Here is a 259793-nt window from a genome sequence, read left to right on the forward strand (position 1 = left end):
TCTGTACATTTTTGACTCTTACCCAGAGATCACTTCTCTTGATTTCTTCTGATTTTGTGACTATCAGGGTTCTTTACATTCGACTGCCGTAGTTGTATACTGTATTCTGCCTTAATCAATTAAAAAACTGAACATAAACATTGAACTTTGTAGAAGGTTATATTGATTGATCAATAATCATTTTAGTATTAAACTGATAAAGTAAAACAATAAATTTGATAAGAAATTATCGATCAATATCTAAATTCAATTCATCAATGATCTTGTGTAACCCTTTATATCTTATTGTCTAAGATGAATAACTATTTCATAAAACATCCATTCAAAGCTTTCGAATAATCAATGATGATCAAGTTTAGATTGACTTGTAAATTCAACTGTTGGAAATATTACAATCTCTATAAATCCTCAAAATTGTGAATATCTTATAGTTCATTCAACTGTTTATCAGTATAGGATTGTTGAGATTATTTATGTTTTTTGATTGAGATCATGAACCGAATGATGTTAGACAACCATTTAAAATCTGGAAGCATTGAATGGCCAATTCGTCTCATTGTGGAACACTTCAACAGTGTGAATTCAAGATCCTGCTCGTGGGATTCAAACCTAAGACCTATCATTCTCGCATGCAAGCGCTTAACCATTAGATATAATTAAGGAGATCAGATGAACTGTTTTTAAGATACCTTAACAACAGAAATAGTTTCAAGACAAAATGTAAAGATATTCAGTGAAGACTATAATTGATGGACGATCTTTGAGTGACGCTAAACTGACCTTGAGAGTGGACACCTACTGATTAAGACTAAATTACGGTTATAAAGCAGTTAGACTTCTCATTAACAGTTGATAATTAAGGTTAGAAATTAGATTTAGGGTTTTCATCACGAACTGACATCAGCTATAATGCCAAAACCCTATTTAGCCAAATGGATGAATGAATTTCCCTCCGAAATTTGAAACCTGTTACCTTATACCTGATTGGTTTGTCCATAAATTATAGTCTCGCCAAAGATTCATAAAATTATTAACTTTATTGAGATTATGAACCAACCTAAGTTTTTAAGAAACCATTGAAAACCTAGAAAGTCTTGGTGGCTATTTATGTCCACTAGACTGAAGGTTCTCGTATCGACTCCAGATTTCGAGGTCATAAATGTGTACTGCTCATAAGTGTCATATTAGAACAGAATAACCATCTAGGGTTTTCACCTTTATAGTGCTTATCTAAATTAGATCAATTCATGATTTCACTAGAATTCAATGATCTTTATAACTACATTAATTAGTATCATTTTACTAGTAACAGAAATCATTTTCAGTATAGGGTTTGTGGAGATTATTAGGTTTTTGATTGAGATCATGAACCGACTGATTTTGGACCACCCTTGGAAACCTGGAAGCAGTGGACGGCTGTTTCGTCTTGTTGTGTGACTCCTCAGCAGTGAGCATCCACGGCCCCACCCGCGGGATTCGAACCCAGGGCCTTCAGTCTCGTGCGCGAACGCCTAACCTCTCGACCACTGAGTCGGCATCCAACGGCGTTAATGCCTGATTTCAACCAATCCGCAAAATTGTGCGATCATCTTCCATTGTACTGATGTAGATAGCTGTCTCTACCTGACATGAACGGTCACGGCGGTCTAACATCAATCGGTTCATGATCTCAATCAAAAACAAATCATTTTACTTTAGTATATGTACAATGAAAATAGTAACTAGAAACACTGTAATATAAATAATTTTATTTCGTTTTGTAGTTAGTATATTTAGATCCTTTTTATCTGAATAATGATTAATAGTCACTATTGTATGTAATCTGTAATAACCGGCATCTATTGATACTGATCTTAGTTTATTCCATAGGTGAGATCATGAGTTCATTGAAGTTAGACCATCATGGAAAATCTGGAAACATTGGAAAAACCGTTTTGTCCTATTGTAAAACTCTTCAGCAGTGTGCATCCATAATCCTTTAGCTTATGTTTAATCCATATATAATCAATTTGTTTTTCCGACTTTTTACTGTAGAATCTTCACCATAATACACAAATCTCTCAAATAGTATTAATATATTTTTTATGATACATTTTGCATCAATCTCATACTTATCCACTGGTGTATAATGTGATTAAGCTTTTAATATTAATGTTAGTAGTGTAACATTAAATAGGAAGAATGTTGTATTTCTAAAATCCAACATTTCACCTAACAATCTGATCCAAACATTTTCACGAAAATATAATTTTTTTCTAGTTTGTGTTTCGTTTTTAGCGAATTAGTTTTCCACAGGATGAAACCCCCAACCCCATACCTAACCCTCTTCCCTTATTTCTGAATTGGAACCGGCAGTAGTAGCTTCAGAGAGGCACCAGGCAGAGCTTTCATGGAAATATCCTTCCTCTTTTTATATCTCACATTAACTCGACGCCCAAATACTGTAATGAAATTATTCAATCAAATTTAGACGACAATTCTTAGTTCATAGTGTAATGTCTAAATTTTTGAGGGTTTTGTTTTCATTTATCTATCTTAACATTATAATCAATTTTATTCTTTTGGGATGAGACTATAATTTATGAATGAACCAATCAGATATTAGATAATAGGTCTTGAATTTTTGGCGCAAAAATTCATTTATCCATTTCGTGATGAAAACCTTCAATCTAATACACTTAACCGTAACCATCAACTAATTTCTCACATGTTGATTTATAACTTTCATTTAGTCTTAAGTATTAGGTGGTGACACTCACAAGGTCATTTCGGTGTCATTCCTAGGTCGTCGAGAAATTATCATCTCACCTTCTTTTGAATAATACATTTAATCAATGTCATTTATTATTCGATAAATCTGACTTCGATAATATAGATACTTATTTCTTACACATAGTTCCCTTTATTATCTTAAATAGAGCAAGAACAAAGATTGGTACAGAATAATACATGAATTCATTGTATTTCGTTAGGTTCTCATCAGTTGCTTACAACCTAAAGTATTTAAACTTTATTATAGATATTGACATACTTATATATCAGAGGGTGATGAAGGATCAATACATGTGTATCATGGTGTAACGAAGATTCCGATAGAGTTGATGAGGTCATAAAATGTGTTTGTCTCGAATAAATAAAGTTTGAGAGGGAATGTTCCGGAACATTGAAATAGTGATTAGAACTCATGAAAATAGATTAATGGATAATAAAGAAAGATATGAATTGAAATCAAATAGGAGCAAATGAATAGAAAGGGTAGGGGTTATTGTTACCAGGGTAAAGAAAGATTTATTACTGTCTCTTTTTGTATACATAGACCTAGTTTTAAACGTTTAATTGCTAATGCTTCAGCAAATTTCAAAAGGTTGGAGTTTGATTATTTGTTAATCACCTTGAAGGACTTCAGTATATCAACTTCATGTCCTGTATCAAGGAGATGTCTTGCGATAGCAATGTGTATTTGTGTTAAACGTACATACGAAGTTCTACGTTGTTACTGACTGACTGACTCATTGATTGATTTGTGTTAAAATAGCTTCCAAGATCAAGTTATACTCTAATGGTTCAATTGGTTATTCCTTTATAGTTTCATTGGTTTATAATAAAATCTTTCTTTTCTTACGATCAGTGAACGATGTCTAGCTGTTATAATGATGGAAATGAAATGATTTGCTGCTTAAGTTCCCTTTATATTAAATCATTATGAAGTTGATTATGCCATCTATTCCAATATCAAGAAAATTATGGTGATATGGTTTTGTAAATAATTTGAATTGTTTATTTTGGTTAGTGTTTTTTATTTTGTTTTAGCAAAGTTGTTTTCTAAAGGATGAGGTCACTGATCACATGCTCAACTCTCCTCATTTACCTGAGTTTGGTATCGGTAGTAACCCTAGAAGAGCTACAAACGTAGTTGTTCTGCGTTCTACTTTAGAAGATTTGAGAGGAAGAACAAGTATCGATAGACTGGTAAGAAGGACACCTCATCAAGATACCAAAGAAAAGAGATTTGAGCAAATGTCAGAACTACGGAAAAATTACACTGTTGTCAGTACTAGGAAAGGTTTTTGACAGAGTGTTGATAAACCGGGTGAAAGATTCAGTAGACGCTCAACTTCGAGATCAGCGGGCTGGATTCTGTAACGATTGGTCGTGCACAGACCAAATTGCGACACTACGGATCATCGTTGAGCAATCAGTTGGATGGAACTCGTCACTATACATCAATTTCCTTGACTGAGAGAAAGCATTTGACAGTGTGGATAGGAGGGCTTTATTTAGACCTCGTCGATACCATGGTGTATCTGGGAAAATCGTCAACATCATCCGGAATTCATATGACGGAATAAACTGCAAGGTGGTGTATGGAGGGCAGTTGATGAACGCATTGCAAGTGAGGACCGGAGTCAGACAAAACTGCTTAAAATCTTCCTTCCTCTTTCTTTTCGTGGTTGACTGGATTATGGAGACCTCGACATCTGAGGAAAGACACGGAATACAATGGATAGCTCGAAATCAGTTAGAAGATTTGGACTTCGCACATGGTCTTGCTCTATCATCCCATACACAATAACAAATGCAGATGAAGATAAACAGTGTGGCATCAGCCTCTGCAGCAGTAGGCCTCAATGTACACAAGGGAAGAAGCAACATCCTCAAATACAACACGGAGAACACCAACCCAATCACACTTGGTGGAGAAACTCTGGTAAAGGTGGAAAGTTTCACTTATCTGAGTAGCATCATCGATGAACAAGGAGGATCTGATGCAGACATGAAGGCTAGAATTGGCAAAGCAACGACAGCATTCCTACATTTAAAGAATATGTGGAACTCAAAACAACTGTCAACCAATATCAAACTCACAATCTTCAATACGAACGTCAATACGGTTAGTCATATTGTATGGAGCTGAAACTCTGAGAACTACCACAACCATCACCAAGAAATTACAAGTATTTATCAATAATTGTCCACGTAATGTAGTGAATGTCCATTGGTTGGATACCATCAGCAACGCCCTACCATAGGAGACAACAAACCAACTTCCAGCTGAACAGGAAATTAGGGAAAGACGCTGGAAGTGGATAGGACACACATTGAGAACATCATCAAAGTGCATCACGAGGCAAGCGCTAACTTGGAATCCCGAAGAAAAACGGAGAAGATTAATATCAAAGAGTACATTACGTCGGAAATTTGAAGCAGATATTATAAGAATGAATAGCAACTGGAAACACGTGGAAAAGATTGACCAGGATAGATTTGAATGTAGAACTCTGATGAGCGGCCTATGCTCCACCACGAAGGGTAACATGTGTAATTAAGTAATATTTTCGTAGGAGAAAAGTGACCTTCTTTATGGATAAAATCATAATATTGAACGTGTTTATAAGATCACAGGAATCGTTAATTACATTATGAAATCTAGTGAACCTTGAATGTAACAAGCGCCTAGTAAATTATCTTTTAAACATAACCATTCTTATGAACTAGAATCTTGATACTTTAAGCTATCAGTTACACACAAACTAGGCTCTTAGATTAAATAGAAGGTATTAAATACAGATTACATTTGTAAAATCTTTACTGATTAAGATTAATATATAATTTACGCAGGAAAAAATGGATTCTTAATTTGTTTCTATGCTCATAAAAATTTACGGAATGTGTATTAAACATACCAGTAAACTGCCTTGGCTTGAATCGATAGATTGCAGTATAAATGGTAGTGTAGTGAACGAGAACACAAATGGGGAGGGGCATTGAATGTATTCGAACACACAGAATATCTCACTAACATCTGAGGACCATACAGTGAATACTCAATTTGTAAAATTTCAATTAATTGTCTCAAACTGGACTGTTCCTTTTGTAAATATCAGTCAATCGTCTCAAACTTCATTATTCCTACATTTCCATACCAATTGCTTTCTGTTCCCTTTCTTTCCTCCTCGATCTTCTGCTGCCAGACATTTTATTTCTGACTTTCATTATATACTACTCATGTCGATTTAAGTAGCACACAACATAGTTGTTTCAATATTCTTATTTCCTACTATTTGATATCATTTGAAATACTTCTATCAACTTGATTCCCATTAGTTAATGAGTTTTATATGCTCATACTTATTGATAACAATTTAAGAGATTAATAGCACCAATCTTAAACAGATTTCATCATGTTTTACCATTTATGTAACTAATCTTTGCTATAAGTATAGATTAAATTCATATCTAATTTGACATTTATTTAGGTTTATAGTATCATAAATAGAATTATCTTGTACTATTATCTTATGTCAATCAAATTAATGAATTTGTTTTATTGGGTTTGAATCTCGCGGGGTGAGATCGTGGATGAGGAGTCCCGTACTAGAACGAAACAACCATCCAGTGCTTCCAGGTTGTCCATGGTAGTCTAGCATCAATCGATACATGAATTCAACAACTAAACTACTATAATGTTCAAAAAAACCTCTTCTGATACTAATCAGCATATACTCACTAGTGACTAGCTTCAAGAGGTATTTCCTCAAGTTCTAGTGAAAACCCGCGACCAGTGGAATTCAATCGGTTCTGTTGTGAGATAGTAACTCACTGAAGACAATGGTGGATGGTGGCGCAACTTCGTGGATTAGTTGAATTCAAACATTAACACCTTTCGATGCCAGCTTGGTAATTCAGTTTTTAAGCGCTTACGCTTGAGACCGATAGGTCCTGGATTCAAATCTCGTGAGGCGAAATTGTAGATGTGCACTACTGAAGAGGACTCCTATACTAAGCTGAAACAGCCGTCTAGTGCTTCCAAGTTTTTCATGGTGGTCTAATTTCAATTGACTCATGATCTCAACTATTGAACTTAGTATAATATCCACAAAACCCTCTCTTACTATCCTATTTTCTTTATGTTTACATTGTTCGTGAATGTTTTTTTTATAAACAAATAAACAAACAAATCGAAATACTCAATGGGATAAGGTTTAGTTTTGCTTACATAATTTATGTTGTCTTATGGTGATATGATTGATTCATTCAGTAGTATTAATAGTAAGATTTCAATTTTCTTTATATTTAATATGCTTTATTGTTGTTGTTGTTGTTTTTGTTTATATACAAGATTGAATTATGGTTTTCTATAGGGATAGAATTTATAATCATTATTTATTTATGGTTAAATGTCATTGATCATGTTATCGGTGATTCTATTGCGAAGCTACTGGGTTTTTTAGATACATGATAATAATAGTTAAGATCATGAGTTAATTGAAGTTAGATCACCATAAAAACAACCTGGAAGCATTAGATGACAGTTTCATCCTATTGTGGAGTTCTTCAATAGTGATTGACTTCAAGAGGTACTTCCTGGAATTCTAATGAGAAACAATGATCAACTGGAGTTCAACCGAATCTATTGTGAAATAGTAATTCATGGAATATAATAGTGGATATATTGCTCAATTTCGTGGATTGGTTAAAGTTTGATATTACCATCAATGGATGCTAGCTCAATAGTCTAAAGGTTAAGTGTTCATGTATGAGACTGATGGGTCCCAGATTCGAATCTCACAAAGGCAGGATTGTAGATGTGTACTGTTAAAGAGTTTTACACTAAGACGAAATAGTCATCCAATGCTTCCACGTTCTCTATGATGGTCTACTTTCATTGGATTCATAATCTAAACTATTGAAAAATAATGATTTGGTGATGATAATTTAGATCATGAAACTAATCCAATTGTGTTTTATTTAAAATGATTGAATAATTTTTCAGGTTGGTGTTAAATCTGGTGGTTAGTACTACTGTGATCATGTTAGTGACATAATTAGTTACTAGGTGGACTACATATCAAACTTTAGAAGTGGATGTAAATTTTATTTTACTATTTTTTTTTGTTTGTTTTTTCGTTTTAGATTGAATTTTTCAATATTGTTCAAGCACCAATTATGTTAAATGAACAAGGAATTTATTTAGTGACTTATCCAGATCAACGACCAACTGGTGATGCATTTATTCTATTTTCTAATGATAATATAGCAACTAAAGCATTAACACGTCATAAAGATTATTTAGGTGATAGATATGTTGAATTATTTAAAGCATCACCATCTGAAATGGTTCAGGTAGTTGTTATGGTGATATATATATATATATTTTTTCTATAATAGTTACTAAGTATTCTATTACATGTGTATTGTAATCTATATCTTTGAATAACTGTCAAAGAACTATCATCATTATTGAGTCTTCTTACAAACAAACATTTGTCGAACCAAATTTTCTCTCTATCAATTGTTGTGATAGTTTAAAGTATTTGAATGATTGTACGAACTAGGAATTCCTAAAATAACAAGATTCAAGCCAAAAAAGAACTACAAGAGCACAAATGGCTGAGAGTGAGGAGAATCAGCTCTCCATATTGAAATACAGCCACTACCAGCGAAGTCCCACTCATTACATCACTGTTGTTTATGAAATTGAGGGGATGAAAAGCGAATTTCCGGCACTTTAACCGGGTTGATGGATATGAAAGATCCACCTGGGGGAGTTGGAAAACCCTCATTCCAAACCAATGGTGCACACGAGCTCCAAGATCCTAAGAAAGCAAATGGAGTATGAACGAATTATTAGTCACCGGGTACTATGGGATTGCATCTCCATAAGTTGCTCCACTTCCTTGTAGATTAGACTTTCAGGTCGAAGGTTCCGGATATGGCCACTTAAGGAAACCACCTACTTCGGTTTGGGTACCCTGGCAATATCATACACAAACATCAAGTGACTTATGTGGTGCATATGTGTTTGGTGCCCCTTTGTGCACCTTTGTGCCAATATTTAAGTGTTCAAATAAATAAATAAATAAATAATTTAGAATTCAAAATCAAGCATTCACCAAGTACAAAGGAATCGTTAGTTCACATAAACACTACAGTTGTATATCTATTCTTTAATTAAAGAGAGAAAAATATCATAGACAATACTCCATTATCAAATATCTTTATGACAAACTAACACAAACTTACCTGATTATTGGATAAACTATTCTCATGTCAGAAAATGGTTTTAGATCATTGATATAGTTTAGTGAAACTGATCTAGTTACTTGACTGGAGTTTGAAAGGTCAATCAGTTACAACGTAGGATCAGGCACATACATGCATCAGTCCAAGTTGCCACACCTCATTAGCACAGCAAGACAAACACCGAATTCATAGAAGCACTTAACTCAATGGTGTAATATATAAAGGAAAGATTTTATGTAAGCTCCATTTCCTAGATCAATATAACTGATGGTGTGTTATCATCTACCATACCACCAGGTAATCATATAATTGTCTATGTTAAGGATTATAAAATAAAGTTAAAAGTATGAATGAGAATGGTAAGAAGAAATGACATATAGGGTATGTAAGTCCTACCTCATATATTCATCAGCTTAAAACAAACACTATGTGAAAGTGGGTTTAATAGTTTAACCTACTATTGAAATAATGTACATGAATAGTTATGGTGACATCGCTTGATATTGGCATTTCAGATATCACAAATTCATCTGTATGAAAAAGTGAAGCATTGTTTGAGTATTTACTTTCTAATGAGCAATTCTCCCTAGAGTAAACTTTCGGATTGTGATTACAGAATTTCTGTAGGCATTTTTGGACAGTGACTCAGATTACTTAACAATCTACAAACCTTAATAAAAACCCATCTGATCGTTCTATAAAGGAACGAAAACATGATGTATGAAGCACACACATACACATCAACTAAGCCGATGCTCCTCCACGAGGAGTAACAGACGTAAGTAAGTAGGTAAGGAAGTTGTATTGTGCTACCAATCAGATTTGTACTAGTTTACTATGCTTTTTTCTCAGTGGTCTATTTACTTTATTTTTATTTTTGACCAGGTTTGTCATAATGTAACACTATTTCAGTGCTCATCATCTGGACAAAAAACACATTCAGCCTTATCGAACATTCAATCTAATGGAATCATAGGAGTACCACTAATAAATGGAGGAACACAAATCAACTGTTCTAATCTAGTCAATTTTGTAAACAATAGTAATACTAACAGTAATAATAACAAAGAAACTTATTTAAGCCCAGCTCTTACACATTTGAAATCGGCTATCAGTACTGGAGCCCTATCAAATGTACAAAATCTATGGAATTCTGGCACAATCCCTTTGGGTTTATCACATAACTTATTAACATCAAGTGGAACAGGATTGGATTCATCTGGCTTAAACGAGAATTTATTATTAAATAATACATTAGGAGGTATATCATCATCCATACCAATGATCTCACCAAACAATTCTTCAGTGAATCTTAATGTTTTACCAAATATAGCTATTACAAATCCACTCATACGTGACCTAACTGATCCAACAGATCCTGATTGTCCATTTGCAAGACCGATGCCAATTGGTGGTGCATGTGCTATGGTTCAGTTGAATGAATTGCCCATGGAAACATCCAGGCATGATATTCGATTGTATTTGGGTCCAGCTAATTTTGCAAAGGTTTATCGTATGAGAAGGATGGTAATTATTTTGCATTATTTACTAAATGGTTTTATTTAATATGTTTATCTAATGAATCTAGATGAACAAAACTCATCTGTATTCAATATCCCTGATAGTGCAATCAAATAAACAGTTCACTCATTTTAGTTCCATCTAAATTGTCGTTAAGTTTATTATGATCCTTAGTTTAAATAATGTACCTAAAGCCATCAGAATAGAGGTTTACGGGAACGAACAAATGTTATTGACATCATAGATCAAGTTAGACATACATTAACATTCAGGAAGTATTCAACAGACGTTTTGTCCTAGCATAGAACTCCTTGACAGTGTGTACACACGTATTCAACAGGGGTCAAACTCTGGATCTTCAATCTTGTATGTGAGTACTCAGTCTTTAAACCAGTGAGCAGAAATCTAATAATATGAGTGTTTAACTCCAGTTAATTGGCTACACTGAGTGACCATCTTCCATTGTCTTCAGCATGTGTATTCCTCGCACCCAACACGTTTGAAATAGTTTTCAATAGATGTCTAACTTGAATTGGCTTGTGATATCAATAGTACCTAACGTTTTTAGTCCAGAATTTGGTATTTTAAACAACATAAACTGAAGATACATCTAACATTAAGAGTCAGTGAAGGAAATTAATAATGATGTTTTCTTTTTTTACTATTTACAATTTAAATGATATTGTAGTGAATGAGAATTTAAGTGGGAACAATCGAATGTATTTGAACATACATAATCTCGTGGTAAAATCTGAGAACTATACAGTGAAGACTTCATTTGCAAGATGCCAATCAATTGTCTCAAACGTCAGGATAGTCCAAATTCATTTTGTATTGTTTGTATGAATCCTTCCATTGATGTATAGGACCAGTGTCTTATTAGCAAATCTGCATCCTGTATGGATTGCTTCGATATTGCCTTAAGTTATAAGCCCTCTAAGTAAAGATGGATGGTGGCTAGCAATGGAATTCAGGACGCACGTTTTGTCTTATTTAGGACTCGTCAGTTGGATATACCTGCATCTCAGAGTTGATGTTCAATCTGGGACTTGAACTTAATGAATATCAACTCTGGGATGCAGGTATATCCAACTGACGAGCCGCAAATAAGATGAAACGCGCGTCTTGGACTCCACTGTTAGCCATTATCCAACCTATGTAGTATTTGAAATAAAAGTAGAAAAACTCAGTCAAGTGAATAGAGATCCTCAACTTAACCGATGTACTTATTATAACAGTGTTTGCTCATTGAAATAGAATAGAACTAAAGAAATTTCTACAGTAAATACGAAAAAAAATGATGCAGTGCCCATATTCATGAAGTGCATATTGTTGATTATTGACAATAGCATTAAAACACAACTTTCTATGCTTTAAGAATCCAGCGTTTTGAAAATGGTTTCCGTCAGTCAGTCAGCTATTATACAGGATCAGGCACACATATGCATTGCTTCAGGTTGCTTCACTGCCCAAGGGACAGTTGCTTAAGGTCGATCACACACAACCATTTTGTGAGTAATTTTCGTGTTAGCTCTGTACTTATTGTAACCTTACCGCCGAATACGGCAATCCGTAGGATGAGATATGCATTTTTATGGTCCACATTTTTAACCCCCTCTCCTTGTGAGAAGGCAGCATCGCTGTTATACCGATTGTTTGAAGGAAACACTCAACTGCTATCACACTTCTTTACAGTCGCCAGTACAACTTCGCCTTCGAACTTTGAGTTTGCTACTATTAGTCTTACCGCTCTTCAACTGACCTGTCTGACATGGTAGAACCTTGAGAAATGGTTATTCCACTCAATATAGCTCGATTAACTCATCACGATAGGCACATCCGACCGAGAGATGATAGCAACCGACGGTTAGGGACCTTGAATGACGTGGCTCAAAATCGTTTGCAATGGCGCAGGTGCATCCGCTCTTTGTATTCCCCGAAATTCTAATCTTCTGAATTCTTCACGTCCCTTCTTTTTTTCTCTTTCTAAATTTATTTCACTGGATTACACTCCTTGAATAACATCTTCAAACCCTAATCTTTCCGATTACTGCTTATACTCTTACTACCTATACCACTACGGGATTTGAATCGACAACTGCATCTCTGTGCTAATGTGGTATGGCAACTCGAACTGATGTACGTACGTACGAAATTCTACGTTGTTACTGATTGATTAACTGACTGACTGATACCCGACCACTACATCAAGGTAGCAACAACAACAACAACGGTCAATAGTTTCTAACATTGATAACAGAATATTCAATGTTTTGAGAAACTAACAGTCACAGTATGGATAATTCTTTTTGATTTTTTGATTTTTCAAGGAAACTATTTCAAACACCACCAACACTAACAACAATAATCATACATCATCATGGTTATTATCAGTAAAGAATATAACTGAAGCTATTCAATTTATTCATGATTTAATTAGTAGACCATTTACTATTACTACATTATATGGAAATAATCAACAATTTAAAGTATTATCCAATATTCCAACCTTTGCATTATATAATATTGATAATAATGGTAAATTATCAATTATTGATTTATCAAATATAACATATAATATACCAATACATAGAATCCATATGACATCATTATTAAAATGGAATAGATCAAATCATTCCAATTACAATTGGTCAAGATCAACAATAAAATATCCGATTAAAACAAAAATGAATGATCAACATATATTCAATGGTAAGTTATTGAGAAATGACATGGTTAAATAATCATTGCGATATATATGTATATTGTGATGTCAGTCAATCAGTCTCGTATGCTGTTACGGGTATGAGGGCTGATGTCACTTCCCGGCTGCCCACACCGTGGAAGGGTATTTCTTGAGGAACCTGAAACAAAAGTTGGATTATTGTTGACCTTAACGACCTGGGCACGTGACCGCAGAGCCCAAGAGACAACTGCTTGAGGCCGGTCGTGCACGGTCTTTTTGTCGGAGGTTTTTGACGTGTTAGCCCCGTTCTTTAAAGGGCCTCAGCGCCGGAGACGGAAATCCGTGAGGTAATGTGAGGTGTGACATTTTTAGGGTCGACCTCTTCTAATCCCTCCATTTCTTTGGAGAAGGCAGCATCGCTGCAGATGCTGGTTGTCTGAGGGAAACACCTTACTGCTGTCACACCCCTCTACAGCCAGCAGTACGACTTCGCCATCAGACCTTGAGTTGCTTTTTTTGGTCTTACCGTTCTCCAGTCGACCTGCCTGGCATTGTAGAAGCTACAGGAACATATATTCCAGCCAATATAGCTCGGTTGGATCATCACGATAGGCAAGCCCGACCACCGCGTCAAGGTAGTAGCTACGGTCGGGATATTGTGATGTAAACTACTTATATCTGTTGTCATCAGTAGTATATTATGATAATCAATTACAGAATGTATTTTATTAAAAGACTAAAAAAGAATAAAAGGCGGGAATGGAAAGCAATCGATATGAAAATACAGGAACAATAAAATCTGAGACGATGGACTGATATTTGCAAAAGGAACAGTCAAATTTAAGACAATTGGTTGATATTTTGCAAATCAAGTATTCGCTGTATGGTTCTCAGATTTCAGTAAGGTGTGCTGTAATTTTTTGTTCAAATAAATTCGGTGGTCTCCACTCATGTTTGTGCTCACTACAATAACATTCTTTAGTATATATGTATACCCTTATACGTGTATTGGTTTGTTTATGAGAAGGTTATTTAATAAGTGAAAGCAAAAGATAGGTCTATAGAGTCGTTTTTTATCTTAAAGTCATATTTATGAAATGGATTGTAATCTTAGAAGAAATAAATATTATCGATTTATAGAAAGAAGGGTTTAAGTTTTACAGTTGTAAATATTCAGGACCTGGATCTCGCAGTGAGACTTGAATCTAGTATATTTAGCTCCATACTCCAAGACATTAGGGATGCTATCCCTAACTCAGGGTCTGAAAAGTCGGAAAAATGAAAATTTCGCCAATACGATAAAAATGATCTTGGTGGTCTGGTAGTAGTATTCCGACACCAAACAATTGGTTTTAAGCGTTATTTAAGCCCTAACACTTCAGGCTGGGCTATTTCGTTAACTACCCTATATATGTGTTTTTTGCAGTATAAGCTATATGGCTATGTAGAGCTGAAGGTCTCGTATGAGACTGGAGGTTCTCCATTGATATTGTGGATGGTTCGGTATCGCTTTGACAGGTTTTGCTGAGTTTTCATGCACAAAATTGGTTTGCTAGTTAACCTATTTCATTCACACTGGGGGTTGGTTTTCAGTGTTTTCAAGGACCATTGTGATTGGGACATTGTAAGCTATGTCGCTATTGCTAACATCAATGAGTTTGACTGTCGTGTGAGCGGAACAGGTGAACTTTGGCCTGTTCGTGCTGTGCATAATTGATACAAGCGATCATTGATCGTAATAACTATACATGTGATGTGAATGTGTATAAGAATGTTGCGAATGTTCCACCAGGGTGCTTGTTACCTGTGTGGTTGTGTGACAGGATTGAACTGTACTATTTAGATTGTAGCGTCGAAGCCAATATTGTGTCTGGTTCTCCTGTGAAGCGGGATTGAGCTGTACTGTTCGGGTTGTCACGTGAAAGTCTGTATGGTTTGGTGTCTGGTTCTCCTGAAAACCAATTTAAAATTACCCTGACCCACAAGGGTATTTTATATAAACGATACCTTAGTTATTGATCTAGCGAGTACATATTTAGTGAACGAGGACACGAAATCGGGACAATCGAATGTATGGTATGAATATTTGGTAACTAGATTATGTATATTTATATTCTTCTTATTATAAGCCTTATTTTGACCTATAATTTATTATTGTACGATTTACGGTTCTTAAACTAGGTTCAGTTTATTGACTACCGCCTCCCACGTTCACAGCCACTTTTTGGCTTGTTTGTGTATAAATGTTATTTCCTATTTTATGGTGCGTTGTGGTATGTTTGGTTGATATATAAACTCAGTATGTCTGAAATAAATGATTCGATTCGCATATTGGAAGCTGGTATTGGTGTTCTGGACTAAAGTGGACTGGCTAGGCGGACATAGGACCAATAAAGACGCTAGGCTGCCCATACCGGTCGAACGTCATTGATTTGACACAGTGCTGAAATTGTATAGTTCGTATTTTGGTTGGTGGATAAATCACGTGATAAAAAGCCGGACATAAAATCATAACACTGGACAGTTGGGATTAGACATTAACACTATTAGATGCCCGCTTAATTGTCTATAGGTTAAGCGTTTGCATGACAAACCAATAGGTCCTGTGTTCAAATCTCATGAAAAGAGGGATCATGGATATACACTGTTGAGGAATCCCATACTAAGACGAAACAGTCAACAGATCTTTTCAGATTTTCTATAATGATCTAGAACTTCAATTCATTCATGAATTCAATTACTAAATAATTATGAGTCAATTGAAGCTAGACCACCATGGGAAACCTGGATGCACTGGAAGGCCGTTTCGTCCTAGTATGAGACTCCTCAGCAGTGCGCATCTACGATCCCGCCCCCCGCGAGATCCGAACCCAGGACCCATCAGTTTCGCTCCATGCGCTTAACCAACTAGACCACTGAACCGGCATCCAACAGCGTTAATGTCTAACTTCAACCAATCCACGAAGTTGCGCCACCGTACACCATTGTCTCCAGTGAGCTGATATCTCACAACAGACCTGGTTGAATTCCTTTGGTAACGACTTCTCACTAGAACTCCAGGAGTGTCTCCTAAAGTCAGTCACTACTGAGAAGGTGATTATTATTGTCATTATTATTATCAAAGCTGAAGTATCATTTATTTTTATCTGATTTCATTTCAGCAATCACTTCACCAATTCAATTATCAGATACAAATTTACCTATCAAATATACATCTTCATTCATAAAAAATTACAATATAGATAATTATATTCATTCAATCTCTAGTCTTAATCTTTCGCCAACAATAGTTACCAACCATGATTATGAAAGTTTATTGATTCCTTCATCCAATTCCATATTATCTAACAATGTAGATCATTCAAATGTTTTATTAGATTATAAAACTTTATCTCATTTAAATACTCAATCAAGATATAATTTGCCAAATCTTACAGCATCAATGGTTATGTTAACAGGTTTACCAATTGATGTAACACAAGAAGAACTTGAATCATTATTTAAACCTGTTAAAAATCTATTGACGGTTAGTTCCTGTGAATTGACTTTAACTTTATGTTTACTGTAAATTTATTATTGAACGTTTCTTTTCAATGGTTAAGATCATGAGTTAGTTGAAGCTAGACCACCATGGAAAACCTGGAAGCACTGGACGACCGTTTCGTCCAAGTGTGGGACTCCTCATCAGTGCTCATCCACGACCTCGCCCCCTGCGAGATTCGAACCCAGAACCTACTGGTTTCACGCGCGAGCACTTAACGACTGGACCACTGAGCCAACGGTGTTAATGTCTAACTTCAACTAATCCACGAAATTGAGCGACACATCCACCATTGTCATCAGTGAGTTATTATCTCACAACAGACCTTGTTGAACTCCACTGATCACTGCTTCTCATTAGAACTCCAGGAAATACCTGTTGAAGCCAGTCACTAGTGAGCATATGTTGATTAATATCAGAAGGGTTTTGTGGATATTATAGTAATTTCAATGGTTAAGATCATGAATTTTTTTTTACTAGAATTTATAAGTTCTCCTGGATAATTCAACCTGCTTAGTATGTACCTTCATGAAGGTCATATCGAATTTCATAGAATTTATGTTTTAAAAATCATTTGTCTACAATACTAGTGAAGGCTAATATCTAATAAAAACTGAATCAACAGTTAGATAATACGATATGACTTAGTATACAGTTATGAAATATGTCTATTTAAGGTGGAATATTAATAGCATACAACTCTTTTATATTATGAAGTTATAAAGTAGTTGTCACTATTGATTAGTTTTCGTATCACTGAGAAATTCACATCGGTATTGTTTGCTTGTATCTTCCTATTGTTGGTTTTTAGGACTACAGTTGATCAGTCTCATGTTGACATATATGCATTCTATGCGGGTCGCCATAAGTCACAAATTTTATAAGCAAAGATGGATGGTAGTTAACCATTGAATCCAGGACGTGCGTTTTGTCCTATTTGGAACTCGTCAACTGGATATACCTACATCCTAGAGTTGATACAGGTACATCGAATCGACGAGTACCATATAATACGAAACGCACGTCTTTCAAAGTCCCTGGTTGTGACACAGTCGTAGAAGTATCTGCTTTTTATATCTGTAGTCTGCCAAAAAAAGAAAATTGAGAGGACAGATTCATCAGATCACATTTTCCACTGATCACTCATCTCTCGTTGATAAGTTTGCTTATCATACTATTAGTTCAGTCACCGTTTATATATATATAGAAAAATATAAACATACACTGTTTTTTAGTACTGAAAATAACTTATTTAATGTGAATTTTGTATGGGGAAGCTCTACTTAAAAAGGAAATAGTTTAGGTATATAAGTCACCTTTGACAATACTGCCTTAGTGTTTTGTAACAGTTCTCATTAAATCACCGACTGATCAATCACTCTATCAGCAGTAATTGAAGAAACAAAGAAGAAAAATTATGGTAATATACACTCAAATAGTTGAATAGCCCTCCGAATGAGGAGATTTTGAGATGATGGAGAAGATTTGTAGCTCATGTAGATGATTTTGATAGAGTTTTGTTCTCTCAGTTGAATGGTTTAGTCGTGGAGCTTTCATTATTCTTCTAAACGACATCATCATCAGCACAAACTTCAGGTAGAAATGAAGTGTTCGAATTTTTCCACATGTGCTTCACAGCTTGTCTTGTAGACCTCTATGTTGATTGATTGGCCTTAAACTTATTATTGTTTACTTCCAAAAAATGAAGTAAACGATGACAGCTTTAAGGTCAACCAATCAGCATCGAGGTCTACAAGACAAGTTACGAAGGTGAGACTAGAATTTATGGACGACCTTTGAGCGACGCCATAGTGACCTTGAGAGTGTCCACCTAATAACTATGATCAAATGAGGGTTATATATATTGATTTGAGGAATTAGATTTAAGGTTTTCACCACGAACTGGCATCAACTAAAATATCAAAACAGCTCGGATAGCCTAGTGGTAACGTCTCAGGCTGTGAAGCTGGGTGACACGGGATCCAATCCATCAGGGAGCACCAAGTCCCTAAAGATTATAGGTACATCTTGCTGACGAGTGCCAAGTAGCACGAAGCCCGGGTTCAGGGTTTCTTGTTGACTACCTCCAACCATCATCTAATCTCAACGTAGTTCAAACAATGTCGAGTCACCTAGACTAGTGGCCACATTGCAACTTGGTCGATGGCATCCGATTTGCACTAAGAAAGACTTGATACACATGACATTAATCACCACCCAGTGATCAATCAGTTGTGATATCAAAACTCTTTTTAGCCGAATGGATGAGTGGATTTCTCGCCTAAACCCGAGATTTTTTATCATATACCTGATTGGTTCGTCCATAAATTACTCTCACCTCTGTGAACTACATGTGGATAATTTCGAACCCTTCATTTCTAGTTAAAGTTTATGCTGATGATGTCATTCAGAAGAACAGATGGAAGTTCCACGATCAAACCATCCAGCTCAAAGAACAAAACTCCATCGAAATGAGGAAATTTCATTAGCTAATTCAGTATTTACTAACTGAATATACAGAGATGAGAAAAATGATCGATGTCTGAATGAAGCATTCCAATAGTTGAAGTTATAAACGGCTTCTCTAATAGTAGAGAATAAAGTTAATATAATTATAAGGGTTGTGGAGATTACTAAGTTTTTGATTAAGATCATTAACCAATTGATGTTAAACCACCATCGAAAACCTGGAAGCACTGAACGTCCGTTTCTTACTATTGTGGGACGATTGTAGCGCAATTTCGTGGATTGGTTGAGGTTAGACAATAACTCCGTTGGATGCCAGCCAATTCAATGGTCTAGAGGTTAAGCGTTCACAAGCGAGATCGAAAACTTTGGGTCCATCCAGTGCATCCAAGTTTTCCATGGTGATCTAAGTTCAATCGTTTCAGGATGTCAATCAAAAAATAGAGTTATTCTATTTACATAAATCTAATCAGTATTAATTCTTATTAGATTTTACATTAACAAAACAAAAAACATTTCATTTCAATTCATCAAGGCTCAACCATACTTTATACCATTTCAATATCATACAAATGGAACAGCGAATTTTTTAGCAAATTTCAATAATCCATTCGATGCTCAAACTGCAGTATATTATTGTCCAAATGGTAGTTTAAGATCAAATAAATATATAATAGGTGCAGCTTGTTTAATACCATCAACTAATACAAACAATCACAATTGCATAACTTCATCATCATTATCATCACCATTAGTGCCTATTCATACAACTAATATACTAAACTCTAATCATTTGATAAACACTTCAAATTTATTAAATTATGATTTTATCAATTCAGGGATTTCTCTTTTACCATCAACAACTTCAACAATTCAACACAATAGATTACAATGAAATACAGATTTTCTTGTTGCTTATACCCTACGTTTACATTACAAACTACGTTTGTTCTTATATATATATATATATATATATATATATATATATATATATATATATATATATATATATATATATATATATATATATATATATATATATATTCCCTGTCTTCCTATCAATTGAATAGTTTGCTTTAATTTCTTAATGAACAAATCATTTGTACACACACACACACACACACACACTTTTTTTCCCCAATTTGTGTATAGTTGAAAGTTATACTAGGGATAATTTGTTACAATTCAGTTATTTTTCTAATCACTTTGTTTGTTTGTTTGTTTTCTCTTTCTTTATATTTATGTATATTCTAAAATAACATTGAAGTTGTTTTTTTTAAAAAAAAAGATTAAGTTTTGTTTACTTATTGACTTACTTACGGCCTGTTGATCCCGGTCACGTATGCTTGAACACCGATTACCACGACGTGCAATGCTAACCGGTGTTTAAGATGGTTAGAAGAAAGCTAAGGGCTGCCGAACCAAAATGTAGCATCAGTCACTGAAGTCATTAACTTCTAGTCTGAGCCATGTTGGTAGATGCAGACTACTTGGTTGCGGTCCGCGTGACTATCGTAACCAATGGCTCAGAATCGATCACAATGGCGTAAATATATGCACTTTCTGTCTTCCTTTAAACGGAGATTAAAATCGCTTCATATCTTTCTTTCTATCACCTAATTCTTTCTTCCTGTACTATATCCTTATTGCAATCATTCTTTTATATATTACCACCATTGAATTAACTACTTTTATGAATCCAGTGTTCATCTTGTTGTGTTAATGAGGTATGGCAAGTTGGACCGATGCATATATGTGCCTGGTCCTACGTTGTAGCTGACTGACTGACCCGGGTTTCGACACCATGGAGTATACAGGCCTTCAATCTGTGATGGTTGAAAATGGATACTAAAATGTACTAAAATTAGATATATGCCTTGATTTACTACTATCTTGTTTTAATCATATATCTTTTAATATCTTTATCAGTTAGTTTGATAAAGTAAAACAGATAAAATTGTAAGTTATTATGTTATTGGATTGTTATCTGCTGTTACATTTATCGAAGTGTTTAAATCACCTAATTGAGATTTGTGCTTAGTCGATATTCACAAGGCAATAATTTGTCTTTATTGAATAATATACAAAAACTAGTTACAAATCTCAACTTGTGAGGTATCTATGGCGTTTACCACGTCTTTTTGTGTGAAATAAAAAAGGCTCCGATAGTGCAAATTGACAACCGTTCTTTGTGTCTAAACTGTTTGGCGGTTTATCAACAAGCAAAAATCAAACTAAAAGTAAGCAATATGGAAAATGTTACGTTTAAACAAGGATCAAACGACTGCATAAAATTGTCAACAACTGCTACCATGATTAAGATAAAGTGATTATAATGATAAATACAATAAGTGTTATAAGCATATGTAACTACTTCAGAATATTACACGACAAACTTGCGTTGCTAGGGTTACAACTAATTACTGAATATTAATAAATAATATAAAACAATACTGAAAAGAGTCGAAGAGAAATGAATAACAACAGAGAATGTAAAACAGACTTGACATCTACAATCTCATTACTAATAATATTCCAGTATATTTCATTACTGAACAAAGCCCACAATTCCCCAATTGTAAGTTAAATCAAAAATAGATGACTAAAACAATATTATGTAAACCAAATTACAAATGTAATTCAGTTTAAATAAATACTTACAACTTTAAATATTACACTTAAAAGAAAGGATGTAATACCAGTTCTTATATGAAACTTTGCATATTTGTAATATAATTTAGTTGAAAGAGTAAAAACTCAGATTTATTTGAAACAATGGATAGGGGATTTCTAGTTCACTTTATGTTGTCGAAAATCTTAAGCAATCTATATATATGTATATATAGGACAATGTTAAGTCTTAGGTATGGATTCCTTTATTAGACGTTGAGCAATATTTATCAAGTTTTGTACAGATTTGAAAGTTATCACTTGTTGTCTTTGTTTTCATGTTTTTCCCATGGTATTGAATAATAAATCATCTAACTCGCTAGACAATGCACACTTTTGTGTTTTCAAAAAACAAATCAGAACCCCAAATAGCAATATGTGTGGTTACAAGTAATTTAACTGTTGGTCTTATCGATTCATGTTATCATGCATACAGGGTGCGAGACCTGTTTATTAAAGACGGAAAGCGTCTTCTATTAGTACTTCATCCCCGATAATTTGTAAGGAATATCAGAATACAGCTTAAATGGAGGACTCCAAACTCGTGTTTTTAATGTCTTTTATAAAGACAGATGCGGCCTGAAAGTAACTTAAGTCTTTAAACATGAAATGATCAATGAGAAAGCATCTTAAACCTAAGAGCTGCAACAGTGGATCATCAGCTGAGTGAAAGGACCGAAACACTAACCATGTTAATAATCTATTTACTAAATAAGATCGATTTATCTTTGTTGACTGTCATGTAGATAAGTATCCTCGAAAGTAAAGGTGAATTTCGGTATAAAAACGACAAAACAAAACATAATGTTCACAAAAATTCACCGTTCAGCATGGTCTTATGGTACCTAGGTGATGTTGATCCACCCTATTCAAACCGAGTAAAACCAGAAATCAATAACTATGGCTGCTAGGACAGTACTTTTCGTATAATCAGAAAAGGATGGCTAACCAGTGTTATGGCATCTAATTCAATGCAAACGAAAGTCAGTGATGTTTATTAACTATCACTGTCGTTGCAGCCTATTCTGAGATTTTGAAGCATTATCGCCTGGTTCGATATTAGTACACTTATCTTGGCTACTGAAAAAGTGGTCCTTATCCCAAAAACCTAGATTTTTTATGATATGACTATCTAATCTATGAGATCTTGTATGGAAGTCACATCATTGTCTTTACCCACTCGTTCAGTAGAAACACTTAGCACAATGATGGTTGGGACTTACGAAGAACATGTTTGTGCTGGGGTAAAATAATATATTTAGTATGAACTACACAGTGAATACGTCTGCCCATCCAAGCCATTCTATTTCGACTCTACACTCCAGCGTTCGTCATTTTTGACCTCTTGGTGTTACATGTTGAGTGTACATGTCTTCGGCTTCAAAGATCTTGTGGTTAGCAACCAATGTTAATACAATTTAACTGGTTTGATAACACCTAAACTTAGGAGTCAATCCAGTTCTTGCTCAACTACTGGGAGGAGCTCATAAGGTATAAATCTTCTGGATGGGAACACTGGCTTCCGTCCCTGTAGAAAGGCATGAGTAGCTTCAGATTTAGTGCATTCGTATGTAAAGACTTATCATCCATGGTTCGTACAAAAAGACTAGGAGCTTAAAATCAACCCAAACTAAACTTGGATGCTGGCGAGAAGGACCCAAAAATTATAAATTTTCGGATGGTGAGGCTCTGGCAGAGAGTGTTGTCGAAGTCACTTTGCGTGCAGCACAAAGTCATTTAGTTGATCCTTGGGTCTAACACACAAATCTGTGGGTTTTGCTCAGCAAGCAATCGAAACTAGGCGTACAAATGTACTTTGGCAATCCAGATGTAGTCGCAGTCACGAAAACTTAGCTGATATAGTCATTAGACAATAGAGAACTTGATTTTAGAGGTTTCACATTAGTAAAAGCCGCCAGCATTCAGAAACATAAGGGATGAGTAGCTATAATCAAAGAAAAACTACCTCATTCACCGCTAATTATAACACATCCCATGTAAGTGGGACGTGTGATTTAGTTAGTTTCCGCTTGAAATGGAAAAGAAAAAGAGCTGATGATCGGTTAGGCCTTCCGCAGTCCAGATTGTAAGGTGAATGAGTTCTTGCTAGATGGTTCCAACGCTTAATCACAAAATGGTTGATGTTTAATCTTAGAAGACTTCGTGTAAGCTGATCCCGGTTCAGCGAAACTCCAGTATGATGATCGGCTGGCTAAATTAAACTTATTTAAATTATCATGTATATGAACCAGAGGCGACTTGATCACAGTTTTTACACTATTTGGTGACAACTTCACATTTGATATGCCCTCAATTTTCCAATCTTTCAAGACAGAGCCTTTACGAGGACACTCCAAAAATGTTCACAAGATTCAGATTCAGATTTGTGTAGTAAGGAGAGAAGGCCTACGGCCTATGTTATTCCTTTTCTAGTATGCTTCTGTGAGTGTCCAGTCTTCTCTTGAAAGAGTCAATTGGAGGTGCGGATACCACTGCTTCAGGCAGCAGGTTCCAAGTATTGATGACTCGGTGTGAAAACCTGTATGCCACGGGTATTTTGTTCGTTCTTGGCTTTTCTACTCGCCTGCTATGCCCTCTGAGGTGTCCCGATCTAGTGGGAAGAAAGAGAGAGAATAAGTTAGGTCCGAAATCATTTCTCAGTATTCTGTACATCAATATTAGATCTCCCCTTAGTCTGCGATAGGGCAGAGTAAAGAGGTTCAGTTTTTCAAGCCGCTCTTTATATGACAAACCCCGGAGTTCCGGAATTGCACGCGTAGCTGCCCTCTGTACCTTTTCTAGTATGTTTGAGTCACCTTTTAAACAGGGGCTTGCAGCCTGAACACAGTTCTCTAACTTAGTTCTCACTAAGGATGTGTATAATGTGGTGAACATGGTAGTATCAAGCTTAGTGAATGTCCTTTTTAAAGCCCAGAGGGTTCGAAACCCCTTAACTGCGATCTCCCGGCAATGGGCCGTCGTCTTAAGATCATTACTCACTGTCACCCCTAGGTCCTTATGAGACCGGACTACGGGTAATGACACATCTCCTATGTTGTACGTATTAACCTTTGAATCCCCCAAGTGCATGTAGACACACTTTTCCGAGTTTATAGGCATTAGCCACTCTTTAGACCAGTTGATCATATTATTTAAGTCCGCCTGAAGAGTAAATGCGTCTTTGTCTCCAGTTATTACTCGCCAAATTTTTACATCGTCAGCGTATAATAACATTGGAGACTGTACTATACTTGTAAGATCATTAACGTACATTATAAAAAGTAAAGGACCTAAGACGGAACCTTGGGGTACTCCACTAAGTACTGGTCTCCAGATGGAGCACTTGGAATTTATTCTTACTTTTTGCCTACGACCTACTAGGAAATCCTTAATCCATTTTAAAAGAGGTCCGGCAATACCAAGGTTTGCCAACTTCAATAGCAGCCTATTATTTGGCACCTTGTCAAAAGCCTTACTGAAGTCTATGTAGATAACATCCACTGAGTTTCCGTTGTCTAGCGCATTATTCCAGAGCTCCCTAGCTATAAGGAGGTTCGTTGTACAGGATAGACCCTTTCTAAAACCATGTTGTGCCATGTTCAGCAAGTTATTGGTTTCCATAAATGCTGTTATGGTCCGTTTGATTATTCTTTCCAGTATTTTAATTACAACACTGGTGAGGCTTGCGGGTCTGTAATTTGATGGAACTTGTCGTAGACCTGTTTTATGTATGGGAGTAACGATTGCGTCTTTCCAGTCCGTAGGTAACACACCTTGGTCAAGTGACATTTTGAATATCACAGTCAGTGGGGCTGCGATATATTGGGCAATATGTCTCAAGATTTTAGGGTGTAGTTCATCTGGTCCTGTTGACTTCTCCATGTTTAGGGTGCTAAGAGCCTTAAGCACATCGTTTTGGTCGAAGTCCACGGTGAGCAGCTGGTTTGTTGACTCTGTAATTGGGTCTGGTTCTTTCTCTAGAGGAGGTTCCTGAGTGAAAACTGCCCCAAAGTAGTCAGCCACAACCTCAGCTTTTTCCTGATCTTCCTCTATCATTTCAGATTCACTTCCTACTTTAATTAGGTTGGGAATCCAATGATGAATCCTTGTTCTGTAGTTTATGTACGAGAATATCCTCTTGGGCTGCTTGAGTGCAGATTCTGCCGGCTGCATTTCATATTTTCTTTGCGCTTCCCGAATTTTAGTTATACACTCGTTTCTTATCGATCTGTAACGTTCCATCGTACCCGCTGTGCCAAGGCGGATGGCAACATCCCAGCATTTCTTCTTTTGTCTTAATAAGCGTCGAATATCCCGCCCTATCCAGGGATGTCCGTGCTTCTTTTTCTTTGGGACAGTCCAGGGTATGTATGGTTGAGTTACCCGATTGTATAACTGCCTGAATAGAGTCCATGCCTCTTGTACTGATGCCTTTGAGTCGATTTCCCAGTTCTCAGACGATGCTGCGGAGTTAATTGCCTGTATATCTGCCTTCCATATGTTAGGACGGGCCGGCGCAATTGTTTGACAAGCAATCTCAGCCATGAATTTGAATAAGATGACTGCATGGTCACTTCTCCCAAGTGGTGGGAGAAAAGCCGTTTGACCAACGTCATCACCGTGTGTGAAGACTAAATCTAAAAGAGAAGAGTTTCTTAAGTCGTATCTTGTGGGATCTCTAATGTGTTGGAATAATGCTAGTCCAATCGAGGTTTCTAACAGTTTGGAGTCGAACGAAGATATGGATGACCCTACTTCTAAGTTAACCCAGTTTATATGTGGTGCATTAAAGTCGCCTACTACAAGGCTTTTACCGTTGTTACACCAGGACTTAAGTTTACTAAGGAGAAAATCATCTGCTACACATTCTGGACCGCGATAAACTACAACTACTTCAATATCTTGCCTTCGGCATTTCAACTTACATCTCACCAGTTCACATGTCCCTGAAACATGTGCTACTGTCTCAGCTAATCTTATGGTTAGGGTACTTTTGGTGTACAGAATAACCCCGCCTCCCCTTCGGTTTAATCTATCAGCCCTACTGGTTATGAAACCAGTCAATTGGATTTCACTATCTAATACTTCTGACGTTAACCAAGTTTCCGAGACAGCGATAACGTCCGGTTTTTCTTTGTCCACCACTGACTTCAGCTCCTCCATTTTATTTAGTAGGCTGCGAGCATTTGTGTAGCACACTTTTAAGTCTGTGGAGAGCTTTCCCTTGCCACCCAGAGTGGCTTGGGGATCGTTTTGCTCCAAACTTTTACAATCTGAAAACCCTTAGGAACGAGGTTTCTTTCACCGTTTCGGCGACGCTCGTTTATTTCCGCTTCTGCAGCTCTTCTCTTAATACGATCAGCTAGGGCCAGAACGAGTTACTAATCAGCTGGATATTGACTTTCCCATCGAATTATCAATGAGTAAAATCCATTAACTTAACACGCGATTGAAGCTCGATCTTTTGAAGCTTTCAAAAGAAGGTTGAACCAACTGGGAGATCACCATTGCCAGGATTAACATCGGCCACCTAGCCTTATGTCCTTTCCGAACTGAGACTAGTACTGAACCTTACAGGGTTTCAATCAACAATACATCGGATCGTTCAAACCATACAAAGTATATATAAAACACCCATAGAACCAGTCAACCTTTCGCCAGGTAGTGTGATTGTTTCTAGTATCCAGAACCCTTGGTGACCTGATACAAACGTATCTACTCAGATTACAGGATATACAATCCAACAAACAATTACCAAACTATCTACAGCAAGTGCGGTCGAGTGGCCGAACGAAACAACCAAAAGCGATTCCACAGAACTCTGTTGGTTTATGCAAGCTTGGAATAAAGAATTTCAGATATTGGACAAATTACAGACAGCGCAATGTGTAAATCATCAAGGCCAATCATCGCATTGGTTCTATTGAAATTTTGGTTGGCCCCACGAGTGCTCCGGTTTAGCGTTGCTTCGCTTTATAGAGTGACGCTTACATCCTAAAATCTTACCGCTCAGTCTTTATTCAATACGTTATTTTGTGTTAACCATTAATAATGTTTGGTTTTTATGACGTTTTTTATAAACAACATCAAACATGACAGAACAACTAGACATAACGTTTAACTATACCAACACCAAAATCGCACAAGAACTGGTAGGGCTTTCTAAATAATATAATAATAATAATAGTTGTTCTCTCATGTTGTTGTTTAGACGTCCTCAAATGTTCTATATCACTACATAAGTTTTTTACACTAATAGATAAGTGAAATAACTCAAACCGACAACCTTTAGTTATAATGTATGTTAACTCTTTACAAGTAAATTTAGGTTCTCCATAGGTATCATTATTTTTGCAAGTGCTAGTGTATAAGTTCCCATTCAAGAACATATATTATATGTATGCATACACCTCCTGTTCTAGATTAAGTCTGTCAGTGTACTGATTACGTTCAACGCTATTCAGGAAAATAAGTATGTTAGACTCTACTTGGTGTTTAGATGGACATACACGGAAAAGATTATCAACAATAGTTGAGCGGAGTTTAACGATGACCATTAATGAATTGTTCCTCAAGTTTTAAAATAGGATACCTAACCCATTATTTTACCATAGTTGAATCCTCTTGGCTCCCCAAGTTGTGATTATCGGTTGTTTGTTTCATGTTCATCTAAAGCGCAGTTATCCCTCCTTTATTTCTGAGCTACCTTGCCCAACCTCCTATCATCACCTTTCAAACTGTTGCATAACTAATACCTAAAGCTCTTGGCACCTGTGTTACTAATTCAACGTTTCTTTCTCACTTGACTTTACTTGGTATGTTTGGTCTTTAGGATGATAAGTAACCATTCACTAGTGAGTTTTGGTGATATACCTTCTCTGACGGTATAAGTAACGATACGTGACTATTCTCTAAAACTAAATGCGCATGATTATTTTCGGAAAATAAAACTGAAATTGAGTATTGGTGGAACAGTTCTTAATTTTAATCGAAGGAAGCTCCCCATTGAAACCAAACGCGTCTTTCAGTAACATTCTCAGTATTCTTCCACAATGGGCGTTATAATAATTAGACTTGGGACTTATCGTTATAAACTTATTCGTGATGAGCATCAGTCGTAGGACCAGGCACATATATGCGTCGGTCCAAGTTGACATACCTCGTTATCGCAACAATATGAACACCAATCATAACTTTGTAAACAAGGCATCTAATCGACGAAATCTGTTCACGAACATAATAAGCTGATTTCATATTTCCCAACTTACACTAGACACTTTAATTCCTCATGCAGTATTAAAGTCAAATAGGATAAGCTTCTGCTTTTATTTATAGACCAGCGACAGTATTTTTTCGATATTTTACCACTTAACAATGCTATTTCAACCAATTATTGGTTATTTCTGTTCACAGCAGTGTCATGTCCAAGGGTTTCATCGACAAACTTCGTATTTTTGTCAGAGCTGGTAGTGGGGCTGCAGGTAGTCCACCAATTAAAGGCCGGGGAGGAAATGGTGGGAGTGTATTTCTAGAAGCCGATGAAAATCAAACACTCCAAAATCTGTTTATGGCTAACCCGACGAAACGTTTCATGGTAGTTTTAATGCAACATTTTCCTGTTAAATTTCGTTAAATCTTATCAGTTTTTATTACTGATTTGTTAGTCGATCGATTTTATTTTTCAAGTAGCAGTTTATGTAATCATTTTTAAGCCACATTGTATGTGCTTGTTAGTAGTACTTTCAGGCTCCCAAAACCCAAAGGAAGGTGGGATTGGGTTCGAAGCTGGTTGAAAGCTGAGTACCTTAGTCACTAAAAGTCGCTGATATTTTCATCTACAAGATACATTCTTATCGATATGGATGTGCTGAGATTTGAATTTGTTATTTTTATCTTCTCTTGAAACTCATCTTTCCTTCCCAAGATTTAATTGGCCTCCGTTGTTTAAATGTATGACGATTGGTTGGGAAGTTCCGATACTTTTTGTTCTTGTCTATGCATGTCTGTTTGTTACTATTTAGTTGAATCCCTCAAATTTCAACCAATTAGGTTATAGGTATAAACCATGGTCTGTATACTGATGTCCAAGCAAACATCTATTATCATAATCAATCTTCGTATCATAGGTCTGAATAAGATTAGTGTATGAGCCATTCTATTTATTCACGTTGTTCTATTTATTCTTAAAATTAAACGCAATTAAGACAGGGATTCGTATGTATTACTTCCGATGTGATTAACTCGATACTTTTTATTCAGTGATTGAAGTGTGGTAGCAGTTGCTGTTCAGTGTAAAATTCGTAAGTTTCATTCTTTTGAAAAGAATAAAAAAATAATTTGATCTGAAACTATGGAGAGATTCATGTATTTAAAGTCAGTAGTTACATATATTTTGTCATTGTTGTAACACATCTACAAATGCCAAGTGTTAATACAAGTAGTAAATTCTGAGAACGATTAAACCATAACAAAAAGACTGAAAGCAAAACTGAAATAGATGTAATTCAAAAAAACTTACTGATAATAATTAAATAAAAGTGCAGAAAAACAACAACAACAAAACACACAGAAACATACCCATTAAGGGGATTAGGGCCAAGGAAGGATGAGAGGTTGGACAAATCGTTTCTGCACGCAAAGTTCAGGCTTGAGTTTGTGGATTGCCAGTGCCTCTGCGGTGCATAAAATATTGATTCGAACCCCCTTCGATCCAGTTCCTTTGACTTTGTAGACTACCTTAAATGAAGAGTCCTTTGGAGCGATTTGTCCACAGTTGATTAAGTGCTCCTATATCGAACTCGTGATTGTTTTTCCTTGCCCTTTTAAGAGCCAGGCCGGATAATGTTCCGAGATGCGTTTGGATAATGATCGCTTTGTGCGGCCTATGTAGCATGCCCCACATGACCAAGTAAATTTATATATACACATTGAAGTGGCCCAAAGCGGAAGTTTGTCCTTAACACACCCCAGAATGGTAGGTCGGCTAGAGAAAATGATTCGGAGCTTAGCTGCGTGGAATTTTTATTCAATGATTTCGAAATCCGTTTATTTAGGATTTCGGCAGCCGTGTCTCCTTTAAATTCCATATTCATAAATAGAGTTTTCTTCTCTACTGTCGATGCTTTGTCATGAAGTCCAGGTGCCAAATTTCTATCAATGAATCTCGGTGGATAACCATTTTTGATGAGGGTCTGTCGAAGATGAAATAGTTCCCCATCTATTGTATCATTGCAATAAATTCGCTTGATCCTCGAGGATAAAGAATAAATTAAGTTCCTTGTTCTACTTAATGGAACCCAACTGTGGAAGTTCGTGTATTGTCCATTCCAAGTAGGTTTTCTATATATCGATCTCTGTAAAAAACCGTCAGGCAATCTTTTAAACGGATATAAAGAAAACGAAATTCATGGTTTGTCTCTGCTTCTAGGGTAAATTGGATTGATGGGTGACAGTTATTGAAAATATTCAAGATATCATTGAGGTCACTATCTTCTTCGCAAATAATGAAAGTGTCATCCATATATCTCTTATATAAATGAAACCTCTCAATTATTGGTCGAAGTGCCGATTTTTCTAGATTAGCCGTGAATCAATCAGCCAGGCGAAGACCCAATGGAGAGCCCATTGCAACTCCATCTATTTGTCTATAGAAAGCATCATTAAATCTAAATTGCACGTTGAGCGTACATCGCAGAAGTAGTTCTTTAAGGTATTGTTTCGGGATACGCATATCAAGATTATTGTTTTCAATATAGTCACATAAAAAGCAAATGGTTTCTGTGAGGGGAACATTTGTAAAATAGAAGTGACATCTAATGAGAACATTTTCTTACCGGTTACATTGATATTTCTAATTGAGTCGACAAAGTCAAAGGAATCAAAAGAATTGTATTTTTGATATGATTTTTAACAGGTTGTATAATATTAACTAACCATTTAGCGATCAAGTGATAAGGAGAATTGTTCATATCAAGTATAGGACGTAGTGGGACATTATTCTTATGAACTTTTGGGAGTCCATAGAGGTCACAATTGATAATAGCCTCATCTTCTATTTTCTTTAAAATTTTAATTAGCATCTGTTCAGTTTTTCAGTTGTGTCTTTTGAATGGTCTCAATAGAGAATTTAACAGGATCAGATAATATCGAAGGTATTTTGGTAACATAGTCAAGACGATCCATAAGGACAATTCCTGCACCCTTGTCTGGGCGACATAACACTAAGTCCTGATTTCTCCGAAGATCAGATAATTGAGATTTATGCTCTTTTGTAAGTAATCGGCTAATTGTAGGTGTTTTGTTTACATATTGATTACAACAATCCACAAGAGTTGTTTTGAAATGCTCAAAATCTTTATTAGATACTGGAATAAGGTCATTTGTCTGTCGAATGAGGCTTTCAAACTGGATTTTAGCGTTGAATTCAATAATGTTAGTAGACGTACTACAAAATTTAGGACCAAGGGATAATGATTGTAGCTGAATAGTCGATAGTGTTATACTTGAGTAATTGAAAACATATTTCTCTGGAGATTCGGGAAAAGAAGCTTGCGTCTCGGTCTGTTTTAAACTTTTCATTTATTTCAAGATCACATCTTCAGTACGATTTTTGCAAACAATATCAATGTAATCTTTGAATTTCAAACGTTGATCTTCTGACAGATCAAATAATGTATGTGAACGTAATGAGATATTTCGTTCCAATTCTGGTATTCTAGACTTAATTTCATCGACATAATTGAGAGTAAGACGTTTCAAAGAGCGATGATTTGGGTGAATATGGTTACGGCGTAATGATTTGAAAAATGGTTTCGGATATTCGCGTTTGACTATACAGCTTCTCAGGAAATTGATTCTAGTATTCGCTATGGCAAGCTTGACAGAATAACTAAGAAGCCCACTCAGTTCCTTCACTGTCACAGGATCCTTGCAACTCGTCAGATAATTAAAATAACCCATAGTGCCGTAACCATATTCACCCAAATCATCGCTCTTTGAAACGTCTTACTCTCAATTATGTCGATGAAATTAAGTCTAGAATACCAGAATTGGAACGAAATATCTCATTACGTTCACATACATTATTTGATCTGTCAGAAGATCAACGTTTGAAATTCAAAGATTACATTGATATTGTTTGCAAAAATCGTACTGAAGATGTGATCTTGAAATAAATGAAAAGTTTAAAACAGACCGAGACGCAAGCTTCTTTTCCCGAATCTCCAGAGAAATATGTTTTCAATTACTCAAGTATAACACTATCGACTATTCAGCTACAATCATTATCCCTTGGTCCTAAATTTTGTAGTACGTCTACTAACATTATTGAATTCAACGCTAAAATCCAGTTTGAAAGCCTCATTCGACAGACAAATGACCTTATTCCAGTATCTAATAAAGATTTTGAGCATTTCAAAACAACTCTTGTGGATTGTTGTAATCAATATGTAAACAAAACACCTACAATTAGCCGATTACTTACAAAAGAGCATAAATCTCAATTATCTGATCTTCGGAGAAATCAGGACTTAGTGTTATGTCGCCCAGACAAGGGTGCAGGAATTGTCCTTATGGATCGTCTTGACTATGTTACCAAAATACCTTCGATATTATCTGATCCTGTTAAATTCTCTATTGAGACCATTCAAAAAGACACAACTGAAAAACTGAACAGATGCTAATTAAAATTTTAAAGAAAATAGAAGATGAGGCTATTATCAATTGTGACCTCTATGGACTCCCAAAAGTTCATAAGAATAATGTCCCACTACGTCCTATACTTGATATGAACAATTCTCCTTATCACTTGATCGCTAAATGGTTAGTTAATATTATACAACCTGTTAAAAATCATATCAAAAAATACAATTCTTTTGATTCCTTTGACTTTGTCGACTCAATTAGAAATATCAATGTAACCGGTAAGAAAATGTTCTCATTAGATGTCACTTCTATTTTTACAAATGTTCCCCTCACAGAAACCATTTGCTTTTTATGTGACTATATTGAAAACAATAATCTTGATATGCGTATCCCGAAACAATACCTTAAAGAACTACTTCTGCGATGTACGCTCAACGTGCAATTTAGATTTAATGATGCTTTCTATAGACAAATAGATGGAGTTGCAATGGGCTCTCCATTGGGTCTTCGCCTGGCTGATTGATTCACGGCTAATCTAGAAAAATCGGCACTTCGACCAATAATTGAGAGGTTTCATTTATATAAGAGATATATGGATGACACTTTCATTATTTGCGAAGAAGATAGTGACCTCAATGATATCTTGAATATTTTCAATAACTGTCACCCATCAATCCAATTTACCCTAGAAGCAGAGACAAACCATGAATTTCGTTTTCTTTATATCCGTTTAAAAGATTGCCTGACGGTTTTTTACAGAGATCGATATATAGAAAACCTACTTGGAATGGACAATACACGAACTTCCACAGTTGGGTTCCATTAAGTAGAACAAGGAACTTAATTTATTCTTTATCCTCGAGGATCAAGCGAATTTATTGCAATGATACAATAGATGGGGAACTATTTCATCTTCGACAGACCCTCATCAAAAATGGTTATCCACCGAGATTCATTGATAGAAATTTGGCACCTGGACTTCATGACAAAGCATCGACAGTAGAGAAGAAAACTCTATTTATGAATATGGAATTTAAAGGAGACACGGCTGCCGAAATCCTAAATAAACGGATTTCGAAATCATTGAATAAAAATTCCACGCAGCTAAGCTCCGAATCATTTTCTCTAGCCGACCTACCATTCTGGGGTGTGTTAAGGACAAACTTCCGCTTTGGGCCACTTCAATGTGTATATATAAATTTACTTGGTCATGTGGGGCATGCTACATAGGCCGCACAAAACGATCATTATCCAAACGCATCTCGGAACATTATCCGGCCTGGCTCTTAAAAGGGCAAGGAAAACAATCACGAGTTCGATATAGGAGCACTTAATCAACTGTGGACAAATCGCTCCAAAGGACTCTTCATTTAAGGTAGTCTACAAAGTCAAAGGAACTGGATCGAAGGGGGTTCGAATCAATATTTTATGCACCGCAGAGGCACTGGCAATCCACAAACTCAAGCCTGAACTTTGCGTGCAGAAACGATTTGTCCAACCTCTCATCCTTCCTTGGCCCTAATCCCCTTAATGGGTATGTTTCTGTGTGTTTTGTTGTTGTTGTTTTTCTGCACTTTTATTTAATTGTTGTCAGTAAGTTTTTTAAAATAGTATTTTGCACTTTAAACTCTAATGATTTGTTATTAATAGAGTAAATTTTAGAAAGTTGTAATGGGATTTCTTTGTAAATGGAACAAGGCATTGACAATTTGCGATCGCTCACTGCAAAAGGAGCTTCTTGCTATGTATTTAAGAGCGGAAACTGACTTATGAAGTTAAAAGCGTGACTTTCGGGTTCATGAAACAGTTGCATGAGACCGGGCCCATATTTTCTAAACCTTACCCGTGATACGAGAAACTGTTAGTGAAAAGTAAGGTATGTGTACTTTTTTTATTAGCTCTTTCACACAAACCAATATCAGATCATAATTTCCCGCAAGAGATTTAAAAATACTGATAATGGGTCGTTTGAACTTGTTAAAGTGTTCTTCAACAATTTATAACTCTTGACTTACTGCATTTCAATCCACCTACTTTTGTTAAAATAGTCCTATAATATCTTTAGTTGCAGTCAAGTAATTACGACCCAACAGCGAGTGTATGATCTTCTACTTGATCATTGACTTTGCATCATTTATATTCCTAGAATCAGATACCCATCGTAGTTTCTCACAAAACAAATAGGAATTACCAATCTAATTTTTTATACAATTGATTGTTACTTGTATTTTTTTAAAGTTAAATTACTTTTCAAATGTTCTTGACTTATAGTGACGTTACCTATTTATTCCTTTAATACACACAATTCTGACACAACTAAGTTCATAGTTTTTGGTTGAGATCATGAATCAATCGATGTTAGACCACCGTTGGAAACCTGGAAACACTGGACGGCCGTTTCGTCCTAGTATGGGACTCCTCAGCAGTGCGCATCCACGATCCCGCACCCCGCGGGATTCGAACCCAGGTCTAACATCAATTGATTCATGATCTCAACCAAAACTTAACAATCTCCACAACCCCCATACTGATAAGTTCATAGTATCGGAAAGACTGTTATATTTGACCACCTTTCAACCTACAGAAAATTTAATCGCTCTTTGTTCACTAACTTGTCCTAAAAGAAAATATAGTAGAAAACCACATGCATTATTTATTGTTTAAATCTACAACATCGTTGTTTGATCTGAAGTATACGAGACAACTTTAGTTCCTTTTTTCCGGAAGCCCCAGGATTCTATTGTTCGTGTTTGAAACAAATATCACAGAACTTCTACAATCAGAAAAAAACATCAAATAATAATTTGCAACTATATACACTTTATGGTTAATAGTTAATGTTCTTTCCTTTAGTAATATGATGTTCATGTATGACTGGTTTCTGGTTAAATTTGCCCTTAATTAATATGAAACTTTCATCTAATCATTTATCTGTTTGTACATTTATAGGCTGGACATGGAACAGAGGCAAGTAAACGTCGTGGTTTAGTTGCTGGTCTAGATGGTGAAGACTTGACTATTCGTGTTCCTGCTGGAATAACTGTATTATTTGGAGGTCAAGGGACATCATCATCTAATGGATCAGAACAACGAATACTTGGAAATTTGGATCAAGTCGGTCAAAAATTACTTGTAGCACAAGGTGGTATAGGTGGATTTCATCAAAATGGGTATATTGGCTCACCGGGTCAAGCTCACAGTATCGTCTTAGACTTAAAGGTGATAATTTGTTATCTTTTGATAAAAATCAATCCAACCACTCATTAAATATTATCTCAACCTTCAATAATCAACATAAACTCAATTGTGTTCAGAATCATAGATTAAATTGTCAGCGATAACTGACATCCAATTATTCTTACTGAACAACATCTTTTTGTTATGAAACCAGGGGAGAATACACAGTTGGTACTCATTCAATTCATAGTCGATTTTGGGTTTAAAAATAAAATTAAGCCAACTGTTTACTTCTGTTAAGTGATTCTGTTATATTGTAAAGCTAAATATTTATCTTGCATAGGTTTAAGTTAGTTTTTGTCGACTCAACAAAGGTTATTTATGTTTTGACTAATCTAGAACCATAAATTTAAGGTAGGTTTAGTTTTTTAAAAAGTCGAATATTATGTTCAGCTACTCATTAATAAGTTGTTTATTTATTTAAACACATAAACATTTGTACAAGGAGGCACCAAATAGATATGCGCCACATAAATCATTCGATTTGTGTGAGGGCTGGGATACTGTCCGGGTGCTCAAACCGAAGCAGGTGGTTTTGTTAGGGGGCCACACGCGGAGCCTTCGGCTTAAAGGTTCAATCCATGATGCAGTGCAGCAACGTTAGGAGATGCATTCGCATGGCAGTCGGTGACCAACAATTGGTTCATACACCATTTGTTCCTTCAAGATGCTGGAGCCCATGTACACCATTGGTTTGCAATCAGGGTTTTACAACTTCCCTAGGTGAACTCTCTATTATAAGTTAGTTATCTTACTTCAACATTATATTATCACATTTAATAATTGATTCCTCTTTCAATATAGCTTATGGCTGATTACAGTTTGATTGGATTTCCTAACGCTGGTAAATCTAGTTTATTAAAAGCTTTATCTGGTGCACCTGCAAAAATTGCCAGTTATCCTTTCACTACAATCAAACCACAAGTTGCCAAATGCATATACTCAGATCATCGTAAGATAAGTATAGCAGATTTACCAGGTAAATATCCGTACAAATTAAGTTCAAATTGTTACTGTATTCATTAATTTTCAGTCCAGTATAAGTTCTGACATGCAAACCTGTCGACTTACACAATATTTTATGTGTTCAAATGTTCAAATCATCATTGCTGATGTATTTAAATATAAAGCAAAAAGTAAATTTACTGAAGAAATCCTTTTTGACTTTACTTTCATATAGTCTCTAAACAGATTGTATGTTTACATACAATACATAAAATGTGTCTAGCAGTGAAATTCAAGACGCGTGTTTCATCCTACTTGAGATTCGTCAGCTGAATATACCTGCATCTCAGAGTTGATATTCACTTCGGGACTCAAACTCACTAGTGTTGGATTCAAACACCATCACGTTATCCACTTAGCTACTGAATCCAGATAGTCACTCAAATTTCAATCTATATGTTAACATCACGATAGTCCAAACTATTGAAAACTAGAGTGAAGTTTATACACGCTGCAAAAGTAAAGTGGCTATCTGGTTAACACGCTAACATTTGAAGCGAACGCTAGTGGGTTTGAGTGTTGAGGTGAATTTCAACTCTTAGAAGAGTCTGGTACATCCAGCTGATGAGTCCCATACAGAATGAATTGCGCGTCTTAAATTCCACTAATAACCAGATTTCATGTATTCCATATAAACTTGTATCATAATAACTACATTGATGCACATATACGAACCAAGACCGATCAAATTTCAGTTAGTATATGAACAGTGTGATAATTTAAACCACTAAAATTTGAATTAAGACTGTGTTTATTAAAGTATTAAGCATGTGAGTTTTAGTCAAGAATTGACGAAACAGTTCTATGGGGTTAATTATAGGATAGGGGTTAAAATTTCTAACACTTGAGATATATTCATTAAGATAAACACTGTGTTCATGACCGAAAAGTTGGAGTAAAGGCCATGTAATATGAACGAAAGTAGGAGTTTTTAAAAAGTTATTTATATTATTTATTTGAACACATAAACATTTGTAAAAGGATGCGTCACATAAATCATTCGATTTGTGTGAGGGCTGGGATACTGTCCGGGTGCCCAAATCGAAGCAGGTGGTTGTTTAGGGGGCCACACCCGGGGCCGAACATTCGCTTTTTATCCTCTCAATTTCGTAAACAACACCGCTCCTCGAGAAGGCAGTGAGTAGGACTTCCCTGGCAGTGGTTGTATGCACGTGGCCATGTGAGAGCATTTGGGGACATTACGTCTGATAATATGTTCATTGAATAAAAGAAGTAAATCCGACAATAAGATATAGTCAATCTGAAGTTAATATAAGAAACGAGAAAGATCTGATAGACTGTTCTGTTAACACAGATCAGGGTTTAAATTTTGGTTGGCTAAATGTTCTATAGTGTAAAGTAGGTTAAGATGTGAACTTTTTACAATCTTTGACCGGACCTTGTAGATAGCGTCAAAGGGTTAATTTAGTAGTGAATATCTTGATTTCACTACATGCAACAGAATTGAAGACGCAATTTATTTCAGCCATATTGGAGTATGCTCTTGGATAAGGTGAAAAAGAGGCCTTGACAAATGATCTACCTATCCAGTTCTATAGAAACTGGTAAACTGGTGTATACACATAGAATTGGTCGGTCATGGCAACTTATCTTTCAACTGAAGCTGTATAACTGGGTGACCACCATATAGCATGCAAAGATCTACTGTATAAGTTTGTCTTTCAAAGAGATTTTTCCGGACAATTTATATATATATATATATATCTCCATCGGCACCCTCTTTGAACTCAAGATTTATGATTATGGTTTTTTGTGGGACTATATGAAATCATAATCTTTATAATATCAATGTATAGTGATAATCCTTATTTATAATTGCTACACATTGTATCATTAGAACAAAGATAATAGTTGACTATATTAGATTTACATTTAATTAGTCATAAATTTATTATAGATTATTAGTTGTAAAATTAAACTTTATAAAGCGAGTTTTATGGAAAAATTTTTGGACTCCTGAACGGGATTTGTTACAGATTCACCTCAGTTGGAGTACCATGGAAAACCGAGGAGCACTAGACATATGTTTCGTCCTATTGTGAGGCTTCTTATCAGCACGAATTCACTGAGGTTGCAAATATGTACAGTTGGTCATTAATGCGGTCATGAAACCTGAATATCCTGTGTCTATTAGTGGATGCGCACTTCATAGGAGTTTCATACTAAAACGAAACATTGCTCTAGTTCACCGTGATTATCAATAGTATGCTAATATAACTTTATTTTTATTCTGACCTAATTGTTTACTGTTTGCTCGGATGTAATTTTTACCCCAAAACATATTTTATTTATTTGAACACGTGAAAATAGGTACAAGGGGCACTAGATACATATTCGCTACACGTCTGAGTTATGGTGGGAGCGAGCATAGTACTTTGTGAATTAATTATCATCTCATCAAATTTGTGTGAGGGCTGGGATACTGATCGCGTGCCCAGACCGAAGCAGATGGTTTTCTTAGGGGGGCTACGCCCGGAGCCTTCGACCTAAAGGTCTGATCCACAAGGCGGTGGAGTATCGTAAGAAGATGCAGTCTCATGGTAGCCGGTGACCAACGACTAGTTCATACACCATTTGTTCCCTCAGGATACTGGAGCCCATGTACACCATTGGTTTGAAATGAGAGTTTTCCAACTGCCCTAGGTGGACTATTCGTTTCCACCAACCCGGTTAAAGTGCTGGACATTCACTTTTCGTCTTCTCAATATCGTAAACAGCAATAATGCCGCGAGATGGCAGTGGTTGTATACACGTGGCCACGTAAGAGTATTTCGAGAGGGAGCGCTGACTCTCCCCACCCTTGGCCGTACCAGGGCATTTGGGTGGCAGATAAAACATAACATCATTAAGAATTTTTATGTGGTAATCTACAACTGGTAAGTCATTGCTTGTGATGAGAATATCTGATCCCTTTAAATTCACATTTCATTATAATTTTTATTGTATTATGTATAATCGGTCTGTTTTTATTAATTTATTCTTTTTTTTACACTATTTGTTCTAGGTCTCGCTGATATTTATGCTCAATATGATGCACAAATAAATCAAAATAACAATGATCAATCTGATTCAAAAGCATCTTTACCGAGTTTAAGACATACGAACTTTTTAAAACATGTTGAACGTAGTTCATGCATACTTCTTGTGTTAGATTCACTTGGATTTTGTAAAGATCAATTTAGTTCTAGACGTAATGCATTAGCTGTTGCTTATTTAGTTTTAAATCAAATGGAACGATGGTCTAATGGTTTACTTCTTGAAAAACCAATGGCTTGTATTTTGAATAAAGTAAGTTTAATTAATTAGACAATTATATTTGTCTTTATATTGTACAGGTTTTATTTTACTGTGTATAGATTGCTGTCTTTAAAATAAAGCTGTTCGACACACATTCTTCCCAATTGAAGCGTCATTATTCATGTACATGTTACCACATGATATACCCATCATTAAAATGACTAGAAGTATTTACGATCGAATGAATGGATTGTGATAAACCACTTTTTGCCACACAACGGTAGTGGCGTCATAGCTGTTGGAAGGAAGTGCAAAGTTTTAAACGTATGCTTATTCGGTTAAATAAACAAATTTTCTAGCGTTTGTTGTGTCAAACAGTTTTATTGAAAATAATAAATACTTGTTTGTCATCACCTTACAGTTATTATTATCATCAACCAAGTGTGTGATCATTACGTGACATTCTTACATCCCTAGATTGATACTACCGGTGCAATGGATGAAGCTTTAGAAACAAAATATTGGCTTGAACGTATGGATTCATCTGAAGCAAAACAACATTCACAACTTCCTCCAAAGTTGTTACCTAGTCTGACACCCAAATTTGAATCGATCGAACTAGTCTCTGCTTTGCGTCACACAAATATTCCAGGTAACTTGTCATCTCATTGATTGATTGGATTATAGGATATTACTATTACTATTTGCAGTAAATTTTTATGTGAAGCAACTAAGTCGTTATTGACATAATGCACTAATTCTTGGTACTTCAAAATCCTTTGTTGTATATAGTCTGTTCGTTCTGTCCTACACCACGGCTGTGAAACGTGGCCATTAAGTGTAGAAGATACTCGTAAGCTACTAGTATTTGACCACAGATGTCTTAGAAATATAGGTCGTATCTTCTGGGATCACTGGGTCAGTAATAGTGAACTTAGACACAGGATATTAGGGAATTATAGTAAATCAGTTGATGGGGTCGTAAATTTTCATCGACTAAGATGGTTGGGCCACGTGTTGCGTATGCCTAAACACCGACTACCACGACGTGCAATGCTAACCGGTGTTCGGGATGGTTGGAAGAAAGTTAGAGGCGGTCAAACCAAAACGTGGCATCAGTGCTTGAAGTCACTAACTTCTAGTCTGAGCCATGTTAGTAGATGTATACTACTTGGTTGGGGTTCTCGTGACCATCATAACCATTGGTTGGAGAATGGGTGGTATGGCTCATAATCGATCACAATGGCGTAGATGTATACACTCTTTGTCTTCCCTTAAACTATTTGATTAAAATTGCTTTATGTCTTATTAGAAAATCATTATTGTCATCAAATTTCGTACACTTAATGTTGGTCAAATGGCTTGTTTTGTTTTTATTCCAACTATCTTCTAAAAGTCACAGCATTGATGTATAACATATAAACTAAATTTTGATTAGCTTATGAATTGTCAGTTTATCATATCATTTGATGGTTATACGTACTTATGATTTGTCGATTGTAAATAATTGACTGTATGATTTGTACATCATTTACTCTCAGTCTATAAATTGTCTCAATACAGTTTGTATTATTGGTATCTTGCATTTGGTGACTCAGTCGAACAACAATTCTGTTTGAAATCCCACTTAAAAATTATTAAGAGGTTCTGGTTAATAAAAAAATGGAATGATCCACAACAACAAAACAAGTTTATTGAAATGATGAAATATGTCGATATCGTCAAACGTTAGTATCTTAAATTCACCGATAACTTGGTAAATGTCTACATATTCTTAGGTAACTGCATACTGAAGTCAATTTCTGTAGTCAGTAGAAGTTTCAACATAAATTCTCTTCTATTATCAAACATGAAGAAAGAGAGATCAATTTTGATATCATTGATGCTAATGACCTGAAATTGTACTTCATCATCAGGAAGCGAATGCAAAAAAATATCGACTGCTCCACGCCAGCTTGTCACAAAGATACTGGATATTAAAAAACCTAGTGAAATGTATATGCAAACTATAAAAAGATAACGACTTATCAAAATCATACCGTGTCACTTAAACAGATTATTAAGTTATATCAGTAGTTCTCCTAGTTCACTTCTTAGTTAAAGTTGACACAAGCATTATTGCGTTACATACCTATGAAGGCTTCGTAAATCAATAGTCGAGTTCGAAGAAAATACTGTTTTGACGAAACGAATATTAGGGAAGCGGTAACTTCTAAAACTAATTCACGGATTACTATTGTTGTACATACTTTTATTACGTGATCATCTCATAACTCGAATATTTCCAGATCTGTTTTACCCGTATTGTAAGCTTTCATAGACTCACTAACTGATGTTATCTGCGTTACTCAGTCAGTCAGTCACTGACTGAGTTTTACCACTACCTATTTATTAATTGTTAATTATCCACCTACTGCTCCATTTTCTATCACCTACAACCTGATTGTGTGTAAAGAATGGTTTTTGGAAAAATGGCTGTCTGCTACCTTGTTATATGACCGGAATGAATCCTGGGATTTGAAGAAGACGCGTTCTGATCTTTTAGGTGTTTACATGATTTGGTGACTGTTCAAGGTTTACCTTTGTCGGTTGAACGTGTCACTGTTCAAAGCTTAAGATGTTGGTGTGTAAATGAAAAAGTATACTTACTGTGGATAATTGTAAGCCGGCATCTTATTGGTAAATATTGTCAAGTGATTAAGAAATGGATAGAATAACTAAATGAGTATAAGAAATATATCATCACAAAAATCCATCCTAATTTATATGTCCGTTCTGTGCGTTCTAAACATCTACAGTACGACAATTTGTGTAAAACATTTGAAGACAGTATGCCAAACTTTACGTGCACATTTTCAACTATCCATCTTGTAAACCTTGTTTCATAAGTCAAAGAAAGTAGAAAACCTGCTTCTAGTTAGAAGCCATGACCAGTAAAGTACAGTCTTGTAGGATGTGAGGCAGTTATCTACCAATGGCATTAGATTAATGTTCGTGGAATCTCACGAGCTCACTGAAGCTCGAGAAATAAACTATTGGATACTAAACTAGTTGATTAAGAGTCAAGCGTTCGCTGAGAGACCTAAAGATCCTCTGTTCACTCCCAGGTACGATTGTGGGCGTGCACTGCTGAAGATTTTCAAACTAGAAAGAAAACGTTATCCATTGCTTCCATGTGTTCAGTGATTGTACAACATAGATTGCTTCACGGTTTTAATAACTTGCTGAGTAAATCGCCAATGTTGTCATTTTTTCTTTTAGAATTGAAAGAGTCATTGCGCAACTGGCTTGATCAAATTGAATTAAGAAAGCGAAAAGACAACACATCTGTACAAATAAAATCACAACAAACGAAAGAAAAAAGATTCTTAAGTGACATCCAACCAACCTACTACTAAGGTCTTTTTTATTCATTTCTTTGGTTTCTTCTGTTTCATATCTGTACTACTTTCGTTACTTGTGTGTGCATGTGATTAACTGTATATAGAAATGAATTTTTGTATTTCAAAGTTTTCTTTGTGATATAAAACAGAGGGATGGTTTTATATTCCCTTATACATATTACATTTACCGTTGTTTGCTTGTCCTATATATACAAAGAAATACTTCGTAAAGCTTTTTGAAATCCCTGCTTCTACTAACTTGAGAAATCATTAGAGTTTTGTTCGATGGATATTAAAAACTAGTTGTTTTCAGAGCATGAAGAGAACTAGGTTAATGAGATTCGTCTGATCTGAGCTCCGTATCTTTCAGTTTTCAGATTCAACGCTAGTAATCCGATCCCGAATGCTAACACCGTTTCATTTCGGGATAGAGTCTAAACCCCGTCCTTAATCGGAAATTTGTTTGCTGCAGTAGGATTCCGAGGTATATAACATTGTGGGTACTCGTTGTTGACGAGTTCAAAGTTATGATAAGATGATTGTCAGAGGACTTGCGTCTTCAGTTGGTTCACCGTATCCAGGCAGTCAATTGAAAGAGGTCTTCGTATTGGATATATAAAGACCAAAATGGGACAAAAAAGGTTATTTACCGAAAATAAACCATATTTCAATTCATGGCATTTATCAAATATGGGAGCTTTAATTGCTTATTAGACGAAATGTGCTGGTTATCCGGAGCCTGGTCACGTACGTGATTCACGTGGCAAGTGTATGGTCTTAGGATCTTTTTGACCCCACTAACAAAATAGTCGCACATTTAACTCTGAATTCTTCAGGATAATTACATCATATTTAAGCGCTTTTAAGTAGGAAAATTGTTTACATACTGGACGTATGTTGGAAATTTAAATCAATATCAGTAAGTGAAATCGTTGTTGAGTACTAGGTGATAGTACGATTACCAACGACTGGTCAAATCAACGCGGAGATATGATAGAGACTGCTACGCTTGGTTGTAAATATATAGTCGTTGGAATTATCTCCTCTCCATACAAGCAAGTTCTATCAGCAACCTTAATGTTGTCATAAGAGGTCCTTATAGGCGATACGTCTGACTGACACATTACGCCAGTTTGGACAGTAATGTGGATTCGATATATGATCAGGTAGATTAAGCAGTTATATCATGGCGAGTCAACTATACTCTAGCTATAAGTTTGTTACATAGATAAGTGCATTGACATCGAACTTTGGCATGAGTTCCATATGTAGATTACATTTTTGGACCATGATATCAAAGTTTGGCGGTTCGTTCGGCATATATTTCTTTTACTGTTTTAGCACCGACCTTGGTCTTACGCCTAACTATGGTCTTTGATAGTGGTACGTTATACTTACTGGCTCAATTTTTTGTCGACATCATTAATGCCTTAAGTGACTGAGATGCTAACAATAGTTCTGTCTTGAGGTACTGCAGAAGAGGCCCCAAGGATAACATCTTTCCCCGCGACAAAGAAACACGTTTCGGATTTGACTGTAGATTCCTATCGTGACTAATTTGATGAACTTTTGATTTCCATCTTGTTTCAGGAGCCTCCATATATAACATGGTCCTCTTCTTCCTCAAAGCAAAAGTTCTATGACTATTACTGACATACAGACGACGCAATATTGACTGTATATTACCAAGTGTTACGTCAAAATATTACTCTGATCTGTTAGTGAGGTGTAGTCGGTTGACACCAACGCAAAATAAAAAGAGGAAATAGTGGTGGATATTGAGGAAAGTCCACAGTGAGACTTGATGCGAATACAGGCAACAGTGTATCGAAATATCAACTTTTTCCTCAACCCGGGGTATACAGTGCATGGTTTTCCCGAAATTTACCCTGTGAGAGGAAATGTCCCGAAATTAACACGTTTATTTCTGTTATATCCGAGTGGAGATTAAGTTACAGGTAACTTCCGAGGACTATTCATGGACTGATATTCTTATTGTATAACTACTCAACAATTACACTATGTATATTTATATCCCTCTTATGACAAGCTTTATTTTGGCCTATAATTTATTATTGTACGATTTACGGTTCTTAAGTTATGTTCAGTTTACTAACTACTGCCTCCCACATTCACAGCCACTTTTTGGGCTTATTTGTGTACAAATATTATTTCCTATTTTATGGTACGTTGCGGTCTGTGTGATTGATATATAAACTAAGTATGCCTGAAATAAATGATCTGCTCTGATTCTGGTCTGATCTGCTCTGATTCGGAAGCTGGTATCTTGTTCTGGACTCAAGTGGAAGGGCTCGTAGGACATAGGACCAATAAGGACACTAAACTGCCCACACCGGTTAAACGTCATTGGTTGGCCTAGTGCGAAGATTCGTATAATTCGTATCCGGATTGGTCGATAGGTCGCGTGGTAGCAAAACAAGACATCCAAGGTCATAACAATTTCCCCCAAAATCTCACGAGGGTAAACACTGAACCCAAATAAAGATAACCAAATGTCATTTCAGATACCAAACATTTATTCGTAAATTACGACTAATCTGTAGTGACCTACTTTTACCAAGAGAACACGATTGGTTTGATGGAAACAATTATTATTATAACCAATTGTACCACGGGTTGTTTTACTGTACTTGTTTGTTTAACTGTACTAAAGACATTCTTCCTTCCGTTGATTATGACCTTGCACGAGTTCGGTTACGCTCAGTAACCACACTTGTACTCCTTTCGCACGATCTCCGTATTTCGATACCACGAGATCTCCAACAATTACATTTCGACTACAGCCATCAACTGCCTTCTGATATTTGGCCTACGGGAGATCTTATCGGTTAACTGCCACGTAGTCTTCCTGTAGTGGTGATCATCGTCGACCGTGACTCGACCCCACACTACAAATCTACCCGCATATATTGTTTTAACAGTGATTCCAACAAACCTTCAGGTTTCAGGGGAGAGAATTCGTGGCTGAGGATGAGCTGAATTCCCATTTGCGTCTTAAACTAAGCAACCAAACAAGAGGAAGCGGGAATGGTTATCCGCACTGTTGCAGTCCATGTCGGCGTACGTGTTACATTCGTTGTCATTTTTGCTGGTGCTGTAATCAAACGAAGTATAAATGAATGGTAATTGCTAGGAATTATTCATGGACTATCATGAAATATATTCCAACAGGAAAATTAGTAGGTAACTAGATTACATACATCATTATTCCTTTGTATCACAAGCTTTCATCTGACCTGTTGGATATTGTTACACGATTTAATATCCTTAAATTATCTCCAATTTATAAGTTACAGTCCCTCGCATTCAGCCAATTTCGGCTTGATCCCGTATAATTGTTATTTTCTGTTTTACGATGTGATGCGGTCTGGTCTACATGTATATAAATGAAGATTCATATATCAGGTACTGATGTTTGTGTTCCAGATTAAATGAGCTAGGCCAGGTGAGAAGCAATCACACAGAAGATCTATAAGGATTCTGAGTTGACTAAAATCTGTTTAACTTGTGATTCGTTTAGAACAGGGACATTGACGAAGAATTCGGTATCTTTACTTGCATACTTACGCCCGTTGCCCATCATGGAGATGCGTAGGCCGCCCATCAGCATTCTCCATCCAACTCTCTCCTATACAATTCTTTCCAGTGGCTACTCATTCTTTTAACTTCTGCTTCCAATTAACGATGTGGTATGTAATTTGACCTTCCTCTTTTTCGTTTCCCTTCAGGATTCCAAGTTAGCGCTTGCTGCGCGATGCAGTTTGATGATTTCCTCAATGTATGTCCGATCTACTTACAACGTCTTTCCCTGATTTCTTCTCCAGCTGGAAGTCAATTTGCTCTCTCCCCCAGTGGGTTTTTGCTGATGGTACCCGGTCAACGGATATTAAGTAGCTTACGTAGAAATTTGTGTATAAGTGCTCGTGCCTTTTTATTAATAGTTGTAGTAGATCTAGACGACTGTGACCCTGATAATGGTTGACAGTTGTTTTGAGTTTCAAATGTTCTTCAACTCTGGGAATGCTGCCCTTGTTTTACCGATCCTCGCCTTTACGTCTACATCAGATCCTCCTTGTTCATCTATGGTGCTTCCATGTTTGTAGGAGATTTCACTTCTTACAGAGTTTATCCATCAGGCGTAACTAGTTTTGCGTTTTCTGTGTTGTATTTGAGGATCTTGGTTTTTAACTAGTATATGCTGAGGCCTTCAAAATATATCTTCGAACTTCTTCACTTCTGACATCTGATTTGACTGGGTGAGCATACTTCGGTTATAATGGCGTTGCTGATTAAGGCGTTAACATTTTAGTGAGTCACTCACTGTCTTTAGGGCGTTACACCGCATCGAGCAGTCTATTTTGCGACTGGTCGCTTAAACCCCAGTCCTTGATATACCTATCATATTATTGTTCAGATCACTTTTGTCAACAATTAATGTAGTTGATCCGTGAAAAGTCCTTATCAGGATACGACAATGCTCAAACAAGTAAAACTATACTCAAGTCACCGAATACGAATTGGAAGGCGGCATAATTTGCAGCACTCGAAACATGGTTGTATATTAAATGATAATGGTAACAACAGTCAAGTAACGAATGCTACTTATAAGCTTCTTCTGAGTAACCACTACGAAGAGTCCACTCAACTACAGAATAATCTGTTCAATTGACACTGACGATGTAAAGGGAAGTGTAAATCCAATACTGTTACAGGAAAATCCATGCTAGTAATTCCATGTTGTTAAGAGTGGTCTAAATAGAAAACACAACGCCACTATAATCTTCAATCACAGGCCGTGTCCAATAAAGCAGAAAGGTGAATGACGTGTGTAGTGTTCATTTGAACATATAAAGTAGCGCAGATACCAATCAACAGGTTGATTTTATCCGGTCATGTTCGATACGATCAATGCAAACAAACAATGTTTGTTGAATATAAATGTGAGCGTCACCAAGAAGGAAGAAATACGGTCCTCTATTGTAGTTTCAGTTTCAGTTTGAGAAGGACAGGAGGCCCGATGGCCTGTGTTAGTCCTGGCAGTGGTGGTCCCTCAGTTGATCCAACTTTCTTTTGAAAGAATCGACGGATGGAGTCTCAACCACGTGCTGAGGTAATGAGTTCCACTCGTTGATGATTCGATGGGAAAATCGATAGTCAGCTGACAAGTAATTTGTTCTCGGCTTGAGAACTTTTTCGGAGTGTCCTCGTAAATTCTCATTTTGGAAGACAAGAAAAATGAGGGCACATCAGGTGCAAATTTGGCACTAAGCAATTTGAAAACTGTAATCAAGTCGCCTCTAGTTCTGCGATAAGACAACGGGTAAAGGTTCAGCTTGGCCAGTCGAGATTCACACGGAAGCTTCGCTATTCTGGGAATCAGCTTAGTCGCCGTTATCTGAACCTTTTCCAGAAGCTCACTGTCTTTTTTTAAGCAGGGGCTAGCCGCTTGTATGCAGTACTCAAGTTTAGGACGAACGAACACTGTATACAAAGTCAAAAACGTTTTAGCGTCGACATGACTAAAAGCCCTACGTATTGACCATAACGTTCTAAAACCTTTGGCGGCTACTGCACGGCAGTGTGTAGTAGTCTTCAAGTCTTGGCTAACGATGACTCCTAAGTCACTATATGTCTGGACGACAGGTAGCTCAGTGTTATTCATCGTGTATGTATCTGTACCTTGATGACCGATATGCATCACAACGCACTTGGAAATATTTATCGGCAACTGCCATGTTTGAGACCATTCAGATAATTTCTTCAGGTCATTTTGGAGTTCTACACACAAGAGGAATAGCACTGGCCCAAAAGCTGTCCTGGGGCACTCCACTAAGCACAGTTTCCCAGCTAGATAATTTTGAGTTCACTCGAACTCTTTGTTTACGCCCAACTAGGAAGTCTTTTATCTACATAAATAGATTGCCTCCAATCCCGACATTTCTTAACTTATATAACAGCCGGTTGTGCGGAACCTTGTCAAAAGCTTTGCTGAAATCAATGAAGGCTACGTCTACAGGTAACTTTTGGTCCATAAGAGCGCACCAGCTTTCACGAGCCACTAATAAGTTAGTGAGACAGAGAATACTGAATTTGTGTGTCAGTATATTAATTTTTCCCTTACCTATTCTTCCGTCAATGTTAGCATTTCGACATCGAGTTATAACAGTTGTTTGGACCCGTGTTCGACCGACTATATAGCTTTCGATTTTGAAGTTCCTGGTATTTACGGCTTTCTTACGATGAACTTTGATCGAGTGAGCTTGACTGACTAGGATATGACTTATGGAACCTTTGCTTCTATTGACTCGGTATATGAGTAAGTGCTTTACTCGTGACACAGACACGGAATCTACAGAAATCGATAGCTTTTCATTACCCGTAATATTGCTGATCGTACCGATGTTTGCATGAAGTAGAAATAACTACGTACATTACTTCCAAGCAACTTCCTATATACCTTACTGGCATAAACCAATATATTCTAAAGGTATTGGAGGAGAATTTCACATTGACTAGCCAGCGATTCTTTTATTTATTGAATAAAGCCATTAATAATAATAATTTCATGTACCCAGGTATTTACTTAGATATATAAATGACCCACTGCTCCTAGACACGAATGATCGCTAATAAAAATCTTCTATTTCGTTCATAATCACTTGAACAATTCAAATGAATTCGTCTGGCTGTTATGCATTTGCCTATTGTATCGATTACTGAAGGCAAGCCAAAATGATTGCGGGTGTTTAAAGGTCACGTTACATAACGCGACCTTGAAAACCCGTGTTGTTGACTTCCATATGGTAAGAAAGTCATTTAAGACTTTTATGTGCAGTGCTTTCGATCTCTTTTTGTTAGCGAATTTGCAGTACATTTTAATTTTTCCACCGAGCTGCCGACTTACATTATTATTATTTTTTCAGATCCTTCAGCACAAAAGAAAGTATAGACAGGGTTCTTCACACCCTCAATACAACATATCTTCAGATTGGATGCACTCCTGCTGAAGATTGAAAGTTACAGTTATTTTGCATCTTGCGGCATATATGACTCCGGGATGTTTATCAATAAAGATATTCTCTCTAGATTATTACTTTGCGTTGCCAAATGATTTACTGGATATAGGGTATTCAAAGTTTGCAAGATGTTTTTCACATCGGATCCCGATTATTCGAGTTTATGGCACAACACATACAGGTAACTTAAATATGCTTTTACAAGTTTCTCAGGCCAGAAAATGTGTGCCAATGTACACGGGGTTTTGCCGTACATTTTCGTTGAGCTGCCAAATGTGGAGTCAGATATTCACGAATTCGTCCAGTCGTTTGTTCTCAGCCTTGAAAAATCCATTCGTGCAAAGCTTAGCACTCTTAATGTCAAAGATGTCATAGTTTTTGACGCTGCCGTGGTATCTGGTTTGTAAGTTAGGTTCGTATTTCACCCCAGTATAGTTCGATATACGGTTATCATGAATCAAAAAAACCTTTCATCAAGCTTTACCTTGTGGACCCCAGTTTGGTTTCCGTCTGTTCCGAGATATTGCTGAGTGGGGTCGTATTAAATCGCCCCTTTCAAACTTATGAATCACATATTCCATACCTATTACAGGTTTCATCGTATAAATTATATTATTTGGTTGTAGTTTTGTGTGGATTATAATCTGTTCGGTATGAACCTGCTTTATGCAGGGTATTTCAGATTCCGTAGTAAGTGTACAGGTTCATTTATAGCTTGTAGCCTCAAATTCTGTAGGATTTCCGTCGTTGGTAAGGAGCTCGGAAAATATATGGAATCCCAAAAAATTTGGTCCGTAAGTTACTACAATTATGTGTTTCACACTTTAATCAATAACTGCGTGATGGGTGGGTAATGAAACTGGAATTGATCCAAGTGTCACTAAGTGTCTGAATATTCTAACAGCCCCAATGTGCTCGCGTTCACTGTCATGAATAATTTCAAGTAATTGTGTAACACAAACTCAGAACTACAGACTTGTCCCTCCATATTGTAAGGCACTTTTATTCTAATTTCTCCACTCCATTTTCACTGTATATATAAATCCTGAGTGCTGTTGATTGTTCACACCTTTCTTCGATTTCATCTCTTTTTCCCGAATTATATTCCTGATGTCTAGTCTATTTTGCTAGTACAGACGACTGTCACGACTACTCGTCTCGTTAACCCCCTCCTAGTGTACTGATTTGGTATGGTTTATTTATTTATTTGGACACATGAATATTGGTACAAGAGAGCGCCAATATATATGCGCCACACAGAACAATGAATATTCGAAGAGGAATACAAAGAAAGAAAAAAAAAGCTAAGGAGCACAAAAAAAGAGAGAACAATAACGAAGAGATTGGTGTAAGGTAATGTGCTAGTAATCAGGGAACTCAAAGGTACAATTGGAAGAAATCTTTCAGGTAAGGGAGACACAACCACTTTTTATGAAGAAAGTAAAAGAAGGTTACAGCAGGATCGCCACTGGCTTCTATTCTCAGCCATATCTGATAACGTCTCTAGCCACTGTGTAGCACCATCTCTCAGACCCCAACCAGGGAGTCGTGAAGGACCGACACAAGCCAGTCCTTTGCAGCTTTCTTTCATACCACGACACCATGTCATGCACTGACCACCTCTCCGCTTCTTCCAACCAGTCCCAGAGTCGGCAAATAATGCACGACGTGGAATTCTCTGGGACGACATTCGTAGAACATGTCCAAGCCACCGAAGTTGGTGTTTCAAGATGGTGACACCAATTGAATTTTCATCTCTGTGCCCGAACACACGATGCCGAACCTCTGCATTACTGACATGGTGTTGCCACTGAATGTCAGCAATCCTTCGGAGACAGCGATGATCGAACACAGAAAGTCGTCTAACGTCCTCAACTCGGAGAGGCCATGTTTCACAAGCATAGAGCAGAACTGCTCTCACCGACGCGTTGTAGATCCGACCTTTTACAGCCAGACTAACATCACGAAGGCGCCAAAGATGGCCCAGATTGGCATAAGCCGCTCTGGCTTTCACCATACGTGCATTGATCTCATCACTCACAACCCCACCAGCACTTATGCAGCTACCCAGATACACGAACTTCTCGACTACGTCTATCTGCTCACCATCCAGGGTGAGTACAGGATTGGAATCCTGCCAGTCTTGTAGAAGTACTTTGCACTTCGAAGGTGCAAAGCACAAACCATACCTACGGACACTGATTGCCAACTGATTAAGTGCGGATTGCATGCCTTGGGCATTATCGCACAGTAAGACAATATCGTCCGCATACTCAAGGTCGAGAAGTCTTTCTCCAGGCAACAGATCCACACCACCATTACTTACATCCATCAGAGCTGTTTCCAGAATGTCATCGATGGCAAAGTTGAAGAGGAATGGTGAGATTGGGCAACCCTGCCTAACCCCACTGCTCGAATGGAACAATGGAGAGAGGTGGTTGTATGCCCTCACTCTGCCTGAGGTGTTTTTATATAGGGCTTTCAGGATGTTAATAAACTTCTCAGGCACACCCTTCTTCAATAGACAATTCCAGAGAACAGTCCTGTCCAACGAATCGAAGGCAGCCCTTATGTCAAGAAACACTACGATTGTTGGCCTTTGAAAAGTATGGCGGTGTTCTAACATTTGGCGGAGGGTGAAGATATGATCAATACATCCTCGACCAGAACGAAACCCAGCCTGCTCCTCGCGAGTCAATCTTTCTCGGGTTTTGAACAGCCTACGAATAATGACGGAAGCCAATAGCTTGGACGCAATCGGAAGTAGACTTATCCCCGATAGTTGTTGCAGGAACGACGTGAACCCTTTTTAAAGATAGGGACAACTATCGACTCATTCCATGACGTTGGTACACTCTCTAGTTCCCAAACCTTGGTAAACAACGTCGTCAATTCCTTAGTCAAAAAGTCACCACCATCTTTAAAAAGAGCCGGAGGTAAGTCATCTGGGCCAGGTGATTTGTAACGCTTCAAGAGTTGGAGTTCCTTGCGGACTTCCTCCTCGTTTGGTGGATCAGTCGTCACCGGCCATGGAGGGCAGGACAGTCTGACCGATGTTGCCGGGGCAGCAGGCCAGTTGAACTGCCCTTCGAAAATTCTGCCCATCGTCCAAGACGTCGATGGATATTAGTGATTGGCATCCCATCATCATCGCAGATTGTTTCACTCACACCAGACTTCTTGCTGCCAGTGGCTCGGATGAGCTGGAAGAGCTTCCGGTAGTTACCAGATGCAGCTGCTGCTTCCAGCTCATTAGCACGCTTCGACCACCAGGCTTCTCGGTCCTTACGCAAGCTTTGCCCAATTTCCTTACGTAACATCCTTCGTTTATGGTCAAACTCACGGTCACCCGGAGTAGACCGAAGGGCTTCAATGAGTTGTAAGGAACCTGGAGAAACCAAGTGCTTAGAGGCGGGACGTTTCGCAAACCCACAACTGACTGTTCCCGCCATTTTCATGGCGTCATGCAATTGCAACCAATGCTCATCTATACTTTTCGGTGGAGTGGTAGCTAGCCTAGAGGCTAGCTCGGTTCGATACTTACTTGCAACAGAAGTTGCAACCAGCTTGCTAACATCAATCTTTTGGTGGTGGTCACTTCGTTGGCCACCGAAAAGTAAGGCAAGATTGGCGCAGACCAAGGCATGGTCAGAGTCCAGATAGGTACTCAAAAAGGAGCGGCAGTCTTTTACACAACCACGCCAGCGGTAGCTGATCGCGATGTGATCAATCTGAGTCCAGGCTTGGGATGCAGAGGGAGGACGCCAGGTGGCACATCGGCGATGACTGTGCCGAAAGTTAGTGCTAGCCAGAAACAGGTTGTGGTCTGTGCACAGTTGCAGTAGACGGTCCCCGTTATCTGACCTGCGACCAACGAGTCCCCATCGGCCACCTAAACGACTCTCTTCTGTGCCTAGACGCCCGACCTGAGTATTCAAGTCTCCGGCTAGTACTACAATATCTGTCGAACGCACTTTCTGGAGAAGAACAGATAACTGGTGGTAAAACTCATCCTTGATTGCATCCGGGCTGCAATCTGTCGGGGCATAGGCGGAGATGACGAAAAGACATCGTTTCTCACGCCGATTTCTTCTCACTTTGATGGAACTTTCTAATCTAAAAGCACATAACCGACTGTTAATGGGGATCCAATCGACTAGTTCTGCCTCAGCTCTAGCGCTTAGTGCGACACCAACGCCAGCAAGACCAGACGAAGATGCCACAGGGTCCCCGGATAAGCGCACGTAAAACAAGCTTTTGAAGTGACAGATGTAGAGCGAATTTGTAGTACATCACCAGAGTCTTGAATACGGGTCTCGGATAGACAGCAGACATCGATATGAAGACTTTCCAAAGACATAGCCAGCCCTATCTGTTGACCAACCTGCATAAGTGTGCGAACGTTGAAGGCAGCCAGTTTGAATGGCGCACGTGGTTTCAGAAAAACTGCTTCAGTACTCATATTCGATGGTAACATACAATTTTCGACCGGACAGTGACTCGAGAACGTTTAGATACAGTCGGATTTCCACCAAAGACGAGCCGCTGTATAAGTATAAAAAAGGGTGAATAATGTGGAAAATAATAATAATAATAATAATAATAATAATGACAATAATAGTAATAATAATAGTATTAATAATGACAATAATAGTAATGATAATTATTTGAATCGATTGATTGTTTTTCGGAGCGAGAAAAGTAGTTGCCATAGACATAGAGTTCATCGTTTGTGTGTGGGCTGTGATACTGCCCGGGTGCCCAAACCGAAGCAGGTGGTTATCTTAGGGGGCCACTCCCCGAGCCTTTGACCTAAAGGTCTAACCCACAAGGCAGTGGAGCATCGTAAGGAGATGCAATCCCATGGTAGCCGGTGACCAAAGATTGGTTCATACGCCATTTGTTCCCGCAGGATACTGGAGCCCATGTGCACTATTGGTTTGTGATCCGGTTAAAGCGCCGGACATTCGCTTTTCGTCCTCTCATTTTCGTAAACAACACCCCCGCCACGAGAAGGCAATGAGTAGGACTTCCCTGGCAGAGGCTGTATACGCGCGGCCGTGTGAGAGTATTTCGAGAGGGAAAGCGGACTCACCCCACTCTCGGCCGTACCAGGGCATTCGGGGGCAAAGCGTGCGGCGATTCACGTTTTTGCCAAGTCCTAAGCTGTTTATATCTGAATTACTAAAAGCATGGAAAATTACTTCATCTATTGTTATTTTGGACAAAGATAAATGTAAATAAACTTATTTTATATCTCCTTTATCAAGATATAGAATTGTCTCTTGGGTATGCGCAACTGACGTGTAGAGACAAAGAAATTGTTTGAAGAAACAATTGATATCTTCTACTAGTCGTATGCACAGGAAATTAAACAACTAGCTGGTTGTAGTTCATTGCCTAGTCATTGGCTTATTGTCGATTAGCATTGATAGCCTTAACTTCGATACCAGAAACGGTTATTTTTACTGTATTTACAATATAATTATTCAGGCAGTTGTTAAACTATTTTTCTGCGTTACCTTTAATCTGAAGACATAAAAAATGCATTTAGCAACTGTTGGAATTATTATTGATTTATCCTATACATACCATTCATTTTGACCTTGTTAAGAGCAAAACTGTGTTTATAAAGCACTACCCTGATAAATGTTATAGAAAATTCTAAGCGCGTTGATGGCCCCTTAGCTCATAGAAATCATGAAGTTTGTAACTTTAACAGCTTTAAAAGTAAATAATATAGTCATAAAGTTAGTTGGCTTTGTTGACTGTATTTGATGAACCATATGAAAAAATAACACATGACTACTTTTACAAAATGTTGAATTAATAGTCTAATTTTATATGTAACGCTCTTACGATTCTTCTTTCTCATGCTTTTAAATAACGTAAGAAATAAGAATTGTATACAAAATGTAAGCTAAGTAAATTGTGGGTTCCCTGAATATGATATCTTAATCGAAGAAATGATTAAAATAAGTTTATCAAGAGAATTTATCCTGCATTCGATAGGAATACGATATTTTTGACTTGGCTGTTATTCCTCTTTAGAGTTTTTAGTCGACTACAAGTAGTTCTGTCTCAATCAGGCAATCATATTTCCATTAAGATGGTGGTTGGAGGTAGTCAACAGGAAACCCTGGACCCGGGTTTCGTGCTACTTGGCACTCGTCAGCAAGGTGTACCTGTAATATTGAGGGAACTGGTGCTCCCTGGCGGATTCGATCTCGTGTCACCCAGCTTCACAGTCAGAGACGTTACCACGAGTAGAGAAAGTATGAATTTTCGGGAGTCATTTGTAAAAGTCTCCAAATGTCCTGGTACGGCCGAGAGTGGGGAGAGCCAGCGCTCCATCTCGAAATGCTCTCACATGGTCACGTGCATACAACCACTGCTAGGGAAGCTCTACTCACTGCCATCTCGCGGCATTAATGCTGTTTACAATATTGAGAAGACGGAAAGTGAATGTTCAACGCGGAGAGTCCACCTAGGGGAGTTGGAAAACCTTGATTCCAAACTAATGGTGTACATGGGCTCCAGTATCTTGAAGGAACAAATTGTGTATGGACTAATCGTTGGTCACCGACTGCCATGAGACTGCATCTCCTTACGATGCTCCATTGCCTTGTGGATCAAACTTTTAGGTCGAAGGCTCCGGGTGTGGCTCCCTACGCAAACCACCTGCTTCGGTCTGTGCACCCGGTCAGTATCCCAGCCCTCACTCAAATTGAATGATTTATGTGGTGCATATCTATTTTGCTGCCTCCTTATACCAATGTTTATGCGTTTAAATACATAATAAATAAATTTATATCTGCATATTTTTTTCCTTGGGTTACAAATATACTTCCGACAAAATAATGTGAATTTATATTATCAAATGTGTTAGTGAACAATATAATGGGTTGAGTTTTTTATAAGCTAATCGCTATTAATTTATCGGTGCATAACCTTGTCAACATTCTTTATTTATTCAGGGAATATCTTCTATCACCAGACTCTATTCCGAAATGTACAAGTATGGAACTAGAAGTTGATATATCTGCTTGGGACATACTGAATCGTCGAGATCTGCAAGGTTTGTTCCCGGTGAAAGTTCTGAAAATATAAATGTGAAGTAACTTTAATGAGTTTACGCTTACCATAGTATATATTTCGCAATTCTATGGTCTCATCTTTCAAGCCTTATCTTGTGTTGGTACATATGTACATAGATTTTGTATGAATTCTTATATTATTTACTTATATATTGTTATCCTTGTCATATAGTAGTCTTCTAATTGTATTTACTTCATCTGACATCATGTTTTTGTTTTAATTACACATTTTAAAGATAATTTATCTATAAATCCTGGCCTAGAAGCTATGTGGCATGAAGAGAAAATGCGTCGTGCATCAAAATGTAACATTTCAAATGAAAGACTACCTGAAATGCCTACTCCTGATGAATTATTACCAATTAAACGTAAGCGTATCACATTTCGATGTTGTTAATTGTTCATATTATAATATTTTTAATCATGTCATCAAACATTTTCTTCTTGATCATCTTTCTTTTGATATCCTTATTACTTCCAATTTATTAGAGAGTGGTGTAGTTGATTTGTCAACAAGTGAAATGCATTATCTTACTCAATGGACTAATTTACTTTATGATCAATATACATCTTTGGAACTTCAACAGGATATAAACTGTACAGGTAAATTTTATTGGATATTATTTAAAGTTATTTTTTGTTTCTTTTCCATATTTATTTATTTATTTATTTAAACACATAAACATTGGTGCAAGGAGGCACCAAATACATATGCGCCACATAAATCATTCAATTTGTGTGAGGGCCTTAATACTACTCGGGTGTCCAGACCGAATCAGGTGGTTTTCTTAGGGGACCACACCTCGAACCTTGGACCTAAAGGTCTGATCCACATGGCAGTGGATAATCGTAAGGTGATGCAGTCCCATGGAAGCCGGTGACCAACAATTGGTTCATACGCCATTTGTTCCCTCACGATACTGGAGCCCATGTGCACCATTGATTTGGAATCTGGTTAAGGCGCCGAACATTCGCTTTTCGTCCTCTCAATTTCGTAAACAACACCCCCGCCACGAGAAGGCAGTGAGTAGGACTTCCCTGGCAGTAGTTGTATGCACGTGGCCATGTGAGAGTATTTCGAGATGGAGCGCTGACTCTCCCCACTCTCTGTATTCATAAGATTAGCTTTTCATATGGATGCGAATTATAATCTAAACAATCTGATGGCACACTACATATGGATATTTTTATCATTGCAAATAGTGATCCTAGAAAATTGTATTAGGAATTTTCTTTTGAGTTTTATAACTCCGGGATCTCGCTGTATGTGTTAGTGTTTTCGCTGAATACCCGTAAGTCTAACACTCCTTTCATCATATATAACCTATATGTAATCACAACGATCAAACCATACATACTTGGACGGCATTATTCTGGACTCAATAATTCAGTCGTGAGAATTAACGATGGGATAGTTTTGATGAAATAACTGTGAATCCATTGATATCGGTGCTTAAATAAGAAAATCAGCATGCATTGGAATGCGGGTACATACAATTTGTCCTACAATATATCGGTTTGTTTTTTTTTCACTACAAAGTTTATTATCACAAATCTGACTACTGTTACTTGAAGTTCCTCTAGAACGATCAATTACTGATCTATATAGTATTATTGATATGTAGTCCTGATTATGATCGAAAGGAAACTTTCTCAGTGACCAATAAACGATCTGTTTGTGTATGATCATATGAAAATGAACCCTTTATCCTACATTAAGTATTCATTTACTAATTTGTTATTGTCTTTAAAAAATACCGTTACCTCTTCAATTTTTTCGCCTAGCGAACAAACAGTAAATCGTGTTTTACTGCACGAACTTGGTACTCCATTTGCAATTCGGTTAGCAGAACACATTTTGCCATATATTTATACTGTAGTGAACATGAACTCAGATAGGGAAAAACAATTCATCGTTTTATGCAAAATTACACAGTAATTTTATCAAATATGAAAATCATGCATTAAATACATTATTTGCATATCTTCCTTCAGTTGTCCCTTGCTGTTAGCGGTACATAGATTGAATTAAACCATGTTCCATGCACGATTGCGTTTCTGCACGCCGATTGGCTAATTCTTATCCAATCAGCGCTAGCCAATACTTGGGTAACTAGACTAACAAATCTTATTATGCTCCTTACTTCCATCTACCCTCGTTATTTGGAATATAATCTCTTCTCTGTTCAACCGTGTTCTAATTTGGGGACTTGTCGGGTGAATTGGTGTCCAAGACTACTAAGCAGTCGGAATAGCTGGGTCGTAATAAGAGAAAATTATAACACATGCATCACGACTCCACCAATTCAGTCGTTAGTTCAATTGCTTTCCGATTCCCTTCCTGTTCTTTTGATTTCAGTTTTATGCTGCCAGGTATTTCACTTCTTACTGCTGCTACATACTACTTATATCTGTCAGCATAATTAGCACATACATCACAATACTACCATTGATTTCAGCCTACCAACGTGTTTGATTTGGAAGTGGCTTTACGTTTTCTATTTCTAGGTGCTCAGATTGAAGGTTCTGTTAGTGGAATACAAACCTTTACAAATTCCATTCCGTTTGTTATACTGGATGTTTACTCTACCTCCTATGAATGATACTAATATCACATTAATACATATACTGACTAACTTAGTGACATTGAAGAAAAATTATTGAAAAGGTATTAATAATTAGACTATCGAAGATAGTCTTGTTTAACAAACAGAGATGATAATTAAAGTTTGAGAACACTCAAATTTGGGTCAATATTCGAATAGACTTTCTTTACATCATCTACCATCTAATTCAATCACTAATGCATAGGAAAGTCAACTAGAAAAATTAAAGGGGAAAGATTGATGTGTTTGTTAAGTGTTATCATTATTATTTCAACGGAAATAAATGGGATTTGGGTTATCTGTAGAATTGTCTCATACTATTTTCAATAAATCAATAATAAATAATATTTTTAATGAAAAATGTCTTCAATTTATACAATTATCTGTATGAAAAGTAAAAGTGGTGACTTGGAGGCAAAGTGTTTGGCTTCCAACGATTCTGTCACAAGTTCGAACTTTACTCAACTTGGCTTTGATCAACTGTATAGTAATAGTAACCATTATATAAAATGCGACTGTAAACCGAGATCACAAACCTGTACTTGGTAATTGAGTTTCATTAATCCCTCAAATGCCTTGGTACAGCCGAAGGTGGGAAGAGTTCGCTCTCCCTCTCCAAATGCTCTCGCATGGCCGCGCGTGTACAGCCATTACCCCAGGAAATTCCTATCCACTGCCTTCTCGCGGCATTATTGTTATTTACGAAATTGAGAAGACGAAATGCAAATGTCCGGAGCTTCAACCGGGTTGGTGGATACGGAGGATCTACCTAGGGGAGTTGGAAAACCGTGATTCCAAACTAATGGTACACATAGATTCCAGGATCCTGAAGGAACAAATGGCGTATGAACCCATTGTTGGTCACAGGCTTCCATGAAACTGCATCCCCCAACGTCGCTCCACTTCCTTATGGATCAAACCTTTAGGCCGAAGGCTCCGAGTGTGGGTACCTAGGAAAACCACCTGCTTCGGTCTGAGCACTCGGGTAGTATCACAGCCCACATACGAATGAAGTGACTTGTGTGGTGTGTATGCATTTGGTGTCCCTTTGCACCAATATTTATGTTTTTTTAAATAAACAAAAAAAAACAACCCAAAAACATGCAAATAGATAAATTAGTGTACAGTTTTCTACTTAGCTTAATATATAGAGATCATTTTGTATGTTTTAAATTTTCTTGTGTTCAGATTCATCTGATCCGAATGAGTACATTTCTAATTGGCTTGAATCCAGTCAAACAGATGATGATAATTTTGATTGTGATTATGACGATAATGACGACAAACTGGACATTAATTACAAAGAGGATGCTTCCGAAGAAGTTAATAATACTCAATTGTCCACTACTGTTCAACATACTCAAGAATCAATTGATTTAAAGTCTCCCATTAATAGTACTCTACAGCAACCGCTAGTTAAAACAAAATCAGTTAGTAGTTTTACAACGATAAGTTCAGCTGGTTTAGAAGACTTTTGTCGTTTAGCCAATGCAATTGAAGAATTTGATGCATGGGTACCAACACCCGAACAATTGGATCAGTTGCTTAATAATGTAGAATATCCCGCAGAAGTTCATTCTTCGTTGAATGCAACAAATATTCAGCATCCTCGACTATTGACTAATGATGATGATGATGATTGGATTTGTAGTCCTATTGAATTGGCTAAGAACAAAATATTTGATAACAATGTAAGAAATAATGAGTTATTTGTTTATTCATTAGTTTGTTCTTATTTTTTAACCTGGTTACGTTTACACCTATTAAAATAGAAAGACATGAAGTGACCGAAGGAGTAAAATCACTTTAAGGTTATCATACGAAGTTTTAGTAACATCCGCCTTGTTTAATATTGGAGTTTCTATTCCTCTGCTGACGTTTTAGGATACCGATTGATTGCTACATCTATCAGTCAGTCGCATTGAATTAAAGTTACGTGTTGAAACTCGTCAACAATTTATCTAGGTTATATATTTCCTTATACTCTATCACATTCAACCATGTTTTGAAAGTTTTAACTTAACTGGATTACTATTGATGGTCTTATCAACCTAATAACATGAATATGGAGCCTAAGGCAAACCTACTCAAGACCGGTCACACAAGTTTTCCGAGAATATTTAATTTTAATGCTGTCAAGGTACGTTCCATAGATAGCAAACCTCACGATTGTCCTCAGAATTCTCATAGTATGATGTGTGAGTAATGTTCTCATAGCCAGATCTTCAACTCCATCAAATCATGGGGACGTAATGTTTCTAGATATACTGGTCATTGGTCACTATACTGTGTTGCAGTCAACTATACAACTTGGGTGTTGGGCCCAAAATCTAATCGTTTCTATTGTATTTCCCTTCAACTGTCTGTCACGTTATGACATCACCAGGAAGTATGTGTTATAGCTAACACAAATCATCAAGATTTTCTTATTCAATTGTGATTAACATAAGCTTAACATATTAGTGTATATAATTAGAAATAAGCGATTTCTGATATATTTATTATACATTGTTTCAAGGTTTTGAACAGTACTTTGATTAGTCGAAATTCAGTCATCGACCAGTCCAATGTCAGTGGTATAGACAAAGGACAGGATGATGACAAAACTTTAATTTTAAATGCAGCACAATGTGCTCTGTCGTTTGTATGCAGTCAACAATCGGGGGTAGATAAACCAACAGTTGGAAGTCTCTGTGCTACAAAAAATGAGATAACTGAAGATGATGAGTGCATGTCTCAACCTGTTGGAAGTTATTTGGATAGTGATGATCTATTCTACTCTATAAATCATTCTAATGAAGTGTTTATCCCAACGCAAGATTTGGAATCACTTCATGAAATCGATGAGGATGATGAAGAATCATGTGATGTGTTCCATTTAAATTCAACTCCTTTACAAAACAAGAATATGAATGAACAAATTTTCCATGCACAGGATGAATGTACATTGTCTGATTCTCCTATAATTCTTTCACCTTTATGTCGGTCTGCAGAAAATTCTCCAACAGATGTCGCTGGGATGATTTTGAAATCTAACTTTCAAGTTGATAGTGTTTCAGATATACTTTTTGATTCTTGGAGTTCTGAAAGTGATACTTCAAAGTCAGGGTGAGTTGATACATACTTCTAACTAGCAGTATGTTGTTTGTTAACCCATTTCAGCAGTAAAGAACCAAATGACTGATTATTCTAATGACTTTTCTTAACTACTCAGTTAGCTTGGTTCATGTACGCAGGTAAATAACCGATAAAGTCTCAGCGTAATGATTACGTAGTCATATCCACCATCTCTGAGTACATTGAAATACCGACATAGTCAGTCAGTCAGTCAGCTACAACGTAGGACCAGGCACATGTACGCATCGGCCCAGGTTGCCATACCTCATTAGCACAGCAAGATGAACACCGGATTCATAGGAGTGGTTAGGTCAAAGGTGGTAATATATAGGAGAAAGATTGCAATAAGGATATAGTATAGGAAGAAAGAATTAGCTCGTAGAAAGAAAGATATGAAGTGATCTTAATCTCTTAGTTTAAGAGAAGACAGAGAGTGTATACACCGACGCCATTGTGATCGATTCTGAGCCATGTCACCAAGGGTCTCCAACCATTGGTTACGAAAGTCACGCGGACCCCAACCAAGTAGTCTGCATCTACCAACATGGCTCAGACTAGAAGTTAGTGACTTCAAGCACTGGTGCCACGTTTTGGTTTGGCCGCCTCTAACTTTCTTCCAACCATCTCCAACACCGGTTAGCATTGCACGTCGCGGTAATCGGTGTTCAGGCATACGTAATACGTGGCCCAACCATCTCAGTCGATGAAGATTCATAACCTCATCAACTGATTTACCATCATTCCCTAATACCCTGCGTCTAACCTCACTATTACTTACCCGGTGATCCCAGCAGATGCCAGCAATATTCCTAAGGCATCTGTGGTCAAATACTAGTAGCTTAGTGAACTGAGAGCGTGACCGCAGTGCCCAAGGGACAACTGCTTGAGGTCGGTCACACACGACCTTGTTATAGGTAATTTTTGTGTTAGCTCCGTACTTATTGAGACCTTACCGCCGGAGACGGATATCCGTGGGATAAGGCGAGGTGTGCATTTTTAGGGTCGACCTTTTCTAACCCCACCCCTCCTTGTGGGAAGGCAGCATCGCTGTCATGCTGGTTGTCTGAAGGAAACACCTTACTGGTGTCACACCTCTGTACAGCCAGCAGTACGACTTCGCCTTCGGACCTTGGGTTTGTTGCTTTTAGTCTTACTGCTCTTCAACCGACCTGTCTGACATGGTAGGACCTTGAGGAACGGTTGTTCCAGCCAGTATAGCTCGGTTGCTTCATCACGATAGGCAAGCCCGACCACCACGTCAAGGTAGCAACAACGGTCGGGTAAATACCGACATAAACATGAGTTCAACCAGTGCTTACAATGCAAATCTTTATGACAAGAATGGAGGGAATGTTTTGTTATATATATCTCTGTTAAACGAACAGAGTCATCTTTAAACTACTTTACCTTTTCGTTTGCTAATTTTTTATTACGCTAATATTGCTCATTAGGTAAGCTTACATGACATGTTTTCCCCATCTTTTAAGAACAAAAACCATACTATAGCTACTGGTATGTGGTACATAACTTATACGCTAAACATATCAAAGGGGTGTTTCCGAAAATTTTTTATCCAGTTATAGTTCATAAGTTCAAAATACTTCCAAATATTCCCTAACCATATTCTAATAATTTGTTACTCGTCGCATACGATCGCTAGACCTGAATATAATTTTGTTTTTTTAAATGAGATCTAATTAAATGATCATTTCTTATCTGACTTGACAGTTTGTGCCTCTAGTGAAATACTACCGTAGTGAAGGAGAACATAGATGAGGACAACCGATTATATTTAACACAAAATTACCGAATTACTTAATAAAATAGAAAAACCGTTCTCAGAATTCATTGTTACGGCATTTCCATACCAACTGCTTTCTGTTCCGGTTCAGTCTTCTGCTACCAGACATTCTATTCCCGACTAGCGTTATATACTACTTATGTCGATATAAGTAACACACACCATTACCATTAAGAGCACAAAGCCCATCAGTTTTTTCATATTTCCGATCAAATTTCATCTTAAATCATTAAATTGTATTTGATTAAGAGCATAAACCGATTGATGTTAGACCACCATTAAAGGTCTGGAAGCACTGGACGGCCGTTTCGTCCTATTGTGGGACTCCTCAGAAGCGCGCGTTTACGATCCCGCACGCGGGATTCGAACCCAGGTCCTTCAGTCTCGCGTGCGAGCGCCTAACCTACTGAACCACTGAGCCGGCGTCCAATGGTGTTAATGTCTAACCTCAACCAATCCATGAAATTGCGCGACCATCTTCCATTTTACTGATCATGATCTCAATCAAAAACATAAAAATCTCCATAACCCCTATACTGAACAATAAATTGTACGTAGCACATGTAATTAACGTATTATTATCGAATGAAATTCGTCTTAACATAAACTAATTTAATTATCATTTAACTATTAATAACTCTTCTGACTTAGTTTAAGAGAAAGAGAATGAGAGAGACTTAGATTTATGACCATTTAAGCTCGTGACAATAGAGTAATCACTTCACAGCGATATATTAATAATTATTATGATAAAATATTTTACTATGTATTCATACTACTTATTTGTCCTTCATCTTAATTTGAATAATATCATTTCAGTAATTGTATACCTCAAGTCGATGGAAACGTGGATACATTTCACACTGATAGTGATGGTGATAATCAGAGTAGTAGTACAAGTACTTATTCTTCGAATACTACTGGTTAGTCATGTTATTCAGTACTATTTGTAATAATCATATATAATTGATGCTTTGTAAAAGTTCAGGCAAACTATGAGCAAAATAACAATCCCTAATTTCACATACATTTCATTATACAATCTACTGAATCATGAATTCCCATTTGAAATTGGGAGAGTTGCTTAAAAGTCAACTTCATAGAATAATAATCTAAAAGTTTTGAAGATTGTATTGTCAGTAGACTCTTGACTATTTTGAGAAAATATGTTGTATGCACGATAGACAGAAATTAGCCCGTCCTCCTTTTTTGTCCTTGTTTCTTCCCTATTCAACTCATTTTTTTGTATGTTGGTTTATGTACTATCGTTTTTTAGCGAGTTAGTGTTTAACGGGAAGGGGTCGCTAACCCCATACCCCAACCCTCTTCCTTTATACGGACTTGGAACTGGCAGCAGCCCCAGAGGGGCTTCAGGCGGGGTTTCGAATAGTGTTTGAGCGTATGGTGTAACTCACGTTTATTTATTGAGTAATATACTAAAGTATTTACACAAAGTAATAACATTTACTGTATTTATTATTGCAGTTGCTTTTTGTTAACCCCTATAAAAATTGTTTACGGCTTTGTATATTCCTTGAATCTTCGTGTAAATACAACAGTTTCAATGTTTACATGCTGTTAGTCCCCATTTTGGTTGTTGATAAATTGTTATTAACATTAGACACTACTACCAATTGTCGTTCATGCTATCGTATGTTGTAATTACCTTTTATGTCATAATTACAGGGAGCGTTCGTCTTTGCATGCATACAGGTGCACAGGTGCCTCACAAGTTGATGTTTGTAACCAAGTTATGTATATTTCTTAATAATAGTGCAGAAGACAATAGGCAGGAAGAATGTATATTTGTTGTGAGAAGTTACGAGGTATTTACATAATACATATACATAGTCTTCAATTGTCCATTTGCATCCTTCGGTGTATTCTGCTATCCGAACTGTTTTCTCTTCTGGTCTCGAAGTCTTCTGCTGACACTGCGCTCTCGATGTGCTGAAACTCTTCTCGCGATTTGACAATTATTGCAACTTTGATGTCACCTTCCGCTATATACTACTTACAAACACTCCTGTAAGTAGCGTCCACTACAATAGAACCGTTCTTTAAAAAAATTGTTGTTTTTTGAATATTGGTCTCACACATATGTCAAACGTATATTTGAACACTTCGATATAGTTAACAATAAATATGAGCGCAACCCGACTACAATAGAATTTTAAGAGAAAAGACATATAAAACGTACAACACTGAATTGCTTTTGTTCTGTGTTCGATATTCTTCCACTCCAACAATGGCGTGACGAATGTAGATTCTGTGAATCTGACTACTAAGGCGATCTCAAGAATGGTCAAATTTTATTGGAAAGATTAACATCTTCCAAAGAGAACCGATCATAATAGATTAGCTCAATCATTTCTGTCCCGAGATCCGTAACATAATAGACCGTACTGAACCTAAATAACAAGATAGGACACTGACAAAGACTAGGATGAATAATTTGCTGATAATCAAAATTTTTCACGCTGAAAATGCTCAACTTTCTTCGTCAAAATTTCTTCTGAAAAACCACAACTTCTAGTCAACACTTGCAACTCTCCTTGTGACTGCTTGTTTTCATATTTTCTTTTTAGAATGGTAACTAATTGTTGGAAAGTGTCTTACAATATAAAACATTTTCGGTTTTCATTAATTGGCTCTATTAATTAGCTTAGTAATTCGATGATATGTTTTCCTATTGACACTTAACATTCTCTTCCCATTCAACTATAATAGTACTTAAAGCTAAAGGTGAAAGAAATCGTCCTAGAAAACGTCGACGTCTTAGTCTACGTTTACCGAGAAAACACATTTCAACTACTCAAATTACGAATACACAAAGTACTTGTACAACAACATCAATTATATCGTCATTTAGTTCATCTAGCCTTCAATTGAATGATATGGATACTAGTGTTTCTACTGATAATGTTTCATTGAACAAATCAACTTCAATTGTAAACAAAAATCAATCTGTTTTTGAAGAAAACTTACTCACTGATCTTGACAACTCAACAACTTGTCATTCTTCTACTGTAATAAACTATTCAGTAGTAAGTTGTTTTATCACCAATTTTACTCTTACTTATAAATATCATCCAGCTAATAAAATCTGGAATTTTGTCGGTCTCAATAAGGTTTTTTTCCTAAGTAAAACATAGAAGTTAATAGAAAACATAAGGATTAGATAGGTGAGTATAACGATGATATCAATTGCAGTATTAAAAAGATTCTCAAAAAAAGTTCCCCGTACGTATATCTTATTCCATTTATCCTATCCGATCATTTTTTGTGTACTACATTATATTACTTAATAATATTTCAATAGTTAAGATCATGAATCAATTGAAGCTAGACTACCAAGGTAAATCTAGAAGCACTGGACAGTCGTTTCGTCCTATTGTGGGACTCCTCAGCAGTGCACATCCATGACTCCGCCTCGCGGGATTCGAAACCAGGACCTATCAGTTCAACCGGGTCAGTTGTGAGATAGTAACTCACTGAAGACAATGATGGTTGTGTCGCTCAATTTCGTGAATTAGTTGAAGTTAGAAATTTACACCGTTGGATGCCGGTCGGCTCAGTGGTCTACAGGTTAAGCGCTCGCGCGCGAAACTGATAGGTCCTGGGTTCGAATATCGCGAGATAGGATCGTGAATACGCACTGCTGATGAGTTCCACAATAGAACGAAAAGACCATCCAGTGCTTCCAGATTTACTATGGTGGTCTAGCTTCAATTGACTCATGATTTTAACTATTGAAATTACTATAATCTCCACGAAACCCCTTCTGATATTAATAATATTTAGTAACTAATTTCACTTTCAGTCGTTTTTGGGAGATCAGCATATGGTTACGGTATAAGTATTCACACGAATTTATGCCGTTGAATCCATTTATTATTGTAATTATCGCTTCTTAATACTTTTAGCAGCTACTTTAAATTCGTAACAGTTCCCATTGTCTATGTAATTAGTTCGCATTTCGATTGTTGATTGCTTTTGTGGTACTGACACAACAACTGTCTAGTACCGACTTGATCATATGTTTTTGCTAACAATTCTCACACAACTATTGCAGTGATAACTTTTTCTTTGATTGTCAATTGAATCAGTAAGCGCCTTAGTTTATTTATTTGATCACATAAATATTGGTATAATGAGGCACCGAATACATATGCCCCACATAAGTCACTTGATTTGTGTGTGGGCTATGATTACTGCCAGGGTGCCCGAACCGAAGTAGGAAGCGCCTTAGATATTGCACTAATTAAAGTTTATAAACATCTCGCTTATTTTGTTATAAGTAATATCGTATTTTAGATAAATCTACTTTTTTGATCTTAGGATTTTATACATCACTTAATCGTTTCATTGAAAACATAGAACGAAATTAACAGAAGCGTTAATTAGTATGATTATAAAGAATAAACTTGATAAATTCAAATAGATTGAACATTGGGTAGGATATTGGTAATAATATAATTTATTGTTTATTCATTTATTTTAACACATAAACATTGGTGCAAGGAGGCACCAAATACATATGCGCCACATAAATCATTCAATTTGTGTGAGGGCCTTAATACTACTCGGGTGTCCAGACCGAATCAGGTGGTTTTCTTAGGGGACCACACCTCGAACCTTGGACCTAAAGGTCTGATCCACATGGCAGTGGATAATCGTAAGGTGATGCAGTCCCATGGAAGCCGGTGACCAACAATTGGTTCATACGCCATTTGTTCCCTCACGATACTGGAGCCCATGTGCACCATTGATTTGGAATCTGGTTAAGGCGCCGAACATTCGCTTTTCGTCCTCTCAATTTCGTAAACAACACCCCCGCCACGAGAAGGCAGTGAGTAGGACTTCCCTGGCAGTAGTTGTATGCACGTGGCCATGTGAGAGCATTTCGAGAAGGAGAGCGGACTCTCCCCACTCTCGGCCGTACCAGGGCATTTGGGGGCTATAATAATACTTCCTTGATAACGCTTTTAGTAGAAACTAGGATTTCTGATATTTCGTGACTTAGTGTAAGTTACTTCTTCTGATTAAGTAAATAAATAAATAACCTGATCATTTATTTATTTCATTCCCTGTTTATTTACTCTTAAGAAGTGACACACTAAGTCATAAAATGTCAGGGAAAATGAGAAAAATTGATGAAGGAATGCTGAGATCAGATTAATCCACCACTATTGTAACCTGGATTAATTGTAGACCCAAACCTCGAGGCACTAAAATCGTAAAGGAATGCCCTATGTTTATCTATATGTATATGAATTGTATGAGTCCCGGTTTGTGTAATTCTATATATAGGTCTATGCAAAAGATACGTACCGGGCTTGCCTGCACCGTATCAAACTACACAGCTTGCCCTATGTCCTAATCAAATAAAAATGGATAGCGAATCAGGGGAAAGGAAGCAATGAACATCAACCCTCCCTTAGGGTGTTATGCCTATGTGTGTACCATGAAGTTCGTAGGCGAAAGTCTGCGTACCAATTCAATTCAGGCAAAACAGAAGTACCAGTTGTGAAAGTAGCAACTATGCGTGTAGGGATGAGTATTCCTATGTGTATGTCACGGGATGTATGCATGAAAGCGCATGTTACCGGTGTTCATGTAAGGTATACCTATTGCAGGTGCGACGCCCGGACCCCTAGATCCAGTTTTTTTTAACATTTTCATCATGAAAACAAATCCATATAATAGATTTATTTGCCTTGAAATGCTATATTTCTGCCAGCAAAGCTAATTGGCTTTCAAATTACACCTATGAATTTTTAATGCATCAACCGATTTGGTTAAATATCCTTTTTTTGCTTTGAACGGAAATGTCTTGCTGTGATCACTGCATCTGAAGGAAAACATTTTAATTTTTCAAATTTCTTTTCTATAGTCTAATAGTAATAATCTATCAAATCCTCTTGTCCTTCTTGAACGTTTACCATCACATTTTGAGGTAGCTGAAACATCTTTTCAACAATCAGGACGTTTAACACCCCCTGAAGAATTTTCAGATCTTGAAAATACTATGATAGACAATTCAGAGACACAAACATCAAAAATGAATTATTCATCAGTTGTTTTGTCTGAACAACTACCTTTATTTTCTTCATTTCATCATGACTTTCCAGATACCACATGTTCACCATATACTTCCAGTTTATATACAGATAAACTAAGTGTTTGTTCACAAACACAATTATCGCCGTTTAGTGGTATGGATCACCGATCTACAATTCAATCAGAAAAGACATCATCATCTTCACTCTCCTCTACTCCATTTTGGCGTCCAGTATGTCCAGCACCTAGATTAGAGGTTGTAAATAAGTGGCTTAAACAATCAAAAACATCACAGGATTTTAAAAAGTCAAAAGTTGTGAAGGAAGATTTCGTTTGTACGGATTCACAATCAGAAAATGATAAAACGATCAACCTTTCGAATGACTTATTTCCACAGGTAATATCTGTATTTCGAAGTCTAAATACTTTTTAAATTTCTTCAAGTTCTTGATTAAAATTATGAGATGGTCATTTAAAATCCCTTGTTTGACACAAGCGTGAATATTATATAAAAGATCCTGTAGATGACTGAAAAAGCTTGGTCGAGATTGACAGGCAAAACGTTGGATTTACTTCATATTCATTCACTGAGATTTTAACAAATACATTCTTACTTCTTAATGTTTCACATTAACTTGGCGCCCAAATACTGTGAAATTATTCAATCAAATTTAGATGAAAGTTCTTATAGATCCTTTAGACACTTGAAACTCAACCTCACAGTCAAATAAGATGTCTTTAAGTAGATTAGGTCACGCTAGTCGGTCTCTACTTATCAGTAAGTAATCGTGTACTCTTTAACCTTCAGTGACAGGATCACTTGTATCAAGTTTTCAGTGTAATGAATAAACTAGGAGATTCAACTCTACAGTGCATCGAAAGGTCAAAAAGAGTTTACAGTACAAAATATTGGTATTCAGTTCACTCACCTACCATCTGTCTGTTTTTGAACTTTATTTTCTAAATTGAATAGTTTTATGGAGATCATTTTATTCTGTAGATGTTGTTCATCATATGTTAATTCAAATCGAGACATCATTGAGAACTAGAGAACCTTCAACAACTGTTTCTACTTGGTATAGTACTCTCTAATTGTGCGCACCCACGACTGTGTAAGCTGTAATCATGGGAGTCCAGTCATTTCAGTCGTTACCATTGGTGTTAGATAATTGTCACACTGTCATGGATTGTTTGAAGTTGGAATTGTGTATTCACTGAACGGCAATATAATGGTTTTAATGACTATATTATCATCATGAGATATGAATTATCTAATAAGCCAGATGTTAGGGACAAGCTGTGTCGAAATCTTTGTTTACTGAATAATGTTCCTTGCAATTCATTCGTATTTACAGTATGTCGAAAACGTTAAGGTGGTGATCATTTGAACGATGACTTTAGGCCGACCAAATAATCTTATCATCTTAGACCTTTGGTTCTATTTTATTCTATTTAGATTTGTACGGTTTCCTCAGCATACCTGCTACATTAATGATCGTAATCAATTTATGTCCAACTAATGGGTTCCATTCATTTTCTCTTACTTACTTACTTACTTACGCCTGTTACCCCTCGTGGAGGAGCATAGACCTCCCACCAGGATTCTCCATCGAACTCTATCCTGGGTAATGTCTGCTTCCGATCCCCGACGTTATCATTATTATTTGTTATTTTGTACTAACTTCAGTTTAGAATTAAAATATAATTATATAATACATTAATTATAAAATGGTTCTCTTATGTAATATTTTACAGTGTACAGCTGTTAATCTAATATCATCGACTAATAATGAACAAAATATCAATGACGATTATCAAACACTTTTATGTCCACCGGATAATGAACAATCTATTGATACAACACAACATTCAACTGGTAATTCTGTTAGCGTTTTATATCAAGGTGCTAATCAACGTTGTTTCTCATCGGTTCAGGTATGCAATCATGATAAATTGTATACATTTGTGTATGTATTAATTCTGATACAGTGATTGTTTACCGTTGATGTTGTTTGCTGCTCTTTTTAATATTCCTTGATACGACCGAGGGTAGAGAGAGTCCTCTCTCCCTCTCGAAATGCTCTCGCATAGTCACTCGTATACAGCCATTAATAGGGAAGTTCTACTCATTGACTTCTCGATGCAAGGGTGTCGTTTACAAAATTAAGAGGACAAAAAACGAATGTCCGTCACTTTAACCGTGTTGGTGGATACTGAGAGTCCATCTAGGAGAGTTGGAAAACCCTCATTTCAAACGAATGGTGCACATCGGCTCCAGGATCCTGAAGGAACAAATTGTGTATGAACCAATCGTTGGTCACCAGCTACCATGAAACTACATCTTCTAACGTCAATGTTTTATTATATAAAACACTTTGATTTATTGTTATGTTCCAGCATTCCTTCGCAAATACCTTTTCATTCCATCTTTTCAAACCATATTATTAATGACTAATTTTTATTACTGTCATCACTACTGCAATTTTTTCCACTCTTCATCTTGTTACTATCATCATCTCATTGTCGTTGTGACGTGAGATATGATAACTGTTTTGATTTTATCACATGATAGGATCGCCAATCTGAACACCGACTTATACAACCTTGGCACTGTGCCAAACCACTGACACGTTAATCAGCAAGAGCAGCCTACTGTCCTAATTAGTTCTTCTCGTTTGGCCCTGTCGGTGAGTAAAGAACACAAATCTCAGCTTCCACTGTATGAATTATGCATTTCAGACATACTTGGCAAACCAGACAGTATCATACCATACGTAAGGAGATCCAGTCCCATGGTAGCCGGTGACCAACGATTGGTTTGTACGCCGTTTTTTCCCTCAAGATCTCGCAGCCTATGTTCACCATTGGTTTGGAATGAGGGTTTTCCAACTCCCCTAGATAGATCCTCCATATCTACCAACCCGGTTAAAGCGCCGGACATTCGATGTTACTATGTTATCCTTTATCAGTTTTCATTATCAAACATCTTTTTACTACTCTACAACTTTTTTTGAATGTTTTTTTTATTGGAATTTCAGGTGGATCATACAACTGTAGCCAGTTTAGAATTACATTGTTCTAGTCGTTTAACAAAATCACAAACTGTATCATCTAATCAAACAGAATCGAAAATAACCAAAAAATCATTATTAAAATGTGGTCTAATTCCAGATCCAGCTTTTGATCCTATTCAAGTTGCTTGTCTTAGTTTTTTGTATCCACAACAATCATCTACAATAGAATCAACTGATAATACTCATCGAACTAATTTATTTGTTTTAATTCATTCTGAATTATCTAATACTACAAATATCGGATTATTTAAACAATCATTTAATAAATATTGTCATGGATTAACAAATTATGGTTATGAAAATAATAGACATAAATTACAACATATAATTCCTTGTATCATTTGGTGTTCAACTGAATGGAATCTTATATCTTGGATTGTTTATTTAATTCAAACGTAAGTATAAATATCAGTAGGGGTTTTGTGGATATTATAGTAATTTCAATGGTTGAGATCATGAGTCAGTTGAAGCTAGATCACTATGAAAAACCTGGAAACACTAGACAGCCGTTTCATCCTATTGTGGGCCGTCTAGTGCTTCCAGCTTTTCCATGGTGATCTAGCTTCAACTGACTCATGATCTCAACCATTGGAAGTAAATACATATAACTGTTCTGTCCACGATAGTGTTGGCGTACGCTGATTGGATAAGAATCAGCCAATCAGCGCTTGCCAATATTTGGAGAAGACTAGAAGCTTCTCATATAAAAAAAACTATAAATATACTAACGTTTCTCTTATTGTGCTTCTTACTTCCATCTACCCTTGTTATTTGGAATAAAATTTGGCGAGACTATAATTTGTGGATGAACGAATCAGGTATAGGATAATACGTCTTGGATTTCAGCGCGAAATTCTTTATTCATTTGGCTAAATAGCGTCTTGACATGTTAGCTGATGTAAGTTCGTGATGAAAACTCTAAATCGAATTCTTAACCTTGTTCATCAATTGTAAATCATAATCCTTATTCTTCAACCTGCTTTATAAACCTCATTTGGTCCTAGTCATTAGGTGAACACTCTCAAGACCACTTGAACGTCGCTCAAAGGTCGTCCATAAATTATATAGTCTCACCTATAACTTCGTTGCTGTCTAACCGTATTCTGATTTGGGAACTTGTCGAGTGAATCGGTGTTCAAGAATACTAAGCAACAGGAATAGCTGGGTTGTTATAAGAGAGAATTATAACAGTAACTTAAAATGGATTTTTATTTGGGATTATATTGATTGATTGTCTTTTCTAGTTGTTTCATATGATATTTATGAAATAATTTGCTTAGTACGAATATAAGTATAAAATTTAGTTGTATTGTTGTGAACAAAAACTTAGATAACGTAAAACCAATTTATTGTTTTATATAAATATGAAAGTTTTTACATTAAATGCATCATTTGCATATCTTTCCTCAGTTATCCTTTACATACTTTATCATTCTCCTGATCCTATTGTTATTTTGATTGCTTTCTGCTTTTCCTCCTCCTCTTCTTCGTCTTCTTGTTCTTCTCGTTCTTTCACTCTTCTGATGGTAAGCATTCTGCTTTCAATTCCTGCTACTTACTACTTATTTCTATTTTTATAAGTAACATATATCGCAGTATGATTTCTTAAAACAAACAATCGCTGAAGATTTCCAGTATTTCAATATTTGAGATCATGAGTCAATTAAAGCTAGATAACCATGGAAAACCTGGGGGCACTGGGAGGCCGTTTCATCCTATTGTGGGACTCCTCAAGAGTGCGCATCCATGATCCCGCCTCGCGAGATTCGAACCCACGACCTGCTGGTCTCGCGCGCGAGCGCTTAACGTCTAAACCACTGATCTGGCCTGCATCCAATGATGTTAATGTTTAACTTCAACTAATCCACGAAATTGAGCAACACATCCATCATTGTCTTCAGTGAGTTACTATGTCACAACAGACCTTGTTGCACTCCACTAGTCACTGCTTCTCATTAGAACTCCAGGAAATACCTCTTGAAACATATGCTGATTGTTATCGGAAGGGTTTCTTTGTGGATAATATAATAATTTCAATAGTTGAAGCTAGACCACTATTGAAAACTTGGAAACACTGATCAACTTCAATTGACTCGTGATCTCAAAAATTTATGGTCCTTAGGTTATCTACTTCTTAAATATTAGAATTTCAAAGACTATGTCCAGTTGATCTATTTTTAAACTGTTTGCTGATTTAGAGTTACAATCATTGTCTTTATAAAAGAATGAGATAGTGTTTGGGTTCTGTTAATCTACAACCAATACTGAACATAATGAATGTTAGGAATGGACAGTGACTATGCTCATACAGTCGACATGTCACTGCTGTCTTAATCGATAAATGTTCACAAGCTTGTCAATTGGTTTTTCTCATTTCCAAACTGTATCAGGAGAATCTCCACATGGATCTTTTCGTTATTATACATAGATGGGCAGTCCTTTAAATAAATAAACATATAGCTGTTAAACTTAATAAATTCACTATGTAATAACTGAACTAAACAACGAAGCAGATCATTTGTTGACGATAAACTCATGTTATCTAAAATCAAACTAATGTCTATCAAATTTTTGAAGGGATCTCAAAATCATCCATTAATATAATGGATCATGTCATATTAAACGATCAATCCTTATAAGTATCATCTAAAAAATGTTGAGCAGTAATGATATTCTCAATGTCATATACTATTAAAAATCCTCGTAATGAACGAAGTAGGCCAACATATAGATTACTACTCTAAGGTTAATCATTCTTTGTGAGACTTAAGTACCTTCGTTTCGATCCTCAGTGGGATCATGGATATACACCTTTGAATAGTTCCATAACAGGACAAAAAAACTACACAATAATCTCTGGTTTTTAATGGTTATCCAACTCAGATCAATCCGTTGCTGTAGACTATGTTACAAATATAATGCATATCAATAATTCTTTCTAACTGGTAAATGTTTATTATTCAATTGATTTTTTAAAATAAAACTTTAATTTCCATCTAGATTTGACCCTGAAATATTGATTGGTTATGACATTGAACGGTTTTCATGGGGTTATCTTGTTGAACGTGCCAATCATCTTGGACGATGTACCTTTACTAGAGAATTATCACGTTTAGCATCAGGTTAGTGTAAATAAGTAAGAGTATAAATATTTTATTATAATTCTATATGAAATCATTTCAAACGAATATCTTATATGGTTATTTAGAACCTACAATAATAGTGTTATTGGAAAACACTCCATATTATCACCATCAATCAGTCAGTCAGTCAGTAACAAAGTAGAACTTCGTACATACGTACATCAGTTCGAGTTGCCATACCACATTAGCACAAAAATGCAGTTGTCAATTCAAATCCCGTAGTGGTAGAGGAGGTAAGAGTTTAAGCAGTAATCGGAAAGATTAGGGTTTGAAAATGTTATCCAAAGAATACAATGCAGTGAAATAAATTTGGAAAGAGAAAAAAAAGAAAGGAACATGAAGAATTCAGATTAGAATTTGGGAGAACACAAAGAGTGGATGCACCTGCGCCCACCATTGCAAACGATTATGGGCCATGCCATTCAAGGTCTCTAACCATCGGATGCTATCATCTCACAGATCCCAACCAGGTAGTCTGCACCTACCAACATGATTCAGTCCACGTGTCAGTGACTTCATGGATTTGTGTCATGCTTTGGTCTGGGCGCCCCTAGCTTTCTTCCAACCTACTACTATATCGTTGAACATCGCACGTCGGGGCAGTCGGTGGTTGGGCATACGTAACACGTGTCCCAGCCATCTCAACTGATGAAGTTTCACTACTTCATCAGTGGATTTGTCTTCCTTACCTAGTACCCGTTTCCTAACAACTGTGTTACTTATCCGGTGGTCCCATGATATACGAGCAATGTTTCGAAGACACCTTTGATCAAATACTAGTAACCTACGAATATCCTCTACTCTTACTGGCCATGTGTCACAGCTATAAAGCTGGAATAACTGTTACTACTCATAATATACATTGGTAGGAGAGAGAGAGTATAGTGATATATACGTCAGTGTGTGATGTGGGAAATATATATACACTTAATACTTTTATAATAGTCAATGGCGAAAATGTCAGCGATTAATCTCAGTTGTTTCACTATTGAAAACAGGGGAGTATGGGTGAACTATTTCGTCGTAAATCGTGGAGTTCAAACATATTGGAAATGAAATAGATATAACCAATTGAATAGGGTAATCGACGCACTATATTGCAAACTGATTAACCTATTTGTAGTATTACCAGTACTTGACCACAGAAATCTTCAATCATAAATCATGCATTATAAGACGACCGAGTAACTATACTGAGGTTAGTCTTAGAATTCAATGTAAAAGGGACAAGCTTTTTTATGAGGTTATAGACCTTCATCAATTGGTTCGATCAAGAAATGTGTTACACATACCTAACCACCGTTGGAAAGTGCAATATCTTAACCGAACTACTTAGAAAAAGCTAGGGCCTGCTTAACCAATATGCAACATCAGTCCATAAATTCACCAAATGTCAATCTGAGTCGTGTCAGTAGATGTGAAGTACTAGGTTGAATTCTGCACGACAATAATAATCAGTATTTGTAGCCCTTGGGCGAAATGATTCAAAATTAGTTGAAATATAACTGATTTAGTTTGTGTTGGTCAGGTCACTTAGAATTGTAATGATGATAGCTTCATGATTAAAACTACCCAGCTCTGAAAATGCTATTTGAACAAAATCAATCATTCAGTTTGACAACAATATTCTATCACTAGTTATTATTGTTAAGTTTTACCGTCGTATATGTGTATAAATTTTTTTTCAGACATTATAAACTGCCCTCATTGTCATCAGTGTATTGCTAAATGCATTAAAATAGTTCAAACGCCACCACCAACAACATCTTCATTGTCTGCCGCTACTACAAACAGTAGTATTAATAGTTGTATTTTCACTGAAAGAAATAGTCCTTGGCATTTTAATACTCAAGAATTTGTTAATGATCTAAATGACCTATGTAATTGTCCATGCAGTCCGTTGTATTCCACAATACTAACAAACAAACAGTCGGATCATGCTAATAACGCTAATAATAATTATCGTCTCATATGGCCATGTGATTCAGCTGCTGGACGTACTGGAGGTCCATTCGCTTGTCCCGGTCGTGTTGTTCTATGTTTTTGGAGGATTTTAATGCATGAAGTAAGATTTAGTGATATCTTTCTTCTTTGTCGCTGTTACTTTATGTATCTGAGTGTATTTTGTCAATTAAACTGTCAACAAGAAAGGACTTATGGTAGAATTTTTGTTTTTATTTTTATTTAAACACATAAACATTCGTACAAGGAGGCACCAAATGTATATGTGCCACACTTCATCATTCGATTTGTGTGAGGGTTGGAATACTACCTGGGTGTCGAAACCGAAGCAGGTAGTTTTCATAGGGGGCCAATCCTCGAACCTTTAACCCAAAAGCCTAATTCACAAAGCAGTGGAGCAACGTAAGGAGATGCAGTCCCATGGTAGCCGATGAACATGAATATAGACTCATGCACCATTTGTTCCCTTATGATCCTGGAGCCCGTGTTCACTATTGGTTTCGAATCAGGGTTTTCTAAATCTCCTCCATACCCGCTAATCCGACTTAAACGCTGGACGTTCTCTTTTCTTCCTTGCAATTTCGCAACACCCTCGCACATGAAAAGTCAGCAAGTAAGTAAGGATTCCTTGCTAGTGGCTATATACACGTAGTCGTATGTGAACAGTTTGAGAGGGAGAGTAAACTCTCCCAACTCTCTGCCGTACCAACTCATTTGGAACATGCTTTGTAGAACTATCGAAAGCTACATTATACTAAAAAACTTTTTTTCATCCAGAACTTATCAAACTTAGACATTAATATTTAAATACATAATCAAACCGAAAAGCATAAGATTTTGCAGTGTTTATAACTTCAGTGATCCACTCTTTTTAGATAAAGACGGTTTGCAATACAACACAGCAGTTAGCGACATGAGTGTATCGTCACTCTTTACTAACTCGAAGGTTTTCACACCAATACTTCAATGAATCCATCATATATCTTGTCTTTTTTAATTTCTTTTTTTCTTAATTTCACCGTTTTATATCGTAGGTCAGTTTATTCGAGTACAGTGTAGAGACTGTAGTGTATCATTTGTTGAAGGAATTTATGCCTCGTTATACATTTGCGCAGTTGAACGAATGGTACATGAATGTGAATGGAGCTAACCGGTATGTTTAATTGATTCGCCTATGGTAACTAAATTTCATTTAACAATTCGCATGTAAATACATAGTTGTGATAATCCATTTTCATAATTTTATTATCTGTAAAGTAGTAGATAAAAGCAAACATAGATTAGCGATTACCAATAAGGTGTTCGATAATCTATTTCTTGTTTAACACCGTTGCGATGTTAGTTTGTTCATTAAAGGTCAATTGTACAATGATGTAGAACGAGGATTTCTTTTTGTGAAGCCTGACCTTTTCGAATTTAAGATGTCGTATACTATTTTCCTCTGTCATCTTTTTTGTCTTAATGACTTATCATATTTTGTCATTGGCGTGCGGTTCATATCGAGACCTGAAAAACTGTGTTTAGCAAGAGTAAGAATAATGATGCAGGATCTAGAAATTCGGCTTCAAGACGTTCAGTTCCGTAGCTTCGTTACGTTTAATAAGCTTTTTCAGATACACTCACAAATATTTATTATTTAGGAAAAGTTTAACTCGAAGGTGTCTGTTTCTAAATGAAATATATTTGGTTCTGGTAACGTGGTCACAATATACTTCTTAGTATCTTCTCTATACCATGTATCTTTTAATCCAGTCTTGGAAATTTTAATTTTCATACTTGTGTTTTACCGTCTTAATTTCATCGTTTTTTTTCTTCAAAAAACCACCTCAAACCACCAGTTTTGTTTAACACTACCTAGTTTATATAGAATTGTTGCAATATGGTTGGCTGTGGAATCCAAGACGGGCGTTCCGCCCTGTTTGAAACTCGTCAGTTGACTATATATGCATCCCAGAGTTGATGACCACTTTGAATGGGATGTAACCCGTGTCCTGAATTGTACTACTAGCCACATTCCATCTAGTTTACATAAACTTTGACTATATTAAGCAAATGCATATAACGAGCACATCTACCAAATAAGACTCTTCAAAGTTCAATCAAGGTATCAACAAACCAAATTTTACATTATCTGTTTCCTTTAGAGATGCCCTCTCATTATATTCTTTATGGTGCTAATGATAACACTAGTGCTATCGGAAATACACATTACTGTTAACTTCTGTCTCGTGAATGATCATGTAGCTCGACTGTGTTACCTGAATAATCTTGAATAATTACGCGTACAAATCCACGGTTGAATACTAAGGGAACATATACATGAGCGCACATCTGTTCAGGTTGAATCAGTAACGCTAAAATGTCTGTTTCATAGATATCAAAATAGGTAATTATACTAGTGTTAGACCTATCGAAGCGTTTAGGTCACCCGATTGAGATACGCGTTGAAAATGACCGTACTCGATGTAAAATACTAGGTGTTGAAGTTTATTCTAGAACCTTTGTAACTAAATAGTATAAAGCCCAGCACAGTTAATCATCTTTTTATTTAACCATTTTGTCATATTGATTACTTGTTCGAAAAAAAAACTTGACCAAAAACGAAGATTGGACAAAATAACATTGGTTACTTGAAAAATACCTCTCATTAGCTACCTAACTATGAATATATAGCTACGAAATTGGAACTGGAACTTGATAACGATTTATATCTGTATACTGGCTAAAGTCACGACCAGTTGAAATGTATTAATTGTTTCATTTTACTGATGAACTGTTTCGTAAGTTAGCAGCTCACCATTTCTGATGATTGGTTATGATCCAGTCGCACTTTTGATGCTTTTTTACTCTCTCTCTCTCTCTCTCTCTTTGTCGAGTAGCTGGCGCACAATCGACTATTGGATACGTCGTTCTATTGTAAATCTGAGATTATTGAATACTTTAGATTTAATTGGTCGAACAAGTGAATTTGCTCGTATATTTGGCATTGAATTCTATCATGTTCTATCCCGTGGTTCTCAGGTTTGTTGAATAAATAATTATTAATTTGCTTATGAATGTGTAACTCAATGTGCTCAATTACACACCATAAAATTACGATAAAAGTATGAATGATCAAAGTCGTATGTCTTGAATCTCATCATTTGTTGTATGCCAAGAAATTGTGTCTTTTACAAAGTACTGTAGTGAACGAGAACGCAAATGGGGATAACCAAATGTATTATAATTCAGCATTACAAAATATCTTGATAAAATCTGAGAACCATACGATAAATACTTCATTTGCAAATTATCAGTCAATCGTTTCAGAGTTCATTGTCCCTTCATTTGCACATTAATCATTCTCTTTTCTTCAGTCTCCTTAATCTGCTGCCGCCAGGTGTTTCACTTTCGACTAATCACATATACTACTTATATCTCTTAATATCAGTAGCACACACCGCAGTACTAATAATGTTACTGTTTAAATTCTATTGAGAACGTGAGATGTTCTTAGAGCTTAATCAGAATAGGTAATCACTGTTCAATACAACAATCAAAGTAACTGAAATATTTAAAAAATATATTTAGAAAATTGTACTAGAATGTCTACATAGCACGAATATGAATTCGCACCTACAACCTAGCTGTTTAGACATCGAGCATTAGTTGATTATACTACACTTCCAAATATGACCTACAAGAAGACAATAAACGGAATAATGAAAATTCCTAAGAAAAGAGTTGAAACCTGTTATGTTTGAAGCGATTACGAGTTCACTTAGTTTGCGAACGGAACAAAGACTCAGTGACCAAAAACCAATAAACTAGCTATTCTGATGCATCCCAGCCCCACTAACTAAAGAGAGAAGTTGAAGTACGAACGGGGAAGTATATTCCACTAAAATCCAGAAGCACGAGCGATAAAAACAGACACAAATCAAACGTATATATACAGTACAAAACCGTTGTTGGCGCGAAAACAAAAAAATTCAAATTATCAAAATAAAATTACTAAATTAGGACCTTTTCCAAGTGAGTTCTGGGTATCTAACGTCCCCAACAAGACCAGTCACTAATAAACCTGTGGGAAATTTTAGACGTAAATGGAACATGTGGTACCTGTGTGTATTCTACTTAAGCACTTCATACAATCTCAAGACGATAGTATCTAGTAAGATTCTCTAAATTAATAGGTTACATAATCAGATGATGTAGGTTCTCTTTCTATGCATTTTGTATACTTCATTTGAATAGTAATGTAAAGATTCTGTGTTTTTTTAATTATTTATTATTGCTTAGTTTTAATATCTCACACTTTGAACCGGATAAACCATCGTTGAATTAACCTGTCCACCTAAATATACTTTTACAATTTATGAAAGTAATTCTGTAATATACTACTCATTACATAGTTTGGACATTTTTGTTGTTATCAGTATAGAGTTGTGGAGATTGTCGATTTTTAATTGAGATCATGAACTGACCAATGTTAGAACATCATTGAAAACCTGGCAGTACTAGACGGTCATTTCGTTCTAGTATGGGACTCTTCAGCAATGTGCATCCCCGGTCCCACACATTGAACTCAAACCCCAGGACATCCGGTCTTTCGTGAACGCTTAACTCCCAAACCACGAACCTTGGATCCACCGGTGTTAATGTCTAATCCTAATCAGTCCACGATATTGCGCGGCCATCTTCCATTATCTTCGCTGGGTAACTGCCTAACATCCGACACTATTGTTATTTTCTGTAACCTATAGCACGTTACATAAATCAGTTATTGATATTTGGTTTTTCACTTAGTAAACGATAATCAGATGAGTAATATTTTTGTATTGTAGTTTAGTTCAAAAGTGCTACGCCATAACATTTCTCTCGTATTGATTCTATCTTTCAGTATCGAGTTGAATCTCTTCTCTGTCGAATTGCAAGACAATTAAATTTTATTTTACCTAGTCCAAGTGTTACACAACGTGCTTATCAACTTGCTCCAGAAGGGATTCCATTGAATTTAGAACCAGAAAGTGTATTTTTCATTGATGGTCCTGTGGCTGTTCTTGACTTTCAATCATTATATCCTTCTGTTATAATCGCTTATAATTATTGTTATTCTACACTGTTGGGACGTCTTTCATGTCTTCTTGAAGGGTGAGTGTGTTGGCAACAGCTAATCTTAACGGATTCATTCATTATTTTTATCAATGAATGAAAATCACTGGAAAAATATATAACATTTGACTTCTGATTGTAGTTAACATTTTCGACAGGATTTTAAATCACCTGTGTGTTCTTTTGGTTGCGATTAACCGGTCTGAATTTTCGTTTGCCTTATGTAATGTTCATTTAGGAATAAATCAATGACTTGGCTAACCATCTAATTTTAATCGCTTAGTCGTGAAATTTTAATGTGCTTCATTTGCCAAATGCCAGTTTATGTATTCTTATTTTGATTGGACTTTAGATGCGAGGACGAGTGATCCTACTCAGGTGTTCAGACCGAAGTTAGCTGGATTCGGACCTGTCACTAGTTGATCATATGTCAAATATTCTAACCACTAAGTCAATACCTAGTAATTGGTGATGTAGTCTAACAATTCAGTAACTGTCAGTTAACTTATGAGTGTCAGCTCATTCCCAGTTTACTTTGTAACACTGCTCAACATTTCTCTATCCTTTTATTTACTTAAACACATAAATAGCGGTGTGAGCGGGCACTAAAATAAATACGTGCCACAGAATAAGAAGATGAGATTGTGAAGTGATAAAGGAAGGAGGATAAATATAATTAAAAACAACAAGTGAAGAAAAGTAAGTTGACGAGAGTAGTTTATGATTGGAGAAGCAGTTCAGTTGAAAAAATACAACCAGAAAGGATTCTTTCAGTTAAAGAAGTTCCTCTCACTTATATGAAGAAAGCAAAAGCAAGTCACAATAGGATCGACGTTAGTTTCTGCTCTAGGCCATATTTGATAGCGTCTCGAGCCACTAAGCTGCACTCTAATTGGGGAGTTATGATGGACCGATAGATGGCAGTTTTATCCAGCTTTCTTCCATACTTCGATCCAAGTTGCCACACCTCATTAACACAACATTTGAACACCGAATTCATAGAAGCAGTTACCTCAATGGTAGTAATATATAAAGAACGGACTGCATATAAGGATATGATAGAGAGCGAAAGAATTAGTTCGTTGGAAGAGATATAAAGTAATTTTAATCTCACAGTTTATCGGAATACAAACAGTGTATACACCTACACCAATGTGATCGATCCTGAGCCATGTCATCCAGAATCTCCAACCACTGGCCATGGTAGTCGCCCAGACCTTGACCAACATTTTGAATAGCTTCCAGGAAGCCATTTTAAAATCACATCAAATATTATTTCCATAGTGATTGTCTACAGAATTAAACAGTTGGTTGATTGTTTACCAACTGTTCTGCAAGGAATAAACGAATTTTGTATTGTGATTTGTTAAGCTTAATAAAATGCTTGTTTATTTCTTTATAATGACTATTGGACTGTTGTGAGTTGTACATTTGTAGTTTGACTCTTCTTTTTTTGTATTTGTGTAATGAAGTGAAGAAGTTTCATTCAATCTTGGTTGTTTATCACATTCACTTCCATCTGGTCTGATCAAGGTAAGTTTTATCTATAAATTCATGTTAACAATTTATTAATATCAGAAAGAGGTTTTTGTGGATATTATTAGTAATTTCAATAGTTGAGATCATGAGTCAATTGAAGCTAGACCACTATGGAAAGCTTGGAAGCACTAGATGGCCGTCTCGTCCTATTGTCGGACACCTCAGCAGTGCGCATCCACGACCCTGTCTCACGAACGCTTAACAATTTATTGACAAAATTTTGTCGACTCTTCTTAATAAGTTTTATACTAAGATGAATTTTAACAGGAAGATAACTAATATCTCATTTCCTTAAAATTCTATTTAGCATAATAATCACATAAAAACAATGTTAAGTGGTCCAGAGACAGACTATAGATATGTATTGTTGATAAATACTAACCATCATAAGTTGTACCTTCACAACATCCTATCGTTTACTTTTAATCGTCAATTTGAATTACGTCATCAAACAAAATCATACAGCCAAACGTCTATTTTATAAGCATAATCATTAGAAACCTGTTAAACACTACAAACTTGACAATAGGCTATCGATTATGTGATAAGTGATTCATGTGAAGATTATAGTCTGGCTTCTAAATAAAACTAATTGTTAGAGTATATGGGTTGTGGCCAGGAGTAAGATCCAAGAAGCGCTGGATTTCCCTGGATATATGTGTTGTTGTTTAAACGGAGATTTGAGTCGATTAGATTTCACTGGAAACACCAATGTGTTATCCACTTAGCTATAGAGCCCAAGTTATAATTAATTGATTAAACAGATTTGATGCTTTATATTATTGAAGATACTGTGGTCTGTAAGCTGATTGATTCGGTTGTAAAGCTTTCATTGTTCTTCTGAATAATGTCATTAGTTTATTTACTTCTGCTTTTCAAAAGAACAATATTGATTTATATATATATTTGAACACATAAATATTGGTTCAAAGGGGCACTGAATACAATGCGTCACACAAGTCACTTGATTTTTGTGTGGGCTGTGATACTGCATGGGTGCCCAAATCGAAGCGGATGCTTTTCTTAGGGAGCCACACCCCGAACCTTCAACCTAAAGGTCTAATCCACAGTGCAGTGGAGCAACGTGAGGAGATGCAGTCCCATGGTAGCCGGTGACCAACTATTAGTTCATATGCCATTTGCTCGCTCAGGATCCTGGAGCCCATGTTCACCATTGGTTTGAAATGATGCTTTTCCAACCCTATTAGGCACATCCTCCGTGTCCACCAACCTGTTTTAATCTCTGGACATTCGCTTCTCGTCCTTTCAATTTTGTAAGCAACAGTAATGCCGCGAGAAGGCTGTGAGTAGGACTTCCCTGGCAGTGGCTGTATACGCGTGGAGAAGGAGGTCTGGCTCTCCTACTCTCGGCCGTACTACGGTATTTGGGGGCTCAAAAGAACAATGAAAGTTTCACAACAAAACCATGCTAGTCAGAGACTGATATTATATACAACATCCTAAACCTAAGCTACAAATATTCTCCATCCTTTTATCTGTAAGGGTTTATATTATCTCATTGTTGATATTCAAGAATGAAATTTCACAAGAGAATACTCATCACTCTTAATTAATGTGATTGAAATATGTAAATCTCACAAATGAAGAGATCTTCAATGAAGACAATATAGCTCCTTGATTCCAATCGTCTCTGCAGTCGATATTACTCATTGATGAACCTGATCTTCTAACACTTATATGTTAAAGTTAAACAAATCTAATCTGTCACGTATTTGAACTTGACTAATTTGACCAACATGGTAGCATAAAGGAGTTCTCTAGATATTGTGTTTTATGGACAATCATTTGAGTACTCAAAATTATCTGAATAAATTTGTTAGATTAATTGATTCTCTATTAGACTTATATACTTCATATGATATAAAGTTTTTTCTGATTTATGTATATACTAATTGTTCGAATGTAGAGAATCGGTCGAGAAGTTAATATATCACCAAATGGAGTTGTATTTGTGAAAAAATCAATAAGGGAAGGAATTCTACCACGGTAAGATGTATATTAGATTTTCATTTGGATTATCGATTTAAGAATTAATAATAATTGGAGCAGAATAATAATATGATTTCATTATGATAAGATGGTGGTTGGAGGTAGTCAACAGGAAACGCTGGGCCCGAGTTTCATGCTACTTGTCACTCGTTAGCAAGGTGTACCTGTAATCTTGAAGGAACTGATTCTGCCTGACGGATTCGATCCCGTGTCATCCAGCTTCACAATCAGAAACATTACCACTGGGGTTATCCGAGCCGCGACCAACCTCCTGTAGGACTGAGATGTAATCACAATGCTATCGATCATTCAATCTGCATTGAGAAGGACTTGACATACATGACATGGATCACCACCCAGTGATCAATCAATTGTGATTTCATTGTATTTTATGGTTTTGCATCAGCCACTTACAACAATTAATATGTAATAACAAGTAATATTGAAGCATCATATAATGTGAAATAATTGACATTGATGATAGAAAGATTTAGAGTAACAAGGGTTATATCGACAATGATCTTATATATATCTATCTATTTGTGTAAAAACAGATTTGAGGTTATTTTGAGATGGGATTCAAGAAGATAGGTTAGGGGATGGGTAAGGTAGTAATCAATTGAAGTCCGGAAATAAGTAAGATAGATAATTATAGAGGATTTTGAAGGGTTTACATAAGTTTGCTAGAATTGACAAGATGTATATTCTGTTAATACCATCGTTCAATTAGTATATGACACCTTAGCTATACATGTTGACATAATTCCATGCGTAATCTGTGCCTTGCAACGAGAGTTTAAGCTTTAGACCACTAGAATAGCATCCAACTGTGTCAGGTGTAAGACAGTTATCCACCGATAATATTGAAAAAGAATTAATCTATTGAAATTAAGCTTCATAACTATCATTCGAACGTTTAGTCTTGACAATTAAATTTCATTCATTATTAATAAAGTTTTGTTTATGTGTTGTATCACTGAGAAATATGAAACTTAATTCATATATCATTATAAAGTGAATCTGATATACCAGTTAAGAATACTTAGTTCCCATAGGTGGTGTATTTAAAGTCTATTGATTTCAAATTTGTGATTACCCCTTCGACTACACTGATCATCTTTTACAAATAAATCAATTGTAGCTAGAAACAATTCGGTCATTTACAAAAGAATTGTTAACATTATTATTACATACAACAGCGTTAATGTCCAACGTCTACCATTGTCTTCAGTGAGTTACGATCTCACAACTGACCTGGTTGAACTTTACTGGTCACTGCTTCTCACTAGATCTATTGTTACGAATAATAATAATATATGATGTTCCAATGAGTAGAAGTCACATATTTCAATGTTTCGTAACTTAGTGTAAACCATTTCTTCAGAATAATTAAGGTTATAGCCGAATTCACAAGGTGATTCTGAAGTAGTTGACAGGAAACCTTGAATTTAGGTTTTGTGTACTTTGCTGCTTATCAACAAGTTGTGCCTGTAATCTTGAAGAAATTAATACGTCTTGTCAGTTTCTATCCTGTGTCATCCAATTTTACAGTCAAAGATGTGTTACCACTGAGCATTAAGTATAACTCAACATACATGATATTGGTCATTGTTCAGTTGTCAATCAATGGCAAATAACTGGACTAGGTTAACACAATTGTAAACAGTGTCAAAGAGTCAAGTGGTATATTTAGCTCTTCGCTATCGTGTTCAATGACACACACACACATACATTATGGGTTTCTATCGTTAGTTCTCGAGTTATTTTCTTATTTTTTCAATTCTACTATGGACAACACAAAGTATTTTCTTTGAATCATGAAAATGGAAAGTGTGAATGATTATTTTGCTCCCAAATGCTCTGATATGGCCGAGAGTGGGAAGAGTCAGCTCTCTCTCTCTCTCTCTCTCTCTCTCTCTCTCTCTCTCTCTCTCGAAATGCTCTCACATGGCCGCGCCTATGCAACCACTGACAGGGAAGTCCTACTCACTGATTTCTCGTGGCGGGGGTGTTGTTTGCGAAATTGATAGCATGAGTAGTGAATGTCCGACGCTTTAACCGGGTTGGTGGATATGGAGGATTCACCTAGGGGAGTAGGAAAACCCTGATTTCAAACCAACAGTGCACATGTGTTCTATAATCCTGAGTGAACAAATGGCGTATAAACCAATCGTTGGTCACCGGCCACCGTGGAACTGCATCTCCTGACGTTGCTCCACCACCTTATTGATTAGACGTTTAGGTCGAAGGCTCCGGGTGTAACCTAATAAAGTCACCTGCCTTGGTTTGGTCACCCGGGCAGTATCACAAGCCATATACACACGAATAGAAACAAATAATGATTATTTTATTAAAGTCATTGTAATTTTTATTTATATTAAAACAATATTTTATTGTTGATTTATAGCATGTTAAAACAGCTGATTACAACTCGTTTAATGGTGAAAGATTCAATCAAATTGTATAAAACAAATAAGGTAATGGTTACTATTCATTATTGTTCAAGAATTTAATTTAACTCATAAGGAGTAGTAGTAGGTTAACACCAATGCACTTTAACTGTGACAAACATCTTCAGGAAGTGGTAATAATTTTGAATTTGATAATACTTTTCAGTATGAAAACTAAAGAACTTTCGACGACTTAGTATCTATAGGAACAGACGTGTGTTTTTATGTTCCTTGACTTAACAGTTAAAAAATATAATAAATGTAATTTAATAGTGGAATTCATCAATCAATTGAAGCTAGACTATCATTGAAAACCTGGAAGTACCGGATGGCCGTTTCATCTTAGTATGAGACTCCTCAGCAGTGTGCATCCACAATCCCGCTCGTGGGATTCGAAACCAGTCAGTCAGTCAGTCAGTAACAACGTAGAACTTCGTACATATGTACATCAGTTCGAGTTGCCACACCACATTAGCACAGAGATGCAGTTGTCTATTCAAATCCCGTAGTGGTAGAGGTAGCAAGAGTATAAGCAGTAATCGGGAAGATTAGGGTTTGGAGATGTTATTTAAAGAGTATAATCCAGTGAAATAAATTTGGAAAGAGGAAAAAAGGGACATGAAGAATTCAGAAGATTAGAATTTGGGAGAACACAAACAGTGGATGCACCTGCTCACACCATTGCAAACGATTTTGAGCCATGTCATTCAGGGTCTCTAACCATCGGTTGCTATCATCTCGCGGTCCCCAACCAGATAGTCTACACCTACCAACATGACTCAATCCACTTGTCAGTGACTTCATGGACTTGTGCCATGTTTTGGTTTGGCCGCCCCTAGCTTTCTTCCAACCTACTCCTATACCACTGAACATAGCACGTCGAGGCAGTCGGCCGTTGGGCATACGTAACACGTGTCCCAGCCATCTCAACTGATGAAGTTTCACTACTTCATCAATTGATTTGCTATCCTTACCTAGTACCCGTTTCCTAACAACTGTGTTACTTACTCGATGGTCCCATGATATACGAGCAATATTTAGAAGACACCTATGATCAAATACTAGTAACCTACGAATATCCTCTACTCTTACCGGCCATGTTTCACTGCCATAAAGTAGGACGGAACGAACTGCTGCGCAGTAAACCCGTCCTTTGGTTGATAGACGGATATCTCGCCTACGCCATAAATGACGCAAGTTAGCAAAAGCTAGTCGAGCCTTCTGTATTCGTGCTGAGATTTCGTCACACACTAAACCACAACGGCTGATGAGACTTCCAAGATAAGTGAAGCGGTCGACACACTCAACTACTTCACTCCCTATCACTAGTTCGGGTGTCGATGTAACCCAATCCTGAAGCAACATTTTGCATTTCGAGGGAAAGAATCGCATCCCGGACATGCTTGCATTGTTGCTTAGAGTGGTCAGAAGACTCTGCATTTTGTCAGCGTCTTCACCAAATAAAACTATGTCATCTGCATATTCTAAGTCAACAAGTGAACCTCCCGGTACAAGTTCAACCCCTGGAAATTTAGATGAGGAGAGTGTTATCTCTAAAAGTACGTCGACCACAAAGTTGAACAAGAATGGGGAGAGTGGACAGCCCTGACGAACACCACTTGAGGTAATCAATTCTGATGACAGTTCGCCATAAGCTCTCACTCTACCGGTTGTGTTCGAGTAGAGAGCCTGTATAAGGTTAATGTACTTCTTTGGTACTCCTTTCAGTGACAAACACTGCCATAGAACTTTACGATCAACAGAGTCGAATGCCGCCTTAAGGTCGAGAAATACTATGATTGTGGGGCGTCTGAATGTGTGTCTGTGTTCTAGAACTTGACGTAGTGTGAATATCTGATCTATACAACCACGTCCAGGTCGAAAACCGGCCTGGTTTTCTCTAATCTGCTCTTCACGAGCTTTGATTAGGCGTCGAAGTATTATTGAAGTTAATATTTTAGACACTATATTAGTCAAACTGATTCCTCTGTGATTGTCACAAGAGGACTTTTGTCCTTTCTTATAGACTGGCACAATCAGTGATTGAGACCAGTCAGATGGGATTACGTCCAGTTCCCAAATTCTACCTAAGACCTCAGTTAATCTCATTGCTAATACTGGACCACCATCCTTAAAAATCTCAGGAGTAAACCTGTCAGGGCCTGCTGCTCTTCCTCGTTTCAGATTTCCTATGACTTTTTCAACTTCGTAAAGGGACGGAGGACCTACATTAACTTGCCATTCAGGTTGACTAGAGATCGTGGGAAACCGAAGTGTGGCTGAAGGCCAGTTGAACTGATCCCTAAAGTGTTCTGCCCATCGATCCAATCTCCTGGATTGAGAATGAATAATATGTCCATCTTTTTCTGAGATTGTTTCGCTAACGGTCGGGTTCCTAATTCCGGTTTCCTTAACGAGTCTGAACAATTGTCTGCTATTACCTATTGCCGCTGCCTTTTCCATCTCTCTTGCTTTCGCTACCCACCACTGTTCGCGATCATTGCGTAGACTTCTTGTCAGCTTGCACTTCTATCGAGCCCCTCCATCGGTGGCTGATAGCGATGTGATCTATTTGGGTCCAACGTTGGGACGAATTAGGAGGTCGCCATGTTAAAAGATGTTTTTCCTTATGCTTAAAGTTAGTATTTGCAAGGAACAGGCGGTTATCTGAGCATAGCTGCAACAGACGGCCGCAATTATCTGCTCTCTGAGCCACGACACCATGAGATCCACCTAGGTGTCTTTCCCTATCGCTTAGTTTACCTACTTGAGCATTAAAGTCACCGGCCACTATTACTACATCCGAGCGCTTAGCTTTTCGGAGAAGGTCCGAAAGCTTTCTGTAAAACTCATCTTTTACATCATCTGAGCTGCAGTTAGTGGGAGAATAGGCAGAAACGACGAAGAGGCAACGACGAGTGTCCCTATCTTTCCGGATTCTTACTGTTCCGTTCAGTCGGACAGCGCACAAACGACTGTCTACTGGGATCCACTCTAAGAGAGCTAGTTCTGACCTAGTACTCAATGCTATACCTACGCCGGCGAGACCACGGGAAGCAGAATCAGGGCTTCCAGATACACGAAGCGTAAATCGAGTCGGTTCTTTATTTTGGCATGGTGAGGTCAAATGAATGACGCTACTTGGATCCTGTATGCGCGTTTCGGAGACGCAGCACACATCGATGGCGCGAGATTCTAAAGTCCTAGCTAAAGAAGCCTGCTGTCCTATTTGGCACAGCGTTCGTACGTTAAAAGCTCCTACGTGTAGTTTAGAGCGTGGTTTCAGGAGACCAGGAATGGCGTTCCACGTACTCAAATCGTTTGCCCTAGCGGTGCGAGGTGATAAAGAGACGTGAGGAGGGTTAGTCATGGAGATAAGAGAGGTATTAGGAGGTGTAGGAAGGATTTGAATGTGACCACCTTGGTCTCTTGTGCTGTTACGGGTATGAGGGCTGATGTCACTTCCCGGCTGCCCACACCGTGGAAGGGTATTTCTTGAGGAACCTGAAAAGGAAATTAGATTAGTGTTGGTCTTGACGACCTGGGAGCGTGACCGTAGAACCCAAGGGACAACTGCTTGAGGCCGGTCGCGCACGGCCTTTTTGTGGAAGGTTTTTGACGTGTTAGCTCCGTTCTTCAAAGGGCCTTACCGCCGGAGACGGAAATCCGTGAGGTAAGGTGAGGTGTGACATTTTTAGGGTCGACCTTTTCTAACCCCACCCCTCCTTATGGGAAGGCAGCATCGCTGTCATGCTGGTTGTCCGAAGGAAACACCTTACTGCTGTCACACCTCTGTACAGTCAGCAGTACGACTTCGCCCTCAGGCCTTGAGTTGCTGCTTTTAGTCTTACCGTTCACCAATCGACCTGCCTGGCATGGTAGAACCTACAGGAACATATGTTCCAGCCAATATAGCTCGGTTGGGTCATCACGATAGGCAAGCCCGACCACCGCGTCAAGGTAGCAGCTTCGATCGGGATTCGAAACCAGGGTCATCTAGTGCGTCCAGGTTTTTCATAGTGATCTAGTTTTCGTTAACTCATGAATTCAACTATTGGATTACTAATGATATCCACAAAACTCCTTCCTGATTATAATAAATGTCATCGTTTAGTACTGTAGTATAATAGAAGAACTTCAATGAGTCTTATAGCTAAAGGGAATTAAAAACAATTGAAACTTTTTGAAATACGTTAGTTTGAATAAGATTTGAAAGATTCTTTTAACTTGTAGAAAGAATGTCGTCCACCAATTGTGTTCTGATTGATTCTTAATTGGTGAATCTTGTCTTGAAATATTGATTCATGTCAAGAAAAGATGATAATCATCACATAGATACTTCCAGATAATCCAATAGGACTTGGAAATATACAAATCAGCGATAAAAGTGGACTGAGTCACGTTGGTAGATTTAGACTATCTGGTTGGGATCCGCGAGATGATAGCAACCGATGGTTAGAGACCCTGAATGACATGGCTCAAAATCGTTTGCAATGGTGTGAGCAGGTGCATCCACTCTCTGTGTTCTTCCAAATTTTAATCTCCTGAATCCTCCTTGTCTCTTCTTTTCTCTTTCCAAATTTATTTCACTGGATTATACTCTTTAAATAACATTTCCAAACACTAATTTTCCCGATTACTGCTTATACTCTTGCTACCTCTACCACTACGGGATTTGAATAGACAACTGAATCTCTGTGCTAATGTGGTGTGGCAACTCGGACTGATGTACGTACGTACGAATTTCTACGTTGTTACTGACTGACTGACAACCATCGAATTGATATTAAAGAAAGGTTTTTTTGGATGCTAATGCTCAATCTTCCAATACGGGAACCCAATTGGCTACTTGAATAAAACGTATGAGATTGAGAAGCAAGTTTATTGATTAAACAAAAATGGAAATATACCATATTAATGGTGTATGTCTTATACTATTTCTTGGTTAGTCACGTGGATTTATCATTCAGCTGATTTCCGATTGACTCAATGTATCATGAAGCAGTTTATTGTTGTAGCGACTAACCCTTGGAAACTGACAAATTTGAATTTATTGATTAGTTTAGATATCTGTTTGTTTAATTATATCGAACCTTGATTGTATTACGAATTCATCCCTTTAATCCATGACATTCACAATATAATTCAAAATCTTGATAACCGAAGTTGTTTTCGATTACTTAATTTGATCTTCTCTTTGGAATGAACTAAAATGATGAACATAGTTTTCCAGTCTGCCTCTTGAAGTCAGCGTAGATGCACATACATATGACGAAATTTATAGACTGTTGGCCTGATCTCTAAATAAACTAAATGTCAGTAGTAGTAGTTAGTCGTATCAAAGTCCCTATAATAGTAACTGTTGTGAAGAGATCCAAAGTATTTCTTGAAAAAGTCCATAGGGGTCCTAAAAACTCTGAAAAACGTTTCATCCAGTCAGCTTTGAATAGGAGTTACTTAGAAGTGTCTGGAAAGTGGAGAATCACGTGTCATGTTTATGATTGATTGATTACCTATCTGCTACTATGTTTAGTATGACTCAAGAACCTTCCAGAAGCCCAAGGCCATCTGCAGTACTATACATACACTCGACTTTCCTTACATAGACTAAGTTTTCGTGTAGATTTAGACTGGAGTTATTAGAAGAATTCAAGAAATAGATTCAAGCGTTTACTTAGAAGACTTATCAATACCATTTGTTCATTGATATTCCGATCAGATGAGATCAGACTTTCTAAAAACCAAATGGGGCATTCAAGTTGCATTGTGAGTTATTACGACTGTTGTTTTGAGAAGAAAGTCTGATAATGGACTTGTTAATTGTCCATTATGCAAAATGTCAATAATTGGATCAGTTAACTATTTACAAATAGGAAACGATTTTGAAATAGTGAAACTGATTCTCTGGGCTCGGTGAAGACTAAAAGATACAACACTTAAATTAGGACAAATATAACATTGTCTAAAAAAACACAACAAATATTAATTTCAGTAGTTGAGATCATGAGTCAGTTGAAGCTAGACCACCATGGAAAACCTGGAAGCACTGGGTAGCCATTTCGTCCTATTGTGGGACTGCTGAGCAGTGCGCATCCACGACCCCGCCTTGCGGAATCCGAACCTAGGACCTATTAGTTTTATTCACTAAACAAAGGTTCTAACAGTTATTCTTCTTAATAAATACCATCGTTATCACTTTGACAACCAACTACTTATTTATTCCAGCTTTACAGCATTCAATCATACAACACTGATTCCAGCATCTTTCGGTTTCTCGAACAAGTGTTTATTCTTATTATATTTAGAATTGTGCTTTCTTTGTCTTGTTCCTTATTCATGCTTACTTTGTTTTTCCTTATCTAACAACATATTTATAGTGTTTGAACAGATTATTAGATGCACGACAGCTTGGATTAAAATTAATGGCCAATGTGATATATGGTTATACTGCGGCAAGTTTTTCTGGACGTATGCCGTGTGTAGACGTAAGCTAATCTCGATAGTATTTTTAAGATAAAAATGTCGAGTCGGTTTTTTTTGTTGGTAACTTTATCGCCAATTCATTTAATCGGTTGTATAGTTTGTCTTCGCTATCATATTTTCTTGTTTCATTTAATACTGAATAGTCGTTGTCCAATCTTCACTGACGGCTTAATTTCATCAGTCAATCTTAGATTATGCTTTCATTTCGGTTTATGTTGGCTAGTTGAACAATCTATGGATTGTTATTTATTTATTTAAATGCATGAACATTGGTACAAGGAGGCATAAAACCTATAGGTGCCACACAAATGATTCAATTTGTGTGAGGGCTGAAATACTACCAAGGCGCCTAAATCGAAGCAGGCGGTTTTCTTAAGGTACCACCGCCCGAGTCTTTGACTTAGAAGTTTAATCCATAAAACAATCGAGCAACGTTAGGAGATGCAGTCTCATGCTATCCGATGGACTTGAATATAGACTCATTCACCATTTTTTGCGATTGCAGAATAATAAATAAGAACTTACATCTAAATTTGAACGAATAGTTTCACAATCTTTGGACGCCGAGTTAATGTGAGACATTAAAGAGGAAGAATGTATTTGTAAAATCTCAGCGAAAGAATTTGAAGTAAATCCAACGTTTCGCCTGGCAATCTGGTCCAAGCTTTTTCAAATTCTTTCTTTGAGATTTTACAAATACATTCTTCCTCTTTAATGTCATTCACCATTTGTTCGTTCAGGATCCTAGTTTGGAATGAGGGTTTTCCAACTCCCATAAGTGGATTGTCCATATCCATGAAGCCAGTTAAAGCGAGGAACATTCGCTTTTCATTCTCTCAATTTCGTAGACAACACCTTTTGACGTGAGAAGATACTTTACACTATCGCCTGATCAATGATTACCAAAATCCATGCACCCAGGTGAATTCGTAGATGCACATCGAAGAGGTAAACTCGAGTAACTTATCCTTTGTTCCAGTAGACATGACTGGAAAATACTGACGTAAGAATAGCTGTGTGAAATGTCCTTTTAATTAGTCTCACAAATCTATCATGCAGGATATCGCTAGTTATATCCCTATTGAATGTCAGTTCAGCTGTCCCATCAATTTTTTCTATAGTAAGTATAGTTGAAGGCAAAATGAACGTTGACTCTAATTCTTTAACACTGTTCTGAGGGAAGCCAATGTTGATTTGAGTTTCCTATATTTTCTTACAGATAAACTCGATTGTCTCGACTAGAGTGATTCATTGGTTAATAAATATATGATATCCACAGAGATCATATGATTTCTACTGACATTCACATCTACTTGTGAATAATTACAAAAATGTCTTTGGCACTTCTCTTTATACAGGTAAAAAGACGTTGATGTGCACCATATATAAAAAGTCCGTATTCCTTAAGCTACAGTTAAACACGAATGTAGCAAGCAATATCTTGGATGATAAATTCGTGAGACTAGTTAAAAAAAACATTTTACACAGCTAATCTTACATCGATATTTTCCTGTCATGTTTACTTGAACAAAGTATCAGTTACCCGAGTTGCTCCTGTGAGGACAGCTATATTAAGCATACTACCAAGCTATCCAACCAGTGAATGAGTGATTACATCCTCGAGTGGTTTGAAAACAGTTAGATGGAATCACAGTATAATTCTATCTTAGGACAACCATTAGCAAGTGATTATTTAGTATATAGAATCAGATAATTTCGCTAGATCTATCGTATACCTTCATCATTTCTTGTTGGGTTTCAATCCCATCTTCTACGTATATCTGCATGTATTTCTTTATCCCATCATAAGTAACCTATTCAACACAGACGTTTTCTTTGTATTTTTAGAAGTCAGTTCTATAGAGTTTTTACTCAATATTCACTTCATCAACTAAGAATTAGTAGTGTGTTACTGTGTATTTAGATGCCATATTATGTGTAATCAATATCTCTTGTTGTTACTTTTGTTTATCATAAAATAGTTACTTACTTACGCCTGTTACTCCTCGTGAAGGAGCATAGGCCGCTCACCAGCATTCCCCATCCAACCCTGTCCAGGGCAATCCTTCCCAGCTCCTTCCAGTCCCTATTGATCCTTTTCATATCTGCTTCTATTTCCCGACGTAATGTGTTCTTTGGCCTTCCTCTTTTACATTATTGTTATTATAGTCGTTCATTAACTGTTCCTCGATTTGGATAATCTAATGAGAAGACGAAGATTATCAAAACCTTTCAGAATTTGATTATTATTATTTTACCTGATTAATTTTTAGCTTGGTGATAGTATTGTGCATAAAGCCAGAGAAATTTTAGAAAATGCTATTGAACTAGTTAACAGTGGCAAGATTGTATTACCAGATAATTGTAACGGTCTTCCAACACCACGAGTAGTTTACGGTGATACAGATAGTTTATTTATACACCTTAAAGGTTATGGTAAATCAGAAGCATTCGATGCTGCATATCAAATTGCCAAAGAAGTAACATCAATGAATCCGGTACCCATTAAATTAAAACTTGAAAAGGTTTGTTTTTTTTCTTTAAATTGACATTTTCTAAATTAGCTACTGAACTACTGACAAAATATTAGTAGTTTGATATTTTCTTACGAAAGTAATGGCTTGTCACTGATTATTAGTAGTAGCTTTTCAGTAATATATCTCTCTGTTTTCCATCGTTTGGACATGTTATTGTTATATTTTAAGAGGTGATGTGTAAGACTACCTTGAAAATTATTTTCATAATGATACATCAACTTGTCAGCTCATGTTATGATACTGCACAATCCAGTGGAAAGCGTAAATCATTCATACGTGGAAAGGTTTATGTGTGAAGAAGAAAGTGTCTGTCATAAATTATATTCACCAATAATTAGGTGAAAGTTAATTTATTCAAGGTGTATAAACAGTTTACCATGGTGCTTGATCTCGTCGAAACTTCCTACTTACTGAAATACCGTTATCCTAGTGTTGCAATTCGCTGTTGAAAATTCACTTATGATCAATATCCATCATGGACACTCGTCTATTCCTTAGTCTTGCCTTCTGATCATTATAATCATTGTTTAATGGGTAGTCTAGTATCTTACTAGTATAATACGTGGTATAAATAGTCCAAATGGACCAACCTCGACCGTATCACAATTTCCTCAGCAAATTATCAAATGGGATTCACTCCCTGAATAATCAAATAACCCAACATGGTCATCAACATCATTCTTCATATTTTAACTGGTTATCGGTACATACTATTAGTCAAGACATCATTTAAGAATTAACGCGTATAATACCAAAATGCCATCGTTTTCGTTCAGTTTGTTCATGAATCCCTTGTATTATGTAAATTTCATCATCTAATTGAACTGTATTTTTCACCTTTAGCTAGAAACAACTAATCAATATTGGTTGTCGATAAATATGCTTCTGTAATTAACGTACTGTCGATATCGTTTTCGTAAAGAAATATACACTGTGACTATTGTCCAATGTACAGTCACTTAGTTATTTATGTCATTGGTAATATTCTTCCAATACATCAATCAACCTTATATTCATAGAATAATCTTCTTGTTGACTGAAGTATCCATGGGAAAAGATACTTGATTTCTATGTGTAATCTATCATCGATTTTTTCTCTCCTGGAATTACCACGATTTATGAGTTTTTCTTTGTTTTGTTTGATACATACTATAAATAACTCCACTTTCAGATTTATTATCCATGTCTATTGGAAGCAAAGAAACGATATGTTGGTTATGCTTATGAAACTGTTGAACAAAATAAACCTGTATTTGATGCAAAAGGAATTGAAACTGTAAGACGTGACAGTTGTCCATTTGTAGGACAAGTAAGTGAATATTTGATTTGATTATTTCCATAGGTTTTCATTGGATGTTGAGATCTCTGTATAGTTCAATTTCTGACTACCCATAACCTACCTCGATAGAAAGCTCTATAAACGCGGCGAAATCAGGACATAACATCCATCCATAAAATCATTAACTGTTTATCTGAGCCATGTTAATTGATTCAGAGTATCTGGTTATAGTCCTCATTGTAACCATAATCAGTGCTTGGAGATGTTAGATAGAGTATGCTTCAATAGTATTTGCTCTTTATCGTCCGATATTCTTTCATACATACGTTTTCACTTTGTCTTTCTGAATATAATTCCTAATGTTCAGTCATTGCTACCGCCATATTTCGACCCTTGGATTAACGCATATTTATGCTCGAGTCGCTGTTAATTCTGTCTGATTGAGAATCTGATACAAATGTAAATCGTCTCTCAATTATTACATTTGGTTATCGTAGCAAGATAAAGAAATGAATAAGTGAAAAAAAACGTTACTGGTCTGGGTATTATATATTATCTAGGGTAGTTTTATGCGTGGAATCCAACTGTTTTACTTCTACCTGAAGTTTGTTCTGTTGATGTCGTTCAGAAGAACGCTGAAGCTCCACAACCAAACCATCTAGCTCAGAGAACAAAACTCCATCAAAATCATCCATTTGAGCTACAAATCTTCACCACTCTTTTACCACATATGAGACCTGGGACAACAACTATTGTACAATAGTCATGGATAATTATTATCCAGAATTAGGTCTATTGCTTGCAATTCATTAGATGAAAGTCATAAGTTCAAACTAAATCAGTCTTTCTGTTCACAATTGTCGATAAAAATAAATTTACAAGTTGTTAGTTAGGTGAATCAGAAATTTGTATGACATGAAAAATCTGCATATTCACTTGATGTGGTTATTTAGGACTGCAATCGATCAATCTCTTGCTGGCATATATGCATCCTGTGCGAACTGCCTTAATACTGCCTGAAGTCAAAAGCTTTATAAGCAACGATGATGAGTCGTTATTTATTTATTATTTTTTTTAACACATAGATATTGGTTTAAGGAGGCACCAAATACATATGCGCCACACAAATCTCATTCGATATGTGTGAGGGTTGTGATACTGCCCGGGTGCCCAAACCGAAACAGGTGGTTTTCTTAGGGGACCACTCCCCGAGTCTTTGACCTGAAGATCTGATCCACAAGGCAGTGGAGCATCGTAAGGAGATGCAGTCCCATGTTAGCCGGTGACCAACAATTGGTTCATACGCCATTTGTTCCCTCAGGATACTGGAGCCCATAAGCACCATTTATTTGGGATCCGGTTAAAGCGCCGGACATTCGCTTTTCATCCTCTCAATTTCGTAAACAACACGCCGGCCACGAGAAGGCAGTGAGTAGGACTTCCCTGGCAGAGGCTATAAACGCGTGGCCATGTGAGAGTATTTCGAGAAGGAGAGCGGACTTTCCCTACTCTCAGCTGTACCAGGGCATTCGGGGGCATGATAAGTCCTAAATAGGACGAAACGTGCCTTCTGGATTTCACTGCCAGCCACTATCTATCTTTGCTTATAATCTTCATATTCTATAGTCTTGCTTAATGGAAAGGACTATCCCTTGTTAATATAATCCTTAATGAATTAGATAAGAATTATGCATTGTATAATTTAACTATATTGAATGATTTCATTTTCTATTGAATTGTAGGTTCTTGAAGAATATTTTAAACTTTTATTCAATCATTTCACTATTCCAAAATGTTTGAAAAATGTGGAAGGGAATTTCCATGAAGATAAAGGTATGTATATCTTATATGTAATAGATCTATCTAGTGTAATTCATATCAGTTCATTAGATGAAAGTATACTATACTGACTGTCTTGAATGATCTATCAACCAATTAGGAAATATTGTATAATGGTGAGAAAAGGAACTTTTAAAAGCAATTTTATTACGAGGGGGATAATAGCATGATCTTGAATAATCAACTGTCACATGTCGAATCATTCTTTACTGTGAAATATTGCTTTTTAAGAGTCGGACTAGTGTTATGAATCGAGCTTATCATCTCATATAGTTTTCGTTATCGATTGACCTTAACAATAATGCTAAGTGGTTAGGGTTATTTATTCAGAGTTAAGCTGCAGTTGTGAGTTTGATTTACATTTATCTTATTTTATTTAAGCACATAAACATTAGTACAAGGATTCACAAAACAAATATACGCCACCTAAATCATCCGATTTCTGTGTGAGCTGTGATACTGTCTGGGTGCCCAAACCAAAGCAGGCAGTTTTCTTAGAGGGGCACACTCGGAGCCTTTGACCTAAAGGTCTAATTCACAAGGCAATAGAGCAACGTCAAGAGATTCAGTCTCATGGTAGCCGGTGACTAACAATTAGTTCATACACCATTTGTTTGCTCAGGATGCTGGAACACATGTGCACCATTATTTTGGAATCAGAGTTTTCCAACTCCCTTAGGTGGATTTTTTATATCCACCATTCCGGTTAAAGTTTTGGATATTCGCTTTTCATCCTCTCATCTTCGTAAACAATACTCCCGCCACGGGGAGTCAATGTGTAGGACTTCCCTGGTAGTAGTCGTATGCACATGGGGTTGATTGTTTTCATCACGAACTGACATCAACTATGATACAACGCTTTATTATCCTTTTGTTTACATACTTGAGAAATCAAATGTTGATATTTGGAATAGGCGTTAGAGTGGAAGAACACCGTCTAACTTCATTAAGCACTCGTGACTACTCATTGAATCCTATCGCATACTAGAATACACAATCTGACTTAGGAGCATATGTGTTTAGTATGTTTTAAAAAAAAACTTATCCATGTACACGTATACTGTATAAAAAGCCTCCAAATGCTCTCACATGGCCATGTGCATGCAATCACCACCGAGGAAGTCCTACTCACTGACTCCCCGTAGCGGGAGTGTTGTTTACGAAGATGAGAGGATGAAAAGCGAATATCCAAAACTTTAACCGGAATGGTGGATATAAAGAATCCACCTAAGGGAGTTGGAAAACTCTGATTCCAAAATAATGGTGCACATGTGTTCCAGCATCCTGAGCAAACAAATGGTGTATGAACTAATTGTTAGTCACCGGCTACCATGAGACTGAATCTCTTGACGTTGCTCTACTGCCTTATGGATCAGACCTTTTGTCAAAGGCTCTGGGTTTGGCTTCGTTAAGAAAACTGTCTGCTTTGGTTTGGGCACCCAGACAGTATCACAGCTCACACAAGAATGAAGTGACTTGTGTGGCGCATATGTATTTGGTGCTCCTTTGTACCAATATTTATATGTTTAAATAACTAAAGAGATTCCATTAATAACAACATAAACTGAAAAGAATTTTTGTACGTATTCGCTTTCGATGGAAATACTTTGATATCATCAACTGGAATTCGTTCTACTGTCTATCTGATAACTCTTTATCAGTGTTTACAGTTGTTAAATATCAACTTTGGATAGTTATTTTATACATCATATCTCAATTAAACGTTTTTTGTTCTTAACCACAATAAACAGAGTTTGCTGAAGTGCGGATACAGTCAACTGTATGTATGCTTAAGCTGTTATCAATGTGTCCACGCCATCCAGCTGATGATGACTTTAATATTAGAACGAAACACATGGACAATCATTCATATCAAGATATATCTATTGTGTAGTGATAGATTCAACTAATTCATTTCTTCTTTTATATTTTTCTAATAGTTGAAATTATGAGTCAATTGAAGCTAGACCAGTATGGAAAACCTGGAAGCATTAGGCAGCCGTTTCGTCCTAGTATGGAACTCCTCAACAGTGGGCATCCGCCATCCTACCTCACGAGTACTTCCAGGTTTTTCAGAATGGTCTAATTTCAATTGACTCTATTAAATTTTCTTTCTTTTTTTGTTTTTGTTTAACTTAATTGATTTATGTGTATGATTCAATTTAGTTCATCAACCTTATGAACATTTGGATAAAATATTAAAACTTGCTGAAAATAATCTAAGAAATAAAATTCAACATTTTGCCTATCTTCTTATACATGGAAGAATACCATTTTATAAATGTATTATTACTAGACCCTATTGGGGATTATCCTCTTATAAACCGGGAACATTTGCACCAGCATTACAAGTTGCCAAGTAAGAATTGATATAATTTTGTTGATAATGTTATCATCCTTTCATTTTGTTCAAATGTCTACTGATGATAATGATGATAGTGACTATGGACGATGTGTGTTGATTGTGGAGATAGTAGGAACCATAAGTTGAACAGTATAAGTATACAATACACCGGAAAGATGATTCTATAACATCAAAAGATGGTGAACCTGAGATTAAGTGATTGATTGTATTACAGAATGACTGTTCACAATTTAGTGTGAATGAAGAAGAAAAAAACACACAATTTAAGCCGTTGATTATTCAATGATCAAGTCTCTCGTTTATATTTCCATAATGGGTATGTCTAAATATGCAAATTTATAGACTGTTGATATTACCTCAAACATTTGTTGAGTACTATTTGGTATTAATACGGCTATGTTTGAAACGATTACGAGTTCATCTAATCTGAGAATAGAACAAAGACTCTGTGACCAAAGACCAATAAGCTATTTATTCTGATGCCTCCCAGCCTCACTAACTAGAGAGAGAAGTCCAAGTTCGAAATGGGGTAATATAACCTGCAAGTGTAGCCACAAGTACGAGCAACCACGGTAGGCACAAATTAAACGCATATATACAGCATAAAATTGTCTTTGCGAAGCATTACAAGTTAGTATACTATAAGGTACAATAAACCAATAGCGTTCTCCCAAGTGGAGGATACGACATGAGGGTGACAAGAGCGCTTTTGGCGCGAAAACAAAGAAAGTTACAAAATTAGGACGTTTTCCAAATGAGTTCTTGGGATCTAACATCTCCAACAAATACCAATAGACGAAACTACCTGTCTGTTCAGTTTTCTTGCTTATCTTCTACACTCCTTTTTTTAAATCTTTTCTTTTCCGATTGTGTTATCTAGACGTCTTCTTTCTATGGATCCACGAGGTGAACCATTGCGTGGTGAACGTGTTGTTTATTATGTAACAGCTGGAAGATCTGATCAAACTTTATTATCATGTGTTCGAAGTGTACATGAAATTTATCCTTCTTTATGGATTACTGGGAAATCCACTTTATCACGTCGTGTCCTAGGACCACGTTTAAATTATGCTTATTATTTGGATAAACAATTTATACCTCCAATTGAAAGAATGACACAAGTTATTGGTTGGCGTGTTCGAAATTGGTTAGTTCATGTGTTATAAGGAATTCTTTGCAAATATCTTCAAGATTTTGTATTTTTCATAAACTACTTAATATCCTTGTATATTATAAGAATGTACTTGAAGAGATTCCCTACTCTAAATGGGAAATAACTAATCTCTAAAGTTTTCGAATATATGAAACAACATATACCACTTATTTCTTTGTTCATTCATCAACTGCTCACAACTCGTTCTAATTGATCATTTAAATTACAGGAGCTATTCAACATATTTTAATTCATGAATGCTCATTGAAACAAGAATAATATTTCCAGTAGTATTTGTCATTTGATTTGTGTATGAGCTGTGATACTGCTCGGGTGCCTAAACCCCGGAATCTTCGACCTAAAGGTCTAATCCAGAAAGCAGTAGAGCAACGTCAGGAGATGCAGTTCTTTTATAGTCGGTGACTAACAATAGATTTGTAAGCCGCTTGCTCTCTCAGGATCCTGGAACACATGTGCCCATTGGTTTGAAATCAGAGTTTTTCAACTCCCCCAGGTGAACTCACCGTGTCCACCAACCCGGTTAAAGCGCCAGACATACGATTTTCACCCCCTCACTTTCGTACATAACAGTAATGCCACGAAAAGGCAGTGAGTAGAACTTCCCTGACAGTGGCTGTATACACGTGTCCATGTGATAGCATTTGGTGATGGAGAGCTAACTCTCCTCATCCTCGACTGTACTATGGCGTTTGGAGGCATATTTATTTGGTGCACCTTTTTACTAATATTTATGTGTTCAAATAAATAAATAATAAATTCCTGACGAAAAAGCCAATAACAGTGATATGAGTAATTAGAGATCTTCATAAGATGACAAGAACTTGTAATCTTTCAGTGATTAGTAATTGCTTTTGCATCATTAACCGTTTCTTGTTCTATTTTTGTTCATATTATAGGTTATCAGAACTTCCTCGTTACTTCACTTCTAAACATCATCGATATATTTTGACTTCCGAACCGTCTCATGTTTATCCTTCAAGACCTCAACATCAATTCACTAATCTAGGTTCACCATCTTCATCGTTTATTTTATCTCCTAATTCATCACAGCTTGATTTAATATCACAAAATCAACGTAAACATCTTTATCGTCCTTCATCAGTTATGCGTGCTTTTGTTGGTCAACCACCACGAATTTGTCCTAGTTGTGAAACATTAATACCAAATACTAGTTTTACTGATCAATTAGGTCATTGTAGAACTTGTATTGATGGTAATTCACGATTAATAAATATTGGAACTATAAAATTTGGTTGTAATGTAAGTGTTTTATTATATAAATCGTTTAAATTGTTATCTGTTCATTACTTAAATATGATGACATTATAGAATAGATTATGTATTAGTAGCCCCCAAATGCCCTGGTATGGCCGATAGTGGGGTGGACCCGCCCTCCCTCTCGAAATGCTCTCGCACGGCCACGCGTATACAGCCTCTGCCAGGGAAGTCCTACTCACTGCCTTCTTGTGGCGGGGGTGTTGTCCACGAAAATGAGAGGACGAAAAGCGAATGTCCGGCGCTTTAACTGGATTCCAAACCAATGGTGCACATGGGCTCTAGTATCCTGAGGGAACAAATGGCGTATGAACCAATTGTTGGTCATCGGCTAACATGGGACTGCATCTCCTTACGATGTTCCACTACCTTGTGGATCAGATCTTCAGGTCAAAGACTCGGGGAGTGGTCCCCTAAGAAAACCACCTGTTTCGGTTTGGGCACCCGGGCAGTATCACAACCCTCACACATATCGAATGAGATTTGTGTGGCACATATTTATTTGGTGCCGTCTTGTACCAATATTTATGTGTTAAAATAAAATAACAGATCTGATCTCAATTGCTTTAGTCGATATTCCTTAATCTTATGCAATATTAATCAATAAATTCATTAAAGTATGGATTGTCTCATGATAATGTTGAAAAAGATTAACTCGTAGAGAGAGGGAGAAAAGAAAAGAAAAAATAACTTACATCACTATTTCAACTAGTATCCAAGCAACTATTTTACTAGTCTTATTGTAGATATTCAATATGACTTATGACTTTGATTAAGCCATGGAGATGAAGTGAAAAAAAGTGTGTCATTGGAATTCTATAGTATGATTAAAATGTATTCAGAGATAGTTGTTTTACACAAATCGCTCAGTTGGAATCGTATATATGACTGATTAGAAATGAATATATACAGTTAATCCAGTTGTTCTATGCTAAGTCATACACCCTTTTATGGTGACATCTTGTTATTTTGTAGACTGACTGAATTTCGTACTCATTACTCCTTTTATATTAAATTGAATAAAGAGTAAAAATAGAATTATTAGCTGGAAAAATGTGAAATCCATTTCACTTGACATTATCAACGGATCATTGTTAGACTACTATTGAAAACTTGGAAGCATTAGATGGTCGTTTCTTTCTAGTATGAGACTTCTCAGCAGTGCACATCTACGATCCCGCTCCTCGCGAGACTCGAACCCAGAACCTATCAGTCAGGCGCTTAACCAACTAGATCACTGAGCCGGCATCCAATGGTGTTAATGTCTAGCTTCAACTAATTCACGAAGTTGCGCCACCGTATACCATTGTCTTCAGTGAGTTGATATCTTACAACAGACCTGGTTGAACTACACTGGTAACGACTTCCCACTAGAACTCTAGGAATATCTCTTGAAGTCAGTCACTAGTGAGACTGATAGGTCCTTGGTTCGAATCTCGCGAGGAGCGGGATCGTAGATGCGCACTGTTGAGAAGTCCCATACTAGGATGCAACGGCCGTCCAGGGTTTCCATGTTGGTCTAGCTTCAATGAACTCATGATTTCAATCAGTGAAATTTTTAAAAATCTCCACAAAACCCATTCTGATACTAATTATATTTCTACATATATTTTCATTCATTTCGTTTTCTATCTTATTTGTAGATTCATCATGTACAATCCCAATTGAATCATTTAGAGACAATATGTTCATATTGTACAATCCATCATGGTATTACATGTGATCCTATATGGTTATGTAATAATTTTTTTTGTCCAATCCATAGTCAACGTTTAATTGCTTCAACTGATTTAGCTTTATTTTGGACACATTATAATAGATGTTTAAAACAAATGGATACGATTAATTCATGGTAATATAACGAATAATGAAATGAGATTAATTGAAATCATTTGTGATTCTCTTTCTGAATCCCCTCATCACCACAACCACCATCACCACTTTATCTCATTCCCTCCCTCTGTTTCTCTGTGTGTGCGTGTGTATGTATGTGCATATAGATGGTAATGTTTACTTTATAACTTCTTTTGTTCAATGTGTCTTTTATTGATATGTGTATATTATGATCTCTGTCATTTTCTTTCTTTCTTTCTTTTTTTGGACAAGATAAGTATCCATTTATTTATTGTCAATAATCTAATGATTCACATATAAATTGATCATGAAGTGATATGTCTTTTGATTGAACGTTAGATTCAGCTCTTAAGCTCTGCTAGTAATCTCGAAATACGATAACGATAATGACGATGACGACAATTTTGTATGCTGATTGTTCGGAATAATTACACAGTGATTCTCGTCCAGTCACTGGTTGACTTTGGTTGTGTTTTTTTTTTTTCAACCCATCGTCACTGTTTTTAATCATAGAAATGTCATGTTTTAAATTCACTTCATGTAGCGTTATATTTGGACATTGTTTAATTTTACTGAGAATTTTGGTTCTCATGTCGGCATCTTCAAGTGACTGCAAGCTGCATATAAAAACAAGACATTTAAACTGATCTTCTGTCATTGCTGATCATTTGAAACGCTCACACTGATGATTTATTATACCAGTATGTTTCACCTGGTCATTGTCTCCAGCTTTTGCCAACTTAAAAGGAAGCTACATGTAAGGATTTTGGAATATTCTTCCAAAAGATGATTAGATGGGATATCTTCGACTGTTTCTCAGCTCCTTAGAGCTTCCTCACATGAAGTATCCTCTAATGTTTTAAAAGTCTGATGGGTCTTCTTTGATAGGATTAGCGGATCATATTATTTTTATCGGATCACTTGTTCGTTGAGATCTCTTATAATATGTAAGTTAGCTGAAATACAATCAGATTGAAGTCAGCTTGATTTCATGTTCAAGGACGAATAACTACTACAGTAAAGTACTTCACACATATAAGCAACTTTAGATATATTACACGTAATTACTCTAAGAATTTCTTATGCCGATGATACTGTTTAAAAAGTCTACATCCAAGACTAAGAATTAAATATAGTTATTAGAAAAAACACAGTGTTTTACCATGCTTAAGCAGTTGTTCTCTATACTATGTAATGATAATACCACAATTGATTGATCACTGGGTGGTGATCAATATCATGTGTGTCAAGTCCTTGTTTAGTGCAGATCGAATGCTACCGACCATGATGCAATGTGGCCATCAGTCTAGGTGACTCGACACTGCAGGCACTATATATTGAGATTACATGGTGGTTGGAGGTAGTCGATAGGATAGCTCAGTGGTAGTGTCTCTGACTGTGAAGCTGGGTGACGTGAGATCGAATCCGCCAGGGAGCACCAGCTCCCTCAAGATTAAAGGTACACCTTGCTGACGAGTGCCAAGTAGCACGAAACCCGGGTTCAGGGTTTTCTGTCGACTACCTCCAACCACCATCTAATGATAATACCTTTAGAGTAATGATATGATTAATACAAATTCAGATTGCTACTTTGTGAGGATCTAGAAGTGTCAGCCACCTGAATATCAATCAGGTTATCTTATTGAAACCACCATTGATCTCATTTCGTATCTCTTAGATATTCGTCGATGTACTGCCAATGCCTATTAAATTTTAACTCTAATTTTCAGGAATCTTCTTTCAATCGATTACGAGATTCTATTTAATATTAAACCTGTTTAGCGAAACTTAGGATCGTGTCCCTCTCTAGTAGATCAGGCTGACAATCATATTAAGCTTACTTCACTTATCCTTATTAAATGTTTTGATAACACAAATACTTGTGATAATATTAGTGTAGATATTCAACTAGGTTCGAAAACAGAACATACACTTCTGAATTACGTCTCACCTAGTAAAAGCTCGCACACTTTCAGATTGAATGTTTCTGTGAAAATTCGTAATATCATTAATCTCAAATAAGTTTCGTTAGTTCATTCGACAGCTTCCCAGATGAGTGCTAACTAGCTTTATGGTTTTAAACATGGAGTCAGTCTGTCAAATACAACGTAGGTCCAGGCACATATATGCATCGGTCCAGGTTGCCATACCTCATTAACACAACAAGATGAACACCGAATTCATAAAAGTAGTTAATTCAATGGTGGTAATATACAAAAGAAAGATTGCATATAAGGACATAGTATAGGAAGAAAGAATTAGTTCATAGAAAGCAAGGTACAAAGTAATTTTAATTTCACGGTTTAAGGGAAGACAAACAGTGTATACACCTACGCCATTGTGATCGATTCTGAGCCATGTCATCCACAGTCTCCAACCATTGGTTACGATAGTCATGCGGACCCCAACCAAGTAGACTGCATCTACCAACATGGCTTAGACTAGAAGTTAGTGACTTCAAACACTGATGCCACGTTTTGGTTTGACCGCCCCTAACTTTCTTCCAACCATCTCCAGCACCGGTTAGCATTGCACGTCGTGGTAGTCGGTGTTCAGGCATACGCAACACGGCCCAACCATCTCAGTCGATGAAGATTCACAACCTCATCAACTGGTTTACTATCATTTCCTAACATCCTGTGTCTAAGCTCACTATAACTTACCCGGTGATCCCGGCAGACGCCAGCAATATTTCTGAGGCATCTGTGGTCAAATACTAGTAGCTTACGAGTATCTTCAAAACTGTAAGGCAAATCGTTTTAATTAACAAACTTCTGTTCATCTGTTGAAGTTTCTAGTGCATATTAAACTTGTGAGATATCCGATTGTAACTTCTATCATTTAATTTTAAATTACTTACTTACTTTCGCCTCTTACTCTCAATGGAGCATAGGCCGCCAACCAGCATTCTAAAACCCACTCTGTCCTGGCCCTTACTTTCTAATTTGAAATTAGGTATAATATATTATTTTAACAACTTTATGCATGATGTATACATGATACAATAGTTGATGAGAATTCGTATAAACTTCTATGATTACCCCATCTTTGGTAACCGAACCGTGTGTCATCATATCAGCGATGTTTATATAGTCTGTTGAACTTCTGAAGAATGTTTAAAATGATGCTATCGATGCTGGAATCCAGGATACGCATTTCGTTCTCTTCGCGACTTGTCAAATGGATGTATTTACAACTGAAAGTTAACGTTCACTCCTGAACTCAGACCTGGTACTGTTCACTTCAGACGCCATCGCGTTGTTCACTTAGCTGCTGAGCTCAGATACCCATACACTTGTGCAACAGTTGTGAAACTTAATTCGATTTGAAATGGCTTATTTCAGAATGTTCTTGTCATCCAGCTGGTGTTCTCATACTCATCATAGTGAAACTAATTTTATCATCATACCCTACATCCCATTTATTTAACTGAAATTAACTACATGGAAGTTTTAACCGTTTGCCGTAAATTAATGAAGTCCTATGTATACAACAGTTTACGAAATTGAAATTAATGGAGTTCATAGTCTACTACATTAAATTTATCTGTCTCACACCATCCCTAATTTGGATTAGTTATAAGCAAAGATGAATAGTGGCTAGCAGTGGAATCCAGTATGCACGTTTTGTCCTATTTGGGACTCGTCAACTGAATATACCTGCATCTCAGTGTTGATGTTCACCTTTGATGTCCATCTTTGCTTATAATGCTTGTGAATTAAGGCAATACGCACAGTATGCACTTATGCCAATGAGAGACTGATCAACTGCAGTCCTAAACATCAATGGGAAGATCCAAGTGAATTTATTTGTGTTCATGAATATGATACAGTCTGTTACGAATAGCATTCCAATGTACATTTGTTATCTTGGTAAAGCATAAAGGCTAGACAATCATAATTTACTGAAGACTTCAGTAAACAAACCATTTATACATTTCTAACTTACCTTTTCAAATAATGAGATCGTTTTAGAATTATTATTGTCCGACCACTTCAGCAAACAAACTTAAGCGACAAGTAAACAGGTTTGCATCAATGAATATGATGATAAGATTCTCATTAATGATAGAGTTATTGTTAATGTGGGAAAACAATCTTATCATCCTAATGGAATTTTCCAAGTATCAATAGTCACGTTCCTCTATACCAAACAATGAGTTGCCTTCGTTTTAATCGACTTTCCAATGAATAGATTTTTCATTTATCGACGACTTTTGACCGACGCCACAGTGACCTTGAGAGTATCCACCTGATAACTAGGACCAAATGAAGATTATAAACCAGTGTGAGTAATTAGAATTATGATTTACAGTTGATGGTTAAGGGTTACGAATTACATTTACGGTTTTCATCATGAACTGACATCAGCTATAATGCCAAAACGCTATTTAACTAAATGGTTGAATGAAGCTCGCGCCAAAACCTGTTATCTCATATCTGATTGGTTCGTCCATAAATTATAGTCCCGCCAACTTTCAATAACACAACACAATATGGCTCACTTTCGAACTCCTTCACAATGTCATCTAAGTTCTATGTTTATTGTAATTAAATTGTGTATAATCGTGTACTGATAAAAACAATGAGTCCCACAATAGGACGAAACGGCTGTCCAGTGCTTCCAGGTTTTCAATGGTGGCCTAACATCAATCGGTTCATGATCTCGATCAAGAAATTCTCCAATCACTGAAACTAGTATGATCTGCAAAGTTCAACTAAGGTTGTTAAACAGCTGTAACAAGCAACAGAACTAAGTAAAATCATTACAACATAAATTGAGGTTCTTCAAAATTTAGATATATACGATCAGATGACCATGTTCATGTTAATTGACCAGCGAGATCATTTGTAGGAGGTGAAAATAGTCAATCATGAGACAAGTTATACTAAGATATCTATATATGATCCAGTATAATTTCAATTATTTATTAAGATAAGAATGAAGAAGGGATGGTATTAGAATAAGAAATAAGGTTCAGGTTATATTACTACGTTCTTAATATTTTGTAAATATCTTGTAGTCTTGGCTTCTTCAGTTTATTTAATGGATAAGTGCTGTATATATCAGTGGTATGTTCGCTAGAAGTTTCAATTTATAGTTTTAACTATTCTTGTTTTTCATTTAGCGTATTAGTCTGTTCTATGTTCATAGCAGCAACAACCTACTGTGGGAGAGAACAAACCAGACCACAGCGGAGGAAGAACCACTGGGAATGGATACGACACATATTGAGGAAGCACCTAACTGCATCACAACGCAGGCCCTCACATGGAATCCTCAAAGCCAAAGGAGGAGAGGAAGACCAAAGAACACATTACTCGGAGAAATTGAGACAAACATGGAAAGAATGAACAAAAATTGGATAGAACTAGAAAGGAAGGGCCAGGACAGAGTGTGTTGGAGAATGCTGATCGGTGGCCTATGTTCCATTTTGAGTAAAAGGCGTAACTAACTAACTAACATGTTCATAGCACTCAGTCTCAGATAACTCCATATGCCTTAAATGAAATCTTTGTTAGAAACTTCACTCCTGTATTTAGGACGCATCCACTGAAAGTGGAAGCAAGTGTTGGATGTAAACAGTGTTTGAGCTTATGAAACACAATGATGATCTAACATCAATCGTTTCATGATCTCAATCAAAAAATTAACAATCTTCACAACCCTTCACTAGTAATATTCATCATGTGCTCACTAGTGACTGGCTCCATGATGATTTCCTGAAGTTCTAATGAGAAGCCGTCACTAATAGAGCTCAATTTGTGACGAGTAGAAACAGGTATCTACCTCAGACAATGGATGAATGGTTGCGCATCCACTCATGGGTCGATAGAAGTTAGAAGTTAACACCGTTGGATGCCACAATCAGTGGTCTAGAAGTTAAATCTTGGCGCGCGTGACCGAAGGTTGTGGGTTTGAGTCCTGCATGCGGGATCATGGATACGCACTGTTCAGGCGTTCCATACTAAGACGAAACAGCCGTCCAGGTTTCCAATCGTTTCATAATCTCCGTCAGAGCTCATAATGCATTTAAATTAGTAAGTTGGTTGAACACATATTCAACATATACTACAAATGATACTTTACATTCAACATTGGTAGGATTCAGAGTTGGTGTACCGCAAGAACAATGTAGAAAAAATGAATATCCATTACTGAATGGATTAATTATTTTGCCATACTATTTAAGAAGTATGTCTAATTTGTGGGATAGACGAATACTAATGATTTGTCCGACATATTTCAGTCTACATTACTTCGCTTGAAATTATATTTGTCATTTGGTTACAATTGACAAGAACTAAACACAAGAATGACTTTGACAGAGCTTAATATCGTTCAAGAAAGTAATGTCCCATGTATATAGATTGACATAGGATAGCCTTCAAAACTCAGTAGATCCTAACACAACCTAAATGAATCAAGCTATGCACAGTTCGCTCATATTTTTACCTGTTAAAAAAAAAGAAAACATCATTAAGATGAAACGCGCATCCTGGATTCCACTGCTAGCCACTATCCATTTTTGCTTATAATGCTTAAGACTGAAGGCTATATTGAGGATGTCCTCACAGGAAGCACGTATACCAACAAGCGACTGATCGATTGCGGTGCTAAATATCAGAGAGAAGATTCAAATAAACAATACCAAGTAAATTTAATCTTCACTAGATTGCACAAGCACGAGGCTACCATGGACTCAGTAGCTAATTGGATAACGTAAATGTGTTTGAAGCGAACGGTTCTGGGTTCAAGTCCCTAAGTGAATATCAACTCAGATGTAGGTACATCCAGCTGATGAGTCCCAAAAAGGACGAAACGCGAGTTCTCGATTCCACCAATAACCATCATTCATCTTTGTTTATAATACATGTGACTGAAGGTAATATTGAGGCAATCCGAACAGGATGTACATATGCCAATAAGAGACTGATCAATTGCAGTCCTAAATAACAATGGGAAGATACAATCAAACAACACCAATTGAATCGTTATTTACTCTTATGTCCCACCTCAAACATCTTAACCAACACTTCATATATCAACATTAAGGTGTGAAAATGTTTACTGCCAAATCCCATAGACATGGTGATGAAGATTTGTAGCTCAGGTGGATAATCTTCATGGAGTAGAAGTTTGTGCTGATGATGTCGTTCAGAAGAACGATGAAACCTCCACGACCAAACCATCCAGCTCACAAAACAAGACTCGATCGAATATTTACTTCTTAAAAAAAAACAAATCAATCCTGAAGTCTGGGTAAAACTGGGAAAAACAAAGGGAAAATGCTTTTACCTATCCATAATCATGGTAACTGGCATATCATGTGAGTCATTGAATTGACCTTAAAGCTGAATTCTTTCCACACACACACACACACAATTGTATCGGTCATTGTATTGTGTATTCGTTGCTTCTATTTATTTCCTACTGTGTTTAGACCAATTATAATCCTATACACATTCCCATTCAATTTTTTCTTTCTATTCCCTTCTCCTAGTTCTTCTATTCAATGTTGTAGGCAATATATATGAAAGAGAGAAGAAAGAATAGACCAATCATTCATATTCTACAAGGTAATTGATTATTGATTATTGCAAAAGATTATTTAAACAATCCATTTGGTCAATTCCAAATGAGGGAAGTCGAGTGATAAAAACATCAATCGATGTGATGTTGTTCAGTATGGTGAAATACACCAGTTGGCTTCTATGATGGAATGAATGTAGAATGAAATGGGATTCATCCAAATTGAGGATTTGGGATTCATACCAACAATCATCGGATCATTTAATGGATGAACAATCTTAACTGATCTATTCCACTATTCTTATTCTTATTATTATTATTATTGTTGAAGGCGTAATGTGCAATAATAAGGTGAGATCATTTGATTCCACACAGTGTGTGTGTGTGAATCATGATCACCTTTGTAAACACAATCTCTATCATCATACATTAATCGATAAATCCATATATATTCATGGGTATGTTCTAATTGTTTTCATTTCACAAACGGTACTTTCTATTCTCCTCATCAATTGATTTCGAGTGCTTGATCTGGTCAAATTGAATTCATATTCTTCTATATGTGATCACGATCATGATGATCATGATGATGGTGACTTGTTACTATGGACTATTGAATGTGATTTCATTTTTGTTTCATTCTTATATTCTTACATCATTTTCATTTTTGGAACTTGTTGTCCATGGAAACCAGCTTTCTCTCATGATCTCAATTGTACACAAATTAATTCATCAAGTTGATATGATCATTATCTACTGTGAACCGATACTCATGTTACCATGACAATTGTACTATTGATTGATGGTTCATTTTTCTTTCCTTTTCTTTTCTTTATATAATCAATAAAGTGTTGCTTTCTGAATTAAGTTTTCTTCTAAATTGTAAAGATGTAAAGGATTGTTCTTGAGTCTCAACAATGAAGGGTGACTTGTTTATACGATATTGTCTATTTATTGAGTATATCTGAGATGTTGTGACGTCGGTCACAATAGAAGCACATAGAATGAAGACTGGATTAATCGATTTCGATGATGAAGTGTCTTGTTCTCTAGGTAGATTCCAAGTGACAATTCTTGTAATAGTTAAATATTGTCATTCGACAGTTGTATTAAACACTTTCATCTTTCGATAAGTATTATGTTCTAAGCAATAAACCAAACAACAATCAGATAAGCTCCTAAATGCCCCGGTACGGTCTAGGATGTGGAGAGTCCACTCTCCCTCTCCAAATGCTCTCACGTGGCCACGCGTATATATCCACTATCAGGGAAGTCCTACTCACTACTTTCTCGTGACAACGGTGTTGTTTACGAAATTGAGAGAATGAAAAGCGAATGTCCGTCTCTTTGACCAGGTTATTGGATTCAGTGAATCTACCTAAGGAAGCTGGAAAACCCTAATTCCAAACAAATGATGCACATGCGCTTCAGGATCCTGAAAGAACAAATGGTGGAACTGAATCTCTATACGTTGTTCCACTACCTTGTGGATCAGACTCTAAGGTCAAAGACTACAGATGTGGCCTCCTAATATAACCACCTACTACGGTCTGGCCTTTTGAGCAGTATCACAGCCCACACACATAAACCAAGTGATTTGTGTGGCTCATTTTTTCATTCTACATTGAGACAATGATCATCTGATAAACCTTGAATAATCCTTAATAAAATAAGTGAGCTTACTAATATGATTTATCACAATACAAACATGACATATCTCTTGAAGATGATGTCATTGATTGAAAAATTCTGTCCAACCATGGATACAATAATCGAATTCTTAAAACTGTCAATTACTATGTAAGCAAAGATGAATAGTGGCTCGTAGTGGAATGCAGGACTCGAATTTCGTCCTATTAGGGACTCGTCAGATGGATGCACCTGTCACATCTCAGAGTTGATGTTCACTCTGGGACTCGAATCCAGTACCGTTCACTCCAAACGTCAGTTACTTTTATTTATTTTTTTTTAATAGAAACTATTCGATTGCATAATCAATTGATTAATTATCCTCTGAAATCTATTTAATTGGTGATTTACAATTAAACTATTCTGTTCTGTTTTGATATATTGTTACTAAGGTTACAATTTCAGCTGTGGATGGTACGAAGGCACAAAATGGTTCTTGTTTGATCTTTTATTTCAATAATGATGCATATTGTGAATCGCTAAATATCTCAGTCCGTCTCTCTCTCTTTCATGATTATTTTTTTTCAAATTGATCATGATTATGTGAATTATGGCTAACAGTGGAATCCAGGATGTTCGTTTACGATTAGTCAACTAAGTATACATGTATTACGTTTTAGATGTTCACACCGAGACTCGAATCCAATGCTTTTTGCTTGAAATGGCTAACGTGTTATGCAAAAGAGACCACGTTTCATTGTAGCCACTAGGTTAGGTGACACGACATTGCGTGCGCTATGTTGAGATAGTTGGAGGTAGTCTATAGAACCTGAAAAATATGACATTGATAAGCACCCAGTGATCAATCAGTTGCAAATACATCTCAGTCCTACAAGAGGTCAGTCGCGGCACGGACACCTCACTGTTATCATCTCTGACTGTGAAGCTGGGTGACATGGTATGGGGGTTATGTGGTCTGTTTAGGCTGGTATATAGACCAAGTATATTTGAAATAAATGATTCGCATAGTGGAAGCTGTTATTGGCGTTCTGGACTCAATTGGACGGGCTAGGTGAACAAAGGATCAATAAGGATGATAGGCTACTCATACCAGTCAAACGTCATTGGTTATGGCACAGTAATAAGATTGTTTAAGTCATATTTGGATTGGCGAATATATCACATGATAACTAGCCGGGCTTAAAGTCACAGCAGAAGCAATTTTATTCATGGATGAATAAACCGTTTACGTCTATAAATAACCTTAGTTAATGTGAATCGTTAGAAACATTAAATAATACTTCTCCAAATTCATCTTGACAACAAATTAATAGTTGAATTCAATTATTAAAATCACTACAATCCTCACAAACTAACATTCTGATAATAATTATCATACGCTCATTAGTGACTGGATCCAAGATGATTTCCTGGAATTGTAATGAGAAGCTGTTACCAGTGGAGTCTAATCCGTGTCGAGTAGAGATAGGTATCTACCTCAAACAATGGGTGAATGGTTGAGCAACCATTCACGGGGGCGATTGAAGTGAGATATTAATACCGTTGGATGCTGATCTAGAGGTGATCTAGAGGTTAAGCGTTCGCACGTGATACGGAAGGTCATGTGTTCGAGTCCCGCATGACGGATCATGGGTGTTAACTGCTCAAAAGTTCCATATGAGGACGAAACGACCGTTCAATGCTTCCAGGTTTTCCACAAAACTCCTCTCTAATTAAAATGTTTTTTGGTACAATAATCAAAGGTCATTAAAGGGCATAGAGGTGTAAAAAGTAGATAACGTGATATAACGAGCAATTATGAATAAGATAATGAGAATATGAGACATAAGTAAAGGGAGATATGTAGTAATAATAGTACTAATAATTAAGGCCTAAGTATCGATAACGATAGGATGTACTTCTTTTATATGCATAGTTCTGGCTTGAGTTCATGGATGGCAAGAGCTTCGACTGTTTTTAGGAGTTGAATACGAAGAAATCTAGGTAGATCTTGACGAATCGTATATACAACCATCAAATCAAACTGTGAATTAGTAGAAGGATTACAGTCAATTAGATGGTCAAGTATGGAACTCCTAACTGTTTTTCTCTCACCTTTGTAGAACCAAACTGGGACGTGTTCCTGTATCCGAGTTAAAAGCAAGCGCTGGCTATGGCAAATGTATCTTGCTCCATAAGAGCAGATGAACTGGTAGATGCACATGGAGGCGACTAGACAGGGAGCTTATCTTTTATGGATATAGAAAACAAGTTTCTACTAGTGAACGTTGTTCTCAGTTTTGCCGCATTAAATGTTCTATTAATCGGTGTCGTTAAACGGTTTTTGATTACGTCAGATGTTCCAGCACCTTTAAATTCCTTTAGTTTTCTCCGTTCATACTTTGAAGCTTTTACAGTTGAATTCAATAAGAATAAAAGTAACGAAGATCTCAGTTCATAACTACTTGGAAACACAACTGTCAGGATACACGAGTGAACTAAACTTATTCAGTAGAAATCTATGAATCTATATTTCCCAACAGGTATCATTTAGACATTTTAAGTGATTCTTAAGTAATTATTTAACTTTTAACTAGATGACTTCAGTGTTTATTCGCTTTTATTAATCATCCACAAAACTAAATTCAAATAAAGACAATTCAGAACTTAGTTGTAAATTGACTTGGTATTGTTTACTTGAATCTTTTCATTGATGTTCAGGACTGAAATTGATCAATCTTTTATTGATATATGTGTATACTGTGTGTATTACCTAGAGATTGCCTTAAGTCACAAGGTTTATAAGTAAATATGGGTTCGAGGCCCGGCTATTGAGTTCCAAACAGGACTAAAGTCGCGTCCTCGATTCCACTACTAGCCACTGTTCATCTTTGAACTTAGTTATGAAATAAATCAAGTGTTCAATAAAATCTTTTATCTATCACTTCTTCACTTAGAATTTCATAGATAATAAGAATTAAGTGAATTATTGACTTATGATTACTTATCTTTGTAATTATTCTATTGCCTTTTAGATGGAGATTTGTTCACTGAGCTGTAGAGTTTGATCGTGAAGCTTTCATCGTTCTTCTCAACGACATCATCATCACTTCTACTTGACGTTTATACTGATGATGTTGTTAAGAAAAATGATGAAAGCTTCATGAGCAAATTATACAACTCAGAGAACAAAACTCTATCAAATCATTCACCTGAGCTACAAATATTCCCCCAACATCTCATAATTCTATTACCTCACTGAAAATTTATTCTTATTATCTCAGCCTACTCATAAGTAGTATAAAATCTCACTTAAAAGTTTACAGCGCAGATCTTTCATTCATCATCATAATAAATATTAAATGATATCTTAATATAATCAAACAAAATATCTTGTCAATTAACAAACTACATATGACATTTTATGAATTCTTCCTAAATTGTTCAATGATAATTACTAACTGTTCAATTATGTTTAGTGTTTATTATCATTAAAAGAAGATGTTTAAATTACTTTTATCATTTGACATGAATGTATAATGAATAATAGTCATTGAGAAGAAGAAGAAGAAGAAGAAGAAGAAGAAGAAAACGAGGAAGAAGAAGAAGAAGAAGAGTTATCATGTCATATCTTTCAATAGAGAAGATTACATTAATGAATTAATGTAGAATTAAAAGAACTATGCATATAAATATCTATGTCAGTAATTAGTAAGACCAAGATGGATTCCATTGATAAATATTTCATTGTGAAAGAAACAATACAAACAATAATGATACTATTGTTCATTCCTATGAAATATCATTTAATTAGAATAAACACTTAAGATAAGTAAATGAATCTTAAAAAAAAAGGGAAATAAAAAACAATTACCATATCCTTATTTATTTATTTATTAAGTAAATGGAAATGAACTGCATTATGTCTATTTAAGTTTAATATTAAACAGAATAAACAATATACTACTCATTAACTTTAGGTATATAAATGTAGTTTTATGTATTAGATTTCAAATTATTTCGGAATAAAATGATGTATAAGTAAGTTGTATATGAATTATTTCATATCTATTTTATTTTATTACATACTTACTTCTGTTACTCCTCGTGAAGGAGCATAGGCTGCTCATCAGCATTCTCCATCTAACCCTGATCTGGGCAATCCTTTCCAGCTCTTTCCAGTTGTTATTCATCTTTTTCATGTCTACTTCTATTTTCTGATATAATGTGTTCTTTGGCATTCCAGTTTTTCACTTCCCTTCATGATTCTAAGTTAGGGCTTGCCTCGTGGTGCAGTTTGGTGATTTGCGTAATGTATGTCCTATCCATTTCCATCGTCTTTTCCTAATTTCTTCTTCAGCTGGAAGTTGGTTTGTTCTCTCCCACAGAAGGCTGTTACTGATGGTATCCGGCCAATAGATGTTGAGTATCCTACGTAGACAACCATTTATAAATACTTGTACATTCATGATGATGGATGTAGTAGTTGTTCAAGTTTGAGCTCCGTACAGTAGACCTACCTTGACGTTCGTTCTATTAATATAATAATTTTTAGTATTAACGATCATACATATAAACATTGATCAGCAAAATTCATTTCTCAGATTCATGATTTTAAATATGAGTTTGTTTTACGATCGTTCATTAAGATTTTACAGATTAGCTTTCAATTCATAATAATGTATAATCAAATTCCCAGTAATATTGATGGGTAACTGCTTTACAACTACTACCAGTGAATTCCTACTGACTATCTTCTCGCAATATTACTGTTGTTTATGACATCGAGAGGATGAAAAGTGAATGTCCAGCGCTTTAACCAGCTTGATGAACACGAAATATCCACTTATACGAGTTAAAAGCCCTGATTCTAAACCAATGATGTACATGTGTTCCAGGATTCGGTGATAATAAACGGTGTATGAATCAATTATTTTTCACCGACTATCATGAGACTGTATCTTCTGATGTTGCTCCATTGCCTTGTGGATCAAACCTTGAGCTTCAAGGCTTCGGATGTGGATCCCTAAGAAAACCACCTATTTATGTGTTCAAATAAATAAATAATTGATTAATATCAGATGGGTATTGTGGAGATTGTAGTAATTTCAATGGTTAAGATCATGAATCAATTGAAGCTAGACGATCATGGAAAACCTGTAAGCACTGGACAGCCGTTTCGTCCTATTGTGTGACTCTTTAGCACTGCGCATCCACAACCTCGCCCCCTGCGAGACTCGAACCCAGGACCTACTGGTTTCGAGCGTGAGCACTTAACCACTAATTAATTAAAACAAAATAAACCATAATGCACCTTAGTTATTTAGATGGTGGTTGGAGGTAGTCAACAGGAAACCCTGAACCCGGGTTTCGTGCTACCTGGCACTCGTCAGCAAGGTGTACCTGTAATCTTGACGGAACTGGTGCTCCCTGGTGGATTTGACCTCGCGTCACCCAGCCTCACAGTCGGAGACGTTACCACTGAGCTATCCGAGCCGTGACTAACCTCTTATAGAACTGAGATGTAATCACAATTGATTGATCACTGGGTGGTGATCAATGTCATGCTTGTCTGATGCTTATTAGTGCAGATCGAATGCATCATAGTTATTTATTTCCTAATTCGAATTTCCCCTCATTTCCTCCCCCCTCCTCTCCCTCTCCCCTCCACCACCCATATAGTTCATATCATTCCAATCACAATAATAATTCAATATCTGATATCAATGTAATTAAAGCAAAACATTTGGAACATCAATCAATATCTCATTTAAATATAATCAATAAAAAACATTTGCATCGTAATAGTATCCAAGGCATGAATTCAAATGAACAAAACTTTATTCATCGCTTAGATACTACTAATACTACTTCTACTACAACAATATTACCATTATGTAATTCACGTAAATCATCTAAATTATATTCATTTAATGAAAATATAAATTATTATGAATTAAGTCTTAATGAAGCACAATTATTAACAGAAGAAACATCAAAAAAATTAAATCAAATCAAATATAAAATGAATTCATCACAGAAAATTTATTGTTGTTGCCATGGTGACAATTATCATCGAAAATGTAGAAATAATAAAATAAATCCAGAAGAAAATTTAATTCATTTAACAAATCGTGGTGAAATATTAGAGAATCCAAATCTTATATTTAATGTAAGTCGATTATTATTAATAATTTTCTGTTTGATTGAACTCATGAGTCAATTGAAGCTAGACCATTATGGGAAACTTGGAAGTACTAGACGGCGTTCCGTTCTAGTATAGAACTCCTCAGTAGTGCGCATCCAGGATCCCGCACCCTGCGGGATTCGAACCCAGGACCTATCGGTCACGCGCGCGAGCGCCTAACCCTTAGGCCATTGACGGTGCAAATATCTAACCTCAGCCAATCCACGAAATTGCGCGACCATCTTCTACTGTACTGAGGTAGACACGTGTTTCTACCCAACACGGATTAGTTCCACTGGTCACAGCTTCTCACCAGAACTTCGAGAATATTCTCACCAAGCTGGTCACTAGTGAGCACATGGTAATTATCAGTTTAGGGGTTGTGGAGATTGTTAAGTTTTTGATTAAAATCATGAGTCAATTGAAGTGAGACCACCATGGGAAACTTGGAAGTACTGGACGACCGTTTTGTCCCATTGTGGGACTCCTCAGCAGTGATCATGTACGATCCTGCACCCCCCGAGGCTCGAGCCCAGGACCTATCAATCTCGCACCGGGTGCTTAACCAACTAGATCACTGAGCTGGCATCCAATGGTGTTAATGTGTAACCTCAACCAATCCATTATTTATATATGTAATTAGTGATAATGAATTCGAGGAAGCTCTAAGAAGATTAGAAAGAGCTAAAAATATTCTATTCAATCTATGTATAGCGAATTTTTGAGCATTTGTCTAACAAGAAAACTATATGTAGAAATTTTAGAATATTCTTTTAAAAGATGATTGGATAGTGTTTTTTCGGCTCTTTTTAAGCTTCCTAGAGCTTCTTTGAATTCACTTGTGGATCATAATTGACTGATCAATGGGTGGTGACCAATTTCATGTGTGTCAAGTCCTTATTAATGCAGATCGAATGCTACCGACCATGATGCAATGTGGCCACCAGTCTAGGTGACTCGACACTGCGGGCACTATGTATTGAGATTTAGATGGTGGTTGGAGGTAGTCGATAGGATAGCTCAGTGGTAGTGTCTCTGACTGTGAAGCTGGGTAACACGGGATCGAATCCGTCAAGGAGCAACAACTCCCTCAAGATTAAAGGTACACCTTGCTGACGAGTGCCAAGTAGCACGAAACCCGGGTTCAGGGTTTTCTGTCGACTACCTCCAACCACCATCTAATGATAATACCTTTAGAGTAATGATATGAATAATACAAATTCAGATTGCTACTTTGTAAGGAGCTAATTAATAAGCGTAGCTAAACTATGCACATTCATATTCCTCATATTATTAGCTTTATTTTGACCTATGAACTATTATTATTATTATTATACGATCGGCCGTTTCTGAGTTATGCCCAACTCATTCACATCCACTTTTGGCTAAATCTTGTACAAATGTTGTTTTCCATTTTATAGTACGATATATCATTCATCTTGTGGAGGTTGAGATCGGTACTTTGAACTCAATGAGCAGGCAGAGTTAGGCAAGAAGAAGGACCGATAAGGAGTTTAGACTGCTCGTACATGTTTACACGTTATTGGTTTGGCAGATAAATCACTGTTCTCTAACTGATGGTATCATTACGTTATATATATTAATAGGGTACAAGTTATAATAATAACATCATCGATATGTAATGTAGTCTAGATTTGGCATTAGAAATGGACAGAATAAGTATAAGTCATCAAATAATATACATACCTAATATAATTTTGATGGAGTTTTGTTCTCTGAGCTGGATGGTTTGGTCGTGGAGCTTTCATCGTTCTTCTGAACGACACCATCACAAAATCATATGAGTGTAATACGCTTCTCGTTGTTCGAAAATGGCAAAACACAGGCTTCCACTCGAGAACAACGATATTTTCTCCATGAATGTCTTCGCCAGCATGTTCTACTAACAAGTGTAAGATATAGATTTCTAATCAACTGCCTATTAGAATAGAAAATACCTGAGCAAACTGGAAGAAAAATGGTACGCCTAATGATAACGTATACATACTACGGGATCTCCAAGTACCAACATGTCATAGAGGACCAAAAGATGAAGCTACAAAGAACACTGATGTCAGAACATTTGGAAATCATCCACCTGAGCTATAAATCTTCTTCACCATACCTAATATAATCCTATTCTAAATGGTTTTATGCATAGTCATATGGGATATGTACAATTAAAGATATTTGAAAGGTTACTTATGATACTGGGAATTCTCTTATACAAACTAAAAGTGAATATTATCAGGTTACATTGAATTAATCTTTCGATCTTAGTTTGAGATTAAGGCGAGACTATCCTTTATGAATGAACCAATCAGATTGAGGATATGAAGTCTTGGATTTTGGCGCGAAATTCACCCATTATAGCTGATGTCAGTTCATGATGAAAACCCTTAATCGAATTTCTAACCTTAACCATCAATTGTAAATCATAATTCTAATTCCTCACACACAGGTTTATAATCCACATTTGGTCCTAGTTATTAAGTGGACACTCTCAAGGTCAGTTTAGTGTTGCTCAAAGGTCGTCCATGAATTATAGTCTCACCCCGGAACGACCTCCACCTTAAGATAGCAGGTTCGATTTCAATTACCTAATAGTCAATAATTCAATAAAAAAGTATTTAATCCTCATTTACAAGTACCTAACCTAGATCATCATTGATTTGCCTACTATGTAGACTACATTAAAGGTATTGTATTTGCAGTTCTAGTAGTTTACCTGGAAAAACTCTGTTGAATACAATTTAGATTGGGACGATTTATGTTTTTTTTACGTTTAGTTGACAAGAAGACTCCCTTCCATGGAACATTCAGTTATACAGATGATTTTCTCAAAACACTTCATTGTCATATCTCTCCATATTCAATTGATTGATTTGACAAATATTTCTGGGTACAAACATTCAGTACAAGAAATTTCTAGAACAATCTATAAACACTAATTTGAATAATTATGTCATTAAATTATCCTGTGTTTATCCTTTCAATGAAATAGTTCTGGTTAGGTTATTTTCATATGTAGAGGAGAGTACTAGACACTCATTATGGTCTACTGAAGGGTATTACACTAAAACGAAACGATTGTTCATCTCCCGATGACTTTAAATGCTGTTGGAGACCAGTTCGGCAACAAATACCCTTGTAGTGAATGAGAACACAAGTGGGGACAATCGAATATATTTGGACATACAATTAGTAAAATCTGAGAATCATTTAGTAAATATTCCCTCCTGAAAAATGTCAATCAGTCGTCTTGGACTTCATTGTTCTTTTGTTTCTACACCAATCATTCTTTGTTCTTGTTCTCTTTTCTTTGATCTTCTTAACATTCTGCCTTTAAGCATTTCACTTTCGACTGATAATACATACTACTTATATTTGTCGATATCAGTAGCATATACCACACCCTATATAGAAATGTATTTATATATGTATGAATTGAATTATATTTTAATTATAATTCCTATTTTACTTTTTTCTTTTTTAATGAAGTATGTTAAAGCAAATGAAACAGAAAGACTCGTTGAAATCTTAGCTTACAATCCATTAATAATAAATCAATGTGACTCAAATCAACGTACTTTACTTCATTATGCTGCAATGAAAGGTTATTTGGATTGTGCAAGTGTTTTAGTTGCACATAAAGCAAGTAAGTGTAATAATTATGTAATACATTTCTTTACACAAGTACTATGTGGACAACGGTTAGACTATCATTTATGGAGGACCATTGAGTGATGACGCTAAAGTGCCCTTAAGAATGTCCACCAACTGACTAGGGATATGTGAGGGTTTTAAGTCAATATGAATGATAAGGATTGTGATTTATAGTTGATGGTTAAGGTTAGAAATTAGATTTCGGATTTTCATCACTAACTGACATCAGTTATAATGATAAGGAGCTACTTAGACAAATGGATGAATTGATTTCGCGCCAAAATCCAAGAGCTGTTTTCTTAAATCTGATTGATTCGTCCATAAATTATAATCTCGCCTGGACAACTTACAGATAACAAAAAAAACTGTTGTCTGTTAATGATCGCCAAACAATCACTGTCGTTAATCGGTCACTATCAAAGTACACTCTTTAATTAAGACTTAAAGTAATCCGACTGTAAGTAATGTAATTCAACTGGTAATAGATAATCGAAAGTCGAATTTCGGTGAGAATAGCTTCATGGTTGTGCTGATAATAATAATAGAAACATACAGTCATACAATTTACGAGAATCTTTTGTAATCACTTTAAAGTTGACCCCAATGAAGCTGAAGGTCTTATATGAGATAGGAGGTTCACCATTGATATTGTGGATGACTCGGTTTTGTTTTGACAAGTTTTGCTGATTGTTCATGCACAAAATTGGTTTGCTGTTTAACCGATTTCATTCATACTGGTAGTTGCTTTTTAGTGTTTTAATTGTCATTGGGACATTTTAAAGCATGTCATCATTGCTAACATTAATGAGTTTGACTATCGTGTAATCGGAATTGGTCAGTTTTGGCCTATTCATGCTGTGCATAAGGAATTTACGCGATCAATGATCGGAATAATTACACGTGTGGTGTAAATGTGTATATGAATGGTACGAATAGTGGACCAGGGTGCTTGTTACCTGTGTGGTTCCACCACAGGATTGAGCTGTACTAATCCGATTGTAGTGTTAAAGGCTATGTAGTGTCTGGTTCTCCTGTGAATCAGGATTGAGCTGTAATGTTTGGGTTGTCACGTGAAAGTCTGGATGATGTCCGGTTCTCCTGAAAACCAATGAAAAACTGCCTTGACCCACAAGGGTATATTACATATATAACCTATGAAGACATAGACGGATCTAAATAAAAGTTTAATTAGTGGAATGTCAAAACATTTTTTTTAAAGATTTCAATATCTTTTAAACTCTTATTCGTTTCTTCATGTTAGATAGAGAGTTAAAGAGATCAGCATTCATTTCGGTCATGAGATTTCTATCTTCTTGATGTTTACGATAATGTTCCTGTTTACAACTGACCTTTTATTATTAGCTGACATATTCGAATCATATTCATATTTAGGTGGTGTATATACGCAGTGCTGATATCATTGTACTTGTAAACGATGTCTACGACTATGGTTTTAGTAGTCAGAGCATTGTCTATTATCCAGTGTATTACGAGTTTTATGATTTCTTCTGAAGGCAGTTCAAATAATTGATATAACTTCATTTTTGTGTTGGTTGTTTGAATCTTCGCATTGAAGTTTAGAACTGTAATTGAATTGATCAGTCTCTTATTGGTATATGTGCATCTTGTTCAGATTGCCTCAATATTACAAACAATCAATACAAAAAATGAATTAGACTTTAACCCATTGTTCAAGTAAATGGCTATCAGGGACTCAGTAGCTGAGTGGATAACGCGATGGCGTTTGAAGAGAACGGTATTGGGTTAGAGTTCCAGAGTGAACATCAACTCTGAGGTTTTGGTACATCTGACTAACGAGTCCTAAATAGGACGAAACGCGCGTCATGAATTCCATTAATAGCCACTATACATCTTTGGTTATAATGCTTGTTACTGAAGACAATATTGAGGCAATACGCACAGGATGTACATATGCCTACAAGAGACTGATCAATTGTAGTCCCTAAAAACAATGGAAGATGCAATCAAATAATACCAAGTGAATTATTTATTTCAATAATTGAGATCATGAGTTAATCAAAGCTAGACGACCATTGAAAATCTGGAAGCACTGGTTGGCTGTTTCGTTCTATTGTGGGACTCCTCAGAAATGTGCATCCATGATCCCACTTCGTGATATCCAAACCCAGGAACTACCGGTCTCGCTGAAAAACGCTTAATCTCTAGACCACCGATCTGGCCGATATCCAATGGTGTTAATGTCTAACTTCAACAAATCTTCTAAATTGAGCGACATATCCACCATTGTCTTCAGTAAGTTACTATCTCACAACAGATCCGGATGAACTACTTATCATTGTCATTTTATCCATTTGTCAATATTTACTCTCTGTATTTTTCTTAAAATTCTTTTATTTAAATAGGGATTAATGAACCAGATCAATATGGTAATCTTCCAATACATTTAGCTGTTAAAGAAGGACATTTACTTGTAGTACGTTATCTATTAAGTATTAATGCTGATCCAACTAAACGAAATAAAGATGGTCTATTACCAATACATATAGCATGTGAAAAAAATTATTTCGGTATATTAAAGGTAAATTGTTCAGAATGTATATGTACGTGTGTGTGTGTGTGTATGTGCTTGCGGAGGGGTGGTGTTGATAATTGGCGTTACATCTTTACTTAGTTACCGTCATTTGGAATGTTCTAGCTGAATTAACTTTCTTCCATGGAATATGTAACTCATATGTTTCATTAGAATTTCACATGTAGATTCACTCTAGAATCATAATGTTCATTAGAACTATTTCGTCAATGTTTGTGTTTGAATGATAGTGGTCTTGACATAATGAACTTAGTGTTTTCTGTATTGAACAGTTTAATTGTGGATTATTCATTGTCTATCTGGACAACATCATCCACACTTACTTCATTGTACATATAAAGTTCTTAGGGTGTTATACAAGTGTTGAATTATCTTGTTTTGATGAACTTGTTTGTAATCGGTTAACCGAAATAAATCCAAAATGATCCAGAAATGAAAGTGAAGCTTAATGAATAATCAAAACAAACAACTAATTTGGTCATGAACTTTGTATACAATCAGAATACAAAGGTGGAAATGTGTCGATTTATAGTCTGCATCATTATTAGTACTGCTGTAATAATAGACCTAATCCTAACATTGTAGATTTATCATGTTGTAACTGGTTAATCTATATGATCTTACATGGAAGTCACATCATTGTCTACACTAATTCATCATATCGGAACACATTCAGGCTAGAGATAATACAATATAATTAATATAAGTAAAAACAGGTTATACAGAATGACCACACCTGTAAAGGTGAGTCATGCCATACGATTAAATTAATTCTTCCCGCTTTCATCATTGTTGAGTTTACTCTGCGCTAAATGTTGAATATCTATTATTTTCAGTCGCCTCGTGTTTAGCTTTGAGGAGTATGTGGTTAAGGTCCAATAGCACTACAAATAGCTACTAAACCGATCAAGAAATCAAAAGAGCGGTCATGTAGTATAGAACTAACCTTCATGGAGTTGACAAGTAAGAGGAACAAATAACTGATATAGAAACAAAAGATAAAGAAGAAATGAAAACGATATAAGTTAGATATAAATGATAAGTCATGTCGATCGAACGCTATATTCGTTTTCCTAAGCTATTCTGGTAACCCGCAGTCTAGAACTACACAGCGACTTGAACGCCAGAGAGGAGACACAAGTATGAGAGAAAATACTTTATCCCAAGGTTCATTCTTGTACAGAAAATCATAGGTATTTATAGATGTTGGCGTCTGTTAAATCAGCATCATATTTCAGCCAATCCGTTAACGACATATTATGCTACCGACCAATAGTAGCACACCACGTCGGAATTCTAGAACGTTCCATCATACTCTGACTGGCTAGGACCCTTCGGCTCCTTTTGGGCTTCTGGAGGCACTGTTGAAGTTCTCCGGAAGCCGACTCAACACCTCCCCCGAATAGGATTTCTTTCTGGGATCTACTTGTAGGAACGATGAACAATTGCGGCATCTGGTTTCGATATCTTGATCCATCGTAGGCCAGTATGCGTAGCTTCGAGCCAGCGCTTTCATCTTATTGATACCAGGATGACCGCTGTTGCTCATCGTGCCTACAAGCCGACTCAACAATAAATGAGATGAGATGACCATGGAATATTTAATTAATGGTTCCTTGAAAATCTTCTTGACTTCTTTGAAATGCTGTAATCGATTTGTAGAAGGTCAGTGGGATTACTTAAAAGAATTTAGTCTAGATCACCATAGAAAACCTGGAAGCACTGGACGTCCATTTCGTCCTAGTACAGGACTCCTCAGTTGTCTAGAGTTTATGTTTTCCGCGCGAGACCGACAGGTCGTGGGTAAGAATCCCGTGAGCGATATAATGGATGTGTAGTGCTTAACAGCCCCATAATAGAATGAAACGGCTGTTTAGTGCCTCCAGATTTTCTATGACGGTCTGGCCTTAATTGACCTATGAATTCAATTATAAAATTACAGAGAGATGACTTTGTCTAAACATAAACCTTTGAAATCACAGAATTTACATATCACTTGATGTTTTCATTGTATTCTTATGCCTCAAAATGAGTAATTACCATCAATTTTGGTTAATTTTACAATGACAGTTTTCCGAACTATTGTCATGTTTACTACTTATGCGCACAGATATAAGTAGTATGTATTAGGAAATGGAAGTAAAATGCTTACCAGCAGAACATTGAAATGAACAGAAGAGGGAGAAAAACAGACAAAAATCGAAAGAACAACCACAGAATTGGAAGAATGATGAAGTATGTGAAGGTTAATTCAAGGAAAATATGCAAATAGTGTTTTCAACATATGAAAATCATATTTGACAAAGTCACTGTGCATTTTCTGCATTGAGTAGTATATTGGTTTAACGTATCTCAGTATACACCCACTACACTATTATTTATATTGAAATCATTCATATGGGATCATGGGTCGATTGATGTTAGACCACCATTGGAGACCTGGGAGCACTGAGCGGTCGTTTCTTTCCAGTATGGCACTCCTCAACATTGTTCATCCACGATCCCACACTCATAATTCGAACCCAGGACCTTCGGTCTTGCATGCGAACACTTAACTTCTATATCACTAAGCTGACATCCAACACTGTTAATATCTAACTTCTATTGAGCCTTGTATAGCTACACAACCATTCATTCATTGTTTAAGGTAGATACCTATCTCCATTCGACACAGATTGAACTCTACTAGCCACGGTTTTTCACTAGAATTTCAGGAAAACATCCTAGAGCCAGTCAGTAGTGAGCATTTTTGACAGTACAATTGAAATCCAATGAATAACAATTGAATGAACATACTACTTTAGAAATTGGTCATAAATAAAATTATAGCATCACTATAATCTAATGATAAACAATAAGATGATTAACAATAGGTGATTCGTTATTATTATTTTTTAGGCATTATTAGAATTGGATAGTGTTAATGTAAATGCAGAAGGTGAACGAGGAGCATCACCATTACATTATTGTTGTATACATGACAGTGTGGAATGTATGGAGATACTTGTGAGTTCAAGACCTTGTTGTTGTTGTTGCTGTTGTTTTGTCAAACAAATCCACTTCAATCATTCAGAACAACATAGTACCGTTTTGACAATGAAACTAAGTGTGAGAAGTGTTGGAAACTAATATTTTTCTGAATTCAATGAGTAGAAAAGGTAGATTTACCGACGTTTCGTAACTCAGTGTAAGCCACTTCTTCAGAGAATAAGTAACCAAATCGAAATCAATCCAAGTGACATGTATGTAAGTTTGTAGGTGTGTGTGTATGTATGTATGTTTGCTGGGTCATGGATGAAAAAATGTGTGACCTTTGTATTGAGAAAGCATAGAGTTTAATTTGTATATCCGCTAAAAGTGTGAAATGTGAATAGAATCAGACATATAAGCTTGGATAGATAGTCCAAATCGGATGAATAAAGAGGCCTTCTTTTCTAATGAGGGCAGTATGATTAAGCATTATATGGATCACTTCAGCTATTCTTCTTTCTTTGTAGTTGGAAATGCCTTTTTGTATTAGTTTGATGTTTTTGATATCGATTTGGTGGTTGTTGACTATGGTGTGAACTGCTATCGTCAATTTAATTTGAAGTCTATTCAGTTTTACAGGATTATTAGGTAGTTTTGTTGTGTACCTAAGATTTTATTTGGCTCGAGTCAAGTCTTCACGAGATGGCTCTCCAATATAGAAGGCATTACAGTCGACACATTGTAATTTGTAGACACAGTTCTGTGTTGACATAAACCGGAGTTTTTCTTGTAAGCGAAGTAAAGTATTTCGAAGGGTGTTCGTTGTTTTCTAATAAACTTTAATTCTGTGTTGTTTTAAGAATTCTGTTATACCATGAACATAAAACTAAATTGCCATCCTATGTGTCCATAACTAGATTGGTTACTATCGGGGACATGGGTGATCCCATTGCCACTCCGTTGGTTTGTTTATAAAATGTCCTGTTAAAAATAAATAACACTAGTTGGAATCATGAATCAGTTGAACCTAGACCACCATAAAAAAACCTGGAAGCACTGGACTGCCGTTTCGTCCCAGCATGGAACTCTTCAGCAGTGGCCTAATGGATTCGAATCTCGCCGGGGCAGGATCGTGGATGCGCACTGATGAGGAATCCCATACTAGAACGAAACGGCCTTCTAGTGCTTCCAGGTTTTCCATGGTGGTTTAGCTTCAATTGACTCATGTTTCAACTAGTGAAATGTCTAAAAATCTCTACAAAACCTCTTCTGATAAAAGTAAATAAAATTGAATTTAAGCAAAGTTTCAGGGATATCATGATTAGACTAATGCAATTATTATTATTATTCATAACAATCTACTTAATGCTCAATTACTACTATTACTATGTTGAAATGTGACGTAGTGGTTAGACGTAAACTATAGAAAACTCAACTTCACAATCAGATACATTACCACTGAGTGCTAAGAACGACCAGATATACATGACATCCGTCAATTATAAGTATATTCAGTCCTACAAGAGGTTAATAGTAGCCTGAATAGTTCAATGACATCTTTGACTATGAAGCTGAATAAAATTGGATCTAATCCTCCTTGAAGCATCAGTTCTCCCAACATTACAAGTATACCTTTGCTGGCTAGTGGCAGGCGGCAGAAAACCTATATATAGGGTTTCTTGTCAACTACCACCAACCGCCATCTGACATTAGATAATCCTTAACTGTAGCCCTCAATCGAGGTACTGCTTTTCGTTTGCATATTTTTTAAGAGGTCGAATCCTCTAATAGTTTGATAGTTAGTCATCAATACTAAGAAGTGGATTTGTTTGGCTGACTTGTCTCGCAATAGGTAAAACGAATGTATAAGGTCCCATCGATAGTCCGATATCAAATAGGTTGACAATTTGGATAGTTCAAACTCAGTTATAGCTGCCATTATAGTGAACGTTCAGAACTTTATAAAATGTGATGTCAAAATGAGCATTGTTGGCTCAAATTTGCTATAGCTTCTGCTATGTAAAAGAGATGAGATCGATCATCATAAGGAAAACTAGCAGGAATACGATAAATAGCTTTAAATGACTTATTTTTGTCTACTACATGACCGCTATCGATCAAGTGTGATAGAATCGAGCTGCTTATTGTTTTGACAGTAACTTTTCCTAACCACGAAGGGAGGTGTTCACTAACTCTTTGGTTCAGTTCTCTGATAGTGGTCCCGATATAGCTTTCTCCACAGGATCATCTGAATTCGTAGATACACATTGATATGGCAGAACCAGGTAACTTATCCTTGAGTTGGAGAATCACCATAGATCGGGTTGAATACGATAGATATATTAATATTACTGTATATTAGATTGAAACCTAATGAGGATCTAATCGAAAATGAGAATTGAATCTCCAATCAAATTTCACCATTTAATACATTATTAAGACCTTTATTACTAACAATTTTTAGCCTGAAAAACACACAACTTGTCACTATACTACTCTCATATTATTTTTCACTGCAATGTCAACTATTCGATTCTAACACAGAATACTTCAGTTCTTATACATTTAATGTAGTGAATGAGAACACAAGTTGGGGGGGGGACAATCGAATGTATTTGAACACACAATTATAGAACATCTTATCAAAATTCCGAGAATTATATAGTAGATAATTCATTTGGAAGATGTTAATCAATCGTCTCAGATTTCATTGATTTCTTCGTTCCCATTCTTTTCTCTTCGATCTTCTTAATTTTCTGTTGCTAGGTGTTTCAATTTCGATAGATGATATATACTACTTATATCAATCGATATCAGTAGCACACACCATATTAGCATCAATTTTCTGAAATCAGGAAACAATATTGATTAGATGCACCTTTCAATAGGTTACCTTTAAGATTCTTTCAATAAAACTGAATGTTATCATGTTCATTATTATGATTTTGATTATTATGAATTCTTTATTATTCTTTATAGTTGAACAAAGGGGCTAACATATTCTCATATGATTTAGAGCATACCTATCCGGTACATGTTGCTATAGCTAATGTTAGTCGTAAATGTTTAAATTTATTATTTAAAATGGAAGCTTATTTACAAGGGAACAATTTAAATCGATCAATAGAATCACATAAAATGAAATCATCAATCACTATGGCAACACAACGTACCCATGTATTACGTAATAATAATAATAATCACATAGTGAAATATGATTTAGAAAATCAAATTCAATTTAATCAATCAGATCTAAAAAAGAAATCGATCGATTTAAATCAATCTGATTATCAACGAAGTCAACAAGATAATTGTTTAATTCATTTAACTGATTGTGAAGGTGAAACTCCATTACATGCAGCAGTTACATCAGGGAATTCAGATATGGTTAAAGTAAGCTTAATATATATATATATATATATATATATATATATATATATATATATATATACTGACCAGTTGTGTTATTATTGTATAAGATGGTTACTATCGGAATATATATCATCTTAGCTATCGTTTTGTATATAAGCATCGACTGAAATTCCATTAGTGAATAACACAATTAAGGAAGTCAAATATGAGAACGAATATCTTATCCAATCGTCGATCCAGACGAATGATGAAAGAAGCGTGGTGAAGAAAGAGAAGAGAAGAGAAGAGAGTGAAGTGAAATAATCTGTGCTGGAGAAGGAATGTAAACAAACTTGATTTAATCAAGCGTGAAACAATATTTACAGTCAGACAAAGATAAGCTACATACATGTGACAGTCAAGATAAATAAGCGAATAAGTGGCAGGATAAAAATGTGACTTCAGAAGAATGAGTAGATTGATCTTTCCAGAAAGTAGAACAACCTATCTAGGCTTGACATAAAGCCAACTCCTGTAGTACAATGAAAGCAATTAAACAGAATTATGCTTTGAATTCTCCCTGTTTATAGCTCAGTTGATACACTTGATACTACTATATACGTAAAATATATATGTGCTTCCGAGTTTACCATGGTGATCTAGTTTCAATTGAATCATGAATTCGACTATTAAATTTTCTAACAATTGATGTCTCGAGTGAGTTGGAGAATGCTGGTGGGCAGCCGCCTATGATTCACTGGGAATGACAGGAGTAAGTAAGTAAACTTGATGCCTTCTATTTGTAGGAACTTTACTTGTTCTTCTTGTTTGTTTCTTTTCAGTGAAGTCGGCGGGGGGTATTGATAAATGTGTTTCTTCTTTTTTCTTCATATTATTATTAGTTTTGTTTAGAGCACAATGCATTTATATTAGCTAAACAAAATGATGATTCAACACCGGTACATTATGCATGTATGAAAGATGATTTAGAATGTGTTCAATTAATGTTTGATGCGGATCCATCAATTAAATCAATTGTTTTACAAATGCAAGATAAAAATGGTTATACACCATTACATTTAGCCGCTGTTTATAATCATGAAAAACTGGTTACATATTTAGTTGAACAGGTATGTCACTGATAAAACAAAAAAAATGGGGAGTTGAGTTAATCTAAACTAGACCATTATTGAAAACTTGAGCAGTACTCATCAACGATCATATCCTACGAGATTCGAACCCAAGATATATGAGTCTCGCACATAAACACTTAACATCTAAACCACTAAGCCGGTGTCCAACGGTGTTATAGTCTAACTTCAAACAATCTATGAAATTGAGCCACCGACCACCATTATCTTCAGTGAGTTACTATCTCACAAAAAACCTGGTTGAACTCCATTGGTCACTGCTTCTCACTAGAATTCCAGGAAATACGTCTTGGAGACCAGTCACTAGTGAGCATATGATGATTATTATCAGAAAGGGTTTTGTGGAGATTGTAGTAATTTTAATGTGTGAATTCATGAGTCAATCTAAGGTAGACCACCATGAAAAACCTAGAAGCAGTGGACGGTCGTTTCATCCTAATATGAAACTCCTGAGAAGCGCGCATCCACGATCCTTATTTCTGATAAAAATCATGTGACTAGCTTCAAGAATGATTATCTGGATTTCTAGTGAAAAGCCGTGATCAGTATATTCCAAACTGTTTCTAGTCGAGACAGGTATTCACTTCAGACAATGGATGAATGGTTGTGCATGATCATGGATTGATTGAAGTCAGACATTAAAGTAGTTGGATGCTAGCTCAGTGGTTTAGAGGTTATTCATTCGTTCGTGAAATCGAATATCCTGAAATCGAGTCCAAAGTGCGGGGTCGTAGATGCGCATCGATGAGAAATCTCCCACTAGCATGAAATGGCCGTCCAGTACTTCTAGGTTTTCAATGATGGTCTAGCTTAGGTCGACTCATAAATATAACTATTTATGTAAAGTAAATAATTTTTGTATATTTTACTCGTCATTATAGAATAATTAGTATCATTCAACATAGTGTATTAATTTATCATGGATATAAGATTTTTCAGTCCCTTATTCGTTCCCCAACTGTAGACCTCTTCTACCAAATTACACTAAATGACATACTTCCTTTGGGGTTTCGGATTATCAGTATCAATTCGCAATAACTGTCATCTCCCATATCTAAGTGAAGTAGTAAATTGGAATATATTTCCAGACAAATATTTGTTGTCGTAAGTTTCCAAACGAGAGAATAATTCATGCTTTAACCAAGAGCTTATGAAAATGATTGCTAGGTTTGAAGTGATTATGAGTTCACTTAGTCTGCGAATGGAGCAAAGACTCTGTGACCAAAGACCAATAAACTAGCTATTCTGATATGTCCCAACTCCGCTAACTAGAGAGAGAAGTCCAAGTTCGAAATGGGGAAATATAATCTGCAAGCAGCCAGACGGACGAGCAACCACAACAGGCACAAATCAAATGTATACATAAAGCACAAAACCGTCCTTGAGAAGCGTTACTAAATAGCATACTAAAAGATACAATAAACCAATAGCGTCTAAGATTCTTCTAAGTGGAGAATACGACATGAAGGTGACAAGAGCGCTTTTGGCGCGAAAACAAAGAAGTTCAAATTTTCAAACTAAAATTACAAAAATAAGATATTTTCCAAGTGAGTTCTGGAGATCTAACATCCCCAACAATGATACTTACTGACACTTCATAATACGAGACAGATATCGACATCCTTATGACTTTGTTTTAACATATGTATTTAAATGGAAAGACTATAATTTATGGATGAACCAATCAGATATAAGCTAAGGAGTCTTGAATTTTGGCGCGAAATTCATTTACCGATTTGGCTAAATAGCGTTTTGGCATTATAACTGATATCAGTTCTTGATCAAAAGCATAAATCTAAACCCTAACCCTAACCATCAACTGTAAACCATAATTGTAGTCCCTCACCCTGGTTTATAACCCTCATTTGGTCCTAGTTAGTAGGTGAACATTCTCAAGGTCACTGCGGAGTCGCCTAAAGGTCGTCTATAAATTATAGTCTCACCAAAGTGTCTAAGTGTTTGTTCACTCAATCAAAAGAAGATCAAACACATATTGACGTATTGTAGTAAAATATGAATACACAACTCTAGGTATTTGTCCTCAAAGAACAAATCTAAATCTTATCGACGACTTGAACCTTTATAAAATTTGTCAGTATGGTTTTTGATTTTACAAATCCATAGTAGATGGTTCAGGAATCTGACAATAAAGTGTACATATTCTATTTGATTGTCTAATTTGTCTAATCTAGGTTCGAATCTCACGAGGCGGAATCGTGGATGTGCAATGCTGAGGAGTTTAATATTAGGACGAAACGGCCCTGAAATGCCTCTAGGTTTTCCATGATGGTCTAGCTTCAATTGACCCATGAGTTCAACAACTTAATTTGTAGTTGTTCTTCAAAACAGTACGACTCCAAAATGTTCTAATCAATCTTGGTATTTAAGTATTATGTTTTGTAAAGGTATTGTGATTTGAGCAAGAGACCAAAATTGATTTTTTTTTTACTCTAAACTTTACTTCTTTGTTCTGTTACATCTTTATAATAAATAAAAAATAGGGTTCGCCTTTAGAAATGACTGAAACAAATGGATGGACACCATTATTATTAGCTGCTATGAAAGGAGCTTTTCAAACATGTATTCAATTACTTCGTCTTGGAGCAAATCCTAACGCACATGATTCCAGTAATCGTAATTTAGTTCATTTATTGATGTTATTTCAAGGTCCAGGAATCAGAACAGTCCTACCAGAGGTGAATGATGTAAGTTAATGACTATATATATAAAATATATGCAATTTTATAGTTGAATTCATAAGTTAATTAAAGACAGACCACTATGGAAAACCTGGAATTACTGGACGATCGTTTCGTCCTAATATGGGACTCCTGAGCAATGCATATGAACGACGTCGCTCTCGCGACTCAAACCCACAACCTTCGGCCCCGCGCGTTAACGCTCATGAAGAGTTTCGGTTGTATACTGATAATCACTCTTAAACTGGAATAAAATAGCTTCTACAGTTCAGTGGTTTTTATTACTTACTATATAGTGTATGCCGCTTATGTCAGGTAGAATGTTCCAGTGGGACGTCGTTGGCTGTAGCAACTGCTGTCTACGGAGAGGAGTAGGGGAATATGTGGCTGCTGCGTAGGCATCAGAGGTAGATGGCTCAGCAGATTTCCAAGGACCAGGCGTTAAACGTCCCGAGCGCTGAGCAGATATCGGACTTAGATGGCTCTGCAGGTCTACATTGCTACGGAAGTCAGCGCGCGGGTGGACTCGGTATTTTGACGGGCGGCATGGCACAAACTTCAGGAAAGAGGAATGTGGCACGGCGAGCACAACAACTTCATGATCGACCGTTTAAAAGGGGGATCAATGTGGTGTATGTTACTTATGTCTACAGGCTTAAGTAGTATGTAACACTAATCAGAAGTGAAATACCTGTCAGCAGAAGGTTGAGAAGATCGAATTGATGAGAAAAAGAATGTAAACAGAGAGTAATTTCTAATAACAATGAAGGAACGATGAAACTTGGAACAATTAAACGAAGATTTGCAAATGAAGTATCTAATGTATAATTTTTCACCTATCAACTCTTTAATTAGCATTAAACATTAAATTCATTGTCCTCACTTAAGTTTCATTCGCTTCAATTGGGTTCGATTTTAGCATGCAAACTGAATTACATAATAATTAAAGGGTTACTATCTTAGATAACATGAAGATGGATACCTCAGTATTAAATGTAATTCCTAGTTAACTCTATGTCTTTGTTAATTATTGAATAGGAGGAATTATTTAAACGATTAGTCAATGAAAAAGATAAATATGGTACAACACCATTACATTATTCAACTAAAATGGGTAATTTAGGTGCTACAATAGAATTTGTACTACGTGGTGCTTCTGCATTAGAACGTGATAATGAACGTAATACATCATTACATACAGCTGCATATTATGGTCGTTTACATACATGTGAAAAATTATTAGCTACATCACATGGTATGAGAGCAATGAATTGTCCAGATGCTGTTGGACGTTTACCACTTCATGTTGCAGTTGAACATGGACATATAGAAATTGTGAAAATGTTTATTGATCGAGGTTGTCTATTTCGAAAGTAAGATTTTGATAATATTTGATTTGTTATTTTGTTCATATGGATTGTGGAGATTGTTTGTTGACCGTAGTTGGTAATGTCGGTTATGAAAGTGAGGGGAGTGTACCGACAGAAACTTCTTACAAATTATAACCGATATATATATGTAACCTCTTGTTGCCATATGTGCATCCTGTGCGGATTGCATCGATAAAGCCTTATGTCACAATCTTTTTAAGTAAACATGATTAGTGGCTAATAGTGGAATCCGGGACGCGCGTTTCGTCCCATTTGGGATTCACCAGCTAGATGGACCTGCATCTCACAGATGATGTTCACCCTGAGACTCGAAACCAGTACCGTTGGCTTCAAACTCCATGACATTATCCACTTAGCTACTGAGTCCCTAATAGCCACTTGCTTGCGGAATGGGGCGAAGTTTAAATCTACTTGGTACTGTTTACTTGAATCTTCTCGTTTTTGTTTAGGACTGTAATTGATCAGTCTCTTGTAGGCATATGTGCATCCTCTAAAGATTGCCCAATATTTTCATTAAGCCACAAACATTCTAAGGAAAGATATATAGTGGCTAATAGTGGAATCTGGGACGCGCGTTTCGTCCCATTTGGGATTCGTCAGCTAGATGTACCTGAATCTCACAGATGATGTTCACCCTGGGACTCCAAACCAGTACCGTTTGCTTCAAACGCCATCTGGTTATCAATAAACTCCACTGAATATTATGGGAACAAATATTAAATAGCACGTAATCTAGATCAGTGTATGACATTTTTCAGTCACTTAACAAAACGGTAAAATATATTGAACTGAAAATACTGATGATCATCACAATAGTGTAACCATTTATTGTTACTAGTATAGTCCAAATATTTGGATTGTATTTGCTTAATATACCGCATAGCTATGAAAAACTTCATCTTCTCGTCATAATTAATGATCTTAGTTAAGAAGACATTCAAAATATGTTTGATTTAGTAGTGTGCTAAAGTTACGCTCCATGATCTTGGATGAGTTTCTAGCTAATATCATTTTACGATGAATGCTATCAACAGGAATTGTTTAATCATGTTCAAAGGAAATCACAATGTCATCGGGTGAACTCATCGCCAAAACCTCTGTTATTTCGTTTTATAATATTGATACATAGAATTTGAAGTCTGTTTACAATGAGACATCTATAGCATACTAAGCAGAATAGAAATACATTTCATCTCTATCAAGAGTCTTTTGTGCCTCTTTGCTATAGTAAGAAACCCCTCTACTTACTTACGCTTTTTACACCTCGTGGAGGAGCATTGGCCGCCCACTAGTTATCCGTCTCCATTCAACTCTGTCCTGGACAATCTGTTCCAGTTCTTTCCAGTTGCTATTCATCCTTTTCATATCTGCTTCGAATTCCCAAAGAAGTATATTCTTTGGCCTTCCTCTTTCCCGTTTCCCTTCAGGATTCGAAGTTAACGCCTGCTTCGTGATACCGTTTGATGATTTCCTCAATGTATGTCCACTCCACTTACACTATCTTTTCCTAATTTCATCTTTAGCTGTAAACTGGTTTGTCCTCTCCAACAGCAGGTTGTTACTGATGGCATTGTTTATAAATGCTTGTATCTTCTTGATGATGGTTGTAGTAGACCTCCACGTTTCAGCTTCGTACAGTAGAACTGTCTTGAAAGAAACCTCCCATCTCTCAGTAAATAAATAGTAAGAAATGTAAAAAAAAATGTTTATTATCTATCTGACAAAACCATCGTAATTAGGTCCGAGTACAGATGTAAACTATAGATAATGAAGTTAAACGAGTAATCAACTAAGGATTAAGCCTATAAAGACAAAACAAAGTTCTATATGGTAATTGTTCATAGTTTTCACTTAACTACTAATAATATACTTCTGTTTTCTTGATATCTCTATCATAGATGCCATTTAGGTAATACACCATTACATTATGTTTCAATTGGTGGTTGTATAAAAATATGCAAATTATTATTACAATCAAGTCCATCTTTATTGAATCAAACGAATTTTCACGGAGTAAGTCTCTATGAAGTATTGGGATAAGAGGTTAAGTTTACAGATTTTACTTCCAGTTAAACGATTTTAGTCATTACAATATTGATTCACTTGATGTTGTTTAACTTGTATCTTCCCATTGTTATTTAGAACTGTAATTGATCGGTCTCTTGTTGGCATATGTAAATCCTGTGAGGATTGCCTCGATATTGTCATCAGTCACAAGCTTTTATAAGCAAAGATGGATAGTGGCTAGCAGTGGAATTCAGAACACAAGTTTTGACACATTTTGAACTCGTCAGCTAGATGTACCTACATTACAGAGTTGATGATCACTCCACGACTCAAACCCAGTACCGTTCGCTTCAAACACCATCACGTTATTCACTGAGCTACTGAATCCCTTATAGCCACCTGCTTGTGTAATAGAGTGAAGTTTCCACTGCCAGCCACTATCCATCTTTGCTTAAAAAGATTACGATATTGAGTTTATATTTTACAATGTGACATTATTTCAGGTCAATTTATATATAGATAGAAATTTAGGGATTATTGAATGTTATCAAGATCATGAATCAACTTGTGTTGAACAACAATTGAATACCAGGAAACATTAGACAGCATTCCTGTAACAGCATGAGTGTGCAATCACGATCCTATGGGGGAGAGAATCAAACCCAAGGACGTCAGTCTATTAAATTGGGACTCAATGGTTTATTTGTCTAGGTTTGTCATAAGTTATAAAGCAATCAGGTGAACAAATCATACATCAATGTGAAAATAAGGATTTAGGTCTTACATTTCATTCTTTAAACTAAAAAGTAATGGTAATGGTAAAGTGAAAAAAATCTTAACTGTTTGCAGTCAGATATTTCACCTCCGATTGATAATACATACTACTCATATCCGTCGACATCAGTAGTACACACCAAAATAGTTTTATAAGTTCAGGTTTAAATAGATTTGGAATAGAATTTCCTGTTTGTATCAAGGTGGTTTATAAGCTAACTCATTCTTAAATTAACAAAGTATCGAGAATTTGTGAATATGACAATGAACAGTTTTATATAAATATTGCTATGTTTGAAAAGAATACAAGATCACCAAAATTAGCGAACGGAACGAGGACTCCATGATACAATGACAATATAAGCTAAGTATTCCAATGCATCCCAGTCTCGCTAATCAAGGTTCAGAATAGGGAAAGTATATTGTACAAGCAACCAGAAGCATGAACAACAACAAGCTCAACTCAGGCGTATATATATAGCATAAAAATATCCTTACGAAACGCCAGAAAATAGAATGTTAACAGAGACAACGAACCGATAACATTCAGGGATATTCCAAGTAGGAAATACAATCTAAAGGTAAAAATGGGCGCTTTCGGTGCAAAAATGAGAAGTCGACAATTAATAATTTAAATGGATGAACTCATATCTAAACTGATTTATTCTCATAGAATAATATTTTTATAAAGCAATATCTTAGTTTTCTTATGTAGGAATCTACCTAGAATTTAGTATTGTTGATCAGTTCTTCACAAGATATACACTTACTTACTTACTTACCTACCTACCTACCTACCTACCTACCTACCTACATACATACATACATACATACATACATACATACATACATACATACACACTCACTTACTTACACCTGTTACTCCCGATGGAGCATAGGCCGCCGACCAGCATTCTCCAACACACTCTCTAATGGGCCTTCCTTTCTAATTGTTGTTCATTCTTTTCTCATGTCTGTCTCCATTCCTCGATGTCATGTGTTCTTTGATCTTCCTCTCCTCCTTTGAACTTGAGGATTCCATGTAAGGGCTTGTCTTGTGATGCAGTTTGGTGCTTTCCTGAATGTGTGTCCTATCCAGCTCCAATGCCTCTTCCTGATTTCTTCCTCCACTGGAATCTGGTTTGTTCTCTTCCAGAGTAGCTTGTTGCTGACAGTGTCTAGTCAACGGATCCGAAGTATTTTGCATAGACAACTGTTAATAAACACCTGTATATTCTGGACGATGGCTTTCGTAGTTCTCCAAGTTTCCGTCTTATACGGTAGGACTTTCTTGACATTTGTATTGAAAATTCTGATCTTGGTGTTGGTCGACAGACAGTTGTTTTGAGTTCCAGATATTCTTCAATTGCAGATATGCTGCTTTTGCTTTGCTGTTCTTATAATACTACTGTATAGTCTGTTTGTATACTGACTTCACAAATCAAATTTGTGTTCTTTCATTAGGAATTATAAAAAAATTTATGACCATTATACTCCATTTCGAATTATTTCTCTTTATATTCTAACCTGAGATTATCTAATCGTTCTTTTTAGATGACTGCATTACATTATGCTGCCAAAGAGAACAATGCAGAAGTATTAGATTATTTACTGACATCAAAAGCAAAAATTTTACCTGATAAAGATGGTATATACTTTGTTACATATGCTTTACAACGTAGAAATTATGAAACAATGAAAGCTATTGTTACACATTCACGGTTAGTGAATATTTTTTTGATCAGAATGAGAGTAACTTAATGGTTAAATTCATGAGTTGATTCAAGCTGAATCATCATTGAAAACCTGAAGGTACTGGATGGATGTTTGATCTTAATGTGGGAACTCTTCAACAGTATGCATCGACGATCCAATCCCACGAGATTCGAACTCAAGACATAACAGTCTCGCACATGAACGCTTCACATCTAAACCACTAAGCCGGTGTCCAATGGTGTTATAGTCTAACTTCAATCAATCCATGAAATTGAGCCACCGACCACCATTATCTTTAGTGAGTTACTATTTCACAATAAATCTGGTTGAACTCTACTGGTCACTGCTCCTCACTAGAATTCCAGAAAATACGTCTTGGAGACCAGTCACTAATGAGCATATTATGATTATTTTCAGAATGGATGCGCACTGCTAATGAGTCCCATCATAGGACAAAATGGTCATCCAGTGCTTCCAGGTTTCCCATGGTGGTCTAGCTTTAATCGACTCATGAATTCAACTATAAATTATTAAAATCTCTACAAAACCTCCTTCCAAAAAGTATAAGATTCTTTAAATTTTTACAAAAGAAATCTCAAGTACTTTATAGCATACTAAAACAATAAACACATTTGGTGAGACTATAAATTATGGACGACCTTTGAGCGACGCCAAAGTGAACTTAGGAATGTCCACTTACTTACTAGGGCTAAATGATGGTTATAAAGCAGTATGAAGTGTAAGGATCATGATTTACAGTTGATGGTTAGAATTAGGAATCCGATTTATGATTTTCATCACAAATTGACATCAGCTAAAATACGAGAACGCTATTTATCCAAATGGATGAGTGAATTTCGTGCCAAAATCTAAGACCTATCCTCCTAAATCTGATTGGTTCATCCATAAATTATTGTCTTGCCACAGAGTTTTTTCTTCCTTTTCTCATACTACTCACTTATCAAATGTTAAAGTGTACTTCTTACATCTTTTAAATGTGAAGTTTCTTTATTTCAATTTCACTTCTTTAATACAGTTGGCCAGAACTACATGGAATGTTAGACAATACATCTCAATGTCCAGTGGATGGATTTATTCGAAATATGCCATCAATGTGTAAAGTTAGTTCAAATATGCCAAAGTGTTATATAGTAGTTAGGATATATTGAATTAAAATGATTCACTATTCAGTTAGGTTGTTTCCAAAGGTTTATTATAGAGAATTAATAAAAGACACAATTAAACTTTTGAGGGATTCATACCCTCTGAATGAAATTAAGATCTATCTCAGATCAATGTGATACAATTGTACAAATTAGTGGCTATCAGGACTCATTAGGTTGATGGATAACACGATGGCATCTGAAGCGAACGGTACTGGGTTCATGTCTCAGAGTAAACATCAAATCTGAGATTCAGGTACATCCAACTGACGAATCCTAAACAGAATGAAACGCGCGTCTTCCATCCCTCTGCTAGCTATCAACCATCTTTGCTTAGAATACCTTAATACTGAAGACAGTATCAAGGTATTCTCACAGGATCATCAAATTACAATTCAACAATTGACTTACAATGTAGTTTTCAAGAGCTGCTAAGATCATGTATCTTATCATCAACTGGATCTAGATTGTGTACTTCCATTAACAGCTGGAACTAAAAAAATAATTATTTAATGCTCTTCTATTGTGAAATGTATTTTAAGTCCGACCTTCGCTAGTGGTCAAGATCACTATCGTGTACATCTTAACAACCTCTTTTAAATGAGGTAAACGGAATGAAGATAAATTGAACAGTAGACTTCTTCTAATTAGTCTCAACTGCTAACTAGAATTCATAGAGTAGAAGATGTTTATGACATCTTTTTACCATTCACTTACTAAGAAGGATAAATAATGCTGAGAAAGGAGTATGTTTATTCTATCATAATATGAATAGATAACATGAAAGATTATGATTTAAACACTTTTCTATTCATGGATACGTTGGTTATTAAACTAAAATAAGAAATCAGTATGGGTTTGTAGAGATTATTAAGTTTTTGATTGAGATCATGAACCGATTGGTGTTAAACCACCACTGAAAAATTGGAAGCATTGAACTGCTGTTTCGTCCTATCGTGGGACTCCTCAGCAGTGTGCACAGTTTCTCAGTGAAGGCGTGACCAGTGAAGCTAATCCATGTCGAGTAGAGACATGCATCTACCTCAGTACAATGGGAGATGGTCGCGCAAATTCATGGATTGGTTGGGGTTAGACATTAACATCGTTGGATGCCGGCCAGCTCAGTGGTCTAGATGTTAAGTGTTCGCATGCAAGACCAGAGATCCTGAGTTTGAACCCCACTAAGGGGATCATGGATACACACTGCTGAGGAGTCCCACAACAGTACGGAATGGCCTTCCAGTGCGTCCAGGTTTTCAATGGTGGTTTAACACCAATCGGTTTATGATCTCAAATAATATAAGAAAGTTTCTATAAAGGTTTGATATTTTCTTCATTGTTTTGATGATAGCTTGTTTTGGATCAGTGTATTAAAGAGATTGGCACGAAAAATACTCTTGATCATGAAGTGAGTTAAGTTTATACATTTTATTTTACTGTTTTTTGTTTGAGGAGGAGTTAGCTTCTTTAAATACAACTTCTGCAGACGTTCTTTGGAAGTTACTCATTCTTAATGATAAGTATGGTAATAACTGCTTTACTATGTACTGTTATGGAAATAGTTGTTTCAGTACGAAAGATTTAATTATGTCTTTTTAGAGTTTATCAACATTCCACCTTTACGCTGAAAACTGTCTTCATTGAATTAGTCTTATCTTTTATAGGTTTCTTTTCGGTCATTATAAAAAGATTTCTATAGTTGATGTTCAAGAAGACGAATTATGCGTTTAGGATTATGTTCGCACAGTTGGGATTCCTGATAAGTCTGATAAGTGAACGCTCTTCAGTAAGGTGTACCTGTAATCTTGAGGAAACTGATTCTCCCTGATGGATCTAATCCCATGTTACTCAGCTTCACAGTCAGAGACGTCACCACTGAGCTATCCGGGCCACGGCTGACCTCCTGTAAAACTGAGATGTGTTTACAATTGATTGATTACTGGGTAGTGATCAGTGTCATGTATTTCAGATCCTTCTTAGTGCAGATAGAATCCGTCAGGGAACATCAGTTCCCTCAAGATTACAGGTACACCTTGCTGATGAGTGCCAAGTAGCATGAAACCTAGGTCCAGGGTTTCCTGTTAACTACCTCCCACCATCATCTCATCTCAACATAGTACATGCAATGTTGAGTCACCTTGACTAGTGATAACATTGCAACTTGATCGATAGGATTCGATGTGCACTAAGAAGGACCTGACATACATGATATTGATCACCACACAGTGATCGATCAATTATAAATGAACTCTCCATCAGATATTTGAGCAACTTCTGAGCTTAAACTATATGTTATCTTCAACACAAAAGAAAAAGCACATAGTTCGAATAGAACACGCTACTTTAAGGTTATTTTATGTACAGAAAAATGGGGGTATTTATAGAGTTACACACAAGCCTGGGCTTCTGGAAATTTCTGAGACCATACTTAGTGTAGTAGCAACATATGTAAATATCTAATTAGAAACGCAATACATGACTCTTTACTGTTTAGATGTTTTTGAGAAGAGTCTATTCAGCGCCTATTAGATAGCATGGTGAGACCATAATTTATAAACGACTTTTGAGTGACTCCGCAGTGACCTTGAGAATGTTCACCTACTAACTAGGACCAAATGGGGTTTATAAACCAGGGTGAGGAATTAGCTAAAATGCCAATACTTTAGTTAGTCAAATGGATGGGCGAATTTCGCGCCAAAATCCGAGAACCGTTATCTTATATCTGATTGGTTCATCCATAAATTATAGTCTCGCCGATAGCATTTCCTATAGTTATCTAGACTACTATGGATTTTTTCAAAGAATACTTTGAAACTCCCTAACAGCCATCATCAATCAACATTTAACACAATATGAAATCAAATGGTTGAAAACAGTTGCCATGGGAGTTCTGATTAATTTAAATTTTCATCTAGAACTATCTACAACTTAAACTGAACTGATTCACCTGAATCGACTCAAAGTCCGATCATAATTATTCATTTGAATCATTTAACAATCTAATAAATATCTTCACATTTCCCCCAAAAGATAACATTTAAATAAACTTGATACCTTTAAACTGTTCCATTATTGTAGATATTCTATGACTTTTCAATACTTCAACGACCCATGAATCCTTGTGAAAAACCACCACAGGATCCTATGAAACGTATCAAGGTAAATATAAAATTTTCAATGTATTTCTTCTAAATAATGTTGCCTATGGTTGTTGTTACATTTCATCTTAAAGATTTTAGATGATCATTGTCGGACGGTAATATAATGGAATCGTTTATGATGTAGACGAAATGTAGATCCTAATTAAATCTTATGTGTTCGTTTGATTGACAACGCGACTATAAGCTGTTGAATATATGAGTATGCTACGGCTGATTATATTTGATGGAAGGCATTAGTGTCTACTCAAAATACTGTCCATTACAACCGTTAATGTAAATTTTAAATAGATTATGAATAGTGCTGAAAGGAGAAAGGTATTGGATCAAATGATATGTGTATAAACACACAAATATATACACATGAGACGTATAACTGTAGAATTACAACGGCAGAATATAAATTAGTAATACAAATTGGTACAAAGGGGCACTGAATACATACGTACCACACAAGTCATCCGATTTTTGTGTGGAGCAGGATACTGCCCAGGTGCCCAACCGAAAGCAGGTGGTTTTCGTGGGGGGCCACACTCGAAGCCTTCGACCTAAAGGTCGGATGCACAAGGTAGTGGAGCAACGTCAGAAGATGCAGTCTTATGGTAACCGGTGACCAACAAGAAGTTCATGTCCCATTTGTTCGCCCATGATCCTGGGTTCCATGTGCACCATTGGTTTGGAATGAGGGTTTTCCGACTACTCTAAGTGGACTCTCTGTATCCACCAACCAGGTTAAAGCGTTGGATATTCGCTTTTCGTCCACCCAATTTCGTAAACAATACCCCTGCCACGAGAATATAGTGAGTAGGACTTCCATGGTAGTGGCTGTATACGCGTATCCATGTGAGAGTATTTGGAGAGGGAGAGCTGACTCTCATAACCCTTGGCCGTACAAGGACATTTGGGGGTATATGTAATGAAAATCACAATTCCATATAAAAAAAAGTTATTTGTGCTTCAAAGAATTAAGATTAATTGGTAATTAAACAGTTCTTACTCCACCAACCTTTTGATCACAGGGTAAAAATAACTAGTTATATACCATTTCTAGACGTTAAAATAACTAGAAGTATCAAAATTATTCAATAAAAATGGTTCTTGCTTAATCCAAGGGATAATGTTATTGGTTCATGACCATTAAATCCATCTGGAGTAGATAGAAACCTTAAGTGAGTGGAACTCGTCTCTATATATCAACTTCATTGACTTTGTAGACAGGAGAACATCATGGAAACTTCTTCGACACTATGGACTTCCTTAGAAGATTTTCAACATTATCCGGAACTCATACGACGGACTACAGTGCAAAGTCGTGCATGGAGGACACCTGACAGATGTATTCCAAGTAAAGACTGGAGGCGGACAAGGCTGCCTACCCTCCACCTTCCCCTTTCTTTTGGTGGTTGACTGGATTATGAAAACCTCGACATCTGAGGGAAAGCACGGAATAAAATGGACAGCTCGGAATCATTCAGAAGATTTGGACTTCTCAAATGACCTGGCCCTTCTATTCTATACACACGAACAAATGCAGATGAAGACAAATAGTGTGGCAGAAGCTTCTGAGTCAGTGGGCCTCAACATACATAAAGGAAAAAGCAAGATGCTGAAATACAACACGGAGAACACACACTCAATCACACTGGATGGAGAAACTCTGGAAGATGTGGAATCCTTCACGTACTTGGGAAGCATCATTGATAAACAAAAAACATCTGATGCACATGTAAATGCGAGGATTGGTAAAGCAAGGGCCGCATTACTACAGCTGAATAACCTATGAAAGTCAAAACAACTGTCAAACAATATCAAAGTCACAATCTTCAATACGAACACCAAGACAGTTAGTTATATTGTAGAGAGCTGGAACGTGAAGAACTACTACAACAACCATCAAAATGGTAGAAGTATTTATAAACAGTTGTCTACGCAAGATACTCAATATCCGTTGGCCAAATACTATCAGCAACAGCCTACTGTGGGAGGTAACAAACCAGCTTTCAGCTGTAGAAGAGATTATGAAAAGTAATTGTAAGTGAATAGACATACATTATGGACGACATCAAACTGCATCACGAGGCAAGAGTTAATTTGGAATCTTGAAGGGAAACGGAAAATATGGATACCAAAGAACATACTGCTTCAAGAATCAGAAGCAGACATGAATAGGATGAATAGTAATTGGTAATACCTAGAAAGGTTTGCCCAGGACACAGCTTGATAGAGAATGTTGGTGAGTGGCTTATGCTCCTCGATGAGGGGTAACAGGCGTAAGTAATATATATATATACATATATCACGATGGTCATAGCTCGTCGCTAATAACATGCTTATTATTGAAGTATGTGCTAAAAATGTAAACGAAAAATACAATGGAAGCTTGCTGACCAAAATCTTCAGCACAGAGAATAACACATCTTCAAAACCCCTATTCAATGCTACATATTCGTTGTTGCTAACAACATAATTTACCATCAAACCACTTACGTTCAGACTAACCGAGTGAGTAAGATACAGACTAATTATACTACCGTTAAGTAGTTAAGTGACTTAAACGTTCAACGACAATCGAATTATTACCAAAGAGTAAAGATATGATTTTTCATTATCAATAATTATCGATCTATTCACTACAAAGGAAATAATCAATAAAGGGTAACTAAGTGTATAATAATGGATTTAGTATTTGAAGCAAAAATATAAGGATTTCGAATTTCAATGTGAACACGCTATATTTGAATTGATTACGAGTTCATCTAATCTGAGAATAGAACAAAGACTCTGTGACCAAAGACCAATAAACTAGCTATTCTGTTACGTCCTAGCTCCGCTAACCAGAGAGACAAGTCCAAGTTCGAAATGGGGAAATATAATCTGGAAGCAGCCAGACGGACGAGCAACCACAACAGGTATCAATCAAATATATACATAAAGCACAAAACCGTCCTTGGGAAGCGTTACTGAATAGAATACTAAAAGACACAACGAACTAATAGCGTTTAAGATTCTCCCAAGTGGGAAATATGACATGAAGGTGAAAAGAGCGCTTTTGGCGCGAAAACAAGAAATTCAAATTTTCAAACTAAAATTACAAAAATAAGATATTTTCCAAGTGAGTTCTGGGGATCTAACATCTCCAACAAAACATCAACACTGAGGTACAGATACATTCAGCCTAATAAAGTACATCCTAGATTCCATTCCTTGTCACTATCCAACTTTAACAGAAAGTACAAAATTCATTGTAATCGATGAGTTTCTAATTGCACAAGCTAGAGGCCATCCGGACTCAGTAGCTAAGTGAATAATGTGATGGCGTTTGAAGCGAACGGTACTGAACTTCGAGTTTCGGAGTGAACATCATATCTGAGAATCAGTTGACGAATCCTAAATGGGGCGAAACATGTGTCATAGATTCCGCTACTAGCCATCATTCATATTTCCTTATAAAAAGTATAGAACTATTTTTGGAAGTATTAACAGTTGTATAGTGCATATAGTTGTACATTCCATCATAATACATACATAATCATGTTTACTTTACTTTTCAGTTAATGGTCGAGTTGAAACGTGAAGAGTTATTGATTCATCCACTTTGTAAAGCATATTTAGAAAGAAAATGGTAATGATAGTAACTATTATTTTTTCTTAAATATTGTTCATTACTGAATATTTGAATCATTCTAATGTTTAAACGAATAGATTCTGTAAAATTCACTGCTCTTTTTGATTTAGATCATGAACGGTTCGATGTTAGACCACCAGTGAAAACCGGGAAGCATTGAACGGTCGTGTCTTTCCATTGTGGGACTCCTCAGCAGTGCGCATCCTTAATCTCGCCTCGCGAGATTTGAACCCAGGAGCTACCGGTCTCGTTGACGAATGCTTAACCTCTAGACCACTGAGTCGGGATCTAATGGTGTTAATGTCTAACTTCAACCAATCTACGAAATTGAGTGATACATTCACCATTGTCTTCAGTGAGTTACTATCTCACAACAGAATTGGTTGAGCTCTACTAGTCTCTGGTCCTGAGTTCTAATCTCGCAAGTCGGGATCGTGAGTACGTACTGCTGAGAAGTCCCGCATTAGGACGAAACGGCCATCCAGTGCTTCGAGGTTTTCCATGATGATCTAGCTTCAATTGACCCATGATCTCAATCATTAAAGTTACTATAATATCCACAAAACCACTTCTAATCCTAATTTCATTATTATTGTTATAAATGATTAACTTTGTTTAAAGGCAAACTTATGGACGTTGGGTTCAATTATGTGTAAGTGTTTATTATGCTGTTTTATTATTCGCAATTACTTGTTTGGTTTTGGGTCATAGTCCAATACGTCATGTAGAAAATATTGACAAAATATCAAGTTGTTCTGAACTGGTAAGTTAAGCATAAAGTTTCATTTATACAAACTGTTTTATATTGAAAGCGTACGACAGGGATGTTGATCTGAAGAATGTATGTATATTATTTCTATGTTGTAAACAAGGTATACAGATGACTAAGTCAGATGCATTTTCATGTAAACAGAAGGCTTACAATAAGGTTTGTTGTGAACAAGGACACAGATGAGGACAATTGATTGTGTGTTCAGATACACAGAGTTACAGAATCTCTTGGTAAAATATGAGAACTATACATTGATTACTTCATTTGGAAACTTTCATCATAAGTCCACATCCTATTTCCGTTTCTAGTTTCTTCAAGTCAACCTTTATAGACTTCTGTTGCCCGATTTTCCACTTCCGATTGGTGTTACATACTACTTATATTTGTCGACATAAGTAACATACACCACAGATTGATATTGGATATCTTCCAGTTTAAAAAAATATCTAAATCTGAGCTGAATAAATTCGAGTAGTCACATCGAAAACTTATAAATAATATTACACTTTCACAACTGATTGGTCACAATTATTCTACAAACACGAAATATCTATAAATTCACTTGGTATTGTTAACTTGTATCTTCCCATTATTGTTTATGACTTCGATTGATCATTCTCTTATTGGTATATGTGCATCCTGTACGAATTGCTTCGATGTTGTCTTCAGTCACAAGCATTATAAGTAAAGATGTATGGTGGTTAGCAATGGAATCCAGGACACACGTTTCAAGTAATCAATACCAAGTAAATTTAAACTTTATCCCATTGCACAATCAAGTGGCTAACAGCACTCAGTAGCTAAGTGGATAAGGCGGTGGCGTTTGAAGCGAACGGTATTAGATCCGAATCCCAGAGTGAACATCAACTGTGGGACTCAGATACATCCAGTTGATGCGTCTTAAACAGGACTAAGTCTGTGTCCTGTATTCCACTGCTAGTCACTATCCATCTTTGTTTACAAGATATCTATGTCTTGAAAACCCAAATAACCTAATATTATGTATTGGTAACCAGAATAAATTGTACATGGATGTAAATCAATGATATAAGTATCGTTCAATGAATAAAACTTTAGCATTAACATTTATTGAGCGGCCTATGCTCCTCCAGAAGGGGTAACAGACGTAAATGAGTAAGTAACTGACATTTATTATGTAATCGTTAGATTACAGCCTATTCAGTTCAACAAAATCCCATTATTATGCAATGTGTAGGAAACGTTTATACAAATGAAAGATTTAAGATCGGAATGTTTCCTGTTTCAGAAGTGGTTTTGTGAAAATCTAAGTAATTTTATAGTTAAATCCATGAGTCAATTTAAGGTAGACTACCATGGAAGACCTGGAAGTACTGGATGGCCATTTCGTCCTACTATGAGACTCCTCGACAGTGTGCATCCACGAGTCCTAAGTTCGAGTTTAGTGGTGTTAATGTCTGACTTCAACCAATCTCCGAAATTGAGTGACACATCCACTATTGTCTTTAATGAGTTACTTTCTCACAACAGACCCGGTTGAACTCTTCTAGTCACTGGTCCTGGGTTCCAACCTCGCGAGTCAGTATCATGGATGCGCACTGCTGAGGAGTCCCACACTACGACGATAGGGATGTTCAGTACTTCCAGATCTTTCATGATGATTTAGCTTCAATCGACTCTTGATCTCAACGATGAAAGTAATTATTAAATATTTTTCCTTTCATAATGTTTTCTGCACAATTTAGTTTTATGAAACACCAACAAGAATGTATATATTTTCAACGATTGCTGCAATTATCTTAGTTCTAACAGCTTTAGATTTAAACATTAAAATATGGCAATTAATAACTCAGGTAATTTCTATTTTTTATTTCTTTCCCACTATACAACCTTAGGTTATCATATAGTTACATTTATTATATCGCATTACTTTGAAAACAGTTTCAATAACGAGTTGATTAGTAAACACCAGTCTCTCTTATTAGAATATGTGTATTTTATACGGATTGCCTCAATATTATTTTAATTCACAAGCATCGTAAGCAAAGAGCATCAACTCTGGGATGCAGGCACATTCATCTGACGAGTCACAACTGAGACGAAACTCATGTCCTGGAATCCACTGCTGGCAACCATCTACTTTTGCTTATAAGGTATAAAGTAGCTTTAATCTTATGGTTTAAGGTAAGACGAAGAGTGTATAGACCACCATTGTGATCGATTCTGATCCATGTCACACAGAGTCTCCAACCATTGGTTACGATAGTCATGAGGACCCCAACCAATCTGTCTCCAACACCGGTCAACATTGCGCTTCGTGGTAATCGGTGTTCAGGCATATGTAACATGGCCCAACCATCGCAGTCGACTAAGATTTACAATTTCATCAACTGATTTACCATTATTTCCCAATACCCTGCGTCTAACCTCACTATTACATATCCGATGATCCCAGCAGATGCGAGGAATATTTCTAAGACATCTGATTATCTTCTACTCTTGATGGACACGTTTCGCAGCCGTAAGTAAAGTAGAACAGAACGAACTGTTGCTCAGTATACTCGTCCCTTAATGAATAGATGGATATCTCGCCTTCGACATAGGTGACGTTGTGTGGCAAAAGCCAAACCAGCTTTTTGAATCCGTGCAATGACTTCGCCAGACACCAACCCATAACGGTTGATCAGACTTCCGAGATAAGTGAAGTTGTGGACGCGTTTAACTACTTCACTCCATATCCCTAGTTCAGATGTTGACGCAGGTCAGTTATGAAGCAACAATTTGCATTTAGAGGAGAAACTCATACTAAACATCCTGGGATTGTTTCCTAGTGCTACTAAAAGACTCTACATTTTATCAGAGTCTTCAGCAAATAGGACCATGTCATTTGTGTATTCTAAGTCGATTAGTGGTAATGTAATGACTTAATTGAGTTGTTGGTGTATAATTTTCTTTAGAGTTCTCAAATAAACCATAATTTGTTTGTTCCGTTTACAAATTAGGGTTAATTGTTTTCATCATGAACGAACATCAACTATGATACAAAGCTTTATCATCCTTCTGTTTACATACTTGAGATTTAGAACAAGTGTTAGAGTGGAAGAACACCGTCTAGCGTCATTAAGCTCTATTGACTACGCATTGAATCCTATCACATACTAGAATACACAATCTGACTTGGGAGCACATGAGTTAACAGTAATAATTAAGTTATGTCTCATTGCACTTCAAATTTCGCTCAAATTACATGAAGCATCATCTTATTTCTGATTGGTTAACTCAAGGTCGTCAGTATACTATACTTTAACCATAATTTTCCCACAAGTGAATATGAGACAAGTGGATACTGATTATTTTGTCATCAACCTCGTGACTTCTAAAGGAACTTGGCTTTCATTATGCAGCGTCATAATTCTTCTAACTGAATGTCTTCTAACTCTCAGAGCAAAGTTTAAATGGTTTGAATGATTTTTTTTTCTTTGGTTAACGACTTTTTTAGCGAGTTTGGTAGTCGTTCACCTCACGCATAACCCTCCTTCTTTATCCAAGCTTGTGATTGACAGTAGCTCCATGTGGAGGGTGGGACATTCCAGACGGAATTACTAGAACTGATCATTTAATAAATTTTCTAATTTATTTCATATTCATTTAATATAATCTATAAATCATTCATAAAATCAATCGGCGAGACTCTAATTTGTGGATAACCTCTGAACGAATCTTAAGTGAACTTGAGAAATATTAGCCAATCGGCAAACAGTCAGTATAAAGTAAAAATATATTATACAAAACCAAGGAAATAAAGTGAACACACTTCTTAGACGTGGTTCAAAAACTTGTCAACATTAGAAAGAGGTTCAGTGGTCCTAAAATCGTAGTGTATGCAGTAGAGGAAATCATGCATACGGAGCCATGATAAAGTCTCAAATACTCTTTCAGACTCGATCACACAGCTTCAATATTGTTTGTGTGCACTCCGGTTGTTGAGTGCACAAAATGCTACTTGTGGATAATGACACGATGCACATAACCAAGCCCATGTAGGAGTCTGTACACTCTCCGAACATCCGTATACATTGTAGTACCCCGCTGCAGCCAGTGTTAGTGGTGCTTTTAGTATCCTGTTCGCAATAGTTGTCATAATGTGCCTTAGTTAGGAATTATATATGGGGATTTTCATCACGAACTGACATCAGATATAATCCCAAAGATTTATTTAGCCGAATGGATGAAAGGCTTTCACGTTAAAATGCGAGATCTATTATCTTATACCTGATTGATTCGTCCATAAATTATAGACCCGCCGTTTTATTTGTTATAGCCACTCAATTATCACGTTTTGTATTAAGCACTGAAGTTGACGCCGTAACCTTGAAATCTCTAAAACGCCTCTGATTGGCTCGTTCATAAATTAGAGTCTCGCCAATCAATCAATCATTTATTCAATTACTAATCAATATTTGAATCAATAAATTTTTTTTCTATTTTTTTTCATTCCTTTTCTTTCTCTTTTTTTGTATTTTTCTTTTCATTTTTTTTTCTTTATATAGAAATATGAATATTTTAAAGATTGGAATAATTATTTAGAATTTTTATTAAATGCATTAGCAATGACTTATTCAGCATTAACAATAAAGAATCATTTAAATCATCATTATATTGAATTAGGTGTAGTTGTAATGTTTTTGGCATGGTTTAATTTTCTATTACAAATGATGAGGTAAATCAATTGATTAAATGATAATTTTCTATTCTTTTATATTTCAAGTTTATTCATATAAAGTATTCTAATTAGAAATGGAGCCCCCAAATGTCCTGGTATGGCTGAGAGTGGGGAGAGTTAGCTCACCCTCTCGAAAAGTTCTTACATAGCCACGCGTCTATAGCCTATGCCAGAGAAGTCCTACTCACTGCCTTCTCATAGCAGGGGTATTGTTTACGAAATGGAGTGGACGAAAAGCGAATGTCCGGCGCTTTAACCTAGTTGGTGGACACAGAGAGTCCACCTAGGGGAGATGGAAAACCCTCATTCCAAACCAATGTTGCACATGGGTTCCAGTATCCTAAAGGGACAAATAGGACATGAACTTCTAGTTGGTCACCGATTCCCATGTGACTACATCTCCTGACGTTGCTCCACTACCTTGTGCATCAGACCTTTATGTCGAAGGCTCCGGGTGTGGCCCCCTGTCAAAATCACTTGCTTCGGTTTGGGCACCCGGGCAGTATCATAGCCCTCACACAAATTCCATTTGATTTGTGTGGCGCATATGTATTTGGTGCCTACTTGTACCAATATCCATGTGTTAAAATAAAATAATAAATAAATTGGAAATGGAAGATTCAGTTTCTTAGGTTTTACTAATAAGCCTCAGGTTAGATCTACACTAGAACTTGAATATGAGTGAGTGAGTGAGTGAGTGAGAAGAGGTATGAAATAGGAAAGAAATGATTTACTTCAAAGGTTCGTTTATGTACCGAAAAATGAAGGTTTAGGCTAAACTATAATTTATGAATGAGTCAGTTAGAAACATATGAGAGATTTCAAAGTCACGGCGCCCATTTCAGTACTTGATGCTTATATATAATCGGTCCATAGAGGATTTTAAAGAAAATGGGATAACTAAGCGGTTACAACATAAGAGATTCCTAAGAAGTTTCATTTATTTATGATCATGGTAGTTAAATGACTTGTGGACCTTTGTGTAGATTACTGTGATGATATTGTCTTTCGATGTGATATATATTAGAGAAAAAATGTTTGTTATTATAGGAACTTTTTTCACTCGATCCAGATTAAGACTAAGACAAACTGGATAATAAAAGCATCAATAACACTGGCTGCAGAAAGGTACTACAATGCTTACATAGACTTGGTTATGTGCATCGTGTCATTATCCACAAGTAGCATTTTGTGTGCTCAACAGCTGAAGTACACATAAACAATATTAAAGCTGTGTGGTCGAGGCTGAAAGAGTTTTTGAGTGTTTATCATGGCTCCAGAGGCCGACTATTCTGTAGTCGTATGGATGATTTCCTCTATTGCATACATTACGATTTTAGAACCACTGAACCTCTTTCTAATGTTGACAAGTTTTTGAACCACGTCTAAGAAGTGTATCCACTTTATTTCCTTGATTCTGTATAATATATTTTTACTCTATACTTACTGTTTGTTGATTGGCTAATATTTCTCAAGGCCACTTAAGGGTTGTTCAGAGGTCAGTCATAAATTATGGTCTCCCCAGAGTTTTTTTAGCATTTTAGATGGCCCTGGGCTTCCGAAAAATTCAGGAATGCTACTAAACATAATATCAGTATAAGTAATCTCGCGAACAGGATGATAGATGCGCACTGCCGAGGAGTCCCACACTAGGACAAAACAACCGAATAATGCTTCCAGGCTTTTCATGGTATTCTACCTTTAATTGACCCATGAATTCAACTAGTAAATTAGAATGAATTTATTTGCAACTTAATAGCTACCCTGAAATCTATGCTTTCCTGTTATTTTATGTATTTTGCTCAGATTTAAACATGTTGGAATATTTGTTGTCATGTTTTTGCATGTATTTGCAACTGTTGGAAAGTGTTTAGTTGTATTCTCTGTGGTGTTTATTGCATTCGCACTGTCATTTCATGTTTTGTTTCGAGCTCCCAGTTATTCAGTAAGTTTACTTCTTAAACTATAAACACTTTAGTTCATGATGTACATCGTGTCTTTGAATATTCTGATAATGTGTTGTATCTTGTGGCTTGTTAACTGTATAGCGATATGATCGCCAATTGGAGAACAGTAATTTATCGACCGGATCAATGACACTTGTACGTGCAGTCTAGAGTCCTTGATATAGTAGCTTATCTTCTAACCTAGCCGATACAGTTCCGAAAGCCAATCTCGGTCTCCGTTATATTGAATCAGATATTTTAAACTTGTTATGCCCTTAGCATATACGATTATCGTAAAATACAATTGCCAATTTAGATAAGCTCACTTATACGACCAAATTAATGATACATACACTTATACGAATAGTCTGAAGTTCCCAACTCCAATCTCAGTCACCGGTATGTCGAGTCATATATTTCAAATATACTTAGTTTATACACAAGCAAAACCGGACCACATCACACCATAAATAGAAGATTATATTTGTACAAGATCAAGCTCAAAAATGGGTTTGATTGTGAGAGACTGTAACTAATAAATTGAGAATAACTTGAGAATAGTAGATTATATAATGGTAGTTAATAGGTCAAATAGAAGCTTATAATGAAAGGAATATGAATAGAGATGGTTTATAAACAAAGGTGGATAGAGGCCAATAGTGGAATCGAGTTTGACGCGCATTTCGTCCCATTTGGGACTCGTCAGATGGATGCACCTGTCACATCTCAGAGTTGATGTTCACTCTCGGACTCAAACCCAGTACTCCTAGTTTCAAACCCCATCGTGTTATTCACTTAGTTAGTGAGTCCTGATGGCCACTTGCTTGTGTAATGTGGTAAAGTTCAAATTCACTTAGTATCGTTTCACATAAATCTACAATAGATCAGTCTCTTATTGGCATACGTGCCTACTGTACGGATTTCCTCGATACTGTCTTAAGTTACAAGTATTAAAAGCAAAGATGGATAGTGACTAGCAGTGGAATCCAGGAGTGAAATTGCAGTCCTAAACATCAATGGGAAGATTCAAGTAAAAACAGTACCAAGTGAATACATGGTTTATTTACCTTCTGTTAATGTATTAAGCTTATAATGAATGGAATATTAATATACATATAATAGAGTCACCTAATAGTTATACAATAAGAACATACGTATCATATTAGTCTATAAGTACTTCCTAACGGTTCCTATTCACCTATTCTTCGTCCAGATATAACATAAAGGTATTATGTAGACTAGTTGTGTTTACATATGTGAATAGTTTTTCTTCTAGACATATTCATAATATGACAAACTTCTGATGCATAAAAAGATGATCCTCAGTAAGTTTAACAGTCAATATCTGTTTATTCATTATTAGAATTATCTATTATACCGCTTGATATTGGATTAAGTCAATGGATTCATCATTGAATAATAAGTAACTTATACTACTTGATCAATTTGTATTACACTACTTTTCAGAAGTGCACATTCACAAATGTCACCTCGCGGGATTATTACCCAGAACATATGCTTCACCTCTAAAAGTTGTGACCAGTGGAGTTCAATCAGGTCTATTGTGAGATAGTAACTCATGGAAGACAATGTTGAACGATGGTGTAATATCGTGGAAGTTGATTGAAATTAGACATGAACACCGTCTAAATGTTAAGCGCTCATGTGACATATTAATAAGTCCTAGGTTCGAATCCTACTGGATGGAATTGTAAAATGCATACAACTCAATAAGTTCCACAATAAGATAAAATGGTTATCCAATACTTCCAAGTTTTCAATGATAGTCTAGTTCATAATTGACTTATGATCTCAATATTCCTCCCCCTTCTCCCAACTCTCTAATTATAATTGAATATTGATTTTATATTCTATTTATTGAACATCTAATTCATCTTCCAAATTATTGATTTTTAGGACACAATAACATCCTCATCATCATCATTGAATCAATCAATAATCGATTATTGTTTTCCAATAATTCATGATAATGATTTTAATAATAATAAAACAAATTTATCAATATCATTAGAATTGAAACCATTTCAATATTTAAGTTTATCATTATTTAAAACTTTAATGATGATGTTAGGTGAATATGAGCATACAGCAACTATTATAGAACCATATATAGGAAATCATTCATTTCAATTACATTATCCATTGATAACATTCTTTTTCTATACAACATTTATATTTCTTGTACCAATTATATTAATGAATTTATTAGTAAGTTCATATATCTATATATATCATCTATATCGATGATCTTTGATAACCATGTTATGAATCTTAAGTTGAATTGTATAAGAATTGCCGAAGAATTCAAATGTTAGATGATGGTTGGAGGTAATTGACAGGAAATCCTGGACCCGGGTTTTGTGCTACTACTTAGCACTCGTCAGCAAGGTGTACCTGTAATCTTGAAGGAACTGGTACTGCCTGACGGATTTGATCCTGTGTCACCCAGCTTCACTAATAAGGACTAGACACGCATGACATTGATCGCCACTCAGTGATCAATCAATTAAGAATTAAAATGTAGAACTGTTGATAAATACTTTGGTACGATTGAGGATGAGATGAGTCAACTCTCTTACTCACCAAATACTTGCATATGAACACGTACATACAATCATTATCAGGGAAGTTCTACATACTGTCTTCTCGTCACAAGGGTGTTGTTTAAGAAAGTGAAAGGATGAAATGCAAATGTCTGTCTCTTTGACCGGGTTGATGGACACGAAGGATCCACCTAAAGGGAAGTTGGGTAACCCTGATTCCAAATCAATGGTGTATATGGGTTGCAGGATCCTGAGCAAACAAATGGTGCATGAACCTATTGTTGGTCACTGGCTACCATGAAACTGCCTTATGCATCAGACCTTTAGGTCAAAAGCTCCTAGTATGTCACTCTAACAAAACCACCTGCTTCGGTTTGGGCTTACTTACTTACTTACTTACACCTGTTACTCCAAATGCAGTATAGGCCACCGACCAGCATTCTCCAACACACTCTGTCCTGGGCCTTCTTTTCTAGTTCCATCCAATTCTTGTTCATTTTTCTCATGTCTATTTCCATTTCTCGGTATCATGTGTTCTTTGGTATTCCTCTCCTCCTTTGACGTTGAGGATTCCATGTGATGGCTTGTCTTGTGACGCAGTTGGGTGCTTTCCTCAATGTGTATCCTATCCACTTCCAGCGCTTATTCCTGATTTCTTCCTTCGCAGGGATCTTGTTTGTTCTCCCCAACAGTAGGTTATTGCTAATAGTGTCCGGCCAACGGATCTGAAGTATTTTGCGTAGACAATTGTTAATAAACACCTGTATTTTCTGGATGATGGCTTTTGTAGTTCTCCAGGTTTCCGCCTCATACAGTTGAACTGTCTTGACATTTGTATTGAAAATCCTGACCTTGGTGTTGGTTGACAGTTACTTTGAGTTCCAGATGTTCCTCAGTTGTAAATATGCTGCCCTTGCTTTGCCAATCCACGCCTTCATATCTGCATCAGATCCACCCTGTTCATCAATGATGTTGCCCAAATATGTAAAGGTTTTTACATCTTCCAAATCTTCTCCGTCAATTGTGATTGAATTGGTACATGCCGTGTTGTATCTGAGAATCTTGCTTTCCCTTTATGTATATTGAAACCTACTGCTTTTGAGGATGCTGCTGCTACCCTGGTCGTCTTCTCCTTGGATTTGTTGTTGTGTTTGCGATAGAAGAGCCAAATCATCTGCAAAGTCTAGATCGTCCTAGACAATATCCTATCCCTCACATAAATTGAATTCCAATCAAAATATCAATAATGCGATGATCCAGATCATTGAAAATCACATTTAGCCTCGATATATCTGCTAAGATTGACTATAGAAACTCATATTCTCAATAAGATCCAATGATATGCATATGCTATATATGATATATATGATATTCTATTATATTAACCAATGGATCATATTGTTTATTCTTAAGATTGGTTTAGCTGTTGGTGATATTGAAAATGTTCGAAGAAGTGCTGTACAACATTTAATTTCTCAACAAGTTTATTGGTTAGCTGATTTAGAACCAAAATTAACTGGAATATTTCGTTCTAAATTATATAAATCAAATTGGATGAAAAAAACTAAAGTAAATAAGACTACAGTAAGTAAAAAGAAGGAGGTTGTGTTTTTATTTCGATGGTTACTAGTAGTAGTTGAAAGCCCCCAAATGCCCTGGTATAGCCGAGAGTGGGGTGCGCCCGCCCTCCCTCTCGAAATGCTCTCACATGGCCACGCGTATACAGCCTCTGCCAGGGAAGTCCTACTCACTGCCTTCTCGTGGCGTTGCTGTTGTTTACAAAAATGAGAGGACGACAAGCGAATATCCGGCGATTTAACCGGATTCCAAACCAATGGTGCACATGGGTTCCAGTATCCTGCGGGAACAAATGGCGTATGAACCAATCGTTGGTCACCGGCTAACATGGGACTGCATCTCCTTACGTTGCTCCACTGCCTTGTGGATCAGATCTTCAGGTCGAAGACTCAGGGTGTGGCCCCCTAAGATAACCAACTGCTTCGGTCTGGGCACCCTGGCAGTATCACAGCTCACACACACACAAATATGGTGTGGTGCACATATATTTGGTGCCCTCTTGTACCAATATTTATGTGTTGAAATAATAATAATAAAGTTTAAGTCGTGAATCGATTGATGTTAGACTATCATTGAAAATCTAGAAGTATTGGATGGCTGTTTTGGTCCTACTGTGGGACTCAACATTGCCCATTCATGATCTTGACTCACGAGATTCGAACCCAGGACCTATTGATTAATGTTTACATCTTTTTGTGATCTATTTTGATGAGTTCACAAGACTCTGTTCAATGATTTATCGAAAGAATCTATATGGAACTTCATTCAATTATTAACCATCACAAAATAACACTAAATTATTCAATAACAAAAGATTTTTTTCTTTTATGCGTACGAATTGAATATTGTCAGAAGGGGATTTTGTGGAGATTGTAGTAGTTTAATAGTTGAATTGATGACTCAGTTAAAGCTAGACCGCTATGGAAAACCTAGAATCACTGAGTGGTTATTTCGTCTTAGTATGCGACTCCTCGGCAGTACATATTCACAACCTCGCTCGTGGGATTCGTACCGAGGACCGATAAGTTTTGGGTTCATATCTCATGAGTTTAACTATTGAACTAAATATGCTTATATTTATAGACCAACAAAATATTCATTCCTTTTGATAGACACGTATAACTAACCTTTTTCTTAATACTTCTACTAGTTCACTGTTTATTTAAGTAGATAAATGGTACAGCACAAATTACGTAACACCCAGAAACGGAGAGCACATGTTAGTCAGGGAGGGATTTTGTACAGACTTTAGTAATTTAATAGTTTAATTGATCAGTCAATTGAACCTAGACCACCATGGAAAACCTGGAAGCACTGAATGACTGTGTCGTCCTAACATGGGACTCTTCAACAGTGCGTATCCACGATCCCTCTTACGAGATCCAAACCCAGGACCTTCGGTTTCGTGCGCGAACTCTTAACATCTAGACCACTTAACTGGCTGGCATTCAACAGTGTTAATGTCTAACCTCAACCAATCCACAAAATTGTGCGACCATCTTCCATTGTACTGAGGTAGATACCTGTCTCTACCCGACATGGATTAGCTCCACTGATCATGACTTCTCACTAGAACTCCAAGAATTCCTTCACGAAACTAGTCACGAGTGTACACATAGTAACTATCAGTATGGGGTTGTGGGGATTTTTTTAAAAATTGAAACTATTTGTTTTCATTTTTTTTATAGGGATTCTTAGATAAATCTGGATTCGAAACGACATATGAAGAAAATCTAATACAAAAGTATCTTAAAGAAGCAGTTAAAAAGTGAGAAAAACAATGATCCTTTACAGCTTTATTTGACACCAGTGTTCATTTGGAATCCATTAATAAACTGCTCTCTATGCATAACTATGGGATTCAGTCAGTTGTGGGAATTTTTTATGATAGTGACCATCTTCCTAGGTACACTGTAATATCGAAAAAGATTCCATAAGGTTTTTTTATTCCCTCTGTTGAATACTGTCCAATAATCAAGCAAGTTGATGTATTGTGACGAGTTCCATTCAGTTTCTTGTTCAACAATGGTAGTTTATGTCGTAGTTTGGAGAGGATAAGATTTATCTTCAATGCTTCAGCTGATGTGGTGTCTGATCCAAATGGATCAATATTTCTTGTCTATTGGTCTTGCTAATTTCCTCTATTGTCGGTAAGGTACCATCTGTGGGCTAATATATACTCTAGTTTATTCAAGAGTTCTTCAAAGCTCTTTAACCACCAGTTCTTCTACTCTTGAATCTCAGTGACTGATTCCTTTTATTTGATCCTGACTGGTTACCCTGATCTATTACATTTCCCTGTTGGCTTCTTGGTTGTATAATACAGTTCCTTAACATTCCCTTCTCTTATGGAGTGTTCTGCTTTAGTTGCCAAATCTACATATTTATGCTGGTCGTCTCCGATTATCCTCCCCACTCGTTAATTTTAATCTGTATATTCGGTCTGTAGGTTGACCGTCTCTTCTCTTATTCGGCTGTTGTTAACTGCTGTCTTGTTTTCTTTTTCTTTTTTGAATCTTGAACAGAATGTCGACAGAAACCCATTCTTTATGTTGGTGTTTCTTTGCACCCAGTTCTTTTTGATATGCAGAAATGTTGACTTCGTTAATCTACTTCCATTTGTTCTTCATAGCGATTTCCTCCTCTTCTAGTAGGTTCTGAATGACTTGAAACTTGTTGGCGAAAACTATCTTGAGCTCTCTGAGGTTGTTATTATCTAAGAGATAGGTTACATAAAACTTTTGTAGTGCTACTTGTCCAAATATCCAATCCTTCCTTAGCTTTAATTTTACCGTATCGACCATCAATAGATAATGAAGCTATATCTCCTCTCTTCGTTTTTCGTTACGTTCCTCATGAATCTTTTGGGTTTGTTATTTAGGTAGATGCGGTTACCCTAATTTTCCATGGTGTCTTGTGAAACTCGCTTATCCATGACTATATTAAAGAAAGTAGATAGATATTATGCTAGTCTCACATCATACTCGTTTCCTACTCCTAGTCATTGTTAAACCAGGATTTTGTTATCATCTTTGCAGCTATCCATGGTTGGTGAGTAGCACTGGGTGACGTTCATTATAATCCTATCATTTCTTGTTTTGAACTGATAACCCATACAATAAGCACTTCTCGTTCTTCTTTGGATAGCATCAGTGAAATTCCTTGTGTATGTAAGGGGTTATATTCTTTGTGATGATAATACAATAGCATCTATCTTGAAGTTGTTCTTTTCTATCCAGATTGTGTCTAATGAGTTTCGTTTAATCCATTGAGCCAGATTGTATTTTCTTATTTCTACTGCAATTAGAGTGACCGTCCCGGTCAGCTCTGTTGTCGTGACCTTCTATGTATCTATATTAATTGGTTCTCTAGTTATCAGAAGGAGGATTGGTTTCGTGACACGAATCATCTAGGCTTTCATCATAAGGCGTTATAACTGTTCTATGTAGGAACCCTTCAAATAGTAGGCGATAGTTTAAATGGTTTAATTAATGTGCACAAGTTAGCGTGTTTTAGCCAGGTTCTTTTTTACGAGGTTGGATTGCTAACCATAAACTCAGTCCTTCTACTTAGGATCAGATGTAACTGTAGATGGACTCCGGGAGGCATTATTATACTTACAATAAAATGCCTTTACAATATTCGGTCAAATTAACCGTACTAAGAAATCTGATACTGGTATGGGGGTTGTAGAGATTATTACGTTTTTGATTGAGATCATGGACCGATTGATGTTAGACCAGCACTTTTGGGAACCTGGAAGCACTGGACGGCCGTTTCGTCCTATTGTGGGACTCCTCAGCAGTGCGCATCCACGATCCCGCTCGCGGGATTCAAACCCAGGGCCTTCGGTCTCGCGCGCGAACGCTTAACCAACTGGACCACTGAGCCGGCATCCAATGGTGATAGTGTCTAACATCAACCAATCCACGAAATTGGGCGACCATCTTCCATTGTACTGAGGTAGGTACCTGTCTCTACCCGACATGGATTAGCTCCACTGGTCGCGGCTTCTCATTAGAACTCCAAGAATTCCCTCACGAAACTAGTCACTAGTGATCCCGCGAGCGGGATCGTGGATGCGCACTACTGAGGAGTCCCACAATAGGACGAAACGGCCGTCCAGTGCTTCCAGGTTTCCAAAGGTGGTGGTCTAACATCAATCGGCTCATGATCTCAATCAAAAATCTGATACTAATCATATTGTTTATGTGCTTAAATCACTTCTAATTGTATTTCTGATTAATTCAACATTACATGCAAGGTGTAAATGGTTGTTTGCAATAGAAATTCCAAATATAGCTCTTAACGGTGTTTATAAAAACTCCACCTGGGACCCCTCTGGGGCTACTGTCGGTCCCAAGCTCGGATATAGGAGGAGGATGTTGGAGACGTTAGATCCCCAGAAATCACTTAGAAAAGGTCCTAATTTCGTAATTTTATTTTGAAACTTTGAATTTCTTTGTTTTCGCGCCAAAAGCGCTCATTTTCACCTTCATTTCGTATTTCCCACTTGGGAGAATCTTAAATGCTATTGGTCCGTTGTGTCTATTAGTATGCTATTTAGTAACGCTTCCCAGGGACGGTTTTGTGCTGTATATATGTGTTTTGATTTGTGTTTGTTATTATCGCTCATACTTTTGGCCGTTTGAGGAATACACTTCCTCATTCCAAGCTTGGACTTTTCTCTTTAAATAGCGGGGCTGGGATGCATCAAACAGCTAGCTTATTGGTTTTTGGTCACCGATTCTTTGTTCCGTTCGCAGTCTGAGTGAACTCATAACCGCTTCAAACCTAGCAGAGGGTTCGGCATGAGTTTAGCGATTCCATCCTGTGGAAAACAAACTCGCTAAAAAACGCTAACCAGAAAAAATAATTCAAACCATTTAAAGTCTGCCTTGGAAGTTAGAAGGACATCATTCAGAAGTTTTTGACGCCTCGTGATGGAAACTGAGTTCCTTTGGAAGTCACAAGGTTGATGACCCTTCTGACATCTAGAGCAACCATTAATTTAGGTACATAGAATGCTCGTACAATGTGGATGACAAAGGGAGTCATCCAAATTGCTGAAGAAATAAAAAGATGCAACCTGAAGGTGTTTGGAATCAGTGGAAATCCTCATTTTAAAAGTTATTTGATAGACATTTATCTTCTATTCAATATCATGCGTAGACATCTACTATTCTAAAGTCAATCAGATTTCTGATCATCTTTTCGTAAATCTATGGCATCTTACAATGAAATTAATAAAATGAGTTAAGTGTTTTGCTGTTTAATTCCATGACCTCCCCAAAATGAATCAAAGAAATTTGTTTAAGATGTGTAACTGGGAAAGAAACTGAAAGTGTTTTATCTCAGAAATAGTTTAATCCCGAAATTGTACCAGGAACTTAGTTCAAATTTAGCGAAATGACTTTGATATGAGAACTTTTACTTCTGAAGAATACTCGGTCTATAAGTTAATGAAATACTTCAATGGAAAAAAGCAAGGATAAGATCAGGGGACAGTTTTGATATATATATATATATATATATATCAGAAATGAAGGATGAATAATGTTTGACGGTTAGAAAAGACAGTTGTGACCCAAAACGGAGTACTTTCTGCAACCTACAAAGTCCGTAAATAACTGTTACATGAATAGACTACTTCTTAGTTAATAAGTAGTATAAATTAATGATGTAAAATATCAGCAAAGAAGCATTTCTCTACAAAATTATAAGATCTTTCTGAAATAATCATCATGTTTGCTGCTCAAAAATAAGTTTTGTCATCTTAATATAAGCAAACTCTGATTCCATTATATTTAATTACCATTAAAATACTTATATTTTCAGGCAACAAATACTTTATATAGAAGAGTTTATATAGTAACGAAGAGGATGACATCAAATTGTCCAACTGATACGTGTTATCAGACAAGAAATCAGGTTCTTAATATTTGAGATCGTTCGTTTCCAAGTTAAGATGGTACTAAGCCACTAAATGCCCTGGTACGAGCAAGGGTGGGGAGAGTCAACTCTCCCACTCCAAATACTCTCACATGAACACGCGTATACAACCACTACCAGGGAACTCTTACTCACTGCCTTCTCGCGCCATTACTGTTCTTCACAAAATTGAGAGAATGAGAAGCAAATGGTCGTTGCTTTAACCGGGTTGGTGGACACGGAGAATCCATCTAAGGCAGTTAGAAAACCCTCATTCCAAACCATTGATGTACATGGACTCCAGGATCCTGAAGGAACAAATGGCGTATGAATCAATCGGTGGTCACCACCTGCCATGGGACTGCATCTCTTGACATTGCTCCAATACTTTGTGGATCAGACCTTTAGGTTGAATTCTTAGGGAGTAGCTCACTAAGAAATATTTGTATATTTCGTACAAAGTGAATAAGGAACAAATCGAACTGTGTCAAATAGACAAACAAATGAGGATTTTCCAGTAACTAACTAGTCTAATATAGAAATTTACGGTAAACATGCTTTTCCCCTTCAGTTATATGTATTATATATGTGAATTTCGTTGATATGGACCCATCTTTATTTGTGCGACTATGAATAACTATTTGATCATATTCATCATAATAGACATTGTTGTTTCTATGTATAAAATTTCAGAATAACTTCTATTGACAAAGAGACTAAATTACAAACAACTAGAATGGCTGCAATCATTGAAAAGTTAGAAATTCGATCAAAAGAATTCAATATTGATGAAGGTGTCTATCCAAGAGTAAGTATATTCTACTGTTTCCTTGGTTCTTGTATGTATGTATGTATGTATGTATGTATGTATGTATGTATGTATGTATGTATGTATGTATGTATGTATGTATGTATGTATGTATGTATGTATGTATGTATGTATGTATGTATGTATGTATGTATGTATGTATGTAGGTAGGTAGGTAGGTAGGTAGGTAGGTAGGTAGGTAGGTAGGTAGGTATATAATCATTCTGTATGAATTTCAATCAATAACTCAAGTGACAACCACCCATGAACTGTACAATTCAGTTTATTTACTTTTCATCCTTTAATCATCAAATTGAAGAGTCCCATTATAGGAAGAAACTGCCGTCCAGTGCTTCCAAGTTTCCCATAGTAGTCTAGCTTCATGAATTCAACTATCAAATTATCAAATTGTTTGATATTTAGTATGACCCATTTCTTATAACATTTAAGTAGTCACGTCAACAGTAAACAAATAATGTTGTAGTGAACAAGAACATGTAATTGAGGACAATCGAATGTATTTGAACACACAAATCACAGATTCCCTTAGTCAAATCTAAGAACTATACAGTGAATACTTCATTTGCAAAATGTCAATCAATCATTTCAGACCTCATTGTTCTTTCGTTTCTACACCAATCAGTCTTTGTTCTCGTTCTCTTTTCTTCTGATCTTCTTAACCTTCTGCCTTTAGGAATTTCACTGTCGATTGATGATACATACTACTTATATCTTTCGATTTCAGTAGCACACATCACAAGTAATTTTGAACTAAGAAGTGACTAAGTTGAATATCATAAGCCGAGACTGTGAATGTGTTACAATGATTTTGGTCATTCCATTCCTATAGTCAGTTGACAACATGTCTCTTCTCCTAAATCTTTATACAAGACTTAGTCTAGGGACTTTATTCAATCATCCAGTTCATTATACCTACGATAATCACTCTTATTTAGAATTACGACATTCAATTCTTTACATGATTCAGCGTATATTGAATCTCGATCAGAATTAGGTTGTCTAATAAGACAACAGTAAATCTTTAACGAGATTTAATGCATCACAATGTCAATAAACGTGTAATCTACATCGGATTGGTTTCAATAAACCATAGTCTAGTTACTCATACTTAGGTTATTTCTACGTCCTTAGCTTATACGATTATCGTAAAATACAATTGCCAATTTAGATAAGCTCACTTATACGACCAAACTAATGATGCATACACTTATACGAACAATCTAGAGTTCCCAACTCCAATCTCAGTCACCGGTATGTCGAGTCATATATTTCAAACAAACATAGTCTGCATACAAGCAAAACCGGATCACATCACACCATAAATAGAAGATTATATTTGCACAAGATCAAGCCGAAAAGAGGGTTTGATTATGAGAGATTGTAGCTAATAGATTGAGAATAACTTGAGAAAAGTAGATTATATAATGGTAGTTAATAGGTCAAATAGAAGCTTATAATGAAAGGAATATGAATATAGATGGTTTATAAACAAAGGTGGATAGAGGCTAATAGTGGAATCGAGTTTGACGTGCATTTCGTCCTATTTGGGACTCTTCAGATGGATGCACCTGTCACATCTCAGAGTTGATGTTCACTCTCGGACTCAAACCCACCACTCCTAGTTTCAAACCCCATCGCATTATCCACTCATCTACTGAGTCCTGATGGCCACTTGCTTGTGTAATGTGGTAAAGTTCAAATTCACTTAATATCGTTTTACATAAATCTTCCCATTGATATTTAGTACTACAATTGATCAGTCTCTTACTGACATACGTGTCTACTGTACGGATTTCCTCGATACTATCTTAAGTTACAAGTGTTATAAGTTAACTATGTGGATAACGTGATGACGTCTGAAGTAAACGCTATTTTGTTCGAGTCCTAGAGTGAACATCAACTTAGTGGTACAGGCACATCCAATTGACGAGTTTCAACTAGAACAAAACGCGAATCCTGAATTCTTCTGTTAGCCCCTATCCATCTTAGCTTATAATGTACATAATTTGCTTAGAAAGTTAGTGACTGACTGATTAAATGGCTAGCAGTGCAATCCAGGACTGAAATTGCAGTCCTAAACATCAATGGGAAAATTCAAGTAAAACAATACCAAGTGAATACATAGTTTAGTTACCTTCTATTAATCCATAAGTACTTTCTAACGGTTACCAGCCATCTATAACAATCATGATCTCAGATGTTTCACACTATCATTACAATAATCCTTTAAGGTCATCTAAGTCGAACAGTAGGATGATTATCATTGGTTAAATCTTTTGTGTTCAACCTTATACTGTTATTGAGCATAGAACAGAACACCTAATTTAAATATAGTAAGATCATCATTGTGTTATTGATCAATAAAACAAGTCAAGGAAGGAAATTAGTTCAACAAAAAGGTGTTCAATACGAACAATCTAAAAGAAAAACACAGTCTGAAGTGGTATCTTATCATGAATTTTCTATGAAAAGCGGTTGTTTCTCCTTTACAAAACTACGAATCATCAGCTGACTGGTAAAGATAATATGAAGTTCTGCCAAATAGAACATTTTCCTCTGTTAGGTCCCAATAAACATAATGAATGGTAACTTTTGGGATCTATTGATGGGCCAATACTAAACGTATATGTCTATTGTATGATTATTAAGTAACTTGACTTTGCATATTCATATTCCTCTTATTATAAACTTTATTTTGACCCATAAACTATTATTATACCTTTTGCCACTCTTGACTTATATCCAGTATATTAGTCACTGCCTCCCAAATTCGCAGCCACATCTGGCTAATTCTTGTACAAATGTTGTTCCCTATTATATGGTGTGATGTGATCTGTTTGATTGGTATATAACCCCAGTATATTTGAAATATAAGGATTCATATTGCAGAGGCTGAGACTGTTGTTCTGGACTTAACTGGCTGAGCTAGACAGGGAAGCAGGGCCAATCAGGAATCTAAACTGCTCGCACGTGTTTTACGCGTCCTTGGTCCGATCGATAAGTCACTGCTCTCTAATCGGCGGTCACAAGTTATAACATCCTCATAGATTTCTAGTGTCCGTTTTCTTCAGTATCAACTTTATCATGAATGTTCATGAACAGAATCTTCTTTAGTGCCAAATTAATGTGAATCTATCACAGTTTATTTAGTCATGTAAAGCATGTTATATGGACCATGCGAAGTAAACTCTTTAGAAACACATTTTCAAATATCTCCCCAGCTTACTCTCGAAAGGATTACAGAAGTCAGTCAACAACATCTAGTTAATTCTAGCCACTCCGTTTCACCAGATGCCTCCTTTAAAATCATACATATAGTCAGAAAAGTTGGTTCAATGGAAAAATATAAATGAAAAACTTATGCACAGTAGAGGTCAATGTTACTCACCAGTTCAAGTATAATCTCTGCATACAAAAAAAACAGTATGTTTAGTCTGTCATTCATTCCATAATCTTATTATCTCTACTCCTTTCTAATTGTTTTCAAAACTATTAAATAGCCATTATTACAACTTTTAATGATTCTATTCTTGATTGTTACTAAGGGGACAATTATCATCACTGTATAGTTCTTCATTAGACAATTATTACATAATCAGAAGGGCTTTGTGAAGATTTTAGAAATTTCATAGATTGAAATCATGAGTCAGTTGAAGCTAGACCAACATGTAAAACCTGGAAGCACTGGACGGCCGTTTCGTCCTAGTATGGGACTGCTCAGCAGTGCGCATCCACGACCCCGCGGGATTCGAACCCAGGACCTACTGGTTTCGCGTGCGAGCACTTAACCACTAGACCACTGAGTCTGTTGTGAGATATCAGCTCACTGAAGACAATGGTATAAGGTGGCGCAACTTCGTGGATTGGTTGAAGTTAGACATTAACACCGCCGGGTGCTGGCTCAGTGGCCTAGCAATTGTAGTGAACAAGAACACAAGTGAGAACAATCGAATATGTTTGAACGCCAAATTACAAAAGATCTCAGTAAAATCTGAGAACCAATTGTTTTAAACTTCACTGTTCCTTTTGTAAAATATCAGTTAATCGTCTCATACTTCATTGTTCTTGTATTTCTATACCCATTTCTTTCTATTCCCATTCTTTCCTCTTTCATCTTCTTAACCTTCTGCTATCAAATATTCTATTCCTGATTAATGTTATGTACTACTGATGTCGATCATAAGTAGCACACACGCTATAATATAACAGTTAAATCTTTATTTATCTAGTTAGATTAATAATGATTGATGTTTAGAGTCTTGTCTTACCTGAAATGGACCATTCAATTAATTGATAATCATAAAGTCTATTCAAATTTTATTGTTTAGTTCTATATTTCTATTTTCAATTCTAATAGGGGGTTTCTGGTTTAGATCGAATTATGGAAATGGATTATGCAATTCATTGATGAGTAAACAAAAGAATCGGACGAAATGAAGATGAACAAAACAAAAAAGAAATTCGATCTGATTTCAACATTTGAAAGTTCCTATTGTCTTTTACATTTGAAATGAACGATTACATTAAATGAATATCTTACTTGTCTTAAACTAATTTACATTGTGATTAGAGGATAATGTTAAACCTTCACTGAAATCAGGAATCTATCTGATAAGTCTTGCGAATTGAACGCTATATTCGTCTCCTAAACTATTCTGTAACCCCCAAGCTAGAACTATACAGCGACCTGAACATAAGAGAGAAGACGCAAAGTATGCGAGAAAATACTTTAGTCTAAGGTTCCTTTTTGAACAGAAAACACGGGTACTTATAGATGTTAACATTTGTTAAATCAACATCATATTTTAGCCAATCCGCTAAAAGACATATTATGCTACTGACCAATAGTAGCACGCCGCGTTGACATTCTAGAAAGCTCCATCATGCTCTGATTGGCTAGGACTATTCGGCTCCTTTTGGGCCTCTGTAGGCTCCGTTGCAGTTCTCGGAAAGCCGACTCAACACTATCCAAATTAGACTTGAGTTGTGAGCAAGACTAACCGTCTGGAGTTTCAATTCCTTGGATGTGTAGGCTATGGTTGAATATTGTTTTTGAGAGTCTTATACAAGAACTAAACGATAATCTAATACTTTAAGACTTTTAATAGTTGTCTAACTTAGATTGATTTGTGATTTCAATGAAGTTGTTACGACTTGTGGCCTGTATGCCTTGTTAATGGATAACGTAATGATACTACCGATTAGAGAGCAGTGACTTATCGAGCGGACAAGTACAAACAGTCTAGAGTCGTTATCGATCCTGCCTACCCCTGCTTGTTGAGCTCAGAACACCAATCTCAGCCAACCAACCAAACAGACCACATCACACCATATAATAGGGAACAACATTTGTACAAGAATTAGCCAGATGTGGCTGCGAATTTGGGAGGCAGTGACTAATATACTGGGTATAAGTCAAGAGTGGTAAAACGTATAATAATAGTTAATGGGTCAAAATAAAACACACAATGAGAGGGACACGGATATGAATAGTTTAGTTATTTAACAATTACACGTATAGAATTGGTTCATAAATGGATCCCAAAGTTACCATTCATTATGCTTATCGGGACATAACAGAAGTTTATAATTGTGATGGAGTTTTGTTCTCTGAGCTAGATGGTTTGGTCGTGGAGCTTTCATCGTTCTTCTGAACGACATCATCAATACTTCACTTCTATCTGCAGTTTGTGCTGACGATGTCGTTCAGAAGAACGACGAAAGCTCCACGACCAAACCATTCACCTCAGAGAACAAAACTCCATCAAAATCATCCGCCTGAGCTACGAATCTTCTCCACCATCTCAGAAGGTTATAATGATTCAATGAAATCAAGTTTTTTTTTGTGAAATTGAGCTTATTCTATCTTATTTGCTTCCCTTTTATCAATGGTATACACTTTCATATCAACAGTAATGATGATTAGGTTATCATGTAAAGATTAAACAAGCTCAACGGATGAAACACTGGTTTTTCATTTCAATTTCAATCACTGAGATTATTTCAAAGCTCTAGCAACAATTAAAGTTTGTACATGTTAATAGTGATGATTGAAATTGAAACCAGTGAACAATTAGATTCGTTAACCTATAGGTTTATAACTTGTATTGTGACATGACTGAGGTTTCTTATTCATTCATTTAAACAGTCAGTCACTAATACTGTTAGCAAATTGTGTACATTAAAAGCTAAGATGGATAGGGGCTAACAGAAGAATTCAGGATTCGCGTTTTGTTCTAGTTGAAACTCGTCAATTGGATGTGCCTGTACCACTAAGTTGATGTTCACTCTAGGACTCGAACCAATAACAGTTTACTTCAAACGTCATCACATTATCCATATAGTTAATTTATAACACTTGTAACTTAAGACAATATCGAGGAAATCCGTACAGTTGGCACATATGCCAATAAGAGACTGATCAATTGTAGTACTAAATATCAATGGGAAGATTTATGTAAAACGATATTAAGTGAATTTGAACTTTACCACATTACACAGGCAAGTGGCCATCAGGACTCAGTAGATGAGTGGATAACGCGATGGGGTTTGAAACTAGGAGTGGTGGGTTTGAGTCCGAGAGTGAACATCAACTCTGAGATGTGACAGGTGCATCCATCTGACGAGTTCCTAATAGGACGAAATGCGCGTCCTGCATTCCACTGCGAGCCACTATTCATATTTGCATACAAAGTAATTGCCAGCTTTAAGAATTTGATGATTGTATCCATGGTCAGAATATACTACTTAATTGTTAGTTGATATAAGAATATTTATATTTGATAATAAGATCACTGATTGTATCTATTGTAATGTAACATCTTTAATTCTCGAAGTAACATTCACTAATTTGGATGATTGTTTAACGGATCAAATCTATTTCTGAAGAAGTTGACAAGTCAAACTAGTACTTGAAGTCAAATAGAACTTTTGATGTCTCCTCTATAATATACAGTAGAACTTCAGAAAAGACCTAATATGATGTTGTAACGAGATGCTTGTAATTCGTTTCATATATAACCGAAGAAAAATTAACGAAGTAAAGTTGAATTGTATGAAATAATATTCGTATAACACAACTGACTGAAATGTCAAGTCATCAATGAGTGTTGTCGTCTTGAGAGGAGTGGAGTACGAAGATCCCTTATTCATATAGATGTATTGAAATGTTCCCCCAAAATCAATACATCATTATTGGCATAACTACAAACAATCATACATAGTGATCAACATAAGGTTGGACAGAATTTTTCAATCAATGACATCATCTTCAAGAGATATGCCATGTTTGTATTGTGATAAATCATACTAGTAAGCTCACTTATTTTATTAAGGATTATTCAAGGTTTATCAGATGATCATTGTCTCAATGTAGAATGAAAAAATGAGCCACACACTGCTCAAAAGGCCAGATCGTAGTAGGTGGTTATATTAGTAGGCCACATCTGTAGCCTTTGACCTTAGAGTCTGATCCACAAGGTAGTGGGATTTAGATGGTGATTGGGGGTAGTCAACAGGAAACCCTGGACACGGGTTTCGTGCTACTTGGCACTCGTCAGCAAGGTGTACCTGTAATCTTGAGGGAACTGATGCTCCCTGGCGGATTCGATCTCGTGTCACCCAGCTTCACAGTCAGAGACGTTACCACTGAGCTATCCGAGCCGCGACTAACCTCCTGTAGGACTGAGATGTAATCACAATTGATTGATCACTGGGTGGTGATCAATGTCATGCTTGTCTAGTCCTTATTAGTGCAGCTCGAATGCTGTTGAGTCACCTAGACTGTTGGCCACATTGCAACATGATCGATAGCATTCGATCTGCACTAATAAGGACTAGACAAGCATGAGATTGATCACCACCCAGTGATCAATCAATTGTGACAAGGTAGTGGAGCCACGTCAGGAGATTCAGTCCCATGCCAGCCGATGAGAATGAATATAGACTCATTCACCATTTGTTTGCTCAGGATCCTGAAGCCCACGCACATCATTTGTTTGGAATTAGGGTTTTCCTACCTCCTTAAGTAGATTCACTGAATCCACTAACCTGGTTAAAGAAACGGACACTCTCTTTTCATTCTCTCGATTTCGTAAACAACACCCTTGCTGCGAGAAATCAGTGAGTAGGAGTTCCCTGGTAGTGGCTGTATACGCGTGGCCACGTGAGAGCATTTAGAGAGAGAGAGTTGACTCTCCACACCCTCGATCGTACCGGGGCATTTGGGGGCTTATCTGATTAGTAAGATACTACTGACTGTTGTTTGGTTTATTGCTTAGAACATAATACTTATCGAAGATGAAGGTGTTTAACGCAACTGTCGAATGACAATACTTATCTATTCAACTATTACAAGAATTGTCACTTGGAATCTACCTAGAGAAATAGACACTTCCTCACTGAAATCGATTAATCCAGTCTTCATTCTATGTGCTTCTATTGTGACCGACGTCACAACATCTCAGATATACTCAATAAATAGACAATATCGTATAAACAAGTCACCCTTCATTGTTGAGACTCAAGAACAATCCTTTACATCTTTACAATTTAGAAGAAAACTTAATTCAGAAAGCAACACTTTATTGATTATATAAAGAAAAGAAAAGGAAAGAAAAATGAACCATCAATCAATAGTACAATTGTCATGGTAACATGAGTATCGGTTCACAGTAGATAATGATCATATCAACTTGATGAATTAATTTGTGTACAATTGAGATCATGAGAGAAAGCTGGTTTCCATGGACAACAAGTTCCAAAAATGAAAATGATGTAAGAATATAAGAATGAAACAAAAATGAAATCACATTCAATAGTCCATAGTAACAAGTCACCATCATCATGATCGTGATCACATATAGAAGAATATGAATTCAATTTGACCAGATCAAGCACTCGAAATCAATTGATGAGGAGAATAGAAAGTACCGTTTGTGAAATGAAAACAATTAGAACATACCCATGAATATATATGGATTTATCGATTAATGTATGATGATAGAGATTGTGTTTACAAAGGTGATCATGATTCACACACACACACACACACTGTGTGGAATCAAATGATCTCACCTTATTATTGCACATTACGCCTTCAATAATAATAATAATAATAATAAGACTAATGATAATAATAAGAAGAATAGTGGAATAGATCAGTTAAGATTGTTCATCCATTAAATGATCCGATGATTGTTGGTATGAATCCCAAATCCTCAATTTGGATGAATCCCATTTCATTCTACATTCATTCCATCATAGAAGCCAACTGGTGTATTTCACCATACTGAACAACATCACATCGGGTGATGTTTTTATCACTCGACTTCCCTCATTTGGAATTGACCAAATGGATTGTTTAAATAATCTTTTGCAATAATCAATAATCAATTACCTTGTAGAATATGAATGATTGGTCTATTCTTTCTTCTCTCTTTCATATATATTGCCTACAACATTGAATAGAAGAACTAGGAGAAGGGAATAGAAAGAAAAAATTGAATGGGAATGTGTATAGGATTATAATTGGTCTAAACACAGTAGGAAATAAATAGAAGCAACGAATACACAATACAATGACCGATACAATTGTGTGTGTGTGTGTGTGGAAAGAATTCAGCTTTAAGGTCAATTCAATGACTCACATGATATGCCAGTTACCATGATTATGGATAGGTAAAAGCATTTTCCCTTTGTTTTTCCCAGTTTTACCCAGACTTCAGGATTGATTTGTTTTTTTTTAAGAAGTAAATATTCGATCGAGTCTTGTTTTGTGAGCTGGATGGTTTGGTCGTGGAGGTTTCATCGTTCTTCTGAACGACATCATCAGCACAAACTTCTACTCCATGAAGATTATCCACCTGAGCTACAAATCTTCATCACCATGTCTATGGGATTTGGCAGTAAACATTTTCACACCTTAATGTTGATATATGAAGTGTTGGTTAAGATGTTTGAGGTGGGACATAAGAGTAAATAACGATTCAATTGGTGTTGTTTGATTGTATCTTCCCATTGTTATTTAGGACTGCAATTGATCAGTCTCTTATTGGCATATGTACATCCTGTTCGGATTGCCTCAATATTACCTTCAGTCACATGTATTATAAACAAAGATGGATGATGGTTAGTAGTGGAATCGAGAACGCGCGTTTCGTCCTTTTTGGGACTCATCAGCTGGATGTACATATATGTCAGATTTGAAGTAATTTTTACAATGACCGATACAATTCAATTGTCTAGTGTTACTGAGAGTATGTATGTATGTATATGTATGACTATCATATAGCTTTAAGGTCAATTCAATGACTCGCATTACTTATCAATTGGTTAAAACCATAGTAACAGAAGTAATAATTACTATGGTTTGTACTGAACATAACCGTAAAGTATTATCACAGTTAGGGTAATACATGAGCTGAATGTCTTTGTTTAGTCATTTGTTGGGTTGATCAAAACAAAGATGATACCAGTCTGATTAAAAGAGACTCAATGTTTTTCTTTGGAAAAAGGAAATACATTGGTTTAATTAGAACTTCACAAACATTCGAAAATGGAAATAAAGTAGTGGTATATAGTTCAGTGCTAATTCTCATAGCTTTCTTGTTTATGCGGGGTTGTTTACGAAATCGACAGGATAAAAAGCAAATATTCGGAGTTTTAACCAGGTTGGTGGACACGGTGATTCCACCTATAGGTGTTGGAAAACAGTGATTACAAATCAATGGTGCACATGGGTTCCAGAATCCAGAGCGAACAAACAGAGTATGAACCAATCGATGGTCACTGCCTACTATGGGATTGCATCTCCTGACGTTGCTCCAAATGACTAGATAAAACCGTTGTTAAAAGATAAATAAAACAATAAATATATTCACACAAATGAAATAATGCACAGTTACTATGAGAATACCCCTACACACAAGAGCATGTCTATCAATTATTGATTAAAGCAAATCTAACTTACTTACTTATGCCTGTTACTTCCTAATGGAGCATGGGCCGTCGACCATTATTCTCAAACCCACTGTTTCTTTGGCCTTCCTTTCTAGTTCTATTCAACTGTTGTTCCTTCTTTTCATGTCTGTTTCCATTTCTCTGTGTCATGTGTTCTTTGGTCTTCCTCATCTCCTTTGACCTTGAAGATTCCAAGTGAGGGAAATTTAAACGAGATAGTATTATGTAGTTTACCCTCTATTTAGCTTATCAATAACCTATCGAAATGCTTATTACCAATTTATATCACTAACATCGGCTAGAAAAGTATCGGAGACTTTTCCACGACACGAATTTCCAATCATTCACAGAGTTCAAAAGAATAATTCGTTAAACCTGTTATTCCCAATACGATTGATTTTCTATTTTTCATTATTACCGTAAACACGAAATATTAAAAGACCAAGAAACTGATCGTTCTTCAATAGTTGATTGCAAGTTATAGTAAAATATCAGCCTCTGCATCAATAGGCCCCAATATACATAAAGGAAAAGGCAAGATCCTCAAATACAACACTGTGAACACCAACCCAATCACACTGGATGGAGAAACTCTGGAAGATGTGGAATCTTTCACGCACCTGAGAAGCATCATTGATAAACAAAAAACATCTGATGCACATGTAAATGCGAGGATTGGTAAAGCAAGGGCCGCATTACTACAGCTGAATAACCTATGAAAGTCAGAACAACTGTCAAACAATATCAAAGTCACAATCTTCAATATGAACACCAAGACAGTTAGTTATATTGTAGAGAGCTGAAACGTGGAGAACTATTACAACAACCATCAAAATGGTAGAAGTATTTACAAACAGTTTTCTAAGCAATATATTCAATATCCGATGACCGGATGCCATCGATGACATACTGTGGGACAGAAAAAAGCAGATACAAACTGAAGACGAAATCAAGAAAAGACGTTGGAAGTGGATAGAATATACGCTGTGGAAATCATCAAACCACATCACGAGGCAAGTCCTAACTTGGAATCCTTAAGGTAAACAGAAAAGAGGAACGCCAAAGAACACACTCCATCGTGAATTGGAAACAGACATGAAAAGAATGAATAACAACTGGAAACACGTAGATAGGATTGTCAAGGACAGATTTAGATGGGGAATGCTGATGGAAGGCCTGTACTGCTCCACGAGAAGTAACAGGTGTAAGTAACTAAGTAAGAAATTATAGTAAAATGTCAGATTAGTACACAAACTCAGTTCATGATTAGTGATAGTGTTAATTAATTGACCAGAAGTAAAATAAGTTTTGAATAAATCTCACTCTTCAGGAGAAACCAACAATTAATCCACTATTCAGCACTAATAAATATCTCGATAGTTGAGGTCATGCATCAAGTGAAGCTAGACCACCATGGAAAACCAGTAAGCACAGGACGACCGTTTCTTCCTGCTGTAGGATTCTTCAGCAGCGAGCATCCACGATCCCGTCTCGCAAGATTCGTACCCAAGAGCTATCAGTCTTGCGCACGAGCGGTTAACCATTAGACCACTGAGCTACCACTGATAGGTCCTGGGTTCAATTCTTACAAGGCGGTATCGTGGATGCTCACTGCTGAGGAGTCTCATACTACGACGAAACGACCGTTCAGTGATTCCAGACTTTCCATGGTGATCTAGTTTCAATTAGCTAATGATCTCAACTACTGAATGTACTATAATATCCACAAAAACCCTTCTGATATGAATAATGAAGATCATTAAATCTCTGACACAGATATTTGAAAAAAATTCCCTTATTTTAAATATACTACTTATATACAATATATCAGCCAATATTCATGATTAAGACCACTTTAATGTGAACATACAAATTTCAATGAAATACCTCAGAGTATTGATTTAACCTAAAAGTATATTATTCAGTAGTATTCTAATCATGCTTTCTTCATTTTTTTTTTCTTCTTCTTCTCAAATAGTCACATGTCTTGTATACCTACTAGCAAGATTAACTCACTCATAATCAAATCATATTAGATAATGATGATATGTAATAGTAAAGAAGTAAAGAGAAACAGTGATTATTTCTTTATATCATATGAGATGCTGAATAAGCATATTAGTTATTAATAAAGCTTATGATTTACCAATCATTGATAGTTTAGAAATTCAGTAAAGTTTGAACAGTTTTGGATAGAAGATATCTTGGTATTAAACAGAATCATCTTAGATTGGTAGCCCTCAAATGCTGTGGTAGGGTCAAGAGTAGAGATAGTTAGCTCTGCATTTAGAAGTGCTCTTACATGGCCACATGCATACAATTGCTGACAAGGAAGTTCTGCTCACTACCTTCTCGTGGTGAAGGTGTTGTTTATGAAATTAAGACGACGAAAACTGAATGCTTAGATAGCTCAGTGGTAACGTCACTAACTGTGAAGCTGGATGACACGGGATCGAATCCGTTAAGGAGTATCAGTTCACTTAAGATTACAGGTACACCTTGCTGATGACTACTAAGTAGCAGGAAACCTAGGTCCAGAGTTTCCTGCTGACTACCTACAACCATCATCTTATCTAAAGTTGTTTCAATATTGATTATATTCGGAAAGATTTATAATAACAATGTTATGTGTACTAAAAAGCGGACAATGGGAAATAGTACTGTTGAAACCATTCTAACCTTTTAATCTAAACTGTTATAGTAGGTGCTGCAAGGTTCAGCGGATGAGATTTATTATTATTATTTAAACACATAAACATAGGTACAAAGAGGCACCACATATATATGCACCACACTTTTTCAATCGATTTCTGTGAGGGATGGGATACTATCCGGGCGATCAAACAGAAACAGATGGTTTTTTTAAGTGACCACACCTCGAGCCTTCGACCTAAAGGTCTGATCCACAAGGCAGTGGAGCAACGTCAGGAGATGCAGTCTCATGGTAACCGGTGACAAATAATTGGTTCATATGCCATTTACTTCCTTAGTATCCTGGAACCCATATGCACCAGAGGTTTGGAATTAGGGTTTTTCAAATCCACTAGGTGGACTCCCTGTGTTCACCAACATGGTTAAAGCATTGGATATTCGCTTTCCCTCCTCTCAATTTCGTAAACAACACTTATGCCGTGAGAAGGCAGTGATTAAAACTACTCTGGCAGTGGTTGTATGCACGTGGCCACATGACAGCATTTGGAAGGGGGAGGGCAGACTCTTTACACCCTCGGTCGTACCAGGGCATTGTTTTCTTTCCCTATTTCAGTCAATGTTTTCAATTGAACAATCAAATTGACTCTAGTAACGAATTGTACAGAGTATAGTATATCATTCACTATCTAATATAAGTCCAAACTATAGAAATCTCTATGTTCTTACAATCTATTATCATTTATACTTTATTTCAATTCAATTACCGATATTATCTTGTTCTAATTTATGGAAGGGTCTTATTACTACCTTTCATTCCCTGCTTAGTAACATCTTAGAATCAGATTATCATTATTATTGTTGTTATTGTTATTATGACAAGAATTCTCAGATTATTGTTCATAATGAAACAATCATACTGTTCTGATCTTATTGATCACTTGTTATCTCATTTTCAATCTGATCAATTCATATCTATATGTTCATTATAATAATAAATATGTCAACTAATTGGACAATATTCTCTTCAATAAAATTTGGGATGAGCAACAAGTACCGACAGAATGGAAAAAAAGACTTCTAGTCAAAATACCAAAGAAAGGCGATCTCAGCAAGTGTGATAACTACAGAGGCATCACTCTTCTCTCAATAACGGGACACTATTAACAATAACCAACTGTGGGAAAGAACAAACCAGATCCCAGTGGAGGAAGAAATTAGGAAAAGGCGCTGGAAGTGGATAGGACACACATTGAGGAAAGCACCCAACTGCGTTACAAGACAAGCTCTGATGTGGGGTCCTCAAAGCCAAAAGAGGAGAGGTAGACCAAAGAACACATTACGCCGAGAAATGGAGATAGACATGAGAAAAATGAACAAGAATTGGATGGAATTAGAAAAGAAGGCCCAGGACAGAGTGGGTTGGAGAATGATGGTCGGCGGCCTATGCTCCATTAGAAGTAGCAGGCGTAAATAAGTTAGTAAGTAAGCAATTGGACAATAGTATTTATCGGGAGTTAAGATGCGGAATTGTCTTGATTTATTATGTATTGCTTAAATATTATATCAGTAGTTTACATTTTATAGATTTCTAACAAAACCTGTTTGATTTGTACAGGTTTTTCTTGTTTTTATACATTGATAGATGCTGGATCAATAGAAATTTATTGACTTTAGGTCATGAATCGATCAATGTTAAGCCATCATTGGAAACCTGGAAGTATTGGATAACCGCCCCGTTTTACTATGGGATTCAAAAGTGTACATACACGATTCTGCACTCGGTATTCGAATTCACAACCTTCAGTCTAGAGGGCTAACGCTTAAGTTTTAAAGCACTGATTTGACGTCCAACGGTGTTAGTGTCTAACTTCAATCATGTTACATTGTCTTCTGTGGGTAATGGCTTCACAGCCGACACGGTTGAACTCCACTGGTCACGGATTCTTACTAGAACTCCGAGAATTCCCCCGTCGAAGCTAGTCACTAGTGAACACATGATATTTATCAGTATACGGTTGTGAAGATTGTTGACTTTTATTCAAGATCATGAACCGATCAGTGTTAGATCACCACTGAAAATCTATTTGGTAGATATCTGCTATTACCCTATTTAATGGTTGAATTCATGAGTCCATTAAAACTAGATCAATAATGAAAACCTAGAAGCATTAATCGGCCATTTCGATCTAGTATGGGACTCTCTAGAACTGCTCATTAATGATCCGTCATGTGAAACTCGAACCCAGGATTTTTGATCTCATGCGCCAACACTTAACCTCTAGACCACTGAGTCGGCATCTAATTCCAACTAATCCACGATATTGTGCAACCGTCCACCATTATGTTCAGTGAGTAACTGTTTCACCTTAATAATGATGATCATGTTACATTTATGTGATAATCTTATTATCACTTCTATCTAAAGTCTACACTCATGATGTCATTCAGAAGAATGATGAAAGCTTCACAATCAAATCATCCAACTCAAAGAACTAAAACTTCATCACTTAATATTGACCTCCTAGATTCCATGACTAATCACTATCCATCTTTACTTACTTAAAATTCGATTCATTTAATAGAATAATATAAAGTAAAAAAGAAAAAAATGAGAAAAAAAGAGAAAAGAAAGAAAGAAATTCTTCAGTTTATAAATGTATACACAGTTATTTCACTTATATATAAGTCATATGATGCAATTACATTTTTATAAAGTATGAATATTGAGAATAAAACAAAATAAAAACTCATATAGAAACAAAATGAACGCGTAGATATATGTGTGCGTGTGTGCGTGTGAGCGAGAGAGAGAGAGGAGGGAGGGAGGGAAGGAGGGGGAGAGGGAGGGGAGGGAAGGAAGAGAGAGGAACAGAGGGAGGTAGACGAGTAAATAGTGAATATAATAGAACGTCACTCTCTCTCTCTCTCTATCTCTCTCCATATATGTATATATACATATGCAATTGAGAATCATCAGATATTTCAGAGGAAAAACAAACAAACAATTGAATTTATTTTCTTGGCTCTGATATTCCACTAGTAGTAAAACATGGTGATGGATCAACACGACCAGCTTTACCTAAACCTTTACCAGTTTCTATATCAAAACGTTCTTTATGTGAACCAGTAAATGTTTTTACATTTGTCAATCTAGATGTTGTTGGATCAGAGCTAATTTTCTATAAAAAGAAAAAAAGAAAAAAATTCAATAAATAATCAATTTTCTATTGATTGATGTAGTAGTTAGTGTATGGTACTCATATTGACAGATATAAGTAGTATGTAAATTTGTCAAAGAAAAACCAAGATTGAACTGAAGAGAACAGAAAGGTATTGAGAATAACAAGAGAATTGAAAGAATTATAAAGGATGTAAGAGATAATTGAAGGAAGATATTTAAAGGGTGTATTTGATGTATGAATAACACATTTCACTAAATCTTTAAGTGATTGTATATTAATCAACTAGATGGTTATACCCTCATTAACTGTTTGTTCACTACAATTATTATTATTACCCCCAAATGCCCTAGTACGGCCGAAAGTGGGGAGAGTCCGCTCTCCCTCTCGAAAAGTTCTCACATAGCCACGCGTATATAGTCTATGCCAGGGAAGTCCTACTCAACTTCTTCTCGTGGCGGGGGTGTTGTTTACGAAATTGAGAGGACGAAATGCGAATTTCCGGCACTTTAACCGGGTTGGTGGACGTGGAGAGTGAACCTAAGGAAGTTGGAAAACCCTCATTCCAAACCAATGGTGCACATGGGCTTCAGTATCCTAAAGGAACAAATGGCGTATGAACCAATCGTTGGTCACCGGCTACCAAGGGACTGCATCCCTTATGTTGCTCCACTGCCTTGTAGATCAGACCTTCAGGTCGAAGTCTCCAGGTGTGGTCCCCTAAGAAAACCACCTGCTTCGGTTTGGGCACCCGGGTAGTATCAAAACCCCCACACAAATCTCATTTGATTTGTGTGGCACATATATATTTGGTGCCTCCTTGTACCGATATCTATGTGTTAAAATAAAAAAATAATAAATACCAATTATTATCAAGCTGTAAAAACGTATATATATATATATATATATATATATATATATATATATATATATATATGAGAATCTTTTTGTTCTGTTAAAGTACTAGTTGCGTGCGGAGATGTGAACAAGGAATAACCAAGATGATGTAATAGAACTGTAACGTGAATGTAGTAAGATGAATAAAATGATTTCTTGAATTGGTTGAAGTTAGACATTAACACCGTTAGATGCTGACTTAGTGGTCTATGTGGTTGACTGTTCGCATGCGAGACCGATAGGTCCTGGGTTTGAGGTTCGAATTTTTGAAGGCGGGATAATTGATGCACAGTGCTGAGGATTCCCATGCTAGGACGAAACGGTCATCCAGTGCTTCGAGGTTTTTCATTATAGTCTAGCTTCAATTAACTCATGAACCAAACTATTATAAAATCTTTTCGTTATAATAATTAAAGGTCATAGATGTGTAAATAATAAATAAGGTGGTATAATGAGCAATTATGAATAAAATAATGAAAATATGAGACATAAGTAAAGAGAGATATGCAGTAATAATAATAATTAAGGCCTAAGTATCGATAACGATCTATATGCACAGTTCTGGCTTGAGCTCATGGATGGCAAGAGGTTCGGGTATTTTTAGGAGTTGGATACGAAGAAATCCAGGTAGATTTGAACGAATCGTATATACAACCATAAAATGAAACTGAATAGGTGGAAGGATTACAGTCAATTAGATGGTCAAGTATGGAACTCGTAACTGCTTTCCTCTCACCCTTGTAGAACCAAACTGGGACATGTTCCTGTATCCGAGTTGATAGCGAGCGCTGGCTATGTCAAATGTATCTTGCTCCAGAAGAGCAGATGAACTGGTAGATGCACATGGAGGTGACTAGACTGGGGGGTGAGCTTATCTTTTATGGATATAGAAATCAAGTTTCTACTAGTGAACTTTATCTGTCGCTACAACTATGTTTGGTATCAGTTTAATTTCATTTAAGATCAAGTCATCACTATAACAACTACTCTACTCGATTACTCATTCTGAAAGTGTGTAAATCACTTGAAAAATATAAAAACCGATCACTTTTGTTTGCATTTGTCTGAAAAATAATATTCAAATATTGAGAAAGAAAAGATTTAGAATTATTATAAGTAAAGATGGGTGGTGGATGACAGTGGAATCCAGGACATGTGTTTCGTCTTAGTTGAGATTTGTCAGCTGGATGTACCTACATCACAGAGTTGGTGTTCACTCCTAGACTCGAAGCTAGTGCCATTCACTGATTAGTCCCATATAGAACGAAACGCATTTACTCGATTCCACTACTCTGCACTATCTATCTTTGCTTATAATACTTGTAACTTAAGGCAGTATCGATGCACTCTGAATAGGATGCAAATATGCCAATAACAGACTGAGCAATTACAGTTCTAAACATCAATGGGAAGTTTCGAACAAACAATACAACATGATTATAATCAGAAAGAGGTTTTGTGGATATTATAGTAATTTGTATGCCGACTCAGTGGTCCAGTAGGTTAAGCGATTGCGCGCGAGACTGAAGGCCTTGGGTTCGAATTCCGCGAGCGGGATCGTGGGTGCGCACTGTCGAGGAGTCCCACAATAGGACGAAACGGCCGTCCAGTGCTTACAGGTTTTCAGTGGTGGGCTAACATCAATCAGTTCATGATCTAAACCAAAAACTTAATAATCTCCACAACCCCTAAACTGATAGTAATTTAATAGGTGAATTCATGAGTCAATTAAAGTTAAACCGACAGGTCCTAGGTTCGAGTCCCGTATGTGAGATCGTGGATGCGCACTGTTGAGAAATCCTATACTGTTCAGTGCTTCAGGCTTTTCAATGGTGTTCCAACTTACATCGACTCATGAATTCAACCATTGAAACGTTTTATGACTATACGTATATTAACTATACTCTTTAAGCCATAACATAGTAGAATCTATGAAAATTAACTATGAAATATACTTACAGTACCACCATGAATCGCTGGTGATGTTTCAGCTATTTTACGTTTAAGCTCAATTACTGCATCTTTATGTTCCATACCGTTGGCAGCAGCATAAACTTTTGCTAATCGACCTTCCAGAAAACTTACAAATCCTGGGAAATCAACGTCTCTGAATAGTAAGTAAATAAGAAAAAAGAAACACTTATAGATGTTTAATGTAAACAATATTCATCTTTATTTATTCAGACAGATGCATTATGTTGTAATGGAGAAAACAACGACTTGAGATGGTGAGGAAGATTTGTAGCTCAGGTTGATGATTTTGATGGAGTTTTGTTCTCTCAGGTGAATGGTTTGGTCGTGGAGCTTTCATCGTTCTTCTGAACGACATCATCAGCACAAACTTCAGATAGAAGTGAAGTGTTCGAATTTCTCCATATGTGTTTCACAGCTTGTTCTGTACACCTCGACGTTGATTGGTTCTTATTGACCTTAAATTTGTCATTGTTTACTCCTTTGTTTTGGTTGTCTCCCATTGGGAGAGAACAAAACTCCATCAAAAACAACGACTTGACTTTATGAGGATGTCAATATAATGAACAACTCCACCTAATAACTAAGACTAAATGAGGGTTATAAAACAATATGAGAAATTAGAATTATGATTGACAGTGTATGGTTAGGTTTATGAATAGAATCTAGAGTTTTTATCACGAACTGATATTAGTTAAAATGCTAAAACGCTATCTAGACAAATGGATGAATGAATTTCGCGTCAAAATCTAAGACTAGTCTTCTTAAATCTGATTGGTTCGTTCATAAATTATAGTCTTGCCTAGTTCTCGAAATTGTCAGGATTCACCTAGAGACACTAATCATCATAAACTTATATGTTAGTTTTAATTCTTAGAGTTAACCTTAATTACAAAAGTTTTATGTGAGTAAACTTAAACGTATTCATAGTATTAGATGAAGGAAGATTATTATGGCTTGTTCATTCATCGAAAGACGACAAATGAGGGTCCACTCATCGAACAACAAAAACACTTTTGGACAAATTCCTAATTATCAGAATGGGTTTTGTGGAGTTCAACCAGGTCTGTTGTGAGATAGGAACTCACTGAAGACAATGGTGTACGGTAGCGCAACTTCGTGGATTGGTTGAAGTTAGACATTAACACCATTGGGTGCCGGCTCAGTGGTCTATTGGTTAAGTGCTCGCACGCGAGGTCAGTAGGTCCTGGGCTCGGGTCCCGCGGGGTGCGGGGTTTTAGGTGCGCACTGCTGAGGAGTCCCATACTAGGACGAAACGGCCGTCCAGCGCATCCAGGTTTCCAATGGTGGTCTACCTTCAACAGACTCATGATTTCAACCTGCGAAATTCCTAATTGTTGTGTTAGCCATAGTGTGTCTTATCTATGTTATCATGAGAAATATTCAACCAAGCACGTGGACAATCTTCATCTCAATTGCTAAGTTCATTGGCTATTTCTTACTTTGTTGTTAGAATTTCAATGGTCTTGCTGCTTTGTTCAAAAGAACCTTAATTAGAATAAAGTATTAAGAGTATAGTGTACTCATAGGACCATCTGTCCCTATACAGCTCTATTACTCAGCTTTAGTACGCAACCCTTGATCCGTGGTCATTTCAAGCACAAAGACATCAAATAATGAAATCGCATATTAGACGGGTAAAGCGATAATCAATGTGCTGATGTGACTTTATACAGAAAAAAAATTGAGAAATGATAGGTTTCCAAAATAAGTGTACACTAACTTGATTCTACAAAATTATTACTCTTATTTAAATGTAAGTCTCGCGATTCTGTCGATCACCTCTAACTACCTGAAAATTGATGTACTTTCAGATGTTCAGTAAAGATCTCAATTTTATAATAGTGTCAAACAGTAAGAATTATGTTTGAGATCATGAATAGATTAATGTTAGACTACCACTGAAAAACTGGAATCATTGGATGGTCATTTCATTCTAGTGTGGGACTCCTCAGTAGTGGGTACACACGATCCCGAACTCGGTATTCCAACGCACGACCTTCCATCGCGCACCAACGCTTAAGCTCTAGACCACTGGAGTCGACGATTAGTGACGTTAATTTCTAACTTCAAACAATCGACGATATTGTGTGAACATTTTCCATTGTCTGCAAAAGATACGAGCCTAGTGTACGGGAGAGGGGGGAGTAATTTCTGTGAAAATACTTTGTGTTAGCAGTTAGACATTATTATCATTAGATGCCGGCTCAGTGGCCTAATGGTTAGGCGCCCGGGGTTCGAATCTCGTGAAGCGGGATCGTGGGTCCGCACTGCTGAGGAGTCCCACAACAGGACGAAACGGCCGTCCAGAGCTTCCAGGTTTTCCATGGTGGTCTAGCTTCAATCGGCTCATGGTCTCAACTATTAAAAGTTAATTAATTGTTCGATTCTGTCTGTCGTTGTGTGATGAAGAAGTTCAAAACCGTTATATACTTTACATGACTAACTGATTAATGAGATCGTTTAACCCCTAGTCTGGAATTTACAAAATAATGATAGAGAAAGGACTATATAATAAAACATTGGATAATTCAAATTGCTTTCATTTATTGGAGAGATTTATTTGCATCGTTGATCAGACGATAAGCTTCCTCATTACTGTAGACAATCAAGAATTAAAGAGCTAACATGTAGATAGCTAGTTTGAACTACAAATATATTCTGAAGACTTCTTACCATTAAAATAAAGTAAGATGGACAAGATATTTCATAGACGAAATTCTTGTCACTTTATTTAAATTTTAATGGTTGAATTCATAAGTCAGCGTAAGCTAGATCACCAACTGAAAACTTGGAAGCATTGAACTGGCTTCCAGATAGATTTCCTGCGGTTCATACATATACAAAACAGAGAGGGGTTTTGTGGATATTATAGTAATTTTAATAGTTGAGATCATGAGTCGATTGAACTTAGACCACCATTGAAAACGTGGAAGCTCTGGACGGCCGTTTGATCCTAGTTTAGGACTCCTCAGCAGTGCGCATCCACGACTCAGTCTCGCAAGATTCGAACTCAGGACCTATCAGTCTACAGACCACCCAACAGTGTTAATGTACACGAAATTTCACCACCGTCCAACATTGTCATCAGTAAGTTAAAATCTTACAACAGACTCGGTTGAACTCCATTGTTCACAGCTGCTCACTAGAACTCCAGTGAGCATATGATGATTATAATGAGAGAGAGTGATTGTGTAGATGTTGTAATAATTTAATAGTTGAATTCATGAGTGAATTGAAACTAGTACGGCACTCGTCAGTAGTATGCATCCACGATCCCGCCTTACGAAATTCCAACCCAAGACCTGTTGATCTTGCGCATGAACGTTCAATATCTAGACCACTCAGCTGGCCGACATCCAACGGTGTTCATTGTCTAACTTCAACCAATCCACAAAATTGCATCACCATCCACCATTATCTTCAACGAGTTCCTATCTTAAAAACACAATTGTATGAACGAAGAATATTCTTTTCAATAATTTTTCATCAGGTTCTACAATTATAAATCCAGATTAATAATCCATAAAATTGGCCAGATGGTTGGCCAATGGTTAAGATCATGAGTCGGTTGAATCTAGACCACCATGGAAAACCTGGAAGCACTGGACGGCCGTTTCGTCCCATTGTGGAACTCCTCAGCAGTGTGCACCCACGACCTCGCCACCTGCGAGACTCGAACCCAGTGCCCGAGCACTTAACCACTAGACCACTGAGCCGGCATCCAACGGTGTTAATGTCTAACTTCAACTAATCCACGAAATTGAGCGACACATCCACCATTGTCTTCAGTGAGTTCCTATCTCACAACAGACCTGGTTGAACTCCACTGGTAACGACTTCTCACTAGAACTCCAGGATATACCTCATGAAGCCAGTCACTAGTGAGCATATGTTGATTTATATCAGATGGGTTTTTGTGTAGATTGTAGTCATTTCAATGGTTAAGATCATGAGTCTTACAACAGACTCAGTTGAACATCATTGGTCACTACTTCACATTAGACCTGTAGGAAATATCTCTTGGAGACCAGTCACCATTCACTATACAAAATATCATAGAATCAACAAAACTATCATTTGAATTACCTTTTAGTACTTCCAATATGTGCACGAAATTCAATATCAATACGATTTGTATCTAAATTTTTTGAATAAATTTGACAATCTGTACATAATTTTTTAATGGTTTTATCAGTTGCTGTAATAGAACCTTTTTTAACAAAATTACAAAATGATAAAAATGATTGTTTTAATTGATCTGATGACATTTTTATAGATCCTTTATATAAATAGATCGATAGATGGATCTGTCTTCGTTGAATGTCGACGCGTTTGATCGTATTCTTTATGTAGAATGTCTACGGATCATTGACGTGTACATATATATATATATATATATATATATATATCTAATGTCATTCATTATTATGAAAGAGAATCATTTCATTGGTTAAATAGATTTTTACTATTACTGATTATCATCATGATTTTGATTAGTTTTATGTAGGCAGTAAGTTTCAAATTGGATTCATCTAATAGACCATTTCATAGTCAAATTCGGTCTTTAAGTTTACTGATATTAAATAGAAAAATTCTAATCAACCAATCATAATGTTCAATATAAAAAGTTTCTATTATGAAATGTAGATAGGCAGATAGGTGAATGAATTTAATACACACACACACACTCACACATAGATACAAAGGATAATATAAGAACATGAGAATGGAGATTGGTAGAGATTGTAGTAGTTATAATAGTTAAATTCATGAGTTGATGTAAGTTGGACTAACATGGAAAAGCTGAATACATTGAAAGACTGTTACATCTTAGTATAGTACTCCTTAGCAGTATGCATCCATTATTCCGTACACGGGATTCGAACCTAGGACCTTTAGTCTTGTGCAAGAATGTTTGATCTGTAGATCACTGAAATGAGATCTAATGGTGTTAATGTCTAACTTCTATTGATCCATGAAAAGTTGCGTAATCAATCATTCAATGGCTGGGATGAATAACTGTCGTCGCTCGACATGGACTGGACTAAGGAATTCAACTATTAAAATTAGAATATTATCAGATTTTATTGTTAAAATGATATTTAATCCTAGTTACCATATTTTTTTTGAGATTTTCTTCTGAAATAAAAATCCTCAACTAATCGAAGACCATGTTAAAACGGACGCGAAATATCGTGGATTGGTTGGCGTTAAAAATTAATGCTGTTCGACGCTCACTTAGCGACCTACAAGTTAAGCGTTGATGCACTGGAACAAAAGATCTGGGTTCGAACCCGTTACGCGTGATCGACGATAAGCATTGTATAAATAGTACCACAGCAAGATGAATCGGTCTTCCACAGCCTTCAGTTTTTCACTGATAGACTAAAATCGATCCGTTCATAATCCAACCATCTTACGAAGTTTATTCATGGCACCATTATTATAATAAAATAAGCCAATACGAAATTGGTTTTAATGTAAAATCACACAAAATGGAGCTCACTAGTTTTGTAATAAATACAGTCTAAACGAGGCAGCATTGAGCATTTCAGATAGACAACATAAAGCCTAATCAGTTCTCCGATAGAATGTATGTTATCTCAAATAATCCCAAATCATGTACAAATCGAAGCTGCAGTTGAAGTCGAGATCATTTCAAACAAGCAACGAATATATCACTGGCAATACAGAACATGCACGACACAAACGATCCGAACTCAAACACCTCTGAAGATCTGATCAATGACAAGACAGAAAACAAGAAAACGACTGTCAACAAAGACACATCGACGCATTCTGTTACACTTGACAGATTGAAAACAGAAACAACAAGTATGGTGGATGCAACACGAATATTCAATTGTGAAAATGTAAATGACTAGTTGTCAATACAAAGAATCCATGGATGTGTTCGCATCACCACATTCCAGATTCAACCCTATCGTCTACAATATCGAACCATCGATGTTACACTTCTTCTTCCAATCAACTCCACAACACCTATGATGCTTCATCATGTTCAGACACGGTGACACATTATTCACATATAATTAACTTCCTACGAATCTGAGTGTTTCTGATAATCACTTCACAGATGATCATAGTAATAATAATGATGATAATAACAATAATTATTATGATTATGATTATTTTGGTTGCATCGATATATTTCCACAAGTGTCGATGCATTGACAAGTGTTGTTAGATGAAGAAACTGATCAACAATGAATATCATCTGTAAGATATAAAAAGTCGAACAGATCTCAACTGTCTAATCATAACCCTTGATTCTCCACTAGATCATGTTGAACATCAACTGTATTGCACATTTCAATCAATATGACATGTGAAGAGATGATCGGTGTTCTTTCGAACGGACATCTGCAACTGGCACTAATGTCAACGTCCATGTCACTGAAAACAACAACATGAACAAACCACATTGAGCGTTCGTTCATGTTGAGTTTCAGTGATAATGCTACAACTGAAATGAGCATATATTCGGTGATTTGTATGTTCAGTATTCCATCACCGTCAGATACCATCAAGTATAGTTAATATTCAGGCATGCATACAAAGTGTTCCAGTACCATTGAGGAACAATTACAATTACAATATGAGTTCAGTAGTGATGTGAACTATCGATATCTAATCGACTATCAGAATTCAATATTACAATTCAATCTGATATTCAGGGTATATTGATTGATCAGTCTTAAACAGAACCAAGTGAGTCGCATTGTGCACAACTATCCAGTGTCTCTTGAAACCTCACAAAATTGACTATCTTCCTCAACGACACCCTGTTTGATTTATTAGATGATGATGATGATAATGATGATAACAAAAGTGGTCGTAAAATGTTCGACTACAAATTCAGTTGTTAAATTTCTACTCAATAGTAAAATCACCAATACAGATACGCATGTTACGACAGAAAACTAATGCTCGTTTCGTCCAATTTGTGACGATGTTCGCAATCACGATCTGATAGACAACGTCAAATTATATAATCACATCTATTAACCCTACTGTTCTCACAACAACAAGGTCTAGTGCTTTACGACAACGACGACGACGATGATGATGACGCAGTTTATTTCTGTAATCTGTTTCATCGCTATGCTCACTGACTGACTGAATGACTGTCACATGAACCGAGCCGTCTTCATCCCTTTCATACTCTCTCTCTCTCACGACATGCTTATATTGACGCATCGTGATCGAGCAGCATCCTGATGATAAACAGCAAATAAATAACTGCCCGGTCCATTAACACTTCACTGATCAACACACACGCACACACATACACACACTCAACTTACACCACACCACACATCACAACGCTACACCACACATCCCAACTTACAGAAAACGAAAGGAATGTTGTAGTACTTGATGAGGTTGTTTATTAATCGGAAATGTCTTAACACAATTGCATGTGAATTTGTCGATAGATTATGTACAAACATGTATGAATGATATGAGTTGGTCCGAGAATTGTTCAAATATTGTTCAAATATTGGAGCGTACAAATTCCACCCATCTAGCCACACTGGCATACTCGACAATGATATCGGGATGGTTTGGCAGAGTGACACTTTGTGATACGACACCGATTATTGGACCTTGAGGGGATGGAAGGAGAGGTCCACCACTGTCACCTGAAGCGGGTAACTGTCCCATATTCTGACCTGCTTTCACACAAATAGGATTCCCACCGGTCGGACGTTTGCATTCGATCACAGTCGCTCGACCTGTGTCAAACAAACAACATAACAAAACACAATAGAACAGACATGTGAATTTTCAAAATATCAACTGGCACAAATTATCTACCCTCAAACTATCCACACAACAAATAGTTCACATGCAATCTCACTCACATGTGCAATCTCATATGTGCACCATATTCGCCAATCAACTCACTGTCCATCTCACCAATCTCCCGACATATACATGAAACTGAATGTTCACCTACTTCATGTACAACAACACACTTCCATCGTTTGCACAGATATGGATCACCACTCATCCAATCCTATCTCATTCAATTCCATCACACCTCCCCAACGACCGAGATGGAGATGAATCCACCCTGCCAGTGAACTCTCACGGATTGATTCGAACATACTTATTGAGGCTCTGACCAACACATCAACCGGATCCGACAAACAGACAGACAGAATGAGTCATATTGTTTGTTCACCATCAACTCACTCTCTCTCTCACTCACTCACTCCTCTTTCTTTAAAATTCCACCAACTTTTCGTCGTGGATCACGGTCGTTACTATCCATTCCATAACTAACAATCAAAACCGCAGTTCCAGGTGTCGGTATATCCGTTGGCTGTGGCAGACTGAGCACCTTGATTCCAACCCGTAAGTTGACCAATTGAGAGAACACTATAACTGCAATGTCGGCTCCACCGATTGCAGTTTTGGCTGGTTTCCCTTTCGTGCCAACTCACAAAAGGGCATGTATCCTGGCGCTACCTTCACTCCCGACGGTTTGTAATGGACGCCTTTAGGGTCTCCGATCCTCAGTGTGAGAAATGCAACCTGAAATAGACAAAGTATATCGACATCAGATCCATGCAAACTCATTACACATCAACACACTCTCTGTGTGCAATTACTCAATCACGTTGAGCAAAGATGTGTTTCAGTGCGATCTCTTACCTGAGAGACTGGCAGCGATGTGCAAACACAATGACTAGCTGTGAGCACTGCCCTTGTTGACACTAGTGAGCCAGTACACATCGATTTTCCTGTCGTTAGAAGTGCGATGAATGGGAATTCAGTACGTTGGTGCACAGGTTGACCACTACGTATCAACCAGGTTGACACACGTTCAAATGTTAGACAGCAGATGAACAGTGTCACCACCAGAAACGTCCATCGGTTCAATATGACTATGTATTCACTGCAATCGACCACCTACCTACAATCTTGCAACACATTCACCTATTTATATACACCAGTATTGCGTGACCGATGAGTATATATGCGTCATTTTGCATATGTGTCAGTGTATTAGTATGCGAAAACCAACTTGCACTCCACTTCAGACATGCATTGTTGTGACGGTTTCACTTTGTAGTCGTAGCACGCCCAATTATTAACCGGAAGGTGCACGATTCTCGTGTATTGTTGTGCTATATTTTGCTGTATAACAATCTTGCTTAACTGTTCTCGAGAGTATGTTATCAAAGAAGGAAACCACTCCTCATCAATCGATGAACCAATGTTCGGTGGATTTTCACTCCCAACATTTCCTTAACATAGCACCATGGACTTGTCAGCCTACATAATACTCGTTGTGAACGATCACTTTATCCAAAATCGAAGATCAACATCGTTTCACTTTTCAAATGGTGACTATTTTCAAATCACACTCAAACGTTCGTTCAGTCACTGTTTCCTCCTCCCCCCCCAACCTCACTTGCGAATCACATCTGATACCATACATGCCAAACATGATGATAGTTAACGAGGCTTTCTCTCTCCCTCTCACAATCCACATGCTACAGTGGAACCTGTGCAAGTGATAACTGAAGAGGAAGCAAGGCAATTCACTCACTCACTCACTCACTCACTCACTCAGTGAATTTTCTTCATGTCAGAGATTATCTGAATTACGTTTCGTCCCGTCTAATATGTTGACTTTATCTCATTGACTAACACTGTCTGGAATAATTTGATTGTATGAAATGAACATTGAAACTTACTTGAAAATATTGCATGAATGTACCAATGGGAATTATACAGAATAAACGATAGCAATGTCATACGGAATGCAGTATCTTCCATTGTTATAATATTTCGGGGTATATTCTACACTAACTTGTCCAGTAAACCTTGTTTTACCAATAGATGGAAGTGCGTGTTTCGTACACAGTGGTCTCACCTCACAATGATAATTGCATACATAAGTCGAATGATCATCTTGAATAATGTGAAACATACTAGCCATATCCTAGATAAGCAAATCATATTGGTTACGCATAAGATTATATAGCTCTTCAGTGATCTCATTCGTGAGGTTAGTGTATAACACACCATTACGTAATAATTGATTCATTTTCTCAAATAATATCAATGTGTCCACAGTGTGTGTGTTTGTGCACTTTACTCAGTCTGAGAATTTATTTCACTCACTATGGACTTGATGTCTTTTACCAACAGGTGAATTTAAAGATTCCACATGAATTGGGAGTTTGACAACGCCCTAACCAGTAACAACTTTCATGATCAAAACGTGTCAACCCAGTGGAATCAGAAGTCAGAAGCGAACAGGTTCAAAGATATATCGGTGTATCGGAATATCGATGTATCAAGAAGTGATTAATGTAAGCTGGTTAGTGGTTGTAGGAGATGTGAATCACGGCGTACCCACTCGTGATGTGGTGCGGATGCGTGACAGAACGCCTTCTGATAGATGAATCAATTGAAACTAATTCGGTCAGCATCAAATGTCGAAGACGTACAGATCTTCTGATTTTGGGGATTTTCTTACCATTACAGATCACTTCCACCGCCATCGGAGTAGTGATGACCCTATGATGTGACCAGTCAGAAGTTTAAACGAAACGAATCAATCGTTGGTAAACACTGTTCTGATAGCTTGTTATGTTCAGTAGCTTCTGGTCGTCATTTCTTATTATAAGGGGCGATGTGGTACATTCGGGTAATGACAAACAGGTACAAAGAATATTTCGATTCATCATAATCCTCGTCGGTTTCTTCATCTTTTCCAGTCATCGTGGAAAAGAAAAAGAATTATGTGGGAGTGCGTGTCGAATTACACTCGTACATGCGTTAAAACACAATACAGGTGAAAAAGGCAAATCAACACATATACAAGCGTTAAGTAAACATGCAATAGCCTAAAAATGATTTTCGCAGTGATGTTGTTCAGTCTATGGAAGCGCCCAAATCACCTAATTAAGATTCGTCCTAAATCGATGTTCACAAGGCAACGATTTGTCTACAATAGTGGTTCATTACTGAATGATATACAAAAACCAGTGACAAACGTCAACTTGTGAGGTGTCTGTGGCGTTTACCGCGTCATTTTGTGTGAAATAAAATGGCTACGATAGTGCAAAATAACAGCCGTTGATTGTGTCTAAACTGGTTAACGGTTTATCAACATGCAAAAATCGGACTGAGAGCAGAAAATATGGAAACTGCTACACTTAAACAAGGATCATACGTTTGCACCAAAGTGTGAATATCTGCTGTCATGATAGCTATGAACTAATTCTAATGATAATTACAATAAATGTTATAAGTATATGTCACTACTTCAGAATAATACACGACAAACTTGCGTTACAACATTAGCGTAAAAATGGCTAGGATACACTCATCTACTCAATATAAATAAGTAGTATAAAACAATAAACAAAAGAGTTGAAGGGAAGTGAATATGGACAGAGAATGTAGAACAGAATTCACAGATGATTTATTTTGTTTCTTGAAAATATATACACATATAAGCAAGTATATCAGCAACAAAGAATATACATATGAGCATATGAAAAAATAGTTTGTCTTTGTTTATTGGTACAATATTACACGACTAAAATCGAGACGAAATAATCAAGTGTGATGTAGTGTCTTACGTGCAGTAATCGTTCAAGTGTTCATCAACACTTACTCTTCTTTCATAACGCGTCGTTTCGAGTCGGCAGTCAGATACCAAAGAAGTGTGATCGTGATTGTTGATTATCTGGTGAGGTATCGTAATTGTGGGGCCTGTATCTTTCGATTGTACCGAAGGCAAATCGACATGAATTTGGTTTATTTCCAAATATGCGGCTATGAGACGATCGGTACTAGTGCTATCATTAGTCCTGTTCTCATCGATTATATAGTACTTGGGTTCACTCTGAAAGACTTTGAACGGTCTTCCGTATTCCGTCTCCAGGTGTCGTCGAAGTGAGTCTTGACGTACAAAAATATGTGTACTATATCGTAGGGCAGGTTGAACGAAAACATCAGTTGGTTGCGACCGAGTGGCATTGCGTTTGTAAGCCTGCTCCTCTAGAAGTCTAGATCCATATTCATTGAAGATGATGACGAATTCACGAATTCTACTGGAAGCCGAAGTGTCGTTCCGTAAACGAGTTGAGCTGTAGTGTATCCAATATCAGCTATCAATGCATTGCGAATACCGAGTAAAACGAATGGATGAGCGTCGATTCACTGTGAAACGTTTGCATCTGAGAATGAAGCTTTTAATTGCCCGTGGAAGCGTCCTACCGGCACGTTTTCTTGTGGGTTGTAGGCGGTCGTTCGGAATCGCGTGATTCCTAACAGTGTAGTCAGACACCGGAAAAGTCCAGAACCGAACTGACTTCCACGGTCTGTAGTGATAGTTGAAGGGCAGTCGAAGTTTGCTACTCACTGCTCGACGAAGTTGTTGGCCACTGTTTCAATGGTATTGTCATTGATAGGTGATGCTTCTGCACATCGTGTAAAACGGTCTACACAACTTGAGAGATAAGATTATCCATTTGAATCTGGTGAGAGTGATGTCAAATCCAGATGGACATGGTCGAGACGATCATCGAAAGTTTTAAATGAACATAAGAGACATTTACTGTGTCCAATTACCTTAGATTTCCAGCAGCTTACACAGGAACGTGCCCACTCCCTCAAGTCTTCATCCAAACCAGGCCAGCAAAATCCTTCTGCTATGAGCTTAATGGTTTCACGAACACTTGGACGAGAACTTTTGTGCAACGTATTGAAAATGTTGTATCCATAGTGTTTCGACATGACTGAACGATCCCTACCTATGAAGTTGTCACATAGCAAAATTTACTCACCCGTCCTCATCTGTTTAATACGCAGTTTCAGGGTTGTCGAAGATAACTTGTTCTGAAGATCAGTGTGTTCTTTTTGAAGCTGGACGAGTTTAAGAAGATCCGACCCATGGAAACTGTTCAGAGACGTCATACGAGATAAAACGTCTGCAACTACATTGTTTGCTCCAGGAAAGTGTTTTTTTTATCTGAAGCGAACTGGGAAATATCGTCCAGTTTTCAAGACTCTTCAGGGGAGTACTTGTATGAAGATAAGCTTAAAGAGAAGGTAAGAGGTTTGTTGTCAGTGAAAAGAGGGAATTCTCGGCATTCCATGGAGTTTTGAAAGTGCCCTACAGCACAATACATGGCGAAGGGTTCCCTATCAAAAATGCTATACCTCCATTCCGTGTGCAGTAACTGTCTCAAGAAGAATGCCAATTGTTGTCAGGTGTGGTTGACACATTGTTGTGAGACTCCTCCGATTGCCGATCCGGATGTGTCTACTGCGATAACAATGGGTGCTTTTGTGTCCTGGTGTACTAGTAATGTTGCACAAACAGATAGATAAGTATTTCCGTCTACTATCCTCCGTTTGCGTGTGTCGATGAGAAAATTATGATGATGTAGCAGGTTTATATAAATGAAACACATACAACAACGAAGATCCAGTGACTGGGTTTGCGTAAACCTACGTTAAGGTACACATATCGCTTACCATATGTGGCGATCGGTTTCCCATTTGCCATGCAGTCGATTGTTCGAATTTTCTGAGAAGTTTCGCGAAGCGTTTTTTGTGTCGGTCAGTGTGTTGCTGAGGAAACTGCAGGGTTTTCAACAATTTCGAGATTTTCCATACTGCTTATGATACCAGCACCAATCAGGGTTATCTGTCTCTCTCTCTCTCTCATGATCCCAAGACCGACCGTTTTCGTGAAGAACTCCCTCGAGGAGTTTGTGATCGTCTGCGGCCATGCCGAATACAAAAGTCAGATATCAGAGCATGGCACAATTCCCTCAAGTCGTCTCGTGACGGTTCAGGTTTTCTTGAACGGAAGAATCCTCGGTATTAGAAGTTCTGTTGATTTCCAGGATTCTGTCGGCAGATGCAGTCAGATCGTCTACAGAGTTGTTTTGAAATAAGACAATCACTGCTTGCACCTGTTGAGGAAGCTTAGATAGAAAACTTACAAAGCCTTGGAAATCAACGTCTCTGAATAGCAAGTAAATAAATGAGAAACATTTAAAGACTACGGTCTTGAAATTGTATACGTGCAGATGATGTTTGATATGAGTGATATTCAGCTGAGGTGGATACCTGATCCTTCCCAACATGGATTATATCCACAGGCCACGGCTTCTCACCAGAACTCCGAGAATTCCCTCTCGAAGCTAGTCACTTGTGAGCACATGGTTGGATTTAGCCATGAACACCGTTAGATGCCAGCTCAAGAATCTAGAGGTTAGACGTCGACGCGCGAGACCGATAGTTCTGGGTTCGAACCCGGTGCGCGTGATCGCTCATCCGCACTGCTTAAATAGTACCACAGCAGGATGAATCGGTCGTCCACAGTCTTCAGGTTTTCAGTGATAGACTAAAAGTGATCCGTTCATAATCCAACTGTCTTACTAAGTTAATTCATCAGAGCATTATTATAATAAAATAAGCCAATACTAAATTGTTTTTAATGTGAAATCCGACAAAGTGGAGCTCAATGGTTTTATAATAAACACAGTCTAAATGACGCAGTATTGAGGATTTCAGACAAAGAACGTAAAGCCTATTCAGTTCTCCGATAGAATGTATGTTATCTCGAATAATCCCGAAACATGTACAAATCGAAGCTGCAGTTGAAGTCGAGATCACTTCAAATGAGCAACGAATATATCACTGGCAATACAGAACATGCACGACACAAACGATCCGAACTCAAACACCTCTGACGATGCGATCAATGACAAGACAGAAAACAGGGAAACGACTGTCAACAGAGGCATATCGACGCATTCTTTTACACCTCATGAATAGAACATCGAACAAAGATTAACGGAACGAAATTAGAAACAACAAGTATGGTGGATGTGTAGTGACCTACTTTTATCAAGAGAACGCGATGGTTTAACGGAAACAATCATTATTATGATCAATTGTACCACTGATTGTTTTACTGTGCTGGTTTGTTCAACGCCATATTATTACTACTCCACTGATTGTGATCTTGTACGGGTTCGGTTACGCTCGATAAATAGGCTTGTACTCCTTTAGCACGATCTCGGTATCCTTTCGATACCACGAGATCACAAACAAATACATCTGGACTACAGCCATCAACTGCCTTCTGATATTTGGCTTACGGGGGATTTTATCGGTTAACTGGCACGAAGTTTTCTTGTAGTGGTGTTCAAAGTCAAACGCTACTCGACAACATGCTACAGATGCAATACTAGTAGACAAATGCGAAAATGTAAATGACTAGTTGTCAATACAAAGAATCCATGGATGTGTTCGCATCACCACATTCCAGATTCAACCCTATCGTCTACAATATCGAACCATCGATGTTACACTTCTTCTTCCAATCAACTCCACAACACCTATGATGCTTCATCATGTTCAGACACGGTGACACATTATTCACATATAATTAACTTCCTACGAATCTGAGTGTTTCTGATAATCACTTCACAGATGATCATAGTAATAATAATGATGATAATAACAATAATTATTATGATTATGATTATTTTGGTTGCATCGATATATTTCCACAAGTGTCGATGCATTGACAAGTGTTGTTAGATGAAGAAACTGATCAACAATGAATATCATCTGTAAGATATAAAAAGTCGAACAGATCTCAACTGTCTAATCATAACCCTTGATTCTCCACTAGATCATGTTGAACATCAACTGTATTGCACATTTCAATCAATATGACATGTGAAGAGATGATCGGTGTTCTTTCGAACGGACATCTGCAACTGGCACTAATGTCAACGTCCATGTCACTGAAAACAACAACATGAACAAACCACATTGAGCGTTCGTTCATGTTGAGTTTCAGTGATAATGCTACAACTGAAATGAGCATATATTCGGTGATTTGTATGTTCAGTATTCCATCACCGTCAGATACCATCAAGTATAGTTAATATTCAGGCATGCATACAAAGTGTTCCAGTACCATTGAGGAACAATTACAATTACAATATGAGTTCAGTAGTGATGTGAACTATCGATATCTAATCGACTATCAGAATTCAATATTACAATTCAATCTGATATTCAGGGTATATTGATTGATCAGTCTTAAACAGAACCAAGTGAGTCGCATTGTGCACAACTATCCAGTGTCTCTTGAAACCTCACAAAATTGACTATCTTCCTCAACGACACCCTGTTTGATTTATTAGATGATGATGATGATAATGATGATAACAAAAGTGATCGTAAAATGTTCGACTACAAATTCAGTTGTTAAATTTCTACTCAATAGTAAAATCACCAATACAGATACGCATGTTACGACAGAAAACTAATGCTCGTTTCGTCCAATTTGTGACGATGTTCGCAATCACGATCTGATAGACAACGTCAAATTATATAATCACATCTATTAACCCTACTGTTCTCACAACAACAAGTGCCTGGTGCTTTACGACAACGACGACGACGATGATGATGACGCAGTTTATTTCTGTAATCTGTTTCATCGCTATGCTCACTGACTGACTGAATGACTGTCACATGAACCGAGCCGTCTTCATCCCTTTCATACTCTCTCTCTCTCACGACATGCTTATATTGACGCATCGTGATCGAGCAGCATCCTGATGATAAACAGCAAATAAATAACTGCCCGGTCCATTAACACTTCACTGATCAACACACACGCACACACATACACACACTCAACTTACACCACACCACACATCACAACGCTACACCACACATCCCAACTTACAGAAAACGAAAGGAATGTTGTAGTACTTGATGAGGTTGTTTATTAATCGGAAATGTCTTAACACAATTGCATGTGAATTTGTCGATAGATTATGTACAAACATGTATGAATGATATGAGTTGGTCCGAGAATTGTTCAAATATTGTTCAAATATTGGAGCGTACAAATTCCACCCATCTAGCCACACTGGCATACTCGACAATGATATCGGGATGGTTTGGCAGAGTGACACTTTGTGATACGACACCGATTATTGGACCTTGAGGGGATGGAAGGAGAGGTCCACCACTGTCACCTGAAGCGGGTAACTGTCCCATATTCTGACCTGCTTTCACACAAATAGGATTCCCACCGGTCGGACGTTTGCATTCGATCACAGTCGCTCGACCTGTGTCAAACAAACAACATAACAAAACACAATAGAACAAACATGTGAATTTTCAAAATATCAACTGGCACAAATTATCTACCCTCAAACTATCCACACAACAAATAGTTCACATGCAATCTCACTCACATGTGCAATCTCATATGTGCACCATATTCGCCAATCAACTCACTGTCCATCTCACCAATCTCCCGACATATACATGAAACTGAATGTTCACCTACTTCATGTACAACAACACACTTCCATCGTTTGCACAGATATGGATCACCACTCATCCAATCCTATCTCATTCAATTCCATCACACCTCCCCAACGACCGAGATGGAGATGAATCCACCCTGCCAGTGAACTCTCACGGATTGATTCGAACATACTTATTGAGGCTCTGACCAACACATCAACCGGATCCGACAAACAGACAGACAGTATGAGTCATATTGTTTGTTCACCATCAACTCACTCTCTCTCTCACTCACTCACTCCTCTTTCTTTAAAATTCCACCAACTTTTCGTCGTGGATCACGGTCGTTACTATCCATTCCATAACTAACAATCAAAACCGCAGTTCCAGGTGTCGGTATATCCGTTGGCTGTGGCAGACTGAGCACCTTGATTCCAACCCGTAAGTTGACCAATTGAGAGAACACTATAACTGCAATGTCGGCTCCACCGATTGCAGTTTTGGCTGGTTTCCCTTTCGTGCCAACTCACAAAAGGGCATGTATCCTGGCGCTACCTTCACTCCCGACGGTTTGTAATGGACGCCTTTAGGGTCTCCGATCCTCAGTGTGAGAAATGCAACCTGAAATAGACAAAGTATATCGACATCAGATCCATGCAAACTCATTACACATCAACACACTCTCTGTGTGCAATTACTCAATCACGTTGAGCAAAGATGTGTTTCAGTGCGATCTCTTACCTGAGAGACTGGCAGCGATGTGCAAACACAATGACTAGCTGTGAGCACTGCCCTTGTTGACACTAGTGAGCCAGTACACATCGATTTTCCTGTCGTTAGAAGTGCGATGAATGGGAATTCAGTACGTTGGTGCACAGGTTGACCACTACGTATCAACCAGGTTGACACACGTTCAAATGTTAGACAGCAGATGAACAGTGTCACCACCAGAAACGTCCATCGGTTCAATATGACTATGTATTCACTGCAATCGACCACCTACCTACAATCTTGCAACACATTCACCTATTTATATACACCAGTATTGCGTGACCGATGAGTATATATGCGTCATTTTGCATATGTGTCAGTGTATTAGTATGCGAAAACCAACTTGCACTCCACTTCAGACATGCATTGTTGTGACGGTTTCACTTTGTAGTCGTAGCACGCCCAATTATTAACCGGAAGGTGCACGATTCTCGTGTATTGTTGTGCTATATTTTGCTGTATAACAATCTTGCTTAACTGTTCTCGAGAGTATGTTATCAAAGAAGGAAACCACTCCTCATCAATCGATGAACCAATGTTCGGTGGATTTTCACTCCCAACATTTCCTTAACATAGCACCATGGACTTGTCAGCCTACATAATACTCGTTGTGAACGATCACTTTATCCAAAATCGAAGATCAACATCGTTTCACTTTTCAAATGGTGACTATTTTCAAATCACACTCAAACGTTCGTTCAGTCACTGTTTCCTCCTCCCCCCCAACCTCACTTGCGAATCACATCTGATACCATACATGCCAAACATGATGATAGTTAACGAGGCTTTCTCTCTCCCTCTCACAATCCACATGCTACAGTGGAACCTGTGCAAGTGATAACTGAAGAGGAAGCAAGACATTTCATTTGAGAAGATTATCCCCTTGAAGATACCATCTACTCAAGCTGTACAATCGTACAATCGTAGTTCACTTACAAACGAGATTGTCTTTGGAAAATAGAGTAGGATGGTAACATGATATCATGTGTCAAAGAAAGTCGTTTTATAATGGAGAATTTTAGAGTGATTGTGAGATGGAATCAAGTGTGAGAAGGATGAAGATTGAGATTAGGAGAAATTTTTCCACTGAATTGTATCGGTTCTTCCTCAATGTCACCCTCAGCTACTTTATTTTCTTGCCAATAATTACTGTATTAATTAACGCATGAGGATTGAGGTTCGTGTTAGGAAGGTCACTATAATCCAATCACATTGATGAACGGAATGAAAGACTGAAGTCCAGAATATGCTCAGAATTATCACATGAAACAGAGAAGATGTGATTTGAGTTGTACTACAAAACGATGACCAGTCATATAAGTTACCGACTATTATTGTGTAGTATGGTCAGTCTGTAAGAACGAGACTGAATTGAACAGAAATGAATAAAGGTGAATATGATGTTCACGATGACGTGTCAATTGGTATGTCTCTCTCGTTCTTTGATCACACTTGGTTTCCTATTTGAAATTGAACGATAAGTCCGATTTTCCAGTGCGTTCGATATTACTGGCCTCCCGTCTCAGTACCTCCAGTCGTTTTGCTGATGTCAGATGTGCCACCCTGAAATGATGCAAATTAATGTGAGGTCTCGCGTTGTCTGTGTCTGATCGGCTGACAGTCTTACCCACTCACTCACTCACTCACTCACTCACTCACTCACTCACTCACTCAGTGAATTGTCTTCATGTCAGAGATTATCTGAATTACGTTTCGTCCCGTCTAATATGTTGACTTTATCTCATTGACTAACACTGTCTGGAATAATTTGATTGTATGAAATGAACATTGAAACTTACTTGAAAATATTGCATGAATGTACCAATGGGAATTATACAGAATAAACGATAGCAATGTCATACGGAATGCAGTACCTTCCATTGTTATAATATTTCGGTATATATTCTACATAGTCATAACGAGGATTCGACACTGACTTACCCAGTAAACCTTGTCTTACCAATAGATGGAAGTGCGTGTTTCGTACACAGTGGTCTCACCTCACAATGATAATTGCATACATAAGTCGAATGATCATCTTGAATAATGTGAAACATACTAGCCATATCCTAGATAAGCAAATCATATTGGTTACGCATAAGATTATATAGCTCTTCAGTGATCTCATTCGTGAGGCTAGTGTATAACACACCATTACGTAATAATTGATTCATTTTCTCAAATAATATCAATGTGTCCACAGTGTGTGTGTTTGTGCACTTTACTCAGTCTGAGAATTTATTTCACTCACTATGGACTTGATGTCTTTTACCAACAGGTGAATTTAAAGATTCCGCATGAATTCGGAGTTTGACAACACCTCAACCAGTAACAACTTTCATGATCAAAACGTGTCAACCCAGTGGAATCAGAGGTCAGAAGCGAGGGGGTTTTCGAATATATATTTGGCTGAATATTGATGTATCAAGAAGTGATTAATGTAAGCTGGTTGGTGGTTGTAGGAGATGTGAATCACGGCGTACCCACTCGTGATGTGGTGTGGATGCGTGACTGAATGCCTTCTGATAGATGAATCAATTGAAACTAATTCGGTCAGCGTCAACTGTCGAAGACGTACTTATCTGCTGATTTTTGGGATTATTTACCGCTGCAAAACAATTTCGAGCACGAAGTTTTTAGTATTTATGAAGCGAAACCTGATGTGTGTATAGGCTGATCAATGTTGAACATAAGCATTCAAAATTTATCTTCCAATTATGCAGTTTGTTGGTTTTTATTTTGTCCCTACATGAGTGTAGTCGAATGTATGCACACTACATGTGTGCGTAATGTTTTATTAGGTAACTAGGACATTCAAATTACTTGAGTTTCGTGTTTATCACCGGTAAAAAAAATTTGTGGTTACTTTGTTATCATGTATGAATGCGAAATCACTTTGGCCAACTCCCACAGAACCTCAAATAACAATCTTTTAAGACAGTCCTTACAATACACATCAACGATATGTGAGAGTCCATCCGACAATTAAATCATAGTACATCATGAATTGTGATTGATTTTTTCACACATTATCTGGTAAACAATAGACAAAACTTGATTTGCTAAGACAAAGTTGGGTTTCTGATGTGCAGTTGGTACTTGCCCGCCACATCTGTTTACCGCCAGTGATTATTTAACATTTTAGGGACTAGAATTGTCTACACTTTACTCTTACGATCAATAGAGTACTAATTTAATGATGTTGGTAGCTAGTAATTATTAGGCTGTCACATTCACATAACATAGCATTCAACACGTCAAGGCCAGCTCTCAATGCTTAAGTGACCTTAAAGTCTGATCATTTACTAGCTATTTTTCACTCTATATAGCAACTAGGCCCAATCATTATAACAACGTTTGATCTAACCTCATCAGTGCTCATCAGTTCTCTCATACTCACTTACCCACCCTCATGACTGGTTCTTCTGGAACCTCAACGATCCAATACCATGTCTCTGACCTTAACTAAGCGCATCGAGTTTTCTAAATCACTAAAACTGTACAGATCATCCCAGTAGTTTTCCTACCGTTTCGTTATCACGCGCACTGAGACACTGCTAAGAACATGATCATAACACTCATCAAACAGCAAGATTTGGTCAAATTCATGTACAGATAGCCTATTCAGCTCCTTAGTCCCATTAATTATCCGATAAACCTGTTGAGCGCAACACAGTTGACGTCACCAAGGTGACCACCGTCGATACAAAAACCCCGAAAAAAAATGTAATAATGTGAAAGACTGTATAACCTAGTAAATTGTGTATAACATACAATTTTGCAAGTAGCGGGCAGCGCTTCTTCATGTAGCATCATTATTTTATATCAGCCAGTTGTGCCTTATCACCACCAAGTAGTAAATAACTATATGAGAAAATCACTTGATCACTTATCATGTTGAGTCTTTTCAATATCATAATTAACGCGGGATTTTATGATTAAACTTAATACCCAGGTTATAATCACTAACAACTGCATTATAGATTATTTGAAATCATAGTCTGATAACCATGGAAACAGATACAGATGTACATAAATATTATCATATTCCTGAATACCGTGGAACAAAACCAATTTCGATTTTACCACAAACGTTATTTTGCTATTACCCTTACTTGTAACGTACACTACCACATTTTTCTATGCAATTGCTTGATCATAACTTAATCTATGGAAACGTTCATAGGGATAGTATAATTCTATTATTATGATCACTTATTTTCACAAATGACGTCGTCACTAAGAGTTTGGTCAGATCATTGAATAAACACTAATTTTTCTAAGATTCGTTTGAATAGAATTAGGTTTTAAGGCATTTATAAGCAAAGATTGATGATCATCAAGAGAAGATCATTTAGAATGTAGTTCCAACTTAAAGCCATCGACGGTTGTATTCTAAATGGTTTTTCAAGCATATCCCCAACTTCCGGATAACTAGTTAATAATAATAATAATTTATTCTCAAATAACAGTTTGTTACATGAGGCATGCCAGTTTACAGGCAAGATCAAATTGATACAAATGATACGATATACACTGTAGTAAATTACGTAGCTGGGTCGATAATTTATAAGATATGAATGTAGATGGTTCTAATCAGTACTACAGTTGGCGCGCTTCATGAAAGTTGCGTTGCGAATGTGCGACTGATGGTCAAGGATAAGTCCATTGAAGGTATGTGCTTCTAGAAATCACAACCTTATGTCCCTTTGGGATATCCAAGGCTTTAAGGATGGTGCAGGATGAAGTCACCCGTTCCATATCTCAAGGGGGTAGACTTTGTGACCAAATTGAAGCATAAAGTTGAAGCATAAAGAAATTAACAACACTGAATAATAATGTGGACGAATCTCTTACTCTGTTAATGAAGAATATCAATCTCATTTGGCCTGATATTTTCTTGTCAAACAACATTTCTGATGCCCTTACTAAGCCAGGGTAGTTTGATAGATATCCACTAATATTCTTAGGCATATATCCAGTAAACCTAAATACAAGTATATTAAGACTAGCTCGAGTGAATTTGCTAGATTTTAAATTCCATATCTTAAATAATATGTTAATAAAACCAGTTACACTTATCTAGCTGACATACACACGTCTGTTTTAGTTGTCAGAACCAGGGGAAGTTGTCATGCCAGCCAATTCAAAAACGACTAGGCAACGTTGTAGCCAAATTTGATAGTTCGTTCCAGATTACGCAGAAGCATACTAGTCAAAGTGACAATGGTCCAAACAATGAATTCTACCCGCAAAACCAGAACTTAACCTTAGAATAAGCTCTAGCAACGAATTCTCAAACTTCTGAGACCAATAAAAATCAACAATTTCACAGAATCCAAGATATGTATTCAATAATCATGAGCTACAACTGCTTGTCGAATAAGATGTCTACAAAAGGTCTGAAAATAACTGTTAGTCATAAATCACATCATACTTTTAACTTTTGTATTTTCTGACATTCTTCCACCACAATACGCGTAAATAGTCACACTAAGAAAACGACCCAAAACAATGGACAAATGGGTCTTACAATTTCAATTTTGATCTGAATGAATAAACATTGAGGTTACCAACACTCCATTTTTGATAACAACTGCTTTGTACTTTACATTAAACCAATGTAGTGAATCATTCAGCAATACTTTTATTCATCCTCTTTCTCTTCTGGTTGAATCCTTTGACTGTCATGCCTGATGATATGATATTCTCGACTTTTTCCTTAACGGTGGTCGAGCCAATTGATGGTACGAACTTAGAAAGAATAATTATATACCCTCCCAACAAAGCGGTAATATTGATATGAGAAGCAATATACATGTAAACTGATGCACTGACTGCAAATCGTACACTAATATTAATAGTTTTAACAATTATGCCATATAACTCAAAAGAATATTGCTGCATGCTCAGTGAGTTTTTTCCTAGTCTGTGCCATCATTTTATTACCATAATCATTGGTACATTATAATTACATTCACCGTTTCTTCCCTTCGACCATGTAATACAACAAAGATCTTCCCTCGTGCACTGTCCATGGATTCCAACGTCATTTCTGTTTCTCTATTTAGGTCGACTGACACTTTGTTCTGTTTCGCTAGGCTGGAAACTTGTTTCTGAGCTAATTGAGTCACTGAGGAAAATACCAAGTTTTTTTCTATCCTAACCTTTGGTATAAGCTAGTAAACCACACAGTAGTAAAAACTTTATTATTATCCTACCAAGAAACAAGAAATTAGACACTCAAAAAGTTTTGATTCATTATGTCGTTTATTTTTTAAGTCTTAACAAAACTCGATATGATTTTCTCGATGTTCAATGTACAATTGAAGGAATGATGCAAGCTAGCATTATTCAAATATTGAATAGTATAAATCTAAGCATTCTTGCCACACTAGAATACTCAACGCATAGATCAGCAAGAGACGAAAGGACTACGCCACTTGACGCCACTCCGATAATTGGACCTTGAGAAGAGAAAAGAAGAGGTCCACCACTGTCACCTGGACCGGCTATTTGCTTTGAGTTTGGACCAGGTTTGACACAAATAGGATTTCCGTACGTTTTGTGTCTGCATGCCATGACAGTAGCACTACCTATGTGAAGAAAGAGAGCAGTTAGATGGATTTCGAAAGTATCAGACAAAATTATCCACGTTTAAACGACATCAAAAAAAGATCATTCCCATCCAATCTCAAGTGCGAAAGTTTACTTGAATTCTTATAAAACCAATATAAACTGTGACGATTACCCTTAACATAGTTTGAGTCATTCAATTTTACATATAAATATGAACAGTGATTATTTGGATTCAGTCGTACGTACTTTAGGAAGTTTATAAATATGGTTATATATTCATCCAAACAATATTTGCTAATTCTATTTTACCTAATCAAGAGGCTAATAAGAAACGGTGGGAATAAACCAAAGTAGAGAATAGAAAAACGGTTGTGTAAAACCTCTTAATAAAACCATCAGAACAGAGAGAATTAAACGGGTCGATGACTGGCAACTCACCTTTTTTTAAAATTCCACCATTTCGACCGGCCGGATCAGAATCCTTAACATCCTGTCCATAACCTACCATATAAACAATACTTTCTGGTATTGGTATATCCGATTCAGTTGCCAGACTGACTACTTTAATCCCAGTCTCCAGGTTGACCGAATTAGTGAGTGTTATAATTGCCATATCATAACCACTAAGTGACTTCGTAATGCGTTTATTCTCTCGTTTCAACTGACAAACAGGATAGTAATCTGGTGCAACTTTAATTTCAGAAGGTTGATGATTAATAGTTCTCTGCTCAAATTCGCTCAGTGATAGGAACGAAATCTGCAAAAGACAAAGTATGTCAACATTAGATCCATGCAAACCCACTGTACAAACACTGCGAAATTAATCGATTCCATTGAACAACAATAGTTTCAGTGTGATCTCTTACCCGAACGATTGGTGTCTCTCCACAAACGCAATGACCGGCCGTGAGTACCGCCCTTGTCGAAACTAATGAGCCTGTGCACATGGATGCATATGTCACCAAAAGTGCAATGAAAGGGAAATCAGTGCGTTGTTGAACAGGTTCACCACTACGTATCAGCCAGGTTGACACACACTGACATGTCAGGTAGTAGGTAAACAGCGTCACCATCAGAATCGTCCATCGGTTCAACATGACCATGTGACCGTTACATTCAACCATGTACAATCTTACAACATATTCACCTATTTATATGTGAAAATATTCCGCAACTTTGAGTGCATGTGTGTCAGTGCATTATAGGGAGGCCAATTTGCACTTCATTTGATTCGTGAATTATTGTGACAGATTTGATCAAGTATTCATGACACACCTCAATCAACTAGAAAGTGAGTATTACGCATTTTAAGTGACTATTGGGTAGAAATGAAACATTTTTAGAATACTAAATGCATCACCTGACCTTAGAAGAGACTTCCTTTGCGAAACAAAAGGTATATTGTTGCAAGCGTTCAATATTATTCATATATATATCTTGAAGAAAAATGAAAGGAAAGTATGCTATAACAGAATGAGATTTCAATGGAACATGAAATGTTGAATACAGAGTTCAAATGTACTTTGTCATTAATTGAAGTGATATTCAGAAGGTAGTGATATTAGTTTTATACAAACGTCTAGTAAAAGATGTATGTTTTAAAGTGAACTCAAGTTTGATAATGATAAAATATTAACTGGATAAAATCATCGACATATCATAAGTTAAATACAGTATTGAATAAAGATAGACTAGTGTGTTTGTATTATTGTTAAGCACATGAGCGAACGGACGGCGGAACAAATGAGTAGGAATTGATAAATGTACTTCTTAATATAAAATAAACTTGAATTCCAACATCTAAAAAGACACATAGTAAAACTGCTGGACTTAACAGTTACAGTTAAAACTTCAAAATGTCACTAATAAACGGTAGGTTTTTGACGAAATACATATGCACCATTGACAGACTGTCACCATTCACTAAGTAAAGAGAAAGCTATTTGAATGTTCTGAAGTAACAAGTGGCAAATTCGGTCATATACAAAAATCCGATTATATAGTAGTTGAGGCCATCCGATATCCTTCACTATGCAATACACTTTATCAACCAATTTTGACTAAACAAACTGTTATAACCAAACGATCATAATTGCTTATAGTCTTGCACCCGAATTCCGTTCATTACATGTTGCAATGCATTTAATTCGTAGTGTCATTCAATACTTGATTATTTCATCAAACTGCTTATCAACTAGTCAATCATTACCGAATAAATCTACTCAACATGTTATCTGTGCTACATGGTGTTCACATTGGTGAATGACGTAAGCAAACCAACACGATACACAACAGTTGCCTTGGCCATCACGTAACATAGGCCTTTACACTACTGCGTTAATTGGCGTGTACAGGCTGCCTCGATCATTAGGTTTTCTCGTCTGATGACCGCAAGCTTCAGAAAGCGAGGTGACTTAAATGAGGCTCCTATGGCCTGATACGGCTCGAAAAACGAAGTCTACAGTCATACCAGATGTTAAGGAAGCCGATCTAGATCGGTAAGGAGATAGCAAAATGACCGACACTCGAGGTTTAGTACACGGCGATCACGGTCACGACGATGGAACACGCCTCGTAGGCAAGTCACCTTCAGCGACCTACCAACACAGAACGGAGCAACACAATTTCAACAACGATCTGCTTAAAAACCAGAAAACCGATGTCACTGTAGCGGAGCACCAGATAATGACGCAAACTATCAAGTGCCACTACAGCAACGTAGGAGGACTAATGGTTGAGCAGGAAGAAATCGGGAACATCTTCTCTTGGTTTGACCTTCAGTTCATAGTTACTTACTTATTTACTTACTTACGCCTGTTACTCCCAATGGAGCATAGGCCGCCGACCAGCATTCTCCAACCCACTCTGTCCTGGGCCTTCTTTTCTAGTTCCATCCAATTCTTGTTCATTTTTCTCATGTCTATTTCCATTTCTCGGCGTAATGTGTTCTTTGGTCGTCCTCTTTTCCTTCGGCCTTGAGGATTCCATGTGAGGGCTTGTCTTGTAACGCAGTTGGGTGCTTTCCTCAATGTGTGTCCTATCCACTTCCAGCGCTTCTTCCTGATTTCTTCCTCCGCTGGGATCTGGTTTGTTCTCTCCCACATTACGTTGTTGCTAATAGTGTCCGGCCAACGGATTCAGTTCATAGTCCCGACTGAAATATGGCCATCGTGTGAAATCACAGATGAAAAATCGAGATTGCAGGGCGTAATACTTTTACGATACGATACGGTACACAAAAGGATAGATGGAATGAGAATATATCTTAACAGTCCCTTCAAATCCGCAACATCAAACAGCATCGAATTAGCAGAACTTATGGAATCATTCTGATACTGCTTCAATGAAAATATTGTACAACTATGAGTGTCATAACTAACATATCTCTGTTAAATTAGATACATGTCTGTTTACACAAATATGACGATATGTGGAATATCGGTACAGTTCGGTGGGAATCATTAGTGATTAATCACATGTCTGTGTACACAAATATGAATCCGTTTGATTGTGTTACAACTAGTATTATTAACTTGCTGATCAAACAACACAGCGTATGGAGAGTAATCTGACATCGTCACTCAGTCGATGCCAGTTCAACTTCTCAATCATCACTTTACCTATATAACCTACAAACAATTCAACAAAACTTGTATTCATTTGTTTGTTGTATGAGATTGATTTGTCAGACATTTGTCACAATATTCACTGTTGCTTTCTAACTTCATCAATATATGTCAAATGAATGAAAATTTACGTATCAGTGTAATTGACAATGTGATTAGTATCGATATCGATCTGGTCACCAATGTGAACACCATGTAGCACAGATAACATGTTGAGTAGATTTATTCGGTAATGATTGACTAGTTGATAAGCAGTTTGATGAAATAATCAAGTATTGAATGACACTACGAATTAAATGCATTGCAACATGTAATGAACGGAATTCGGGTGCAAGACTATAAGCAATTATGATCGTTTGGTTATAACAGTTTGTTTAGTCAAAATTGGTTGATAAAGTGTATTGCATAGTGAAGGATATCGGATGGCCTCAACTACTATATAATCGGATTTTTGTATATGACCGAATTTGCCACTTGTTACTTCAGAACATTCAAGTAACTTTCACCTTATTTGGTAGACAACATCAAAACACAAATTATATATCTCCTAACTTTTCAAGTTATCTATTCTTGTGCGCATGTGCATGTTGAGCAATTACACAACAATGTGTCCTTCCTAATTCCCTATGATTAAACCGAGAATAGGAGAAGAGCACACGTAATATAAACGTTGGCACGTTCAATAACTGTCCAATACATTATATTCCCGAATACGGAACAGAAATAGCAGTGTTCATTTGTCCAAAAATTACATTCGTTTATATTAACCGGATTTTTGGAATGGTTGAAAGCAATCTCAGCCTCAAAATATGTTGAGGTGAACACGAACGGTCTGCAATGATCTGTGCAGCAGTTTCATCGAATTCGAAACTATTCACAACAAGTCACAACAATTTGTGTTCTGGATCCAGCCAAAACAAAAAGATTAATGTACGACAGTTGTGACACGTTCCATGCAAGGTTTCTGTATGAAACTGTACAATATCAGCTGCACAAATATTCAACGGTTATAGTCAGAAATGACTTACTGTACAACACTAAACAAAGGAAAACTGATATTCAAATTGACGAGAGAACTGAAGATATTCTCGATGGTGGAATCATGTTCAACTATCATCCAGTTAGGAATTGTTGTTAAGCGATCAGGTGGTGTGTGCTACTGATGCTAAGATATATATATATATATATATATAAGTAGTATCACTAATGGAAAGTGAAATATTTGGCGGCAGTGGGTTAAAAAGATCGAAGAAAATCGAACAAGAACAGACAATGGTTGGTGTGGAAATGAAAGAATAATGAAGTGTGAGACGATTGATTAATATTTTACAAATGAAGTATTTACTGTATGATTCCCAGATTTTACTAAGAAGTTCGGTAATTTCCTGTTCAAATACATTTGGCTGTCCCCACTTGTATTCACTTTCAATACAGAGTTACAACTTTCGACTAGGTGGGTAGAATTCGAGTTTCTTAAGCAACGAACTACACAATCACACACACGCAGCTACTCTCACGAAGAATATTTCACTCAAATTATATTAGGAATTTGCAAGAACCAAACCATCATGTCAAAATATATTGGCGGACATGTACACCAGACCATTAATCAACCGCTAGTTCTATTAACATCCACGAAGAAACTGCAACTGTTATCGTTGCGTTGAACGTGTTGAAGATCTGACTTGAAGAAATTTGAGCCTGAGGTTCTTTTATAATCAAAAGAGCGCTCATCAACCATCAGTAAATCGACTGATCGACCGACTGACCGACTAACCGACTGACCGATAAGCAAACAAAAACAGCTACGCCTACTCAACACTGACATTAAGTGCACAAATATGTGAATGTGAATTGCTGAGAAAATAATTCACTGAAGGTCCCACACGAAGTCTGCACACTTCCAGTCAGTTAGTATAGTTGGTGAGGTTTAGAGGAAGAATGTTGAGCACGACATTTCAAAGAATGTATGGAAACAATAACAAGAACAACAACAACAACACAGTCATGTGAATCAAACTAAGACATAATCAACCTCCTGATGAATGACATATTCCGGCTTCGAATCTCAATGCGATCTATCGGTTACATGAGACAGTGTAGACACATACTAGTCAAGTATCAGATAAGGAGCGAATAACTGACTCCTAATTTCACTAACACTACAATGATCAACACCCGTAAATTACCCCACACATATTAACTCATAGAACACAGATTGAGCAGAGTAGTTCATTAGGTCATTTATTTATTCAGAATGTCTTAACATAATTGCATATGGATTCATCGATACATTATGTACACACATGGGAATGATACGAGCTGATACTATTCAAATATTGGATTTCACAAAGTTCAACATTCTAGCCACACTAGCATACTCAACAAGAACATCCAGACGGTTTGAGAGTGTGACACCATGTGATACGACGCCGAGGACTGGACCTTGCGGGGATGGAAGGAGAGGTCCGCCACTGTCACCTGGGGCGGTTATTTGTCCGAACACTACCTCCGCTTGGACACAAATAGGATTTCCAGTGGTGGAATGTTTGCATTCCATCACAGTCGCTCGACCTGCGTGAAACAAAGAAAGAAGAAAACAGACAGGTGAATCTCAAAAATATCAAATGACAGTAATAGTTCACATTTAAGTGATGTGGAGAATAAATAATGCCTATGTAATCTCACTAATCGATGTGTACTATATTTGTCAATCGAAACACAATCCATCTCACCGCTGCTAAAATATCAAAGCTTGCTTTGTATACAACACAATTCTATCGTTTGCACAAATGTCTCGTCATTCGTCACCCGTCAAAGCGATCACTCATTCCATTCCACACGATCAATGGACGAGGAGGTGACAGTGTGGGAACAAGTAATTGTAAGTAAACTGTCACAGTCAAATCAGACACAGTGATAACAACTACCTAACATAACCACCAGATCAGACAGACAGACAGACAGACAGACGGAGCTATGTTGTCTGTCCAACATCAAATCACTCACTTACACACACACTCACTCACTCACTCACTCCCTCACTCACTCACACACCCACTCAATCAATCACTCACCTTTCTTTAAAATCCCACCATTTCTGCGTGACGGATCACGGTCGTTATCATCCCTTCCATAACCAACAATGAAAACCGGAGTTCCAGGTGCCGGTATATCCGTTGGCTGTGGCAGACTGAGCACCTTGATTCCGGTCTGTAAGTTGACCATTTCAGCGAGCAATACAATTGCAATATCGAATCCACTGAGTGTCTGTTTGACTCGTCTCCTCTGTCGTGACGACGCACAAGATGGCATGTATTCTGGTGCTACCACCACTCCAGACGGTCGGTGATGGATGCCTTGTTGGTCACCATTCCTCAGTGTGAGAAATGAAACCTGAAATAGACAAAGTATATCGACATTAGATCTATACAAAACAACTGCGCACACACACTGACACACACACACACACACTCACACACTGTGAAATTAATCGAGTACATTGAGCAACAATGTTGTTCAGTGTGATCTCTTACCCGAACGACTGGCATCGGTGAGCAAACACAATGACCAGCTGTGAGCACTGCCTTTGTTGACACTAGTGAGCCTGTACACATTGTCTTCTTTGTCGTCAAAAGTGCGATGAATGGGAATTCAGTGCGTTGTTGCACAGCTTCACCTTTACGTACCAACCACGATGACACACCTTCAAATGTTAGGCAGTAGGTGAATAGCGTCACCATCAGAAACGTTTGTCCGTTCAACATGACTATGTAACCGTTGTAATCAACCACCTACCTACAATCTTGCAACACATTCAACTATTTATATGCGCAATTATTTCGTGACTTTGAGTGCATGTGTGTCATTGCATTGTGGGGAAACCGACTTGCACTCCATTTAACCCACAGGTTGTAGTAACGAGTTTACTTAGTAATCATGACACACCTCATTCTGTTTGAAAGTGCAGAATGCGCATGTGTTTTGTGTGTGAATGTTTGTGGTTGTGAGATTGTTGTCGGACAACTCAGTGCATTATCTTATCACATATAGGAGACTACTTCCGGAACATGAAAACATGGCTCATCTGTCTCACATCAGCCTATCTAGTTCAATCTGGATTTGAGAAATGAAAGCACACATTTGAGCTGATGTTCGAATTAGCTAAAGTCTTTCCATCTTTGTTCTACTGTATGTTTGTCAGCAGATATTTGTTCGATTAAGAAACATTAATTAGAAGCATTCAAATATTTTCGTGTGAAACTCAGTCATCCGACATTCACCTTCAGAAATCCAACTCTCACTCCTTTCTAAACACCTGGATATTTGTTGAAAAGGAGCTGAACGATAGAAATATAAGAGCAGAACATCAGACCACTAATGACTGAGTTTCACACGAAAATATTTGAATTACTTACTTACTTACTTACTTACCTAATTACTTACTTACTTACTTACTTACTTACCTACTTACTTACTTACTTACTTACTTACCTAATTACTTACTTACTTACTTACTTACTTGCTTACTTACTTGCTTACTTACTTACTTACTTACTTACTTACTTACGCCTGTTACTCCCAATGGAGCATAGGCCGCCGACCAGCATTCTCCAACCCACTCTGTCCTGGGCCTTCTTTTCTAGTTCCATCCAATTCTTGTTCATTTTTCTCATGTCTATTTCCATTTCTCGGCGTAATGTGTTCTTTGGTCGTCCTCTTTTCCTTCGGCCTTGAGGATTCCATGTGAGGGCTTGTCTTGTAACGCAGTTGGGTGCTTTCCTCAATGTGTGTCCTATCCACTTCCAGCGCTTCTTCCTGATTTCTTCCTCCGCTGGGATCTGGTTTGTTCTCTCCCACATTACGTTGTTGCTAATAGTGTCCGGCCAATGGATCTGAAGTATTTTGCGTAGACAATTGTTAATAAACACCTGTATTTTCTGGATGATGGCTTTCGTAGTTCTCCAGGTTTCTGCCCCATATAGTAGAACTGTCTTGACATTTGTATTGAAAATCCTGACCTTGGTGTTGGTTGACAGTTGCTTTGAGTTCCAGATGTTCCTCAGTTGTGAATATGTTGCTCTTGCTTTGCCGATCCGCGCCTTCACATCTGCATCAGATCCACCCTGTTCATCAATGATGCTGCCCAAATACGTAAAGGTTTTTACATCTTCCAAATCTTCTCCGTCAATTGTGATTGGATTGGTGCATTCTGTGTTGTATCGGAGAATCCTGCTTTTCCCTTTGTGTATATTGAGACCTATTGCTGCTGAGGCTGCTGACACACTGTTCGTCTTCTCCTGCATCTGTTGTTGCGTTTGGGATAGAAGGGCCAGATCGTCTGCGAAGTCTAGATCATCCAACTGCATCTTAGATGTCCATTGTATCCCGCGTTTCCCTTCAGACGTTGACGTCTTCATGATCCAGTCGATCACCAGGAGAAAGAGAAAGGGTGAGAGTAGGCAACCTTGCCTAACACCGGTCTTCACTTCGAACGACTTTGTCAACTGTCCTCCATGCACAATTTTGCAGTGTAATCCATCATATGAGTTCTGTATGATATTGACTATCTTCTGAGGCACGCCGTAGTGTCGAAGAAGTTTCCATAGTGTTGTTCTGTCCACGCCATCAAATGCCTTTTCGTAGTCAATGAAGTTGATGTAGAGTGATGAATTCCATTCAATTGATTGTTCCAAAATGATCCGTAGAGTTGCGATTTGGTCTGTACACGATCTATCCTTACGGAATCCTGCCTGTTGGTCACGAAGTTGGGCGTCTACGCAGTCCTTCATCCTGTTTAACAATACCCTGTTGAAGACTTTTCCCGGTATTGAGAGAAGAGTGATGCCCCTGTAGTTATCACACTTGCTGAGATCGCCTTTCTTCGGTATTTTGATCAGAAGTCCTTCTTTCCAGTCTGTTGGTACTTGTTCCTCATCCCAAATCTTATTGAAGAGAATGTGGAGTATCCTTGCAGTTGCCGCTACGTCTGCTTTTAGTGCCTCTGCTGGGATGTTGTCCGGTCCTGCTGCTTTGCCACTCTTGATTTGTCTGATGGCCATGCTGATTTCTTCGATTGTTGGTGGGCTAACATTGATTGGGAGGTCCGTGGGTGCTGCTTCGATGTTGGGTAGGTTCAGTGGAGCTGGTCGATTCAAGAGTTCTTTGAAGTGTTCTATCCACCTGTTTTGTTGCTCTTCAGTGTTGATGATTACCTTGTCTTCTTTGCTTTTCACTGGTCGTTCTGGTTTGCGGCGATTTCCAGCGAGTTTCTTTGTCGTGTCATACAATTGTCCCATGTTTCCTTCTCTTGCAGCCTTTTCCGCCGTCGTTGCTAAATCTTCCACATATTTGCGTTTGTCGGTTCTGATGCTCCTCTTCACCTGTTTGTTTACTTCTGTGTATTCAGCTTGTGCCTTGGCTTTTTCTGCTCTTGTTCGGCTGGTATTGATTGCTGACTTCTTGTTCCTCCTTTCTTGAATATTATCCAGTGTATCAACAGTGATCCATTCCTTGTGATGGTGCTTCTTATGACCCAGGACCTCATGATATGTTGAAGTGATTGACTCTTTGATCCCCTTCCAGTTGCTCTCCACAGTAGTTCCTTCTCCATTGAGTAGATCATGAAAGGCCTGGAACTTGTTGCTGAGGACTATCTTGAATTTGTTGAGTTTGTTAGTATCCTGAAGAAAGGCCGTATTGAACTTTTGTGATATTGTCCGTCCCGTTGTCCAGTGTTTCTTGAGTTTCAATTTCATCTTGGCGACCAGCAAGTGGTGATCTGATGCTATATCAGCTCCTCTCTTGGTTCTCACGTCCTCTATAGTCCTCCTGAACGTTTTGTTGATGCAAATATGGTCGATTTGGTTTTGTGTAAAGTGATCCGGTGAAGTCCATGTGGTTTTGTGTATGCGTTTATGTGGGAATATGGTGTCGCCTATGACCAGCTTATTGAAGGCACATAGGTTTGCAAATCTCTCACCATGTTCGTTTCTTCCTCTCAGTCCGTGTCGTCCCATGATGTCTCCATATCCAGTCTTGTCCGTTCCAACCTTGGCGTTGAAATCTCCCATCAGAATGCTTCTAATTAATGTTTCTTAATCGAACAAATATCTGCTGACAAACATACAGTAGAACAAAGATGGAAAGACTTTAGCTAATTCGAACATCAGCTCAAATGTGTGCTTTCATTTCTCAAATCCAGATTGAACTAGATAGGCTGATGTGAGACAGATGAGCCATGTTTTCATGTTCCGGAAGTAGTCTCCTATATGTGATAAGATAATGCACTGAGTTGTCCGACAACAATCTCACAACCACAAACATTCACACACAAAACACATGCGCATTCTGCACTTTCAAACAGAATGAGGTGTGTCATGATTACTAAGTAAACTCGTTACTACAACCTGTGGGTTAAATGGAGTGCAAGTCGGTTTCCCCACAATGCAATGACACACATGCACTCAAAGTCACGAAATAATTGCGCATATAAATAGTTGAATGTGTTGCAAGATTGTAGGTAGGTGGTTGATTACAACGGTTACATAGTCATGTTGAACGGACAAACGTTTCTGATGGTGACGCTATTCACCTACTGCCTAACATTTGAAGGTGTGTCATCGTGGTTGGTACGTAAAGGTGAAGCTGTGCAACAACGCACTGAATTCCCATTCATCGCACTTTTGACGACAAAGAAGACAATGTGTACAGGCTCACTAGTGTCAACAAAGGCAGTGCTCACAGCTGGTCATTGTGTTTGCTCACCGATGCCAGTCGTTCGGGTAAGAGATCACACTGAACAACATTGTTGCTCAATGTACTCGATTAATTTCACAGTGTGTGAGTGTGTGTGTGTGTGTGTCAGTGTGTGTGCGCAGTTGTTTTGTATAGATCTAATGTCGATATACTTTGTCTATTTCAGGTTTCATTTCTCACACTGAGGAATGGTGACCAACAAGGCATCCATCACCGACCGTCTGGAGTGGTGGTAGCACCAGAATACATGCCATCTTGTGCGTCGTCACGACAGAGGAGACGAGTCAAACAGACACTCAGTGGATTCGATATTGCAATTGTATTGCTCGCTGAAATGGTCAACTTACAGACCGGAATCAAGGTGCTCAGTCTGCCACAGCCAACGGATATACCGGCACCTGGAACTCCGGTTTTCATTGTTGGTTATGGAAGGGATGATAACGACCGTGATCCGTCACGCAGAAATGGTGGGATTTTAAAGAAAGGTGAGTGATTGATTGAGTGGGTGTGTGAGTGAGTGAGGGAGTGAGTGAGTGAGTGAGTGTGTGTGTAAGTGAGTGATTTGATGTTGGACAGACAACATAGCTCCGTCTGTCTGTCTGTCTGTCTGTCTGATCTGGTGGTTATGTTAGGTAGTTGTTATCACTGTGTCTGATTTGACTGTGACAGTTTACTTACAATTACTTGTTCCCACACTGTCACCTCCTCGTCCATTGATCGTGTGGAATGGAATGAGTGATCGCTTTGACGGGTGACGAATGACGAGACATTTGTGCAAACGATAGAATTGTGTTGTATACAAAGCAAGCTTTGATATTTTAGCAGCGGTGAGATGGATTGTGTTTCGATTGACAAATATAGTACACATCGATTAGTGAGATTACATAGGCATTATTTATTCTCCACATCACTTAAATGTGAACTATTACTGTCATTTGATATTTTTGAGATTCACCTGTCTGTTTTCTTCTTTCTTTGTTTCACGCAGGTCGAGCGACTGTGATGGAATGCAAACATTCCACCACTGGAAATCCTATTTGTGTCCAAGCGGAGGTAGTGTTCGGACAAATAACCGCCCCAGGTGACAGTGGCGGACCTCTCCTTCCATCCCCGCAAGGTCCAGTCCTCGGCGTCGTATCACATGGTGTCACACTCTCAAACCGTCTGGATGTTCTTGTTGAGTATGCTAGTGTGGCTAGAATGTTGAACTTTGTGAAATCCAATATTTGAATAGTATCAGCTCGTATCATTCCCATGTGTGTACATAATGTATCGATGAATCCATATGCAATTATGTTAAGACATTCTGAATAAATAAATGACCTAATGAACTACTCTGCTCAATCTGTGTTCTATGAGTTAATATGTGTGGGGTAATTTACGGGTGTTGATCATTGTAGTGTTAGTGAAATTAGGAGTCAGTTATTCGCTCCTTATCTGATACTTGACTAGTATGTGTCTACACTGTCTCATGTAACCGATAGATCGCATTGAGATTCGAAGCCGGAATATGTCATTCATCAGGAGGTTGATTATGTCTTAGTTTGATTCACATGACTGTGTTGTTGTTGTTGTTCTTGTTATTGTTTCCATACATTCTTTGAAATGTCGTGCTCAACATTCTTCCTCTAAACCTCACCAACTATACTAACTGACTGGAAGTGTGCAGACTTCGTGTGGGACCTTCAGTGAATTATTTTCTCAGCAATTCACATTCACATATTTGTGCACTTAATGTCAGTGTTGAGTAGGCGTAGCTGTTTTTGTTTGCTTATCGGTCAGTCGGTTAGTCGGTCAGTCGGTCGATCAGTCGATTTACTGATGGTTGATGAGCGCTCTTTTGATTATAAAAGAACCTCAGGCTCAAATTTCTTCAAGTCAGATCTTCAACACGTTCAACGCAACGATAACAGTTGCAGTTTCTTCGTGGATGTTAATAGAACTAGCGGTTGATTAATGGTCTGGTGTACATGTCCGCCAATATATTTTGACATGATGGTTTGGTTCTTGCAAATTCCTAATATAATTTGAGTGAAATATTCTTCGTGAGAGTAGCTGCGTGTGTGTGATTGTGTAGTTCGTTGCTTAAGAAACTCGAATTCTACCCACCTAGTCGAAAGTTGTAACTCTGTATTGAAAGTGAATACAAGTGGGGACAGCCAAATGTATTTGAACAGGAAATTACCGAACTTCTTAGTAAAATCTGGGAATCATACAGTAAATACTTCATTTGTAAAATATTAATCAATCGTCTCACACTTCATTATTCTTTCATTTCCACACCAACCATTGTCTGTTCTTGTTCGATTTTCTTCGATCTTTTTAACCCACTGCCGCCAAATATTTCACTTTCCATTAGTGATACTACTTATATATATATATATATATATCTTAGCATCAGTAGCACACACCACCTGATCGCTTAACAACAATTCCTAACTGGATGATAGTTGAACATGATTCCACCATCGAGAATATCTTCAGTTCTCTCGTCAATTTGAATATCAGTTTTCCTTTGTTTAGTGTTGTACAGTAAGTCATTTCTGACTATAACCGTTGAATATTTGTGCAGCTGATATTGTACAGTTTCATACAGAAACCTTGCATGGAACGTGTCACAACTGTCGTACATTAATCTTTTTGTTTTGGCTGGATCCAGAACACAAATTGTTGTGACTTGTTGTGAATAGTTTCGAATTCGATGAAACTGCTGCACAGATCATTGCAGACCGTTCGTGTTCACCTCAACATATTTTGAGGCTGAGATTGCTTTCAACCATTCCAAAAATCCGGTTAATATAAACGAATGTAATTTTTGGACAAATGAACACTGCTATTTCTGTTCCGTATTCGGGAATATAATGTATTGGACAGTTATTGAACGTGCCAACGTTTATATTACGTGTGCTCTTCTCCTATTCTCGGTTTAATCATAGGGAATTAGGAAGGACACATTGTTGTGTAATTGCTCAACATGCACATGCGCACAAGAATAGATAACTTGAAAAGTTAGGAGATATATAATTTGTGTTTTGATGTTGTCTACCAAATAAGGTGAAAGTTACTTGAATGTTCTGAAGTAACAAGTGGCAAATTCGGTCATATACAAAAATCCGATTATATAGTAGTTGAGGCCATCCGATATCCTTCACTATGCAATACACTTTATCAACCAATTTTGACTAAACAAACTGTTATAACCAAACGATCATAATTGCTTATAGTCTTGCACCCGAATTCCGTTCATTACATGTTGCAATGCATTTAATTCGTAGTGTCATTCAATACTTGATTATTTCATCAAACTGCTTATCAACTAGTCAATCATTACCGAATAAATCTACTCAACATGTTATCTGTGCTACATGGTGTTCACATTGGTGAATGACGTAAGCAAACCAACACGATACACAACAGTTGCCTTGGCCATCACGTAACATAGGCCTTTACACTACTGCGTTAATTGGCGTGTACAGGCTGCCTCGATCATTAGGTTTTCTCGTCTGATGACCGCAAGCTTCAGAAAGCGAGGTGACTTAAATGAGGCTCCTATGGCCTGATACGGCTCGAAAAACGAAGTCTACAGTCATACCAGATGTTAAGGAAGCCGATCTAGATCGGTAAGGAGATAGCAAAATGACCGACACTCGAGGTTTAGTACACGGCGATCACGGTCACGACGATGGAACACGCCTCGTAGGCAAGTCACCTTCAGCGACCTACCAACACAGAACGGAGCAACACAATTTCAACAACGATCTGCTTAAAACCAGAAAACCGATGTCACTGTAGCGGAGCACCAGATAATGACGCAAACTATCAAGTGCCACTACAGCAACGTAGGAGGACTAATGGTTGAGCAGGAAGAAATCGGGAACATCTTCTCTTGGTTTGACCTTCAGATCATAGTTACTTACTTATTTACTTACGCCTGTTACTCCCAATGGAGCATAGGCCGCCGACCAGCATTCTCCAACCCACTCTGTCCTGGGCCTTCTTTTCTAGTTCCATCCAATTCTTGTTCATTTTTCTCATGTCTATTTCCATTTCTCGGCGTAATGTGTTCTTTGGTCGTCCTCTTTTCCTTCGGCCTTGAGGATTCCATGTGAGGGCTTGTCTTGTAACGCAGTTGGGTGCTTTCCTCAATGTGTGTCCTATCCACTTCCAGCGCTTCTTCCTGATTTCTTCCTCCGCTGGGATCTGGTTTGTTCTCTCCCACATTACGTTGTTGCTAATAGTGTCCGGCCAACGGATTCAGTTCATAGTCCCGACTGAAATATGGCCATCGTGTGAAATCACAGATGAAAAATCGAGATTGCAGGGCGTAATACTTTTACGATACGATACGGTACACAAAAGGATAGATGGAATGAGAATATATCTTAACAGTCCCTTCAAATCCGCAACATCAAACAGCATCGAATTAGTAGAACTTATGGAATCATTCTGATACTGCTTCAATGAAAATATTGTACAACTATGAGTGTCATAACTAACATATCTCTGTTAAATTAGATACATGTCTGTTTACACAAATATGACGATATGTGGAATATCGGTACAGTTCGGTGGGAATCATTAGTGATTAATCACATGTCTGTGTACACAAATATGAATCCGTTTGATTGTGTTACAACTAGTATTATTAACTTGCTGATCAAACAACACAGCGTATGGAGAGTAATCTGACATCGTCACTCAGTCGATGCCAGTTCAACTTCTCAATCATCACTTTACCTATATAACCTACAAACAATTCAACAAAACTTGTATTCATTTGTTTGTTGTATGAGATTGATTTGTCAGACATTTGTCACAATATTCACTGTTGCTTTCTAACTTCATCAATATATGTCAAATGAATGAAAATTTACGTATCAGTGTAATTGACAATGTGATTAGTATCGATATCGATCTGGTCACCAATGTGAACACCATGTAGCACAGATAACATGTTGAGTAGATTTATTCGGTAATGATTGACTAGTTGATAAGCAGTTTGATGAAATAATCAAGTATTGAATGACACTACGAATTAAATGCATTGCAACATGTAATGAACGGAATTCGGGTGCAAGACTATAAGCAATTATGATCGTTTGGTTATAACAGTTTGTTTAGTCAAAATTGGTTGATAAAGTGTATTGCATAGTGAAGGATATCGGATGGCCTCAACTACTATATAATCGGATTTTTGTATATGACCGAATTTGCCACTTGTTACTTCAGAACATTCAAGTAACTTTCACCTTATTTGGTAGACAACATCAAAACACAAATTATATATCTCCTAACTTTTCAAGTTATCTATTCTTGTGCGCATGTGCATGTTGAGCAATTACACAACAATGTGTCCTTCCTAATTCCCTATGATTAAACCGAGAATAGGAGAAGAGCACACGTAATATAAACGTTGGCACGTTCAATAACTGTCCAATACATTATATTCCTGAATACGGAACAGAAATAGCAGTGTTCATTTGTCCAAAAAATTACATTCGTTTATATTAACCGGATTTTTGGAATGGTTGAAAGCAATCTCAGCCTCAAAATATGTTGAGGTGAACACGAACGGTCTGCAATGATCTGTGCAGCAGTTTCATCGAATTCGAAACTATTCACAACAAGTCACAACAATTTGTGTTCTGGATCCAGCCAAAACAAAAAGATTAATGTACGACAGTTGTGACACGTTCCATGCAAGGTTTCTGTATGAAACTGTACAATATCAGCTGCACAAATATTCAACGGTTATAGTCAGAAATGACTTACTGTACAACACTAAACAAAGGAAAACTGATATTCAAATTGACGAGAGAACTGAAGATATTCTCGATGGTGGAATCATGTTCAACTATCATCCAGTTAGGAATTGTTGTTAAGCGATCAGGTGGTGTGTGCTACTGATGCTAAGATATATATATATATATATATATAAGTAGTATCACTAATGGAAAGTGAAATATTTGGCGGCAGTGGGTTAAAAAGATCGAAGAAAATCGAACAAGAACAGACAATGGTTGGTGTGGAAATGAAAGAATAATGAAGTGTGAGACGATTGATTAATATTTTACAAATGAAGTATTTACTGTATGATTCCCAGATTTTACTAAGAAGTTCGGTAATTTCCTGTTCAAATACATTTGGCTGTCCCCACTTGTATTCACTTTCAATACAGAGTTACAACTTTCGACTAGGTGGGTAGAATTCGAGTTTCTTAAGCAACGAACTACACAATCACACACACGCAGCTACTCTCACGAAGAATATTTCACTCAAATTATATTAGGAATTTGCAAGAACCAAACCATCATGTCAAAATATATTGGCGGACATGTACACCAGACCATTAATCAACCGCTAGTTCTATTAACATCCACGAAGAAACTGCAACTGTTATCGTTGCGTTGAACGTGTTGAAGATCTGACTTGAAGAAATTTGAGCCTGAGGTTCTTTTATAATCAAAAGAGCGCTCATCAACCATCAGTAAATCGACTGATCGACCGACCGACCGACTAACCGACTGACCGATAAGCAAACAAAAACAGCTACGCCTACTCAACACTGACATTAAGTGCACAAATATGTGAATGTGAATTACTGAGAAAATAATTCACTGAAGGTCCCACACGAAGTCTGCACACTTCCAGTCAGTTAGTATAGTTGGTGAGGTTTAGAGGAAGAATGTTGAGCACGACATTTCAAAGAATGTATGGAAACAATAACAAGAACAACAACAACAACACAGTCATGTGAATCAAACTAAGACATAATCAACCTCCTGATGAATGACATATTCCGGCTTCGAATCTCAATGCGATCTATCGGTTACATGAGACAGTGTAGACACATACTAGTCAAGTATCAGATAAGGAGCGAATAACTGACTCCTAATTTCACTAACACTACAATGATCAACACCCGTAAATTACCCCACACATATTAACTCATAGAACACAGATTGAGCAGAGTAGTTCATTAGGTCATTTATTTATTCAGAATGTCTTAACATAATTGCATATGGATTCATCGATACATTATGTACACACATGGGAATGATACGAGCTGATACTATTCAAATATTGGATTTCACAAAGTTCAACATTCTAGCCACACTAGCATACTCAACAAGAACATCCAGACGGTTTGAGAGTGTGACACCATGTGATACGACGCCGAGGACTGGACCTTGCGGGGATGGAAGGAGAGGTCCGCCACTGTCACCTGGGGCGGTTATTTGTCCGAACACTACCTCCGCCTGGACACAAATAGGATTTCCAGTGGTGGAATGTTTGCATTCCATCACAGTCGCTCGACCTGCGTGAAACAAAGAAAGAAGAAAACAGACAGGTGAATCTCAAAAATATCAAATGACAGTAATAGTTCACATTTAAGTGATGTGGAGAATAAATAATGCCTATGTAATCTCACTAATCGATGTGTACTATATTTGTCAATCGAAACACAATCCATCTCACCGCTGCTAAAATATCAAAGCTTGCTTTGTATACAACACAATTCTATCGTTTGCACAAATGTCTCGTCATTCGTCACCCGTCAAAGCGATCACTCATTCCATTCCACACGATCAATGGACGAGGAGGTGACAGTGTGGGAACAAGTAATTGTAAGTAAACTGTCACAGTCAAATCAGACACAGTGATAACAACTACCTAACATAACCACCAGATCAGACAGACAGACAGACAGACAGACGGAGCTATGTTGTCTGTCCAACATCAAATCACTCACTTACACACACACTCACTCACTCACACACCCACTCAATCAATCACTCACCTTTCTTTAAAATCCCACCATTTCTGCGTGACGGATCACGGTCGTTATCATCCCTTCCATAACCAACAATGAAAACCGGAGTTCCAGGTGCCGGTATATCCGTTGGCTGTGGCAGACTGAGCACCTTGATTCCGGTCTGTAAGTTGACCATTTCAGCGAGCAATACAATTGCAATATCGAATCCACTGAGTGTCTGTTTGACTCGTCTCCTCTGTCGTGACGACGCACAAGATGGCATGTATTCTGGTGCTACCACCACTCCAGACGGTCGGTGATGGATGCCTTGTTGGTCACCATTCCTCAGTGTGAGAAATGAAACCTGAAATAGACAAAGTATATCGACATTAGATCTATACAAAACAACTGCGCACACACACTGACACACACACACACACACACACTGTGAAATTAATCGAGTACATTGAGCAACAATGTTGTTCAGTGTGATCTCTTACCCGAACGACTGGCATCGGTGAGCAAACACAATGACCAGCTGTGAGCACTGCCTTTGTTGACACTAGTGAGCCTGTACACATTGTCTTCTTTGTCGTCAAAAGTGCGATGAATGGGAATTCAGTGCGTTGTTGCACAGCTTCACCTTTACGTACCAACCACGATGACACACCTTCAAATGTTAGGCAGTAGGTGAATAGCGTCACCATCAGAAACGTTTGTCCGTTCAACATGACTATGTAACCGTTGTAATCAACCACCTACCTACAATCTTGCAACACATTCAACTATTTATATGCGCAATTATTTCGTGACTTTGAGTGCATGTGTGTCATTGCATTGTGGGGAAACCGACTTGCACTCCATTTAACCCACAGGTTGTAGTAACGAGTTTACTTAGTAATCATGACACACCTCATTCTGTTTGAAAGTGCAGAATGCGCATGTGTTTTGTGTGTGAATGTTTGTGGTTGTGAGATTGTTGTCGGACAACTCAGTGCATTATCTTATCACATATAGGAGACTACTTCCGGAACATGAAAACATGGCTCATCTGTCTCACATCAGCCTATCTAGTTCAATCTGGATTTGAGAAATGAAAGCACACATTTGAGCTGATGTTCGAATTAGCTAAAGTCTTTCCATCTTTGTTCTACTGTATGTTTGTCAGCAGATATTTGTTCGATTAAGAAACATTAATTAGAAGCATTCAAATATTTTCGTGTGAAACTCAGTCATCCGACATTCACCTTCAGAAATCCAACTCTCACTCCTTTCTAAACACCTGGATATTTGTTGAAAAGGAGCTGAACGATAGAAATATAAGAGCAGAACATCAGACCACTAATGACTGAGTTTCACACGAAAATATTTGAATTACTTACTTACTTACTTACTTACCTAATTACTTACTTACTTACTTACTTACTTACCTAATTACTTACTTACTTACTTACTTACCTTACTTACTTACTTACTTACTTACTTGCTTACTTACTTGCTTACTTACTTACTTACTTACTTACTTACTTACTTACTTACTTACTTACTTACTTACGCCTGTTACTCCCAATGGAGCATAGGCCGCCGACCAGCATTCTCCAACCCACTCTGTCCTGGGCCTTCTTTTCTAGTTCCATCCAATTCTTGTTCATTTTTCTCATGTCTATTTCCATTTCTCGGCGTAATGTGTTCTTTGGTCGTCCTCTTTTCCTTCGGCCTTGAGGATTCCATGTGAGGGCTTGTCTTGTAACGCAGTTGGGTGCTTTCCTCAATGTGTGTCCTATCCACTTCCAGCGCTTCTTCCTGATTTCTTCCTCCGCTGGGATCTGGTTTGTTCTCTCCCACATTACGTTGTTGCTAATAGTGTCCGGCCAATGGATCTGAAGTATTTTGCGTAGACAATTGTTAATAAACACCTGTATTTTCTGGATGATGGCTTTCGTAGTTCTCCAGGTTTCTGCCCCATATAGTAGAACTGTCTTGACATTTGTATTGAAAATCCTGACCTTGGTGTTGGTTGACAGTTGCTTTGAGTTCCAGATGTTCCTCAGTTGTGAATATGTTGCTCTTGCTTTGCCGATCCGCGCCTTCACATCTGCATCAGATCCACCCTGTTCATCAATGATGCTGCCCAAATACGTAAAGGTTTTTACATCTTCCAAATCTTCTCCGTCAATTGTGATTGGATTGGTGCATTCTGTGTTGTATCGGAGAATCCTGCTTTTCCCTTTGTGTATATTGAGACCTATTGCTGCTGAGGCTGCTGACACACTGTTCGTCTTCTCCTGCATCTGTTGTTGCGTTTGGGATAGAAGGGCCAGATCGTCTGCGAAGTCTAGATCATCCAACTGCATCTTAGATGTCCATTGTATCCCGCGTTTCCCTTCAGACGTTGACGTCTTCATGATCCAGTCGATCACCAGGAGAAAGAGAAAGGGTGAGAGTAGGCAACCTTGCCTAACACCGGTCTTCACTTCGAACGACTTTGTCAACTGTCCTCCATGCACAATTTTGCAGTGTAATCCATCATATGAGTTCTGTATGATATTGACTATCTTCTGAGGCACGCCGTAGTGTCGAAGAAGTTTCCATAGTGTTGTTCTGTCCACGCTATCAAATGCCTTTTCGTAGTCAATGAAGTTGATGTAGAGTGATGAATTCCATTCAATTGATTGTTCCAAAATGATCCGTAGAGTTGCGATTTGGTCTGTACACGATCTATCCTTACGGAATCCTGCCTGTTGGTCACGAAGTTGGGCGTCTACGCAGTCCTTCATCCTGTTTAACAATACCCTGTTGAAGACTTTTCCCGGTATTGAGAGAAGAGTGATGCCCCTGTAGTTATCACACTTGCTGAGATCGCCTTTCTTCGGTATTTTGATCAGAAGTCCTTCTTTCCAGTCTGTTGGTACTTGTTCCTCATCCCAAATCTTATTGAAGAGAATGTGGAGTATCCTTGCAGTTGCCGCTACGTCTGCTTTTAGTGCCTCTGCTGGGATGTTGTCCGGTCCTGCTGCTTTGCCACTCTTGATTTGTCTGATGGCCATGCTGATTTCTTCGATTGTTGGTGGGCTAACATTGATTGGGAGGTCCGTGGGTGCTGCTTCGATGTTGGGTGGGTTCAGTGGAGCTGGTCGATTCAAGAGTTCTTTGAAGTGTTCTATCCACCTGTTTTGTTGCTCTTCAGTGTTGATGATTACCTTGCCTTCTTTGCTTTTCACTGGTCGTTCTGGTTTGCGGCGATTTCCAGCGAGTTTCTTTGTCGTGTCATACAATTGTCCCATGTTTCCTTCTCTTGCAGCCTTTTCCGCCGTCGTTGCTAAATCTTCCACATATTTGCGTTTGTCGGTTCTGATGCTCCTCTTCACCTGTTTGTTTACTTCTGTGTATTCAGCTTGTGCCTTGGCTTTTTCTGCTCTTGTTCGGCTGGTATTGATTGCTGACTTCTTGTTCCTCCTTTCTTGAATATTATCCAGTGTATCAACAGTGATCCATTCCTTGTGATGGTGCTTCTTATGACCCAGGACCTCATGATATGTTGAAGTGATTGACTCTTTGATCCCCTTCCAGTTGCTCTCCACAGTAGTTCCTTCTCCATTGAGTAGATCATGAAAGGCCTGGAACTTGTTGCTGAGGACTATCTTGAATTTGTTGAGTTTGTTAGTATCCTGAAGAAAGGCCGTATTGAACTTTTGTGATATTGTCCGTCCCGTTGTCCAGTGTTTCTTGAGTTTCAATTTCATCTTGGCGACCAGCAAGTGGTGATCTGATGCTATATCAGCTCCTCTTTTGGTTCTCACGTCCTCTATAGTCCTCCTGAACGTTTTGTTGATGCAAATATGGTCGATTTGGTTTTGTGTAAAGTGATCCGGTGAAGTCCATGTGGTTTTGTGTATGCGTTTATGTGGGAATATGGTGTCGCCTATGACCAGCTTATTGAAGGCACATAGGTTTGCAAATCTCTCACCATGTTCGTTTCTTCCTCTCAGTCCGTGTCGTCCCATGATGTCTCCATATCCAGTCTTGTCCGTTCCAACCTTGGCGTTGAAATCTCCCATCAGAATGCTTCTAATTAATGTTTCTTAATCGAACAAATATCTGCTGACAAACATACAGTAGAACAAAGATGGAAAGACTTTAGCTAATTCGAACATCAGCTCAAATGTGTGCTTTCATTTCTCAAATCCAGATTGAACTAGATAGGCTGATGTGAGACAGATGAGCCATGTTTTCATGTTCCGGAAGTAGTCTCCTATATGTGATAAGATAATGCACTGAGTTGTCCGACAACAATCTCACAACCACAAACATTCACACACAAAACACATGCGCATTCTGCACTTTCAAACAGAATGAGGTGTGTCATGATTACTAAGTAAACTCGTTACTACAACCTGTGGGTTAAATGGAGTGCAAGTCGGTTTCCCCACAATGCAATGACACACATGCACTCAAAGTCACGAAATAATTGCGCATATAAATAGTTGAATGTGTTGCAAGATTGTAGGTAGGTGGTTGATTACAACGGTTACATAGTCATGTTGAACGGACAAACGTTTCTGATGGTGACGCTATTCACCTACTGCCTAACATTTGAAGGTGTGTCATCGTGGTTGGTACGTAAAGGTGAAGCTGTGCAACAACGCACTGAATTCCCATTCATCGCACTTTTGACGACAAAGAAGACAATGTGTACAGGCTCACTAGTGTCAACAAAGGCAGTGCTCACAGCTGGTCATTGTGTTTGCTCACCGATGCCAGTCGTTCGGGTAAGAGATCACACTGAACAACATTGTTGCTCAATGTACTCGATTAATTTCACAGTGTGTGAGTGTGTGTGTGTGTGTGTCAGTGTGTGTGCGCAGTTGTTTTGTATAGATCTAATGTCGATATACTTTGTCTATTTCAGGTTTCATTTCTCACACTGAGGAATGGTGACCAACAAGGCATCCATCACCGACCGTCTGGAGTGGTGGTAGCACCAGAATACATGCCATCTTGTGCGTCGTCACGACAGAGGAGACGAGTCAAACAGACACTCAGTGGATTCGATATTGCAATTGTATTGCTCGCTGAAATGGTCAACTTACAGACCGGAATCAAGGTGCTCAGTCTGCCACAGCCAACGGATATACCGGCACCTGGAACTCCGGTTTTCATTGTTGGTTATGGAAGGGATGATAACGACCGTGATCCGTCACGCAGAAATGGTGGGATTTTAAAGAAAGGTGAGTGATTGATTGAGTGGGTGTGTGAGTGAGTGAGTGTGTGTGTAAGTGAGTGATTTGATGTTGGACAGACAACATAGCTCCGTCTGTCTGTCTGTCTGTCTGTCTGATCTGGTGGTTATGTTAGGTAGTTGTTATCACTGTGTCTGATTTGACTGTGACAGTTTACTTACAATTACTTGTTCCCACACTGTCACCTCCTCGTCCATTGATCGTGTGGAATGGAATGAGTGATCGCTTTGACGGGTGACGAATGACGAGACATTTGTGCAAACGATAGAATTGTGTTGTATACAAAGCAAGCTTTGATATTTTAGCAGCGGTGAGATGGATTGTGTTTCGATTGACAAATATAGTACACATCGATTAGTGAGATTACATAGGCATTATTTATTCTCCACATCACTTAAATGTGAACTATTACTGTCATTTGATATTTTTGAGATTCACCTGTCTGTTTTCTTCTTTCTTTGTTTCACGCAGGTCGAGCGACTGTGATGGAATGCAAACATTCCACCACTGGAAATCCTATTTGTGTCCAAGCGGAGGTAGTGTTCGGACAAATAACCGCCCCAGGTGACAGTGGCGGACCTCTCCTTCCATCCCCGCAAGGTCCAGTCCTCGGCGTCGTATCACATGGTGTCACACTCTCAAACCGTCTGGATGTTCTTGTTGAGTATGCTAGTGTGGCTAGAATGTTGAACTTTGTGAAATCCAATATTTGAATAGTATCAGCTCGTATCATTCCCATGTGTGTACATAATGTATCGATGAATCCATATGCAATTATGTTAAGACATTCTGAATAAATAAATGACCTAATGAACTACTCTGCTCAATCTGTGTTCTATGAGTTAATATGTGTGGGGTAATTTACGGGTGTTGATCATTGTAGTGTTAGTGAAATTAGGAGTCAGTTATTCGCTCCTTATCTGATACTTGACTAGTATGTGTCTACACTGTCTCATGTAACCGATAGATCGCATTGAGATTCGAAGCCGGAATATGTCATTCATCAGGAGGTTGATTATGTCTTAGTTTGATTCACATGACTGTGTTGTTGTTGTTGTTCTTGTTATTGTTTCCATACATTCTTTGAAATGTCGTGCTCAACATTCTTCCTCTAAACCTCACCAACTATACTAACTGACTGGAAGTGTGCAGACTTCGTGTGGGACCTTCAGTGAATTATTTTCTCAGTAATTCACATTCACATATTTGTGCACTTAATGTCAGTGTTGAGTAGGCGTAGCTGTTTTTGTTTGCTTATCGGTCAGTCGGTTAGTCGGTCGGTCGGTCGATCAGTCGATTTACTGATGGTTGATGAGCGCTCTTTTGATTATAAAAGAACCTCAGGCTCAAATTTCTTCAAGTCAGATCTTCAACACGTTCAACGCAACGATAACAGTTGCAGTTTCTTCGTGGATGTTAATAGAACTAGCGGTTGATTAATGGTCTGGTGTACATGTCCGCCAATATATTTTGACATGATGGTTTGGTTCTTGCAAATTCCTAATATAATTTGAGTGAAATATTCTTCGTGAGAGTAGCTGCGTGTGTGTGATTGTGTAGTTCGTTGCTTAAGAAACTCGAATTCTACCCACCTAGTCGAAAGTTGTAACTCTGTATTGAAAGTGAATACAAGTGGGGACAGCCAAATGCATTTGAACAGGAAATTACCGAACTTCTTAGTAAAATCTGGGAATCATACAGTAAATACTTCATTTGTAAAATATTAATCAATCGTCTCACACTTCATTATTCTTTCATTTCCACACCAACCATTGTCTGTTCTTGTTCGATTTTCTTCGATCTTTTTAACCCACTGCCGCCAAATATTTCACTTTCCATTAGTGATACTACTTATATATATATATATATATATATCTTAGCATCAGTAGCACACACCACCTGATCGCTTAACAACAATTCCTAACTGGATGATAGTTGAACATGATTCCACCATCGAGAATATCTTCAGTTCTCTCGTCAATTTGAATATCAGTTTTCCTTTGTTTAGTGTTGTACAGTAAGTCATTTCTGACTATAACCGTTGAATATTTGTGCAGCTGATATTGTACAGTTTCATACAGAAACCTTGCATGGAACGTGTCACAACTGTCGTACATTAATCTTTTTGTTTTGGCTGGATCCAGAACACAAATTGTTGTGACTTGTTGTGAATAGTTTCGAATTCGATGAAACTGCTGCACAGATCATTGCAGACCGTTCGTGTTCACCTCAACATATTTTGAGGCTGAGATTGCTTTCAACCATTCCAAAAATCCGGTTAATATAAACGAATGTAATTTTTTGGACAAATGAACACTGCTATTTCTGTTCCGTATTCAGGAATATAATGTATTGGACAGTTATTGAACGTGCCAACGTTTATATTACGTGTGCTCTTCTCCTATTCTCGGTTTAATCATAGGGAATTAGGAAGGGCACATTGTTGTGTAATTGCTCAACATGCACATGCGCACAAGAATAGATAACTTGAAAAGTTAGGAGATATATAATTTGTGTTTTGATGTTGTCTACCAAATAAGGTGAAAGTTACTTGAATGTTCTGAAGTAACAAGTGGCAAATTCGGTCATATACAAAAATCCGATTATATAGTAGTTGAGGCCATCCGATATCCTTCACTATGCAATACACTTTATCAACCAATTTTGACTAAACAAACTGTTATAACCAAACGATCATAATTGCTTATAGTCTTGCACCCGAATTCTGTTCATTACATGTTGCAATGCATTTAATTCGTAGTGTCATTCAATACTTGATTATTTCATCAAACTGCTTATCAACTAGTCAATCATTACCGAATAAATCTACTCAACATGTTATCTGTGCTACATGGTGTTCACATTGGTGACCAGATCGATATCGATACTAATCACATTGACATATATTGATGAAGTTAGAAAGCAACAGTGAATATTGTGACAAATGTCTGACAAATCAATCTCATACAACAAACAAATGAATACAAGTTTTGTTGAATTGTTTGTAGGTTATATAGGTAAAGTGATGATTGAGAAGTTGAACTGGCATCGACTGAGTGACGATGTCAGATTACTCTCCATACGCTGTGTTGTTTGATCAGCAAGTTAATAATACTAGTTGTAACACAATCAAACGGATTCATATTTGTGTACACAGACATGTGATTAATCACTAATGATTCCCACCGAACTGTACCGATATTCCACATATCATCATTTCAGCATAGTATAGACTAAGTATTTTCAATGTTGGCTCTCGCAGAGATAATTGAGTTATCAAACTAATCGTTGTACAATATTCTCTCGATTGACCACTCACACATGTGATTGAGTCTGTTTGTGTGAAAGTTAACATGTCAGTATACAGATTTGTATTCAATAAATCATCATATGTTGTACGCTAATAATGGTGCATCAATCTGTCTGGTGAGTAGATTATTTTACATGCGTAGAACCAGCGTATGTTTGTCTAAACTGGTTAGTAATGGTGGTCATCGCACACGTTTGTTAACATTATCATTCTCTGTACGCAAACTAAAGGTGTATATTGTTTATTACACAAATTACAGATTCGTCAGTTTAAATATGTAGCGGTAATTAAATCCCCAAAATCAATAACTCTGTAAGTCTTCGACTTTTGATGTTGACCACATTAGTTTGAATGGACTCACGTAGCTGAAAGCGCTCGGTCACGCATTCGTACCACATCACTATTGGGTACGCCGTGATTCACATATCCTACAACTGCTAGCCATCTTATGTTGATAACCTATCAACAACATCTTCGAACGTCTTCGCTTTTGAATTTTGATTTCACTGGGTGAGCACGTTTCAAGTATCGAAGGTGTTACCGTTTAAAATGTTTTCAACCTGCGAATGCCTGTGGGATCTTCAATTGTATACTATAGTAAAAAGATATTCTTAATGCATTTTTTATGGATACTTTGATTAATCTTTAGATTCCTTCAGTTTTACATACATATGTATATATATAAAATCATGTACGAGTAAGCAAATGCTTTATTAACTAGTGGGAAACTTTCACTTCACTGTTTCCAGGTACATTTACTGATTGACACGACAACATGTATAGATGACTTTTATTTTTATGTTTATATAAATGATCAGCATCACACAATTATGAATGTTTATAATCGAAAATGGATTTCCTATTTGTTAAGAATCATCTTATAATTACTATTTGACTACTATAACAGCATTTAATGGATAATTGTCATCCATTTAATAGGCTTCCAAACATGTCCTGGATGTAGGATATCAGGTTGATACCTTGCAATCTTTCAAGCTTATTAATAAGCAGCCAAAATCCAGCCTTCTGAAGTTTGCTGAAGTCGTTGCTATCAGGCGTCCAAAATCTGACTTCTGTGTTCAAAAGGAGATGGTGAATAATCTCTCTTTCAATTGGTGATAAATATTCCTCCGTTGTGTCATGTATTTATTGCGTCATTGAGTTTTATTTCTACTATTTTCCAAATTAATTATCTTATTTTATGAACTCAGATCTACTCATTATATTCTTATCAATGTTTACGTATAGCATTGGTCCACAAATGGATCCCAAAAATTACCACTCATTATTCCTATCGGGGCATAACATTAATAGGCTTCCTCATCTCATGAATGATTAAACATACAAATTTCCTGCAATATCAATTTTTTATGCACGATTTATGATTCAATCTCAGTTTAGTGTTGATAACTTTGTGAACATACCAAATGTCGTATTCATGAAGAAAGTATTTTATTCCTTATTGTTGTTATCATTGTTATTGAATCCTTCTTGAGATAGTGCTGTAGCCCTCTGTTTTATTAAAAATCACTATTCTCTATGATAACGCACAAAAGAATGTTCTTGGTCGATTTCTTCTGAATTATTATTCATGTACGAAGATCTGTACTGTGGCAAACAAATCCCCAAAATAAATAGCTCTGTAAGTTTTCGACATTGGATGCTGACCAGGTTAATTTTAGTGGAATCAACTAGCTGAAGGCTCTCGGTCATGCATCCGCACCAGATCACGTGTGGGAACCCCGTTCTCAACATCTACTGCAGTCGCTAGTCAGACTAGATCAGACAATTCCGATATATTGGCAATCGTCAAATACAACTTCTGATCTCGATTCTGTCTTTTGATTTCTCTTAGTGGGTACGAGTTAAATTAGAAGATGTTACTGGTAAAAGCGTTGTCAAACACTGAATAACTGTCATCTTCACTGTTCATCATTCACTGATGTTAGACCCAATAAAAATTTAGTATTAATGAAGTATATTGTTTGCATGATCTTACCACAGTAATCTGTTAATTCGTTCGGATTTATATGTGACAATTGTTACCACCTGTAACGTTATGTTGAAACGACTTACTGGCGATAGTTTAAGTCACGAGACAATCTAAGTAAGACCACCAATGAGCAACTGGAAGTGCTGGACGGCCATTTTCAGTGGTAGTCTAATTAGGGTCGGCTCCTGATTCCAATGAAATTGAATCATTACAGTATTCTAATTGTCGTATGAATTAGGAATTCCAGGATTAACGCAATTGAATTAAGAAGACACAGGCACCAACGAATGTATTGTATTTAGAATTCGAAATCAAGCATTCAACCAGTACAAAGGTATCATTAGTCCATTCAAACACCACATCCGCCACAGCTTAAATAGAAGTATAAGTGTTTGTAATCGGTTGTACGTCTTCTTGTTAAGTTCATCCTGAGTCTGTCCGACATTGTATAAGATAAAAACTTCGTGGTATCTAGAAAGTGCTCATTAGTATTGGAATTAACAAACGAAATCGGAACAGACTCACCTGGAATTGTATACAACCAGCATGTCGGTTTTGTAATGAAATCATTAATATCTAGAATTCGAACCATAGATTTTTCAACACTATCCTCCCCCACGAAATAATGTTGGATCTTTATATCCCCAAGTTATGAATAATGTGGCTTCATTTAAAATATATTTCTCACATTGTTTAGAGTAAACATTAGAACTGTTTTTGTGATAAGGGTAAACAGCAGTTGATATGAAATCATCCGAAATGTAATCAAACTCGAGGTCACTTAGTACTCGTGCTTCGCATTGAGCAGGTTTTTCACAAGGATCAAATGCATTATGAGGAGAGGTAATATATGATACGACATTAGGATTTGATTCTTCTGAAATATTCTCATGAAATTCATTAGGACTGTCATTGCAGAGCGTAGGATCGTTAGAAAAACCAGCATCTATCCAAACCACATCAGGTTTCCGATCATGAATAGGTTCATTTAACATATTTTCCTCAATATTGCAAGTAATTTCATTAGAAATATGTGAATCATTAGGAAAAGTCATACCTGGTACAATAGCATGAGAATTCTGATAAATCGGTTGATTAGGAACTGTTGTCTCACAAGAATTCTGGATTTCATCTAACTCTGAACTGTCATATGACTCTGCACTGTCTTTTGAAATCGTTGATAAAGATAAATGATCATTAGAAATATCCGAATTATTTAAATTTAAATTACAAGGTTTAGTACAGCTTGAAGCAAAATGGACAGTAGCATTGCATACTGACTGAATGTGTCCTACCTTACCACATTTAAAACATTTAGCATTACGAAATACACATGGATTGCGAGCATGAAACTTTCCACATGATAAACATTTACCAAACTTCATCTCACCTTTGTGATTTGCTTTGTAATTCCTCGTTGAAACACCTTTCGTATTTACACGAGAATAGGAATCACTGTTAAATGAACGCAAATTTGATTGACCCTGACATTGTAGTTGATCATGACGACTAAGCAAATTAACAAAAATCTTCATCGACTGGATGTCAAGTTCATTCACTGCTTCGTAGTTAATACACGCAGTCCTAGCATCTTGAAAGGAACAGTTTGGCATTTTTAACAGCTCTCTTTCCAAACTCGGTATGTTAATTCCTGCAATTAATCGATCTCTCAGTTGCACATGAAGTTGACCACCGAAATTACACTTGGCAGCTTGTTTCTGTAATTCAAGGATGAATTCCCGAGCCTTTTGGTCATTTTGACGAATCATCTTATGAAACTTCGCCCTTTCACGGCGTTCAAAACTGGTGCATTTTACATGACTTAATAATAATAGCTCTTTAAGAGTTGCATAAGGGAGTGAGATAGGTTTTTCTGGATATGCTAAAGTTTTTAATAAGCTGTACGCTTCTCTCCCAATGAATGTGAGGAAGTGTGCCACAATATTAACATCCTCATCATCTTCTTTGGTCATGCTCCAAATTTCGAACCTTTCCAAATAATCCTCAAAAGCTTCAGGAGTTGAATGAATATCCAACTTTTCCATTGCAGGTTCCATCACGATGCCAATATAGTATTCTAATTGTCGTATGAATTAGGAATTCCAGGATTAACGCAATTGAATTAAGAAGACACAGGCACCAACGAATGTATTGTATTTAGAATTCGAAATCAAGCATTCAACCAGTACAAAGGTATCATTAGTCCATTCAAACACCACATCCGCCACAGCTTAAATAGAAGTATAAGTGTTTGTAATCGGTTGTACGTCTTCTTGTTAAGTTCATCCTGAGTCTGTCCGACATTGTATAAGATAAAAACTTCGTGGTATCTAGAAAGTGCTCATTAGTATTGGAATTAACAAACGAAATCGGAACAGACTCACCTGGAATTGTATACAACCAGCATGTCGGTTTTGTAATGAAATCATTAATATCTAGAATTCGAACCATAGATTTTTCAACACTATCCTCCCCCACGAAATAATGTTGGATCTTTATATCCCCAAGTTATGAATAATGTGGCTTCATTTAAAATATATTTCTCACATTGTTTAGAGTAAACATTAGAACTGTTTTTGTGATAAGGGTAAACAGCAGTTGATATGAAATCATCCGAAATGTAATCAAACTCGAGGTCACTTAGTACTCGTGCTTCGCATTGAGCAGGTTTTTCACAAGGATCAAATGCATTATGAGGAGAGGTAATATATGATACGACATTAGGATTTGATTCTTCTGAAATATTCTCATGAAATTCATTAGGACTGTCATTGCAGAGCGTAGGATCGTTAGAAAAACCAGCATCTATCCAAACCACATCAGGTTTCCGATCATGAATAGGTTCATTTAACATATTTTCCTCAATATTGCAAGCAATTTCATTAGAAATATGTGAATCATTAGGAAAAGTCATACCTGGTACAATAGCATGAGAATTCTGATAAATCGGTTGATTAGGAACTGTTGTCTCACAAGAATTCTGGATTTCATCTAACTCTGAACTGTCATATGACTCTGCACTGTCTTTTGAAATCGTTGATAAAGATAAATGATCATTAGAAACATCCGAATTATTTAAATTTAAATTACAAGGTTTAGTACAGCTTGAAGCAAAATGGACAGTAGCATTGCATACTGACTGAATGTGTCCTACCTTACCACATTTAAAACATTTAGCATTACGAAATACACATGGATTGCGAGCATGAAACTTTCCACATGATAAACATTTACCAAACTTCATCTCACCTTTGTGATTTGCTTTGTAATTCCTCGTTGAAACACCTTTCGTATTTACACGAGAATAGGAATCACTGTTAAATGAACGCAAATTTGATTGACCCTGACATTGTAGTTGATCATGACGACTAAGCAAATTAACAAAAATCTTCATCGACTGGATGTCAAGTTCATTCACTGCTTCGTAGTTAATACACGCAGTCCTAGCATCTTGAAAGGAACAGTTTGGCATTTTTAACAGCTCTCTTTCCAAACTCGGTATGTTAATTCCTGCAATTAATCGATCTCTCAGTTGCACATGAAGTTGACCACCGAAATTACACTTGGCAGCTTGTTTCTGTAATTCAAGGATGAATTCCCGAGCCTTTTGGTCATTTTGACGAATCATCTTATGAAACTTCGCCCTTTCACGGCGTTCAAAACTGGTGCATTTTACATGACTTAATAATAGCTCTTTAAGAGTTGCATAAGGGAGTGAGATAGGTTTTTCTGGATATGCTAAAGTTTTTAATAAGCTGTACGCTTCTCTCCCAATGAATGTGAGGAAGTGTGCCACAATATTAACATCCTCATCATCTTCTTTGGTCATGCTCCAAATTTCGAACCTTTCCAAATAATCCTCAAAAGCTTCAGGAGTTGAATGAATATCCAACTTTTCCATTGCAGGTTCCATCACGATGCCAATATAGTATTCTAATTGTCGTATGAATTAGGAATTCCAGGATTAACGCAATTGAATTAAGAAGACACAGGCACCAACGAATGTATTGTATTTAGAATTCGAAATCAAGCATTCAACCAGTACAAAGGTATCATTAGTCCATTCAAACACCACATCCGCCACAGCTTAAATAGAAGTATAAGTGTTTGTAATCGGTTGTACGTCTTCTTGTTAAGTTCATCCTGAGTCTGTCCGACATTGTATAAGATAAAAACTTCGTGGTATCTAGAAAGTGCTCATTAGTATTGGAATTAACAAACGAAATCGGAACAGACTCACCTGGAATTGTACACAACCAGCATGTCGGTTTTGTAATGAAATCATTAATATCTAGAATTCGAACCATAGATTTTTCAACACTATCCTCCCCCACGAAATAATGTTGGATCTTTATATCCCCAAGTTATGAATAATGTGGCTTCATTTAAAATATATTTCTCACATTGTTTAGAGTAAACATTAGAACTGTTTTTGTGATAAGGGTAAACAGCAGTTGATATGAAATCATCCGAAATGTAATAAAACTCGAGGTCACTTAGTACTCGTGCTTCGCATTGAGCAGGTTTTTCACAAGGATCAAATGCATTATGAGGAGAGGTAATATATGATACGACATTAGGATTTGATTCTTCTGAAATATTCTCATGAAATTCATTAGGACTGTCATTGCAGAGCGTAGGATCGTTAGAAAAACCAGCATCTATCCAAACCACATCAGGTTTCCGATCATGACCCAGGCTCCCAACTTTGGGGAAAATCGAGTCGATTTTGGGGAAGCCGCTATAATAAATTTTGGGGAAATTTTGGGAAATGAAAAAAAACCCAAAATTTCCCTGACCTGGGGAAGTTTGGGGAAATTTTGGGTAAGTTTGGGGAAAATTTTGGGTAAGTTTGGGGAAATTTTGGGAAATCCCCAAAGTTAACTGAAGTTATTGGTAATGCAACTGACTACTGAATTCTTGTAAGTAGTATAAAACAATATACAAAAGCACAAATACACTATGGTGACGTCTGTTAAAGCCTGCGAAGCCGGGTGAAAGGGGAACGGACACGATAGTTATATCATTTGAGGAAGCTTCCCCAAACCTTTGGGTTTTCCTGGAAAACTGTTTTGACGCAAAAGCTTCTCGAAAGCCTATCGACATCACGGAAGACCTAGGAGTATGCTTACGTACATTTCTTACTGCGACGTTTTATTACTTTTCGTCAATCGCGCATTGCTAATGAAACCTAATGTTAACCGATTTGTCGCGATTATCAAAAGACTGATTTATGAAATATATAAATGTTTATTACAGTTAATAAAATTACAAATGAATCATTTGTACAAAGTTTTTCATTGCGTTGTAACAGCAACACCTTACGTAGACGTAGAAATGTCATTGATAATGTTCTAAAAAATAAATAAATAAATCATTTGTAGTGTATAATAACGTGTCAAGATATGTGAAAGTTTGGTGATGTACCAACAGTATAACAATGTTCTTAATAATGCGAACAAAGAACTTACAGTTACGTCTGATAAAGCCTGCGAAGCCAGCTGAAAGGGAAACATACAAGAGACAAGTTATATTACTTTGAGTATTGATCACAAAGTCATAAGCTGTTACAGTAATTAAAGTACAGTGATTATAGTGATAAATATAATGAAAATTAACATCCTGTGAATTTTGGGGAAAACCCCAAAGTGAACTTCAGTTATTGGGAATACAACTGAATACTTCATTTTATTAAGTGGTATTAAACAATATACAAAACAGTAGGAAGGGGAACGTGTAGGAACAATGTGTGACAAAGTTAACATATGTATTATAACAAACAAATTAAGTAGTTTTAGCTCACCCTTTCTTTGGATCGCCATCCACGTTTATGTACTTTATCTCTTGCGTCATGCAAGAAGGCCTGGCTTGCTGTAGCCATGGCGTGCGTGATCTCCGTTTCCGAACAGGTCGCACTCCGGAAGTGTGAACACAAAGCACCTACAAATATGTTGATACAGTAATGTGGACTTACTTTGAACCGTGGAGTAAAATTTGTATTTACTAATCCCGAATTTTCTTCTGGTTCCGTGCAAGGTGTACGTGTTTGCCAGTTCCGGAGAAAGGAGGTATTTCAGACAGGCTTTTGCTGATTTACGAAGATCATCACATAGTAGATGGTATAATCTTCCCATCTAAAATTTCTTCAAACACCGATTACAACTTACGAAATGATCCCGGAATTTTTGTTCTCTAAAGCTGTCTCTAAAGAACGCAACTCGTCATGCGTTCGTAATGGGAAAGTGATTGCATCACTATCCATTTCCTCTGTACGCCCGTGAGTTACACCCATGGCTAAGCGTTCATACAAAAATAGCATTTTGTCTATTTTCGTAGACAGCTCACTGACCGATTTCAGGAGCGTTCTTAACAGTTTGTTTGTATCATCGCACAAACTTTCGTTATCAGGAATAAAGTAAATGCAACTTACGGTTTATCACCTTCAGTCGACGTACGTAGAATTGGTGGTGATGAAAGGTTAGCTTTCGATGAACTAATCTATGAGTATTGATAAAGTAGGTACAAACCTCGCAATCGGAGAAAACGTTCCTGTTGAAATGTTGACAACTGGAAATTCCACCGGGGCAAATCCAGCCTCAACCTCAGCAACCTCTAGTTCTTCCGAGGTGCATAGATAATCATTAAGCTTTCGTTTGACAGTTCTAACACAAATGATATAAGAAGTTGAACAATTTACCTTTTTGGTTTCTTAGCGTCACAAGGCTGCGTTTCATCGTTAGTTGCGATGTTAGTATTGTAGCCCAGTACTGTTGCTAAACACACTTTTAATTCCTGGGCTACATTGTAGTCGTCTGAAAACAATAAATGTTAATTGATTACAACTTACCACAACGATGCATAACGGCACATTTTCTCACGTCGAATCGAATGTCAACATCAACACCCTCAACAATTTCGTGCTCACTGATATCATCACGATAAAGGTAATGATTGTTGGTCAGGAGCCATTTGTTCGGAATACAGACCACTTGCTTGTTTTCCTTATCGTCAACTAAGATGTACTTTCCACTTTGATGCTGTAAATGAATGCGCAGGCGTGAAAAATTGTACATATATTGCATTGATGAAAATTCAGTAACACTTCCTGATGGAGGACGCAAAATCACTAACCAACAGACTGTTACTGGCTAAAGTGCTATATTTGCAACAGTCCTTGAGAAATGATGTCACATCTACTACTAGAATGTATGTAAAAGAGGGATAATGACCTCATAATGTTGTGTGCGCAAGCACATGCACTTACAAAGTATGTCTGTTAGTGTTATCCACGTGCATTCGTGGCTTAAGGTAGAACACTTAAACATACCAATACTACTGGAGGGAAAAGGGTCAGTATACAAATCAGAAGGACTATGAAATGGCCGGAACCTAATAAGACCTCCATCACGGATTTCTGTTACGAACCCTGGTCTACCTTTGGCAATAACTACATTGTCCGGCCTTGAAGTAGATAGCTTTGAGTTCCTGTAACTGACCATTTGCTTGGAAGAATTATCAGTTACCTCAGGTTCAGTGACATTGTCAGCCATATCCTGATTCAGTATACTTTGAAAGTAAACTTCTTCGGCATATCGCTGTGCGGCTTGTTTAGCCACGGCGAATCCACAGTGTACTGAACGCCTAATTTTTCTCATGTAGGACTCTAAAAAGGAAATGCTGCGAACGATTCTAAAGTACCATGTTCCATAACGTCGTCTGCAATTGATAATGCTTTAAACTAAGAACAACCGACATGCTTTCCATACAGAAACTTCATTTAAACTATGAACATAAGTCTGCCGATAATTGATTGATCCATCCTATTAAGTCGCTTAAGAGCGATGATGGATAGATTGGGACCTACAACGAAAAGTGACATCACTTCTTAAGTCGTGTTCACCATTGGGGAAAGTCATTCGACCACCCATTCGCGTCCCTAAGACCTGACATTTGTCACAGCCAGCGATACCATTGTGTCCCACAATGTACTTGACGTTGCTGCGAGCTGGAGCGTCACAAATAACAGCAACTAATTTAACTGTTAAATGTAAGTGATACTTATCTACATTAATACCTACTGTCAGCAACTCCTGTAACTCTGTTATAAGTGTTGCTGACATGTCGTTGAAATCAGATGGTTTTACTTCACCACCGTAGATCCCAACTACGAAAACACTACTAACTAGTGGAGCTACTATACGACCTAGGATCGGCCACAGCTGTTGGTTAGAGCTTTTGAACAAACTTAGACCATCGTAGTTTAACTGCAACTGCAATTCGTTGAAACGGATTCGACGAAGCCAATGTCCTGAAATTCTCAAAAGACTGGATTTCAATCCTAAATGGTAATACGTTCCAGAATCTAGGATCTTAGGCTCCACGTTGTTGCATCGACGTAGAACACTTCTGACGGACGTTGGAAGTTCTGGATACCGCGCACGAAAAATGTCCAGTATTTGATCAGCCTTCTTTATGCTTATATAACCACCTTTCATCATTTCAATGACCATTTTGTCTAACTCGTCTTTCACCGAAAGATGAATGGTTGGGGACATTTCTGAAATTACACAACGTATAAAATTTTAATAATTAAACAGATTATACCGTTGATTGTGTTGTCTGAACATTGGACGTGACTACATGAAGCAGTAGCTGTATCTGTGACAATATTAGCCCACTGCTCTGTAGCTACGGTAATACGCGATTCTGTGACGACAACTGGATTGTCTGTCTCTTCGTCACAGCTCGGTAACTGACACTTCTTTATAAACTGTGCTTTCATTTTCCTCAACCTTCTGTAATAGGTTGATCGGGAACAGCTAAACAACCTAGGGTATTTAGTGTCTGCTGCCCGCCTTTTCGCAATCTTATCGAGCTGTCTATTATTATTCTGAAAGAAATAATTCACTTAAGTAAAACTGAACATAGACAGCAACCAAATTTCCCGACCTGCACTGCAAACAACTCACCTCCATAGCTTTCAAATTTTGAAAAAGTGCTTTAAAACCGACAACTCTTTGTCTACTTATTGTTGATGTATTAAAACAAGACCTGGAATTCCAAAGATTATCCCTCATCAAAAGTCTGTATTGAATTAAAATGTAAATTTCTCTATTCAAATTTACTACTGTGAGGCTTATTTATATTATGTCGATGAAATTTTAATGTGAAAAAATGCGCTACGGCAATTTTGGGGATTTCCCTAAATTTCCCCAAAGTTTGGGGAAAACTATTTCATTTTGGGGATTTCCCCAAAACTTCCCCAAACTTTGGGGAAGGCTATTTCACTTTGGGGATTTCCCCAAAATTTCCCCAAAATTCCCCAAAATTTCCCCAAAAGATAAAAACTTCGTGGTATCTAGAAAGTGCTCATTAGTATTGGAATTAACAAACGAAATCGGAACAGACTCACCTGGAATTGTATACAACCAGCATGTCGGTTTTGTAATGAAATCATTAATATCTAGAATTCGAACCATAGATTTTTCAACACTATCCTCCCCACGAAATAATGTTGGATCTTTATATCCCCAAGTTATGAATAATGTGGCTTCATTTAAAATATATTTCTCACATTGTTTAGAGTAAACATTAGAACTGTTTTTGTGATAAGGGTAAACAGCAGTTGATATGAAATCATCCGAAATGTAATCAAACTCGAGGTCACTTAGTACTCGTGCTTCGCATTGAGCAGGTTTTTCACAAGGATCAAATGCATTATGAGGAGAGGTAATATATGATACGACATTAGGATTTGATTCTTCTGAAATATTCTCATGAAATTCATTAGGACTGTCATTGCAGAGCGTAGGATCGTTAGAAAAACCAGCATCTATCCAAACCACATCAGGTTTCCGATCATGAATAGGTTCATTTAACATATTTTCCTCAATATTGCAAGTAATTTCATTAGAAATATGTGAATCATTAGGAAAAGTCATACCTGGTACAATAGCATGAGAATTCTGATAAATCAGTTGATTAGGAACTGTTGTCTCACAAGAATTCTGGATTTCATCTAACTCTGAACTGTCATATGACTCTGCACTGTCTTTTGAAATCGTTGATAAAGATAAATGATCATTAGAAACATCCGAATTATTTAAATTTAAATTACAAGGTTTAGTACAGCTTGAAGCAAAATGGACAGTAGCATTGCATACTGACTGAATGTGTCCTACCTTACCACATTTAAAACATTTAGCATTACGAAATACACATGGATTGCGAGCATGAAACTTTCCACATGATAAACATTTACCAAACTTCATCTCACCTTTGTGATTTGCTTTGTAATTCCTCGTTGAAACACCTTTCGTATTTACACGAGAATAGGAATCACTGTTAAATGAACGCAAATTTGATTGACCCTGACATTGTAGTTGATCATGACGACTAAGCAAATTAACAAAAATCTTCATCGACTGGATGTCAAGTTCATTCACTGCTTCGTAGTTAATACACGCAGTCCTAGCATCTTGAAAGGAACAGTTTGGCATTTTTAACAGCTCTCTTTCCAAACTCGGTATGTTAATTCCTGCAATTAATCGATCTCTCAGTTGCACATGAAGTTGATCACCGAAATTACACTTGGCAGCTTGTTTCTGTAATTCAAGGATGAATTCCCGAGCCTTTTGGTCATTTTGACGAATCATCTTATGAAACTTCGCCCTTTCACGGCGTTCAAAACTGGTGCATTTTACATGACTTAATAATAGCTCTTTAAGAGTTGCATAAGGGAGTGAGATAGGTTTTTCTGGATATGCTAAAGTTTTTAATAAGCTGTACGCTTCTCTCCCAATGAATGTGAGGAAGTGTGCCACAATATTAACATCCTCATCATCTTCTTTGGTCATGCTCCAAATTTCGAACCTTTCCAAATAATCCTCAAAAGCTTCAGGAGTTGAATGAATATCCAACTTTTCCATTGCAGGTTCCATCACGATGCCAATATAGTATTCTAATTGTCGTATGAATTAGGAATTCCAGGATTAACGCAATTGAATTAAGAAGACACAGGCACCAACGAATGTATTGTATTTAGAATTCGAAATCAAGCATTCAACCAGTACAAAGGTATCATTAGTCCATTCAAACACCACATCCGCCACAGCTTAAATAGAAGTATAAGTGTTTGTAATCGGTTGTACGTCTTCTTGTTAAGTTCATCCTGAGTCTGTCCGACATTGTATAAGATAAAAACTTCGTGGTATCTAGAAAGTGCTCATTAGTATTGGAATTAACAAACGAAATCGGAACAGACTCACCTGGAATTGTATACAACCAGCATGTCGGTTTTGTAATGAAATCATTAATATCTAGAATTCGAACCATAGATTTTTCAACACTATCCTCCCCACGAAATAATGTTGGATCTTTATATCCCCAAGTTATGAATAATGTGGCTTCATTTAAAATATATTTCTCACATTGTTTAGAGTAAACATTAGAACTGTTTTTGTGATAAGGGTAAACAGCAGTTGATATGAAATCATCCGAAATGTAATCAAACTCGAGGTCACTTAGTACTCGTGCTTCGCATTGAGCAGGTTTTTCACAAGGATCAAATGCATTAT

General features: G+C 37.0%; 10 protein-coding genes across 12 annotated transcripts; 5 read left to right on the forward strand and 5 right to left on the reverse strand.

Moving 5' to 3' along the window:
* Nucleotides 1-5077: 5077 nt before the first annotated feature.
* On the forward strand, nucleotides 5078-20537 carry MS3_00009299 (uncharacterized protein; the record flags this gene model as incomplete). Of its 2 annotated transcripts, XM_012943159.3 has the most annotated exons (5): nucleotides 7915-8124; nucleotides 9910-10551; nucleotides 12876-13257; nucleotides 16393-16757; nucleotides 19774-20537. In XM_012943159.3, coding segments are annotated over 5 exons (1959 nt in total), but the record flags the coding sequence as incomplete, so codon positions are not given. The 2 variants fall into 2 exon arrangements, with proteins under 2 accessions (XP_051065066.1, XP_012798613.2); XM_051217652.1 differs by having other exon boundaries at nucleotides 5078-13257; nucleotides 16393-20537.
* Nucleotides 20538-27804: 7267 nt separating this feature from the next.
* GTPBP10 (GTP-binding protein 10) lies at nucleotides 27805-111146 on the forward strand. 2 transcript variants are annotated; one of them, XM_051217654.1, is made up of 33 exons: nucleotides 51132-51258; nucleotides 51379-51652; nucleotides 51685-51874; nucleotides 51907-52063; nucleotides 52098-52161; nucleotides 52193-52265; nucleotides 58449-58549; nucleotides 58805-58936; nucleotides 59058-59171; nucleotides 62363-62865; nucleotides 63693-64282; nucleotides 66912-67015; nucleotides 68823-69139; nucleotides 71989-72552; nucleotides 73911-74090; nucleotides 75194-75624; nucleotides 78230-78351; nucleotides 80061-80437; nucleotides 81369-81487; nucleotides 83214-83355; nucleotides 85217-85467; nucleotides 86901-86961; nucleotides 88895-88974; nucleotides 91385-91454; nucleotides 97805-97912; nucleotides 100184-100435; nucleotides 101619-101756; nucleotides 103469-103559; nucleotides 105732-105924; nucleotides 106811-107077; nucleotides 108001-108364; nucleotides 110023-111077; nucleotides 111122-111146. In XM_051217654.1, exons 2-32 carry the CDS (start codon nucleotides 51502-51504, stop codon nucleotides 110233-110235), a joined length of 6519 nt encoding a protein of 2172 aa, XP_051065068.1. In that variant the 5' UTR covers nucleotides 51132-51258; nucleotides 51379-51501; the 3' UTR covers nucleotides 110236-111077; nucleotides 111122-111146. The 2 variants fall into 2 exon arrangements, with proteins under 2 accessions (XP_051065067.1, XP_051065068.1); XM_051217653.1 differs by lacking the exons at nucleotides 51132-51258; nucleotides 51379-51652; nucleotides 51685-51874; ... (28 more) ...; nucleotides 110023-111077; nucleotides 111122-111146 and adding exons at nucleotides 27805-29502; nucleotides 36501-36770; nucleotides 37593-37767; ... (1 more) ...; nucleotides 41529-41703; nucleotides 44313-44689.
* On the reverse strand, nucleotides 109962-114494 carry MS3_00009301 (uncharacterized protein). The gene is made up of 2 exons (XM_051217655.1): nucleotides 114182-114494; nucleotides 109962-111189 (listed from the first exon to the last, which is right to left on the reverse strand). The coding sequence occupies exon 2, from the start codon at nucleotides 110889-110891 to the stop codon at nucleotides 110592-110594; it is 300 nt and encodes a 99-aa protein (XP_051065069.1). The 5' UTR covers nucleotides 110892-111189; nucleotides 114182-114494; the 3' UTR covers nucleotides 109962-110591.
* Nucleotides 114495-161165: 46671 nt separating this feature from the next.
* On the forward strand, nucleotides 161166-178699 carry TRPA1 (Transient receptor putative cation channel sub A member 1). Its single transcript, XM_051217656.1, has 7 exons — nucleotides 161166-161296; nucleotides 163106-163244; nucleotides 165163-165474; nucleotides 167223-167393; nucleotides 169076-169155; nucleotides 174012-174126; nucleotides 178505-178699. The coding sequence occupies exons 1-7, from the start codon at nucleotides 161187-161189 to the stop codon at nucleotides 178553-178555; spliced, it is 978 nt and encodes a 325-aa protein (XP_051065070.1). The 5' UTR covers nucleotides 161166-161186; the 3' UTR covers nucleotides 178556-178699.
* A 3749-nt stretch (nucleotides 178700-182448) lies between these two features.
* MS3_00009303 (uncharacterized protein) lies at nucleotides 182449-198366 on the reverse strand. Its single transcript, XM_051217657.1, has 4 exons — nucleotides 197916-198366; nucleotides 193794-193941; nucleotides 190838-190937; nucleotides 182449-183620 (listed from the first exon to the last, which is right to left on the reverse strand). The coding sequence occupies exons 1-4, from the start codon at nucleotides 198095-198097 to the stop codon at nucleotides 183568-183570; spliced, it is 483 nt and encodes a 160-aa protein (XP_051065071.1). The 5' UTR covers nucleotides 198098-198366; the 3' UTR covers nucleotides 182449-183567.
* A 19943-nt stretch (nucleotides 198367-218309) lies between these two features.
* On the reverse strand, nucleotides 218310-219658 carry MS3_00009304 (uncharacterized protein; the record flags this gene model as incomplete). Its single annotated transcript, XM_035730310.2, has 3 exons — nucleotides 218310-218551; nucleotides 218973-219335; nucleotides 219436-219658. The coding sequence occupies 3 exons, from the start codon at nucleotides 219656-219658 to the stop codon at nucleotides 218310-218312; spliced, it is 828 nt and encodes a 275-aa protein (XP_035585687.1).
* Nucleotides 219659-224378: 4720 nt separating this feature from the next.
* MS3_00000716 (uncharacterized protein) lies at nucleotides 224379-226104 on the reverse strand. The gene is made up of 3 exons (XM_051208377.1): nucleotides 225697-226104; nucleotides 225238-225556; nucleotides 224379-224734 (listed from the first exon to the last, which is right to left on the reverse strand). Exons 1-3 carry the CDS (start codon nucleotides 225925-225927, stop codon nucleotides 224493-224495), a joined length of 792 nt encoding a protein of 263 aa, XP_051065072.1. The 5' UTR covers nucleotides 225928-226104; the 3' UTR covers nucleotides 224379-224492.
* A 3432-nt stretch (nucleotides 226105-229536) lies between these two features.
* On the forward strand, nucleotides 229537-231262 carry MS3_00000718 (uncharacterized protein). Its single transcript, XM_051208379.1, has 3 exons — nucleotides 229537-229944; nucleotides 230085-230403; nucleotides 230907-231262. The coding sequence occupies exons 1-3, from the start codon at nucleotides 229714-229716 to the stop codon at nucleotides 231146-231148; spliced, it is 792 nt and encodes a 263-aa protein (XP_051065073.1). The 5' UTR covers nucleotides 229537-229713; the 3' UTR covers nucleotides 231149-231262.
* A 5618-nt stretch (nucleotides 231263-236880) lies between these two features.
* On the reverse strand, nucleotides 236881-238582 carry MS3_00000717 (uncharacterized protein). The gene is made up of 3 exons (XM_051208378.1): nucleotides 238175-238582; nucleotides 237720-238038; nucleotides 236881-237236 (listed from the first exon to the last, which is right to left on the reverse strand). Exons 1-3 carry the CDS (start codon nucleotides 238403-238405, stop codon nucleotides 236995-236997), a joined length of 792 nt encoding a protein of 263 aa, XP_051065074.1. The 5' UTR covers nucleotides 238406-238582; the 3' UTR covers nucleotides 236881-236994.
* A 3630-nt stretch (nucleotides 238583-242212) lies between these two features.
* On the forward strand, nucleotides 242213-243741 carry MS3_00009305 (uncharacterized protein; the record flags this gene model as incomplete). The annotated part of the gene is made up of 3 exons (XM_035730311.2): nucleotides 242213-242443; nucleotides 242584-242902; nucleotides 243386-243741. 3 exons carry the CDS (start codon nucleotides 242213-242215, stop codon nucleotides 243625-243627), a joined length of 792 nt encoding a protein of 263 aa, XP_035585688.1. The 3' UTR covers nucleotides 243628-243741.
* Nucleotides 243742-259793: the final 16052 nt, after the last annotated feature.

The sequence above is a fragment of the Schistosoma haematobium genome, chromosome 5 (assembly GCF_000699445.3).
Source record: "Schistosoma haematobium chromosome 5, whole genome shotgun sequence".
NCBI classification, from domain to species: domain Eukaryota; kingdom Metazoa; phylum Platyhelminthes; class Trematoda; order Strigeidida; family Schistosomatidae; genus Schistosoma; species Schistosoma haematobium.

Coding starts and splice junctions, on each gene's coding strand:
- GTPBP10 (XM_051217654.1), top strand. CDS start 51,502: ATGACTCCGGGATGTTTATCAATAAAGATATTCTCTCTAGATTATTAC. Junction 62,866..63,692: donor ACAAAATATTTGATAACAAT/GTAAGAAATAAT, acceptor CATTGTTTCAAG/GTTTTGAACAGTACTTTGAT. Junction 91,455..97,804: donor AATTGTATAAAACAAATAAG/GTAATGGTTACT, acceptor ACATATTTATAG/TGTTTGAACAGATTATTAGA.
- MS3_00000717 (XM_051208378.1), bottom strand. CDS start 238,405: ATGTTGAACGGACAAACGTTTCTGATGGTGACGCTATTCACCTACTGC. Junction 238,039..238,174: donor CACCGATGCCAGTCGTTCGG/GTAAGAGATCAC, acceptor TGTCTATTTCAG/GTTTCATTTCTCACACTGAG. Junction 237,237..237,719: donor TGGTGGGATTTTAAAGAAAG/GTGAGTGATTGA, acceptor TGTTTCACGCAG/GTCGAGCGACTGTGATGGAA.
- MS3_00000718 (XM_051208379.1), top strand. CDS start 229,714: ATGTTGAACGGACAAACGTTTCTGATGGTGACGCTATTCACCTACTGC. Junction 229,945..230,084: donor CACCGATGCCAGTCGTTCGG/GTAAGAGATCAC, acceptor TGTCTATTTCAG/GTTTCATTTCTCACACTGAG. Junction 230,404..230,906: donor TGGTGGGATTTTAAAGAAAG/GTGAGTGATTGA, acceptor TGTTTCACGCAG/GTCGAGCGACTGTGATGGAA.
- MS3_00000716 (XM_051208377.1), bottom strand. CDS start 225,927: ATGTTGAACGGACAAACGTTTCTGATGGTGACGCTATTCACCTACTGC. Junction 225,557..225,696: donor CACCGATGCCAGTCGTTCGG/GTAAGAGATCAC, acceptor TGTCTATTTCAG/GTTTCATTTCTCACACTGAG. Junction 224,735..225,237: donor TGGTGGGATTTTAAAGAAAG/GTGAGTGATTGA, acceptor TGTTTCACGCAG/GTCGAGCGACTGTGATGGAA.
- TRPA1 (XM_051217656.1), top strand. CDS start 161,187: ATGACTTATTCAGCATTAACAATAAAGAATCATTTAAATCATCATTAT. Junction 165,475..167,222: donor TTATATTAATGAATTTATTA/GTAAGTTCATAT, acceptor TTTATTCTTAAG/ATTGGTTTAGCTGTTGGTGA. Junction 169,156..174,011: donor CTTAAAGAAGCAGTTAAAAA/GTGAGAAAAACA, acceptor ATAAAATTTCAG/AATAACTTCTATTGACAAAG.
- MS3_00009301 (XM_051217655.1), bottom strand. CDS start 110,891: ATGACAGAAGATCAGTTTAAATGTCTTGTTTTTATATGCAGCTTGCAG.
- MS3_00009303 (XM_051217657.1), bottom strand. CDS start 198,097: ATGTCATCAGATCAATTAAAACAATCATTTTTATCATTTTGTAATTTT. Junction 190,938..193,793: donor CAGCGATTCATGGTGGTACT/GTAAGTATATTT, acceptor TTCTTTTTATAG/AAAATTAGCTCTGATCCAAC. Junction 183,621..190,837: donor AGAAACTGGTAAAGGTTTAG/GTAAAGCTGGTC, acceptor CCCTTCTCCTAG/TTCTTCTATTCAATGTTGTA.